The sequence below is a fragment of the Pituophis catenifer genome, unplaced genomic scaffold (assembly GCF_029215685.1).
Source record: "Pituophis catenifer annectens isolate HBS135680 unplaced genomic scaffold, rPitCat1.0.hap2 SCAF_2, whole genome shotgun sequence".
Classification (NCBI taxonomy): Eukaryota; Metazoa; Chordata; class Lepidosauria; order Squamata; family Colubridae; genus Pituophis; species Pituophis catenifer.
In genome coordinates this window covers 160,565,922-160,854,279 of record NW_027256882.1, presented here as the reverse complement: position 1 = coordinate 160,854,279, position 288,358 = coordinate 160,565,922, and the positions used below count along the sequence as shown (strand labels likewise).

Below are 288,358 nucleotides of genomic sequence, written 5' to 3'. Positions count from 1 at the left end.
AATAGCGATAAGAGTTAACGTTTCAAAAGTGGTTCAACTTTGACACCCGTAGGGCAAAAGCAAGATGATTTTTAAAAAGATGATTTGAAAAAATCATATTGCGTGAAAGATGTCACTGCATGATACAGGTCGTCCTCAATTTACAGTCATTCATTTAGCAACCGTTCTATTTATTACTGGATCCTGGATCCTAGTGTCACAGGATCACCCTTTGTGATCTTCCCAGCTGGCTTCCCACAAGGAAAGTTGATGATGGAAGCCAGATTGGTTTAACAACTGCATAATTCACTTAACAGCAATGATTCACTTAACAACTGTGGCAAAAATGGTGGTAAAATCGGGTGCAAATCACTTAACAACCCCCTTGTTTAGCAAAGGAAATTCTGTCCCAATTGCAGTCAGAAATTCAGCAATGTGACGGCCTAGTGGTGAAGATGTTCACCTTCCACTCGGAAGATTAAGAGTTCAATCCTAGGTAGTGGCAGATATTTCTCTCCTAGGGCACAAAGAAAAAATACCTGCTGCAAACTCTACATGGCATCAGTAATGGCATGGCATCCAGCCAGTAAACGCTGAGCTCAATCCAGTTGCTCCAACTCTACCCCGAATTAAGGGATTACAGGGTTGTAAAAAAGGGTGTTTGTGTGTGTATTTGCAAGGAATACTGGCTGGAGAATTCTGGAAGCTGATGTCCACACATCTTAAAGCTGCTGAGGTTAAGAAACATTACCCTCAAGGTTTGGAGCCCCTCTCTGAGAGAGATGGGCAGTTAAGAAATGTGAAATATAAATAAATAAATAAAACTGAGAAAAGTCTGGATTCTGAAACAGCAGCAGCAGTACATATCTGCTTTCTCAACACCTCTCTGAGGGAGAGAAGAACACAATTAGGTTGCCATGGGGACACACCATTTAAACCTGACAACTATGACACATTAACACCACTCTAAAATGCTCATCTGGAAGCATTCTATGTCATCGCTTAATTAGTGCATTGCTGTACCAGCGTATCAGGATAGCGAAGGTCATCTCTGCCTACTGCATTTTTGAGACCCCAAACTGACCTTGGGGCTTTCCACACTGAGCTAATCGCACAATTTGAGAAAGAAAAAGCACACTGCATGCTTCTCTCCCACACACCTCTTCTCCTTTTCTTCTGGGTAGCAACCCAACAGCCACTGCTCTGAATTCTCAATAGCACATTACATTTGGACCTCCCCCCCCCCCGAAGTTCTACCTTCTAATACTTCCCATGCAGGGACAGATTTGCCAGATGTTTGCCTAAAGATCACCATTTTGCAATGATGCAGAAGCTCCAGAATGCATAAAGATGTTTTGGTAGGAAATCCATCTAGATTGTCAAGATAGATTTGCAACCGGACATGCAGTGCAGTCGTGTTCTGTCGCCTCATGATTCATATTTGACTACAGGCCAAGATGTTGAGCGTCACAAAAAAAAAAAAAAAAAAAAAAAAAAACGAAACGAAAAAATATAAAAACCGCCACCTCAAAACAGGAATGTAAAGCCCAATTTAGTGAAAAGACAGCTTAATGCTTTTATTTACAGTATTTCAGAGATTTGTTTTACTGGTTTTTCTACCAGCACAATGCAAAAAAATTGTCTTTATTTCTGATCTGTACTCTGCCTTAATAAAGTAACGAGCGGTGCTCTATTTTACAATATTAATGCTGGACTATTTAGGGAAAGTGATTGATGGATTCTCGTGGTTTTTTCCCCCTCCCACCAACTGATATTTGGTAGAGGGAAAAATCTCAATTACTCTCCTTAATAGGGGTGGGCAGGCAGTTGTTTACAATGGCTGGGTTAGATATTTGTCAAGTTGCCTAACAGATCACAAGCAAAGAGCTGGGCTATGCCTGACTTGTCAGTCTAGCTATATCTGAAGCAGTCTAAACTTAAATTAGCTGGATAATTGTACACTTCTCTGTTTGATATTCTTAATCAGTTTCCAGACTGTCTAGCACTCTTCTGAAAGGGTGAATTGTGAAACAGGAGGGAACTATTGATAGGAAGTAAGTGCTGCAAAGGATTGGAAACATTGGCAGTGAGTGACTGTTGCTTGCGTCAGCTTAGAAGGATCCTTCAGAAAAAGGAAAGTTGCACTGCTCTAGTCACCCTCAGTAATAAAACCAGCAAGAGATTAAAGTGAACAGTCCTTATTGACAGGGGTGGGCTTCAAAAATATTAGCAAGAGGTCCTCTGCCTGGTTGCTGTATGGGTGTGACCATGGTGGGCATGGCCTAGTTAGCCTCCTGTACCACAGCGGGGGGAGCGTTTTTGCCCTCCCCGGGCTCCAGAGGCTTTCCTCGAGCCTCCAGAAGGGTGAAAATGGTCTCCCCAGGCTCCTGAAGCCCTCTGGAGGCCGGAAACAGGCCTGTTTCTGTCCTTCCTGAACTTCCAGTAGGCCCACTTTTCGCCCTCCCTTAGCCTCCATGCGCACCCTGCACTTACCTGAATCCAAAACAGGTCACGTGGAGAGTCCTGGGAGGGGCGGGGGTGGGTAGGCGGGGCCAGCCAGGAGTGGGATTTGGGGGGTTCTCCGAACTGCATAGAATCTTAGCTAGAGGTTCTCCCGAACCCCTGCGAAACCCCAGCAGCTCATCCCTGCTTATTGACTGAAGCAGTGGAAAGAACCAGCAACACACAGCTTGCAATTTTTTTTCCTGGTTTAAATTGAATTTCTTTGCAGCACATAGTGTTGTTGTTTTTTAAACAAAAAACAATAAACACATGTTCAAATGTGAGATTAAGTCTTTCAAAAGAGTACTAGGATGTGTATATAAGGAATTACAGAAAATCTGATAAGCGCCAGTCTGGCATTACCCAGGTAGGTGGCAGGTATCTGGACTCTCCTGCAGCCCCAAAGGCTATGCAATTGAAGAGAAGGCCATGTCCCTGAAGCAGCACAGTCAGTAAGAGCTGAGCAAGTCCACCCAGATCATGTCCACAACTGGTTTCAGTAGAGGGAAGACACTGTTTTAAATCTGCAACAGCTGAAGCTGACTTGCCTGTGGGTTAGGATTGAGAGAAAGCAAGGCAATAGCACAGGGATGTGTCATATAAAAATGGCTACCGAGATATGTTTGTGCTCCACTTAAGAGGAAATTAAGAGGATAAGTTCAAGGGGAGGAGAACTGGTGTAAGGGCACCAAATCTGGGCTTGGCAAAGATATAGGAAAAAAATGTCCAGATTTGTATCATGCCATCCACAGGTTTTGAACATTAATTCCTATCGGACCAAGACAAGATGACTTATAACAGTGTACAAATAATTGTGAAGTTTGGTCCAAAACAACTGGAAGGCACCAAGTCATTGGGCTAAGATATTTTAGTGTGTATCCATTATTATATTTAAACTCTATGCAGATCTAAACTCTATGTTCATTCTGCTTATAATTTATTTTATGTTGCAATATTTTCAGGATCAGACTCAATAAGATTAGTGAGAGTTAGAGGTTTGAATATATTTTCTTTTATTTACAATAGGCATTCTATATTCACTGAATGTTCACAGATAGAAGCAAGGAAAAGGATGCAGACAGCTCCTTATATATACAATGGGAGGAGCTAGATGTGGGAGTGGTGAATTATGAATACATTAAGGAGTGAAGAATAAATTAACCCCTGATACCCCGTTCATATACTATTTACACATTAGAGAATAAGGCATTTACATCTGACAAATCCCCCTCTAAATGCCGATTCGTTATGCAACACCAATTACATTCAGATTCAGGACAATACAAAACATACAATTTAGAAGTTAAATATTTGTGCTGCTTAGAAGGTAAAGGCTTTGTCAATATGTCAGCTAATTGTTCTGAAGTATCACAATGCACTGCTTTAATAAATCCATCCTGAGATAATTGTCTCACATGTTTAAATTTTATATCTATGTGTCTGGACCTTTGTCCAATGGCGTCAGATCTAGATATTTCAATGGCTGCTTTATTGTCTTCATGCATAACAAAAGGCAAAGCAGGTTTTTTCCAAACATCTGAAATTAAATCATTAAACCATACAAGGTTATTTGCAGCTTTGGATAAACAAACATATTCTGCTTCTGTCGTTGAAGTGGCCACTAGTTCTTGTTTACCAGTGTACCAGTAAACTGGACAGTCATTTAAGAGGAATATATAACCAGATGTACTTTTTCTACATGAGGTGTCTCCAGCCCAGTCCGCATCTGCGTAACATGTAAGCTTTGGTTCTTTATTATCGTTAGGTTCTAACATTAAACAAAAGTTTAGTGTACTTTTCAGATATCTTAAAATTCTTTTAACAGCTTCCCAGTGATACATTGTTGGCTTGCTGACATGTCTGGATAATAAATTGAGTGGTAAAGCGATATCTGGTCTTGTCCAATTAGATATATAAAGAAGTGAACCTATGATTGATCTATAAAATGTGTTATCTTTGAATTCGGGAGAAGATTCATCAGTATTTCTTAGAAAGTCAGTTTGCATAGGAGTATCACAAGGTTTGGCATTATTTAGATTGCATTTATTTAAAAGTTCTATGATCTTATCTCTCTGAGTAAGTTTGAATCCTCTTTTAGTCTTATTAATTTGAACACCAAGATATTTGTTTACTTTGCCTAGAGATTTTAACGAGAAATGTTCATTTAGCTTAGTTACAAAAGTTTCTCTTCTCTCTTTATGTTTTCCTATGTATAAAATGTCATCCACATAAATCAATACAAATTCTATGTAATCATCACCCTTTTTGACAAAGAAACAGTTATCAGCAGTGGTAGCATTGAAGTCCATGGTTTTAAGTACTTTTACTAAACAATCATACCATTGTTTACCAGATTGTTTTAACCCGTATAAACTCTTGTTTAACAACCAAATCTCATTTTTGTTTGTGTATTGACTGTGAGGTGCTCTTACATATATTTCCTTATCTAGTTTTGCGTGTAGATACGCAGTCTGTATGTCATATTGGAATACATCAAGATTGAGTGCTGATGCTACCACTAGAGCTGTTTTGACACTCTCTGTCCTTACTGTGGGGGAATATGTGTCAGTATAGTCCTCTGGATATTTCTGTGCATAACCTTGTGCAACTAGTCTAGCTTTGTATAGGGTATTGCCTCCCTCTAAGTTCTTAATTTTATATATCCACCTGGTACCAATAATTGTTTTATCTTTAGGTGCAATTGCAGGTGTAAATACATTTAGTCCTTGTAAACTTTCCATCTCTTTTTTCATCGCTAATTCCCATTTTTCTTTTTCTTTACTAGGGAGTTTTAACACTTCCTCATATGTATTAGGTGTTGTTGGCTCACCATCCATATGCATTATATAATCCTTGTATTTATTTGGCATTTGATTTCTGGTGTTTCTAATAGTTTTTTTAGGTTTACTATCGTTATCATGCAAATATCTTGCTTCCTTTTTTGTTAGTGTATCTGTTTTTATTTTGTGTTGGCTATTTGTCCATGTTTTGGTTTTGTTTTTATATTTGTTGATATCTTGCTTTTCTATAGTCTCTTCCTCATGAGATTTTGTATCTTTGTTGTTATTTGGAAATATTTCATTAAGATGTATTTTAGACCAGTTGGCCTGTTCATGGAACACAGCTGTTCTGGAGACTATAAATTTGTTATTATTATCAATGAATCTGTACCCTTTAGTGCCTGTCTCGTAACCCATAAATCTGAGTCTTCTTGATACGTTTTCTCCCTTTCTTCTTAATTGCTTAGGTATGTGTACGTCTGCAGTGACTCCAAATATGTGCATGTGTGCTAATTTTGGTTTCCTATTATACATCACTTCATATGGTGTCTTATTTACAATGCTGGACCAGGTTCTATTCTGTGTGTAATTTGAATAATGTAAGGCTTCTGACCAGAATTGTTTGCTTAAGCCAGCATCTTCCAATGTGCATCTAATCATGGTTTGTAATGTTGAGTTCTTCCTCTCCGCAATCCCGTTCTGGAACGCAGAAAATGGGCTAGATGTGTAATGTAACATTCCTTTGTCTTTTAACCATTGGGAGAATTCTTTAGACATGAATTCACATCCCCTATCTGTCATGATTTGTTTTATTTTGATATTGTGTTGTGTTTCTATGCGTTTGTAAAATTCTTTAAATTTTTGAAAGGTTTCATCTTTGTGTTTTAATGTATAAACAAATCCATAGCGGCTATAATCGTCTACTATTGTCAAGAAGTAACGTTTTCTATAAGTGATTGATGGAGTTAATGGACCAACTAAGTCCATGTGTACTAAATCAAAAATTTTGTTGGTTGATCTAGTAGATTTTCTTGGTCTGGGACTAGTTTTTAGTTTTGTAGATTTACATACTGAGCATTCTAAATAGTTTTCACAATTTTTTATTTTAACACCTTCTGCGTGTTCAGTCATTTTTTGTACTACAGGAAAACTGGCATGTCCTAACTTCCTATGTAAGATGTGAGCACACTCATCATGAATTGGCTTACCTATTTTTGGTTTTTTTTCATTGTGTGTATCTATGTGATCATGAGATATTTTACATTCATCATTGTCACTGTTGCTAATATTTTCATTATCTACTTCAATACAATCTTCCATATTTGAATCAATGTTATGCAACCATTTTTCCTTTGTTATCAGATAAGGTAGGCCTCCTTTAATCATCACAGTGCCTATATTTATTTTATTCTTCTCCAAAGTCACTTTTCCTTTAGAAAAAACAATGTTAATGTCAGAATCTCTACTTAGTTTTATGGCACTTAGTATGTTATGAGGTATTTCAGGTATTAACAATACCCCCTCTATTTTTCCTAGACCAGGCAAGGTTACATTCCCTCTACCTAATACTTGAACCTTTTCTTGGTTAGCTACCTTTATTACAAATTTATCTTCTATAAATTTTATCTTCTAGGGGGAGAGCCTTCTCTGTGGGGGCACCTACGATTTGGAACGAGCTCCCCCCGGAGATACGTAGGATCCCGGATCTGCGCACCTTCCGCCGCGCGCTTAAGACTTTTCTATTTTATCAAGCTGGCCTGGCCTAAATCTTCCCCCTTTTTAAATGTGGGAATTTTTAAATTTTTAAATTTTAAATTCGTCTTTTTTATAGGGGTATGGGTAAGGCATTTTAAATTGGGGAGCCATTGCAGATTTAATTTTGTTTTAAACGTATTTTAATAGTTTATATTGTATGTTTTTAACTTTTGGCTGTGCACCGCCCCGAGTCCTTCGGGAGAGGGGGCGGTATAAAAATCTAATAAATAAATAAATAAATAAATAAATAAATGAAGACAATATATTTTTGTTATTAGTGGTGTGATTAGTTGCTCCAGAATCAATAAGCCAATTATTGTTCTCATTTTGCTGTATGTTAGTGTTGTCTTGTTTATTTAATCCATTTAGTGAACCAGATTTTCTATCCTTTGAATTATCTCTGCCCCCTCTATTCTCTTTGTAATTTGGTGGGCTTCTATATCTATGTCTATCTATGGAAGATTGTCTATAATTGTATTTGTTTCTATATTCTGACCTATGTCTTTCTTTTGAAATCTTGGGGCAATCTCTCCTATTGTGTTCCCTGGATCCACAGTTATGACATTTAAATGTTTCATTATATTTTTCTTGGAAAGCTACTTTCCTATATGGTTTGTGTTCTATGTGATTGTTAGAACGATTCCTTCTTGAATTGTCTTCTGCTATTAATTTATTGGATAGACTTTCTATGGATAAGTATCCTAGATTGATTGTGTCTAAATGTGTTATATAATTGTCCCATGATGGATCAAGTGAGTTGATAATAACACTTTTCATTGTTTGGTCTGAAATCACCTCCCCCCTCAAATGCAGCTCAGCTCTTATTTTGTTTAAAGATATTAAGTGCTCACTTATGGAAACCCCTGGTTTTATCCTAGATGAAAAGAAATCTTTAGACATCCTTGTGGTGGTAGCTACACTGTCACTGTGAAACAAATTAAACATGCATTGAATAATTTCTGAAACAGTCAGATTTGGCTTAATGCTGTGATACATTGCAGGAGACACACTAGATATTAATAAGAAAAATGCTCTATGGTGTAAACAATCTATTTTTAGAGTCCAAGGTCTTTTTGGGGGACTAGTGATAAAAAACAGTAAGTTTTCCTTCATAAAGACAACCTGGAGCTGTTGATACCATTCTTGCAAATTAATGCCATCTACCCTTAGCTTTGGGAAGTCACTGGGTAAATTTCCGACATTATTAGGTCCATTACTTACAACCTGAGGTAGTCCGTGGTCTCGTAAATGCAGAAAGTTACAAAACGGCATGGGGATGCTCGCAACGAGCCTGTACGGTCTCCTCGCCAGTTCATGTCTTTCCGGACCGTCTGCGTAGTCTTGCGCATGCGCGTTGTCCATTTCTTCCTTGGAGTCGTCGTGAAAGGTTCTCCTCATTGCGGCTCGCTCGTTCTGCTCCTCCTCAGACGAATCGGTCTCTGGTTCGATTTTGGGAGTCCTGACGACGGCGGCTGTTCTTCCTCTTCTTTTGAGGGCGTTGGTGCTTGCTTCGGTCTGTGGCGTGGGGCGGTATCGGCAGGGCTCTCTGGGTTCGGGCGTCGGCGCTCTCGTAGTCAGGATGGGAGCGGGCAGGTCTTGAGGCATTGGCTTGCTCGCTCGCTTCTTCGTTAGCTTTTTAGTAATTTTTAGTTTTGGCCCAAATGCAGCAAAAAGCGTTTTCATTGCTGATTTTATTTGGTAGTTTGTTGAATCACCTTCACTTTCTGATTCTGATTCTTCTGAGGAGTTTGAATCTTCTTTTTCATTTTCGTTGTCTGATAACGTTTTTCGCGCCAGAAATTTTGAATTGAGCTTTTTGATTGGCTCTGCTTCGCTCACCTTGGAGGCCTGTTGAAACCAAGATGGCTGCCATTCAAAATTTCACGCTGGATCACCGTTTTTCTTCTTCACAATATTTTTTTCTGCAGTCATATCACTCACTATTTTTGGGTCTTTAGACTTTTCATTAGTGATGTTTTTCTCTCTCGCTGCTCCGCTGTTCTTCAGCATATCTTGGAGGTTCGCGATGAGGCTTTCATCGTTCTTCTGGCTCTTTAATAGTTTTAATATTTCTGACCTGAGTTCGTTATTCTCTATTTCGATTTCCTCCTGGTCATCATTTTCTTCTATTATTTCTTCATCTTCAGTGGTGTATTCTTCGGATTCTCTCGAAATTGCGTTTGTGGATTCGTTGATTATTTCTTGTTCTGTTTCCATTTCTTTGCTGTATGCCCTGGTGTTGGGCCTATCTTTCTTAGACATTTTTAAGTTTTTATTGAGTCAATTAACCATCCTCTGCTACCAGCTTGTTGCAATATTTTCAGGATCAGACTCAATAAGATTAGTGAGAGTTAGAGGTTTGAATATATTTTCTTTTATTTACAATAGGCATTCTATATTCACTGAATGTTCACAGATAGAAGCAAGGAAAAGGATGCAGACAGCTCCTTATATATACAATGGGAGGAGCTAGATGTGGGAGTGGTGAATTATGAATACATTAAGGAGTGAAGAATAAATTAACCCCTGATACCCCGTTCATATACTATTTACACATTAGAGAATAAGGCATTTACATCTGACATTTTATTTACGTGTAGCCTGATGCATCAATCTGGAGAGGAGCTGTCTATGAGACTGCTAAAAGCTGATACTGACTTAATGGTACATCATCATCAATCAATCTAGCATGATGGAGGCATGCACTGACATATACAGAGGCCGTTATTGCTCCAATGAAAGCACTACCACATTGGGGAAAGGGTGTTTTTGATTTTAAGCTGCTTTCCGATTACGTACAGCTAACTGGGAATGAGGGAGGAGGATGGAAGGATGACACTCATATCAAAAGTATTTTGTTTAGTGTAAAGCTCCTGCCTTTGGAATATTTGCTCTCTCTATTTTTGCCAGGGCTTCTGGGCTATTATTTTACAGCAAGCCTTAATATCTTTTACATTTAGTTATTTTATTTTTTAAAATCTTACTTGCTTTGGCTCTCCAGTTATCTTCTTAAATTATGATCATTTAAATAGTATGTAGGGAGACGCGTGTCAAATTTTTCAACTTTCAAAATCCAAGCATTAGGGGTGCTCAAAAGTTGTGACATGCCTTGGGGATTGTAAATATATTTTGGTTACCTTAATATAATTTAGATGTGCTTGGTAAGTAACTACATAAATATGATAACTTTTAAACATTTTGTTTGTTCCAGGTACAGGGTTAGCAGATCAGTCTACCTTGCATTTCCCTTTGCCTTTCCTTTGGGTCCCAGAGAAATTCTTATGAAGACTAATGTTAATCAGCTACCTTAGTTCTCAACCTGTCTATCAAAATTCAGCAGAGGAGTCAAGGTTCGTCACCATCAGCCGCTATCATTAGTACAATGATGATGTTACCTAGCTGGGTAATAAAATATCTGCAAGCAAACAACTAAGCTCAGGGAGCATCAAGAAATCCATAGGTTGACCCTGAGCTACAGATATTCTCTTCTATTAAAACTCTGAATCGGGGTGAAATGCTATTGGTTTGGGCCGGTTCGCCCAAACCGGTAGTAAAAAATGTAAAAATAAGGTTCCAACGATCAGCTGAGGGATGCGTGATCGATGGAACTTTTTTTCTTTACTTTTTAAGCATTTTTTTTACTACTGGTTCTCTGGAACTAGTAGTTAAAAATGCTTTAAAAAGTAAAAAAAAAAAAGTTCTGACTATCGCACGTATCCTTCCCCTGGAGTGGGGTGGGAATGGAGATTTTGCAGTATCCTTCCCCTGCCACGCCCACCAAGCCACACCACGCCCATCAAGCCACGCCCACAGAACCGGTAGTAAAAAAAATTTGAATTCCACCACTGTTCCTAACAGTTAGAACAATTAGCCAGTAGAACAACTTGCCTCCAGAAGTTGTGAATTCTCCAACACTGGAAGTTTTTAAGAAGAGATTGGACAACCATTTGTCTGAAATAGTATAGGATTTCCTGCCTGAACAGGAGGTTGGACTAGAAGACCTCCAAGATCTCTTCCAACTCTGTTATTCTATTCTATTCTTTCAGGGAAGCTACAGGTAATGGAATATGTTAACATTTTGACCTCCCATAGTGTTCTGTCATTGAGATAAGGACAATTACACAATAAAAGCCCAGGGTGGCAATCTAAAAATTACCAAAAAAAGATTGACTTTCATATATTGTATAGATTTTGATTGTGGACCTCTCTTGCTGTTTTCTTCAACTACACAGGTCCTTGAAAAAACAAACATATGATTTTGTCCTGTTCTAGCAGTCTCATGTGTGTTCAGATCAAATGATCATGATGAATCTTTCTTGAAATTCTAAATGACGCTGGACATCGTGAACCAGCCAGATTGAGTTCAACCGCTTAATGCTTCCTCTCCAACATGCTTGGGAGTACATGACTTGTTATGGAAGCGATTCTTGGTCTAGGAGGTTTGGTAATGATCCTGTGTTTAGGCAACCACTATCATCATGTGGTACCAAGGGAAATTTTGCACTACAAAAAATGTATACAGGTGATCCTTGTTCTGCCCCAGCTACGGACCCCGAAGAATACAGCACACAGAAAGTTTGTACAAAACTTAATTTATTAAAATAACTCAGTCTTTATCAAAACAAAGGCTGTTAATAAACTTTCTTAACAGCCTACAAGAAACCAAAGATAAAGTAATCACAATCTTACTAAAGGTGGCAGAAAGCCCAGAAGCAATTTGCAGAGAATCCAGACGCAAAGTAGAGTGAACTAAAGTTGTTCCCTACAAATTGTTCAGTCTGCGTTCCTCCTTAAATAGGCTAAGGGAGTGGCCAATTAGCCCCAAGCCTTACTCTTGAGGAGACCTCCTCCTGAGGAGCCACTCCTGCCTTTTGGCCACTCTGCGCGCCCGTGCATCAAGAAGAGGCCCCTCCTCTTCTTCCTCTTCACTTAAAGGAGCTATTGGAGGTTCTGAAGGCCCTGGCTGAATCCCTGCCTCTGGCACCACATCTTCTCCAGCCTCCTCACTGTCCGACTCAAGTGCAGCTGCACAGGCTGCTGGCGCAACACCACACCAGCCTCCTCACTGTCAGAGTCAGCTACAATCCACACAGGCCGCTGACGGGCCACAACAATCCTCGACTTCTTGAGACCAGACTTTCCATTTTTAAGCAAGGCAGTTGTTAAGTGAGTCGCACCCGATTTTATGACCTTTTCCTCCACGGTTGTTAAGTGAATCATTGCAGTTAAGTGAATCCCATGGTCATTAAAGCAAATCCAGCGTCTTCCATTGGCTTTATTGGTCAGAAGCCGGCTGGGAAGGTCGCAAATGGTGATTGCATGACTCTGGGAAACTGCAACAGTTGTAAATACGTGCCAGTTGCTAAGCACCTGAATTTTGATCATGTGACCACTTCTCACCTTCTTCCAATGATGCTACTGTGACCATTCATTTATTAGATTACATGGATGGATGATCATGGATTACTCACTCATGAATAAATGGAACGGCACACATCAACTTATCATTAAATCTGCCATGCAATAGATGTTTTAATGGTGCTTCTTACAGATGCTTTCTTTCTTTAGTCTAGGCATCATATTTTCAAATAACAATTTTTTTCCTATCAGCCATTGCCCCGGTTTCTTTTTTTGTTTGTTTGTTTGTTTTATTTTGAAACAAAAGGGGGGGGGAAATGCTTTTTTCCGTCTCTATTACCATGAACAAGGGTGTCAAACTCAATTTCATTGAGGGCCGCATCAAGGTTGTGTTTGATCTCGGGGGGCCGGGGAGCGGGGGTGTCACCAGGGTGGGCATGGCTAGCATGATGTCACTTGTGTCGGGGGGGGTGCCTTTGGTGGCCCGAGCACTCTGCCAGTGAAAACAGGCTCCCAAGCTCTATTTTCAGCAGCAATGGCCTCCTGCAACCCTCTGGCAGCCAAAATGGAGCTCGGGGGTGTGTGTGTCACACGCAGCCCTCGCAACCTCCATTTTCAGCTGGGACGGCCTCCTGCAACCCTCTGCTAGTGAAAATGGAGCTTGGAAGGGCCGCACGCGACCCTCACGAGCTCCGTTTTTGCTGGCAGAGACACCATGGGCTGGTCCTTTGCAGTTTCCAGGGCAGCCCCGCGGCCAAATCTAAGCATCCCATGGGCCAGATCTAGCCCCCAAGCCTTGAGTTTGACACCCTTGATCATGAACAAATAGACACAGTAGACTTTCTTAATCCTTAAGAAAGCAATCCTTAATGGAGAGTAAAAGGGAGGAAATGAGCCTCTGCCATTGCCAAAGCTTTAAAATGCCGTGATTCCACTTAGCTAGAAGATACCATCTAGATCAGTGTTTTTCAACCTTGGCAATGGTTGTAAGTGTGAAGACTAGTCATAAATCACTTTTCAGTGCTATTGTAACTTTGAACGGTTGCTAAATGAATGCTGGTAAGTCGGGGTCTGCCCAAACAAGAATTATTCTGCTCTCAGAGGCCATATCCATGCTGCAAGGGGAGAAGTATTATTTGATGCTGTAGGAAGTTAGCACCCATCCCTTTCCTGAAAGAGTGAAATATTTTAGGAAATATGAAAAAGGCAGAATATTATATTTCCCTGGATGAGAAATGGATAAGCATGTTTTGAAGCAGCTCCCATCTTCCTGCCCCCACCCTTTGTCAATGGACCATTAAGGCCTGGGCCAGTCTATTCTACATAACAAAGATCTACCTCCTTCAGGCAGAGCCACAGTAGGAATTGCCAAAGATCCAACAAAGATAGGATTAGCCCTCTACACAATAGCAGCAGAAACTCACCACATGTGACCTGGGAAGCACATGTGACCATCAGCCAGCAAGGCTAGCTAAGACCCCCACCCCCTGGGAGTCTGACAACCAATCAGGATACTCTTTCGGGGCCCCACGAAATGCAAAGCCAGAAAGAGCATAAAAACCCAATGACTCACTGTATCTGCCCTTTTCTGTTCAGGAACTCAAGCCATGTGATCCTGTCCACCATTAAACCATCTTTCCAAGCAGTCTCCATGTTTCCAGTTTCTGTTTCCCCACTTGGAGCAGAACCCAGAAGGATGTTTCTTCCAACAATGCAATAGAATTTTTCATGATGTGTTAGGTTGGATTCAGATTAAGCAGGGATTCCCAACATGCAGCCTGTGAGGAATAATTCAAAAGAGGAGTCCCATGTTTATAAACTTGGTCAGGCTTGCGTAGGCCACCTAAAACTCTCTATGGATGGGCCTCCTTGCTTTGCCTGTGCCAGCCCCATAGGATGCTTGCAGCACCATGAAGTTTGAGAACCTCTTGTGATTAAAAATTTAATTATTAAAGGTAAACGCTTTATGCAAACTATGTGGCATCAATCGTCATTCTGGTGGAAGAATTCCGGGTGCCAATCCAAGACTGGTTTCTGAAATAATACACCAGGCGCATTGCTGTGGAAAGGAGGTGATCCCTTTATTCACAAAAGCATCAGGCTTGCTCCTGGAGGTAGCTACAAAGAAAATGAGGTGCAGAGAGGTTGTTTTATAGGAGGACTGGTCCTTGGTGTGGGCTGGAGGGGCACAGGTTTATGTAGTGTTGGATCTAGTGTGTGACTCTGTCTAAAGGTCAGCCTTAATTGTCTGTCCTTGTGTTTGTAGGCTTGCTTCTTTGTTGTGTAGATGCTGTCTGGGCAGCTATTATGGGTTTCGGGAAGTGTGGGTGAATGAGTTCTTTGTCTGGTTAATTACTTTTGCCTGGGTAATTAATTTTGCTGCTTGCTTAGTGGAGGTGTGCTTTCAGCAATCTTTGCAGTGATCTTTGTTAAAATGTATCTATTGCAACATCCTTTCTTGCCTTGGGCGGCGATAGGCAGCTTTTGGGACAGTAGAGAAGGGCTTAATTTCTTTCAATAAAACTGCAATTATTCCCGTAGTTCTTTCCCTCCCATGCCTAAGGCGATTTTGCAAGCGCTTTTGAAACCTTTGTGGTTTTGTTCTGTAAAAAGAAAGATAAAACATATATTTGTCCCTTTGCTTTTGAAAATAGCCTGCCATGAGTTTAAGGAAAGACTTTATCACCAGGGGATTTAAATCGGAGATGCACACTGCAAAGCCCAAGGATTTAGTCCCTATCATCAGGTCTCTGAAGCATCAGCATTGAGTGCTAATTGTTTTAATAGCCACATGATTCTCATAACTAACATATCAGTGCATTTTAACCAAGTTCTGGTGGTTGAAAGAACAATCAGGTATCTAACAACGAATGGAAAATTCCTTTCCATTTTTATGAAAACCTTTATTTAGCTTGACATAAAAAAAAATTAATAACATTAATTCAGGGACTGTTTACAGTATAAACAGAGGGAGAGAACACAAAAAGAAATAGCTGGCACATATATTTGTGTACAAAATTCTAAGCACTTCTTCTACACATTAACACTTTTTAACATTTACCTTCTACGTTCAAGTTTTTCATATCTATTTTCCTACATATGTTGTGCCCAGTGGTGGGTTTCACATTATGTTACTACTGGTTCGCCCCCCCCCCCCCACATGCCCTTCTGTGGTTTGCACATGTGCTTGCCTTCTGTGCATGCTCCTGGCCTTCCATGCATGTGCTTTGCTTGTGTGTGCGCCTTCCGTACATGCGCCTGTTGTGACCCAGGCCCAAGTAGCTTTGATCAGATGCAATCAGTTCAAAACAAACAGACTTTATGAGAACAGCTGAGAATTAACTCATTCTCAGCGTAGTCCAAACTAATTCAAAACAAATTCTTCATAACACAATTCTTCAGCCTTATCACCAACCTTGGTCTAATTAGGCAACCTGCCAAAGGCTTTTCTTGGCAAAAGTTCAGAAGCAGAAGACTCCAACAAGAAATAAATGCAACAAGACAAGAAACAAATCTATCAACGTTGTTTTCCAATAAAGAGCCCAAGAGCTGTTGCTGGTCTTTTAAGCCTTATGGGAGGGGCCAATAATCTCTTGGCCTTACTCCTGAGTCCTCCTTTTTGCTTTAGATGCTCTTGCCTTCTGGCAGCTCTTCTCATGCGTGCACTAGGAACAGGCTCCTCCTGTTCCTCTGTTGTTGTTTTTTTAATTAGATTTATATGCCGCCCTTCTCCGGAGACTCAGGGCGGCTTACAATGCGTTAAGCAATAGCCTTCATACTTTTGTATATTTTATACGAAGTCATCTTATTGCCCCCACAAACTGGGTCCTCATTTCACCTACCTTAGAAAGGATGGAAGGCTGAGTCAACCTTGAGCCTGGGGAGATTCAAACATGCAATAATTGCAGACAGCTGAATGTTAATAACAGGCTTTTGAGCTATCCAGGCTCCTCTGTCTCTGCTGTCAGCCTCTGGAGGCTCCACAGTCCGCACCCCACTCTCTGACTGCCCCATCTCTGCCTCCGACGCAGAGCCCTCCTCCGGGCCTTCTCCAGCCTCCAGGACTGGCCCATGTTCTTCCTCAGGATTACTTGTATAAGCAATTAGCCTGTTAGATTAGCTTGACTTCCTGCTAGTTTTCTTTAGCTCCATCTCTTCTTGCTTCTGGCCCTTTGATTTTCACCTGATTTTCACAACTGATACCTGATCACCACTTTGTATTCAACCAAAATATTCCTAATTCTGATCTTTGACTATGTGATTTAATGCCTAGTCTAATTGGAACCACAATTTCTGTTCCTGGCCCATTTGACAGAGAGCCAAGCTACTAGGCCTCATTGAAATGGTTCTGCCATTCATCTATTTGAGGGCCAATTTAATTGCAGTGGTATATAAACATAAAAAACAAACATACATCTACAAGGCAGATCGTGAATTTAAAATAAAATAAGAATCCATTGCAACTATTTCTCTCCTTATCTTTATCCTAAAGTGAGATATGACTTTGCAAGGAATACTGTATGCCACAATAACAGGTGAACATTCTTTCAAAATATTCCTCAAAATCCAAACAATTTCTCCCTTTTCTATAACATGTACGTCATTATGTGTTTGTTTTTTTTTAAATTCAGAAGTGACTTTTCAATTTTCATAGAAATATGTGAACATATATACAGTATTGTTTGAGGACATCCAAAGTTGCAGGGAAGTGGGGAATAATTGTAATGATATTTTAATTTTTCTGTTCACCAGAGCTCTTTGCAGTTTGGTATTAGCATATGTCAAAACAAGACTTGCAATCAAAGATAAAGTCTTGAGTCAGCAGTGTGATGCAATGGTAAAAAACACCATCACCAAGAAGCTTTTTAGACCACATAAAGATTCAAACTCAGGAATGAATCGTACCCCTTTATTTTTCGTTAATCAGAGCCTAGAGGTTCCCAAACGATTGGGGGTTCCTTTTTCGGGGAAATGCAGACAGAGTCCAGGTGAGATGTGAAGAACCTTTGAGTTGTATCTTGTTACACTGAATCAACCTTTCCCTAAATTTCATTGCATTGTTTTCATTGCTCATTTGTGCTGTTTGGATTTATAGGGGAAATGTATGCATTAAGAATATACTAAATGGCAAAAGGTATAGAAACCCCTTCTCTAGGCTTTTGTTTCTGGTTTAAAGTGCACTGTGCAGGTAGTCCTTGACTTACAACCATCTGTTTGGTAATTGTTTGAATTTATAACAGCACTTTGAAAAAATGGCTTATAACTGGTCCTTACACTGACAACTATTGCAGCATCCCCGTGGTCACATGATCAAAATTCTTCCGGGTCATGTGATCATCATTTATGACCTTAACAATAGCCTTGCTTAGCAATGGAAATTCTGGCCCCAATCATGATGGTAAGCTGAAGACCAGCTGTTTCCATTTTTAAGAAGGATTTAGGCAAACTGGAATAGACTTCGAGATCCTTAAAGCTAGTTAGGCCTATGGAATACAGAACCAAAGCTAAAAATAGTAGATTATTTTACTATAAGGAGTATAAACTTATTTATTTATATTCTGCCTTTATTATTTTTACAAATAATATCTGCGGGGGGAGGGGGGAAACGACTGAGATCTGAGGCTCTGAGTTTGTCTTTAGAAACATGTTTCTCCTTTAGGGAAAATATAATATTCTGCCTTTTTAATATTTCCTATAATATTTCATTTTCCTAGGAGACGGGTGGGTGCTAACTTCCTACAATAAGATGCACAGAATCATCAAACATTATTGTTCGGGGCAAACTGTAAACTAATCCAAGCACGTGAGTTGGTAGAGCTAATCACGAAGAAGGAACTTTTTAAAAAAAATGTTGGCAACAAATGTAAATTCTTGCTTGCATAATAAAGTTTGCAGCAAATAAAGTCCTGTGAATTCCCAGCATCTCTAGTTGCTTCCCATCAACCCTCAGTTTTCTTTTCTTCAGAATCCACTTTTTGTAACCCCAGCAGCTGTTACAAACTTGCTCCTTACATGCGATTATTTTATGTCCTGGATACAAGATGCATCTCTGGATTCTTATATTAAAAAAATTCAAGGTAATAGTATTTTTGCAATTTGAACAGATAGTGTTTGGTGTTCTGTATAGTTCTCTGGAATCGTGGAATAAACCACAGAAATAACCAGGAATTTCTGCCTATGACTGACCTAAACACACTTTCCCCAGAAGTGGCTTGAGTGCATTTTTTTTTTTTTTTTTTTGGCTTTTAGAGCATCTGTATGAACATGATTCATACAGAGATGTTACTCATTATGCAACTTTCTTCTTGAGCATTTTCATGAAATCTGGCCCTGGGAACTGTTTTATCCAACGTGAGAACTTCCTGCTGCAGATATTTATCATAACATTGATTTGTCTCTGCAGCTCCTCACCACTTGGTTATCAATCACTCGTGCTTCTAAGTGTCGATACTTGCATCGTTTAGCTAATTCCATAAGTGTATTGCAGATACATTAGATGCCTGTATTTTCTCTCCATATTTCAACCATTCCATCACTCATCGACCTTACTGCAGCATATGATATCATGTGGAAGAAGGATCTGCCAGGTTTTGATCTTCCTCACCAGCATTGGTCAACTCTGAACAGGATCCGTACCCAACATGATGTCTGCCAGGACTCATTGTTTAGTGGGTTCTTGTCTCTACCCCCCAGTGTGACTGTGGTGCTCCTTGACAAAATATCCACCACTTTGTGTCCGAATGTCCATCAAGAGCTCACACCGGCCCAATGTCTGATTTTTTCAACATAGACAACCCTGTCCTTGAATGGCTGGGTGGACTGGACATTAACATTTGAAATATTATAAATCCGTGATGGCGAACCTATGGCATGCGTGCCAGAGGTGGCACACAGCGCCCTCTCTGTGGGCTTGTGAGCCATTGCCCCAGTTCAGTTCCCCTACACATGCGTGCATGCCTTCCACCAGCCAGCTGGTCTTCGGGTCTCTGCTGCGCATGCACAGGGGTGGGGCATATGCGGGGGGGCACGTGCGCTTGCATGGAGGCGGGGCATGTGCGGGGGGCTGTATGTGCATGCAGGGGCAGGGGGCATGTGGGGGCATGCGCATGTGTGGGGGAGGAGAACATGTGCGGTGGCCATGTGTGTATTGCATTTTGGGGGTATGCGCGCGCGCTTTGGGCACTCGGTCTGGAAAAGATTAGCCATCACTGCTATAAGTCCATGTATTTGCCATACACTAAAGAAATAAATAAATGCATGGAGTGGACCATTTGTCCAAAGCACCTCTAAGTAGCCCAGTCTCCCAAGGTCATTACCACATATCATTTACAAGAGCATCATGTACACTGCCTTGAGTTGCACAAGATAATGGCAGAATATACATCTAACAAAACATATACACACACATACTATTGATATTAATTTATTGCATACTAGTATTTTCCATGTTATTTCCTTAGATTTTCAGACTTCATATCCAGAACAAAAAGGGGCTTCAACACAGTGGTGAAATCTAATTTTTTATACTACTGGTTCTGTGTGCGTGGCTTGGTGGGTGTAGTGTGGCATGGTGGGCATGGCTTGGTGAGCATGGCAGAGGAAGGATATTGCAAAATCTCCATTCCCACCCCACTCTGGGACCAGCCAGAGGTGGCATTTGCTGGTTCTCCGAACTACTCAAAATTTCCGCTACCGGTTCTCCTGTCAGAACCTGCTGGATTTCACCCTTGCTTCAACACAGTATTCTTTCAGATTAAAGGTTCCTGTTTACATGTTCAGTCCATGTTATTGCTTTCTTGCTTACTACAGCCAAGGGGATTTGCTTCTTATTTGTTCAACCTTTGATTAGCTAGGGAAATGGAGATTGTAAAATTACAGATTATACTGTCAATACTGGATTTTTTTTAATACTAGAAAAGTAAAGCAAAAACAATAATTAAAAAAACCCTTAACCCAATGGTTTAGTATCCCAGCTGATTAAAGGAACCGTAAAATAGTAATCCTATCGTTGTTGAACTGAAAAGAAATAATGGATCCAGAAGTGTCAACAGGAAGGCCTTAATTAACACTGAAAGGCCTTACAGGAGATTTCTATTGACAGAGGAAAACATTTCCACATAATATAGTTTTATACACAGGTGCTAAAGTTTTTAATTAGTGAATTCCCAATGGGGAATGACAAGTAGCCATATTTTTGCTAGTAATTCTACATTCATGTCAGGTCCATCGAAGTGCTTCTGGGTTGAAAGAACTGAACGGTGACATCATCTTTGCCAGAAGGATGCCCAGTTGGGGGTTCCTTACATGTCCTTGTTAAGTGTCCCACCGAAGTGGTACCCATCTATCTACTTCTAGACACCTGCTTTCAAACTGCTGGGTTGGCATGAGCTGGAGCCTGTAACGGGAGCTCAAACCATAATGCAGCAACCAGATTTCGAACACGAGCCTGCCGATCATCAGTCCTGCATCCTAACCGTGTTAGCCACCATGCTCCTATGATATTTTTGCTGGGATCTCATCCATCTTGTTCTAGAAAACCTAAAGCCTTGGCAGCCTTGAGGGTCTTTTGAAAGTTGAAATCTAAATACTGTAAGTAGGTTATGTGATCTAGCCTTCTTCAACATCAGTTCTGCTGCTCTTATCATTCACTCGAGAACTTCATATTATTTCAGTTGATTATAAAACCAGAATACAACTAGTTCATTTGTATTTCATGTTCCTTATTAGCTTTGCTTCTCCCTGTAAATCATGCTGTAGGAAGTTAGCACCCACCCCTTTTCTGGAAGAGTGAAATATTTTAGGAAATATGAAAAAGGCAGAATATTATATTTCCCTGGATGAGAAATATGAGAAGCATATTTTACAGACAAAGCAGCTCTCACCTTCCTGCCCCCCACCCTTTGTCAATGGGCCATTAAGGCCTGGGCCAGTCTATTCTACATAACAAAGATCTGCCTCCTTCAGGCAGAGCCATAGTAGGAATTGCCAAAGTTCCAACAAAGATAGGATTAGCCCTCTACACAATAGCAGCAGAAACTCACCACATGTGACCTGGGAAGCACATGTGACCATCAGCCAGCAAGGCCCCCACCCCCTGGGAGTCTGACAACCAATCAGGATACTCTTTTGGGGCCCCAAGAAATGCAGAGCCAGAGAGAGCATAAAAACCCGAGGATTTACTGTATCTGCTTTTTTCTGTTCAGGAACTCAAGCCATGTGATCCTGTCCACCATTAAACCATCTTTCCAAGCAGTCTCCATGTCTCCAGTGTCTGTTTTCCCCACTTGGAGCAGAACCTAGAAGGATGTTTCTTCCAACAATGCTATGCAAATGTCTGACGCCCAAGGGTTTCAGATAGGCAAGATCAGACTTATCTGATCCCTTAAGATAGCATCTAGGGCTAGGCTAATCACTGTTTTCATCAATAAATTGTGGTTTAAAGAAAACATTTTTATTATATTCCCCTTGTTTATGTCCTATTCTGATTCCATTTTCTATTTTAAAAAAGAAGGAAGGAAGGAAGGAAGGAAGGAAGGAAGGAAGGAAGGAAGGAAGAAAGGAAGAAGGAAAGCAGACCTGGTCAGGGTGAAATGGAGAACAGAGAGAGTAAAGGAAGGGATTCTAAATACTAGGACTTTCAAATCTCCATGAGCAAGAAGCTTAACCTTCTTCCTCCCCTTCTATGGGAAAACAGATAGCCCCCATGGACCACAGAATGGATAAGAGCTTTTTTCATTTTCCAAATAACAGGAGGAGGATGCATCAGATTGCATCAGAAGTGGGAATCCAGCTTTTGTGATCCTAGTAGATTAAGATGAATATGCTAAAACTGCAAATGTTCTTTGAGAAATGGTAGATGGCGGATATAAATTCTAAGTTGTTTAAGGATTTATATATTTCTGGTAGGACAAGTGCTTGTGGGATGCATCTCCCTGCGGAAGGCAACACCTTCTTAAAGATGACAATTGCTGGTTAAACATGGTTATGAGCTGGACATTCTGGTGGCACCACAAGGCTGTCTTATGTACCTTCGACCAGGGGTAGAGATCTCTTGAGTACATGTGCTTTTTGTATATTGCCAAGGAGAAATTAGGGGGAGGTGTCAAGAGTTGAAGGGAAAAAAAAACATTGTTCCTGGAGGATCTTTTTACCTAGCATAAATAAGAGCCTTGGTAGTACAGTGGTCTAAGGCACCCTGTTATTAAGCTGGTTATTAAGACCAGATGCCTGCAATTACTGCAGGTTCAAATCTCGCCAAGGCTCAAAGTTGACTCAGCCTTCCATCCTTTCTAAGGTAGGTAAATTGAGGACCCAGTTGTGGGGGCAATAAGCTGACTTTGTATAAAATATGCAAAAGGATGAAGGCTATTGCTGAGCACATTGTAAGCCGCCATGAGTCTCCGGAGAAGGGCGGCATATAAATCAAATTAAAAAAAAAAATGTTTGCAGGAGAGAATGCCATGGCATTTTGTTTTCTCTGAGATGATCAGAAAAGAGGGTCTCTCTTCAACAGCTTCCAATTTCTTCATGAACCCACATTCTTTCTTCTATGCAGAGATTTTCAAATACATGTCTGCGAAAATATATCAGAAACTACCTTGCAACAAAGCTTAGTAAAAACATCTAGAGAGAACCTAGGTTTAACCTGAAATGTTGGATGTTCTGTTAAGGAACATGGAAGCTGATCTTTTCAAGGCAATCTTGGCCTAATTGAATAATGTTGTAAATTCTATGGGGTCAGATGAGATTGTGTAACCCACCAAGTATGGTTTTGTCCCATTTCAAGTGGGCAGGAGATTACGCAGGTTGTAGTTTGAAAGTCATGGAGGGTATCAGGTTGGAGAAGGTGGATTGTTTCCTTTGAAAGTATGGTCTGAGCAACAGCATGCATGTTCAGCAACCTCCGGTCCCTCCTTTATCCATCCCATGTTTTCTCAAAATCATTTGGAAGAGGTTTGAAAGAAAGGATAATTACCAGGGATACATTTTCTCTCTCTCTCACACTTTCTTCACATATTAGCCTCCTTCCATCCTGGCAGTAGATCTGTTTCCATATAGTATACAAAGAACAGCTAATTTGCAAACTGAAACATGTTTGCTGAATTATCAGCAACTTCCCAGCAGCAATATCATGTAAAAGTCTTTCTCCCCATTCATACCTAATCACGGCACTGAAACATGCCCTGATTGTTATCTTTTATTTGGCAATATTTCAATAACTTTGCTTTCATCTCATCCCCATCTCCCTTGAGACAGGCTTACCCTGTCCTGCTATTAAAATAGCATTCTCTACCTGTTTCTACCTATTCCAATACTGTCCAAGGGCAACCAGAAGATGTGTGAAATCTATTTTGGCATTTGGTCATCCATTATCTTTAAGGGAAGTTAGGGGACCATAGTGATTTGGAACAAAAACGAGGGACTAATGATGAAGTTACAGTCACTTTCATTCTGGATTTTTTTTTAAATTTTTTTTTTTTTTTGGTGGTTGAATCAAGAATGGGCAGAGAAAACTCAGCAATGTGGGGAAAACCTTCAGATGGGAGAGAAGATCTTTTTATTTCATGTACACCAATTTTCTTCCCCAAGAAAGGGAGTTTTTCCAGTGACTTTATGAAGAGATGCTCTACCTTTCCAGGAGCTCACATAAGTGTTCTCTGATTCTAAATGCTATGATAACCTTAGTTATGTTTTCTGTGAAATCTCAAAAGACCATTGTTGGAAGAGATATCCTTCTGGGTTCAGTTCCAACTGGGGAAAAAGACACTGGTTTTATGGAAGTTGCTTAGAAAGAAGGTCTATTGATGAACAGATTCACGTTGCAGAAAATACAACTTCAGCAACAGAGTGGTCAATGCCTGGAATACATTACCTGACTCTGTGGTTTCATCCCAAACCCCCAAAATTTTAACCTAAGACTGTCTACTGTTGACCTCACCCCATTCCTAAGAGGTCTGTAAGGAGCGTGCATAAGAGCACCAGCGTGCCTACCGTCCCTATCCTAATGTTTCCTCTATTTGTATCTATTTTATGTATTCAGTTCATGCTTATATATATTACCTAATATGTTCTTGACAAATAAATAAATACAATAAATAAATAAAATAAAACATGGCTTGAAATCCTGGGCAAAAAAAGGACAGAGATGCTGAGAGTGCCTGGGTTTTATGTCCTCTGTTGGGTTTGAATGTGAGCTTGTATTCTGATTGGTTGTCAGACTCCCATGGGGCCATGCAGGGGCAACTCTGTAGTCTGTCCTGTGTGCTAAGTTTGGTTGAACCTTGCTGGGTGATGCAATCTCTCCAGGTGCCATGTGGTGAGTTCTGTTGCTAGATGGGTAGAGGGCTAATCCTATCTTTGTTGGATCTTGGGTGAGGGCAATTCCTACTATGGCTCTGCCTGCAGGAAATAGATTTTTGTTATGTAATATAGACTGGCCCAGGCCTTAATGGTCCGTTGGCAAAGGTGGGGGGTGAGATTCTGCCTCCCTTTTAGGGGAAATATTCTGCCCTTTTAATATTTCCTAAAATATCTCATTTTCCTAGGAGAGGGGTGGATGCTAACTTCCTACACCATTAAATAAGATACCACTATCTTACACCAGCTCTCTAAAAATAAAAGGAAGCATTCAAGGCTGTAGAAGATGCATTTTTCAATATTGTCTCTTCAGAAGTTTCATATGTCATTTTTTTTCTTCAAACAAATCATGTTTCCTTACTGCTAGTTGCATCATATACCGTGTTTCCCCGAAAATAAAATCCTGCCTTATATTTTTTTGAACCCTGGAATAAGCGCTTGGCCTTATTGCCATGCGCTCAAAAACCCGATTGGGCTTATTATCAGGGGATGTCTTAATCTGGGGGAAACAGGGTAATTAATTTAAGGCTTCCAGACATATAATTTTGGAGTTCTTTTAACAGTCAAGAAGATGGACTATAAACATTGTTATTCATCATAATTGTGATCATAATAAGGAATGGAGGAGGAAGAAAGACAGAGCTATCTCCTGTCAAGAAAGCCTTAACTCCACTTTGCTGAATCCGGTGCTCTCCAGATGGATACAGACTAGTTTCCAAAATGCTACTTGGGAATCAAAATCCCACCTATTTGAAGGGTATCTCAAGGGTGTTTGGGAACCTTTGCCAAATTGTTATTTCTGTGGACTGAGCCTTGTCCTCGCTATGCTTTCCTGCACTGTAATCTGAAGAACATTTAAAGAGAAGAAGGAAAAGGAGAAGGAGGGGAAGAAAAAGATGAAGAGGAAGCAGGAAGGAACCCATACGCAAGCAAGCCCACAAAGGAGAATAATTTACTGTAGACACATTTTGAAACTACTACAAGAGGAAATTACGGTATCTCTGCTCAATAAACATCTTAATTAGAACAGTGTGTGGGAAGAGGTGAATAAAAGTACTGCAGTGGAAATGGCTGGCAATTAAGAACATGAAAAACTGCTGTATTTAAGGACTGGTACACAGGCGCCTGTGCATAATGCGTCTATGGAAGCCTGCAATGTGACTCTATGTCAAAGCAATCAAAGCAAATCCAATAGAAAATAATGAGGCCACCTCTGTGGTGAATGTCTCACAAATACATTAACACACCAGGATATAGCAATAGCACTAGCACTTTGACTTATATACCACTTCACAGTACTTTACAGTCCTCTCTAAGTGGTTTATAGAGTCAGCATATTACCCCCAACAATCTTGTCCTTATTCTACTGATCTTGGAAGGATGGAAGAATGAGTCAACCTTGAGCCAGTCAGGATCGAACTCAAGGCCGTGGCCAAAGTTAGCCTGCAATACTGCACTCTAACTACTGCACCACCACGGCTCCTACATACACCCAAGAGCCTCTAACTCTGATGTCTTTGAAATGTATTCATGGATTTCCAATAAATCTTTGGTATGGTATGGTAGGTTAGGTTAGGTTAGATTAGGTTAGGGCAGGGTATGAATCAAGGGTGCTATTCAGCAGGTTCTGGAGAACCGGTAATGGAAATTTTGAGTAGTTCAGAGGACCGGCAAATACCACCTCTGGCTGGCCCCAGAGTGGGGTGGGAATTAAGAGATTTTGCAATATCCTTCCCCCAGGAGTGGCGAGGGAATGGGGATTTTGCAGTATCCTTCCCCTGGAGTGGGGTGGGAATGGAGATTTTGCAATATCCTTCCCCTGTCACGCTCACAGAACCGGTAGTAAGAAAATTTGAATTCCACCACCAGTATGAATGTTTTTGAATCATATGAACTTTGCTATCGGAGAAGACACATGAGAATACCAGGGACAGTCAAGAAAGCAAATTAATAGATTATGAAAAAAATCAAGCCAGAGTTCTCACTCAAGGCACAAATGAAGAAGGTAGGTAGAATGATCAAATTATTCTACTTCAGTTACATTATGCAAAGACTAAGCTCTTTGGAGAAGGCTCTAATCTTGGGAAAGTTAGAAGGAAAGAGAGGAAGAGACCATTAGCAAGGTGAGTAGACCCAGTTACAGTAGTGATGAGTACACCTTTGGAAAATCTGAAGAACCAGGCTAGAAACAGATTGTCAAGGAGAAAATCTATCTATGTGGTCACTAGGAGTAAAAAAATGATTTCCAGACACATAATTGATGAATCAATCAATGTTCTTTATCTGATGATGCTTTTGACTATTTGTAAGATTAGTTTCACATGGACATGTTTATATAATACACTAACTAAACCACAAATAAGGCATCTGCATTTTATTCTATATCCTCTGAAAGGCCATCCACATATCCCCTGACTACGAATTCCAGATCCTGTGAAACCTTTTATTAGTCTGAAGTGTCTTCTACTCAGTATTGTTAGCTGGTCCCAAATTTTAGCATGATAATCTAGTAAGAAATGTTTTTTCTTATCTACCTTTTCTATATGAAATTTTACATATCTCTATCATGTGCCCCTTTACATTTTTGCTACCCAAAGTAGAAGGGGCCAAATTCTACAACTCTTACTCACAGGAAAATTGCTTAAGGAGCTTGACATTTTCTGGATCTTTTCAAGATTTTCATTATGAATAAAGTAATTTCAGGAAGAGACTAAAGCCTAGAATCTGGGGTTATGGCATAGAAGACTGATGATTTTCCACGTGAAATAATATCTCAGTATTATTCAGTACATACACAAATCCTATACAAATATCACATATTCTCCTGGCTTCTATGGGAGGGTCATATAAACATTAACACTGAACCTTCAAATCTACTTAGGACAAGCTTAAGAAGGAAGATGGGACAATTGATGAACCTACATTCATCTAAATGGTATCTGTTCTCAGGGTTAGCTTTTTGATTCAATAGGTGCTTCCACTGAGGATACTACATGATTCCCTCTGCTCTGTTCCATGTAACTCCCCATGTTATCCCACTGTTCTCCCAACTCTTCAGAGCAGACATGGGAACATATGAGGAGGACTTGTAAGAAGTAGATAATGGTGAACATTATCCTTCTTCCCCCTGGAGCTTCCAAGAGAAATCAGAGGCCATTACTAAAAGGTATACAAATTAGATACAACCAGTGGTGGGATTCAAGTAATTTAAACTCTGCCCTAAATCTCTCGGTTCTCTGCCCTAATTATTTCTTCCAACAACCAGTTTGCCAAACTGCTCAGAAAGTTAACAACTGGTTCTCCCAAAGTGGTGCGAACTGGCTGAATCCCATCACTGGATACAACACATTCAGATAATACAGATTATTGGAATTCTATGAAGAGATTTTCAAAGGACTTCAATAGGCCTTTCTGTATGTTTTGTGGTTATTGCTGGTTCCTTCATTTATGATACAAAAGTCATTCAAATCAGTTCTGATGCTGCCATTTGAAAAAGTAAAGTAGCTCAATTTACTGTATATCTTAGAAGCATCATCTTACTGGAAGTGAGGACTATACAGAATAGTAATTACATTGTATAAATGCATCTGTCTTAAATGGTACTTCATATTACTTTGCTTCGGTATGTGGTAGGTCAGCTCTGTCTTCAGAGTCTTGTATTTTGTGTCCTCTATTTTCTTCCTCAAAATTCTCCTCTAATAGCATGGCACCACAATTTATTCTAATCAAATCAAATCTTTATCATGGTCAAAGACCAGCATAAGGAGGGTGATGGGATTACTATGGGTTGTTTTTGGTCACCTCATGACATGTGTTCAGAAGATACCAGAAGTTTGAGAATCATGTATATATTCCTAAATAATCCTCTCACAGGGCACATTGGCAGCACTCCTTTCAAGAATGGCTATATCTTATATAGATATACATGTATATAAGATATAACATATATGCAGTACACAGTACAGAAATTTGGAGATTTGCTGCTTTTATTTTTCCCTTTCCGGCAGTTTCATTAACTGCATCTTGACTGAACTCTGGTTGAGGTTGTGAAGGATTAGAAATAATTCTTTGGGGACCTGATTTCCCAGCCGCTCACTCCAGGTATAAGAAAGGATTAAACAGTTTCACATCCTCCCTTTAGTCCACCTACAAGGGCACTAGCTAATCTGACATTTTGCTTTTCATCTTTCCATATCAACACTAAAAAACTCCTTGGCTAATTTAATTAAATTGAAAGGAGCCCCATCTTATAATACCACCCGATATCTTGTCTTAGACTGTGGCAGATCATTTTGCTGTTCCAGAGCAAATGGAAAAAGGAAACATCACATTTATATCAGCAGCATTCCTGATAGACAGAATTGACTCCCTGGGATAAAATATGTCAGTGGTACCAATATAAATCTAGCAAGACAAATGCTTACCCTATTCTGGGCATATTAAATGAAATAGACTGTTTTCCAATTGGGGAAAATCCTTTTTGTATCAAAATAAATCTCAGAAATATATTAGTAAAGCAGACACAGGAGGCTTCTGATTCTCATTTACTTTCCTTTGCAATTATGGACTCTCTTTAGCACAGTATATTTGAGGGAGAGGGGTAAGTGAATGAAAATGTATAGCATCGATGAGGCAGTTTATGGACAAATGTACAAGTTGATCAAACATTACTAAGCAGAGATGAGGTTCAGAAAAAAAAGAGAAAGCAGTAACGGAGTACAAGAGCCCATAATTTGCTCTTCTTGAAAATGACATTTCCAACCGTTCTAACAAATCAGCTTTATAAAATTGTGTTAAAACAGCTTTCTGGGTTTTAGACTCCAAGACATCTTCAGCAATTGCCCTTTCCCTCAAAATATTTTGAACTATCTCCTGAGGAACGTGGTAGAGATCTGGGCCATTTCATACTGAAGGGTATCTTCAATCTAAAATCTGACCCAACATTATTGAGTAGATCTTAGCAGATCTTCAGATGATGAGGCCTCTATAGTACAATTGCTCAGCTTTCTTCAGGGTTCCAAGGTCATACTTTTTCCAACTACCTCTTCCCATTTCTTCTAACTATGCCTTCTTAACAAAGAGGTTGAATAGGTAGAAACTTTACATGGTGATCTTTCAACAGGGTTTTGTTGTTGTTATTTGCGAAGTTGTGTCCGATCCATCACGATCCCATGGACAACATTCCTTCAGGCCTTCTTGTCCTCTACCATCCTCTGGAGTCCATTTAAGCTCATGCTGACTGCATCCACCCACCTCATTCTCTGTCATCCCGTTCTTCTTTTATCCTCAATCTTTCCCAGCATTAGGCTCTTCTCCAGTGAGTCCTTCCTTCTCATTAGGTGGCCAAAGTATTTGAGTTTCATCTTCAGGATCTGGCCTTCTAAAGAGCAGTCAGGGTTGATCTCCTCTAGGACTGACCGGTTTGATCACCTTGCAGTCCAAGGGACTCGCAGGAGTCTTCTCCAGCACCATAGTTCAAAGGCCTCAATTCTTTGGCGCTCAGCCGTTCTTATGGTCCAACTTTCACAGCCATACATTGCAACTGGGAAAACCATAGCCTTGACTATACACACTTTTGTTGGCAACAGTCTTTATGAGACCTCTATCTAGACATATCTACTTTCAAAATGCCTTCAAATACATTTTTTTTTAAGCAGGGCAGAAATAAGATATCTTTTGCCTGTGGTTTCTGAATGCCTTTTCCATGGCAGGCCTTCCTGAAATTGCACCTCTGAATTTTGTCAATAAACATTGGGAAACAGCAGCACAATGCCTGCTGTTTTTCAGTGGAAAAACAAATAAACACAGTGTGTACAAACCTTCTAGGGGCTTATCACACCCAAAGCAAAATGGTTTTTTGCATGCCAATAAATCTTCCTGATGTGTAAAATATGCTGCATAAGATCTGGATCTAAGGCATGGCTCTTAGTCTGTTCTCCAATTCAAACATCTGCTCCTGGGGCTTTTGTCCCACATCAGCTTTCATTCATGTATTAAATTTGGGCATTGCAACTGCAGCCCGATTTGTGTTGATTCTGGAGCCTTTCCACTAATTTCAGTCCATATTGAAGATTAAAAAGAAGAGGATTTTTTTTTCCATTTCACATGAAAATGTTGCAAGCAGCATGACTCATAACAAACAATATACTTAAAGATATCAGCAACAGCTGTATTATCAAGTTAAATCTTCGGTCTTGAACATGCTAGACAAATCTGAATTATAGGCCTGGCAGGTTGAAATTAAGGAAGTAAAGGTTAGGATTCAGCATGGATGCACAAAGGAAAGGTTGTGGCTTTCTATGGCAGTTCCTTCTTATTATTTTAATTCCAGCTCTTCACAATCCATTCCTGGAAGGGGCACAATGGGGTGCTTTTAAAACTAGGATGATGTCTAATAACCGAGGAAGAACAGCATGGCATCTGACATCAGGACCAGACTTCTGTTTTTGTGGGCAACAAAAACAGAAAGACCGTTGTTATAGGACTACTATCTGAATGAGGGGGAAAAAATTAACCTGTGCTTCTAAATGACATATTATAATCCTCATTACAGCAAGGAACACTCCATTCTGCCAGGAATTTCATTGTTCTTAAGTCATTGTAGGCAATTAAAACCTATGGTAAGTACTGTACATTGTTTTTCAGTCAGTGTTCAGCCTGCACTTTTCTTGATGAACACGTCAGTGATTAGCAGGACTGTATGTAGGCCTTAGTCCTGGGATGGTGGCCACAGAGATGCAATTTCAGGAGGCTCTGCAGGGCCACAGAAAAGAGAGTGACCCAAGAGTTCACTGCACTCTTATTCTAACAGGATTCATCATTTTCACTCCGTTCCAAGTCACTACTGGATAACAATTTAAGCCTATGCCTGAACTGCCAGTAAAGGATCCAGTAGTCCCTTTGTTAGGGACGTGGTGGCTCAGTGGCTAAGATGCTGAGTTTGTCGATCGAAAGGTCGGCAGTTCAGAGGGTCGAATCCCTAGTGCCGCGTAATGGGGTGAGCTCCCGTTACTTGTCCCAGCTTCTGCCAACCTAGCAGTTTGAAAGCACGTAAAAAATGCAAGTAGAAAAATAGGGACCACCTTTGGTGGGAAGGTAACAGTGTTCCGTGTGCCTTTGGCATTTAGTCATGCCGGCCACATGACCACGAAGACATCTTCCGACAGTGTTGGCTCTTCGGCTTTGATACAGAGATGAGCACCACTAGCACATATGTGCGAGGGGAACCTTTACCATTTTAGTCCCTTCGTTGAAGGAATGGAGCTCACAGTTGCAAAACACTTGGCCAATTGTTCGTAAGGCCCTGGATGAAACTAGGGCCACTTACAAAATCCAAGCTGACAAGAAAAGAATCAAACCTAAGGAGTTTAACATGGGGACAACAATTAATTGATACCTTACTAGTATCAATATATAGTGCAACTTTCCCATGAGACATATCTTAGGCTTCAAACTCCACATATACATTATCACATGTGTGTAGTAGAGTGTATTAGACATATAATAACCAGACTATATTCCTGCAATTGATGGTCTGGTTGAAGACTGCTTGAAAATATTCACCATGAAAGAACTGTTGATTCCAGGTCAAAGGTGAAGATAAAGAGATGCAAGAAAGAAGAGGGAGACCCACCATTGAAAATGCTCAGTAGTGGTCAATACCTGAATAGCATTTTGCATAGGCATGTAGATCATTGCCTCTCCTCTTGCTGTAAGAATTAAGTAGAAGGAAGGTATTTGGGGGATCAAATGTGACTTCTGGTGATGTTGTGGCCACAGCCATACAATGTGTTTCCCAGCAGTATAGAAATTAGTTGCCCCTTACTTCTTTCTGGATGATTTTTCTGACATTCAAATCTACTCTCCAATCAAGAATGCCTTGATGGTCCCTCATCCAAATATTTATTTATTTGAATGTAGGTGCTGCCCAACTACCCAATTCTGTTAACCTCCAAACTCAGAGAAGATAGGGATTCTGCTGAAATCAGAAATACTATAAAGATTGAATGGCAACTGCAGGAGGAAGGGGGAACAGTGTCAAATCGGTGGGTGCGGCCAGGCAATTGAAACCAGGAACTTACTGGCAGCATTTTGAGGAAGTCCAGACAGCGAGTACTAATACTATCTTTGTAAGGTTACATTAACAGAATTTTGCAAGTCTGATAGCACTTTCCCCCTCCTTTAGTTTTGCTTTCCAAAAAATTAGGGAGGGTCCCTTCTGAGATGCTTGCCACACACTTTTTTCTTCTGTGGGCTGAGATATTATTTGCATGACAGATGTCCAGTCTGAGGCTTTTCCTCTTGTATTATGCCAAGATCATTCCCACAAACCATTACAGTTTCTAGCAAAAAATTGACCTTATCCTCGGAGTCTGTCATTGACACTGCTTCTAAGCCTCTCTGTTTTGAATAAACACAAAAGTAGGGTTGACAAATCCACATGGTGACAAAGATCCATTTGATATTATTATGCAGATAAAAGATTATTAGGGGGTTATAGAGGGTTAATTTAAGGCTATCAGAAATCTGGCTGAAATACTGTGCCATAGACAAGCCAATATGTCAGTCCATTGTCACCCCAAAAGGTAATGTGTTGACTTGGATCCGGGACAAGCATCTCCTACGTGAGACATGCAGAATATTAAAATAATACAGGTAGTCGTTGACATACAACAGTTTGTTTAGTAACCATTCAAACTTACAACAGCACTGAAAAAAGTGACTTATGTTCATTTTTCACACTTATGACCATTGCAGCATCCCCATGGTCACATGATCAAAATTCAGAGGCTTGGCAAGTGGTTCAGATTTATGACCATTCCAGTGTCCTGGGGTCATGTGATCACATTTTGCAACCTTCTGACAAGCAAAGTCAGGGGGAAGCCAGTGTTGTGGCCCGTCAGTGGCCCGTGCAGCTAGTAGCTGATTCCGACAGCAAGGAGGCTGATGTGGTGCTGCGCCAGCAGCCTGTGCAGCTGGCACTTGAGTCAGACATTGAGGAGGCTGGAGAAGATGTGGTGCCAGAGGCGGGGATTCAGCCAGGGCCATCAGAAGCTCCAGAAGCTCCCATAAGTGAAGAGGAAGAAGAGGAGGAGCCTCTTCTTGATGCACGGGTGCACAGAGCTGCCAAAAGGAAGAAGTGGCTCCTCAGGAGGAGGTCTCCTCGAGAGGAAGGCTTGGGGCTAATTGGCCACTCCCTTAGCCTATTTAAGGAGGAACACTGACTGAAGCAATTTGCAGGGAACAACTTGGTTCACATACCTTCCTGTCTTGTCTTGGTTATCTTATCAGCTTCCTGCAAATTGCTTCTGGGCTTTCTGCCAACCACAGTAAGCTTTCAGTATTATTCTTTGAATTCTTGGTGGCTGTTAATGCAGTTAATTAACAGCCATTGTTGTAAAAAAAACTGGTTTATTTAGTAAACTAAGGTTTGAACGGACTTTGTGTGTGCTGCGTTCTTTGGGGTCCGTAGCTGGGGCAGAACCGCCAGATTCACTTAACAACGATATTACTAACTTAACAACTTCAGTGATTCGTTTAACAACTATAGTGAGAAAGGTCGTAAAATGGGGCAAAAGTTACTTAACGAACGTTTCACTTAGCAACATAAATATTGGGCTCAGTTGTAATCATAACCTGAGGGCTACCTATATTTGGGGTTATCTAGGAGGCGCTGTATAGCAGAGATGGGAAACTCTGGCCCTGTTAGTTTGAATGTCTTAATTCTTGCCGTTTTTCTTGTCAATTAGAAACAAGTAGAATTATTCTCGGTTATAAACCTGCAGAAAATTTTAATCAAAAGTCATGTGGGTTTGATTATATAATCAGAGAAGGTATCTTTCATTTGTGCAGGTCTCACAACCTTTATATAGATAGTTCTTGACTTGTAACCAAAGTTGTGACTGGAACTTCCATTGCTAAGCTATGTGATTATTGAGTTGTGTCTGATTTTATGAACTTTTTTGCCACGGTTGTTAAGTGAATCCTGTGGTTGTTAAGCAAATCCAGCTTTTCCCATTGATTTTGCTTTCCAGAAGCCCCCTGGGGTCATAAACAGTGATCAAGTGATCCCAGAATGCCACAAGTGTCATAATAAATATATGCTGGCTGCTAAGCGCCTGAATTTTGATCACAGGTCCACAGCAATCCTGCGACAGTCATAAGTTTGAGGACTGGTTAGAAGTCTCTGTTTTCAGAGCCATCATAAGTCAAATAGTCATTAAACAAATGACCATAAATTGAGGACTATCTGCATAGGGTTTGTGAAAAGGGGAAATTATAGCATCTTTCTGTGTGTGTCAAATGGGGACTTGTACTGAAAGTATGTTGAATTTATTGAAAGAACAACCCTGTCTTCAACACAGGTACACAATTAGCAGCTGTGGGCTTGTACTGCGCCACGGCAAGGAACTAAATAAAACCTTGTGAATAAAATACATTTCAGTCCAGAGGCCTGCATATTGTAATCAGGTTTCACCACACAACATGAGTGTGGCAGGGAAAGAGAGACTATATTGAAGATAGGATTTTCAGAAGTTGTAGAAAGCCTATTTCCAACATAAACGGTGTGGGCAGAGAGAGCCCTGAGGAACACAAAGCTAACCGAGAGGGACGCTGACCAAATTCAGAATGGAATTCTTGCGGTGGTTTTTCTAGGTATAAAGAAGATCCTGCCCAGTAAATATATGAACTCTGGTTTGGGAGTGGGCCAAGCGACAGGAAAGCATTACCGTCTGCCAGAAAAAAAGACACCACAACTTTTGTGGACAGGGACAGATGAGAATACCAGAAGCCTGCACTTTGCAAGGAAGGTGTCTTATTCTACAGACCTCTAAGTAACGCTTTGCTTTCCTCAGAAATAGAACAGGTTTGGTTTTCTAGGAAATGGCATTGCTGGAAAATTCCATGACCTCACAGTGACTGAGACATTTAAACACACACACACACACACACACACACACACACACACACACACACACATACGCAGGGAGAGGGAATGCTAAAGAGCAAGCTAGCACGGACCCAACCCTTCCCCGGCTGTATCACCTTTCATGTGTTAGGAACGATTATCTTTTCTCTCTGTGGAAACCTGATTATCCCAGGATCTACATTTTCTTCTCTATCACGAATAAAAAAGCTGTTTGCAGAACCCTTTTACATGCAAACGGTGAAAGCAGGGTGGATAAAAATCAATGATTTTTTTAAAAAAATAAAAAAAAATCGGATTTTTTTGATTTAAATCGGATTTTTTTATTTAAATAAGATTTTTTTGATTTTTATTGAATTTATTTTAATAAAAAACTTTTGGGGTAAAAATCTATCGTAAGATAGTTTTCTATTTAAGATACATAAATAATTCAGTTTATTCAGCATGAAATGGAGCTTAGTTATGTAGCACAAGGCTGTATATTCTGCAACACTGGGACTATCAGTGAGTCAACAGCGGGTTAAAGGAGTAGCAGAGATGACAGCTGCTCTTTAAAAATTATGATTTAAATCGAGTTGATTTAAATCAAGTCTTTTTACTAGTGATTTAAATCATGATTTAAATCATGATTTAAATCGACTCAATTTAAATCAAATCCACCCTGCGTGAAAGGGATCAGGGATACTGAGGGTGGGGAAGGGGGTTGCCCTCAGGTGCTGATTTCATCCCAGAGGTGCAGGAAAAGGGGGCAGCTCACCAACTTCCAACTTCTCCACACTTTTTTTTTCAGAAAAGGAAGGACTGGCTGTGCCCTCCTCCCGATTCGATAGCCATACAGGTAGTCCTCGACTTACAACCACAATTGAGCCCCAAAATTCTGTTGCTAAGTGAGTTTTGCACCATTTTATGACTTCTCTTGCAGCAAATGAATCATTGCAGTTGTTAAATTAGCAACACGGTTGTTAAGTGAATCTAGCATCCCCATTGACTTTGCTTGTCAGAAGGTCGCAAAAGGAGGTTACAGGACCCTGGGACACTGCAGATGTCATAAATATGAGTCAGTTGCCAAGCATCTGAATTTTGATCCTGTGAACCTGGGGGATGTTGCGACGGTCGTAAGTGTGAAAAATGGTCATAAGTCACTTCTTTTCAGTGCCATTGTAACTTTGAATGGTCACTAAATGAACTGTTGTAAGTTGAGGACTATCTGTATTGTGAACAGATAGTTTCCCTCTCCCTGGCAACCTGGTCTCAAAATTCCCAAAGTATCCTATTAGTCTAAAATGTTTCCTGTTCTTGGGGATACAACTGTCCCTCTTCTAAGAGCCATTTCATGTTCCTCTACTCGCTTCAATGGGCAAGTCCTGCTTCCCTGAATTCATTCGTTTTTGCTATTCCTACCATTCTTCGAGCAAGATTTTGGTTCTCCTTTTTATTATTGTATAATAATAAATTATACAACAATTATACAAATAATTAAATAACCACAATAGCATTATTGTGGTTATTTATAAGAACTGAGGTGGGGCAGTGGTTAGAGTGCAGTATTGCTGGCTACTTCAGCTGAATGCTAGCTGCAGTTCAGCAGTTCAAATCTCATCGGCTCAAGGCTGAATCAGCCTTCCATCCTTCCGAGGTGGGTAAAATGAGGACCCAGATTGTTGGGGGCAATAGGCTGACTCTGTAAACCACTTAGAGAGGGCTGTAAAAGCACTGTGAAGCAGTATATAAGTCTAAGTGCTATTGCTATTGCTATTTCTTCTGTTCTATTTAGTTCTCGTAAGAGATGCGGTGGCTCAGTGGCTAAGATGCTGAGCTTGTCGATTGAAAGGTTAGCAGTTCAGCGGTTCGAATACCTAGTGCCGCGTAACGGGTTGAGCTCCCGTGACTTGTCCCAGTTTCTGCCAACCTAGCAGTTCGAAAGCACGTAAAAAATGCAAGTAGAAAAATAGAGACCACCTTTGGTGGGAAGGTAATAGTGTTCTGTTGCCTTTAGTGTTTAGTCATGGCGGCCACATGACCACGGAGACGTCTTCGGACAGTGTTGGCTCTTCGGCTTTGAAATAGAGATGAGCACTGCCCCCTAGAGTCGGGAACAACTAGCACATATGTGCGAGGGGAACCTTTACCTTTACCTATTTAGTTCTTGTTCATTCTGTATCCCTTTACGGATCTACTAAAGCTATTTCTGAAATCATGAAATGTGTGCTTCCTGGTTATCACAGTTAACCAATTTATTAAATTTATTCCCACTAAGAATAACACTATATAGTGGCTAACGGATTCTACAGCAACTTGTCTAAAATTTAAAAACAATAGAAAAGACATTAATAAAAGCAAGTCATCAATTTTTTTAAAAAAACCCATCCTAGCAAATCTGTTAGTTTTATTTTTCAAGCTTAAGGCATTTTCACGTGAACTTTTCATTCCGAAACTGGCTGTGCTTTCACACATTAATCTAAAGGTATATGCAGCAGGTGAACACACTGATTTTTTAAAATTTTTGTCTTTATTATGGTGTAGATCAGTAATGGGTTGCTACCGGTTTGGTCCGGTTCTTGCGAACTAGTAATAACAGTGGTGGGAGCAGTGGTGGGATTCAGCCAGTTCGCACCACTTTGGGAGAACCGGTTATTAACTTTCTGAGCAGTTTGGCAAACTGGTTGTTGGAAGAAATTATTAGGGCAGAGAACCGATTGCTAAATTACTTGAATCCCACCATTGGGTGGGAGGCTCCACCCACCTGACCGGATGTCATCATGAATGATCTGCGCATGTGCAGAAGCGCGTGAGCGCTCCTGTTGCGATCCAGTAGCGGAGGTAAGTAGAACCCACCCCTGGTGTAGATAAGACAAAAAAACTTAGGGCATGGGGAGTGGAGGAGGGGTGCTCTTGTGTGTGGAATGAACTTTCCCTGAGTTTGTGGGTGTTCTGGTTTGCCATGGGCAGGTATCCATTTGCCCTGCCACTGACATTTAAATACACTAGATAAACCTTTGAGGTTCATAGAGAAGCAAGGTGGCTTGCTGCTTTTGAATATACTCCTTCAAGGCAACAGCTCAGATGTTTTTGTATGCAATCAGATAACACTGATTCTCCTTTAAAATGAAGCTAGTATTAACCTGGCCTGTTTTGATTCTTTGCAGATCCGTGCAACTTTTTCTACCCAACCAGGTGAAGACTGGTAGAATGAAACCTGTTTCCCCGTTTTCTTCAACAAACCAGATTTTTTTAGATTCTTGAATGTTTCTCTATCCCCCAAGCAATCCATTCCTATTGAATGGGTGAGGGGGGAAATGTACAAGTGTTTTCTTTTATCTATTTCGGGAGTGAAATAGGCAAAAGTGATTTTGATCTCATCACTCTCTCCCACCCTGCCCACCCCTTCCATTTCTCTTCCTAGGATTTGACTACAGTCATTATTTAAAACTTATTGTCCCTTCTCCTCAGTGTCAGCCACTGTTGCCACTTAAAAATCATGAAGCTTTGGGGAAAAAATACCCAGGCTAGAACTGGTGACATGTCAATCTTACACGCGGTCAGTGGGATTTTCAGTACAGAATGCAATTTTGACTTTTGTTACAAATGTTCAGAAAATAGAAAACTGTAATTTGAATTCTGTATAGACAGTCCTCGAGTTACCATCATTAATTTAGCGACCACTTGAAGTTACAGTGGCGCTGAAAAAAGTGACTTACAAGTGGTACTCATGCTTACCACCATTGCAGCATCCCCACAGTCACAGAATCAAAATCCAGGTACTTGGTAATTAGCATGTATTTGTTATTGTTATTGCAGCATCCTGGGGTCATGTGATCATCACATCACATCAACTTCTGGTAAGCAAAGTCAATGGGGGAAGCCAGATTTGCTTAATGATCATGTGATTCACTTCTGAGTGATTTGCTTAACAACTGTTGGCAAAAAGATCATAAAATCGGACACGACTCACTTAACAATCACTTTGCTTAACAACAGAAATTCTGTTCCAATTCTGGTCCTCCTATGTCGATAACTATCTGTATATGGATGGAGCTGGAGTGCTCATAGTGGATTTTCTTTCCTCTTGGCTGGAGTTGTGAGTGAGATTTTTATTCTTCAAGGACTTTGTAGTATGGCATTTACATGTTTTTATATTCTTTTATTGGTTAGCTGGGAGACCAATGATTGGCATATGAATATTCTTTGTTTCCTTTCACAAGATGCTTAAAAGGACTGAAGAAGAGTCCATGGCTGGGTTCAAAGCAGCTTGAAGGAACCGGCAACTGGAAGCTGACGTTGTGTAGACCAGGGGTGTGGTGCCTCTGCCAGCAAAAATGGTGCTCGGGAGGGCCATGTGCAGCTCTCCCAGGCTCCGTTTTTGGCCACAACGGCCTCCTGCAGCCCTCTGCTAGTGAAAACAGAGCTCAGGGAGACCAGGCATGGGCTGCAGGAGGTCATCGTGGGGGGAAACAGAGCCCAGGCGGGCCGCACATGGTGCCCCAGGACTCTGTTTTCATGGCAGAGGGCTGCAGGAGGCCATCATGGCCAAAAACAGAGCCTCAACAAGTGACGTCAAGCTGGCTGTAAAATTCAGTGGGCAAACACAGGCTTGGTTGCTCGAATTCAACTTTATTAACAAGACACCAAACAGGAACCACCAAATATGGCAAGCAACAGAACCGAACGCAACTCCTGACAGCTGCTTAAATAGCGAGCTGTCAAGACGCGAGAACCAATGAGCGAGCAGCGATTTCCCTCCACTTCAGCTGCTCGCGTCAGAACCAATCAACTTAGCCCGGCAACAGCCGCGGCGCGTGGAGTTGTAACAGTGAGGACTCAACACTGGCCATGTCCATCCTGGCCATGCCTCCACCCCCAGGTCAAACACAACCCTGATGTGGCCCCCAATGAAATCAAGTTTGACACCCCTGGTGTAGACTAACAACCATTTATTTAAAGATCAATGGAGCAGCAATCTGTTTACCTTAGGTAGGAGGACAGAATACCTTTAGATGGGGGGAGGTGATAATCAGTATGCTGCCAAATGTGGTCACATCTCATGGTTAACAGGAAGAACCCATTTTTTTATGTTCTCCTAAAGCAGTGCTTTTTAATCCTGGCAACTTTAAGATGGGTGGCCTTCAACATGGCTGGCTGGGGAATTCTGGGAGTTGAAGTCCAACCACCTTAAAGTTACCAAGGTTGAGAAACACTGTCCTGAGGGTTGCTGCAGTTGTGTTCTTGAACAAAAGGTCCTCCAGCTGCAGTGGAGCAGTTACCCGCTCTGTTGGTGGGCTGCTATTACTTGTTTTAGTTGAAGGAGGGGTCTCCTCTCCGTTCCTAGATTCTGCCAAAATCACTCTTCCCTCTTCATTTTCAGATATATATTATTGTTGTAGGAAATCTCAACAGCTAGGCCTAGCAGGTGACACGGTGCTGAAGGGACCAGCCCTCGATGTCCAAATTCAGTCCAAGTGCAGAAATATTATTTTAATTCTCCATAAAATATTGATATTCACCCACAGTTGCCATTAGGGAATGTTTCCGCACACAAAAATGAACATAGAGAACAAACTGTATATGCATAACTAAAAATAAAATAATATGATGGTGACTATCTAATCATAACCCCTATTCTAGAGTAACTGCTTCTATCGTTCTTGGAAGGGAAAATCTAAACCGCTCTCTGTTGGATATAATTTTCTCTATTCCCATCTGTCCTGCAACTGCCAGTGTCAACTGCCTTTTAACTGTTTCTTGTACAGGGACATAGTTTAAAATTAAAATTCTGTACTCAGTGATATGGAGGTCAAATTAAAAACATGGACAGCAGAGGTGGAATTCAAATTTTTTTACTATCAGTTCTGTGGGCGTGGCTTGGTAGGCATGATGTGGCTTGGTGGGCATGGTAGGGGAAGGATACTGCAAAATCTCCATTCCCACACCACTCCAGGGGAAGAATATGGCAAAATCCCCATTCCCTCCCCACTCCTGGGGGAAGGATATTGCAAAATCTGCATTCCCACCCCACTCTGGGGCCAGCCAGAGGTGGCATTTGCCGGTTCTCTGAACTACTCAAAATTTCCACTACCAGTTCTCCAGAACCTGTCAGAACCTGCTGAATACACCCTTGATGGAAAGAGAACCTGTTTCAAAATGTAATCATGAAAACAGGGACTTCCTTCACAACTTCATAGACTTAATCCCATCGATCAGAAGGTGACTTCCTTCTGAATAAACATGCTTGTCTGCTGAAACCCCCACACAGCTGCCAAATATGTGTCAGTCCCTGCAGGTTTACCCTCAAAAAGCAAATTTACTTTCAAAAAGCCAGTTTGGTATTTAGTTAAGGTGCTGGCCTAGGAACTAGGAGACTATGAGCTACTCCCTTAAGGATGAAACTCAGCTGGGTGACTTTGGGTAGTCTTTCATACCTAAAGTAGGACTAGAGCTCATAGTCTCCTAGTCTCTAGGCCAGCAGAATGATGCACATGGCCATAAATGTGATCGTGGAGTGGTGGTAGCGGTTGTTGGAACTTCAGAACCTGGTCGTAAGTATCTTTCGGGATGTCTGTTGTAACTTCAAACAGTTACCGAGTGACTGGTCATAATCTGAGGACTACTTGTATATTATTCCCAGGGAAAGATGGCAGCGAGCAAAAGAGAGTTTAATAAGCTACAAGAGCCTCACCAGTTCCAGTGTGTTACTTCAAAGAGGTGAGCCGTTTCTGATGCCATCCTGCCCAGCCCTTTAGCCACAGATCCATCCAGGAGGATATCAAATGATGCATTCTGAGACAACCTCTCAGGATTGATTTGCAGGGTAGGGGTTTTTTTGTGGGAGGAGAGGAAAATGTCCCCCTGGTTTTTTTCAAAAACAAAACAAAACCCTATTATTTATTATATTTAAAAAAGGAGAGTAGAGGCCCACAAAAGCATGCAAATTTAATCTTATACATCCCCCACTGCATAGGTTAAAATCAGTTAATGGAAAACAATGGAAAGTTCAGCATATAAAATAATACATGCAGTTTGAATGGCCTAAAATACTATTCAAATATGGACAATGACGTGAACTCTTCAACCAATTATGTAAGTGTTTGATTAGGATGTCATTCTAACTGTGGAACATTTTTTTTTCTAACCATAAAAGTGCACAAAATCTATTTTCATTGTCTTCCTGTTACTTTTCAAACCATTTGGTATACAGTTCAAAATAATAGATAGATAACATTTATTATGGTGACTGCCCAGTGAATTAAAGAGTCAACATCATAAAAAGAGTAAAAAAACAAAGCATGGGAAGTCATCTCATCAGAAGGACATTATGGGGTTGATGGAGCAGCCTACACTAAGTAAGCTCCATTCAGTGCCTGTTTTATTTGGCTTCTGTTTTCTGGGCTTTTGTTCTATTTTCTTTAAATTATTTTATTTTATTCCCGTGTGTTACTTATCCATACAACCCTTTGATTTATCCAGCTAGTTTTGTATCCAGGGTGGGACTAGAACTCACAATCTCTTGATTTCTAACCTGATGTTTTAACCACCACATCAAACTGTCTCTCCATAATAAATGATGGAAATCTTTTACAGGTAGTTCTCAATTTACAAACTTTCATTTAGTGACCGTTCAAAGTTACAACGGTGCTGAAAAAAGTGACTTATGACTGTTTTTCACTGATTGTAGCATCCCCGTGATCATGTGATCAAAACTGGGACACTTAGCAACTGGCTCATACTTATGACATTTGCAGTGTCCTGGGGTCATGCAATAACCATTTGCGACCTTCTGACAAGCAAAGTCAGTGGGAAGCCCAATTCACTTTACAACCATGTTACTACCTCAACAACTGCAGTGATTCACTTAACAATTGTCGAAGGTCATAAAGCTCAATTGTTTCGTTTAGCAAGAGAAATTTTGGTCTCAATTCTGGCCATAAATTGAGGACTACCTGTAGTTATATTTCTGTTCCCTTCAGGATATTGGAAATCATGGGCGCTCCATCACTGGAAGTTTTTAAGAAGAGACTGGATAGTCACTTGTCTGGGATTATATAGGATCTCCTGCTTGAGCAGGGGGCTGGAATAGAAGACCTCCAAGGTCCTTTCCAGCTGCATTGTATTGTATTGTATTGTATTGTATTGTATTGTATTGTATTGGATTGGATTGGATTGGATTGGATTGGATTGTATTGGATTGGATTGGATTGGATTGGATTGGATTGGATGTATTGTATTGTATTGTATATATTGTATGTATTGTATTGTATTGTATATATTGTATGTATTGTATTGTATTGCATTGCATTGCATTGTATTGTACTTATTGTATTTACTCTCCCCTCCCCTCCCCTCCCCTCTCCTCTCCTCTCCTCAAGGCCACCTGCATACCACTCCCTCCTCCCATCCTTCACTCAAGAGGGAAGTTGGGGTGCAAGTGAGTGACTGATTCAAAGCCACTTTTTGTGGCTGAAAGTAAACTTAAATCAGAATCTCCTGCTCCTGGTCCAACTTCTTCACCACTAAACCACACTGACCTGTAGATTCTCAAAGATTGCTTTTAACTGGCTGTGTCTGCTCACCATATCTACCTTCTTGTAGAATTACTGAAATATTGCTCTTCTCAGCCTCCTTAACTACATAATAAACTTTAGGAAATATTGTCCTTCACAGAGAACGTGGAGATTATGGGCTGGAGACCAAAACTACAATTTCCAGGATATTTGGATGGAGGCGCCTGCAAAGGCTAACATTTATGTTTGATACGATCAGTCTCTCAATATTTCTCTACCATCATCACCTCAAGCTTTCATGTTCTGTTTTTCCAGATTCCACCTCAAACAAACCCTGCAGACACCACCTTTCTTGACGCAGATGCCGATTCTAAATAAATCCCAGAGTCATTAAGTATAAATGGAGAAGGAACAGGCTGTTAGAGGGAGATAAGAGAAACATCTTATTTGACATTTTGAGAAGGCAATCGCTAATGAGGCTGAAACTTTCCATCAATGATTTGCCATTGCACTGGGAACGAGAGAGGGAGGCAGCCCTTTCTTGTGCTGTGTACATGTGAGAAGATTATTGCAAGCATTTTCTTGCAATAAACGGTATGTTTTATAGCTGTGGCAAAGTTGGTGGAAGAGGCGGAGCTGGCATTGCTGCCGTTTCTGCCAGGATGTCCCACTGCTGCTGTTTTTCATTTAGGCTTTTCCTTCAGATTGGATGAAATTCTGAAATATCTCTCAAAGGATTCCAGGAAAAAATGTAATGCTTTGGGACACGGTATACTATAAAGGCTTTCCCCTTCCTTTTACAGGCTAGTGTGAATGATGAAGAAGTTAGTCTTTGCACTCTTTCCACTGTGGCTGACAAAGTCAACAAATATACCTCAAGAAAAACCCCAAATTAATCTAGCTGGCGTCAGAGCTGGATACAGCAGGCGTCAATAGTGGTCAACCCCTTTCTCCAGAATTACCTTGGTAGTAATTCTGCAGGGAAGCAGGGAGTAGCCGATGAACCCAAAGCAACCTGGCTTTGTAAGAGATTCCAAATTTTGTAGAGAAACAAATCAGGACCAGGTAAGAGCTGGGCTCTCCTCGATGGAGTTTTCATTTCATATTCAGGAATAGAACCAAGGATTGTCAAGGAGAACTCGAAATATGTTTTTATTAGTCTGAAAGCAAGGAGATCATAAGAACATTATATCGCAACAAATATTTTTTTGAGTTTGGCATCTTGATCAGCTAGGAGCAACAGAAAACCCTCAAAATAGGTACAAAAGAGAGTATTTCCTCCCTACTATTGGTACTGGGAACAGCACAGCATCTCTATATTTCAAGGTATTTTATGGTAGCATTCCATTAATGATTATAGCATTCAGGGCGAATGTTCCCTTCACTCAAGGTACTCTCTCAAGCTCTTGCAAGTTTTCAGATTCTGAGCAAAGCTTGGTTGAAATAAACTTCTCAATGTGTGCAGAAAAGCTTTCCCCATAATATGGGCTTTATTAGGCTCTTCGGTATGTGTGAGATTAAAAGAAGAGAAAGAATGTTAGATTAAAAAAAAAAGGCTTCCAGACATACACTTACATTGGCAAGATGTACCAACGTGTTAACTATGTTTGTGCCAATAACTCAATTTTTTATTAATACCTTCCTTTGTCTGCATCTATGGCTGAGTTGGCCCTGGCAATATTTAAATTTAGGGTAAACTAATTAATTTCTGCTCTGCCTAAAATAGAGAAAGGCATATGGAAACAGAAGCTCCTTTTCCTGACTTATCTCTACAGTACTCACAGGGATGCTTGGATGGCCCTTATACTTTATTAAACAAAAACAGATTTGCATATGCAAATTTATGTAGGTGGCATTTGGAGATAACTGGTATAAATTATATGAAATTGTCTGCTATAGAAGAGTTTAGATCAGGGCTGTCAAACTCGCGGCTGTGTCACGAGCTGGCCACACCCGGTTTAAAAAGTTGTACTACATCACATGACGACGTGAGTTTGACACCCCTGGTTTAGATAATTTGGAGTTTTCAGGGATGAAGATAAAAAACAGGAAGGGAAAAAAATCTAATGCAGATGTCCAAGTTATATACAGATAGTCCTCAATTTATGACCATAGTTGGGACCAGACCTTTCATCACTAAGTGAGGCAGTCATTAAGTGAGTCATACCTGAATTACTTTTTTGCTGCAGTCATTAAGTGAATCACCATGGTGGTTAAGGGAATCTCACTGTTATCAAGTAAATCCAGCATCCCCCATTGACTCTGCTTGTTGAAAGTCTGCTGGGAAGGTCACAAGGAAGATCAAGGCTAGGAGAAAATCTGAGATGCCTTTTAAACTCTTAGCACATTTACACAATTGCACCCAGCCAGCACAAAATGTATATAAACTCACGGTGGTTTTTAGCAGAGATATCCAACCACATCCCAGTTCTAACTGGTAAAGGTTTTATAGAATTTTTTTAAAAATGTAGCAGGATAAGAACATCATAAGAGCCTTATAGTTTATAAGCAGTCACACCCAAACAAAGTGTCACACTCACCCTTATATTGGTTACTGTTTTATCGTAATTGTTATGTGGGCTCTTCGGGGAACAAAACTGCTTAAATAGCAGTATTATATCCACAACACACCCGCCCCTATGTTCTCTGATCTGACGCTTCAGGATTTCTAGATTAAATTCACATGAAGACTGTTAAAGCCACCAAGAGAACACGATTGCTTTATATTGTAGGAAGTTAAAACCCACCCCTCTCCTAGAGAAATGAAATATTTTAGGATATACTAAAAAGGCAGAATATTTCCCCTAAAGGAGAAGTAGAAACTCAGAGAAGCAGAAACTTATCCCCCCTACCTTTGTCAATGGGCCATTAAAGTCTCAGCATCCCATCTGCGACATAATAGGACCCATCTAGCAACAGAAACTCCACACATAGCACCTGGGAAGATTACATCAGCCAGCAAGGCTAGCTACTATGACCTCTGACAGCAACCAATCAGGATACTCTTCCTGTGCCCCAGGAAATTCAAAGCCAGAGAGGGTATAAAACCCAGGGACTCTCAGCATCTCTGCCCTTTTCTGCTCAGGAACTCAAATCATGTGAACCTGTCCACCATTAAACCATCTTTCCAAGCAGTCTCCATGTTTCCAGTATCTTTTTCCCCACTTGGAACTGAACCAAGAAGGATATTTTTTCCAACAATATGCAACCATTAAAATGGTGGCTTTAGGCTTGCTCAGCTGGGCTGAGGATTGGGTCAGGATCAAAGTATCACACCTGTTGAGTTTACTTAGAGGGCAAAGCAAAGAGAAGCCTTGCATACCATTCTGAAGACAATGTGCTTCCTATTAAGGACAAATGAGGATTCTTTAACTTTGTACATAGCAGCTGACTGACTATGCAGCTGAATGCAGCTTATAGCAACAGGATAACATTCTTCATACACCTGAAGAGAGCAAGCTCAGTTACAAAAGGTAGGGAGACCATAAGTCACATGACCTTGCCCCATCTAGCCCAAGATGGCTGCTTCAGTATAGAGCTTTGTTGGTTAGGGAATTCTGGGAGTTGAAGTCCACGCATCTTAAAAGTTAAATTGCCATGGCTGAGAAATCTTGGTATAAAGAGTAAAAAGGATCGCATTGATGGAGATATGCAAGATCTGGAAACTAGGCAGAAGGAGCTGGTTTTTTTTTTTTTAAAGACCAGAACAACCAGATAACATTTGGAAGTGGTTCAGGCAGATGCCTTCCTGATTAGCGGTAATAGAAGGAGGAGAAGACACATCACAATCAGATATGTTGTTAGAACTAATCTCAATAAAAGTAGCTTTAGCTTTCCGGAGGAGGTAACTTCCTGATCTGGTTTATCTAATGAGACTGACAACCTGCTTCACTGTATAGCAAGACTGTCCCTGCAGTTATTCCTTTCTGCACTGGTTTCCATCTAGCTGATTACCTTTTGCTTTCTAGTCTTCTACAGATCCCGCCAGAGGCAAGTGTGGGAAACTCTTTTAGGCTCATGTTGCTTTAATTCATTTTCACTTATCTACTTTCACTGTGTGAGTAACCTGATCTGTAATGGGCTGTGTGAATAACTTTGCGAGACAGGCCAACAGTCTGATAAGAGAAACCAGAAACCAAAGCCGAGGTGGAGGAAGCATCTCAAAATTGATCCTCCCTAGATCCCTAGAACACAAAGGCAGGGAGGGAGAAAAGTACCATATTTTTCGGAGTATAAGACGCACCGGAGTATAAGACACAGCTTAGTTTTGGGGGAGGAAAATAGGGAGAAAAAAATCTGCCTACCAGGTATTCATCTGGCTAGCATCCTTTGCCTCGTTAGGGCTGAAAACAAACTTCACAGCTGAGAGTCGGAGGGAGCGGGGGAAGATCGTTTCACTGAAAAAAAGCTTCTAAAGCACAGCTGAGAGTCGGAGGTAGATCTAGCACCTTTTTCCTTAGGGCTGAAAAAAAGCTTCAAAAAAATCTATATTCGGAGTATAAGATGCATCTAAAATTTTAGCCTCTTTTAGGAGGGAAAAAAATACATCAAATACTCCGAAAAATACAGTGCATTCAAATTTGCTGAGATTCTACTATTATAACTTTATAATACAAGTAGTATTAGCATGCATAATTTTGGTCTCTTGGTTTGCACTACCTTGAAAGGATGACACCATCTTGATCCCTTTAAGTTAATTGTTCTCATTTGGTTCATTCTTCATAGTCATGCTGATAAAAATAGCCATACAGTAGATTTTTTCCCAAGGCAGCCTCTGTCTAACATAAACAACGGATATATAAATACAGGTAGTCCTCGATTTATGAACACAAATGAGCCCAAAATTTCTGTTGCTATGTGAAACGTTTGTTAAGTGAGTTTTTGCCCCATTTTACAATCTTTCTTGCCACAGTTGTTAAGTGAATTATTACAGGTGTTTAGCAAAATGTAAATCTGGCTTCCTGATTGGCTTTGCTTGTCTGAAGGTTGCAAGTCTGATGATCATGTGACCCTTGGGACACTGAAACTGTCATAAATATGAGTCAGTTGCCGAGCACCCTGAATTTTGATCGGGTGACCATGGGCAGGGGAAAAATGGTCACAAGTCACTTTTTTCAGCGCTGTTGTAACTTCGAAAGGTCATTAAATGAACTTTTGTAAGTCAAGGACTGCCTGTATGTTATTATCATGCAACGGGTGGCATTGAACTAAATAGCTGGAGCCAGAGATTCCTGTTGCTTTTCTGGTGTTCCAAAAAAAAAAGTTCTTAGTCTAAGGCAGGGATGTCAAACTTGATCGCATAGCGGGCTGTATCATGACATATCGGGATGTTTTTTGCCTTTGCGGAGCCGGGGTGGGTGTGGCCTGCATGGCTGTATTCAGCCCATGGGCCACCAGTTTGACAAGCCTAGTCTGAGGCAATTAAATGTGCGGGAACATCTGGAAGCCACTCAATACCCTCAACTTGATACTTTTCTTTATTTCCTGAGTTTAGAACTGGGAATACCAGGAATTGCAAGGATATATCATCTTGAGAGAACCAGGCTCAGAAAGGTTGGTCTATACCAGGGGTGAAATCCAAATTTTTTTACTACTGGTTCTGTGGGCGTGGCTTGGTGTGGCTTGGTGGATGTGGCTTGGTGAGCATGGCAGGGGAAGGATCCTGCAAAATCTTCATTCCCTCCCCACTCCTGGGGGAAGTATATTCCAAAATCTCCAATCCCACCCCACTCTGGGGCCAGCCAGAGGTGGTATTTGACAGTTCTCCAAACTACTCAAAATTCCCGCTACTGGTTCTCCAGAACATATCAGAACCTGCTGGATTTCACCCCTGGTCTATACTATTTTCAACCTAGCCATTATAAACAGGTATTCCGGCATATTGGTGCCAACGCCAGATGTTAATCTTAGGCCTTCTGCCATAAAAGACCTTTCCAATTGTAAAAGGAAAAAAAAAGGAGGTTCAAACAATAAAGGGAGTAGAAGAAAAAAGGTCAGGTGAATCTTAAACAGAGCTACTGAGTAACTGAAATGAATGATGATGGTGATGATTGTTGGTGATAGAGCAAACATTATTGTTTTCCCCCCACTTTCACATCACAGGACTAATATTAAAAAGAACAGACTCTTAAAAAACGGTCTCTATCCTGACACATACATATGTTATACACCCAGATTACAGAATATTTTTACCACATGCCAATTTCTCCTGGGAAAGAAGGGGAACTACAGTATGCACGGAAGTGGTCTAATGTAAACCATAAAAAGAGTCCCTAGTGTATTAGAATGACCGATTCATTCTAGCATCCTGCTTCCCAAATTATAGCGGTCCATGTCTATCCAATGTTATGTAGAATCCCATAAGAAAGTACTGTAGAATAAAATATCCTCAGTTTTGGTCTTCTCGCCAAATATTTAAGGAACAAGTGTTTCAGGATTGGAGTGGGCTATAAGCAATGTAAATAAAGCCACCAGTGTCTGGATGATAGGTCTGTCATCCTAGTAGTTTTAATAAACACAGTGATTCCACTTAGGAGTCTGAACTATCATTCAGAGAACTGTGGATTTTTTCCCCTAAAACACATCTACATTTAACTGCAACAAATTCTGGCGAACTCTTTTTCTGCTGTGTTCTGAAGACATTAATCTCATCTGATCCCCAATTCTCACCAGAGACAATTTTAAGTCATCCTCAGGTGTAATAGTGTTAAAATAGAATTGTTCCAATATAGGTTTTGCTGTAGATATGTTCTGATGTGCTTTGCAGGCCATTCTGTCAGGAAAACTCTGGGAGTGGACCATCCCAGTATCTCTTGACCATGTCAAATTGATACAGGACACCCCTTTCCCTCTTAGTTGCAGAATCCATTTCTTTCAAACCAGAATCTCTCAACACTTGCCAGAATTCCAAGTCAACCTCAAAAAACCTGGCTCAGAAAACCTGAATCAGCCCAACCAGAATCTAACTAGGGATGGCAGAAATGGGGTTTTATAGTGTGAAATAGGAGAATTGTCCTTTTGTTTCTCTTTGCTGCTTCATGGCAAAGGTCTCCTTTTAGCCTACCAGCTGTCATTCATGCTATTTTTGAATGTACATTTCGTACTCTTCTGGAACAGTCCATTTCGATCCATCTCTCTACTGGTATCAGCTGATAGTCAGGCTTCCCCTGAAATGCAGCCATGCAAAACACTTGCCCCCACATACAAAAAGTAAACCAGAGAATATCTGACAGTCTAGTGTCATCTATCAAAATATCCCGAGTCCCATCTTAGCTCTATTCAAGCTAAAGAGAGTGATTGGCAGATGTTCTCCTGCCAGCTACTGATGTTTAGTGGAAGGGGAAAAAACAGAATTAGGTGCAATACCAATTCCTTAATATGACCTGCACACCCTAAATAAGAGAAAACCATTTGGGGACACCTTCCTATGGTAAGATAGGAATTGATGGTGGGGATCTCAAATTTTATGCCAGCACACTGTATATGCTTGCAGATGTACCAAGAATCAAGTTCCACTTCTGTGGGTGGGCTTATTTATTTATTTATTACATGTATTTATAGGCCGCCATTCTCCCGAAGGACTCAGGGCGGCGAACACAAGTTAAGAAACAAGTACAATAAAATCCTATTTTAAACCAAATAACCAAATACTATTAATTATTTACTAATTAATAGTAAATAATAAAACCCAGAATCAGAGTCAGCCTATTTGTTTGAACAGCCAAGTCTTCAGGTCCCGACGGATTTATACTTATCCCTGAGTATATATAGTAATAATTTTTTTCAAGTATTTCCTGTACACAACTGTACTTGTGGATAAGCCTAAACTGATCCTTGAATTTTTAACCAAAATATCATTTTAAAAAGCTGGTTGGTTTACCTGTGGATGGCACATTGTTCATGGTATTTTGATTAAAAATTCATGGGCTGGCTTATCTGCAAATATATACAGTAGTTTTTTTGCTACGAAGGACTGGTGGATAATACTTAAACTTGGCTGTGATAAAAGGAGATTCAATTAATACTCACGATCCTGTGTTCCCTTATGTTATTTTAATGTAATATACATTAAAACATACATTACACATAATATATTAAAACATAGTGATGTTATTTGAACATGCTTCAACATATTTAAATGTTATTTAAAACATTAAAGTATATTTTCCATTGAGGTTTTTTTTTCTGTTGAAGTTTTTTTTTTTTTTTAGTATACCTCCCTTTGGTGACATTTTTGTAAACGGTCTTAAGAAAATACTGCTAACAATGTTTTTACTTTATAAAATGCTGGAGAATTTTGGGAGTTGAAGTTCATACAGTTGCCAGTGTTTTGAAAAAACACTGAGCAGTACTCAGTGTTGCAGCTGTTTTTAAATTTATTTATTAGATAAATAAATAAATATTACTGCTCTGAAATATTAGATATTTATCCCTTCTTCACTACTTTATAAGTAATACAAGGTGGCAAATGTAACTAATACTCCTTCCCTGTCTTCTTTTCCCCACAATAAGAACTCTGTGAGGGGAGTTGAGCTGAGAGAGAGTGACTGGCCCAAAGCTTTCATGACTAAGGTGGGATTAGAACTCAAAAGTCTCCTGGGTTCTAGTCCAGCACCTTTCTGAAAAGTGTACTATAGATATGGACAATTAATTACTCTTTGTAGTGAACCCCAAGAGACCCTCAGTCTTCTGAGTGAGAGATATTATAAAAAGTAAATAAAATGGATAAAAACCTAGCTTTAGTTTCAACATTACTGCTGCGGTTAGGCCAGGGATGGGTTCTACTTACCTTTACTACCGGTTCACAGCGGGGGTGCACGCTCTTCTGGGCAAGCGCAGAAGCTTCTGCGCATGCACAGAAGTGTTTTCATGACGTTGGGGTCGGTGGGTGGAGCCTCCCACCGGTTTTACTACTGGTTCTATAGAACTGGTGCGAGTTGGGGCAACCCACCACTGGGTTAGGCCCTTGGCTATGCTCAGAAATCTTTTTGTCAGCAGTACATATTAGTTTTAAGAAGAGAACAAGGCCAGTTATGAACAACATGCATTCTTCATAGTATAAAATTAATTTAGAAGTTAAGAACTGAAGTGCAACTAGTGAAACTGCAACTCACAATTTGTCAGGATCTGGTAATTTTTCTTCTGTTGAAGGCTACATTCATGCAAGAGGAAATTGTTACATTCTAGGAGAGGATAATTTTCATTAAAGAGTTCTTTAATAAATTATTATTTATATTTACTAGCTGCCCAATTCCAATGGACCCTAGCTGGCCTACAAAACTAGAAAGGGCACAAAAACAATACACAACAATAAAGGGCAAAGACAGATTCTTTCACTGAATCACAAGTTGCTTTATTATGGTACCAGAAGCAGTAAAGTCTAATCTAAAGAGAAACAGGACTGTAACCCCATTATATAGATTTACGCTAATTATAATATATACCTTATCAGTCACTATTGATTAAGAGACTGGTTTAGCAGCACCTGCTGGGATGAGGGAAGGATATTGAGGGATCAGAAAATAATACTTTAAATGACTTGAACATTCTTCCTTTGCACAAAGGTAGTCCTCGACTTACAACAGTTCATTTAGTGACTGTTTCAAGTTACAACAGTGCTGAAAAAAGTGACTTATGACAGTCACTTATGACGATCGCCCGGGTGTCATTACTTCCTGGTTTTAACCAGGAAGTAATGTTTTTTACCTTCTGCGCATGCGCAGGTCTGCACAGCGTGTGCGCTTCCGAACCGGTAAGGAAGGTAAGTAGATTTCACCCCTGCTCGTCCCCTTCTATTTTCTTTCTTTTTGCACACCCACCCCTCAGTCATGCAAAGCATTCACTCGAGGGATATAGGTGTTTTGAGGACTGAAACATGTCTTTCCCCATTTTTCCTGCTAACCCGGGCAATTGTTCTTGCTGTTGACACTTGTTCAGCCATTCCTGCTGCTGATCTGCCCTTCTATCCTTTTCGGGGTAGGTTGGTAAGAAGAAATGGAAGGAATCTTGGTCATTCTCCACCAACAGCACCTTGTGCTGCTCAAACCAACTTTTCCTATTAGAAAAATGAAGGTTAACTCCTAGAATTCCTGCCACTCTAGAATTCTGGAAGCTGAATCTCCAAATTTAGGGAAAGTTGGACTAAGTAATCTTATCTACTACGAGTGGAAGAGAGATGCCACCTTAAATGTCTACCTTTTTATCACACTCACTTTCACTAGGGGACGCAATGGTGCACTGGTTTAATAATGCTGCAACTGTTGGCCAGAAATGATCTGCAACTCTAGCTGTTCGAGCCCAACTCTGTGAAACAGAGTGAGTTCCTGTTGCTTGATTTCTAACTCCTGTGCACAAGCATGTAATATTGTGACTGGATAAATGGGTACCACTTCAGTGGGAAAAACCTACTTGCGTTCATGTGTGCAGAGTGTGGAAGCCAGTCCAGGACCTGGCCAAACACGAGGCATCGCGACACAAGGCGAGGTGAGGCTGGTGGAGGAGCCTGGAAGAGCCAGCAACTCGAGCGCCGCTAGCTAATTGGTGTAAAGCTACTTTGCCCCCTGCAGTGCACCACAAACAGGCTTACAAGCGCCAAACAAAATAAACTCGCAATCTAGGCTAGACACACTGCATTGTGTCTACTATGTGTAGATTTCCCCAACATTGTATGCCATATGCTAAATAAATAAATAAACCCACTTTCACCACCATCATCAGTTTTTTTCTAAATAACAACTTGAAATTTGGCAACTTGCTTTCTCTGCTCTAGATCCAATGTTTTTCTCTGGCAGCTGTCTCTGTAATTTTCTATCTTTAGCTTTGGATTGCAAGCAGTGGTTGGGCTGTTAACCCAACAACGTATTCAGAAGGCTGAAAATAGGAAATATAAGTGAGCTGGCCAAGCCTTGGAGCCTGCCATGCATCATAAACACAACACTGCCAACAAATTCTCCAAAGAGAATTTCTCCAAATTTCTCCATTTTCAGACACAGAATAAATAGCAAGTTTTCATTCAAAACCTAATTCCTTCCAATTCTTCCAACTCCAATTATCTTCCAGCGTTAAAATGAGAAAAGTTGAGCAGCCTCAGGAATGAATTATCCAGTTGAAACATGAATTAGCACTTGCTTCTGTCACTCTTAATCTATATTGTGTACAACATTGTTATGCACAGAGTGAAGGGACTATTCTGTGAAACTGACCATTCTCCCCTCAAAGGTCAGAATGATGACTCCTATATTGCAGGATTGCAATAAGCACAAGAGCAACATTTCACTTTAGTATAATTCACACTTATGCAAAGTATTGTTGATAATGTATCCTATTGATACATACAATCACTAAGAGGAGGTTGTCTTTTAGGATATGATGGATTTCTTTCAGGTGAAAAATTCGGTCATGCAACTATGTCCTCAAACGTTTTTTTAGTATTGCTCTCATAATTTTTGAATTCTTTATCTTTCAGAAAAACAAGCCATTCTCGTAAAGACCTCGGTGTCGCTGATAGCTTTGAGTTTTCCCATGTACTCTTATTTTCAACTCTCCAGCTGAGCTCATTACTTACTCCACATCCGTGTTTTTCAACCTTGGCAATTTTAAGATATGTGGACTTCAAGAATCCCCCCATTCAGCATGGGAGATTTTTGATATTTCCATCAAATTCACTCTCTATTTTCTTTGCCTCTTTTAACCTTAACCATTTTTGCTCTTTTATTAAATGCATTGCAACTAATGTTTTCTTTCTAGACAATATATTTTCCTCATATTTGTAGCCATCATTCTCTAATATCTGTTTTTCCTCACTATCCAGAGCCTCTTCCATTTCATCAGTTGAAATGGAACTTTTCACACTTTTGACACATTTCTGTCACATTCTGTAATTCTTTTCATTATGGTCCAAGCAGCTTCCTGGTCTTTTTTTCCTTGTAATTACATTCTTTTCCTTAGGAGACACATATATTTACTTTCTCTTCATGTGAATTATTATACTTTTATACTAGTTTCTCTCATTTCTTTCCTTTTCTTCCATGATCAGATCATTCTTGGAAAAAAAAAGAAAAACTAAGTATCTTCAGTAAACTGAACCAAGATAGCTTGGACTATCTTATGTCTTCCCCTTTATAAATGGTTTTATTTGACCAAACATGGGGATGGAAGTGTCTTTTTCTATTCAGTGCAGCAAATTTGTACAGGAAAGGTGCATGAATACTGATTAGGATACAGAATTTGGGTCCAATGAAAATTTGCAATTTGTGATGTTGGTTCAAGTCCACCAAAGCAGACATCATAATAAAAGCATCTAAGTTACTACAGAGGTTATGATAGTAAAACTATATTAATGCTATAATGATTATAGAATAGTAGCTTAAATGGCCCTTTCTGCCACTATAACTCTAGTTATTATTGCCCATATCATTAAACTATGTTTCTTTGCACATGTAAAGGAACAGGCTTAACAGTCTTTCTTAAAGCTGACTACTTCTGAGCCTCAGATCTATTGCTTGGGAAATGAGACCAACAACAACCTGCTTCATAGAATTGCTGCAGAAACAAAGATCTTCAAAACCATTCAGAAACTAGGGCTGGTCAAGAAGGCAGTGGTGTAAGTAATGATAGTAAATATTGCTTCCATGTAAAACCTCTGCTGGCAACCAGTTAGTTTCTGGGTGCAAATCAAGGTGCTGGTTATTAGGTTCTTGGTGGCTTAGTGCCAGATATTTATGGAACTGCCCTCCTTCAACTGTTTCTCCCCACCTGGTAAATTCTTGCAGGATTAGGACACTTTTAAGTCCAATCTTGAAGTGGTTGTGAGATTTACAGATTAACAGGGTTGGAAGGGACCTTATAGGTCATCTAGTCCAACCCCCCTCTCAAGCAGGAGACCCTACACCATTTCTGACAAATGGCAGTCCAATCTTTTCTTGAAAGTCTCAAGTGATGAAGCTCCCACAACTTCCAAAGGCAAGCTGTTCTTGTGAGACTTCAGAGATAACCCTCCTCTGTGATCAATGCAACTACAATATTCTCTGGAAAAGTATTCCCACTTCATCTATATGGCTCCTATCCTGTTGTGTTTTTAGAAAGCCACAAAGGCCTTCTTTCAGCAGGCCTTAGGTCAGAGTGGTTTGTGAGCCTGTCTATTGATCTACCTTTTATGGTGTGTAGCTTGCTTTGTTGTTTTTTTGTTGTGTTTTGGCAACCTCTTGCCTTATTGTTTTGTTAGAAGAAATATCCTTCTGGGTTCAGCTCCAAGTGGGGAAAAAGACACTGAAAACATGGAAACTGCTTGGAAAGATGGTTTAATGGTGGACAGGATCACATGGTTCAAATTCCTGAACAGAAAAAGGGGCCGAGATGCAGTGAGTTTTATGCCCTCTCTGGCTTTGAACTTCCTGGGGCCCCAAAAGAGTATCCTGATTGGTTGTCAGGCTCCCAAGGGGTGGGGGTCTTAGCTGGCCTTGCTGGCTGATGTAATCTTCCCAGGTGCCATGTGGTGAGTTTCTGTTGCTAGATGGGTCCCATTGTGTTGCAGACAAACAACTGGATTTCTGCCTCTGGCTCATTGACAAAAGTGGGGGAGGCAGGAAGGTGGGAGCTGCTTTGTCTTTAAAACATGTTTCTCCATTTCTCATCCAGGGAAACATAATATTCTGCCTTTTTAATATTTCCTAAAATATTTCATTCTTCTAGGAAAGGGATGGGTGCTAACTTCCTACAGTTTCATTCGTAATTATACAGTATACCTAGAATAGCTGCTGAGATTGATCAATTAAGTAAACAAGCAATCCCTTTTCAGTTTAAAAATGGTAGCAAGGAATAGAAAGATCCTTTGATATATGTCAGTGTTTATTTTGATATTATTTGTTTACATTTTTTACATAGGAAGACCAAAAGAAATAGAACTTTTGTTTGATACTGAGATAGCTGATACAATTGTATTTTAAATTCAATTTTCCAGCGTATAAGACGACTGGGCGTATAAGACGACCCCCGAATTTTCCTGTTAAAATATAGGGTTTGGGCTATACTCGCCGTATAAGACTACCCCTCTTCCAACGCACACCAAATAAAAATTAAAAAACATCAACTGGCTCACCCACAATGTAAAAGCAGCTGTGCTAGACCCAAAATGGCCCCTGCAACAAGCAGGAACCTCACACAGCCACAAAAAGCCCAAAAAAACAACTTTCATACTTTACATACACACAACACAACACAACACAACTGGTTCACCCACAATGTAAAAGCAGCTGTGCTAGACCCAAAATAGCCCCTGAAACAAGCAGAACCTCACACAGCCACAAAAAGCCCCAAAACCCAACTTTCACACTTTACACACACAAAATTCCACATACAGCTTTGTGAGATTTTGTGTGTTTGTGTAGTTAGAGTGAAACACTACAAAAACATACTAAATCTCAGAAAGCTGCACAAATATTATTTTATTTTATTTTTATTTTTATATGAAAGCTAAATTTAAAACTTCCTAAACTTTAAATGGCTAGGTCTAAAAAAGAACAACTAAAAGAAAACCCAATTAACAATTTTTTTTAAAGCTCCCAAAGGGGAAAAAAACTTACCCAATAGAACAGGGATCTCCAACCTTGGCAACTTTAAGACTTGTAGACTTCAACTCCCAGAATTCCTCAGCCAGCTTTGTTTTGCTGGCTGAGGAATTCTGGGAGTTGAAGTCCACAACTCCCTGCCTGCTTGATTGCAGGCAGGGAGTTGCTTGCTGATGGAATGGATTCAGGCAAGCGAAGCAAGGCAAGCAAAGCAAGGCAAGCAGCTAAGGTAAGCAAGCTGGAGGGGGAAAACTTTTTTCATTCTCCATGGCTCTGGCGATTCCAGCTGAGTTGCCTGATTAGCAGATCGTCAGGGCTTGGATCATCAGAGCCATATGAAAGGAGAAAAGTTTTTTCCTTCTCCATGGCTCTGGCGATTCCAGCTGAGTTGCCTGATTAGCAGATCGTCAGAGCTTGGATCGTCAGAGCCATTTAAGGCTTGTCAGAGCCTTTCGGGCTGGTCTGCCTGGTTACAGGAGAACGACACCCGGCGTATAAGACGACCCCCGACTTTTGAAAAGATTTTCATGTGTTAAAAAGTCATCTTATACGCCGGAAAATACGGTACATTTCTTTCAATCTCTGGGTGCAACATGGGAACCCACCAGATCAGGGATCTCCAACCTTGGCAACTTTGCTGGCTGAGAAATTCTGAGAGTTGAAGTCCACAAATCCTAAAGTTGCCAAGGTTGGAGACCCCTGTTCCAGATGTTACATTTCTCAACATTGGCCATTCTGGCAATTTTCGAACTTGGAATTCAGCAACATTTGACAGAATTAAAAACATGAGAAAGGAAGGCTTGCTTTTACTCAAAGGCTTTCCCCTGGCATCTGGAGCCATCTAGTGAAATGTAAGGAAACTGCAACTGATATAAATATTCATTTCTGGTTGCCTTCCTACTAATTCTTAGAGATTGGCAGGCAAGTTGGTTATTTTCACTCTTTCTAAGACAACTGATGATGTCTAGAAGTTGGAATTATGATCTTAAAATTCCCACTCAACATGACAACGCGATTATTATAAAAATAGTTCCATACATCCAAAGGGCACCAAATTTAAGACCGCTATTACATACAGTATATAGTTTACTTAGAAGAAATCTATGGCACAAAATAGAAGAAATCAGTGGCACAAAATATTTGCATTTACAAAATAGATAAATGAGTATGTTTAGTTCATTGGGATTACTGAATGACTTTTAAGGATTTGTCTAAAATATTGAACAATATTTGAGAGATTGTAGTAAATAAATACAGCCAGAACAACAATTGGATAAGAAATATTTCAACTCTTAGCAGGAATGGAAGTGGAGAAAGCATTTTACAAAAAACCCTACCCTAGTTCTCCCGAAAGTAAAGGGAAGGGAAGAGAGAAATGTTTCGGATTTGAAAAAATCTCTTATTGTAACTTTGCAATAAAGGTAGTATTAGTACTCATAATATTGGTTTCCTATCTGGATTACCTTCAAGGGATGATAGATATAAAGGAATCAATCAAGAATTCAACTGGAGATGTCTTATGTTAAAACTCTTATTTAATGAGTGACTTATTATAACCAGGCAGTTTATTCAATCCTAGATAGGGGATGAGAGAGAGAGAGATTGAGATCCAGCAATTGGATGGTGAACGAATGGATGGAAAAATTGGATTTATACAGGGAATCTATGTTGGGGAATATGAAGTGATGGCTGTGGGATTTAATCCCCCATAGCAGGATGGATGCAGTATCATTTTTCTGCCGCCTGACCATGCTGCTAAATTTGGCTGATGCAGTTTTGAGGTGTGAACCACACAAAACCTGTATTATAAGCCTACAACACAGCTAAAAATAACGAAAACCCCCAAATCCAAGTGCAGAAAAAAAAGAGATTCTCAGTTTCTCTAAGAGATATAATGTAGCTTGCACTGCAATACTTTTCCATTCACAGCGTCCCTCAAAGAAATAAAAACATACTTAAATGTGATTCTTAGTCCAAAAGGATTGCTCAGCTTAGATCTAGATTTTTAGAATATAATTTTATCTCTTTTTGGGAAGTTTCAGCAGATGGTATTTAGCTCTAGATCATTTTCCTCGATGGAGAAATGAATGAGTATAATATTTTGATTCATTTGTTTAATTAGGCTCTCATCATCTAGTTTTAGGAATTGTAGGCAATAACCCTTAATAGAACTATCTTTGTAAAACCATCTAAGTTAATGTTGGATGTTGGACAATAATTCCTATCACCCAAAGTCAGTATGTAAAAATACTGGTTGGAGACGATAGAAGCTGCAGTCTAAGACAACTGAAAGGACCAACATAAAAAAAGATTCAGTTGACATGTCTGCTTTCTCTTTTTACATAAAGGAAGGGATGTGGTGGCTCAGTGGCTAAGTCACTGAGCTTGTCAATCGAAAGATCGGCAGTTCAGCCATTCGAATCCCTAGTGCCGCGAAAAGGAGTGAGCTCCAGTTACTCGTCCCAGCTTCTGTCAACCTAGTTCGAAAGCACGTAAAAAATGCAAGTAGAAAAATAGTGGGAATACCTTTGGTGGGAAGGTAACAGCGTTCCATGTGCCTTTGGTGTTTAGTCATGCCGGCCACATGACTACGGAGATGTCTTCGGACAGTGCTGGCTCTTCGGCTTTGAAACAGAGATAAGCACCGCCCCCTAGAGTCGGGAACGACTAGCACATATTTGCGAGGGGAACCTTTACTCTTACCTTAAAGGAAGGTATCTAAAATGTTGGCGTAAAGGAAAATCTCAAATGTACAGATTTCCCCACACATAAGACAGGCCAACTATCACAGTGGGAAGCAGTGGCTGCAAGTGGTATAGCACTGGATTCAGATGAGGGGAACTCACTGTTAAATTCACTGGATTAGAATTTATCAAATAAGTGAACACTACTTGCTAAATTTGAAATTAGCATATAAAATGAATCCTTTCAAAATATGCTAAATTTGCCAAATCGTACAGAAGAGAAACAAATGTTTGTAATATATTGTGTTATATATTATAGTGTCTGTCTCTCCTCTCCTCATAGTTTTGTCTTTTGAATCAGTGCTACAGAAGTCTGGCAGAATGGGAATATATTTATAAATTTCTCCCTGCATAACTGATTTGTTAGCAAACCTCCCTTTGTTTAGGAAATAAATACCAGGGAAAACAGATTTTAGATTTTAGCTAGTCAGAGAAAGAAGGTGACTGTTTCACATATGCATAATGAGCCATAAACCAATCAACATCATTTTAGTAGAGATAGTTTTTTTTTTTACTTACAACCACAACTGGGACCAGAATTTCCGTTTTGATTCTTTAGTGAGACACATCTGAATTTAGAGCCCGTTTTGCAGCAGTGGTTAAACAAACCACTGCAGTTGCTAGATGAATCATGTGGTCATTAAGCAAATCCAGCTTCTTCCATTGACCGTGGAAAGCCGGTTGGGAAGTTCACAATAGGGATCATGCAATTCTGGTATGCTGCAACAGTTGTAAATGCCAGTTCCCAAGTACCCCAATTCTGATCACGCGACTATGGAGAAGCTGCAACAGTAGTTAAGTGTGAGTATCCTTTTAAATCCTTTTTTCATATAAATCTAGTCAATGTAATTAAATGTATGATTCATTCTTCATGCAAACCCAAATTATTGTCTAATGCAAACAAAGGCATTAACAAAGTTAATGCTGGATCTTATATAAGCAGCAAATAGAATGCTTGGAACAGCTGGGGGAGAGCATGGAACAGGTGCAGCCTATTAGTGCCATTGCATACTTGTTAAAAGCTGTGATCACACATGCTAAAACAGTGGTCCCCGTTCTTTTTAGCCCTCTAGGCATATTTCAAATTCTGAGATATTATGGTTAAATTTGTTAAATAATTATTGTGTGGCTTGCCTATTCTCAAAACAATTCCCACCAGGGCCACATTCAAGTTCTATGAGGATAGTAGAACAATAAGACCATGTGTTTACAAAACAAAAGCAGTCAAAATGCAAATCATATTAGTGTCACCCCACATTGATTCTAGTTTACCAGAATGCAACATGACAGCTGTTAATTTTCTCCTATATAATTTCTAGAATATATTTATGGCAAGGGGACACCACCAGTGTTTAATTTCCTAAAAAGTCATAGAAATTCAGAATGGAGTCTTTCAGCATGGTATTTATTTATAGCCCATCTTTATTTTATTTTATTTTTTTATAAATAACTCAAAATGGCCAACATAACTAATATTCCTTCCTCTTTCTGTTTTCACCACCACCACAACACAAGTGAGGTGGGCTGGGTTGAGACAGAGAGTGACTGGCCTAAAGTCACCCAGTTGGTTTTCATGCCCAAGGAAACCAAGTCTCTTGTTGGCTTCTAATCATGCGTCTTAACCACTAGACCAAACCGGCAACTTCCCACTTTTAAAAATAAAATCATTTCTATTTTCTATTTAAGACGTGGGATGGAACGGAAGTCTGGATATACAAAACAAACAATGCCCTGAGATCCATTCAGGGCTTTGTCCCAAAGGTGCTTTTTTCAAGAGGCAACTGGACTTTTTATTGTTTCCTTGTATGATTTGATTATTAATATCCTATGACTATCACTAAATGTTTATCTTATGATTCTTGACGAATGTATTTTATTTTATTTTTTCTTTATGTATGCTGAGAGCATATGCACCAAAGACAAATTTCTTGTGTGTCCAATCACAATTGGCCAATAAAGAATTCTATTCTATTCTATTCTTTCTACTCTATTCTTCTATATTTATTTATTTATTTATTTATCAATTAATTAGTTCGATTTATATGCTGCCCTTCTCTGGAGACTCAGGGCGGCTTACAATGCCGTTAAGCAATAGCCTTCAAACTTTTGTATATACCTGCTTAGTAGGGCTTTCGCCCCCCCCCAAGCGGTGTTCTTTTTATACAAAGTCAGCTTATTGCCCCCACAATCCGGGTCCTAATAGAATATTCTATTCTATTTTTCCTTATTTTTCTTTGAAGCGTTTCGCTTCTTCATCTCTGACTGGATGGAGGGAAATGGAAGGATTTATACTCCTTGCAGACGGATGGTCATCCTAGGTGACAGGGCTTTTCTGCAAGGAGTATAAATCCTTCCATTCCCCACCATGCAGTCAGAGGTGAAGAAGCTTCTTGGATGAGAAGCGAAACGTCTTCAAAGAAAAAGTCCAACTTTGCCTCTTTGAAAAAAGCACCTTGGGGACAACCATGACCTGGATATGCTGAGAATCTCCATAGACATTCTGAGCATCGCAGCAACTAAACTCTAGTTACATCAGCTTTCATGCAAAGCGGTAGATAGACCGCGAATAAGCCGATCTCCCGCGGCTTGAGATGATGAGCTGGTTTCCGCAAGGCGCTTAAATAAAAGACCTTCGCGGTTTAAGCTACTGCGCGGACACAGCCGCCATCGCCCGATCCGTAGTATTAACGGCAGACAAAAGCTACGCAGACAAAAGGGAAAGGCCCGAGGGTCACGTCCGCAGGCAGCAGCGTTCACGTGACGGAAAACTCCGGCGCACGCCTTAAGAGCCGAGTTCTGTTCCCCACCCCCACACTTCCGCGCCTCGCATGCGCAGTCGGTAGCAGGCGCCGCGGCTGAGATTCCGTCCTGCTGCTTTGAGAAAGGTGCGGGGGGGGGGAGGGGAGGGGAGGGGGAGTTCCGCACGGTGACGCAATAGGGTGCCGTAGCGACAACAATCTTAAAAGAGAGAAGAGCGTCTTCCGCAGTGAGAGTTTGGTGCGGTGGCTGCAGGTTGGTTTGCGGGGCGGGAGACTTAAGGTTTAATGATGGTAATGAAAGACTTGGGGAGGAAGGCTGTCGGTGTGTTTTCTTACCCGCAAGGAGGGGCTCCCAGAAGTTAAATTGGGCAAATAGGAATGTGGGTGTAACAGCAGCAGCAGCAACTTAATATCCTTAAAAGCAGTTTGTATCAGGTTGCATAGACTGCAAAGCAACGCTGGAATTTGTTTTATTCATTCCTTTATTTATTTATTGGTTCGATTTATATGCCGCCCTTCTCCGGTGTCTTCATAGCCTTCATACTTTTGTATATACCTGCTTAGTAGGGCTTTTGCCCCCCCCCCAAACGGTGTTCTTTTTTTATACAAAGTCACCTTATTGCCCCCGTAATCCGGGTCCTCATTTTACCTACCTCGAAAGGATGGAAGGCTGAGTCAACCTTGAGCCTGGTGAGATTTGAACTTGCAGTAATTGCAGGCAGCTGGTGCTAGCTATATGCCCCTGAGCCTGCCTTTCTTCCAAGGTGGTCAAGATTTTCTGGTAGTTTTTCTCAGCAACCTTGTAAGGTAGGACGGTTGCTTCTTTTTGGTTGCAGAAAACGGGCTGGGGGTTCTTCAGGCAGTATTACGGCTGAATATTGAGGCTCATACTGCCGAGATTGACTCAGCCTTCCATCCTTCCAAGGTGGGTAAAATGAGGACCCAGCTTGTTCGAGGCAAGATGCTGACTCTGTAAACCGCTTAGATGGGGCTGTAAAGCACTATGACGCGGCATGTAAGTCTAAGTGCTATTGCTATTACAGGTAGTCCTCGACTTGCAACAGTTCATTTAGTGACCGACGTTATAACGGCACTGAAAAAAGTGACTTGGGACCATTTTTCACACTTCTGACCATTGCAACATCTCTCCATGAACATGTAGTCAATATTTAGATGGTTGGCAACTGACTCATATTTATGACGGTTGCAGTGTCCTTGGGTCACACGGTCACCTTTTGCAACCTTTTGACAAGCAAAGTCAATGGGAAAGATGGACTCGCTTAACGGTGTTACTAATTTGACCCCTGCAGTGATTCACTTAACAACTCTGGCAAGAAACGTCCTTAAATGGGGCAAAACCCACTAAACAATTGTCTCGCTTAGCAACAGAAATGTTGGGTTCAATTGTGGTCGTAAATCAAAGGCTACCTGTATTAGTAACCATAGTAATTGTTCCACTCTGAGGATGAAAGTTGTAGTCTAACATATCAGGAGGAGACCAGAGCTGAGGTAATTGAATTCCCAAGCGCGTTTTACAGAACAGTCCTAGCATTCAGGAAGAAATTACTTCTTATTGGAATTCTGCCCTGTCTCTGGTTGCTTCGGTCAGTGGAACATTTACTTATTTGTGAAGTATTGATAGCTGTCGTCTCTGCCAGTTGTGGTCCTAAATTTTCCTGCAGTGATGCGGTGGGCGGGCTTAACTGTGGGGAAAAGTTTACAATCGAAGTATTGTTTTTCAGGCAGAAGAATGGACTAGGTCTGCTCTTTGTCTTTGGAGGCAAAGCGGGAGGGTGTTGAGTTGAAGGGTCCATATGGTTTTTCTTCTCCATTCATTTTGTAATAGAAGCTGTGTTGTATCCACAGCAGCTGCGTTTCTTCAGTTGCAGAATTCCACAGGCAGATTGTTGGTTCACCTAACTGTTTTCCTTTGCATTGTGATGGCATTATTTTGGTCACGCCTTTGGTATGAACTTTCCCACATATTGCTTGTACTGTTAGGATGCAGCACAGCACTGTAATTTATATTTTGGGCTCAGCCTCAGTGCTACAGTTTTCTTTAAATAAAAACGTCTAATTAGCACTGCTTTAGCACTGTTATAGAGCTGTGGTTAAAGGAGAGTTACAATAGAGAACATTCCCTAAAAATGTTGGTATTGTTATTTTTCTATTAAAAGTGTTAAAAGCTGAGTTTAATCTAAAAGTAGGCATTGTGGTGTCAGTGGTTACCTTGCAGCCACCTTCTTTAGTATTTATTAAAATCCAATTTTAACTTTTTTAAAAAAGATTAACTTTCAAAACAATTCTTTTCCCAATTTAAATATTTTATCAGTTTATTAAAATATTTAAAAAGTACAAACAAAAATGAAAGTAATGGGAAAATAGGGAGGAAAAGGAGAAGAGAAAAAAGTAAAGGAGAAAGGAAAAAGAAAAGCATTAATTTCCGACTCATTTGGATGTAGTAGAATAAGGTAGTAACATAAATCCCTCAACTTTTTACTTTTATATAATTATATATATACTAGCCATTTCTGTAACAACAAAGCTATCTAATCAGTAAAACCTAATGAAAGTCTAATGAGTTCAGAAAGGGACTCACTTCAGTTGCTGTATCGTTTCATGTAGATCAAAATCCACTGATTTTATAACTTGTAAAAATATTAAATGGTGTACATATGAAAAAAAGGGAACTTCTATAATGTGATAACATCTTTATTCCTAATTACTTGAAACTGGTTGACAAGTTCTCATATCTTCTTTTTCTGGCTCCAGAAGTATATCTTTAGTCAGATATAGGCCTCTCCAGATACTTTAATTCTGATAAAGCTCTCTTGAGCTTATGGGTAACCATAATCCAAAATATTTGGAAAGCACTGGGTGTTCTTTCCCATTCTAATGCTTATCTTATTCCTAAATAGGATTATAGAATAGGCTAATCTTGGATAAATGGAATACCTCCCTCCCTCTCTTCTAATATAATTATACAGTGATAATCACTTCTCTTGTTTAGCTAACATAATCCACTGTGAATCCCCATCCTCCAAAAAATTAAAAAAATAAAATAAGGCACATCCTGTGTATAGGTTGCAGATCTTTTTGGATATTTTCCTTCAGAATTCGGATTATTGGAAGGCATACATTTTTAAGACCATGTTGTCCAAGTGAAATTTGTGCTAATGATGGAAGACTCTTACTCCTGTGTAAATTTTTCCGCTCTGTTTTACTTATAGGTTCATGTGGGGTTAACCTAGATACTAGTTGCAATGGGGTCTTTTCATTCGGTGGACTCAAGTAACTATTGCTCCAAGAGGCAGAAAGAGAATGATGAGGATTTATTGACCAATAAAGATCGAGAAGAAGATATTGCCAAGTTTCCGTATGTGGAATTCACTGGACGAGACAGCATCACCTGTCCCTCCTGCCAAGGCACTGGCTGCATTCCCACAGGTAATTTTATGTGTCCTGCTTTTGTTGAATGGTGAGTCCTTTTGAACTTGAACATTTCATGGTCCTAGCACACCATTCTTTCCTCACTTCCTACCTTTGGCATTTCCTGCTGCTGTTTTTTTTTTTTTAATTTGATTTATATGCCGCCCTTCTCCGGAGACTCAGGGCGGCTTACAATGCGTTAAAACATGTTTCATGTTTTACCTAGAGGTGTAATGATAACAGTTGAAGAATAACTGTCTTGTCAAATGAATGGGTGTTATTTAAAACTTCTGTGATTGGGTTTATCTCTTTAATCCATCTTGGTTTTGCATGTATTGAACCATTTGCTTGCTCTGCAAGGAATCCTTAGCGTGGTGTTTATCATTTGTTTCCTTGATTGATACAAGGAATGATGACATAATGGGGTTAGGGTTGTTTGGAGAATGTTGTTTCAGGGCAGAAATCTCTCCATATTTTTTGCTATGGAGTGCTATAATCTTATCGCTAGTATAGTTTATCAAGGCCCAGTTTTGAGAATTTGTTCCATCTACTTTGTCTTACCTACATGACTTGGGGCTGCGTTATATGAGGGACTTCCTCTCCCTAATTACATCTGCCCATCCTGCGCATCATGTTTAATTGATGGGCCCTAAGTGACAGGGCTATTCTGCGGTGTGTCCTCTCCACTTTATGGAATCCCCTTTCCCGCAATGTAAGGCTGGCCTCATCCCTTTTAACTTTCTGGAGATCCTCAGGATCTGGTTGAGGCCTAGACATCCAGGGGACTGGCAAAATATTGAAATGACTCCTGGTTAATGAACACGTCCTCGTCACCTGACTTCTTTTAAATTTTGTCGTACCTTTTACAATTTTAAAGTTTCTTAATGTTAACAATATTAATATTGTTTAGATGTTTGTTGTACGCCACCCAGAGTCACGTGATTGTGAGATGAGCAGCTATCTAAATATGAATAAATGAATAAAATCTTCTTGATTCTCTTCCTCCCATCTCTGCCCCCATTTGTTGTCACAATCACACATACAATTACTAATGCCCTTGGGGTTAATCTGCCTGAAATCAAGTCCCTCCTCAGGTAAAAGCATTGACAGATCTGGTTTACGTATTATATTAAGGCAGGTGGTTTCCTTGTGGTATGAAATGCTGCTATTTTGAACTTGTAAGTTGTGGTGTACAGCTTAGCACAACGAGTGAAACCACCTAATGTCATGGTTCCAAGTAACATCCCCGATGAAATAAGACTCCGGAAGAATGCAAAAGATGGCTTCCAGGCCTGACGCTTAGATTTACTTGTTAACCTTATATTGCAGCTGACATTAGATGCAATGTCTTTTGTCTGGTGCCTGAGACTTAAAATTTTAGTAGTATATTGCATATAATCAAAAACAGTGGCTTAGAGAACTGTTTCATTTTTGCCACATGAAGGAAAATCTTGCTTAAGCTATTACCATCTGTTTATTTAGATTAAAAATCCCTTGGAAGACCATATATAGTCTCGTGCTCCAGAGAGGTTCCTGCATTTTACTAAAGCTTGTTACCTGTTGTCTTTTCTTGGTATGAAAACAAAAATGTGACTTTTAAAATGATGTGTTCTTCACTTCCACTCACACTGCATTTAAAGTAAGACTCTAAAAATCGTCCTTTCTCACTATGACACAGAGAGGCTGGTACTCATGGTTATTATTGCTTTTGTCTCCAGAGCAAGTTAACGAACTGGTTGCTTTGATTCCATATCATGATCAAAGATTAAAACCTCAAAGAACGTAAGTATATAGGAATAATTAATTCCTTTTCTTGTGTAACATATATAATTTGAGTGGGCATGAAACAAACGAATATTCAGCTGAAAAGCGACTTGTATTTCCAACCCCACCCATGTCAGTTGAGAATGCTTGGAAATCACTCTAAAATATCTGGGTGCTTCTGGATTATAATTTAATGTGTTCAGACTACCAATATAATTTGCTATCTTTAGTCTGTTCCTATAATTACCAAGTGAATTCTGGCATCTTAATGGGAGGCAATGTTTCATTTTTTTCAGTGCAGCTTAGAACATCCCTCCCTCTCTCCCCCCTCCTCTGTTCATTATTATTTTCAGTAGGTTTCAAAGTCTTAGATGTGCATAAATGCCCTTGAACAACAAAGAATATTGATTGACATGTCTATGGGGAGAGACAGTTTCATGGACTGAAGTGGGAAGTATTGCTTTTGGGAATGAAATTTCATGAAAAGAATATTTTAGATTATTTCTAAAGTTTCTCAATTTTGGCAACTTTAAGATGTCTGAACTTCAACTCCAAGAATTCCCCAGCCAACATGCTGGCTGGGATGAGAAATCTGGAAATTGAAGTGCAGCTACTTCCTAAGGTTTAAAAACACTGCTTTAATTGAAGCAGACTGAGAACTTGATGATTCTTTGCATGCTACTGGCTTAACAGTTTTCAGTACCCCTTATTATATGTTACATAGACGGGGGCTGTTGAGAACTGGAATTGAGAATTTGGGTTAGGAGTTTCATTTTCCTCACTGAAATCTTATTTGAAAATGATCAGTATGAATAGCTAAAGCAGTTTGTAACAGAAAGATTAAAATAGAGAAGGCTTACCTTTAGTTTTAAAAAATAAAGTCAGAAATCGATTGAAGTCTTTAGTCATGGCATGGGAAATCTAATTCTTGCTTAAGATTGTATAGGGCCCTGTCCCAAATTGTCTCGGGAAACAAAAAGTATTTGACATATTTGCCTATTTTCTGGCTGGGATGAAATATTTTGTTGGGACTTGATTTGCGTCTCCAGAAAAACTAAGATGCTGAGTCTAAGAAAAACTTAGAATGGCTGAGTAGATTCCCCTGTATAATCAACTCATTCTCCAGATCTTGTGATGTCTGATATGCAGACTCAGAATTTTGTAAATGGTAAACAATAATACAATGCTGAGATGCATTAATGAATTAAATATTAATGGAAGAGGTCTTCCAGTCCTATCGCTAAGTAGAACACGGAATCTTTTGCAATATATAGTAAGATCTGCCCACAGGACCCGAGCACAGCAAATTGCCTGAACTATTGTCCTTGTCTTCTGCAGGAAGCTCTACGTCTCTGTGTCAGTGTTGCTGTGTCTTCTAGCATCAGGGTTGGTGGTCTTCTTTCTTTTTCCACATTCGGTGCTTGTGGATGACAATGGCATTAAAGTGGTTACAGTCTGGTTTGATGAAAAAAACTCCCTAGTCATTCTTTCCATCACGGTAAGGTCCAGTACATTAACCTTAACAAAGTTAGATGTCTAGGGTAACTGGAAATCTGTTTTCAGCAGTTTTCTTTCCTTTCACCTGTCCATAGGCCACCCTTCGGATCCGGAATTCCAATTTCTATTCTGTAGCAGTGACCAACTTGTCCAGTCAGGTGCAATACATGAACACTGTGGTTGGGACCCAACAAATCAACAATGTTACTCATATCCAGCCACTGAGTGATCAGCTGGTATGGCAATTATTTTACATGAAACTAAGATGTATGGAGAGAGAGACTAGGTGTGATAAGAACAGATAATCTTGTAGCTCAGGGGCTCCCAATCTTGGCAACTTTAAGACATATGGACCTCCAACTCCCAGAATTTCCCAGCCAGCCATGATGGCTGGGGAATTCTGGGAGTTGAAATTCCCGTGTCGTAGAGTTGCCAAGATTGGGAATGCCTGTTCTAGCTAACTCAATAGTGAAAGACAATTTGGCTCCTAAAAGAACCAGTGTCCCCATGGACTCCTCTGTTGGCTCCTTGCAATATGAGATGTATTTTTTAATTATTTTATTGAAAAGTCAATAAATGGGAAACTTGAAAAGTCCAAAGTGCTCATGATCTATTGCCACCCAAAATTGTGCTCTAATACAATTTTTTAAAATAAATATATGAATAAAGAATGTTTCTTGACTTAAAATAGACCCCATATTTATTCTGAAAAAAATGCAATGCCTGACTTTATTTATTATCGTTCCCCCCATTAAAAAAGAGAAAGATAATCTGAATGTTGAGTGTATATGGGGACATGAGTTCCTCGTTGTTTGTTTGGAGGCTTTTTTTGTGACTAGCACCATCCACTATGGCAGCCTCTTTGTGAAGAAGCAAACACTTGCTTCAAAGTCCTTTACTGTTACTGGCTTATAGTTAATTCACAACTTGTGTTTTTCCAGGTGAATTTCACCATGAAAGCTGAAATGGGTGGACCTTATGTATAGTGAGTAATTTGTGTTTTTGGCATTTGACGTGTCATGAAGAAATACAATATTTGCTGTGAGATAGTTGCCATTGCTAGGTTCCCTAATAAAGTTTCAGCTACCTTATCTTATATATGCAGTAGAACTATGGCAGCTCCTTCTAGGCTAAAGGGCCAATGGGTGGGTATAATTTATGTGTAAGCCTTCACTTATGTGCTAGGTTTCCAAGTATCATCCCTTCTTATTCCCATTTGGATAAATTTAAAAGCTTTTTCCTTGCATGCTTCCATGTAAAAATAAATAAATAATTGGGAGTACCTTCTAGATACTTCAGAAACCATCTTTCTCATTGCTTCAAACCACTGGAAGAACCCAACCTTTTAAAAAACATTTTAAGTGTTTGAATGTTCTGAAAAGTATGTGTATAATATTTTCCTAGTCGTTCCAAAAGAAAATTTATTCCTAAAAAGATGTTGCTGTGTCAATATGCGACTGTTAAATGGTATCGCTACTGAATGTTGTACAGTCATATCCTCTTGAGCTTCATAATTGGAAGTGACAGCTGAATACCGCAGGACATTGTGACTAATTTAACAAAAGCCTTAGGTATAAAAAAATAGTCCATAACCTAAATAAAGCTAAACACAGATTTGGCAATAAAATCTGCTCAAGGTTAAATTTGGCTATACCATGTTCTGGATATAGAATAATAGTTTTCAGAATTGCTTGCATGATTTAGTTTCTAAATTATTTTAAGATTTTGTGATTTTCTCTCTTAGTTTCTTCTGCACGCTACCAAAGATCCGAGTGCACAATATTGTGATTTTCATGAGGTGCGTAACTTTTACGGATTTCTTTTTAATCTGTGTATCTCTCGGGTTAAAAACACATTTGAAAACGTTCCTCCTTTCTGTTTTATATTTCCAAATATAAATTCCTAACTAGTTTGGTGATTGTCCCCCAATACTAGAAAATCATTTTCTTAATCCCACAACCCCCTTTAATAATTCTGCTGATTTTTGATAGTACAGTTGCCAAAAGCTGGCATTATGGCTTGCTCTTTAAAAAAAACAACTGGAAAAGACAATCAAACTGTTATGTATATCCTGGATTAGTCTTAACACATAATAAAAGTCTCTCCAAAAACTTAACAACCCTCTCCTCCCACATTTAATGTCTTTATCTGAGTGCTTTCATATAAAAACACCTGGTGAACAACCCAGGTTTGGTAGGAACAGAGAGAGGGTTTGTTGGTTCTTTTATATGTCAGTAGGTCCCAGGTTGGGAGGTGGTGGCTCAGTGGCTAAGACGTTGAGCTTGTCAATCAGAAGGTCAGCAGTTCAGTGGTTCGAATCCCTAGTGCCGTGTAACGGAGTGAGCTCTCGTTACTTGTCCCAGCTTCTGCCAACCTAGCAGTTCGAAAGCATGTAAAAACTGCAAGTAGAAAAATAGGGACCACTTTGGTGGGAAGGTAACAGTGTCTGTGTGCCTTTGGCATTTAGTCATGCTGGCCACATGACCACGGAGATGTCTTCAGATGGCGCTGGCTCTTTGGCTTAAAAATGGAGATGAGCACTGCCCCTAGAGCCGGAAACGATAGCACACATGTGCAGGGGAATCTTTTACCTTTTAGGTCCCAGATTACTCTCTGAACTTGACCACTGCTTTATCTAGCAAACTTGCATTTTGATGAACTATTTTCTGGGCTTCTGAAGGAGAAGAGTGGAGTTACGGGAAATTTAAAAGAGGTGAGGAGTCTGTGCCCCTCTTGTTGGTTTCTAATTCCTACCCTCTTCGGTCTCCATGGCAAATGGTAAAAGATGCTGGCAGTGGTAGATCCCTCTCCTTTACGTTAAATGATTATAGTTTTATTGATACGTACAATGTTGCCCTAGAACTTTGCAGATGGTTTTTGAATGCAGCTTAACTTGAGCATTGTCCAGTGTGGAGCTTGCTGAATATGTATGTTGAATAATATAAACATTCTGGCCCATAATTTAACATTTCAGTTTAGGTATACGTTGTGAGGACTCCACTTACTTTTTGGTTTATAAAAAAAAATAATCATCTTTTTCTCTTTTGTTTCTGCCTTTCAGAACTTCAGTGAAAATCTCCTACATTGGCCACATATCTCAAAGTTCCTTGGAGACCTACAATTACGTTGACTGTGGCGCCAACTTCACAGCTGCCCATTCTGGCCCTTAGCCCCCAACTCTAGGAGATGAAGCTCAAGAGAAAGGCAGCTTAAGTCAGCTACATATACTGGTGATCCTAACCAACTGGCTTCCATTACTCTGTAACTTATGATGGAATTTTTGTATCTTTGTTATGAGGAGAAAGAAGAGACTGTTTTAGCCCTTGGTTGAAAGGGCTGGGTATGAAGCCTTCGTTCCACAATTTTGCATGGACAGTTGGGCTGAACCTTGGTGCTGATTTGAAGAGTTGTTGTTTAATCCCAGTCCCACCTTCTCTTCAGTTTGTGCTTTTCTTGTTGTCCCTCATTGACTGACTTTGCCTCTCAATAAGATTTGTCATGTTTACAGGTTTTTCCATTAAAATATAAGAAGGGATAAGTTTCTAAAAATGTTCACTAACCATGAAACGTATTTCAAGACAATGACCTTCTGACGTGGTTACTGCCAATAAGGGAGCTATTGTCTAGTTGTACAAAGGGAAATAATCTTGAAAGGTTTCTGTGTACTCTTTAAAAATTCTGTCTTATTGTCAGAGGAACTAAGAATATGTATCGCATAAGTCCCACTGAAACATCTGAATGTAGCGAGTTGCACTCTTTATATGCGAGATCCCTATAAATATGTATCTTTTCACTGATATAACTTTTAAAATGACTTTCAAAGTTCCGTGCACGCCTTTCTAAACAGCACATGATTGAATTAAGAATTCTGACATTTGCTGAATCTACAGTATTTTGATTTTTTTTTTGCCTACAAGAATGAGCATCATGGAAGGGCTCTTCAAATTTTCACAGAAGTGGTGAGCACTTTTTAAACTGTGGATCTCCAAAGTCTCTGAATTGGGATGACAGTGGTTTAGCTGGCCTTTATTATTAGCACAGAAAAGTTTGATTGTGCAGATTTTGGTAGGGGTGGGAATACTTGGTTTTCCGCAAAAATAGATTAATCTTAGTGTTGCTGTGTAGTACCGTTTCTTAAAAAGAAACGGTAAAAAGATTAGTGTGGGTGTGTAGTGTTACATTTAAAAAGTAACATTGGAATTGGGCAAAGATATGTCTATAGGAAAGTCTTAATTTTGTTCAAATACCAATTATAGCACTTAAAAAGTTTCAGCGTTCTAACTCATCTGCTACAGTCTCTTGAAGAAGAAAAAGAAACCTATTTAAACTTGAAGTAAATTCTAAATTTTATTTTTTACTCTTTTCAATGATGGGGGAATTTATGTTCATTTAGAATCTGTACTTTTTCAGTTTGGCAGACTGGATTTCTAAAATGAAGAATAAACCCTTAAATCTCCCCCTTTGAGGAGTCTTCTGGTTTTTCTTTTATCAAAATGGATTTTTTATTTTTATTTTAAGGGGCTAATGGAGACACAGAAGGAGCCATTTCAGAACTGACACTAAGCAGCAGCTGCAAATAAAACCCACTGAATGTGTGAAGCCTGTTAGGGTGAGGAAGCCAAGAACTAACTGTAATGGATTATTGCTCGGTGGCATTTCCCCCCCAAATAAGTCTTAATCTACTTGTTTTAACCACATTTCCTATCTACCAACTCAATTTACAGATCACCAATTATCATACTTTAAATGAAGACACAGTAAAACCTCAATTCAGCAGGCTTGTGAGGTGATGGGTAACATTTTTCTTTTTGCTTCCCCCACAAATAACAAGACAAAAGCCCATTTCTGAAGCAGTCTGGACACAAGTGTCACACAAACAGTGCAAATGGATGGAAACTGATATCATTTTGGAGTTAATGGACTACCCTTCCCCTCTCGTCTATTAAATTGAGGTTTTCCTACAATGGACCATTCATGCAGCAGTTCACAAATGAAGGCATTGCGATAGCAAGAACAGGTGAGAATGGCTAGAAGGAGAAGTATTTATCATGCAGCACACGCATTTGAGTATGTGGTGGATGAAGTTCTCAATGGACGTAGATGTGCTTAGTTGTCTCTGTATAATACTACAGCAAGACACCAACGGGAGCTAAGTAATAAGGGGTAAAGCAATACAAGTTAAGCAAATGCTCTTAGGAATTTTCCTGTCCATCTATTTGCTGAGGTTTTTTTCCCCTACTTCTGTCGTTTTAAACACTAAATTTTGATGCAGTGGGATAAAAGATAGGAAAGGAGATGATCAAGTGGAGACAATTAAGAGTACTGTCACTTTCTTGTGGTCTCCTGGGAACATAGCAAGGCTTCTGAGATCGCCTGAATATCATGTCCCTAGCTTGCATTTGACCAATCGTTACAAACTCGGTTACTATCACTTTCCTTCTCCTCCTTCCCAGCATTAGAAATTTCCAAGTGGGCCAACATTTACTTTCTCCTAAATGCTCTTCCTTATTTGCTGCTGCTGTAAAGAGGAAAAAAAAAACAAACAACGGAAATATTCCCACCCACTTGGCAATCCAACTCTGGAGAGCTATCACAAGAAGGAATAATCAGTCACTGTTATTACATCTTCTTACATTGTCACATACTTACAAGGTACAATCCAAGAGATTACAACAGCTGCACAGAGCCAATAATATTAGCTCTGGCACTTTCACATCCCCTCCCTCCCCCCACTTCCGCCCGCCTTACTTTTCGAGCCCCAAATCTGGGGCTTGCACAAGAGGCTCTCCCAGGAACTTGTGCTGAACTGCCAGGCCCCCCTAAGCATAAATTACATTCAGTGTTGATGGATCAGTGCCCCCTCCCTTCTTCTGACCCTCAAGGCTGGATTCAAAAGTGCTCGGAAGCCACGATTCCCTTCCCAAAGGCCTGCCGTGCTCATCCATTATACCGTGGGGAATCCGGCAACAATGTGGTTGTGTTAACCATCCTCTTGGGGCCAGGCCTGTGGGGTTCCATCTCACAGCTAAGGGGCATGGATCTCGTGCAACACAATTGCCAGTACATTCAAGAACTTGGTCAGATTCAGAAGGGCAAGGAAGCCCTAGGTGTCTTAAGAGGTGATGTGGCCTGGCTGGGCTTGTGCCCTTTGCTTGCATGTCCAGTTCTCATGGTACAAACCAGCGGCCAGAGGAATGAGATCAGGCTGGGTTTGACCAGAGGTCAGTGGGATGGAGCCAGCAATTGTAACAGCTGCTCCAGCCCAGGTCTGTCCACACTGGGGAGGGAGGATTAATTGCATTACCCTGATCACAGATTTGAAATAAAGCCTGAGACCACATCACTCATCACAACCACACAGATGCCCCTGCCACAACAGTGGAGGCGAGGCCTGTAAACACTTGCACCAGGAGAGCTGCCAAACTAGAAAGAAGAAAGAGTGGGAAGGATTTTATCCTTCTCGAAATGAAGCAATAAACTAGGACAAAAGTCAGAAAGGGGAGATAATACTGGGAGGAGTGAAGAAAGGAGCTTTTTACAAATGTTCCTTCATTTCTTTTTTTTAAAAAAAATGACTCTTCTTTTAACAGCCAGGCTGTGTGTTGCTTTGGAAGAACCCCCTCTGGCTGCTCAGTATGTCTATAGCTTCAGGAGGAGGTTCAGCATCCATAAAAGATGGCCTTGTTGAATTCCTCAGAGATGCCCAGCGTTTGCCTCACCACGGTTGAGCCCCCTTCTTGGCCCGTAACCAGCTGCCTCAACCATTTTGTTACCTCCTCTGAACGATCTGAAAGAGTGAAAAGGTTTCTAGGAGAAGGAGGCAGCCTGGGGCCTTTGAAAGAGTGTAAGACATAACAGCTATTTCAGTGCAACGATCAGGCACCAGACCTGAGGAAAGTTAGCAGAAGGAATGTGTTTCAGTGCGGCTTGAAGAAGGAGTGTGCTTGGTGTTTCCGGGTGATAGCAGGGTGATCCTGAGTCTAAGACTAAAGGGGTCTGGCAAGGCAATAGGTGGAGACTGGCTGCTAATTGGTGTCTTGGCCTAATTCATTCAGCCTCACCCGCTTTGACCTGGACAAGGCCGGGTGCAGGTGGGCTTCACAACAGCCTCATGACATTTCAAATTAAAACGCTTCACAAAACAGGCATTAGGAGCTGTGTCTGCTAAATAAAAATATGTTCTCTCTCTTGGATAAAGAAAAATGCCCCCAAGAGTCAGTAGGTGGTTTTACTGCCTGGTTAAGTTAGGATACTGTTTTTATATATAATGTATATATTAGGACATCCCTAACTTTTCTCTCCCACTCTTGCTCAGTTTTTTGAGAGGTGGGAAGGGTCGGCGTTCTAGAAGAGAAAACCCAATTTGTTGAAAGGGCAAAGGAAACTGAATAACGGAAACGGGTTTTTCCATGAAATGCATGTTTTCCACATGCTCATCCACGCTGGATTTGAGCAAGCAACTTCACTCCTGTTTTTGTACGCGTTCCTGCCTAGAAATGAGGGAGGCTGGCCTACAGCCCCTTTAGTGTGCCACAGCTCAAGTGCATCCACTAAGCCCTATACCCTGACACGAGGAGGAGAGGGGTTCACTTAAGCCAAGTTAAGTGACACAAAGGTTCCCCCTTGAACCTTCTTCCCTCAGTGCTATTGTTGTGACAAACGCTATTGGGCCCTTCGACACTCCCCCCCCTGCTCCCGCCTATTGTTATGTTTTGGGGCTCCATAGAAGTGGTTAGTACAGTTCAGTCACCAACCGCTCCAGTAATGCTGATTAACATTCCGCCTTCAACACTTCTTATAAACCCAGAAAGAAAAGGGGAGCTGACCCCACGTAAACACTTGTCCCTCTCATTTCCCAAAGTCTTAATTGGGAAGACAACAACGTCAGCCCAGGTCCTAATTCTTATTCATTCCAAATACTGGGACGCATTGCCCTCGGTTCTCTGTAGGCTTTCTCTGATGACCTGTCTGGAGAGACGGCTGTTTGCCCAGGATATCAGCAGAGCAGCTCAAGGCCTGGCAGTAGAGAGAGCTGTGAGTCTTGGTGATGGCAGCCTGTGCCAAGCAGAACCGCTGAAGCTGGGCTCTGGATGGGAGCTGCCACCTCCTCTGCATGACACAAGTCATGATCTATGCTCCTTGGCATTACAGTCCAGGTGCCAGAGGGGAGTGGGATCTCCTTAAGGAGAGGAGGCATCAGTCACTGCACCCTTGTTGGCACCGTTAGGATGGGGAAGAGGCTCCCCCTGGCATGCTACACCAGGGCAGTTCGGGCCTCGGTCCTTCCCATGCTGGCACTGCTGCTTTTCCGGCGCAGGCCTGGGGTGGCAATAGTGCTGTAGCCTTCGTTTGGGCAACCATGTTGCATTAAGATGTCAATGCATTCTTGGCTTCCTGCTCGGCGAGCGTAGAAGAGTGCGGTGTGCCCCACAGCATCATGGGCCTTAACGTCAGCACCGTACTGTAGGGAGGGAGAAAAAAAAAAAAAGACCGATTAGTGTTAGGAACTCCAAAACACAAGTCTGTGTGTTCTGCTGTTGTGTAGGCCTGACTGGATTTCATCTGGAAGCTGGAAATTTAGAGCTTCAGTAAGGAGTGGAATATGCTGTAGCCACTGCCACTCTCAAAGGGTTATTCTCTTCCTCGGCCTTTGTTATTTTTGATACTTTTTTCTATATTTCCCCCAAGTTACACATTGTTGAGTAGTATATTCCCAGGAAGAAGGCAGTGGCAAGCCATTTCTGAAAATGTTGCCAAGAAAATTTCATGGACTTCTCCGTGTAAGTCACCAGGAATTAAGACTAGCTCAAAGGCAGGAAAAAAAAATAAACAAAACCAAGCTACACAGACCAATCAGTTGACTTCCCCCCACCCACACCTTGTTCCAGTTCTCTCTATCTCCATCAGTACCAGTCTTTCAAAGACAGGGTAAAATATCTCTCCAAAATTTCCACCCAATGCTATGGCTGTTCCTAATTTCTGACAAGCAATGTTTCCCCCCCCCCAATACCTCCAGAAGGAACTTAAAGACTTTCCATTGGAGGAACAGTGTGAGTTGGTTGTTATGATGCAGCTAGGCTGCAGGCCAGGAAAGATCTCTGCAGGTGCTGATTTTTTTGGCCGGGGGGGGGGGAAAGGAACCACATCATTGTTCAGTTTTAAATAGTCCAAGAAACATAAAACAAATCTTCCATTCAGTACAAGTAATTTTGACCTGAGATAGTTATCATTATTGTCTCACAGGGCACTAAGAATAGGAGACTGCTACTCCTCAGACTAGAGATTCTGTTTGGTTTCCTGGGCACTAGTGTTTTCCTATATGGTGCTTTTTAATAAGAGATGAGAACTTCTGCATGCAAAACATGGGCTTCACCATTACGTTCTGCTTCAAACCAGTTGCATAGCTTATGGACGAAACTCACACAGGCTATGCAACGTAATATAAGGGGTTTGTTTCAATGGTGAAATCCAAATTTTTTTACTACCGATTCTGTGGGCGTGGCTTGGTGGGCATGGTGTGGCTTGGTGGGCTTGGCAGGGGAAGGATATTGCAAAATCTCCATTCCCACCCCACTCTGGGTTCAACCAGAGGTGGTATTTGCCAGTTCTCCGAACTGCTCAAAATTTCCGCTAGTGGTTCTCCAGAACCTGTCAGAACCTGCTGGATTTCACCCCTGCTTTGTTTGCTTCTGCCCAGAGGACGCCATACATGCTGTAAATGGATCCAATTCAAAGTCCAAAGAACTATTTTAAACCTACTACCAACCTCCCATATCTGTATGGAACAAGAATATTTGAAATCACGGAAGGAAATTTGAAATATGCCATTGTAGGCATACATACTGAAATGAATATATGTATAAATTCTGAGAATGTATTACATTCTCAGAAATTAATGTTTTAACAGTCAGCTCTAGGTGATCTGACTACTGTGTATGTCAACTTTTTCTCTTGAAGAACAGGCCTTCTTTCATTAAGAGATTTTTTTCCCCCTCTCATTGGACTTAAAAGTGCCTCTACTGCAGTGGTAGGTTGCCCCCTGGTTCGGACTGGTTCGCAAGAACTGGTAGTAAAACCGGCGGGAGGCTCCGCCCACTGACCTGGACGTCATCAGAAGTGATCTGTGCATGCGCGGGCACGATGCGAACCGGTAGTAAAGGTAAGTAGAACCCACCCCTGCTCTACTGCCAAGAACTTACCCAGACCAAAAGCTGGGTGATAACCACGTGTGGAAGGTCACATGCCACATGCAGAGCTGTGCGCCGGTCCTTGTCCCCGGTAGGAGCATTGATCTGTTCCTTGGCACTGTGGGCTAGCAAGAGCAGCACAGCCCCCAAGTCTTGGTCCAAGACAGCCTGGAACAGTTGGCACCCAAGGGAGAGTTCAGAGTTTGGTAGTGGTGCCAGGAATAGTCGTTGCTCATATTTGGCTCGGATCCAAGATTCTCGCTCTTCCCTGAAAAAAGGAAATTAAGAACGTTTGCTATAAGAGGCTCTAAGGCCAGAGACACCCCGTTATGAAAAGCACACGAGGTCGAAAAGAAAAAAGAAAACCATGGCAGGTTCTTACGCAGAGAGATGGTCAAAGGGATGGAAGAGCAAGATAAGCATGAAGAAAAGGAGCCAAATTCAGACATCCATATACTGATTGCTAATAATCTCTATGGTGAAAAATTCAAGGCGGTTATATGGACATCTTCTGATCTAAGAGCTAGGATGATTCTCAGGTCTCAAATGGGTCTATGACAATTCGCCATGGCCAACTTGCCACAGCCAACTCGCCACAACCAACGCTGCAGAACAACTCACCACAGCCATCTCATCACAGGACAACTTAATGCAGAACAGGCGTTACACTAATATCAAAGAAATGGTGGAATAGAAACATTAAAGAAAGGATGCAAAAAGAGGGACAGAATAAAATGTGAATGGCAAAAATTAGAATATGTTAAAATTTATTTTAAATAATTAAATAGAATTGTTACATAGTCCTACAGTGAGTTGACCATGATGAGTTTGCTGCAATGAGTTGGCCATGGCATTTGTCCCATTCCCTTCTTGGAAGGGTATGGATGTCAACTGCTTCCCCCACTTCCACATAGTTTCTTCCTCTAGGCCAGTATTTCTCAACCTTGGCAACTTTAAGATGTGTGGACTTCAACTCCCAGAATTCTCTCAGCCAGGTTGAGAAACACTGCCTTAGGCAGAGAGAAGGACAGAATGATTACTCTCCACATGGAGAGTTTATAAAATTAAAGGTATATTTAGAATTAACCCCTTTTGAGGCTGGTTATCCCCAATAGATGCCTTCCTCCCACACACCAAGTCAGCAACACTGCAATGTGCCCAACCTTAGCTACATCATGCGTTTATAATTTAACTTCTCTCTGTGTTGATCCAAGTATGTGTGCCACAATGCTTACTCCCAGGTAAGTAGACACACTAGGCCTGCCTAAGTCTCCGAGGGTATACTTCCACTACATTATGTGATTATCTGCACTTACCGTGATGACTCACAGGTGGGTTTCCGGCGTCCCTGTGTGCATTTCTCCCAGACGCTGTTGGCTGTTTCGTTCCCGATAGAGGTGAGCACCAAAGTGAGCTCCAGGGGCCAGTCATCCAAGTCAAGAGAGCGCACACGAGACAGGTGGGTGCCCAGATTCCGGTGGATGCCAGAACATTCAATGCAGATCAGCGCCCCCAAGTTCAGACTGGCCCAGGTTGGATCTAGAGCGAAGAAAATGGAGGAATTAGAAAAGTAGGATGAAGGACAGGGAACTGCCCTTCCCCTTCAAATCAAAGACCAAACTAAAGGAATTGTTCTGATGTGCTAAGTCACAGGCAACCCAAGTTAGGATGAGAGATTGTAACTAGCCAAAGGAGAGATATCCCAATGTGGTAAAGGGAAAAGCCCAGCCTTCTTGGAAGTAAGCCCAGTGGTGGGTTTCTACTGGTTTGCCCCGGTTCGGGTGAACCAGTAGTGGTGGCGGTCGGAGGCTCCACCCACTCACCCGGACGTCATCATGGATGCTCTGTGCATGCGCAGAAGGTTCTGCGCATGCGCAGAAGCACTGAGCGCGAGTGAAGCAAGGACATGCGTGCGCTCACGGTTCCGAACCAGTAGCGAAGGTAAGTGGAGCCCACTACTGAGTAAGCCTCATTATCAGGTAGCATTTTCAGATTTGGGCTTGAAGGCTTTCCCTTTATTATTATTATTATTATTATTATTATTATTATTATTATTATTATTATTATTATTATTATTATTATTATTATTATTATTATTATTATTTCAATTTATATACCGCCCTTCTCCTATTGGACTCAGGGCGGTGGACAGCCAAGGATAAAAAACATACCAATACAAAATTTAAAATCAATTAAAAGAATTATACAGCTTTGGCCCACAATTTAAAACAATCCAATTAAAACCCAATTTACACTTAAAAAACTAAAAAGAGCTAAAAAAAGGGGGGGTCATGCCAGCCCTGCTTGATGGAAAAGAAAAGTTTTTAGGGCACGGCGAAAGGCCCGGAGATCTGGTATCCTTCGTATCTCCGGGGCAAATCGTTCCAGAGGGCAGGTGCTGCCACAGAGAAGGCCCTCCCCCTGGGGGTCGCCAGCAGACATTGCCTGGCTGATAGCACCCTGAGGAGTCCTTCTCTGTGGGAGCGTACTGGTCGGTGGGAGGCTATCGGTGGCAGAAGGCGGAGGAAGAGAAAGGAAAGACAAAGGAGAGAAAGAGAGAGAGACATCACAAGCTGACCAGCAAAAGGGAAGAGTGGAAAGGACTCTGCAGTGGGACTTTTCTTCTGAGCTCCTTTAAGTCTCCCTCCCCAATATTTTAAAAAGACCCAGCCTTGAAACAGCTCCCTTTTCCTATGAAGAATCAATCTGTTCCCTTAAAAAGGAATGCCAGCTGGGATGCAAAGGAGCCAGATCTTGCATAGGAGAAGGGTCGCTGAAATCTCCTCTGCTGTGGCTTGGTATGCCAAACCTGTCTGCTGGGAAACGACAGGCCAAAGGACAGAAGCATCTGTGTCGGAGATGGCTTATTTCTTTAGTTAGACATTATCTTTTTTAAAATTTTATTTTATAAAATTTTATAAACATTAAAATTATTTTATAAACAAACAAACATACAATACATAATCAATCATTCAGTGCATCATCAAGATGTTTCTATTTTGTCATCATCTTCTTCTTACTCCTCCGATCTTCATCGTTTCTTTATTTTTCCAACTTCTTTATTATAACGTTCTCCCCATACTTCATTTATTATAACATTTTCTTGTTTACTATTAATACATTTATCTATATCTCTTCTCTAACCAATTGTAAAATTGTAGTTAGATATTATCATTTGACGTAGTAATTGTCAGATTGAAGCTTCAAAGGAGATTTTTTTTTTAAAAAAAGTCCCGCCCCTAAAAGCTGGTGGAAATAAATCCAACTATGTTCCTATTTCTTTGGTGTGTCCTGCCTCTGCCTTCTTTTTCTTTTCTTAAGATTTAAATATTTTATTGGTAAAATATAAAAGTTAGAAGATATGATGAAGTGCAACCAAAAATATAACATTGCTAATAATATATATATATATATATATATATATATATATGTGTGTGTGTGTGTGTGTGTGTGTGTGTGTATGTATATATATATATATATATATATATATATATATATATATATACATACATACATACATACATACATACATACATACATACATATATATATATATATATATATATATATATATATATATATGTCTTTTTCTTTTTTCATAGGCTTTTATGTGCATATTCTTTCTAGCCAGGTTCCACCTATGTAAGCTAAGTTGTTCCTCAGCCCTAGTTCTGTGAAATCTCATTCACAAGTTTCTGGGCTTTTTGTATCTCCCAAATTGCAGCACAGAGTTGTTGCTTTTCAGCAGAATACAAAAAGCCCAGAAACTTGTGAATGAGATTTCACAGAACTAGGGCTAAAGAACAACTTAGCTAACATAGGTGGAACCTGGCTAGAAAGAATATGCATATGTATGTATGTATGTATGTATGTATGTATGTATGTATGTATATATATATAAAGTACAGGTAGTTCTCGACTTACAACAGTTCATTTAATGACTGTTCAAAGTTACAACATCACTGAAAAAAGTGACTTATGGTCATTTTTCACACTTATGACCATTGCAGCGTCCCCATAGTCATGTGATTTACATTCGGATACTGGACAACGGGTTCATATTTTTGATGGTTGCCGTATCCCAAGGTCATGTGATCATCTTTTTGTGACCTTCTGACAAGCAAAGTCAATGGGGAAGCCAAATTCACTTAACAAATGTGGCAAGAAAAGTTATAAGACGTGACAAAACTCACTTAACAAATTTCTCACTTAGCAACATAAATTCTGGGCTCAACTGTGGTCGTAAATCAAGGAATACCTGTAACAATTAACTGAGTGACATTTGAAGAAACGAGTTATGCATAAAAATGTAGCTCAATCCTTTAATGTACAGTATTACTAAATCTATCCATATAGACCACCTATTATTCATATTCTGTTTTAATACAGAATATTTCAGGGAAAGAGAATGAATATAGGACAGTCTCATATATATATGAGAAGAAAAAAAAGCCCAGAATCGAGTGGATGTGACTCCACTGAGCTAGGGCTGTAGAAAGAAAAATCTTGGTTACGTAGGAGAAACCTGGCTAAAAGAAAAACATATATATATATATGTTGCAGGGAGGAGTCATAAAATATATATTGGGGAGGATGCTATGTTTCTGGGATTCATTATTGTGATTCTTGGGATTAAAAAGGTCCATCATTCCCAGATTTAATGAATTTTGCCTTTAAAGCACAAAGAACATTTCAAATCCTTTTGTTTCATAAAGCTATTCTGATAGCCACCAATTTTGCTAAATCCATCACCTTAATAAGAGAAAGATATGCATGCCATCCAAATCCTTTGAAACAAGGGATTAAAAATGCTTTTAACCAAGTCCATAATATACTTTTTCTGTAGATTGGAAGCAACAATATTAGATGCTGAATTAGAGTTCGCAATTAATGCCATACTGAGGTTTGTACAGGAAATGCACCATCCCTATTGGATTTATTTTTGGAAACAAGCAATCGTTTCCTATTCAAGTTCAGCCAACATGGTCTCTAAAGTAAGCCTGTTCACCTTCCTCTCTTTGGTGCCCTCCAGCTTTGTTGAACTACAGCTTCCACCATCTCCAGCCGTTCATGCCGCTGGCTGTGTGGGATGGGAATTCAAGAGCGCACCTGGTTGAAAAAGTCTGAACAGCCACATACTTACTTAATGCCCCACAATCCACACACAAAGAATTTCCTTTGGCATTTCGGATAGCCTGGATTGCCACAGCTTCACTCTGGCTGTCCATCCGGGCCTGTTGGGGAAACAGAAGATAGATAGATGCTAAAATGTCCATTGTTTCAGGGGTTACTTCACAGATCGCCCTAATTTTGACTGAGGCCTTGCAAGACAGGGTAAGCTATTGTCTGCTATGTCTTGAAACCCATCTTCCAAACCTGTATGAAATTTTTGGATTAAACTCCATTTCCATTCTCAGATACAGCAGGATCCCTGAGGATACTCTCCCTTCCCTACATTTTTTATGTTTGATATGGAAAGAATTAATGTTATAAGCCGCCCAGAATCCCTCATTTTGAAATGAGATGGGCACTGGGCAGCAAATATAAATGAAACAAACAAACTAACTAATTAAAATGAATCACAAAAGTTGGCTTTATTTTCAGCAGGACTTACTCTGTGGGAATATTCACAAAAGGAAACCCCGTTTTCCCTCTCCAATGGATCAATCAGTTTTCTTCCAATTTTTTGTGCGTGATTGGCTTCTATTTTTCTTGCTTTTAAAAAGTTTGTGTGAATTGCAGTGATTGTTTCAAATGTGGTTGAAACCGCAACACAACCATTAATTAACCATTAATCATTTGCAAATAATGCTCAAACTCTTCCTACCAAGATAACAGAATTATGACTGGGCTAAATCACTTCGAGCGATAGAATTCAAGAAGGAAGGAAGGAAGGAAGGAAGGAAGGAAGGAAGGAAGGAAGGAAGGAAGGAAGGAAGGAAGGAAGGAAGGGCATGCCATGGGCAGGTAGCTCAAATGCTTCTGCCTAAGATATTGAAATTATGTGCAGAAATGTTTTAATGGAAAATAATTCATTTGTGTGAACCCCACAGTTGAAAAATGAATAGTCCAGAAACAAATTTAGTCAATCAAATAAGAAGTGCAATATCGTAATATATAATACTAATATTTAATACTTTGCAAATGTTCTTGTGTAATATTTTGAAAATGTCCTTTTGTAATTATTGGTAAATTACATTTATTCTTTAATCCTTTAAAATGTTGTATGCCTAATTCAAGTTAGGCCTGGGGATATTTATCTTCCCAGCCTGTTTTCCAACTCTCATCCAAATAACTTGCTCTCTCTGTGTACTGAATATCCCACATTAGAGATTGTGGTTTCTGTTTAAAACTTCTTTGCCTGCTTATTCTTTCCTTCTGGACTTTCTGGGCCTTCAGAGTTCAACCATCTGACTAAAGTTTTGTTATATTTTCAAATGTCCATTCATTCTGCCTTGTTTCCTGACATCCATTGTATGTGATGATTACTGGAATGATAGCATTGGAAGATAAACGATTTACAGCCATTTGTAAATGACCGTACAAAGTTACAACAGCATTGTCCATAGCCTCCTTTGCCTCCTCAGATATCTGGTAACCCTAATATGAATAGTGCATTTACAAGTCAATCAATCAATCAATCAATCAGCATAGAGCTGGAAGGGACTTTGGAGGTCTTCTAGCCCAAACTCCTTACTGAAACAGGAGACCGTATACAATTTGAGACAAGTGGCTGTCCAGTCTCTTCTTAAAAACCTCCAGTGATGAAGCACCTATAACTTCTGAAGGCAAGCTGTCCCACTTGTTAATTGTCCTCACTGTTAGAAAGTTTTTCCTTAGTTTTAGGTTGCTTCCCTCCTTAATAAGTTCTCATCCATTGCTTCTTGTCCTGCCTTCTGGTGCTTTGGAAAATAAGTTGACCCCCCCTCCTCTTTGTGGCAGTCCCTCAAATATTGGAATTCTGCTATTATGTTACCCCTAGTCCTTCTTTTCTCTAGACTGGCCATACACAGTTCCTGCAACTGTTCTTCATATGTTTTTGTCTCCAGGCCTTTAATCATCTTAGCTGTTCTTCTTTGCATTTTCCCCCAAAGTCTCAACATCTCTTTTTGAAATGGCCAAAATCACAACAACCTTAGAGGCAATCAATACTTAAAGGCAGGCTTCAATAGAGAAAGGGACAGCAGGAAGCCGGGCGGTTCAATACCTTGTTCTTGCTACTTTCACAGCACTGCAAGCTGGCCAAGATCTGGCTCTCGATCGCTTGGACCCAGGAATCTCTCTCCTCGAAGCTGTTGGCCTCAAAGTGCCATGTCTGCCCTGTGCTGGAGACGATGATGAATTCGAAGTTCTCTTCCTCTGTGGATGTAAAAGAGTGGCCCTCAGGCGTAATGAAATGATACCTTTCCCTGAAGTTCGAACTGTCTTACGCTCACAAACTGGTGTTGGGGCAAAATCTGGGGGCCAGGGAAGGACATTCGGAAGTTAAATGAACACAAAAGAGGCTTGGTTGTTTTTTTTTTTTAAGCACAGACGCTTGGGGAAAGTTGTAGGGAGATGATCTATTAGTATTAGGGACACAATTATCTATCGGTGACGCAAGCCAACATTTTAAATTCACAAACAGCAAGAACCTGAAAGAGTTCTACATGGATGCTGTCCTTTCTGGGGAGAAAAATCTCATTGATTCTATCAGCACTTCATCAGCTCACAAGTTATTTACTACTTTAAAGTTATTTACGGAGCACTTTTAAATTTGCAGAGCGCTCCCTGTGTGTTTCCTTGCCACAGTACTGTAGGCTTAACTTGCTCATCTCTGAACTAGAGAGTGGAGATAGTGTGTGGAAACACAATGCCACTTGACTGTGGTTCTGTAGGATAAGGGAGGTTTCGAATTCTCTTTTCTCAGTCTCACACTTTGTTTTGATCATGGATGGAATATGGGGCCACTTGAGATCCAGCCGGAACAGAAAGTTCAGGAGGCAGGAAATGGCCAGCAGATGATAATCAACCGATAATCAAACCAGTTGAGGGCTCTGACAGGAACCAGGGCTGTGGTGGGGAGCAGAATTTTCTGCAAGCAAGCCCAAGCCATGGGTGAGGTAGGGCAGGGAAGTGTGCTGATTGCATAAAAAGAAATTCTTGCAATGTCACCTTCCCTTCACTTCCTTTTGCAGGAGAATCAGGGCAGAGAAGTGGGAATTAGTTGGTTGGAATGGTAAAGGATCACAATCCATCTGAGATAAAAGTCCTAAGGCATCCCTTAAGACTGGGAAAGTTTAAGCACTTTTATCTCTGATGGATCACTTTTATCTCTGATGGATCAGATTCTATTTTGCTCCCACCATTGTCTTTGCTGTGAAAAGCTTCAAAATCAAAGAGCCTAGTGGGGGCAAAAATTCAGAGTTATTTCTAATGCCAGTGGTGGAATACTAGTATTGATTATCACTGGACTTGGAGCAAGAGATCCAAGGTTCAAATCTTCACTCAGTGATCCATGACCACTTCTTCTGGGAAGAATAATTATGGAAATGGAGAGTCTGGGGAAAGGGCCATACCTGCATCAGCTTAAAGGACCAAAGGGTTTCTGCCAGGGGTGGGCTACTCGGGTTCGGACTGGTTCGGGTGACCCAGTAGTTCTGACAGTCAGCTGGCCCCGCCCACCCACCACCACCCTAGCCTATCCTATGTTTCCTTCTATCTGGCTCAGCTAATTCGCGTGGCACAGATGATTTCCATGCCTCTGCTGTTCTACTTACCGGGGCTGCCTTAGAAGGTAAGGAGCTGAGCTTCAAATTGCTGTATTTTAAATGCTGCGTGCCAGTGCATTAGGTGCACGTGCACACAAAGTTCACTTGCGCGTGCAAAGCCCACACACACGTGCAAAGCACGCGCTCACAGCACCGGTTGTTAAACCGGTTGCAGCCCACCACTGGTTTCTGCCTGAACCCACTCCTCAACAGGTCAAATGACTCTACCACCAACAGAATAATCTGCAAAATGTGTCAGATTTTACATACCTTGGAACTGCTACAAATTTACTATCTACTTGAGGGAGAAAACACACTCCTGCAGAACAGCTAAGGACAATCATAAACCTATCTCACTCATGGGTTGGAAGGAAGATGAAGACAGAATCCTGGGGATATGGCAGTCTATAAAGAATTCATGATCTGTTAATAAATACAAACGGGGAAAGGCTGTCTAGATTTCTGGGCTCTTCTTTCTATACCCATTTGTCTTTCAAGGAGCCTGCTTGTGCACCACAAAAAAACTGTGGAGCCCTATATTCTCCAGCAAACAGTGCGAAATGCAAATGTGTCTGATCATTATATGCACATGTAGGGAAAGTACACTGAGCTAGAAGAACACAACCTTCTATTGTTTTGTGTCAGCATTTCAATCTGCATTTACTCTAGTGTTGACATAAGAAGGAGAAGTGAAGGCATCTGGAAAGGGATGGCTGACTTTTCACCTACTTATTTTCCCTGGAGATAATGTTTCCGAGGAGATGAGATGGGAGAGGGGAATTCCTTTGAGCTGGAGTAGATTAGGGGTAGAATGACTTGGAAGATGGCCAATGAGTGCAGGGGAGTGGGGAACGGAAAGGGAGGGTTTGGGGGCTGGAAGTCAGTGTTGGCTTCGTTTGGAGTCAGGTTAGGATGTCGTGCTCAATAAATAGGAGATTTTTCTTCATAGATTTTGTTTGAAATGCATTTTATTCGAGACGACCTCGAAACTTGACAGTTTTGGCTGCGTACAGCAGGAGACCCTAGAAATACTGGAAAAGTTGCCTTCCAGAGAATCTACTGATTTTTATGGCCCTGTTTATTTGCACTTTTGGGGCTCATCTGATGATCTGACATATTCCTCCCAAAGGAGTTCTGATTGAGTTTCAGAATAAGTTCGAAAACTCTCATTCTGAAGGAATTTTGGGAACATAACCATTTTGGGAGGAAATGGAGGTACAAGGGAAAGGGGAACATTTGTACACACTCTTGTTGGCCTGGGGATGGTTAACCGGGAAGCAAGAAGGGATATCCCTTGAGAGCATCAGGGGCAGACATCAAAGCAGGGCACACGTCACAAAGTAAGCACAACTGCATGCAATGGGTGCCATGGCACACACACAAAAAAAGAGCCCACACCTGCCACCGCCGCTCATTACCTGTTTTATAAATATTTCTTAAACTACCAAAGGTTTTTAATTTCCACATTTTACGCTTGGCTGCAGTGGGTCCGGAGGGGAAGCAGGAAGCAAGAGGCAGAGAAAGAGAAGGGAGGAAAAGAAGAAAGGGGAGAGAGTTCAGAGGAGGAAAAGGAAAATAATTAAAAAAAAAAAAGCAGAGGCTATCAGAACTCCCAGACTCCTGGATTCGGGCACCAGTGGGGGGTGGGTGGGTGGGTGGATGCGTGAAGCACTGCGAGGGACAGTGAGGGAGACAGCTGTGAAGGGCATGGCCCCGTGTGGTGCAGACTCAGTGCGGAAGTGAAAGGTTTGGCAACAGCTGCTTAGTGCAGGCAGAGCTAAGAGAAAAAGGTGGGAAATGGGCCGCCCCTCTGACCATGGCCCAACCCTTCTCAAAAGGAGAGGACCATTCCTTTCCTTTCCAGGGGTTGCAATCAGCTGGCCTTTGCATGAACATTGGGAGGCATTTTTTGAGTTTTGCGCCTCTGATACCCCAACCATCTTGGTTATGTTTCAGTTCAGGAAATAATGATCACCGTTCAAGCGTTCCTCCCTTCCTGCAACTGAGAGAGAGGATCCAGTGCAACCCCCAGAACTGTGGAAATAGCAATAGCATTTAGACTTATATACCGCTACATAGTGCTTTTACAGCCCTCTCTAAGCGGTTTACAGAGTCAGACTATTGCCCCCAACAATCTGGGTCCTCATTTTACCCACCTCAGAAGGATGGAAGGCTGAGTCAACCTTGAGCCTGGGGAGATTTGAACTGCCGAACTGCAGCTAGCAGTCAGCTGAAGTAGCCTGCAGTACTGCACTCTAACCAATGCACCACCTCAGCTCATGCTTAATCCTGAAGCAAACATGATGCTCCCACTCCTTTTTTTTAAAGTGCTAACTACATACTGATAATCCTCGATTTATGGCCACTTTTGGGACCGGGGCTTCAGTTGCTAAGCAATGCAGTCATTAAATGAGTCGCACCTGATTTTATAATCTTTTTTTTTTTTGCTATGGTTGTTAAGTGAATCCATTGACTTTGCTTGTCAGAAGCCGGCTGGGAAGGTTGCAAATGGCAATCGCGTGACCTGGCGACAACCGTTGTGAACACTTGTAGGTTGCTGGCTGCTGAAATTATGATCATGTGATTGTAAGTGTGCTTAAATTGAAGGATTGGTTGTAAGTCACGTCTTTCAGCGCCACTGTAACTTTGAATGGTCGCTAAATGAATGTTTAGATGGAGGACTACCTGGCTAATACTTTGCCTATTTCAAGACTCTCTTATCTGCCCAATAGAAGAGTGTCTTTCCTCTACTGACAACCCAGCAGATATACTGTATTTTTCGGCACCTTTTTCCCTCCTAAAAGAGGGTGAAAATTTAACTGCGTCTTATACACCGAATGTAGCCCTGCCAACCCACTGGCCCTCATCCTTTGGCCTTTGCCTCGCAGCAGTTACCTCCTTGCAAGCAAATAGCAAGAAAAAACAGCTCCTTTCAGCTTCAGCACAGCCTAATTAGCACAAGTTGATTGGATCTGCCTCCCGACTCTCAGTTGATTTGCTCTCAGCTGTTTTGCACACGGCTCTGCTGCTTGCTGCAAAGAGGTAAATTGCTGGAGCAGATTTTTTTCCCCCCTTGTGCTAATCAAGCTATGCTGAAAACGAAAATGAAAGTAAAGCAGGCTGTTTGCTGTTTGCTGCAATGAGCAAAGTTGCTCAGAGGCAAAGGCAGAGGGAGGTTTTTTTTTTTCTTCTTTTCCTCACCAAAAAAGGTAGGTGCGTCTTATACTCCAAAAAATACGGTATATGATCTGGAATCTACCCCCCACCCCCACCCCCCGAAAAATGGCTCTGTTTACTGTCAATGGTAGTAGGGCAATGTCTTGGTTGGTTAGCTTTGTAAAGAGACATCTTAAAGATACACATTACGAAGGGCAGCCTAGTCTTAATTGCCATCTGAGAGAAAAGCCTTTTCTGCATTAAGAACAATTTCACTCTAATGCATAGGCTTTAAAAAAAAAAAAAAGCAAATGGATCTCTCAGACTCTCCAGCTGGTGGGACCATTGGGCGTATCGACTGAACATTCTGACAGCTGCAGACCCTCAACATGGAGAGAGCACCAAGTTGAGGAAAATCCCTCTAGAGATGCCACTCTAGTTTTTCTGTCTATTTCCTTGGAAACCAAGATGTTCTAACATGCCCAGTAGACAGCCCAAACTGTGGTTAAAAATGGACTCTTTTCAACTTTCCGAATCATGACTGAGAGCAGAGGCCTCTTACCCTCCGCCTGCCCTGTTGATCCCTCAGTTTTGGATGGTGTGCTGAGCTTCTTCCGCCTGTGTTTCTTTCTGTCAATCATAGGAGATGGAGGAGGGTCTTTGCCACTGCTGCCAGGACTGGATAGTCCTTCTGCAGCCATGGATACTTCTGCAGGAACAGGTAGGAGAAACAGATGATGTGTCTGCTGGCTAATCTTTCTCACTGGATCAGAGAAGCTAGCCTTTTTTTGACACCCTCTCTGCTCCTGGGAGGGCTTCCTGTTGTGTTCCGAACTTACCAGCTTTGGAAGAAGATACCGAGCGCTGCAAACGCTCCGGTTTGCCTAAGAGCTTGACTGCTGGGTCAACTGGAGGATTCAGCAGGCCCGGACTAGGGCTAGCTATGGAGAAGAAGGAATAAGCATATGAACCTGTTAGAATCAATATGTAGCTGGTTTGGTCTTGTTACAATATTTTGACATCTCAGATAGGTTTGATTTTAAGTGCCCATTTACTGGAGGTCTTTTAGGATGGAGAAGTTGAGAATTCAACCAGGTGTCTCCTGCACTTAAGTCGTAAACACAAAAGTAAGTTAAAGCTTGTAATGGGATTCTAATTTCTTTGACCAGAGCTGAAGGATGAGGAGGACACTAGTAACTTGAAGGTGGTTAATCAAAGAGTGCTTTTATGCTGAACTTCAGAGGAATCTCATCAGTACCTAGGACTGAGCCTGAAGCCATCTTCCAATTTTCCAGTGACTATAGTAACACATCTCCCATTAGCTAACAGTTGGTGGAAGCTTTCCATGGGACACAACTAAAGGATTAATTAGTTCCTTTAAGGATATTCTGAAGAAACATTTGTAGCTGCCATCCTGATATTGTTGAGATAAACCAGCATTATCTCCCTGTCACAGCCCCCTCCATCCAACTTTTAAGAAGTATTTTTATTTTTTCAGGCTTATAAGCCTTTCTCGTTGATTCTAAGCAGCATCTTTGGAAATTTAGATGACAAACAAATAATTAATCATAGTTACTGTACTTTTCAGAGTATGACGGGCTTCCCCACACCCCCAAAAGAGGGTGGAAATGTTGGTGCATCTTATAGACCGAATACAGTCATTTTTGGCCTTCCGAAACCTGCCCTGCACATCCTGTTTTTGCCAAAAACAGACCTTTTTCCCACAAGAACGGGATGCGCAGAGGGTTTGGGAGGCCTGCAGAGTGCTCCTGGGGGCTGGGGAGGGCAAAAGCGGGATGCATGAGGGGGGTTTGGGAGGCCAAAAATGGGCCCATTTTTCGTGATAAATGGCCTGTTTTTTGCAAAAACGGGACGTGCAGAGGATTTGGGAGACCTGCAGAGTGCTCCCTGTTTTGCCTGTGGAGGGCAAAAACACATGGAGGCAAAAAACTATTTTTTTTCTTGTTTTCCTCTTTGAAATCTTGGTGCGTCTTATAGTCTTATACTCTGCTGCGTCTTATAGTCCGAAAAATATGGTATATCAAAAATAATAATAGGGCAAATCAATAGGAAAAGAAAAAAAATATGTAAATGCCCAGGAACACCACAATCAATAAACCAAAAATTAAAATATTCTTCCTCCCCAGAGGGAACAGGAACAACATTCCAGTCTCATGGAACAGCCAGGTTTTAATGGACTTTCTAAAAGCCAGGAAGGAAGGGAATATTCTAATATCTAGGCATGGGCCACTCCAGAGGAGAGAAGCCATACTTGAAAAGGAAGCTTTCAAGATCCCTGCAGATAGCTATCTCTGAGCAGAGAGGCCTGGACTGAGCCCACTGCTCAGTCTTACCCATGGCCAAACTGTCCCCAGTTTTACCACCCATGAACAAGACAGCAAAAACTGGTGGTCATTTGAGATGACTTTTCATTTTTCCAAATAACATTCCAGCCGCTATTGAATGGGAAGGTCTCCTGTAGATGTCACTATTGGATTATTATACTGTGCACAGTTTCTGCACTGGAGCTAGCGGGTAAACACATAGCTTTCCAGCTTTATGAATTCAATTTGAACAATCACTTGCTTCAATCAATGTTGCAGTTCAAACAGGAAGCATTAGGAATTTTTATGTCAAATTTGATTTGGTTGGATGTTCAGCTAATTGTCCAGATTGAACATTAATCAGAAAAACTACTATTTGATTATATATATATATATATATATATATATATATATATATATATATATATATATATATATATATATACACACACACACACATATACATACATACATACATACATACATATATACATATATACATATATATATATATATATTTCCCATTTAGTAGGAGAAATCTGCAATAATGGCCAAAAGCCAGGAAAGCCAATGGCTTTGCATCATTCATTTGCCAAATCTGTGTGAAAGAGAAAACAGTCAAACTAGCTGTCCTTAGAGGGTGTCATTCCATATCACATTTTCAGCAGAAAGCATTTAAAGAAAAGTGTGATGCTAACCACAATCTTCCCAAGTAACATAGCCTCACAGATATGCACATTAATATGTAGTAATACAAAAAGTATGTAGATGTGATACTGTATATATACAAACTGGTTGGACATAACTTCTTACCCTGAGCATATTAGAAGAAAAAAAAATCCGTGCTTAATCATATCTGCTTTCTCTCTCTTCCCACTTCCTCCCAGGTAGAATTTTGTAATGCTTGAGGATAAGGTAAAGGTAAAGGTTCCCCTCACACATATGTGCTAGTTGTTCCTGACTCTAGGGGGCAGTGCTCATCTCCGTTTCAAAGCCGAAGAGCCAGCGCTGTCCAAAGACGTCTCCGTGGTCATGAGGCCAGCAAGGCGCAGGGAATGCTGTTACCAAACGTGGTCCCTATTTTTTATACTTGCATTTTTTACGTGCTTTCGAACTGCTAGGTTGGCAGAAGCTGGGACAAGTAACGGGAGCTCACTTCATTATGCGCCACTAGGGATTCGAACCGCTGAACTGCCGACCTTTCGATCGACAAGCTCAGCATCTTAGCCACTGAGCCACTGCGTCCCTCTTGAGGATACCCTCATTTAAAAACACCACCTGTTGTTCTTCATAAATTCTTCCTATCATATTCTTGTGGGCTGTCGCCAAGTAAGGTTAAAGAAAAGTGTGACTGTTGGCACATTGTAGTGCAAAAGGAGGAGGAGGAATAGTGTAGGGAACTCTCCCTCCTTACTCTTACACAGAAAACTGTAAATGAAGGCATCGCAATGAATCACAGTGTGAATTCGCAAATAGTAATTATATACACACCTTGGCTGGCAAAAAGCTTGTAGTATTCCTCCCTGGGCTGTTTTACCAGAGTCTTAGTTCTCACTGTCACAATAAGAGTGCCCTGCCACTCAGCTTGGCAGGCCTTTCTCACAGTAGTGATGCCAAACAGCAGCTGGGTCCTCTCTCCCTATGTCTATTTTGTCTGAGATAGCACAGCTCACTTACTACTGCTGTCCCCAACTCCAACGCTGCTCATGTCTTTCACCAGGCCGTTGATACTTGAGGAGGCACCACAGGCAGAGATGGCTCTGGGTGGGCGTTTGCCAGGTACTTTTACAGTGGTGCGAAGGAGATCCATTTCTTTCCCATGGGTTCCATGGATATAATCCTGGAGAGGCAGGAAGAAAATTTAGGAAGCTGGACATCAGCCAAACATGGGCTTTGAAATGGTCTTATTCTGGAATTCTTAACCAGTGTTGTGGCCTGCCGGTGGCCAGCAGAGCTGGCAGCCGAGTTGGACAGTGAGGTGATTGGGGAGGAATATGGGCCAGTCCTGGGGGCTGGGGAAAGCTCAGACGAGGGCTCTGTGTCGGAGCCAGAGAGGGAGGGAGGCAGCAGTGAGGCAGAGGAACAGCTGGAGCCTGTTCCCAGTGTGCACATGTGCAGAGCTACCAGAAGACAAGAACCACTCAGAAAGCAGGGTCGACTTGGGAGTAAAGCCACACCTTGGAGGTAATTGGCCCCTCCCATAGGAAACAAGAGAGGAGCGAACGGGGAGTGGGCTTTTGCAGGAAACAATTCCTGCATTTTAAGGGAGTCTAGGTCAGAACAACCAGCCTGATTCCATGGATCACCTGAGAAGGTGTCTCAAACCTGTATTTCTGTCCAGGTCATGTCAGATGCTATTCACAACCATTTAGGGCAATTATCGTGCACACAAAAAAATGACCAGCTCTAGAACAATCCTTTCTTATCTCTGTGCATTTGGATGTATTTGATTACAACTTCCACAATTCCCAGCTACCATGGGTTTTGGCATCAAATGAAGTAGGTGGAAGAAAGTGGATCTGGGGAGAGGAGTTAAAATCCGAATGACATCTTGCACATTTCACAAATCAAAGATTTTTCACTATATTCCTCAATCAGTTTTGACTTAAGGGATCCATGAAATGGAGCATACAGTAATATATTTTGAGGTTAAAGGTAAAGGTTCCTCTTGCACATATGTGCTAGTTCTTCCTGACTCTACGGGGCGGTGCTTATCTCCATTTCAAAGCCGAAGAGTCAGTGCTGTCCAAAGATGTCTCCGTGGTCATGTGGCCGGCATGACTAAACACCAAAGGTGCATGGAAAGCTCTTACCTTCCCACCAAAGGTGATCCCTATTTTTCTACTTGCATTTTTTACCTGCTTTCGAACTGCTAGGTTGGCAGAAGCTGGGATAAGTAACGGGAACTCACTTGGTTATGCGGCACTAGGGATTTGAACCACTGAACTGCCGACCTTTCGATCGATAAGCTCAGGGTCTTAGCCACTGAGCCACAATGTCCTCTAAAAGAGTGCTTGCCTTAGATAAACCTATCCCCAAATTCCCATGGAGTACAACGAGAATCAATACTGTGGAATACAGCACCGATCCTTCATCATGATGAATATAGTTTAATTATAATAAGGAAAAATAGGCTAGCCAGAGTTCATGGGAACTGAAGCCCAACACTTCTAAAAAGTGCTACGCCGAGGAAAGGCTGTATTTCAAGGTTTTAGCAGCTCTCTTCCTGACAGAAAAATAATGGGCATGGATAGAGTACATGCTTCCTGTAGCTGAAATCTTCCAGTTCACTTCAAAGGCCGTGTTTTTCCTCCCGAGGGTTCCTATCAAAATCCTACCAATTTGCTTATTCTGTGAATCAGATCAGATCATCTAGGGACACACGTCACACTCTGTTCTACTGACAAGGAACTTACATTAATGCTGGGGTGATAGAAGAGAAGACCATTACTGGACAGAGTGACATATTTTTTCTTCCACTCCTTGTTCAGAGAATTCCCACTTCGTTTCAGCAAGAAGCTCTACCAGGAGACAACAATGGTCATTAGCCAAGCCAGAGTTTCATTTGTTTTCTTTACCCTAAAATCAAAGCGGCTGGGAACAGTGTACATAGTACGAGAAAACAGTAAGGTGAAAACCAAGCCAAAACAACGTAAATTAAAAATAGCTAAAGAAGGAACGAAAGCCGCGACAATATTTGAAAAGCTGAAGCAAAGTTAGAAACTGAGATGTTTTAGGAAATGGCTTTGACTGGAGGGACAGGAGGAAAGACACAACTGAAGGCAAGAAAAATCAAATCAAATCCTCCAAAGCTGGGGAAAATGAAGCCATCTTTGGGTAGCATTTCAGACTTCATGAAGAATGCCCTGTGCCTTCCCTTGCTATGGCAAAGGATTAAGAGGACTGACAAAATAGAGCTCAAGCCAAACTGGAAGGTTTACCTGTTTGATGGGTATAGCTCTCCCACTGCCTGTGTTGTCACCTCGGCTATCCAGGCTCCTCTTCTCTGTATCACTCCCTCTGCGATTCTACAAGGAGACAATTCAAATATCTCAGCTGACTTTATGAACTGCCCAAAAGAGATCAAAAAGACTCCAGCACCTCTCCACCAGTAATCAGCAACCTGATCAGCATAAATTAACTCCAAGGTCAACTTCAGACCAACAATTACCGGTAAGTAAGCAATAACCCAATCAAGAAACTGCCAAAGAGCCATCAGTAAACAGCCCAACCAAAGAATCAACCCCCCCCCACCCAGACAGGCAAGACATCAGAATATAAACTGACAGCAAACAGCACTCCTTACTAGCACTGATGATGTTACCTAGTTAGAGTAATTAAATGTCTGCAAGAAAACAAGTAAGCTCAGAGAGTGTTAGGATATGGTTTGAGCCTAACAAGTTGTCCAGGCAATATATGTGTGACTTTAATATGAATATGTATTGTGTGACTTTAAAGTTTTACTGCTGATTCATTGTAATGCTGAGTCATGCTGTAATTATATAATCACTGGTGGTGAACGTATTTAAGAAAGGTACTGCAAAGTATTCAGTTGATGATAAGCTACCATTGTGTGTGGAGTTGCAACCATTGTGCTATCATCAGTTGGATGGATCTGCTACCATCGTGGTTTGTGAACCAGAGTGAGTTTGTTATTCTAACCAACTACTGTTTGTGTGGTAAGAAGATTTTGTATCACTGACTGATTTAACTGGCAAAGACTTGGATTGATTTAAAGACTATGAGATTGTTTTTTCACTATAAAGTAAACTTTTGATAAACCAGTTTGCACATCTCTTATTCATTGCTCTCAGCAACATTTCTCTGTGCTCTACACTCTGCTGGTTGGTAACACAACAACAATATCCTTAACAGAGAGCACCAAGGACCCCTCATTTATGAACTGCACTGAGCTATGGCTTTATTTAACCATGATTTACCAGACAAGCCATCACTGCACAAATCAATACAGTGCCCAAAATGCCTTGTTGGTACCCTTTATCAGGAGACATTTCTATAAAAATAATTCAAACTGAAGCACTTTAAAAAGGGGGTACACATTGTAATACAATATAGATTTTTTTGAACTTTGGCTTACATTAGCCCTTAGCCAAAGGAGGGCACCAGGTTGATTTTCCCTAGCTTAAAAACAGCATCATCTGAACTCAGAAATTTTTATAAACCAGGGATATGTGATTCTCTAGAAGATGTTGGATCTGGAACAAGTCTCACTACCTCTCACCACCAGATGCACTTGAAAGTGAAGGGAACAATGGGAATTGAAAATGGTGCATGTGTTGCCTGCTTCTGAGATCACAGTGTGTAGGTTATATTGAAGTCTGTTTTTCTTTTCAATGGGATTCAGCAAGACTTAATCCTAGGTGTGTAATGGCTGTAACCTTAGGATATCTTTTAGAGCGCAAACTTATGAATTGTTTTTACAGAAACTTCCTTTGATAAACATCCCCCCCTCATGCTTTGGGGATAATACTTACTTCTCTACCACTGACTTACGTGAATTGCCCGAAATATACCCAACACTCTTCAATAGACATGCATTGCAGTGAGAGAGATTTATAGTAATGAGCAAGTTGCCATATCAGTAAAAAGATTTTTTTAAAATTCTTCAGCATTATTTATCTCTTTCTTGAGACCTCCTGAGAAGAATCTGAGAAATGCCACGTCTTCCAGGAACATTTTTTTTTAAAATAGGTACTGCTTTGACTGAATAATAAGCGTCACAGATTCTGATACAGGAATCTGACCTCCAACAAAAGGCACCAAGCTAGGAACAGGCTAACAGATATTAAAGAAAGAGGCTTCAAGCATTTTGGGTACCAGGGAATGATGGAGACAACTTCACACCATACTTGATTACTTAATTAACCATTTTTCCAGGGTGCGTGCTATGCACTGAACAATAAAGTAGCCAAACAGGCTGGGCTTGTACAATACTCTAGACCAGGGGTGTCAAATTCGATTTCATTGAGGGCAGCATCATGGTTGTGCTTGACCTTGGGGGGCTGGAGTGGGTGTGGCCAGGATGGGCATGGCCAGCTTGACGTCACTCATGTTGGGGGCGGGGTGGTGGCCCCTGTGGTGGCCCAAGTGCTCTTCCAGTGAAAACGGGCTCCCAAACTCCATTTTGGCTGCGACGGCCTCCTTGCAACCCTCTGCCAGCAAAAATGGAGCTTGAAAGTGCCGCCTGTGGCCCTCGCGAGCTCTGTTTTAGGCTGTGATGACCTCCTGCAACCCTCTGCCAGCAAAAACAGAGCTCGGAAGGATCACACGCAGCCCTCCCAAGCTCCTTTTTCGATGGCAGAGGCACTATGGGCCAGTCCATCACTGTTTTCAGGGTGGCCCCGCAGGCCAGATCTAAGCACCCCATGGGCCACATCCAGCCCCCGGGCCTTGAGTTTGATACCCCTGCTCTAGACTCCACACAAACCTTACCAAAATGATAAATGGTCAAGCTGAGCATGTTTACAATTGACTTTGCCATGAGAACTCCACTACTGGGCTTGTCTGTCATTAGATCATCTTTGAAAAGCGGGTCAGGAGACCAGAGAATCCAGAAAAGAGCTATCAAGATTGGAAGCTGCTGTCTACAAGAATGCAGGCAGAGACAGATCCATCCCAAAGCCCTGCTCTAAATGATTAGGAGAGGAAAGCAGCTTTTCTTCACCCTGGATAAATCAATGAACAGCTGGAATCTGGCCAAATTCCCTTATAATGACTGTGTCTTGTTTGACCTGACTAAGGTCATCCAGCTCTTGGCTTTCTCTCCTTATTCTTCCATTCTGATGGACTTCTGGGAGAAACTCACAGTGAACAGGCTGGTCCGGCGTTTGGTCCCACGTTGCAGGGAGCTGGGTGTGCCAATAATAGCTGACGCCTCACTGCGCAGCTCCCGATGGCTGATATTGGGCGTGGAAGGAAGGGATGAAGAGTAGTCACTTGTATGGCCACCATTACTTGCCTAGAAAAGAATTCAGAAAGACTTATGCCTACGGGAAGGAGGAGAGCACCAGTATGAGTGCGATCACTTTGATTGCTAGGTGTTCATGCATAGTTCTACTTTGTTTTGAATATTCATGACTGTTCGCTCAGGTAATCAGTAATTTGATTTAACTTAACAGTAACAGAGTTGTAAGGGACCTTGGCGGTCATCTAATCCAACCCCCTGCTCATGCAGGAGACTATACTAGGGATTTGAACCGCCGAACTGCCGACCTTTCTGATCAACAAACTCAGCGTCTTAGCCACTGAGCCACATAGGTTACATCAGGTGGCCACTGAGCCAGTAGGTTACATCAACTGTAAATCAAATGTAACCTAGTGCAATGCAACGCAGGTAGTCCTCGACTTACAACCCCAATTGAGCCCAAAATTTCTGTTGTTAAGTGAGACATCTGTTAAGTGAGTTTTACCCCATGTTTTGCCCTTGTTGTTAAGTGAATCACTGCTGTTGATAAGTTAGTAACACCGGTTGTTAAGTGAATCGGGCTTCCCCGTTGACTTTGCTCGTCAAAAGGTCACAAAAGGTGATCACATGACCCTGGGACACAGCAACGGTCATAAATATGAATCAGCTGCCAAGCATCTGAATTTTGATCACGTGACCTTGAGGATGCTACAAAGGTTCCAACTGTGAAAAATAGTCGCAAGTCACTTTTTTCAGTGTCGTTGTAACTTTTGAACAGTCCACTAAATGAACTGTTGCAAGTTGAGGACTACCTGTATAGTATTTTTCATTTTTCATCCGTAATTTGCCAAATTACGGTATGATCATGGATTATCCAGATGTCTCAGAAAGATAGAGCTGCTTCCCAAAATATTTTCAGTCTGCTGTCTGAGCTCAAGAATATTTGCATGAAATGCATGTAGTCAAGCGTTTCCTGCCATCCTCATCATTTTTGTTATTCCTTCATGCCCTCAAACTAATGTTTTGGAAGTGTTCCTGCCTCTTGCTGTGGGGCAGCGGTGAAATCCAATTCTTTTTTTACTACCGGTTCTGTGGGCATAGCTTGGTGGGCATGGTGTGGCTTGGTGGGCGTGGCAAGGGAAAGATACTGCAAAATCTCCATTCCCTCCCCACTCCAGGGGAAGGATACTGCAAAATCCCCATTCCCTCCCCACTGCTGGGGAAGGATACTGCAAAATCCCCATTCCCACCCCACTCCAAGGGAAGAATACTGCAAAATCCCCATTCCCACCCCACTCCAGGGGAAGGATACTGCAAAATCCCTATTCCCTCCCCACTCCTGGGTGAAGGATATTGCAAAAACTCCATTCCCATCCCACTCTGGGGCCAGCCAGAGGTGGTATTTGCCAGGTTCTCCGAACTGCTCAAAATTTCTGCTACCGGTTCTCCAGAACCGGTCAGAACCTGCTGAATAGCATCCCTGCTGTGGGGCCCATGGAGCCCAGCAATAGGCTATCCTTGCCCCATGGGAAAAAAGGGAGAACCAAGGCATCTGCTTTCATAGAATTGCCACTGAACCAAAGGCAAAGATCTAAAAGCCAGGACTGCACAGAAACTGCTAGTTTGGGCTCTTCTTTACTGTTACACTATATTGTGTTTTTAATATGTCCTGCCTTCTCAAGTGTTTGACAGGCAGCCTTATAATAATATTAACAATAATATATAAATGGAAAACTATGGCTGTTTTAATAGTGTCCTCATAAGAAATACGATTGTCTTTGACCTTGCACAGGATCAGGGCAAGTTAGGCCCATTCCAGCTTTTTGGGAAAAGGGAAGCAATTTAAGGCATTATTTTTCTTCTTTGGTCTTCTATCTCTGGGTAACTATGGCTGTACAAGTCTCTATGGGAGTTCTCTCTCTTTCAGTTGGGTTCTTCCAATGATGACATAAAGGTAGAGATGCAATCCACCCCTTAAAACAAACAAACAAACTAACAAGCCAAAAACAAAACTGGAAAGGTTAAGGGGAAAATACTGCTCCACTTTTTGATCTTCCTTTCATTCATGCCTCTTGAAGAGGAAAAAAAAAAGCCAGTGTTTTTTTCTCCCACTTCTATTTTCCTCCAAGCCTTCACATCTCTATGTATTGCACAGATTTATAATCAACTCTACAATCTTTGTTAACCCTGTTACTCTTCCCATCTGCCAAGCAGACAATCTAAGGAAGGATTTCCATGGGACGGCACATGAACTGCAAAATATCAATTTTGATTTTTGTTTTTGTTTATTTTATATATTTTTTTACATTAATCCCAAAATTGATTTTAGATTTTTTTTTTTTAGATCTTTCATTGTTTTTTTTTAAACAATTCAGCATCTCTGGTTCAAACTTTTACCCAACTGGTATTATGGCAGCTAAGTTTAAGGATATTTAAACTTACCTGAATAGCTATATTACATGATCCAAATCCTTTGCAGTCCACGTACAATCTGTCTGTTGCAAAGCCACAATGCTCCATTCCAATTTATTGAACAACTGGGCTGGTGTTGCAATTGTACTACAGGCAGGGATGGGATTCAGCCGGTTCGCACCAGTTTGGGCAAACCGGATGTTAATTTTAATCTGGTTTGCCAAACTGGTTGTTCCAAGGATTGGCTGACCCCACCCACCCCTCCCCTCCCAGAAGTCTCCACACGGCCCGTTTTGGATGCCAGGTAAATGCAGGGTGCGCAGGAGGGCTCTGGGAGGGCAAAAAACAGGCTTACCAGAAGTCTAGAAATGGGCCTGTTTCCAGTCTCCGGAGGGCCTCCGGTTCCTGGGGAGGCCGTTTTCGCCCTCCCGGAAGGTCGAGGAAAGCCTCTGGAGCCTGGGGAGGGCGAAAAATGGGCCTACTGGAAGTCCACCTCTGGAGGGTGCACGAAGCGAACTGGTTGTTACAACTGGTAAATTCCACCACTGACTTTTCTCCAATCTGTGGACCTTTTGCACAGGCCCCACATGGAAGTGATTTAAATCTCTGAGAAGAGAACCAAGTGTCTTTACACCAAGCCAGCTTCTTCCTTCCAAGATGCTAAGGACCTTTCTGGAGAAACATGATTCCTGAAAGGAAGAAAAAGACATGGCCTATATTTGTACAGGGCAGATGCCACCCACCGGTGTAGAAACTGCTGAATGGCTGGGTGTGCTGGGCAAAGATTTGCAGGATGCAAGCAGCTGCTGTTGTTTCTTCATGTTCACAATCTTCTGGGCAACTGGAATAGGAAGGGAGAGACAGGTAGGAAAGTCAAATGGTGGCTAAGGCTTTCCAACTGCCCCATCCAAAAGCAATGCAGAGATCTGTCATAAGAGAATTGAGCTTCTGTCCAACCCATAATTTGTTCTCCCCTTAAGGACCAGGTCACAAACTGAACACATTTTTGATACTCCACCCACTCACTCTGTGAACCCATCCAGCAATTATCACTTCAATGTGTTGTGATCTTGTACTAGAGGGAAGTATGTGAGAACATAGTCATATGCGTGGGATGGCTCATATGTGTCTTTCTGTGAAAAGTCCCTGATGGGAAGATAATGATCAGGTTAAAATAAAACACAGTGTGATTAGCCTCACTCACATAGACACATTCTGAAGATGTTCTTCCCTCCAATCCTGGGTTGTACTATAAATATGCAACTCTCATATCCTTTACAACAGGAGTCCTCAATCCTCGGTCCATGGACTGGCACTGGGCCGCGGCATGCCAGAAACTGGGCTGTGCCAATCAAGCAAAGCCCCATCTGCGGATGCAGGCAGCACGTGAAACCACGGCCCCTCTGATCCGTGGAAAAACCTCTCTCCACAGAACCGGTCCCTGGTGCCCAAAAGGTTGGGGGCCACTGCTTTATAATACCAAGCTGATTGTTCTTGGACTTTATAGACATTTTTAAATTCTCTTTGTCTCTGCAGTGGGGGGCAGCGGTCATTACAACCGCCAGTAAGATGGGGCAACCGGACCAAGCACTGTGCAGGAGTGGAGAATTGAATGGAATTTTGATGCCAGGTGAGTGATATCTAACTCATAGGCAGAACGAAAAATTAAAAAAAAAATAATAATTGTAAATGTCCCGGTGCTATAACAGCAGCTAATAGGCGTGGGAAAAGATGGAAGAAGAAGAAGAAGGCGGAAGTTATAAAGTGACAAAACCTGATTAGAAAAAAAAATGTTTTTTGGATTTAAGTATTTGGGGAACTCAAAAAAAATTAGAAGAATTAAGAACCCAAAAAGATCTTTCTTCAATTTGGGAGTTTTAAAGGGAGGAAGATTAAAGAATGAAGGACCGGCCAATGATTCTAAATTGAAATTAATCTGGAATGTAACCTGGAACTTGGACTGTGTAAATCTGGACTGAATTTTAAAGTGATTTGGTATATATAAAGGTGAAACAGAAGAAAAAGAAAAGTTAAATAAATGTTTATAGCAGACTTGTAAACAAAATGGATATTTTTCAAGCTTGTTGATTGTAATAGTGGATTGTAGAGAGCTATCTTCAGGAGAAAAAAATTACTGCAATCCTGAATCTTTGTTTTGGAAAAAAGAATTTGTTTTGGACTTTGAATGGGACAACAGCATCTGAGAATTTTTAAGGAGGCTTTGTTTGTTCACAAGTGTTTTGGCTTTGAGGGGGGAAAAAGGATTACAACGTAACTTCAATTGGAATAATATCAACCTAGAAAGAACAAAATGGTGCAGGAACTTAAGGAAATGATGAAAACGATGTACTTATCATTGAAAATGGAAATAAGGGAAATGACCACAATATTGAATGGAAAATTGAAACTTGATGACCAAAAAATTGATTTAGGACTCATTCAAGCTGACAAAGAAATAACTAACGAGAAGCAAGAAAAAGAGACTGACAATAAAAAAGAAGACAAAGACAAGGAGATTGACTACGGAAAGTTAAATGACTATGTGGGTAGTAATAATAAAAAGGAGAACTTTAAAAGTTACATTGGGATTAACAATGGAAGAAATAGAAAAAGGGAAAAGAAACAAAGAAAGAAAAGAGGGTGGAATAGAAAGAATATAAAAAACTCAAATGATTATACTGGGATTATCAGTGAGAACATAAGAAAAAGGGGAAAGGGATAGAAAAGAATGGGAAAGATACAGCAAAATAGAAGAGTCTATGACTTTAAAAAACAAAATGATTATACTGGGATTAACAGTGGAAAGATAAGAAAAAGGGAAAAGAGAGTACAGGATTTTAAAATACAAAAGAAAAGAAGAAAAAATAAAAATAAAATAAAATATATAAGATAGAAAGGGAGAAAGAAATGGAAAAGGAATATGGGGTAAATGAAATGAATATTAGAAAAAAGATGAAATTGTATTTTCAATGAAGTGATCTTAAACTATATGGATGTATGAAATTTAACAATTGGAATATGTTTAATTAATGAAGGGGACTGTAATAATTGGAATATGCTTAATGAGATATTTAGAATTTAACTAAATAAGAACAGAAAGTTGAAATGATATTGGATTATGAATTAATTAGATATAAGTAACTGGTTTTTATAAAAATGTTGAAGGGTATTATTTGGAATATTAGATAAAGAAAAAAATTATTTGAGATTGAAACAAGAAATTCTATGAAAACAATTAAGAAATGTATTATGTTGTATGAGTTTAAATTTAAGGATTTTGGAGTAAGATTGATATTTAATTGATTTGTCATGGAATATGTTTAACTAATTAGTGAAATTGCTATAAATGGATCACTTGTAAAATAAGAGATAAGAATATAAATAATTGATGAAGTAATAGAATCGCAATAATGAATTATTTAAGTCAATATGAAGAAATGGTAAAATGTAGGGATGTTTAAAAATTGAAAATAAGATCTAGAAATAAGAAGTATATATAGTTAATTGGTTTCTACCAGTATTTTGATTGTTTGGAATAATTGATAAAAGAATCATTGGTGATTAGAATAATAGAATTTAAGGAAATAATTAGGGTTTGTATTATGTTATATGAATTTAAATTTAGGGGTTCAAATTTTAAGGAGGGAAAAGAAAAATTGAACTATAATAGGATGAGAATTTAAGATAAAGGGCAATATTAGTTTCTTAAAATCAGAGAGAATAAATGCTATGAGAAAAATTGAATGTATAAAATTGTGTTAAAGATGAACAAAAAGCTGTACAAATTTAGGACCGGGCCATATATTTTGTTCAGAAAAGATGTATTGTATGTTTGTTTGTGTGTTCAAAAAATAAAAAAAACTTTACTATATACAAAAAAAAGGAAACAGCAGAATAGCTATTACAGGAATGAAACCGTAGGCAGGCCAGTAATTTATCCCCACAGTGTCTTATCTCTGTAACTCTCAGTCTGAAGCCCCCGCATGTCCAGTATTAGCAGTTTGCCTCAATATTTTATGACACGAGCATTTCCTCTGAAAATGTTGAACTCCTCCACAAGCCCTCCCTTTGCCTTTGGTTGTTGAAAGTGATAGGTCTCAGGGGGCGGATAGAGTGCGAACTCAACACAAGAAGAGAAGGAGTAGCTCTAGGTCAGGTTCACTCTCTCACAGTCTAGTTGTATCATGTGTATTGAACTTTTCTCTTGCTCAGAATGGTAAGAAGCGACTCCTTGGAAACAACAAAATAAGCATACTTTTTTGGGGTGGGGAGGTGAGGGGGGGAAAGTGACCTCAGAAATCCATCATACAAATGTAAACTAACGGATGACACAACTTTAAACACCGGTAGAAAAGTGTGCAAGTACTATTGAATGTGTGTGCCTTGCTAATATGATTTATCACTTCTGCAGCAGATAATAGGAACCTATCATATCTAGAGTAAAATATCAAAAATACATTCCCCTTGGCATTTCTACTTGCAGAGTTTATCTGTTGGGGAGAATGTTTGTTTTCACGCACACCTGTTTTTATTGGCATGACATACAACCTGGCTTCCCTCTCTTCTGCCTACTCAGAATAGATTCTAGGTAGATATTCACCTTCACTGAAGACCCGATCAACATTCAGCCCATAAGTGGCACAGGTTTCATAGTAGAGGCAACGGCGCATTTCTGTACATAAAGCCCGGGCTCGGGAATCTTCAATCACACGTGGATTGCTGGCACTGATTTTGTCTGAATGGAAAAAATAAAATAAAAATAATTCCCCCTCCGTGTTTCAGGTGGAAAGAAACGTGGCGTAATCAACAGAGGTTTCTTCAAACGATCTTGCAGAGTGTGCGATAAAAATGATTTCTCTGCTTTATGAACAGTCAGGCTGCGTTGACTTTGTTCAAACAAAACATATTCTTGCATTAATTCTCATTCTGTAAGCTTTTAAAATACGTGTAGCTAAGGCTACCCTAAAACCAGAAAAAAATAAGGGAAGTATACATTTTCTTTGCATGAATGAGACACATATTTTATCTGCTGGCCCATCCCTGCTATGAGTTTTCAAAGTATTTCGCTGTGCTATTGTTCTACTGCTCTCCGCTTCCCTCTTGGTTCCTGAACTCAGTGTGCCTCCTTACTCCAGTCCAGCTCTTGTCAGCCGCACTTTGGCAAAGGTGGACGTGTGACCTAGAAATAATAAACCTGTTTGGACTTAATTTTGCTTCTATGCAGTCTGCCTTGAAGGATCATACTGGCTTCTTTGGAAGGGATCCAAGTCAAAGCCTTTACAAGGCATTACCAAACCCACTTCAGTGTCTGGAAAATACTAGGGCACTGGGTCATTGTTAAGTAGCTGCAGATGTCCTGAATGCTAAATGGAATTCCTAGATCAAAATGAGGTCTCTAATCCCACTACAGAACAGTCAGGGATCTACATGCAGTATGCTATTATTGCACTAATATTCAGGAAATGGAGGTAGATCGCTTCTTTTTATGAGTGGATTGTAGAGCAATCGCCTAATAAAACCTCGTAAACTGCACAAGGATTTCCAGTGATCAAATACGCTTTGCAGGACAGAGCTATCCATAATTAGCACAAGTGGAAACTATCGTATAATTTAAGAATATATATGAAAATATCTGAGAACATAGAATTTCAATTAGTTGAGTCTTTTTAAATACAACTGTAAATTGATTAATTAAGAAAAGGATATTTAAATAACGCTGGAGAGCAGCTTCATCATTCTGGGGGACCCTGGCAGAAGACGATCTGTGCCACTCCAGGAAAGAGTGAATGATGCCAATCGTGAACAAGCTATGCAAACAGAGCACTGCAAGAGTGCTTTACTCTAATGACTCATTCAGTGAAGCTCAGCTACACATCCAGTTCATTATGTGAGTGAAGGATGCCTTCATTTTCCATGCTAATATTGTCCAATCTCTTGCCCTATCTTTTTACTTTATTTTTTACATTTTAATTATAATAAATATATTGCATATAAATATATATATGTGTGTGTGTGTAAAGTATACATTTATATTGATACAATTTATAACATTTTATAAAATATATAAAATATATATATAATTTTATAAAATGTTATAAATTGTATCAATATAAATGTATACTTTGCATATATATATTTATATGCAATATATTTTATATAGATGTGTGTGTACATATACATACACATATATAGATACACATATTTAATTGTAATAAATATATTATTATTTATATTTATATAAATAGTTTGCATTAATTCCAGGTAGCATCTTGGATCCATTTTCACTGCTCTTCATGCAGATCAGAACTCCATAGCTCTTCCATAAAAATGATGAATGGATGGAAAAATCATCCACTCTTTTTGGTACCCAAACAGTCAGTAAAGAGCCAAAGGATGAACAATTGACTTAGTAATGAATAAAGGGCAAGACATAGGCCACAGAATCTCTCTACTTGGAGATTTGACTCTGTTTCATTTAAACAACTCCCAGTAGGCCTTAGGGCCCTGCTATGCTCCCTTCACTTCAACATCTTCTGGAGCCCTTAGAGCGCACTTCCTCTCCCCACTCACCCTGAGTGCCCACCAGGGCAAGAGCCATGTCGGAAACGGCACGGTAGTTGGTGAGGAGCCCGTAGAACTGAGTCAGCTCTTGGAAACTGGCCTCGTTCTCCAGACTGAAGACAAAGATGACGGCATCTGCCCAATTGGCGAACTGTAAGGGGGAAGAAAAGCAAGTGGGAAAGATCAGTACCAGGCAGTTCCCTTCAGACTGCCTTTATTCCACACTCAGAATAGGTCTGGGAATGGGAGAATGATACTGGCTCCAAACTCTCCCCAAACAGAGAGATTATTAAAGATTTGAGAACTTTACATCAAGCCAAGCATTTATTTATTGTAATTCTGCCTTTATTATTTTTTTATAAATAACTCAAGGCACTACTACTACTACTACTACTCCTTCCTCTTCCTATTTTCCCCATAACAACAATCCTGCGAGGTGAATTGGACTGAGAGAGAATGATCGTCTCCCAGTTACTTTACTTTACTCTCCCAGCCACCTCAGTCCCCCTCTATGGCGGGACTAGAACTCACAGTCTCCTGTTTTCTAGCTTAGTGTCTTAACCACTAGGAGCAAACTGGCTATTTCTTTTGTTTCTGAAACTTTTATTTCTTGATTCCCACAATTAGTGCTGCAGGGAGTTAAATGACACTGATTTTATATACTGTCATGCTTGTTTATCCATAAGCTGGAGAGGAGATATCCAATTTTAAATTAAAAGGGAGTGCATGGTAAGAGGTTTGAGACCTTTCTTTTCCTTACGTGCAGTTGCCCAAGACACTTTGCTCCTAGCCTGGCTGATTCATAAGAGTTGGGGTGATAAATGAGCTCCCCTCACCCACACCCTCCTTTGGAAAGAAAACCAGACACACTTCTACCATCTTTTCTTTTTACATGAATGAGCCAGACAACTGAATGGCAGACATGGCTGCTCCCATCAAGTCTGGTTGGGTCCGCAGAATTTCTCTTGCAAGAGAGAAGAGCTTGTTTTCAATGCAAGCTAAACACGGGGTAGCCTTTTCATTAGAACTGCCAGGATTTCAAGTGGGCTGTAATTTCCAGATTCTTCCATCTATGAATAATTTGAGTCTTTCCCAGACCATCGTAAGCAAGCTGAGAAAAAGAACAGCTGCCTGAAACACACAGGCAGACAGTTACTGGGCTGAAAGTCTGATCTGTAGGGTGGAGGAGTGAATGTGCATGTCCTCCTGTACCAGACACTTCAGCCCATGGCTCCCAACACCTCCAGATTATCCCACTAAAATGCTTTGTTTGGCAAAGAGAAGATAAACTATGATGTAAACCAGAGTTTTCCAAAGTGTGTGTTTCACATAACCTAGGATTCTGCAAGCAATTGATGGGCTTCCACGAGAGACTAGGCAACAAAAAAACGGATTCACTTGGACACAGCCAATTTTCAGTCACTAGATCCATGCCTCATGATTAATAGCTCTAGGTTTTATTTAGGGGTGGTGGTGGGAGGGAAGGAATAATTTCTGTGACCTGAAGAAGTTTGAAAAACACAGACAGGTCACATCTGTAAATTATTCCACAATTTTTCCTCTTTTTGAAGGGGGGGGGGGAATTCATATGAGTCTGCATACATCTAGAGGTCTCCATGCATGCAGAGTGGAGATATCTCAAAAGAAATTAATTTAGGGCAGCAGTAAACAAACTCCAGATGTTTCAGATTCCAATGTCTATTAACCTCAGCTACTATGGTTAATGGCAAATTATTGTGAGACTTGTAGCCCAAAACATCTGGAAGGTACTAGGAAATTTGCTTCTGGTTAAGGCAAACCGTGTGGCATACAGAATGCTATCTTCTTAAGACCTCGCTATATCCCAGCATTGATTGCCTAAGGTTGCTTCTTCATTCTCTGAGAATAGGCTGGCCCTGAATAGAAAGTATGAGTGGTCATTTCACTGACAGGAGACAACCTTTTCAGATTCGGGTTCCATCACCTATCCTAGAAGATGTAATGATTTTGTGAGATTTTTAGCCATTGTAATTGTTTGGAATTAATTCTAATCTAAGAATTCAGGGAGATTGTGGCTTTAATCTAAGACTTGACAGATTTTGTGGTGCCCATAGCACTGCACTGTGACTTCCAGATTATTAAGTACAGGTAGTCTTTCACATACGAACAAAATTAAGTCCAAACTATATCTTGATAAGCAAGACTGTTGTTAACTGAATTGTACCCATTTTACAACTTTTTTTTGCCACAAGTCATTAAGTGAAACACTGCAGTTGTTAAGTGATCATTGAGGGGCACATGACATGGATTTTGTAATTTGTTAACTAACACAATTATGTTGTGTATTAATTTGACTTATTTTCTATGTTCAGGCTCATTACAGATTGTAATGTAGGAAAACTTTTATCCTAGGGTTGTATGGATTGATTAGATAGCTTTTAACTTTCATAAAACTGAAAACATAATTTACAGAAGGATGTCTGGATAGTATCTTCTGGTAAGAAAACGTTTCTAAGTGTCAACTTGACATCTGGTTATCTAAATTCAAACAAGCTTTGTGGTTGATTTACTGTGCAAGGAGGGGTTACTCTTATCTTGTCCAACCAACTTTCCTCTTTCATTTTTCTTTGTTGTATTAATTATAAAAAGGAATGTAACCTGGGGCTCAAGGTTCTCTCTCCTTTTTCATAGCGAGATCCCACTTTATCAGGGTACCCCAATAAACGGCTTTTAAATTATCTTCCAACTCGGTTGCTTATTGGGAAGTTAAACCGAGGCAGAACCTAAGGCCAGATTTGACTATCATCATGCAGTCGTATCTGGCTTCCCCCATTGCCTTTGCTTCTCAGAAACTGGCTGGGAAGGTTACAAATGGTGATCACATGACCCTGGGACAGTACAACTGTCATAAATAGATGCCAGTTGCCAAATGGCCAAATTTTGATCACGTGACCACAGGGATGCTGCAGCGGTCGTAAATGCGAAAACCCATCAGTCATTTTCCCCCTCCCCCGCCATTGTAACTTTGAACTGTCACTAAATCAGAGGTGGGTTTCAGCAGGTTCTGACCAGTTCTGGAGAACTGGTAGCCGAAATTTTGAGTAGTTTGGAGAACCGGTAGTAAAAATTCTGACTGGCTCCGCCCCCATCTATTCTCTGCCTCCCGAGTCCCAGCTGATCGGAAGGAAATGGGGATTTTGCAGTATCCCTCCCCTGCCACGCCCACCAAGCCACACCCACCAAGCCACACCATGCCCACCAAGCCACACCTACAGAACCGGTAGTAAAAATTTTTGAAACCCACCACTGCACTAAATGAATGGTTGTAAGTCAAGGACTACCTGTATTTCATTCAAATTTGCAAGCGAAATGTGTATCATGAGTAGTACTGAAAACTCCTTTTATAAAAAAAAAATATAAAAACTTCTCATGCTATTCAAGGTTTGTTTTTTAACTATAACTATAACTGCTGGAATGGGGGAGAACTTTTTAAAGGTGAGGTGAAGCAGCCCACGGAAGACAGATATCAATCTATTTCTGTAGCTGTGACCTTTCTGCCTGAAACAGTTGTCCCTCCATGACAACTTGGATTGAAAAGAGCCCTTCCCCTTACACAGGGGATGATATCTTAGGTACTGTGAGTTGCAGTACGTAGGGAAGATTGTGTTAACTACCAGCCAGCTAAAGGAGCACATTTGATTCAGAAATAGCTCATGGGTTAGAGTTAGGGTTAGGGTTAGGGTTAGGGTTAGGGTTAGGGCTAAGTACGCAAATTCTAACCAGGCCAGCATAGCTGTAAATTTCAAAACTAAATCTATTTCCTCTCTTCAGAATTACAATTCCTCAGTCCCTGGATGAGGGGAAACATTGCTACAGCAAAATAAGCTTGTTCCAGTGGTGGGCTCCTCCCGGTTCGGTCTGGTTCGGCCAAGCCGGTAGCGGTGACGATATGACGTCACTGAACCGGTTCTCCCCCCTGCCCTCCCAACACCCCACCCCCCACGTTATTCTTACCTTTTATTTGGTCCCACCCCCAATCTATTGCTGCCTCCTGAGTCCCAGCTGATGGCTAGAGGGGAAAAAACTGTTTAAACTCTTGCCGCGGGGCTTCAAAGGGCCGTCCTACAGCTGATCAGTGTTAAAAGCAAACAAATGAGTCGGGTCGTAAGTGCGAGGACTGGTCGTAAGTGTGAGGACCTTCCAGAAATGACTCTGACCAGCTAGCCACGCCCACCTAGTCACATGACCTCCAAGCCACACCCACAAAATAAGCTACGCTCGCAGAACCGGTAGTAAAAAAATTTAGAACCCACCCCTGGCTTGTTCTATGAATTAAGCCCTGCCATTTAAAGCAGTATCAACTACAACTGTTCACAAATAGCTAAAGTGCTCTAGGTCTCGGCCGTCTGCAAGCTTTGGGCCAACAAGGGAGTCATACCTTAGCATCTGGTGGCCCAGCTTCCTCTCGAATCAGCAAAAGATGGCTCTGACCATCCACCATGACCTCTTTCTTGAACTGGCCCCCTGAAAAATAGAAGGCAAAGTATTTATGCATGAATTGATTTATTAGATTTATATCAACTCTTTCCTTTGAGAGCACAAGGCAAGAAGCATACAGCACCCTCCTCAATTCCACTCTCTCCGCCCCCCCGCCCCCCCGCGGCCCCAACTTGGAAAGGGTGGGCTGATATAAATTATCCCAAGTCACCCTCTGAGCGATTATGGCTGAGGATGAAAAGGAAGCTGGCTGTCCCCCTTTTTATTCTTTCCAACCTAATGAACTATTTGGAGGAAACCATGTAAAGAGATTCAGAACTCTATGTGCCTGCTTGCCTGCCAGCAGAAATACTCTCCCCAAAAGAACAGAATGGAACCAAACCTGAACAAAGGGGAAAAGTCAGCAAAAGAAAGATTAAGTTAAAAATTGGGCCAGAATCAGGCAAAAGATGTGGAGTGGGGGAAAAAAAATCCCTGGGAGCATCTATCTCTATGGAACTATTCCAAGCCCTCCTCCTTCCTAGTTATGTGACCCAGAGTTCTACCGCTATTAAGTAAGCGGGAAAGATTCCAGAAGTCCTGCAGGCTTTCTCTAACTTTTTACATTACATATCTAAATACAATAAATTATTTTTCTCCATTCACACAGCCCTTCTGTCCCCTTTGGGCTTTCCAGTGTTTCAGCTTTGTGAGGAAAAGAAAAACCCCAAAGTGTCGAATGAAAGCTTGGCTACAGAGAAGATGCTTCAGTTTGGGGAAGAGGGAAGGAAGGAGCTCACCTTCTGCAGGTTCAAGGCCCAAGTAGGATCCGGTTAAGTAGCGGTGAACCAGGGCTGATTTGCCACTCTTGATGGTCCCAAGGACACCCTGTGGAGGTTGAAAAGCACAAGTCATTTCAGGATGAAACTCACCGTCCTTGGCTTTCTGGAACTGTTAAGGCAGCATTTTTCTCAACTTTGATGCTCTCCATTGAGTCATTGGAGGACAACTTCCATCCAACTGCTAGCCAGCATGGGTAGGGCTTCTAGCTATATGCTGGCTGGGAGTGACAGGAGCTGTGGTCCAATTCCAATGAGTGGTGTGAGGTGAAAGCATGGTGCTTTAGAATCTGTTATCCTCACCACCCAGGTACTTTACTCTTCACCCCCAAATAATGGTTCATCACCAAGTCTGCAGTTCTCAAGAGTGATAATTCCCCTTATGATAGGATCCCCTGAAGAGGAGAGGCATTTTTTTTTATTCTGGTCAGTGTTGTTGTTAGATTAGATATTTTTTAATTCTGCCTTTATTATTTTTATAAATAACTCAAGGTGGTGAACATATCTCATACTCTTTCCTCTTCCTATTTTCCCCACAACAACAACCTTTTGAGGTGAGATAAGTGCAGAGAGAGTGACTGGCACAAACTCACCCAGCCAGCATTCACATTAAGGCAGGATTAAAAATCAAAAGTTTTCTGGTTTCTATCCTGATGCCTAAACCACTACACCAAACTGGCTGTTACTTGTTATTGATATTCACAATATTTCCATTCTCATATGCATTGTAAAGCATATTTTAATAAGCTGTGGGAACCAAGGATATTTGTGGAAAACTGTTGGAAGCCTAAGTATCAATCTTAGTGATAAGCAGCAGACCAGGGAACAGAAAGGTGAAGATGAAACAATGCTTGCTATTCACTCACCTGCCCACTCATTCCATCACTCTTTTCTGAGGTCAAACCAGCTCCAAATGTACTATCATATATCAATTACTTCAGACTTAATTACAGGTAGTCCTCAACTTACGACCACGATTGAGCTCAAATTTTCCATTGCTAAGCTAAGTTATTAAGTGAGTTATTTTACGACCTTCCTTGTCACAGTTGTTAAGTGAATCACTGCAGTTGTTAAGTTAGTAAGGTTGTTAAGTGAATCTGGCTTCCCCATTAACTTTGCTTGTCAGAAGTTCACAAAAGGTGACCCTGGGATACTGCAACCATCATAAAAAATACATGCCAGTTGCCAAACGTCCAAATTTTCATCATGTGACGATGGGGATGCTGCAAGTCATGTGAAAAATAGTCAAAGGTCACCTTTTTCAGTGCTGCTATATATAACTTTGAACAGTCAGTAAACGAATGGTGTGAGCTGAGGACAACCTGTATTAACATCAGTATTAGGACAGCATTTATGTAATGTTAGAAAACCTGCATGATAGACAGATAGATGATAGATAAAGATAGATGATAATTAGAGACAGAGTTGGATAGATGATCGAGAGATACAGATAATGTTTTGTGTCACTTCCTTAGCCAAGTTTGGAGAATCTGTAGCTCACTAGATGCTTGTTGAAATACAACTCCCAGCAGTCCTCACTATTGCCCTTGTTGGCTAGGTTTTCTGGAAGTTGTAGGTCAACTTCCAAAAGGGTCACAGAGTCCTATCTGTGAATTAGCTCCATCAAGTTGACTGGTCATTTACAAAAACCTCAGAGGACAGATTCTTGTCCTGAAGAGCTGCAGTTTAAGGAATAAACATGTGGCGCCATGAGTCAGATAGAAACTAGGAACAAAGGAGAACAAACTTACCAAGCGTAGCTCAGGGATAGAGCGGCTAAGAGTCCATTCTTGGCTATTTGCCACAGCCTCTAAAAGGAAAAAAGGAAAGGAAAAAAGAGATATACATTAATAATAAATAGTTAAGTATAATTCTACAGTTCCTGCAACAGCTGTGTGAGGCAGCTGTGGCTGTTCCCACACTGCAGGTAGAAGATGCTTCAGTGTTTGTCAGCACTCACACAGCAAGATCCCAATCACCGTAAAACACAATTTTAATTTGAACTATGCTGGCTCGCAGTTCAGACTTGGGACACTACGTTCCCATCAACACCCACCCAACGAGACAGGCCATTCCCTCTTGATCTCCACACAGAGTCAAATAACATCTTCACGAGATCCTCATTTTCAGCCCCCTTAGCAGAAAAGGAAATTCAGGACCAAATACTTGATTGTGGGCTCAGTGTGATGGCAGGAATGCTAAAGAGAAACACAGCAATGGGGTCCTTCTCCTCATATCCCATCAGCTGCTCTGCAAGGACAACCCATTCAACCCTTCAGCTCTCCCATGCACAACAGTCGGTTCTTTGTGCTACTTTCAGCCGGCCAGAAAGAACAGGAAAGGCAGCTGCGACTGGGTCCGCAACCCCCTTCCAGTGTTTTTGGGACAAGTGTCAGAGAAAAAGGATGCACTCAACAGGGCAGAAAGTGTCCTCTCAAGAAGAGGTTTGAGTGGCAGGGAATGCACAAAGTGAAACTACAGGCAGGTGTTTGTGTCAATACCTTGGAAAAGCTGCTGAGAAACAAGTCTGGGTAATTACTTCATTGTTGGTGGCCAAGGTTTAGCTTTACCAATTTCCAAAGCATTCAGTTACTTGGGGGTGGAAGGAAAGATCTTTGCCAATTCTGACATTTATGCGGAGCAAGAGATGGTATGAGGAGAGATAAAGAGGCAATAGATATATAAGCAAATCAAAGAGAAACGTTGTCATGCATAGAAGGGGGAACAAACCAGATAAATGTCTAAAATTAAGCAGATCATAGTACTACATTTGTGTCCCTTAAATTGTTTAAGCTTGAAGAGGAAGTCTCTGAGCATACATAAAATATTTTTCCTCACTAAAACAAATCTGCAGAAGGATTAGAAGTCAGACAACATAGGCTCCCAAACAGAATTTTCTTCTTCCAATATCACTCTTTTTAGAAATTAGTAACAGAATGAAGAAAAAAAAGCATGCAGACATTGGTCTGCCTATCAGCACCGAACATGTAGATTTATGTTTTCTCGTCTGTCAAGGTAAGCAATTTGATTCAGATAATTCAGATGTCAAATCCTATTAGCTATAGCCAACGTGGCTAATTGTAAAAGATGTAGAAATGATAGCGTTTAGAACATCTGGAGGGCAGCAGACGTTAAGAGATTTAAAATACATGAACCAATGAGCAAAATTCCATCATGTAACCATGGATGCTTGCGTGCATCTATGCTCTTTTCCAGACTCATTGAAACATTTGTGTAACATGGCTCTGCTATTTGCATATTCCTGTAAGATGCCCAGCAATGGAAGTAGACCAGCCTCACCTGCAGAGTTCTCTGTATGCAAAATACACTTTGAAGAGTCTACTGCAGCCACTGAGGTCATTGAAGTTCACTTCCCAGACATTTTAAAAACCAATTATCATTCTTGCCATCATTCTGTCAGTTGTAGTTATGTGCACTCTGGGCTAAGTGGTCATTTGTATTTATTTTCAGACCGCGCTGTCCTTATTTCTAAACATTAATGTGCCAAGATTTTGAGCATGCTTGGAATTGAGAAGACCACTAGCCTGAAAAATAAGCACACTGGACAATATATTGGTAATTGAAGTGTGGTGGCGCAGTGGTTAGAATGCAGTACTGCAGGCTAATTCTGCTGACTGCCAGCTGCCGGCAGTTCGGCAGTTTGATTTTGACCACTCAAGGTTGACTCAGCTTTCTCTCCTTTCAAGGTTGGTAAAATGAGGACCCAGATTGTTATTGGGGACAATAGTCTGACTCTGTAAACTGCTTAGAGAGGGCTGTAAAGCACTGTGAAGTGGTATATAAGTCTAAGTGCTATTGCTATTGTGTTGGAGAAATGGGAACAGCAGACCCGGACTGTAATCTATGTTTGTCCGAGGGTTCTATGTGAATTCTCATGAGAATGTACTGAATGCCTAAATTACAAAAGGAAAAAGTGTGATTGGCACCAAGTTGACTTGCAATCACATCCATCCTAGCTGGCAAGAACTAACTTCAATATGAGACCTGAAACAGGAGAAGTTCAAAGCAGGCCTGATCAGAAAGAAGTTGAGCTGTCAAGCAAAGGAAATCTCTTACTTGAACATAGCACTATAAACCCAAATACATGGAACGTACATCCAATACTTTCCAAATTCCTGAGGTAATCTAGTGGGTTTGGATTAAAGCTAAGACAAGTATGAGTTCACTGAATGGCTTGAATAAAAACTGAAACCTTATTCCAGCCCTGTCCGCCGTGTACAAAATATTGCTTCTAATGAGTTATTTCTGGCATTAAAATAGTTGGCTATTGTCGGTGGTCTCCTGTGAAGATGGGTTTGGTTACCGTTATATTGGACATGTGAATGTTTATGAAGGACCTACATTGACAAACCAACAACCTTAAAACCAGGATTCTGAGGGATACTTTCTGTGGGGGGACGACGACGACGTGGAAAGTTGCTATGGTAATAGAAATGACTACAAGCCAGCGCACATTCAAAACATTACTGCTTGTAAGGAATATTAGAACAATTTGTAATATATGAACCGATTATTCCCTTTTAAAACCAGTATGTCCTTACATACTGGGGTGGAGAAAGTAGGGAAAGCTTTCTTCTCCTTCAGTTTCTCTATATTTGAATCCTGGTTTTTAAGGTTCTCTGACTGAACTGCCCTTACCTTGTGCATCTGAGCATCAAGGTAAATGCAGACGGCCATACACAAAAACACAGCTAAAGCCTTTTCTTGCTCTCCCTGTGTGTTAACTTGAAACTGTTGCTTAGCAACAGCTCCCTGCATATCACCAAGGTAACCAAAAAGAAAAGGGGACAAGGAGTGCAGACCCTGCTGGTCTTTTGCTACAGAACCCCAAAGGGCATCACTTACTACTTATTCAGAAGCAATGTAACCCCCTCCAAATTTGACCTGTCTACTTAACACCCACTAGCAGGTCAAGTGTCCCTTTTTAACACCAATACCAACAACAAAAGTGCCTTTTTCTTTTACTAGCTTATTGACCCACCAAATTATTTGGCGGGCCCAGTAAAAGGAGAGTCCAGTTAGGTTGTGTACCTTGTTGATTTTGGCTGATCAACAGAAAGCTAAGGAGGGTTGACTCTGGTTAGTACCTGGATGGGGCCATCCAGGGCTGTGAGCTAAAGTTAGAAGTCCGAACAACACCCTGAAATAAGGCAACTGCAAACTGCTTCCCATGTTTACCAAGGAAACTGCATGTATGTAGCTCAACAAGAGTCAAGCTTGACTCCAAAATGACTTGACTTTGAAAAAGGATATGATAGAATGCAATTTTGCACTCGAGTTGAAGCCTCTCGCTCCTTCCGAATATGATGATAACACATATCCACACCCTTCCTTAATGTAACTTTCCTACACTTGATTGTGGATTTGTACTTTCATTATTCCTAGCCATCAGTACCATTGATCTTACTGGCTACAGCTTATGAGAGGCTAATACCTCTTGGTGCCCACAAGTTTGGAGAAAGCTGAATATATACAGGCACTGACTGATGACAGCTTATTCTTGATCATAATTGTTTATCTGCTGGCAGCCATACCCTCCCATTTTTTGACTAGTAAAGATTTCAGCTCTACCAGCCATGTTGCTTTTCCTCTGAAAGCAAACAGTGCAATTTGGTAATCCCAATTTTAAAGCCTTGGTAGCCTTCCATTTTTAATGTTGCTTCATTTTGTTAAAATTCTTTTTTATTGAAAGTTTTACAAACTAATAAAGAGTAAAAGCAGCAAAGAAAGAAAGGAAAGGAAAGGAAGGAAGGAAGGAAGGAAGGAAGGAAGGAAGGAAGGAAGGAAGGAAGGAAGGAAGGAAGAACTGCAGAAAGAAAGAATAAAAAGAAACAGAAAAAAGCTTCTGATTTCCTTTGCAGCAAATAGAAGTACAATTACAAAATTATCTCTTATTCTATGACAGGGGTCGGCAACCTTAAACACTCAAAGAGCCACAAAGGTCCTAACCGGAAGCCCCCATTCAATTCTGGAGCCAACCGGAAGTCCGGTTCCCCCATCATAGTCTCCTCCTAGCGCGACATCCTTTTTCCTCTGCTGACCGGAAGTCTGGTTCCCCCACCATAGAGACTCCACCTAGCGCGGCATCTTTTTTCCTCTACCTGTCCTAATCGAAACCCCTATCAATTGTGGAGCTGACCAGCAACAGGGAGCCACAGCAGAGGGATGAAAGAGCCACGAGTCTCCAGAGCCATGGGTTGCTGATCCCTGCTCTATGATTACAAAAGAGAATTCACTCTATTATCCAGATTTTTTCTAACCATCAAACCCCAAAACCATACATGCATTTTCCCCCCCTGTTTTATCCTAAAAGTCTATAAGGGCTTTCCAGTCAGCCATAAACATAGTTATTGTTTTTCCCCCCCTCTAATCAGAGAGGTTAATTTAGGCATCTCCACATGTTCCATCATCTTTTTAATGTTGCTTCAAACCAGTAAATTTCATTTGCATAATTCTTATTTGGTTTAAATACTTTAAAGTACCCTGTTCCTCCATTAAATACATTTCATCTTACTATACAAAAAACTACCACTCAGGCCAGGGGTGAAATGCTCCTGTTCGGACCGGCTCGGGCGAGTAGGTAGCGATGTTGGCGGGCACTTCGGAGAACCGGTAGCAAAAATCCCTGCCCCCGCCCCCCATGCCCAGCTGAGCCCCCCGAAGAAACTTTTTTTCTTTTTAAATGGCTCTGACCAGCCAAGCTCTGACCATCCCAGCTGAGTTGCCTGCTAATGAGGCAACTCAGCTTGGATCGCCAGAGCCATGTAAAAGAAAAAAAGTTTCTTTTTTTCTCTCCCCCCCCACAGCCTCCAACTTGCTTACCTTAGCTGCTGATCGCATGACGATCGGAATCCATGCATCAGCAAGCAACTGAATCTCCCTGCCTGCAATCAAGCTCATCGGTGAGCAGCTCTTTCTGCCTGCCTGCCTTCCTGCCTAGACTTGTGGACTTCAACTCCCAGCAAAGCTGGCTGAGGAATTCTGGGAGTTGAAGTCCACAAGTCTTAAAGTTGCCAAGGTTGGAGATCTCTGTTCTATTGGGTAAGTTTTTTTCCCCTTTGGGAGCTTTAAAAAAAATAGTTAATTGGGTTTTTTTTTAGTTGTTCTTTTTTTAGACCTAGCCATTTAAAGTTTAGGAAGTTTTAAATTTAGCTGCTTTTATATAAAAATAAAAATAAATTAAAATAAAATAATATTTGCACAGCTTTCTGAGATTTGGTGTGTTTCTGTAGTGTTTCACTCTAACTACACAAACATACAGAATCTCACAAAGCTGTATGTGAAATTTTGTGTATGTAAAGTGTGAAAGTTGGTTTTTTGGGCTTTTTGTGGCTGTGTGAGGTTCCTGCTTGTTGCAGGGGCCATTTTGGGTCTAGCACAGCTGCTTTTACATTATGGGTGAGCCAGTTGTGTTGTGTTGTGTTGTGTTGTGTGTGTGTAAAGTGTGAAAGTTGTTTTTTTGGGCTTTTTGTGGCTGTGTGAGGTTCCCGCTTGTTGCGGGGCCATTTTGAGTCTAGCACAGCTGCTTTTACATTGTGGGTGAGCCAGTTGTGTTGTGTTGTATTTTGTAGGTTAAAAAAGGGCAAAGAAGTGACATTGACTTGGCCACGCCCACCCAGTCACCTTACCACTGAGCCCTGCCCACTAATTAAGCCCCGCCCATAGAACCGGTAGCAAAAAAATTTAGATTTCACCCCTGACTCAGGCTGAATATAGTTATTCTGTTGATGGGGCCAAGAGATAGATGAGAAATTGTGATTGAAGCTCCTGGTAGCAATGTAGCAACATTAAGTATGTGTATAAAGAAAGCATCATCCACTGTCACAGCTGCCCTAAAGTCCATATATAATTCTCTTACAAAGGAAAGTTCCTACTCAATCATGGGTCTCTCTTTGGAGGGACTGCTAGGGGCTGACATTGTTCTCTCAGATTATGAGGTAAGTGAAGAGCAGGCAGAGTGGACAGGGAGGCTGGCAGCTTTCTCCATCCAACACTCCTCTCAAAGTTGCAATATTCTCCCTTCTGGGGATGCCGTGTCAAAACCTGAACTCAAACGGGCAAAAAGGTAGGCTGTGATGGGGACAATTCACGTGGCCACCCTCCTCCACTCTCTCACCCTTTGTTTCTTCCTTTTTTGGCTGTGAAACGAATATTGCTCAGTAGGCTTGTGCAAAGCTGGAACGCCGTTTATAATTTTAGATCACCATGACAATAAATTTCTATGCAAACCCATGCTTGGCTCCCTGTATTTTCCAATCCAGGGCACCTCAAATGGCATTTCCACTAGTATGAACAGGAATAATTAAATGGAAGAGAAGTTAGTGGATGTTCTAGATAGCTATGCCCTAGCCGCGCAACGGGGTAAGCTCCCGTTCCTGCTCAGGCTCCTGCCCACCTAGCAGTTCGAAAGCATGAAAATGTGAGTAGATTGCTCAGTGGGAAAGTAACAACGTTCCATGCACCTTTGGCATATAGCAGGGATGTCAAACTGGATTTCTTCAAGGGCTGGTTCAGCATTATAGTTCTCCGTGGGCTGGGGTGGGGGGACGGACACAGGATGGACACCTCCTGCAGCACCCTGCCGGCCAAAACAAGCCATGGGGGGGCCACACACCAGTAGTGGATTTCAATTTTGGCCGCTGCCAGTTCGCTTGCGGGCGTGCGCGTGCCTGCACAAAGACGTCCAGGCGGTGGGTGGAGCCTCCTGCCACCGCCACTATCGGTTTGCCTGATCCAGGGCGAATCGGTAGCAACCCACCACTGGCACACATGGCCTGTTTTAGCCGGCAGAGGCACCATGGGCTGGTTCTTTCATATTTCCAGGCCGGCCCTGTGGGTCCTGCCATATAGCCATGCTGGCCACATGAAAATGTCTTTAGACGCTGGCTCCCTCGACTAAGAAATGGAGATGAGCACCTTAGAGTCAGACACAACTGGACAGGGAAACCTTTACCTTTAACCTTTGTAGGGTTCAGTTCTTCTCTGTGCAAGGATACATCTCTACTCTTTCACTTATATGGAGGACCAAGGGCTACGACTCATATCAGGACACAGTCCAGAGTTCATTTCTATTTAGTTTTTTGGAGAGCCTTTTTCCCATTTTCCTTCCAAGTTTTGAGGCACCCACAGGGGTTTCAAAAACCTTTTAGGGTGTCCAACCTTAGCAACTTTAAGACTTGTGGACTTCAACTCCCAGAATTCCCAAGCCAGCCATGCTTCTTTACCTCTCTTAGTGCTGATTAGATGTCCCACACGATTTCTTTAGAAGTTTCTTTTCAAACGAACAAGTATTATATTGACACTGCAGGGCAAAGCACTATCTTCTTGCCTCTTATTTAACTCAGTAATGATTTGGGATCCCACAAAGGCCCCACTGGGTTGGGAAAGAATATGGGGGGGGGGTTGTTCATCTTCTGGTAAATGTACAGGTAATCCTTGACTTACAACCATTCATATAGTGACCATTCGAAGTTACAATGGCACTGAAAACAGTGATATATGACTTTTTTTCACATTTATGACTGTTGCAGCATTCCCATGGTCACCTGATCAATATTCTGATGCTTGGCAACTGGCTCATGCTGATGACAGATGCAGTGCCCTGGGGTCATATAATCACCTTTTGGGACCTTCTGATAAGCAAAGTCAATGGGGAATCAGATTCAATTAACAGCTGTGTTACTAATTTAACAGCTGCAGTGATTCACTTAACTATGGCAAGAAAGGTTGTAAAATGGGGCAAAACTAACTTAACTGTCCTGGTTAGCAACATAAATTTTGGGCTCAATTATGGTAATAAATCAGGGACTACCTGTATTGTTGTAACCATGGCGATTTTGTTGAGAAGAGACAATTTTCTCGTAACAGCCACTTGGGGAGTATGCTCAATACATGCTCTCTAAATTCCAGTGAACTTGTCTACATCATCTCACTCAAGTAATGTTCACAAAAAATAAGTCTGTAATGAGCCTACTCCCTGCCATAGTATCTTGTTGGTTCTATGTGGGCAAAGCCCATCGAGGATTTGAGGGTTAGACCTGGAGGCGAACCCAGTGAAAAGTACCAGGTGACCCACCAAAACAGATATCACAAAGCTGTGCAGGAGATAGGTGGAAGATCAAAAATGTCCCTGCCAGATGGTCATCAGATAGATACTGCTTATTCCTCTGAATGAGAGAGGTGGAAAATTGCCAGTAAGCACATTTTAGATAGGAGAAGGCCTAGTATTTAGCAATTGAGAAGAATATTTTTGTGTGTAATAGGCTCATATCGTAACTGCCAAAGATATGTCTACTTCAAGTTGTTCTGAGGTTAGACTTAGTGAACAAAAATGCTTATTTTGCATTTTGGCATCAGGATATCAGCTGAGACAGGGAACTACCCCCAAATGAATGCAAAATCATCAGTAAAGCCACAAAAGCGAAGCTGCTTAACTGCTCTGACAAGGCTTGTCTGAAATAGCTTCTTACTGTACTGCCTTTTCAGTGAATTTTTAAAAGGGCAGAAAACAGGGTGGTGTTGCCTCTTTTAATCAGTCTTATATCTATCCTGACTATACCCAAAACTGTTTTTGTTTACAGATACCCACTCTCTTTGCTTATACATCCTTTGGCCTCAGAATTCCTCTTGGGCCTGATTTTCATTGACAAATATCCTCTGGTGCGAAAGAAGTAGAAATACCCCAAGACTTTACGCTCTCTGAGGTGTAATCTCCAAATGACACTCCCAGACGTGGGGAAAGTGCCAACTGTTCGGAGATAATTGGCAATTGCAACTCATTAATACATCCCCACAGGACTGGAGATGGGGATTAATACTGTCAGACTGATGTTGAGACCCATATTTAGAGAGCATTCTTTCTCCTTGCTCCCATTCTCTAATCACCCCCCCTCCAAGCAAGTGAAGAGCAAGGGGCAGCACCAGCTGTCTCCCTCCAAACTATGGATTAGGCCCAGAGGAACAAGACAAGCAAGTGAGCAATTCAGATCCAGCACTATTGGTATGACTGAGAGGAGGTGTAAGGTGTTATCTTATCCAGGAAACTTTCCTTTTGCAAAGCGGAAACACAAAAACTGGGCCCGCTGCCTCAAAATCCTGCCAGTCAAGGCAAACAGCATAACCTTGCCTTATAGCAGGGCTATTAGATCTGTGCTGCAGAAATATAGACACTCACTAAATGGCAGCAACGCACTGCTATAAAACTCAAATTCTGGGCATCTGGCAGTCATCCATAGTTTTGCAGCTCAGTTTTGGCAGCTCGGCTTCAGGGCTGGGTTGGTACCAGTTTGATGGGGATGTAGCACTTCTATCTCTGCTTATACTTTGGGGAAATCTCATGCAAGGGCTTTCTTTTTTTTTTTAATCGAGAAAAACAAATCAACTACCACTGAGCCATTCGATACATTATGGTCTTGATTTCAGCTGCCAGTTTAGTGCCCCCCCCCATTTGTTAATCACACACTTTAAACCAACAGGCAGGCATCTAAACAAAGGAATGAGAGAGGACCCTTTTGTGGTGGGGGAAATCTCGAGAACAAGCCTGAAACAATTTCAAATCAGTGGTCATATGAATCTCACTAATAAAACAGCGGCAGGTAAACACCCCCCTATGCAGGTCTTCAATCTATTGCCATTAGGGGACTAATTATCCTCTTATTTACTCTTGAGTTCTTACTAGCCAATAGGAATGAAGTAGCTAGTTTCTAGTCCATCTTTCCCGGATTAGTGGCAGTTCCCGTACATTAAACAGCTTAAACAGAGCTATAAAACATACTGAATCATCAAAGTCTTGGCAATGTGTGTATGAATTGAAGAAGATGGCTGCCTAGTCAACCACTTGATAGCTTTTCCTGCAGTGCATAGCATGTCACAGCCTTTCAGTGCAGTCAGCCCCATGTTATCAAGAAAGCAATAGGTTATCATTGCTACATTTTATGTCAGTAGATTCAACAAGTCAATCATTAAAACATCAAGAAATATTTTATCTGTTGTGAAAATCAAGTTCCCAGATCAGTCGACACTCAAATTGAGAGAGAGGGGTGTATGATATAAGGCAGTTCCATTTCCAAAACTTCCTTTAATAATCTGTAGCCAGAATTTGCTGTGAAACAGTGTCACAGACAAAGTAATGTATTATTTATTTATTCGTCGCTCAGTTTATATACAATGCTTTGCTTTTATTTTATTTTTTTCCTTCAAAAAAAAAGTTAATTACCATTTAAAAAAAAAAGAAGCTTAGACCCAAAGGAGATCAATGTTTTTAAGATCTTTTCTTCTGAGTTCTTTACTTACTAAAAGGTCCACTTATCCTCTTGCTTTTAATTAAATCTGTAGTATTCAACGCATGATGCACCTGCTTAGTCTTGGATTACAACTTCCAGCATCTTCAGGAAGCTTTGTCAATGATGAAGGATGCTGGGAGTTATAGTTCAATAACATCTGGAGTGCTATAATTTACTTATGTCTCATCTATTTTGGCTTAATGTGAAGTATGAATCCAACCCCCACTTTAACAGTCCCAAATCTCCAGAGCCCATGCTGAAAATATCAACTCCATTTGTTTATTTGTTTAACAATTTGGGCAGCCTGCCAACATCTACAGATTCCTGGGGCCAAAGTATTGAAAAAACCCAATTCTATTGGTAAACCCAAGATGGCTATCAATTCTGGTTTTTTTTTTATTTTATTTCAAATTTATATACCGTGCCTTCTCCCGAGGGACTCAGGGCAGTGTACAGCCAGATAAAAACATACAATACAAACATTAAAAACAATTAAAAGAATATATATTAATTTGGCCCCAGTTTAAAATGACAAACCAATTAAAAATATTTAAAAATATGTTAAGCCTTGGTTAAAAGCAAGGTGGAGTTGGATTGTTTCAATGGCTTTGAGAAATGCCAGAAGAGAAGAAGCTGCATAGGCCAGTATATAAAGATAATGGTTCCCCCACACGAGTGCTAGTCGTTTCTGGCTCTAGGGGCGGTGCTCATCTCCATTTCTAAGCCGAGGAGCGAGCGCTGTTCGAAGACGTTTCCGTGGTCATGTGGCCGGCATGACTAGACACCAAAGGTGCACGGAGCGCTGTTACCTTCCCATCAAAGGTGATTCCTGCAATTGTGAAAAACGGTAACACAAGTCACTTTTTTCAGTGCAGTTGTCACTAAGCAAACTGTTGCTAAGTCGAGGACTACCCGAATTTACTTTAGTTACTTGGGGGTTCAGTAAAGAATTGCTGAACTCATGCCAGGCCATGCCTCCAATGAAATCCCAATAGATCTTCTCAGTAAGATCTGCTGAGGACCCAAACACTTGTCATCTGTGGCCTCTGGCTCACAAAACACTCTGGGGAACCAAGCACATTCCACAGCCCTTCCCATCGGCTTGATGTGCAGGTTTCAGTCGATTATGCAGGATGATTAGAGCTGACAGCTGCTAGTTGCCAGTTTGTAAGGCTTAGAAGTATGATTGGGTGCCAGAGAACTCAAAACAAAGCGTATTTCTAATAGATTCTTCCCCTCCCCCTGCTTTTTCTTCCTAAGCTTGCTGCATACTGATTCTCTGGGGCCGATTCCTTTTTTTTTTTTAAGTTGTCAATCAGCGAGGATCAAAAAGAAAACTGAAGAAGTCATTTTACACCCTCATAATTCGTCCTGATGAACACATCTGCTCAGACAGAGGCTTATTGCTAGGGAGAAAATGGGGGTGGATGGGGGAGGGAAGAGAGCCATCAAAAGCAGTCTGGCACATGTGTCCAGGGAATATTATTTCTACCACTGATCTCAGTCTCCTGTTTCTTTACTCGGTCTATGTCCCTTTGTCTTGCAAAAAGCCATATGGTTGCCATAAAGCTAAGCATTAGCTAGAAAACAGAAGCAGTGGATGATAGAACCATCTCATGTTTAATATCTACCATCAGAATTCAGATACTGTACCCAGGCTTCTGTTTGAAGGAAGCCTATTGTCCCTATGTGGTTCCTAAGAGATAACAGCAGTGGAGAATAAGGAGATGAAATAGAAACAGAGGACATTCTATGTGGGTGGGTGTTTGCCAGGTAATGCAAGCCAATATGAAAAATAAATAGCTATAATTCTACATGTACAGCCTGGAATTTGACCTAAGCTGAAGAGATTGATTGTGAAGAGTCAGAGAGATTGCTAAATGGAAAAATGTCATCAAGAAGCATTTCAATACTAAAAAAGGAAAAGAAAAAAAAATTCCACCAACCATTTTAAGATGCATCTTTAAAAAAAGAAAAGAAAAGAAAACAACTACACATGCCACAAACATACCCATAAAATTGATGCACTCTTAATTGGGGGCAATGACTGGCTGCACTTGGCAATTTAATTCACCCCCAATAAAATATCACAAGTTTATTTCATCTTAGTGTGAAATGAAGTGGTTTTTTTATTATTGAACTACAATAGTATTAACTAGGCATATTCCATTTAATTTGCAAAATTACTCTTTTTAATAATCTGCTACGCTACTCCAAAAAATTGATGGGTTGATTTCCAACCCAAAAGAAAAGCAGAGAGATAAGAGTTTCCTAAAACCACATAATCCAGATGTCCAATCTCAAACCTTCTGTGATAAATTCTAATGAGTATCCTCTGGATTTTTGACAAATTTCAGATTAAGAGGTTCATGACTTCACAGTGATATAGGTTTATGATGTAACAATGAATCTGCTTACATCAGATAAAGTAGCTGAACCAGACAGAAGATTCTCAAAGCTGGTACAATTTCCTTGCTCTACTCCACTTTTTATTTGGATCCAATTAACTATAATTTTATGGAGCCTTATTTTGAACTAGGTTCCCACTGAACTCTGTCTATGTTCCACCAAAACCTTTGTCTGTAACATTTAACTGGGCAAAATGGTGCATTATAGAGCAAAATATTTTCAACCAAGGTAGCTGAAATGGGGAAACTTACAGAATGCATCCAGAATCCATTACTCCCGTGGAATTGAAATTTGGCAAATTTTATCGAAAGTTAATCGCATAAAAATCATTATAAAGTATTTTATGACATAATACAGAATGTCATAAAACATTTCCTGTGATCAACTCCTGATGTTTGACTGTAGTATACAGTTTAACATAGGCTACTTTCAAGGCAGAGACATCTCTTAATATTTCCTTAAATTTTAAAGAATTTTTCCAGTACCTTAGGAGCTTTGCCATTGTGGCATTGAGGAATCTGGTAAGGAAATATCTCTGAAACAATGACCCAACAGTATATTACTAAAAGCTCTTGTGTCTTTTTGTTTATGATTTTCAATTGTGTGAAATTATTGAACTAAGGTAACTCAAATGGGCTACCTTACAGAATGCTGGAACCCATGATTCCCGTGGGAATGAAATTTGGGGAAGTTGTGGCTGCTTCAGTGCTACCAGACCTTCCATTTACACTTACCAGAAACCCACTGATTATGTGGCACAAGGAAGATGGGAGGTCATATCTCTGTCCTTTTTTCCTCTAGTTCCTATAACTAACTGGTAGGCAGCAAGTCCTGATAGATGAACAATTGGCTGTTTTGGAACTGAGGCTTGTCACTGCGTTTTTGTATTTACCAGATGAGCTCATATTTTTGGACTTTCAGACTTACCGTAGCTTGCCAAGTTCTTATCATGATACTGATACTGCGCATGTCTACATTCGTTCACTTTTCTTCTAACTTTCTTTGTTCTCCTGCCAGGAGAGGTCCGGCCAGGAGAGGTGGCCAGCAGGAACATTGCCAAAATGTAACTAATTAGACTAGTGAGATGTTTTATTTTCTTTATAACAAATAAATGAGTTTTTCTTAGAAAACATATCTTCGGGTTTATTTTCTTATGTATGCTTCAAGGGAAAAGTCTCGATCCATCTCTCTAAATCAAGGTGCGATTACCCAAAAGCAGAATGGGATTAATTGTCACCCTGACAAGGCTGAAATTTGAAATCTTTTAACAGTGGTGGGCAGCAAAGAAAGGACAAGGGAGTGATTTGGATGCCTGCTGATGAGGTAGGACTTACTGGGGGTGTCTGTAGTCAATGGATGAGCCCTCTTCCCCCTTGGAGGGAGGGGACCCTTTGCGATATGCTGGGATGGGGAGTGGGTATGCAGTTTTCCTTGTAGTCTTTGACTTCTTTTATTCCCTCTACCACTAGCAGACAGTTCCATGAGTCAGCTGTGGAAGAGGAGGAGAGGTTTCTGATGTTCCCTGCCAACTTGTCACAAGCAAAGTCAATGGGGAAGCTAGCAGGAAGTAAAAAATCACTTCTGCTCCCACTGGTGTGCCCAATCAGCTGGCAACAAGGCCCAACAGGTGAATGGCGATTGGCTGCTTTGTGAGGCTGGGCTGCCTGGGAAGCACCAGTGCTTAGCAGGTAAGCCCTCTTCCTCCCTGGAGGGAAATCATCCTTAAGGACATACCAGGATGGGGATAGGGACTGTAGTTTTCAGTGGCTGATGGCTCCCTTGTTCCCTTTCCCCTCAGCAAATTGGCAGGCAGTTCCATGGATCAGTTGAGGAGGAGAAGTGATTTCTGAGTTTCCCAGAAGCAATGTCAAATGGGGAAGCTGGCAAGAAGTTAGAAGTTGTTCCCATCCATGATGATTATATTTCTCTGATTAGGTATGGAAACATATTTGAAATGATGGCCTAATGGATCATAGGATGTCTAGTAAGTCCTATTTCTGTAGGAATAGACATAGGAATTGACTATCAGGGCTGTAATTTGATATACTAAAAACAGAACAGTCTAAATAAATATTCCTCCTGTAAATCTCTCTGGTATGGTTCTTGACTCAGATAGCAATAGCACTTAGATTTATATACTGCTTCACAGTGCTTTTACAGCCCTCTCTAAGCAGTTTACAGAGTCAGCATATTGCCCCCAACAATCTGGGTCTTCATTTGACCCACCTCGGAAGGATGGAAGGCTGAGTCAATCCTGAGCCAGTGAGAATCAAACTATGGGCAGTCAGCAGAAGTAGTCTGCAGTACTGTACTACGTAGGTAGCTTGGCGCTTTCTTCTTCCAAAAAGGTCCCCCCCCCCCCAAATTCCCAGTTGAGGCCAGATTTTAGTATTCCAACTCCACTTTCCAGAGGTGAGGGAGCCAGGCAAGGCTATACAAATATTTGAAATACCAATAATATAAATTCAAATCTTAGACTGCTTGTTGACATAGTTCTCCATCTGCAAAATGGAAATAAGGCACCCCAAACTGCAAGACCATTGTCAGTCTGATGAAAACGAAATTTAGATATTTAACTAGAGCCATACATGGGCTCACACATCATTCTAAACCAGGGGTGAAATCTACTTACCTTCCCTACCGGTTCGGAAGTACACATGCCATGCGCACACGCTCGGTCTGCTCGCACACACACACGCGTCACATGTACGCATGGACCCTCTGCGCATGCGCAAACCCTTCTGTGCATGTTCAGAGGGTAAAAAACAGGTTACTTTCTGGTTAAAACCAGGAAGTAATAACGACTGGGCAGGTGGGCAGAGCCTCATGCTGCCATCGCTACCAGTTCTCTGAACCACCCGCCGCCATCGCTACCGGTTCGGTTGAACCGGTCCAAACCGGTAGCATTTCACCCCTGCTCTAAACTGATGTTTATTAACTTTCATTGCAATTAAGCTAGGATTTCCCTCATCACCACCTTAACCCATATGCATAAAAATACATTTCTAGATTCTTTAGTAAACCTGCCATTATTTTTTGGCTTTTTCAGACTCTCCTCTTATTTTTTCTTAACTTTAAGCAGGAAGTGAACTGTTAACAGGGTATGTATCTTTGTTTGATACAAATGGTTCTTACTACCGGTAATTTGGCAATACATCCAGAGGGAACACGATCAATTTCAACTATGTTGTGCTCTCCAAGGTACTGAAAAGACTGTTGTCAGTTTTTCAATACTACATGGGCCAGTCTTAGCAAGTTGTGAGGCTCACTCCATACTTAAGGCTTTGTCTCTTATTCTTGCTAAAATGACTGGAAAGTACACAATCATACAGATTAAATCTTTTTGTTTTTGTTTTTGCAGATATTGTTTACATTGGAGTCTCCTGTTTGTACCTTATTTGCTTCTTCTGTCTAATTTTTGGTATTTGTTTCACAATCACTACTATCCTGTTAGATTTGGACAGACTAAATGATGCTTGGATAACTCTGCTACACCCAGACAATATTTATATCGTATGACAGAGACAAGGCATCTGTTAAAAACACAGTATGGAAGATACCAAAATACAGTCCATGGGACTTTATTCATGTATGGAAGCTTGCTTTATGGATTGAGCACCCAATCAAAAATATCTTTTGGGGGGGGGACATTTATAGGGACATAAAGAAAAGCACCCAATCTTATGCAATTGAACACCTCATTAGGCCAGGTCCTGTAAGCAGCTTCCTATCTGGTTGTCTGCAACATATGGGTTCTTAAAGTCAGTTGTTATTCTCTGCTTTAAATGGTCCATTGTACACATTTACTAGGGAACTTATTTCTGAACAAAGATCTTTAGAATTAGGCTGTGTTTTCATAATAGACTTTTTAATGATAGAGAATGTAAGTATGATTAACAAAACCATACCCTCCATCAAAAACAGCAGAGTAGAAGAGAAGAGAGCTAGTACAGCACAATACCACTTTCCAAAATCTAAGACCCTGTCTTATATTTTTTTGAACCCTGAAATAAGCGCTTAGCCTTATTGCCATGCGCTCGATTGGGCCCGATTGGGCTTATTATCAGGGGATGATAATAATTTTATTTTCAGGAAAACAGGGTACTCAAAAGAGATCTGTGTGGCCCCGAGTTAAACTGGAACCAGGAAGATCCAGGTTTGAGTCCACTCTCAGTCCTGGAAGGTCACTGAGACCACTCGCCGTACCTCTGCCCATCCCAGTTTACACAGTTATATTTTAGTGAAATATTGTGGTATGTGCTCCTTGAGTTCTTTGGGATTATAAATCCAATGAATCAATTAATCAGTAAAATGCCCCCTGAGTTTAAAGCAGAAGTAAGGCCCTCAGAAATCTCTGAAAATTGTTCTCAAATTGTTGTCAGCTTTGGAAGTCATATTAACACCAGAAACTTCCATGCTGCCATCTTCTTGCGCTTGGGAAAGTTGGAGGGGGGATTTGATAGAGCAATCTTTGTTAGACATAATAGCATTCTCCTTTTCGGTCAAGGTCATGGTGCTCCTGTATTGGAAGAGGAGTGGTTGCAGAGGTTTCTCAAGTTGGGACAGATGGTGATTGGGCCATGTGAGGGACTGATGGGTGCAGAGGCTGGCTATGGGGTTTTGATTTATTGAGGGAAAACCTGGAACTCTCAGATTCGGGTTTTACCAAATGTGCCAGTATACCTATTCCAATAAATGAAGATTTTGAGATGAAGATTGTCTTGGAGTTTTTAATTGGAGTTGGTTCATTCTGGAACGCTGACAATTGTAATTTTAAAGTGATGAAAGAGAAAAGTTGTGAGACTAACAGTATTTACTTTTAAATTAAATATATTTAAAATGAATATTTATGCTTTAAATATTCAAAATTGAACCAATTTTGAACCAATTTTAAAATTGAACCAATTAATTTCATTTCAGAATGCAGAGGGCTTGTTTTCAATCAAGAAAAAAAAACTTGTACATTTCTGAGCTAAAATATGGTTTTATGTATAACACAAAGATATTTGAGGTTTTATATGTAATGCAGTGAGATGTGCACATGTGACTAGGTCATATATTAAGCCATGGCATATTTAACATTTTGGTTTGCTGAATGCAACTCGCTGAATTTACATTATTCTAAACCAGTTGGACAATTGCTTAGTAAGCGCTTAGAAGCTGCACTTCTGGTGGTGGATCTAAATTACACTATGGTTGGGCTAGTGATGCAAAATAAATGAGGACAGAATTGACAGATAGGTAAGGTTGGCATTTTTTGTTCTTTTCTAGGATTTTCATTGCCTCACTCCCATGTTTTAATTTTTTAAATGAACCATAATTTGGGGTTTATAGTATAATTTCCATACATCTCCCAACTTAAAATGGAAAGTTTTTCACCATGTCTATTTAGAGGCATCCCTGGGGTCTGCATGCAGTGCTAGCACCTCAAATTGCCCATTTCTCTGCTATCAACTATGCTTTCCAAATGTTGGTTCTTACATCATGCTAATAATAAGCACAAATAAGCCACAAATAAGCAAACCAGCACGACAATCTTCTCAACAGGGTGTGCAACCTTCCCAAACCTAACTCCTGGTCACATCTGGGAGGAAAGAGAATGGGAACAGTAAGCAGAAGGAATTAGTGGTTATTTAACGATTCTCTGCCAGCAAAATAGTCCCTGAATTTGAAAAGTCCTTCACATAAAAGGAGCTATTTTGCTCATAGAAGGACCATCTAAACAAGGGGGTGTCAAACTTGATCCCGTTGAGGGTTGCGTTGGGATTTTGTTTGCCATTGGGGGGGCCAGGGGAGGCATGGCCTGGTCATCGCGACTGACTGGGTGGGCATCGCCAGGCCAGGGGTGGCAGGGGCCGGTCCCTCGCTGTCTCCGGGACAACCTATGGGCCAATTCTGCAGTTTATCGCAGGCTGGATCTGGCCTGCAGGCTGCGTGTTTGACACTCCTGATCTAAACCATTGTCTTCGACTTAAAAAGAAGCCTTTTCCATTTCAATAAACACAGTATATAACTCTGAAAAATATATATCAGATAGTCCTTGAGTTACTACCACAACTGAGCTCAAAATTTATGCTGCTAAGTGAAACACTTGCTAAGTGAGTTTGCCCCATTTTATGACTTTTCTTGCCACAGTTGTTAAGTGAATCATTACATTTGTTAAGTTAGCAACATGGTTGTTAAGTGAATCTGGTTGCTTGTCAGAAGGTCGCAAAAGCTGATCACATGACCCCTGGACACTGCAACTGTCATAAATCTGAACCAGTTGCCAAGCATCTGAATTTTGATCACGTGACCATGGGGATGCTGTAATGGTCGTAAGTGTGAAAAATTGTCACAAGTCACTTTTTTCAGTGCTGTTGTAACTTTGAACGGTCACTAAATGTCTGTTTTATAAATTGAGGACTACCTGTTTCACACTTCAGAAAGGATCCTTTTCTCTCAAATCTTTCAATACATGTACACATGCAAAATGAAATCTACACTTTCTCCAGTATTCCCCAAAGGATAGGATGACCCCCATAAGAACTCTGTCTCCTTCCCTACTGCCCTCATCATTTCATTGCAGGTTCCCCCTAAAATGTGATCTTCACCTATGTATTTCACTGTGATCTTCTCCCAACATCTGGCTGCCTCCAGCACTTCAGGCTAGTTTCCAAACAGATTTAGAGAAGTCGTAAATCTATCAGCTTCCATAAGGCTTTTAGCAAACATTGGTGGCATAGAGGTGACTTAGAAAAACTAACTTTCATTCATTTCATAAATGTTTCCCTGCTTGTAAAATGATCCTTATTCATCAGGAGTAATTATATTAGCTGTTTTCAAACAACTGTGAAAATTGGTAATTGAGGGAAATTTCCAGCAGGGTTTACAATGACCTTAGGAATAGCTTCTTGCAGGATATCCTGTTGGGGTGCTAACTGCACTAAAAATCTACGTATGGCAAATTCCACAGTAGCATCTGATGCTACAATCTTCCCTGCCTTTATATCCCAATATAAAAGGTTGGCAGTTGTTTTGAATCAATGGTCAGGCTCTTGACTTTATATAAAAGACATATTGTTAGACTTTGAGAGCCGTGACAATTTTGCTAATCCCTGGAATTGGCACAACCCTATTGTTAAAATGAAAAAAAAAAAGTTTATTAACCTCTTTCAAAGGCCAAGTGAGTTTATTTTAGGGCTCAATTTGTAGGGAAAAAAAGATCCCCACAATTTTGCTGCCAAAATCGTTGTTTTATTGTGGGATTTTGACAGTGCAGGTGGGAGGAGGATCCCTATGAGCCACCAAAATAAAGCTGAGGCTCACACGAAACCCAAATGCCCTCAACAAATATCCTCTAATTAGCACACAAAAAAAGCAGTCTGGTGTCATCCCAATTTGAATACAGGTAGTCCTCGATTTACGGCCGCAATTGAGCCCAGAATTTCTGCTGTTAAGTGAGACATCCGTTAAGTGAGTTTTGCCCCATTTTATAACCTTTCTTGCCACCGTGGTTAAGTGCAGCTGGTAAGTTAATAACCCAGTTGTTAAGTGAGTCTGGCTTCCCCATTGACTTTGCTTGTCAAAAGATCGCAAAAGGTGATCACATGACCTTGGGACACAGCAACGGTCCTAAAATATGAACCAGTTGCCAGGCAACTGAATTTTGGTCATATGATCATAAGGATGCTGCACAGGTTGTACTGTGAAAAGCGGTCATACAGTAAGTCACATTTTTCAGTGTCGTTGTAATTTTGTATGAGGACTACCTGTAATTCCCACAATTTCTTGTGGTTGCCCAAGTGTCTGGAACTGACAGGAATTGAAGTCTGAAGTGCCTGACAATGTCTGTTTTTATTTTTATATTTCTGTTTTTATTAGTTTATAATGTAGCATCCAAAGAAAATACAAATGCAAATGATAGGAAAAATAGGGAAGGGAAAAGGGAAGGGAAAATGCCTTCTATTGGCATTTTGCTATTGCTTTGGTGTTAATAGAAATAGCAATAGTACTTACTGTATATACTGCTTCACAGTGCTTTTACAGCCCTCTCTAAGCGGTTTACAGAGTCAGCATATTGCCCCCAACAATCTGGGTCCTCATTTTACCCACCTCGGAAGGATGGAAGGCTGAGTCAACCTTGAGCCGGTGGGACTTGAACTGCCAAACTGCTGGCAATCAGTAGTCAGCAGAAGTAGCCTGCAGTATTGCACTCTGACCACTGCGCCACCACAGCTCTAAAGGTTGCTCAACTATTCCAACCTTCTGAGAAGGTCCCCCTGGGAAGCGACAGGTAGAGCTGAGAGAAGACAAATAGAGTGGTCGATTGTGGGCTAATGATGCCGGCGAACATCTCCTCACAAGGCAGCCTAGATCATGAGGCATGATCAAGGACTTTGCGTACACAGAAGAGCAGCTGTTTACTTCCTCTAAAAGGAGTGGAGGGAAGAGACCTTCAAAGGCACAATTGTGGGTGATGACGCTGGGTTCAGAACTGAAAAGTAACTGTCAGCTCCAAAGCTCTGAGTCACCCTCAAAGCAGCTCATTATAGTGTCAGGCCCTGACAAACTCTGTGGAAGCGAGGGCACCGGGAGGAACGGGTGGAGGGTGGAACTGCAATGGGGGTGATCCACCAGCATTGTTCATCCCCTGTCCGTCATTAGCTCCTGTTTTTTTTTTTTTAAAGGCTGCTAAGAGAATGGGGTGGGAACGCCCCTGAGTGGGAGTTTAAGCAGAGAAACGCCAAGCAGCCCCAAAACAGCACCTGGGTAGATGGGAGCAATTATGGAATCATCAAAAGAAGTTACTGTGACTGCAGATTCTGCTGCAGATTGACTTGGAGCAAGGAGCTCACTCCTCTTCCTGGCAGGGAAGTCGCCAGATACCATTTTGGGGCACTTCCATTCATCCGTTTTTCAAAAAGGACTTGGAAAATTAATCTGCGGTCACTTCAAAAGTGTTGAAGTGGTCAGAACAAAGAACAAAAATACTGTCCTACTCTGAGTTGCCATGGAGCCTGCAGAGGAAAAAAAATCCCCTCACACAAAAGGAAAAATAAAATACTGCATCCCAAACCTGTCTTTACTTCATTTTGTCAGCGTTCTGAGTAACGCACCCATTGAAAGCAGAACTCCGAGGCAGGTAAATTCCTCAAAGAACATGTTTATTGGATACATCATATCAGCACAGCTGGTGAAAACTAACTCTAATAGTTCCCGTGGTTTTCACCTAATTATCCCCCCTCCCAGGTGTACTGGTCACATTGTCCAATGAAGATGGATGGCAGACTCCTCTCCTCCTTCAACAGTCACCTGTTACAATGACCTTGGTTCCCTCAGGAAAACTCTTTGTTTTGACTGTTAGCCGGGCTATCTACTTCCCCCTTCCCTTCCCCTTCTCAAGCTTCGTGGCAACTATGAGGCAGCACAAGATGGCTTCAGCCAGGTTCACTTCAGAGTTGACACATTCTATGTACATGTCCATATTGTACACAAAAAATGCACTGGACTTCCTACAAATCAGATCCAGAACAGAATCAAGCTGGGAGTGGAAAGCAGGGCTAGGTAGGAATTTCTGCCAAAGTGGAAATGGCCCGCCACATAATCTCTATAGAACCTTACCACTATAAACAAACAGACCAGCTTTACTTTTACAGGTAGTCCTTGACTTACAATAGTTCATTTAGTGACCATTCGAAGTTGCAGCGGCACTGAAAAAAGTGACTTACAATCATTTTTCACAGTTACGACCGTTGCAGCATCCCCATGGTCACGTGATAAAAATTCAGATGCTTGTCAACTGACTCATGTTTATGACAATTGCAATGTCCCGGGGTCATGGTGATCACTGTTTGCGACCGTCTAACAAGCACAGTCAATGGGGAAGTCAGATTCACTTAACAGCCAGGTTACTAACTGAACAACTGCAGTGATTCACTTAACAACTGTGGCAAGAAAGGTCATAAAATGGGGCAAAACTCATTTAACAAATGTCTGACTTAACAACAGTAATTTTGGGCTCAATTGTGGTCGTAATTCGAGGACTACCTGTATACTACAGCTGAGTCAGTAACAAATCTCAAACAGAACAGATCTTATAGAATCACAGATGTCCAGAACTGGTCTTAAACTACCGTGTTTCCCCGAAAATAAGACTCTGTCTTATATTTTTTTTGAACCCTGAAATACGGGCTTGGCCTTATCGCCATGCGCTCAAAAGCCCGATTGGGCTTATTATCAGGGAATGTCTTATTTTGGGGAAAACAGGGTAGCATAGAATATGCAAGTGCTGTTAAAATCAGTTCTACTACCCCCCCACTCCCTCCCTCCCTCCCTGTCTCTTTCTGTCTCTCTGAGTCTCTCATACACACACACATGCACAAATATAACCTAAAATGACCTCCCTTTTAAAGACACTGAGATGCTCAGGAATATAATGTTCATTCAAATCTCCCCATTCTCTTTCTTCTTACCACATCCCAAGGCAAGTTTCCTCCCCATTTTTCTTTTTAATTCTCTGAGGTCAATGGCCTACTACACAGTGTTGGTTCCTAAAATACTGTGAAAGCTCAATTGAGATTATATATTTTAACTAATTAGTTGTATTGCCTTGAAGTAAATCTATTTAATTCTTCCAAATGCTGAAATATATATTGGAGAGGACTGATTAAAATGGTTCTGGTCAGCGTTCAAACTCTGGCCTTTTTAATGAAGCTTCTCAAATGAAAAAGTTGCCAGCTGCTACTTATTTTTTTTTTCTTCATGTTGTGCTCTACAACATGCACTCTTATCATTCTTACCAATTTAAGCAAATTTAAAATTAAGCAAATGTAAAAGCAAAACACATCTATTTATTTATAGATCACGGACCATCTTATTTCTATGATTCTGATAAGAAAAGAAAACCTGTTCCGATCCAACTAAAAGCCATAATAAATAGTATTATATAAGCCACTGCACAACTGTGGGAAACTTCATAGTTACTGACAAATTCAAGGGTCACATGCTTGAACAAAATGTTCCACATAACCTTTTTAAGGTTTTAGACACATGGATCTTCATCAACAGGCCACGCTTTGCTTAAAGCAGGGACACATAACTTTTCTGGGCCAAGAACCACAAATGTTCTTTGAATACCATGCCTGTGATTGCGCTCAAAAAAGTAGGTGGGAGTCAAGACAAAAACTAAATTTGATTTCATTTGCATTTAAATTAAATTAAAACTACATCTAGTTAATGTGATTACATTCCCTGGTTAATTATTGTGTGTAACTGGTTTGCACTCTAAAAATGTATTCCAGAAAATACAAGGTTTGCCCAGAGGGATGTGAAAAAAAATGCTTGTTCTTCTCTTTATATGGATTTTCCATCTCAAACTGCAGTTTTTACAACACTACATAAAAGAAAGTTGACTATACACAAGACATAGTAGTGCTGCCCTAGATGCAGGGGTGGGTTGTACTTCCTTTACCACTGGTTCACAACAGAATCGCGTGTGCGCCTTGCTTCTGCACATGCGCAGATCGCTGATGACAACATCTGGGGCAGTGAGCGGGGCTTCCTGCCGGTTTTACTACCGGTTCTTGTGAACCGGTCTGAACCGGGGGCAACCCACCACTGCCTAGATGCTTTACGCATCTATAATCTGTGAAGTGCCCAGTTAAAAAGAAGTCAGGTTTGGACAATTTCTTGTGGAAAGTAAGCATGTCCAAAAGGAAAATGAAGCTAACCCAAAATGTTCTTTTTCTAACTCTTGGAGTAAGAGTTTCTTCATTATCAACCTCTGCTTCTCTTTTAATAAACATGGGGTGGCATGCTGGATTCTTCCCCCTCTGTTCTTCCAGGAGATTGTGAGTTCTAGTTCTGCTTTAGGCACTAAGGGCAGGTGGGGGCCTAAGGTCTGTGTTGCATCTGTCACTCTCTTTCGCCCCTAAGAAGGAAGCAATGGCAAACAACTTCTGAAGAACCTTGCCAAGAAAATTGCAGGGACTTGTCCAGAGGCAGAAAAAAAATGCTCAGTCATCTACATTTTTTTACCTTTACTTTTAGATGAAAGACATAAAAGCATGTGTATTAGTTAACTTTTATGCTCATTTAAATCTCTTATCAACACTTTGTTTTATTACTTCTCATGCTAAACAAAGAGGGGTGAAAATCTATTCACACACACTAACACAGACACACACAGAGTGAGTGAGAGTCAGTACACATTTAGAGTTGAAACAGGAAATTCTAATGAGGGTCAAGTCAAGATAGATTATTTTAATAAACTTTTTTGCTTTCTAGAAAAGCTGTTGTTGTTTTTTTTAATGTAATGTGGGAAAGGAGGCTGAAGGGAAATGGGAATATTTAGAGTGAGGGAAGAAACAGTCTTGCGTAGAACTGGCTTTCTTTGTTTTCAGTAATGTCATGTATAGCCAAATTAGATAAAATATAATATTTTTCTCCAGAAAAGAGAATCTCAGACTAAGGAAATATTGGAGTGCAAAATGGTTCTGAAGCAGTCGATAAGGCTATAACATGTAAACAAACAGGAATTCAAGGAACACTTTTGACTTAACTATGTTCATAAGCCAATTTTCATTAGAATCTCTAGTTGAACACAGCTTGATAGAAGCTACTGTGGATTTGTTAACCACATCTTGTTTTCACAGTCAATCTTGGACTTTTTCAAAACCATTATTTATGGCAACATTTTTTTATCCTTTAAATTTTGTGCATGACAAGAGGCACAAAGATAATCATGCTTAGAAAGTTCCTTTGGGAGAAATCTCTGCCATCTTTAAAATGGTTATGCCCACTTTAAAAGAGAATGAGGAAAAATTACACTCTGTAGCGTTTCCCTAAATTTGGCCAATGTAAGCAAAGTAGCAGATAGTTCTCTTCAAATTTAAGCTGTTTGACAAGACCCAGGGCATGGCCTAAGGGCATATGATGCAGCCAACTTGCTGAAGCTTAGAATCTCCATGTCTAGTGAATGTTTGATTGGGAAATTGCTTGCATAGAAGCAAAAGCAAAACTTAAATTTACTAACACATAGCAAAAGAGAATACCACAAAATAACAAATGTTTAAAAATAGCTTGGAATATATTTATGGGCTAACTATTAAAAAAAAAAACCCTGCAAACTCAGAATTTTTGCAAAGCTTCCAAGGAAAGAAGAACTCTTAATGTAACATATATTGTCATGTTGTTATGTGTAAAACTAGTATAATTTTATTTATTTATTTATTTATTTATTATTCAAATTTCTATACCGCCCTTCTCCTTTCAGGCTCAGGGCGGTGAACAGCCAAGATAAAAACATCTATACAAACATCACAGTTAAAAATAAAGTTAAAATAATTTATAAATTTGGCCCATAATTTAAAACTTGTCAATTAAAATCAATATTAAAATTTTAAAACTAACTCTAAAATCAAGACAGACCGGCTAACTGAAAAAAATAAGTTTTTAGGACCCGACGAAAAACCCGGAGGTCAGAGATCACTCGTAACTCTGGGGGTAGATTGTTCCATAGGGTAGGTGCCACCACAGAGAAGGCTCTCCTCCTGGGGGTCGTCAGCCGGCATTGTCTGGCCGACGGCACCCTGAGGAGGCCCTCTCTGTGGGAGCGAACCGGCTGGTGGGAAGCTATTGGTGGCAGAAGGCGGTCCCGTAAGTACCCTGGCCCTAAGCCATGGAGCGCTTTAAAGGTGATCACCAACACCTTGAAGCGCACCCGGAAGTCCACCGGAAGCCAATGCAGCTCGCGCAGGAGTCACATGGGAGCGCCCCATCGCTCCCATAATCCCCCGCGCGGCCGCATTCTGCACCAGTTGGAGCCTCCGGGTGTACCCCAAGGGGAGCTCCATGTAGAGAGCGTTACAATAGTCCAGACGAGAAGTGACGAGTGCTTGAGTGACCGTGCATAGGGAGTCCCGGTCCAGAAAGGGGCGCAACTGGCGTATCAGGCGAACCTGACAAAAAGCTCCCCTGGCCACGGCTGTCATATGCCCTTCTAAAGACAGCCGCGCATCCAGGAGGACACCCAAGTTGCGGGCCCTCTCCGTGGGGGCCAATGATTCGCTCCCAATAACCAGCGATGGCGTCAGCTGGCTATACCGGGACGCCGGCAGCCACAGCCACTCGGTCTTGGAAGGGTTGAGTCTTTCCCCTCAAGACTTATAAACATGATCAGTGCTAAGAAAAGAGGATGTTTGGGCTTACCAGATTTGAAACTGTATTTCGATGCCTGCTGTTTGGTCTGGCTAAAAGAGTTGGTTAGTCTTAAGAATAAAAGGTTACTTGATTTAGAGGACCATGAATTAAGATTTGGATGGCACTGCTATTTATGCTATGACAAGGTTAAAGTAAATGTCGATTATAATAACCATTTTGTTAGATGTGTCATCCTAAGAGTTTGGAATAAACATAAAACAAGGTTTTCTGGGCAAATGCCTCTCCCAGAAAGTTTTTTTAAGGAAAGGAAATGGTGGCGAAGCCAGACTGCTGGACTTATGGTCAAATAATATATTTTAATTTTGGTGATCCTATCCCAGTGGTGAAATTCAGCCAGTTCTATCTGGCTCGGGCAAACCGGTAGCGGCAACGGCGGGAGGCTCCGCCCACCCACCCGGACATCACCACGTTCCATTTTTGACCCTCTGTGCATGCGCAGAAGGCTCTGCACATGTGTGAAGGAGGCGCGCACGCTCACATTTGCGAACCGTAGTGAAGGTAAGTAAATTTCACCCCTGTCCTATCCTCAAACCTAAAGAGAAGTTAGAATTAGAAAGATGTGCCTGCCATTGGTTTACATATCTACAATTGAAAGAAAGATTTAAGTCAGACAAAAAGAGTTATGGGTTTGACTGTGAAAAATGAACTGGAAATCCTACCGCATGGTAGTGATGAACACATTATTGCTAAGGTCTATAAATTGTTATTGAATTTGAATTTGAAGAATGAATATGTAAAGCATTGCATGACTCAGTAGGCAAGAAACTTTGGATATAATGTAATGCTGAACAATGGGAAAATATGTGGACGAAAGGTCTAAAATTTACACTAAATTATAATTTAAAAGAATTTTTTTTATAAATGATGTATCTTTGGTATTTAACACCAGATAAGTTGTCAAAAATGTATAAATGTATTTCAAATGAATGTTGGAAATGCAAATGTGAAGAAGGGACCTTTTACCATTTATGGTGGACATGTGATAAAGCAAAGAAATATTAGAGTAGGATTCACATCTTAATACAGAAAATTCTCAAAGTGAATATAAAGATAAAATCAGAAACTTTTCTTTTGGGTTTAATGGAAAAAGATGGGAAAAAAATTGGAACTTTGATGTTCTATATGTTGACAGTAGCAAGATTACTTTAAACACAAAAATGGAAGGATGCTTTGATTCCTATAATGGATGAATGGTTGCAAAACTTGACGGAGTTAGCAGAAATGGCCAGATTGACTGGCCAGATCAAAGGAAAAATGCAATTAATTTTGTTTCTACTTGGAAACCACTTCTGGACTTTGTGCTTGAGGTAGAAAAAAAGAAAACTTTGATTTTGGATTTTACCAATTAGATAGGTTTGTTGTTATAGAAATGGCTAGCTTATATTATTATGTAAAAATAAAAAATTGAGGTTTGATGCTATTATCTTATTGTACTGCACCAACGGGAGTTGGAAGTCAATGCCTTTACTTTCTTTTTTCCCTTTGCCCTACACTTTTCCCTTCCCCTTTCCTTCCCTTATTTTTCTACTATTTTCTTTTGTATTTTTGTATATTATAAACTAATAAAATAATAAAAAGAGAAAGTGCAAAGCTGCTGCATCTTCTCTGAAAAAAATAAAATCAAAAAAGACTTGTATTTTTTATTCTTCAATTTGTAGGGACAAAGGCTATTTGGGTCATTCCAGGGATGAAACTATCCATAGCAAAGTGATTACCTGGTCACATGACCACGCCTTTATGTCTCAGCGTGTGACTGCAACTTTTGTTGAAACATGCGTGCTAATACATTTTCTCCCCAAATGTTTAGAATGCTTCACGTTATAAGCAAAGTTTACAAACTCTGTTAGGAGAAACAAAAATAGTTATGCTATTATTCTACATGGGAGCATGGCAGAGATTTAAAAGATAGCTCTGAAATCCTGGTGGGTCCTATGCAAATCTGACGTTTTATGAGTTTTGTGGAAACCATCTCTGTAATAAGCTCTCTTCCATTCTAGACTGCTTTGGCCAAGCTTTGGAACAGGGCAAAAGTTCCCTTCAAGCAAGCATCAGGGAGCAGAACACTTAACAAGTGATTATATTTGCTGGCAAAATGAAAGTGTGTCTCATCAAATCAGATTCAAGAAGTGGAAATTGCCTGAGGAAGTCAAACCACTCAGAAGGAGTTCAGGAAATGGTATCTGGCTTTTCTCGTTGTGCATTGCTTGAACAAGGGCAGTGAGCAGGAAAGATGGGAGAACAGGGGCCATGCAACTGGAAAATTAAGCACTGAAGTGAATTCTGAATCCACTTTTCCCATTTAACCAGGCTAATGGCTGAGGTTCAGCTTCTTACTATCTTCTTCCCAGGCGTCGTTCATATTTTCATTTACTCAGTTCCATATTATGATTTCCTGAATTTATGAAGTCAAGAGATATCATCAGGGGTGTTTTCAAACTTTTAGCCAAAAGAGCACTGAAAATGCTATTCAGATGAACAGCAGGGAATTTGAAGAGAAGATAACTATATGTCTATGTCTATATATACAGTACAAGATGCGTCAACATAAGCTTCTTATACCGCTACATAGGAAAATCAACTTTCTAATCTTTATAATTATCCATGGCATGTTATCTGCTGACTTTGTCAAGAATGGGGTCCCTTAATGGACAGCTTCAGTTATAACATATGAGCAGCAGCTAAAACAGACCATCCAGCTAAGCTTCCTGTTCCTAGGAAATAAAAGTAACATACAGAGGAAAGGATTATATCCTGTTTGCCCATGAACAAAAAAATATTCCTTTTTCTGGACTCCTGCATTTTATTGTCCTGCTTCAGGGGTGAAATGCTCCCGGTTCGGACTGGATTGCCCGATCCGATAGTGATGGCAGTGGGTGGTTCGGAGAACCGGTAGCAAAAATCCCTGAACCCATCCCCTGCCCAGCTGAGCCATGCGATCATCAGAGGCTTTTTTTTTTTTACTTTTAAAAGCATTTTTTCTACAACCTCTTTGGCCAAAAAAATGCTTTTAAAAGTAAAAAAAAAAAAGCCTCTGATGATCGCGTGGCTCAGCTGGGATTATCAGAGGCTTTTAAAAGCATTTTTTTAACAACCTCTCGGCCAAAGAGGTTGTAGAAAAAATGCTTTTAAAAGTAAAAAAAAAAAAAAAGTTGGCCACGCCCACCCAGTCACATTACCCCCACCACCAAGCCACGCCCACAGAACCGGTAGTAACAAATTTTACATTTCGCCACTGTCCTGCTTGTATACCGAGATTTCTCTATCAATTCATTGAAATTTATTTTTAAAAGCCATCTAATCTAATGACCATTATACCTATACGGTACCTATACCTATACCTAATGGTATAATGACCATTACACCTATACGGTAGAAGGGTTATTTTTTTTCAAACCGCTACATTTTGTCTTTTCTGAATCTGAATTATGAGAATGAAGAAAAGTTTCCATAAAATTCATGGAAAAAGAACTTTCATATTATATTAATAATGCACAATAGACATTTTAGGAGATTATTTATGAGAATGGCAGTAACCCTGCACAATACATTATATTATCAGTTCGACTAATTCTTAGTTTTCTCCAGTCACCTGAATTGAGTAGAAATCAATTCAAGTTGTTATTAATTAACATACTGAATTCAACATAGACTGGCCTTTAGGTGGTTCTAGGAACACTTCAGGTAACCTGAAAATGGTCAGGGTCATTTAATTAGTTGAATTGTGCAAGATACATTAGGCCAGTGCTTAGATCCATGCAGTTCATCAGTATTTGCATGTAGAACAATCTAAGGTTTTATTTTGATCTATATAGTCCTAAATGATTTGAGGGATGCGGTGGCTCAGTGGCTAAGACGCTGAGCTTGTCGATTGAAAAGTTGGCAGTTCAGTAGTTCGAATTCCTAGTGCCGCGTAACAGGGTGAGCTCCCGTTACTTGTCCCAGCTTCTTCCAACCTAGCAGTTTGAAAGCAAGTAGAAAAAAATGCAAGTAGAAAAATAGGGACCACCTTTGGTGAGAAGGTAACAGCGTTGCGTGCGCCTTTGGCATTTAGTCATGCCGGCCACATGACCATGGAGATGTTTTCGGACAGCACTGGCTCTTCGGCTTTGAAACGGAGATGAGCACCGCCCCCTAGAGTCAGGAACGACTAGCACATATGTGCGAGGGGAACCTTTACCTTTAAATGATTTGAGCCTTTTGTATACGCGAAACTTCCTTCTCCTGTATATTTGCACCTGTTTTTAAAATAGGAAACTGGTATATACAGTGGAAAGATAAATTTGCACCATGAGTTGCTATCAGGGATTGCTTGGAATTATGGAAATATTTTTTAAAGATGGCATATCTATCCAAAGATGAGGCACAGGAAAATTCTTACACCTCAGATAGACTGATATTACTTATTTGGCAAGATATAGGTATTATTGGCTCCTGGTGGTCTTCCGGGTGCGCTTCAAGGTTCTGGTTATCACTTTTAAAGCGCTCCATGGCTTAGGACCTGGTTATTTACGGGACCGCCTGCTACCACCAATAGCCTCCCACCGGCCAGTACGCTCCCATAGGGAGGGGCTCCTCCAGGTGCCGTCGGCCAAACAATGTCGGCTGTCGGCCCCTAGGGGGAGAGCCTTCTCTGTGGGGGCACCTACGATCTGGAACGAGCTCCCCCCGGAGATACAGAGGATCCCGGATCTGCGCACCTTCCGCCGCGCGCTTAAGACTCTTCTATTTTATCAAGCTGGCCTGGCCTAAATCTTCCCCCTTTTAATGTGGAAATTTTAAATTTGTTTTAATTATAGGGTTATGGGTAAGGTGTTTTAAATTGGGGAGCCATTTTGGATTTAATTTTGTTTTAAATGTATTTTAATGTTTATATTGTATGTTTTTTAATCTTGGCTGTTCACCGCCCCGAGTCCTTCGGGAGAGGGGGCGGTATAAAAATTTAATAAATATAAATATATATAATATATAATTGTAAATCATTCATTATATTAATGTAAACCAATGTAAAGTTATTAAATTGTGCCATGTCCTTGGAATATATAGAGTTGCACCCTCCACCCCCGCCCTCCACACACTCAATTCACACACAATTAGAGATGTGTCACAGGCCAGCCTTGACACATCCTTTCCACGTTGTCGGAAATCTTCTCAAATATTCATTTGAGTCAAGTTGAAACGCCTATCAATTGAGAAAACATACATGTACAAAACTAGATTAATCTAACAAGAATCTTCAGCTTCTAGCTGGGTTGACTTTCTCTGGTAGAATATAAATTTAGGGCCAGACTATAACTAGTTTAAAGAAGAAATGCCTTACATTGCTAAACATTTCTTTCAGCAGAAAAAACAAATGGGTACACATTGTGCTATATTTAAACACATTACAGGTATGTATGTATATGTATTTAGTACCATCTACTAAATACAGGTAGTCCTCGGCTTACAACAGTTTGTTTAGTGACCGTTCAAAGTTACAACGGCACTGAAAAAAGTGACTTAGGATCATTTTTCATTGTTACAACCTTTGCAGCATCCCCATGATCATGTGATCAAAATTCAGAGGCTTGGCAACTGGCTCATACTTATGATCATTGCTGTGTCCCAGGGTCACAACAACAATAAAACTATAAAAATCATATAACGAAAACTAAAAATCTGGCACCTCAACCAACCTCCCAGAATGCACCAACAATTCTCCCTGGGCTCTACCACTTAACATGCCCTAGTAATTTTATTTTTCTGTTGTATTTCACTGATTATATTCCCCCCCCCACCCTTTTCTCTGCTCCAAGCAACGGGAGAGTCAAGGCTTTATACACCCAAGTACCTTGGGTGTATCCTACCAGTCAGAGGATTGGACTGTCTAGAACAATATTTCTCAACCTTAGCAGCTTGAAGTAGGATGGACTTCAACTCCCAGAATTCCCCAGCCAGCAAGGTGACTGGGGAATCCTGGGAGCTGAAGTCCACATATCTTCAAGTTGCTAAGGTTGAGAAACACCGATCTAGAAGCTGAGGCAGGATAGGTACCAGGCGTGTGGCGAGAACATTTCACAATTACATAATCTTCTAGCCAGAGGCTATTCTTTTGAGGGGGTCACAGTGAATGCAGGAGTGATACTGTATTGGTGGGGGGACAAAGCTTCAAAGAACCTACCCTCTATTTTTCAGCAGATGGCTTTATTTAAATAACCTAGAAAGCTTCCATCAAGAAATAGCATCTCCGCTGATTCTCAGCTGTCCAGTTTCTAAGCTCTGTAAAGGAGACTGAAGGGTCTTCTCTGCATTGTTACTTGTGGCGGACTTAAGGACTTTATTATAAAATGCCTGGCTGCAAATGCACTTTCAAGCTATCGCAGTGTGGTCAACCAACCCACCCACCGATTCATACTTCCCCCCCACCACCACCACCATTCACAAAGTGTTTTTCCCATCTTAAATTTCTCCGATACCTTAAACCACTTTGGCAGGCATTTTACTTTCCATTGATTTCCTATTGCCAGATGTGTGATTGATGTCCTTCAGGAAGCATAAGCCTTCTACACTGTGTCCAGCACACAATGCCAACCAAGCGGATTTGAACTCTGCCAAGAGGTTGCTTGTATTTCTTTCCTACCTTGTAAACCAAGAGGTCGGTTGGGACCTAAGACAGCAAATTGCAAGATGGCTTGCCTGGCACTGTGCCTGCCTGCCACTCAGGCTAATTGCAAGCAGGCAAAGGAATCGGCTTGGGGTGGGGCCTGATGAAATAAGAGTGGAGAGAGGTAAGAAGATAACTTTCAGTCAAGAGCCATCTCTTATATTCCCCACAGATTTAAGGATTTCCAAGGAGCCTTCTCTCAGTAGTTCCATGCAAGACACAAGCAAAACTCAGCAAACGCAGTTCAGCTTTTTGCAAAATGCTGGTGTATTCACGTCGGCTTCCAGACACATGCTGTGATTCACAACAATGAACGAAATCAGCGCTATGGATCCCTGACGGTGAGCGTTTAAATAGCCCTCCTGTTCATTACCTCCATTTCCTCCTTAATACCACGCCCTTGTTATTAGTACCACACCCTCCCTCATCAGCGTATCAGGCTTCAGTGTGATCTGGAGCGTTTTTCCACAGCAACGTTCATGAACCGCCGTACATCCGTCGCACACGACACCTCCACCCCACACCCCGCACACGACCGCCTGCACCCAGTGCCACCATCACCCCGTGTGTATGTATATCGTATGTATGTTCCTTGCTGCTGTCATCGCGTGGTAGTGTTGTCGAGCGTGCTGCGAGGCTCGACACCTTCTATATAGGGACACTGGGGCCCACTGGTTCCTACACAGAATAGAATAGAATAGAATAGAATAGAATAGAATAGAATAGAATAGAATAGAATAGAATAGAATAGAATAGAATAGAATAGAATAGAATAGAATAGCATAGCACAGCACAGCACAGCACAGCACAGCACAGCACAGCACAGCATAGAACAGAACAGAACAGAACAGAACAGAATTTTTTATTGGCCAAGTGTGATTGGACACACAAGGAATTTGTCCTGGTGCATACGCTCTCAGAGTACAGAAAAGGTAATTCCAATTTGGAAACCCAAAACCCAATGTTTAGCACGTGCACACTATGTTCGTGGAAAAGTTATTTGAAAATCAGACCGTTTCGACTCTCCGCCATCATCATCCAAAAAATCCAGAACAGCCTTTCTCTGGAGAGCATGGGTTAGCACAGAGTCAATTACATGACAGGTGGGGGGGGGCAAGGTTTTTAAACTCTTGAAACTACAATTGGTCTATATATGTGTGATTTTCTTATACATTGTGCTGGCTGAGCATATTGACACTCCTTCCTCTCAGTTGAAATTTGGGGCTGCTTTAAATGCATCGACTGTGACAACAAAATAAAATGCACTTCTAGGCATACAGCGTACAGAAAGCCCTTTACCATTCTTGTTCTTCCCATTGTTCTTTGAGATTCTTAACATCTGTTATGCACTTATTTATGTATTTATGTGGGTTTTTTTTAAGGAACAGGTTTTGGTGGAACACATTTTCCAAGGTGTAATCTCCCTGACTGACCACAGAGATTACCACCCAACTTCATAGATAGGGCATCCTTTCTGTATCTGTTTCGCTCTCTCAGAATGCCACAGTTCCCTCATTTGGCTTCCCATAACAGCTATAAAATCATCTACAAGCAGAATACAAAATGCATCTCCTTTGAAAGTACAGCTGGCAGGCTGCTGATAAATGGAGCCATTCTCCCTGCATGTGCGGCTAACCACAGAGACCCTCACAGACATTTCCCTCCGTTCTGTGATGCTCTGAATACCGAATGGGTTCTGTTCAGAAACACCCCAGGACTTTAATGGGGATTGTGGAAATGATTTGATATTCACATTGCAATTACAGGATGTGAACGTTACGTCTTATAGAATTCAACCTTCTCCTGACAAAGCATTTGCCAGCGCATAGGCCTTTTGTTAGCCGTTTCCGCTTATAAGGTACAGTCTATGTGCTTGTATATGTAATTAACAGATCTACCCTCTAAGCCTAAAAGGAACCCTGGATTCTGCAAGAGGTATACTTACATCTCTGTGTATTTCATTTCGCTGCTGCTACTTAGTAGGAAGCAACAGAGATGTCTACCATACGTAAAGGCAAATATGTTCCCGCCACTGGAACTGCGATGAATGCAAAGCTTTGGAATTCACAAATAAGACCAATAAAGGAGAATATCTGTAGCTTGGGGTTGAAATGCTCCCTGAGCTTGGTAGCTTTCTTCCACACGTTTCATTACCCAAACTAGGTAACATCACTGTGGCTAGTGATATCACTAGCCCTGTGACCTAGCACTAGTGATGTTACCTAGTTTGGGTAATGAAACGTCTCCAAAAATATCACCAAGCTCAGAGAACACCAAGGACTCCACAAATAAGATCCCTCTTGTCTTATGGCTTAAGCGGTTATTTCACTATCTACAATTAGTGAAATTACATCTGCTACAGAAGTGGGCTTCAGCAGGTTCTGACCAGTTCTGGAGAACCGGTAGCAGAAGTTTTGAGTAGTTCAGAGAACCGGTAGTAAAAATTCTGATTGGCCCCACCCCCATCTATTCTCTGCCTCCAGAGTCCTAGCTGATCAGGAGGAAATGGGGATTTTGCAGTAACCTTCCCCTGGATTGGGGAGGGAATGGAGATTTTACAGTATCCTTCCTCTGTCATGCCCACCAAGCCATGCCATGCCCACAGAACCGGTAGTAAAAAATGTTGAAACCCACCACTGATCTGCTACTGTCTAAAGCCGGGAATGTGGCTGAACTACATGCAGTGGTGGGCTGCAACTGGTTCTGTGAGTGGGCGCTTGCGCGCAGCATTCAAATTACAGCAATTTAGGCAGCCCCGGGAAATAGAACAGAGGAGGTGCGGAAATCAGCTGTGCCACACGAATCAGCTTAGCGAGAAAGAAGGAAATATAGGACAGGACAGGATAGGGCGGGGGGTGGGTGGGTGGTCGGGGCCAGCTGATCATCGGAACTACCAGTTTGCTCAAACCGGTCCAAACCGGCAGCAGCCCACCACTGACTATATGCTACTTGCATGACTTCCCTAGCCTACTTTTTTTTTTGCCATCGTGGAGGCCAGAGTCTAACTTCTGTAACCAAAGTTCACATCCGCATCTTGAGCTTGTTTTAAGTTCTACTGTATGATTTACTGCTTTCATCTCTCAGAAACGGAATCAATGCCGTTTGATGTAATATGCCAATAAAACTGTCAGATAAATGTATCTGAATTGGGCCATTAACAAACTCCACTGGAAGCAATAGCAATAATTTGCTGGAGATCTAATTGTTGAAATGGGGCATAGAGGAGGCATATGAACTACCTGTAAACAAGAAGGTCGTACTTTCAAGCCCTGGTGGGTGTTTTTGGTAAAGGAGAAACCATTCTAGAGTTACTTGCAAACGTCAGCTCTGTAGAAACTAAACCTCATACAAATCACCACCAGTTTAAAAACATCTTCACTGTCAAATTTACAAGACAGATATATTCCCATGAGTTTCCTTGGACCTCCAAAAATATAGCTTATCCCTTAACAGAAATCAAGAGTCAATATCTTCTTCCAAATCAAGTCAAGGTGATAATCGTGGAGGAAAGGGGCAGAGACAACAGTTGCCTAAAAAAAATCTCTAAGCCCGGGGAACAGAAAAAATATGAGAAATATAAGATGAACTCCTCCCTAAGAAGAAAAGCTCAAGTCGCTCTTTCAAGATTCTGTTGCTACAACCTATAGCAGTACAAGTGTTTCTCGCTTACCAACCACCTATTCAGTGAAGTTACGACAGTGCTGAATGACTAATATTTACAACCAGTCCTTAAAATTCCAGCCCTCACAGTGTCCCCATAGACATGGGTTGATGTTCTTGAGGTTTGGCAACCAAGTCACAATTACAATGCCCAGCATCTCCCAGGCACATGATCACCATTTGTGGCCTTCATTGCTGGCTTCTGACCATGCAGAGTCAATGGGGAAACCAGCAGGAAATCCCAAATGGTGATCACGCCATGACATGCCTAACAACGTTGCGGTAGTTGCTATCAACACCAAATGGAAGTGTTGGAACTGCTGTAGCTAAGCAGTGCGGTCATATGTCATGCTTTATGATTGCATTGCTTAGTGACAAAAATCCCAGTCCCATTTGCCATCTTTAACCAAGGATTACCTGTAAAATCTGCCCCAATCAGATTTTCAGAGTCTTCTCCTACTTGGTCTATCCTGAAGGGCTGATACCACCTGAAGCAGGTCTCAAAGGGGTTATTTCATTACTTGAGATATACTGTAATCTCAATTCATGGATGTTGTTGCTATTACTTATTATTCAGGGGTGGGTTCTACCTATCTTTACTACCGGTTCGCAGCGGGGCCGCGCATGCGCAGAAGCTTCTGTACAGAAGAATTTTGATGATGTCAGGGTCGGTGGGCGGAGCCTCCCACCAGTTTTATTACCGGTACTATAGAACTGGTGCGAACCGGGGGGAACCCACCACTGGTATTATTATTATAAAATAGTACTACAGCCTAATGCAAACTTTTCATAAAGGAAAAAGAATTCACTTCAAAGCAACACACGTGCAACTATTATCTGCATACAACTATTCCCTCTCCCTTCACATTCCCCAAATTTAACAGCTCCAGGATTTCTGAGTGAGAAAGGCCTGCTCTCCACACTAAATATGACTTTGCCTTGCACTGATTGTTGTTGGCTACTTTGATTTATGTAAAAAAAAAAAAGAAAAAGAAAAAATGGGTTTAAAAGCATTCTAAATGAAAAACAAATGAAAGTAGATTTTTGATGCATGTTTTCATCAGTGGTGGGTTTCAAATTTTTTTACTACTGGTTCTGTGGGTGTGGCTTGGTGGACGTGGCATGGCTTGGGGGGCATGGCAGGGGAAGGATACTGTAAAATCTCCATTTCCACCCCACTCCAGGGGAAGGATACTATAAAATCCCCATTTCCTCCCGATCAGTTGGGACTTGGGAGGCAGAGAATAGATGGGGGTGGGGCCAGTCAGAATTTTTACTACTGGTTCTCCGAACTACTCAAAATTTCTGCTACCGGTTTTCCCAAACTGGTCAGAACCTGCTGAAACCCACCTCTGGTTTTCATATTATAATTATTAATTTGTATTGTACTATTCCTGAAAAAAAAAAACCAAACCCTGACGTGGTGCATAGATGGAAAAAAATAAACCAATAGTCAATTATCAACTCAACAATAACATGATTATAGCAAAATAGTCTATAACAATTGAAGAAAATTAATAAAGGGTAGCATTTAGCTGTACAGTTAAATAAAAATCAGTCTGAAACGTGCTTTTCAGGCACACAAATGATGCAAAATCCAGTTCCCTGGTCAACAATTATGTTCCAGCGAAGGCTAATTTAGGAAGAGAACAGCAACTCCAGCAACAACAAAAGCTTCCCCCATTAGACTTGCCAGGAACTGCTTCCAGCATTTTTGATGGCTCTAGAAAGCACTTTCTCTGTATCTCCAATTTGGCAAATGCAAGAAGAGACAAAGCAGGACAGAATACTGTACGGGGCCAGATTTGCTCCAAGATTTTCTAGTTGCTGAGCTTTGCTCTTATCTCCTGTTGACTCACCTGCGGCTACCTACCATCTTGTGCATCACCCACCTAAATGAAATCATTGTATGTCACGCCTATATATCTGGCTATATTCTAACATGATTAATAATTGTTACAAGTCAGTCAGTTACTTCAAGTTTGCATCCTTTTACCGAAAATAAGACAAATGTAGGGGTTTTTTTAACTCTCATTTTGGAAAGTTGGACAAAAACTCACGTATTACCTTAACATTTAAGGAGGCAGATTCCAAGACAGACTATGGGAAATAATGTGTTTTGGTACAGGAGTTGCAGCTGGTAAACTGCACAATTGGTAGAACATACATTGTGTTGAAACAACTTCCCCATTGTTTTCATGGATAAAGCAGATTTTGTTTTGATGAGTCCCACAGTACAACTAATCAAACAGCAAAACTGTTTTATTACGGGGAAACTAGATTTAAATTATGTACAGATTTCTGTAAGAGCATATAACTGAAAAACTGGGGTGGGGGGGGAATAAGGCTTACTGTACATCCAAGTAAACCTGCACAAGAGTTGACTGCTTAATAGCTATTCTCCTTCCATACATATTTAATCCTGGGAATGTGAAATCTGCCAGTTATTGGAAGGCAGAAGGATTAGGGATTTCAACTGCAAAGTGCTTTAGCCTTTGAACCAAATTCCTGAAAAGAACTGACTCTTGGATTTCTTGAGAAATCTTATAATAATTAACCTTCAAACTTGTTATAATTTTGCAACATAGATATTAGGCATCCATGGTAGATGAAAACCTCAATGGTTTAAAAGCTGGAATTATTAAGAAACACAAGTGGAGAACAGCTTTTTAGAAAGTTGGCTATCTCTTGGCTATCAAATACTGGCCTCCTTCTTCTACACCAGAGAAAAAGGATCAATAAAACTAGCATATTACTTCACCATGTAAGCTTCTTTCCTTGAAGCCACCTCTGTCTGCATTGCTAGAAAACAGTAGTTTGAAGTGGGAAATATTTAAAAAGTCTTTCATGTTCATTCAGAAAAGTCTACTCATTTGATAAAACCCACACTCAACTTTCTCCACATATAGGGCCATTTAGCAACATCACCACCAAAGAATAAGTTGAGGTCTGGGTCACCAGAAGTTACTCATGTGTGCTTTAATGACATTCCCCCAACAACCACTGTAGACTATTGCAATAAGTATCTAATGAACTGTTATGAAAGCTACCATTTCCTAAACCCGGTACAAAACAGATAATCCAATTGTGTTTTCTTTTCTTTAGAGCAAGGGTGTCAAACTTAAGGCCCGCGGGCTGCATCCGGCCTGCGATGTGGCCGGATCCGGCTCATGGGGCCGGCCTGGAAAATGTAAGGGGCCGGCCTGTGTTGCTTCGACCCAGTCTACCTGCATCACTTCGGCCCGGTCTACCCACGTGGCTTCAGCCCGGTCTATCCAATGATAAGAGGAAACATCAGGCCAGCGTGGGTTTGGCCTGATCTACCCAGTGCAAAGAGGAAACATGCCGGCAGTTTGGGGAGTGGTTTCAAACTGGCCATGCCCACTCAGTCAGCCATGCCCCATGAGTAGCATCAATCTGGCCATGCCCACCCAGTTGGCCATGCCCCCCCTCGAGGTCAACCACAGCCCTGATGCTGAGGTCAACCACAGCCCTCAATGAAATTGAGTTTGACACCCCTGCTTTAGAGTCACAAGCACATCAATCATAGAAAGGAAGCCTGATAGTCTAGTAAAGACAAACCCATTTCACATATGAGCCTGATGAATTACATTCTACTTCAGCTCATACCTCATGGTTTACAGTTTTCAGAATCCTCAGTCTGATGTCTATGAATTCTAGTTTATATTATTGTTGTTGTTATTGTTCAGTTGCTAAGTCGTGTCCAATTCTTTACAAACTCGTGGACCACATAGCGGGCCAGGCCCTTCTGTCTTCTACTGTCTCCTGAAGTTTACCCAAATTCATATTCATTACATCGTCGATGATATTATCTAACCATCTCATCCTCTGCTGTCCCCTTCTCCTTTTGCCCTCAATCTTTCCCAACATCGGGGTCTTCAGGGTCTTTATTGCAGAACCTATTATTTTTACAAAAGAACTACTAGGGTTAAAAAGAAGCATATATGGGTCACCTCAGCTCTCCAAGAAAAAAATGAGTAGAAGCAAGGTTGCTTGGTTCTACTCTTCACTTTCTAGATGACCTTCAGATGTCCTTCAGGAAATAATGGCAAAGGCTCTGTCTTGAGTCCATGCCTCAGTTTTTCTCTAAATGAAATGAGGCAGCAAACATACGAGACAAATTTTTAATAATCATGGTCAATCTTGGTGAATGGCTCAGTGATTCTTATACAAGAAATGATGCACCCAGATCATTGTCTGTGGCTCTAACAGCCTCCATTAATCCTAAGAAGCTTCTCTGGGATGAAAGCTTCAGAAAGAATTGGCTGCTCTGACAAGAGAAACTGTCCCTAGGCTGACATATTTAAAGCAAAAACAAGAAACAGCAGCTGAAAAATTGTGGCTCCTTTCCTAAAACAGCAAGTATTTGGACACTGACTTTTCATCACAAAGGCAGGCTCGATACTTAAGCTCACAATTTCCATGAAATTCCCAGCAGCTGCACAGCTCTGGGATGAATCTGGCTGCAATAGTCTCTAGCATCATGATTAATCCCAGCTTGGCTAGTAATGGCCCTATAGGCTCTTTCGCACTTCAATTGACTTTTCCACTTAAATCCTTGCGAAGTGTATACAAAACGAAGAATGCAAAAATATACAGTACCCAGAAATGAAATTTCTTTTCATTTACAATATTCATATGTGGAAAAGCATGGGAAGGGGACAATATTAAAAAAAAACCCCTTAAATAGCAATAGAACTTAGATTTATATACCGCTCCATAGTGCTTTATAGCATGCCTTGGGCAGTTCACAATGTCAGCATATTGCCCCCAACAACCTGGGTCCTCATTTTACCAACTTGAAGGGATGGAAGGCTGGGTCAACCTTGAGCCCATCAGGGTTGAACTCCAGGCTGTGGGCCTGGAATACTGCACTTTAATTTCTGCTCCACCAGGGCTCATGGTAAATGGTACTCTTCATCATGGAAAGCACCTCAAAGACCCATACAATCATTACATGACCCATACAAGCATTTACTAAGCTGACAGTAGTTCCCTGGAAGCTAAATGAACTTCCTTCTTCTGCCTCCTGCAGGTTGCAAAAAATGGGAAGGAGGCACCTTAACAAACACTTAATAGATTTGAATGCTTGGGTGGGAGACTGCATTCTATTGGGTGAGTTACATGCTAATTCCTTGGACTGTTGTTAGCCTCTTTTTCTCTCTCAACCGACTATCAATTACACTAAGAGTTGTCTAATGGAAACATTAAAAGACAAGGTAATTTTCTCCAAGATTTGCACAGGATGAGCAGCTCTTGCTAAAATTGGGTTTATACATTTTTGTAGAATGGGCTATCAAATACAGAGACCATACCCATATTAGAAGTTGTTTTTTATAAGATATATAAAATAACTTTCTGGACAGTTTCAAAACCTACAAGAAACATATGGGAAGTAGTATGACTATGAGTTTTCCATCTATTGTTATTTATTAGATATCTAGGCTTCCCAACTCCACAAGACACTTATCAGTTTGAGATATATAAAACCTGTAAAAACAGTAATAAAACCTAACAGATAGCATCACTTGGAAGGAAGAACAACCAACTTCTCTCTCCCAGTAGTAGAGGCAAAAAACAGACTGAAAGTATGGTCAGACCATATGACCATACTAAGCCAGGCCCCAGGAGATGAGCCAAATTTTCAATATGTTTTAAGGTTAGTAAGGTGGGGGTCATGAGTTGGATTCATTACAATAGAAAAATGAGAATTTCCAACGTAATTCTACTCCCTTACTTTCACAAGCAATTTTTAATCACAGCTTATCTCTTCTGCCAATCTTGTTTTCTCTAAAGAACCTCGAGAAGTATAATTCACTAAGGATGCTGAAAATGTGTAAGTAGGCAATCTCACCTGCCATCATAGGCCTACAAGCTACAGTCTAGGGTTTCAATGAAAGAAACAACTTTTTGACCGTGGTTTAAATATTACTTAAATATCACAAATATCATTATAGAAGAGCATCCCAAATTCTTTCCTCTGTCAAGAAATTGCTCAGTACAGGTAGTCCTTGACTTATGACCTCAATTGAGTCCAAAGTGTATGATGCTAAATGAGAAATTTGTTAAATGAGTTTTGCCCCATTTTACGACTTTTCTGGCCACATTTGTTAAGTGAATCACTGCAGGTGTTAAATTAGTAACATGGTTGTTAAGTGAATCTGGCTTCCCCATTGGCTTTGCTTGTCAGGTCATAAAAGGTGATCAAATGACCCCCCCCCCCCCAACACTGCAACCATCATAAATATGAGTCATTTGTCAAGCATTCAAATGTAAACCACATGACCATGGGGATGTTGCAATGGTCATAAGTGTGAAAAATGGTCTTGTCACTTTTTTTCAGTGCCATTGTGACATCCAAGAGGGAGAGGCAACCAGATGTCCTTTGGATATTTTTTTTAGATATCAACTCCTATGAGGCTTGGCTAATGGCAAGAACCTTTGGAAATTATAGAGCCAAACTGGACAACAAAGGTTGCCCATGCCTGATTTAAGAAAAGGATCAGCATTTTCAATCAGCATTTCCATCTTGGGGAGAAAGCTGTATTATGAACCTCCACAAAATCTCTATTTCTTTTTGGCAAGATGTCCGGGTGGAATAGTATTTTGATCATGCAAATTTCATCACTCTCAGCTTTTCTCCCACCTCTTACCTGATGAAGAGAGATGAAGATCCTGAAAGCTTTTTTTGTGTGTGCGTGACTTCTGAGCTGTTAATAAAGGTCAATTTATAATTTGTGATAGATTTTGCATTTTTTTGACAAAACGTGATTATTGTACTTTCTTTGCTGGCAGGACTAGATGTGCAGGGATGTTTCATGCTGTCAGTGCAGTTGCCTTAGTTCATCAGAGGAGAGAAGTAATTCTGTTTCTTACAATATACCCTTTAATCCAACTTTCCAATTCAATTAACATCTCACTTCAGAGAGCAATTGGAGTAGCAGCTCTTCTGTCTCTATCCCTCCATCCCTCCTACAACAAGAACAAACCCAGAAGCAAATCTAAATATATACAGGTCCAGGAGCTGCCCATCCCATACTTTAGGGGGTTTTTTTGAAGGCAGAAGGTATAGCAATAGCACTTAGACTTATATACCGTTTCACGGTGCTTTTACAACCCTCTCTAAGCGGTTTACAGAGTCAGCATGTTTCCCCCAACAATCTGGGTCTTCATTTTACCCACCTCAGAAGGGTGGAAGGCTGACTCAACTGTATGAGAGAGAAAGCACTTTAGTGAGTGGAGTCTTGCCATGGCTAGTGATGGCAAATGATGAAGAGTGCTATGTCATTTGTCCCTAGTCACTTGTCTGTTTCGATTCTTGCCTCTCCTGGCTCTTCTGGGGGTCCAGAGGGTGTGTGAGTGGTTGGATCAAAAAAGTGGTCCTGAGCAAAGGGAGGAGAAAGTGCTGGAACACTTGAAAGAGGCCGTAATTCACTCTCTTAAGAGGCCCTCTCCGGATTTGTATTCATTTGAATTGATTGCACAATCTCTAGCCTCTCTAGGAAAGGTTATTGAGATCACAGGTGGTATACAACTACCCAGTAAGGCACCTAAGATGAAGCAGGTTATCTGGATTCTTTTCAGAACAGTGGTGAGATTCAAATTTTTTTACTACCTGTTCGGTGGGCGTGGCAGGGGAAGGATACTGTAAAATCTCCCTTCCCTCCTCTTTCCAGGGGAAGGATACTGCAAAATCCCCATTTCCTCCTGATCAGCTGGGACTCAGGAGGCAGAGAATAGATGGGGGTGGGGCCAGTCAGAGGTGGTATTTACCGGTTCTCCGAACTACTCAAAATTTCTGCTACCGGTTCTCCAGAACTGGTCAGAACCTGCTGAAACCCACCTCTGCTGGGCATGGGACGGAGACAGCATTGGTGGAATCAGTGGATGGTTGTTTGTTGTGGTATGGATGAAAATAGTGCTTCTGCCCTGGCCATTTTAGAACTCTCAGCAAACTTTTGATACCATCAATCATGTTAGCCTTCTGGGCACTTTTAGGACTTGGGGACTGGGGTCAATGTTTACTATTTGTTAACGGCCCCAGTTTTGTTTTGCTGTTTTTGCTGTTTCAGGCAGTCCTCCACTTACAAAAGTTCATTTAGTGACTGTTCAAAATTACAACAGCACTGAAAAAAGTGACTTGTGACCATCTTTCACAGTTATGACCTTTGAAGCATTCCCATCATCATGTGATCAAAAGTCAGATGCTTGGCAACTGGTTCATACTTATGACCGCTACTGTGTCCCAAAGATCACATGATCACCTTTTGTGATCTTCTGGCCAGCAAAGTCAATGGGGAAGCCAGATTCACTCAACAACCGGGTTACTAATTTACTTCACTTAACTGTGGCAAGAAAGGTCGTAAAATGGGGCAAAACTCACTTAGCAAATGTCTCACTTAACAACAGAAAGTTTGAACTTAAAATTGTGGCTGTAAGTCAAGGACTACCTGTACTGTATAACTTGGTTCTACTCTTCCTTCCCATGGGCAGTTCTAGTCGGTGGTGAAGAATTGGGGGTGGGGGGGAAGTCAAGTGGTTACTCACTTATGGACTATCATAAGGTTTGCTCTTTTCTCCCTTGCTTTTTAACATTCACAGTATATGACATCGCCGAGGAATATCAATATGCTGATGACACCCAGCTTTATTTTGCTTTGCTAGGCCAGCCTGGAGGTGTCTAGAAGCAGGGAGGACCTAAATAGTGAAATGAGCAGGTTTAATTCCTCTCTCCAAATATATGGTAGCAATGTTGTAATCAGAGGTGGTAGCTGTGACTGTGGGTGGACCGAACCACCCGCCATGGTGTAATGCCGTCCTATTTAGCCACGCTTTCGAGGCTGAGCACATGTGTGGAAGGCGTGCATGAGAGCAAAGCACATGCGCGGAAGGCCAGATGCATGCACGGAAGTCGTGCGTGCGCATAAAGCAGGCGTGCACGCCAGAGGTGGGTTTCAGCAGGTTCTGACCAGTTCTGGAGAAACAGTAGAGGAAATTTTGAATAGTTCGGAGAACCGGTAGTAAAAATTCTGACTGGTCCTGCCCCCATCTATTCTCTACCTCCCAAGTCCCAGCTGATCGGGAGGAAATGGAGATTTTGCAGTAACCTTCCCCCGGAGTGGGGAGGGAATGGGGATTTTACAGTATCCTTCCCCTGGAGTGGGGTGGGAATGGAGATTTTACAGTATCCTTCCCCTGCCACGCCCACCAAGCCAAGCCATGCCACACCACGCCCACCAAGCCACACCCACAGAACCGGTAGTAAAAAAATTTGAAACCCACCACTGGTGCACGCGCAGGGTGAATTGGTGGTAAGAATATTGGAAACCCACCGCTGGATATAATGGAACGTGAGAATGATCTTGGTTTGGAGGGGAGAGATGATGCCTAGAGAATGATTAAATAAAAGGAGGAAGTGCCCACAACTGAGTAACGGGGAGAGCAAGGAACTTAGAAAGGCTCTGCCCCAACTAATCAGGTGGTAAAAAGAGACAGTGGGAGATCTGTACTTTCAGCTTGAAAGATTCTGCTAATGTAGCCTTATATTAAAGTAGAATTAGCTTATCTTGTCATGTTTCCTGTCTGGTCTACTTGGGCGGCTGACAGTTGTAAAGCTCAGTTTTGGGAAGTGATTTACATTAGAATGAAACACATTTTAAAAACCAAATTCCCATTTTGACCTGTCATATTGTTATTAATTTTTACTAAACCACATATTCTTTCAAAGAATACCAAACTAGCTTTGTATATGTTAATTGCCAAATAATATTAAATGCTTCTTGCTGGAAAAGCCATTTGATTCCCTCCTTGGAAAAATGGTTAACAAAGTTACAGGAAAATGCTTTGCTATCCAAAATCTCTTAAAAGTAAATCTGTGGTAAAAATTTAATTCTAATTGGAAACCGTTCCTGGATGATAATTTAATAGATGGGTCTGTACCTCAACCAAATTTGAGCTTTTCTATGCATAAAATCTAAGTTCATGAGATATTCCAGTCTGAATAGATAATTAATTATAGCTTATAATTTCACCCAGTGATTTAAACTTTGTTCACTATGGTTCCTTATGCACACTCTTTCCTTAAAGCTTCCTAGCTTTTTAAAGTAACATAACATTTTACAGTTCATAAATAATTAAAGTGATATTGGAGAACTCCATTACTTTCCAATTCCCTTCCCTTGCTCACTTATTTGTAGTTTATTAATTGCATCCTCTTTTATTATTGTTTTATTATTATTTATAACATTTTTATGGCTGCCCTTTCCAAAAGATTCTGGGTGCTTACAAGTTCCAAATATATAATTAATACATTTAAACAACAGTTCTTTTTATATGTTTTTATCCCTTTTTTTTATTCCTCCTCTAAAATATTTAACTGAAAAAGAGGATAGGGTTGGGATGAAATAGATTGAAGCTGCTTTTTGTTCATCAAAGCTCCTTGAGGCTTCCAATATTGTCTCTGTGTGAGGAGGCCCTGGCCCTGAAAGAATAGATTCATGACCTGACAGGCTTCTTGAATTTCTGGCCTAAATGTCCAATAGGAGCCATGGCCAGGGGATTTTATCAAGCTATGCCTGACACAGAAATACTAGCCCCATCTAGAGTTAGAGACCTTTGTAGCAGTAAGGTATGTCCCAATGAATATTTGTCTAGACCAGAGGTGAGGAACTAAGGCCCCTTTATGACTTGTGGACTTCAATTCCCAGAATTTCTGAACCAGCCGAGCTGTCAGGGTTCCAAGTAACACCCCCAACGAAAGAAGACTCAGAGGCTTGAATTTCCTCAAAGTTCCATTTTACTGAAGATGTCATATTGGCATATCTGGGAAAACCCGAATCTGAAAGCTTCCAGGTTTTTCCCATCTAAAATAAAGTTCAAGTCCTTGCCCAGCACCCACATGTCCATCACCTGATCCAATCAGGCACCATCCAAAACTGGAGATACCTCCCAGTCACCTCATCGCAGCTGCAGGGCACTGTGGCCTTGACTCTCTGAGAAAAGAATGTTATGTTGACTATATATCACCCATACTCTATACCAGGGGTGGGCAACTGTGGCCCTTTTACGACCTGTGGACTTCAACTCCCAGAATTCCTGAGCCAGCTTTTACAACCTGGTTGACAAGACAACCAGCTTGGCTGTCTCAGGAATTCAGGGAGTTGAAGTCCACAGGTTGTAAAAGGGCCACAGTTGCTCACCCCTGCTCTATACAATCTCCCCTCCCATTTTCCCACAGTAGAAAATGTGGCAGGCCTGAAGGCCCAACTGTAAAAGATGGCTTTCAGGTTTGACAAATGCTGGGTCAGGAATTCTGGGAGTTGAAGTCCACGGGTCATAAAAGGATAATAATTTCCCATCCCTGCTAGACCATCTCAGCCTTTGAAGACCATTTGGAAGCTTCAATTGATCAGAATGCAGCAGCCCAGTTTTTGGTAGATACATATCATCATGAGCATATTATACCTCTCCTTCAGGCCCTGAGCTGTCTCAATATTAGTTTCTAAGTGCAATTCAATGTGCCAAATTTGACCTTTAGAGTCCTATGAAGGTGGTCCCAGAACACCTGTAGGGACATCATCTCCACCCAATTGCAGTCCATCACAATCACACATCTTGGGAGAAATTGCTTAGGACCCTCCAACTTTCATGAAGGAAATGAGGTGGAGGTTTGTAGGCAGCTCTTTTCTCCTCGCCCCTCCCCCCAAAGAAATTTGGCCTACTTGCACTCTATTGGCTTTCTGCAAGTTATTAAAAACCGAGTTAGCAATTTGAGGAAGGATACTGAAACCAACACCAAGGACTTAAGTGGCTATCTACCAGATAACTAAACATCAGTGCCCCCAATTCCAAGCTAATTGGCCATTCTGGTTGGGGACTATGGAGAAGCATATCTGGGGGAACTAGGCAGCCTAACAGAATATGCCACATATAAAAACTTGGATTGATTTAGCACAGTCCTTCTAGTCATCAGTTGATAGAAGTGTTAGATGTTAATGTGGTGATTTTTCAGAATTATACTTCCAAATAGAAAGCTAACCTGTTTCTTCCAGATGTTTTGCATTACCATTTCTAAATTCCAATGTCACTGCCCATGCTTGCCAGAGCTAATATTAACTGAAGTCCAAAATTCAGTCCAAGGGAATTGAAATCCTACTCTTGCTCTTTAATAAGGGAAAATGACACATTAACAGATGCAAGTATCTTCCTATATTACCTGCAAATACAGTAATCCTCAACATACAACAGTTCATTTAGTGACCGTTCAAAGTTACAACGGCACTGAAAAAAGTGACGGATGACCGATTTTCACACTTACAACCATTGTAGCATCCCCATGGTCACATGATCAAAATTCGGAAGCTTGGCAACTGGTTCATATTTATGATGGATAGAATCCCCCGGGGTCACACGATCCCCTTTTGTGACCTTCTGACAAGCAAAGTCAATGGGGAATCCAGATTCACTTAACAACCATGTTGCTAACTTAACAAATGCAATGATTCACTTAACAACTGTGGCAAGAAAAGTTGTAAAAGGGGGCAAACCTCACTTAACCAATGTTTCGCTTTAGCAGTGTAAATTTTGGGCTCAGTTGTGGTCGTAACCCAAGGACTAACTATATTCATTTCTTTCATAGCAGATTTTCTACTGTTGTTTCAGCTTTAAACCAATCGAAAACATGCAAACCGGAAGTTGCTGTCCACCATGAATATTTCCATCTAGTATAATCTACTCTGGGGGGGGGGAAACTCTCTGGGAACATAGAGGTCTTCTTCATATCTCCAGGTATTCAATTTCTCTACCTGGAAATGCTGGAGACAGAATCTGGGACCTTCAGTATAGAAAGCATGCCGTCTCTTGCTTAGCCATGCTCTCTTTCCAAACGAATGAAGGAAACAGCAGCAGGAAAAGGATGCAGTTGGAGGCTGTGTCACAAGTCGCAAAGAGCCTTGCAAAGGAATGACCTTTTGCATAAGGGAGATGGGACAATGTACATTGAGCTTCACAACTATGAAAAATGTATGTTTCCTGCCTAACAAGCACACCTCTGAGAGGCTGTCAAATTTCAAATCAAGTTCCATATAGATTTTAATGCCCATATAATCATACAGAAGACTCATAAATATGTTTCCACTGGAAATCTCTATTACCGAACAACAGAGCATCATCACTGATATTTATATATGTAATTCTTTTATTTGCCTGTTAATTAAGTTGAATGCCAATAATTTCTCCCTGGTGTAAAACAGTAAAACATGGTACTTGGTTTTTATTGACAGTCAAACACACTTTTTGGCATCACAACGTCGTCGTCATCTCTTTAGATTTATGTTAGACATACACACCTCACACCCCATCTCATTTTCTCACACAATTCTCCTGAAGCAACTAGTAATCATCATCATCATCATCATCTGGTTCAACTCAACAAGCAAGAGAACAATTTGTTGCAGAAATAGACTCCATATTGTGCTTGCCACTTCTGCCTTGGCAAAATTTGAATCTGTGTGGCATGGTAAAGAATTCAGAAACAGCTTGCTATGAAATCCATCCTTGGTAGAACTCTAAGGAACAAAGCTGGATCCTAGATGGCTCCACATTATCTGATAAGGGAAAGATTTAAAAAACAAACAAACAGAAGATCGTATCCTTTAGAAAACTATCATCTCTAGTTTGAGGAAATAGAAGCTGGTTTGCCTAAACCAGAACCCTGGGATTTGCAATCTGAAATTACCCAGCGCTTTCACTCCATCGTTTGTACCCCACACACCTGTTCCAAGCTGGGGGTGAGGAGGAGCCTGAGGTGACCCCTGCTACATATGCTTGTCTAATACAGATTTACTCCATGCAATCTTGAGAAAGAATCCTTCAAATCGTCTACATATTCCCATCAAAGGTGCTAATAATATTCTCTCCCGAGTTTCTCGCAGGGGAGATGACATGGAGGTCATCTGAAAACCTCAGGCATATCCCTAACTGATTCAGTTGCAGTAGCATTTAGCTGGGAGCAAGAGATCCCTTCTAACCTCAACACTTTCCCAATGTGAGTATACACATTTATTGGTGGCCATGATCTACTATCACCTTGGCAACAAGGCTAGGCTGCCCAGAATTTCCTTCTCAGACAGTAGGATCTTCTATGGGAAATCTAATACAGGATCAGGTAAGACAAGAGGCTCTACAAAGGAATCATGATTAACAATGGGAGGGGAGGAGACCCTATGTTTCTACTACTGCAATTCTTTGCAAAAAATAGCATGCCAACTTGTTGCCTATATTGAATTATGTCATGCAGAATCCCCCAGTAGTTGGAATTCTGGGAATGGTAGTCCTAAGATCTTAGAAGGTATCACAGGCTGAGGAAATCTGTCTACTCTTTCTTCTCCTATATTGCAAACCAAGATTTGGAGGTCTAACATCTCCCAATCACAATATTAAACAGTCAGGTCCTCAAGCCCTCTTCATTATTTAGCCCACAGCATCCACACTCAAGATCAGTGGACAGGAGGTCCCACCTATCCCCACGCTCTCATCCAGAAAGCAGGGTCCAATACTTACTGGGTAATTCTCCCTTGGCCAGCTCAGCACTAAGCAGCTCTTTATGGCTCAGACTCCAGCCAGGCCCAGGGTGAGTGGGAGTGGAAGCCGGACTCTTGGTGAAGATGCCACTGATGAACTTGAGCATTTTTCGGTCACGAGTGGAGGCCCTTCCACCCTCCCGGCCTCTCTTCAGCCCTACTGCAGCCTCTGAGGAGCAAGAACCAGATGAGGCTAAGCTGACTGGGCCATGGTTGAGGTCACTGTTGTCCAGAGTCTTGCTTTTGTTTTTGTGAGGCGACAGTTTCGCCCTGGACCCTCCTCGGGGGACAGTCTCCCCGCTCCCTTTGACTGCCACCTTCATGCGGCCCTTGACTTCACTCTCCGGCCACGACAGGCGATTTGGGGTACCCCCTTTGTGGCTCCCCTTGCTGGCCTTTGACTCTGTACCCACCTTAGCCCCCGTGGTGGTCACCGTTTTGAAAGGCTTATTTGTGGCCAAGCGGAGGCGACGATTTCCAGCAGCGGGGTGAGGAGAGGAGGCTCCCGAGTGAGAGAAGGAAGAAACACCCACACGGCTCACCGTCATTTCCATGGTCCCAGGCTCAGGGCCACCCCAGCTAGCGTGACTGACCAACATCCGGCGTCCAGGTGCAGCAGCACTGGAGGAGCAGCTGGCAGTGGTTGGAGGTGGGATTGGCAACTCATCTCCAGGGATCTCCAAGGTTTCCTTCAACCCAGCCTTGGAGGGGATCAGAACCACTTCTGGTTTTGGCGGCACACTGGGCATGACTGGAACCAAAATGGCTTTGGGCTTTGGAGCTACAGCAGGAGCTGAGGGGGCAAAAGTACCTTCAGGCTTAGAAAGGAGAGTGGAGGAGACCGAAGGGCCGACCATCACAGGTTTGGGAGGAGCAGATGAAAAGATAATGCCCACAGGTGGTTCTGGTTTGGGGGGGATGATGGGGGCTATAGAGGGAATTGCTGGTTCGGGTTTGGGTGGCAGAACTGGGGCTATGCATGGCATAGTTGCCTCACGCTGGAAGGGCACCACAGGCTCAGGTTTAGGAGCCAGAGGCGGAGCGATAAAGGGGACAGCTGGCTGAGATTTGGAGGTCAACGCCATCTCGGGTTTGGGGGGCACAGCTGGTGCAACAGGGAGCACCAGTGGGTCAGGCTTGGGGGGCACAATTGGAGCCACTGAAGTTCCCAGCACCTCAGATCTCGGCATCATGGCTGGTGCATCCAAGCTGATGGTGGCTTTGGCCCTGGGGGCAGCTGCTGTTAATCCGAGATTTGGATCCCAAGGACTGCCTTGGCTGCTGCTGCTGCTGGGTGGGGTCCAGAGAGAACCAGCTCGCCCAGTGCCATCAGGGGATGGGGATGGGCCAGGCGTCTCAGGGCAGCCTGGCGACAACTGCAGTAGGTAGTCGGGAGTGCTGGCGCTGCTGGTGCTAATCCAGAGCGCATCCTGCCGGTGGAAGATGCGCTCTTGCCTCTTGATCTTGGCCGCCTCCTCAGCTTCCTTGTGGCTCCTTAACCCGGAGGATTCGGCAACTGATGGAAAAGCCATAGGGCTGGAGGGGAGGCTGCCTGCTCTGCCCTCCGGCTGAGAAGCCCCATCCTCAGCCCTTGCCTTCTCATCCTCTGGCGGTTGCTGCTGCTGCTGCTGTTCCCCTTGCTGGAGCTGCTGAACGGACTCGAGCTTCACAAGGGTCAGGGAGATCAGGTAGGTCGTCCTTCGCTGCAGGGTTGCTCCTCTGCTCATGAGTGCCTGGGGGAACGGACGGCGGCAGTGCCCACACCGTTAGCCAGCATCTGCCAGACGTTTCTCCTCTTGCTGCTGCTGCTGCTGCTGCTTCTGCCACCGCCGCCGGTTGGGTGGTTGCCACCCCCTCTGGATGGCAGCGGATGCCAGCCGCCAGCTGGAACCCTAACGCCTCCCCTGCTCTGTCCATGCACAAAGGGCAGCTCCAGAGGAATGCTGCAGGAGCCGGAGCATCTCTTCCAAACCTTATTTATCCACTTCCCTGCAGCTCAGCTGCCGAAGGCCTGAAGGTGAGCATCTTCCAAGCAGCCCCTTTGCCAGCGGATAAATAAAGTCCAAACGCCAGAAGCTGGGCAAAGGGGGTGGGGTGCTCAGCCTCTTTCCAGGAAGAAATCTCAGCCACCGATGGAGCCCGGTGTGGGATGCGGTGGCTTCCGAAGAGGCAAACGGCAGGAGGCAAAAAGGATGGCTGTTCCCGTGCAGAGAAGCCCGGCGCAGGGAAGAAGAAGGGGACAAGGGAGGAGATGGGGGTAGAAGGCAAAAAAAATATATATATATAAAAAAATAAAAATCACAGCTTCGTTGCAAGCATGTCCCCTTTTGTGGTGCTGCGGCAACCTCGGTAGCCCCTCAGTGCAGACCTCATAGTGCTGGCGAGTTGCCAGGATCTTTCACACTTTCCCCTCCGGTCTCGTCATTTGCAGCGCTCCTACGGTGCATCCTTTTGCCCGTCGCCCCAGCCCTCTTCGTCGGCCTTCCCGGCTTTGCTGTAATCCGCCCAAGCTGAGCGAGAGGCCAGTCGGACACCTTCTTTCAGCTCTCCCCCACCCCCCCACCCCTCAAATCACCCGCCTCTGCTGCAGCAATTCCCTCCTCCTCCTCCTCCCGTTGGTTTTGGAAAAAGGAGAGGTGGGGGGGTCTCTGTCCCCCTCCCCTCGGGTGGTTTCTACTTTTTTTAGCGCATCTTTGCTTTGCACGCGCTCCTCCGTGCAAGCTGCTTCTATAGCACTGGCGAAAGCAGCGGCTAGCGGCAGGCAGAAATGCGGAGATAGCGGCGGTGGGTGGGGGAAAAAACGCGTGGAAATCATAAAAAAAAAAAAAAAAAAAAAGCAGAGCTATGTCAGCACTAGCAGCCAACCCCTTCGCTGTGAGGCTGATTCCCGGAAAAAAAAAAAGAAAGAAAGAAAAAGAAAAAAAAAATAAACGGAAGCTCTTCCCTGTGTCACGATCGCTTGCTGTATCTCCGACGGTCCCGAGTTAAGAGGAAAAGGATGGGAGGAGAAGGAAAAAGGATTTAAAATGTAAAAAAAAAAAAAAAAGAAAAAAGAAAAAAAAAGAGGGGGAGGCGGGAGAGACGAGATGTGGAGACTTATCACATTGAATATACACACGCCAAGAAGTGAGGGCTTTTTTTTTTTTTTGTGCCGAGACATGAGGAAATCCCGGACTGGATCTCCTTGCACACACAAGATCTCTTCCCTTTTCTCAGCCGCTCTTCAGACATTACACGGGGCGGGGTCCTATTAGGGCATGTCTGAACCTAGCACGCCCTTCCGGTGCTGGCCAAAAGGAGAGAGGATGAGGTGAGGTGGGGGAGCGCAGATGTTACATCTTTCGACGCAGAGCTAAATTAGCCAGCCTAATTGACTTCTTCAGTTCGGCCCCGTTGCCAAGGTCATCAGTCAAATCTATTGCAAAGTGCTGGGAAGGCCCACATCTGGAGGTTAGCCTCCGCTGCCTGAATGCCTGCCTGCCATGGGATCGGTGGGGGTAATTAGAGAAGGAAGGGGGTTTGCCTGTGTAGTTATAGGTGGCTAGGGAGCCCGCCCTGCTTAGCCACCCCACCATCTGCCCTTTCCCTTCCTTACTCACAGAAGCTGGACAAGCCGGACAAGTGGCTCCATCAGGCAAGAGAGACGGGTTAAGGTGTCTGGAGTTGGTCATCTCAATTGAATGCCTTTTTAATGCCAGTATTGATTTAGCCACAATAAGTGTTCGGTGCTGCGGAGAAACATCGAGCTTTGTGGATATGGCCCTGGGGCATTGGTGGGATTCAGATAATTTAACAACCGGTTCTCTGCCTTAATGATTTCTTCCAACAACCAGTTCGCCAAACTGCTCAGAAAGTTAACAACCGGTTCTCCCGAAGTGGTGCGAACTGGCTGAATCCCACCACTGCCCTGGGGGAACAGTGCATTCTCATCCATTGGGATAGCAAGGGTGTAGCAGCAGCAGCAGCACCACCACCAAATCTGGGCTGCAAAAAAAAAATCTCAGGGGCTACCACGCGATCATCGGTCATTTGGCCAGAGCTAATTGTCTGTCAGATGCAGAGAATCAGGATCCCATGTTCCAATTAAGCTGACTTACTGCTGGTGCCTACGCACAAGAATGAGCTCTAAATTGGTGCTAGATCATGGAATTCAAGGAGGGCTTGACTTGGCTCACTTGTGGGATTGTAACGACTCTAGGCTGATTCCTCTCTTGACTCCGGCCCCAGACTATGTCTGTTTTCCCCCTACATAGTCCTAAATCTAACCATTGGAAAATGGCTGGCAGTTTTTTTGAATGCTCCGGACCAGAGGTGGGTTTCAGCAGGTTCTGACCAGTTCTGGAGAACCGGTAGCAGAAATTTTGAGTAGTTCAGAGAACCAGTAGTAAAAATTCTGACTGGCCCCACCCACATCTATTCTCTGCCTCCCAAGTCCCAGCTGATCGGGAGGAAATGGGGATTTTGCAGTATCCTTCCCCTGGATTGGAGAGGGAATGGAGATTTTACAGTATCCTTCCCCTGCCATGCCCACCAAGCCACGCCCACCAAGCCACACCACACCCACCAAGCCATGCCCACAGAACCGGTAGTAAAAAATTTTGAAACCCACCACTGCTCCAAACATTTGATTCACCATGTCCTAGAACCTAGATAGAATGTGTTGCCACATTACCTCATTCAGGATATAAGGGGAAGTTAGGATGTGATTGCATAGGCTGCTGCACAATTTTCCTTAACTACTCTGTAATCTATTATTGAGTGGGTTTTCCCCAGACACTGATCCATGTATCTTGTTTTATCAACTGCACTAGTAGTTCATGCAATATTAAGTCACAAATGAACAAAACACAGTGAAAGTGTTGTGCCAATCCAGCCAGTAATTAGTTGATGTTCTCAATGGTATGAACCAGATTTTTTTACTTCAAATTTTTTTACTACCGGTTCTGTGGGTGTGGCTTGGTGGGTGTGGTATTGCTTGGTGGGCGTGGCTTGGTGGGCATGGCAGGGGAAGGCTACTGTAAAATATCCATTCCCACTCCACTGCAGGGGAAGGATACTATAAAATCTCCATTCCCTCCCCAATCCAGGGGAAGGTTACTGCAAAATCCCCATTTCCTCCCGAACAGCTGGGACTTGGGAGGTAGACAATAGATGGTGGCAGGACCAGTCAGAATTTTTACTACCGGTTCTCCGAACTACTCAAAATTTCCGCTACCGGTTCTCCAGAACTGGTCAAAATCTGCTGAAACCTACCTCTGTTATGAACCGAAGAATTGGGTTAATTCAGTTAACTATGGTTTAAAATGGTATGCAAACAAAACCTTGAATTTTATAAATCATAGTAAGATATGCTTTGCTTCATTATTAAATTAAAAATTGCATTTTTTTACAAAAAAAAATAATGTGACTTCTATTTATTGTTTATTAAGCACTCATAGTATGTGCAGAGTTATAACCCAGAGCTATATGGGCAACCATATAAATTTTACAAATAAATAAAAAACTTTATTGGATTTATTAAATGCATGTTACAGCAATAAATGATTGGTTGTATGTGGTTGTATTTTCATAGCACATTGGCTGGTTTCATACAAAAAAGTAACATCCCAAAAAAGTGAACATTATTTTAGCCTAGCACGTTTGTGTTTTGTGAACCCGACCATACAGAAATAAAGTCTTGTATTATGGGGAACTTATTTCAGAGTCATACAGCCAGGTACCCCCCGATGTTTGTGATACAGTCACTACAATCTAATTATTGGCCAGATAGTTTGATGGATGTTAGTCCAAAAATACGTGAAGGGCAGCATTTTGCCTATTCCTAATCTAATCCAGTATTGACCTAGTTCATTAAATGTTTACAATAATAATGGTTTATAATAAGCCATAATTGGCTATGTTCAATTAGCTGTAATTTAAAAGCCGTTTTTAATAAGCCTCAGTGACTGAATCAGCATAATCTGCTACTGTCTGCAAAAAAAACAAAACAAAACAAAAAAAACCCTAACATGGCTTAATGTTGTATGGGAACTCAGCCAATCATTAATGCCTCTTTAAATACCAACAAAACCATATCTTCCTTCGTTATTTTATCATGTCCATAAGTACATAAGTGAGTTTCATATCTTGCCTCCTTCTCAACAAGTAGTTCAAAATTGCAAGAAAGCCAGGATAGTATGAAAAGTGGAAGTTTTGCAACTGTAGAGTTTGGCCAATTGAACCAGAGAAAAGTCAGCTTGCCATGATGCCAGCTTGAGAACAAACGGGTGTGGCACTGTGTCAGGGGCCATGCCAAAGCCTTAGGTAAAAGGACCAATATTTTTCAAAATAAGTACTAAGCAAGTACACAAGCCCATCCTTATCTCTTAAGGATATGTGATCCCTGCTGATATGTGTCCATCTCCAGAGTTTCTGTACGTGTTCGTCCAACCAATAATATGATGTTGCCAGAAAAAAGGGACCAATTAATGCTAATTGCCTCTAAATATCCCAATTGACAGCACTATTGAAAATTATTCATACTGAAAAAGCAAGCCTGATCTACTCTGCACTGGCTGTTTCCTTTCCAAAGTGCTGAGGGAGCAATTCTAGCCAATTGTACTTACATCATAATCACTACAATTCTCTACATGGGTTGGAAGTTATTTCACTGTGCTGGAGAGGAAGCTTTCACATGGATATGTTCATATTCACATATTTGCTGCCACTGCAGAAAGCACTTGCTTCCAGAAGGTTGCTTCCAGAAGCAGCTTTGCACCTACTGATATGGGCACACTTACTCTAGTTTAAACCAACATGGTGCTCCATTTGAAAAACTGATTATCCACATACACACGGTTGGCTGAAATCTGCTAGGAGCTATCTCTACATGGACAGAAATCCACTCCTCAATTTAGGAACAGGTATGCACCAATGTAGGGACGCGGTGGCTCAGTGGCTAAGACTGAGCTTGTCGATCAGAAGGTTGGCAGTTCAACAGTTCGAATCCCTAGCGCCGCGTAACGGAGTGAGCTCCCGTTACTTGTCCCAGCTTCTGCCAACCTAGCAGTTCAAAAGCACGTAAAAAAATGCAAATAGAAAAATAGGAACCACTTTGGTGGGAAGGTAACAGCGCTTTATGCACCTTTGGCATTTAGTCATGCTGGCCACAGGACCACGGAGACGTCTTAGGACAGCGCTGGCTCTTCGGCTTAGAAACAGAGATGAGCACCACCCCTAGAGCTGGAAACAAGTAGCATGCATGTGCAGGGGAACCTTTACCTTTATGCACCAATGTGGAATGGATTCAGAATCACAAGTTACTACAGTATGCAAAACCATTTGTATTCAAATCTCTAAATACCTACTGTGCATTCCATGTGAAATCTTTATGCTAGTTTCTGGATTTTTTAATATTATTTTTTTGCACAAGAGATGGGTGAGTGACTGAGGAAGCCAAAACAGCTTGGAAGTTATTAATTCAGTTTTTCCTTTTCTAAATAGCAGGTATGATGTAATAACTGTGATTATCCAAAGGCATTATGGAAGAGCAGACATCAATATCTATGGGCCCATCTGATGCTGCCCATAGCATATAGCCGTGATGGCGAACCTATGGCACGCGTGCCCAAAGTGGCACATGGAACCACGTCGGCTGGCATGTGCAGCTGTGCCTGTTCCTCTTCCGGGTTTCTGGTGTGCATACGTGCACAACAATCAGATGTTTTTTGCATGTGCAGCAGTGCTGGAAACCTGAAGAGCTGGTCTTCTGGTTTCTGTTGTGCGCATGTGCACCGGCCAGCTGATCGTTGCGTGCACATGTGCGTCAGTAACCAGAAGACAAGCTTGCCGGTGTGCATGTGCATGCTGAAATCAGAAGTTCATTTCCCAGCGCGCGCATGCCCACTTGGCAGCTTCTCTTCTGGGGTGCGTCTCTGACGAGTGTGTTCGTGCGTGCACAAAGCACACACGCGCACTCTCCCTTTTCAGTGCTGAAAAGGTTCGCCATCACTGGCATATGGCTTGGAATTTAAGAAGAGTAAATGCTAAAGAGTATTAATTAATTATTGAAATTAAAGATATATTGGGTATGAACCAAAGAGACTCGGGAAAGATGTGTTAGATCTGAATGAAGCTGTCTGATCTTATGGAGCAATGAATATTCAGGAAAGAGAAGGTTTAAATTACAAATTAAGAAGCAAAAGTGTATGGTATATGAGAAAGCATAAACTGATATCATTTAGGTTGTTATGAGTTCAGATGAATCTAAGGATCCAGAGGTTGTGATAGTTGCAGTTTACAGCACATCTGAACTCGTAACAACCTAAATTATATTGGTTTATGGTTTCTTGTATACATTTTTGCTTTTTAATTTGTAATTTACACCTTCTGTTTCCTGTATATTCATTAACTCTGCTTCATAAGATCAGACAGCTTCATTCAGATCTAACACGTCTTTCCCAATTCTCTTTGGAGCATACACGATATCTTTAATTTCAATAATTAATTAATACTCTTTAGCATTTACTCTTCTTAAATTCCAAGCCATATGCTATAGTGAGCATCAGACGGGCCCATAGATATTGATATGTGGACCAGAGATAGGAAATTGCAGAACATTCTGACTGTATGTAATCCAAGGGGGGGGGGAACTGTTATGTGATATGAATGGAGGGTGGAACAAGGCTAGAGAGTAAGAAAGAATGATTGGGCTATTCAAAAGCTCCAGAATGAATAAGAATAGTGATTGATGAATATTTGCTTAGAAGAAACTCTGTTAATTTCAAATATATAGTGTAAGCACTTGTCTATTCAGGCAGACACATGGCAAAAGAATAAATATAAACCTAAAAACACGATTGATTTGATTATGTGATAGACTGAGAAGAACTAAATGTTACAAGGATGTTGAACAGTTCTGAAGATGAGACAGACATTTTCTATTAATATGGAGAATAGGTCTTCAGAAAAAAAGATATGGAAAAAACAAAAAGAAGTGAAAGCCAGAGCAAAAGTAGAATAAATACAGAAAAAAAACCTATGAGAAATAATTAGGTTCTTAAGCATCTTTATGGATAAATGTATAACCTGAATGATTTGCAGGGAATATTAGATAGATTGTCTGATGCAACAAGAAATACATGAACACCACAATAATTGTGTCAGGGAAAAGGAAGCAAACAACAGTAAATTCTACATATATGGTAAAACTAAAGCTAGTAGATGCATTTGTGTATCTATGTTTATCTATGTTGGGGGGGGGGAATGAAGAAATTTTAAGATGCTAATGCTGAAAGAAAGATAATGTATGATTTATTGTGAGGAATAAATGTTTGTCAAAAAAGCAAAAATGACTTTATAGCGGAGTGTTCTTCTGTCCATTTTATTATAAGGATGTGAGAGTGGGGATGTGGTAAAAAAGTGTCTAGAATAAATAGGTGATGAGTGAATGGAGGTTGAATAGAAAAGTGAGTGGCCAGAATGAAAGAATTATGTTGAAGGGGCTTGAGGTACAGAGAGAATGAATGACAATCAAACTGTAAAACAAATTTATGAAGAGTGAGTGAATGAGTTGAGAGAAAGTGGAAGCCTGGGGAAATTGTGGCTGAAATGAATAGATGAGATTCTCAAAGAGAGAGAGAGAGAGAGAGAGAGAGAGAGAGAGAGAGAGAGAGAGAGAGAGAGAGAGAGAGGAGAGAGAGAGAGAGAGAGAGAGAACAAAAGACATATATGAAGCAAGCATTGTGTAAGTGTGATGGAAATAAGGAGAGTTTGCAAGGAGAGTAAGCTATAGAAAGTTAATAGTGAATAGTGTTTGTGTCAATGATTATTTTTATTATTTTTCTTATCTCCTGCCTACAATTTATGTTGCCCACTACTTCTCACTCCTTTTCTGCACTGCATTTTTATGAAATACAAGTAGTCTTCCTTTTGTGACTGTCCACACTTACAATGGAGAGGAAAAAAGTAACTTGAAAACCAAGTTACTTTTTTTTTATATACGACTTTCACAGGGCAGTAAAGCAAAGCAATCTATATATATAAAAACGAAAACCACTCATGCATTAATCACGAAATCTCCAGAACCGTAAAGCCTACAAACTTGAAATTTGCCACATATGTTCCTCTTGGCTTCTAGGTGCTCACTAAGAAAGGGTTTTTCGAAATGACCATCAGGGTATTAGCAAGTTCATAAGCACAGTTGGAGTTTCACTTAGGAACAGCTTTGCTTAATGACTGAGTGGCCTGTCCTTGTTGTGGTGGTTAAACAAGGTTTACCTGTAGTGTGATGAAAATACAGATAGTCCTCAACTTATGACACAATTGAGCCCAACATTTATGTTGTTAATTGAGACATTTGTTAAGTGAGTTTTGCCCCATTTTATGACTTTTCTTGCCACATTTGTTAAGCAAATCACTGCAGATGTTAAATTAGTAACACGGTTGTTAAGTGAATCTGGTTTCCCCATTGAGTTTGCTCGTCAGAAAGTTGCAAAAGGTGATCACGTGACCCTGGGACACAGCAACCATCACAAAAATGAGTCAGTGGTCAAGCATCTGAAGGTAAATCATATGACCATAGGTATGCTTCAATGGTCATAAATGGGAAAAATGGTCATAAGTCACTTTTTTCAGTGCAGTTGTAACTGTAACAACAGTCACTAAATGAACTGTTGTAAGTCGAGGACTACCTGTACAAATGGATCCTGTTTGCCCAACAAGATGAGAAAGAAATCTTACATAAGAGAACATGTGGAGTGCCACTTTTAAATCCTGCCCCCATAGCAGGCTTTATGCAAGATTCTAATGTCATTTGAACTCAGGGCTGCAATCCAAAGACTTTTTTTGAGCCTTTTCCTACTGCTGAGCTGAAGTGCTTGTCTATCTATTCTTCTGCTCGGAAAAAACTATACTGCCTTGAAATTCCCATGACGAATCCTTCTCCTACCTGTGTTCGCTCTGCTCCCAGTCACCTCACCTTTTCAAGACAGTGAGTGACAAACATACCTTGAGGCTGCCCTTCGATAGTATTGGAAGAAGGGAGAAAACTACAGACATTCTTACAGCTAAGGGTGGTTTAAGCATATTTTATCTATGGGTTATGATTAAGCTGAAGGCAATGTCACACAGCCAGGGCAGAAAAATGGTGTCAGAACATGTTTCTGCCATGGCTAGATGCAAGGGAACAAAGGCCTTATGGAGTATACAGGCAGATAAGTATAACAATATTTAACTGATAGAATATCAAGATGCCAACAATTTTGAAAACTGCTCAGAATCTGGCTCAAATCACAAGGATGGTAGATTTACATACAAAGCTGCCTACCCCATGAATTCCACTGAGCTGATAAAAGAAATCTTACTATCTGTCTTGGTGTAGCAAGAAGTAAGCTAGCACTTTGTTAGATGATTACCATGGTTACACAATGCACAAAATGCTTGAGATACACAATACAAAATGCTTGAGACCCACTGTCAGAATCTTCAGCCGGATCTACATCTCAATAGATGAAAAATAATCCAGGAGAGAAGCAACCTAGAATGAAGGAGAAATTTCCTGACGGTGAGAACAATTAATTAGTGGACCCACTAATTTGCCTCCAGAAGTTGTAGATGCTCCAACACTGGAAGTTTTAAAGAAGAAATTAGACAACCATTTGTCTGAAAGGATACAGGGTTTCCTGCCTGAGCAGAGAGTTGGACTAGAAGACCTCCAAAGTCCCTTCCAACTCTGTTATTCTATTATTCTTTGTACTTATCCAACTATCATGTTTTTCCGAAAATAAGACCCTTTCTTATATTTTTTTGAACCCCGAAATAAGTGCTTGGCCTTATTTTTGGGGATGTCTTATTATTTTGGGGCACGTGGCGCAAGACGGGGCTCCTCCTGCCATTTTACCTGATTTCCAGCTCTGTCTCCCTAACCCTAGCCAGAGGAAATGGTGGGGATTGGCTGCGCATGCGTTTAAATATTTTCAGGGAGGGCTTATTTTCGGGGGAGGGGGGTGCTTATTTTAGCCCATGTGCTCAAAAGCCCGATTGGGCTTATTATCAGGAGATGTCTTATTTTAGGGGAAACAGGGTATATGAAGGAGCAGATAACCATTAGGCCTAGGAAGATGAATGCTTGTTAAACGGGCAAAGAAGTGCAAAGAAGTTCTTCAAAGCCTTCTTAATATCTTCTGGGCTTCAGCTTCTTCAGATTTTCAATGAACAGCTGTAGAAGAGCACTTTGCTCTCACTGAGTAATCTACCCAGATCTCATTGTCAAACATATTGCTGTTTCTTCACCCCTCATGCCATCCCAAGTAGTACAACACTATTGGCTATGGTAGAAACACCCAATACTAGATAATTCCCACCCCCAAGATACTCAATCTCCTCCTAGATTATATTATAGTTTTCCAAACAAACAGAACCATATGCACAATTATTAGACTGCTTAGGAAAGTCACCCATAAACCACATCCTCTATGCAGTGGTGAAATCAATATTTTTTTACTACCGGTTCTGTGGGCGTGGCTTGGTGGGCATGGTGTGGCTTGGTGGGCATGGCAGGGGAAAGATACTGCAAAATCTCCATTCCCTCCCCACTCCTGGGGGAAGGATATTGAAAAATCTCCATTCCCACCCCACTCTGGGGCCAGCCAGAGGTGGTATTTGCCGGTTCTCCAAACTGCTCAAAATTTCTGCTACCAGTTCTCCAGAACCTGTCAGAACCTGCTGGATTTCACCCTTGCCTCTATGTCACACCTTAGACATCACTGCCTTTGGAAAAGCTTCCATTTCCCCCCCCCTTTACAGAACAGAATGAATGAAGAAAAAAGTTAAAGTGAAACTTCAGACCTCCATCTTGTCAATCTGTCATAAATAGCACTGGCATTAGCACTTAGACTTATATTCTGCTTCACAGTGCTTTACAGCACTCTCTGGGCAGTTTACAAATGTCAGTATATTGCCCTCAACAATTTGGGTCCTCATTTTATCAACCTCAAAAGGATGGAAGTCTGCGTCAACCTTGAGCTGGTCAGGATCAAACTCCTGGCTGTGGGCAGAGTCTGCCTGCAGTACTGCATTCTAACCACTGCACCACTACCACAACAGTTAAGCGCATGTAGGAGGTTCTATCTTTTTTTTTTTTTTTTTGCTCTGCCACAGATTTGTAATTTGTTCAAATGAATTGATGCAAAATCACTCATTGCCTTTTGGTCTTGGTTTTTCCTTTAGGGCTTCCAAGTCTTGGTCTGACTCTTTATATACCTAAATTAAACAGGTCAGAACACTGAGCCATGCTCTTTTTCAAGCAACCAATTGCTCCCTACGAACCACATTAGAATTAGCTTTAAGTAGCTCTTACTGTTTTACCACAGGTCAGATTTTTATAAGCACTTCTTATGCTGCTAACTGGAACCTTTCAAAAGCCCATGCAGTAGTGATTACAGATGGAACTATTAAACACAAGAGCAGAAACCTGTTTCCTATTTATTCCTAGAAATGAATAAATAAATAAATAACCACACTGCAAAGAATGTCCTGCCAATCATGCATTGTCCCGGACATTTCCACCACTTATATCCTTGTTAAATCCAGCCGTCTTTCTAAATTGGAGAAGCTAACAAATACATGCATTAGATTTTTAATAAAAATCCTAGATTTTGTTGTTATAGCAACCAAAGCTGTGAAAATGTAGGGAAACAGCAGGAATAATTAAACCAAGCGGTGAAATCAACATTAATGGGAACAGTAAAAGGTACTCACATCATCAAAGACAGAGACTGAATATATGGGGAGGTGATATGTGGGAAGCCTGGAAAGACAGTGAATGTCCCCAAACAAAAGACAAAAATAGGCCTATCAAATAGATCTATTTAAATAATTAAATAGATTGTAGCACAGTTATCAAGACAGCTACAAAAGCAGAGAATCTTTTGCCTTTACATGACAAAAGAAATATAGCAATAGAAATACAGAGCTTAGGAAGTCTGAAGAAGTAAACACATCTTACAGTGAAACTATGCTGGGTTGACTTAGACTGCTAAATCATAGTTTACTATGATGTACTGAATAAGCCACAATGCCTGGGCTCACACAGCATGCAAGCCACTTCTCACATTATAGCTAGCATAGTAAATCCAATCTATGATCTAATTCATTTATCCTGCTAAGGAATAGTTTATTGAATTGAATAAATCATAGTTGGTTGGATTCACACAAGACTCCAAGAATAAACAAACCTTAAAGCCAAGTTGTCTGGGTTCATGTATTGCACTATGCCAAAATGCAACTTCATTTTGACGACCATTTAATGCAAAGTTAGCTGCTGCCATTAGAGTTTGGGACTTATGAATTCTGAAAGGGAAAAAAGAATGAATGAGTCTACATACAGCAGCATGCAGCTGACTAGTAAAACTATGATGATTTATGAATACTCACTGGGGATCCATTCTAACGAAGCTAACTGATGCTAACCGGCATGGGCAACCTTTTAAATTCTGTAAACAACATGCAGTGTAGAAATCAGACATGCATATAAAAAACTACGATGTAAAAAAGATGTTGAGACTCTAGAAAGAGTGCAGAGAAGAGCAACAAAGATGATTAGGGGCCTGGAGGCTAAACCATATAAAGAACAGTTGCTGGAATTGGGTATGTCTAGTTTAATGAAAAGAAGGACTACGGGTGACATCAGTGGTGGGTTGCCCCGGTTCACACCGGTTCTATAGAACCGGTAGTAAAATCGGCAGGAGGCTCCGCCCATTGACCCTGACGTCATCAAAACGCTTCTGTGCTTGCGCTGAAGAGCGTGCGTGCACACGAGTGAAGCGAGTGTGCACACGCGGCTCTGTTGCGAACCGGTAGTAAAGGTAAGTAGAACCCACCCCTGGGTGACATGATAGAAATGTTCCAATATCTCAGGGGTTGCCACAAATAAGAAGGAGTCAAGCTATTCTCCAAAGCACCTGAGGGCAGGACAAGAACGGATGGAAACTAATCAAGGTGAGAAGCAACCTAGAACTAAGAAGAAATTTCTTAATAGTTAGAACAATTAACCAGTGGAACAACTTCCCTCCAGAAGTTGTGACTTCTTCAACACTGGAAGTTTTTAAGAAGAGATTGGACAGCCATTTGTCTGAAATGATATGGGGCTGTGATGGCAAACCTATGGCACGCGTGCCTCTCTGTGGGCACTCAAGCCGTCGCCCCAGTTCAGCTCCGCCGCGCATGCATGCGCGCCTCCTGCCAGCCTTTGGGTCTCTGCCATGCATGCGTGGGGGGTGGGACATGTATGGGGGATGCATGCGCATGCACAGGGGGAAGTGTGTGTGCGGGGGCGCATGCGCGGGGTGGGGTACATGCAGGGACCTGTGTGCACATGCACGGGCGGGGGAGCACATGTGGGGCACATAAGGGGGCTGCATGCGCATTGCATTTTGGGGGTTCATGTACACACACGCTTTGGGCACTTGCTCCGAAAAAGGTTAGCCATCACTGGTATAGGGTTTCCTGCCTGAGCAGGGGGTTAGACTAGAAGACCTCCAAGGTCCCTTCCAACTGTTATTCTATTCTATGTAAATACAGGCATACATGAACATGTAACTATCATGCTGTCTGTCAGCATTCTGATGCTGCCATAAAAAGACGAGGCTTGACTTTTCACCTACTTATTTTCTCTGTAGATAATATCCCCTAGGAGATGGGATGGGAGGGGGGAACATTCCTGTGGGGTGAGGTCAGAAGCTGGGGAGACTGACTTGGAAGATGGCCAATGAGAAGATGAGAATTGGGGAATGGAAAGGGAAGAGTTTGGGGGTCAGAGGGTTAGTATCGGCTATGACGAAGTCTGGGCCAGATCTGTCGTACTCAATAAATGGAATATTTCAGCAAAGATTAATTGTTTGGGAGTGCAATTTATTTGAGATGACATCGAAACCTGACACTGTCAATATTCCTGTTTCCCAGATGATTGGTGATCTTCTGAGAATGTGAGAGTGCATTTTAGTACAGTAGCAATTATACTACTGTAGTGCTATAATGCTATCTATAGCTATGGCTAACCCTACTATCCAAAGATTAGGCTGTCTACATGAGAGTGCTGTTTTGCTAAGGTAAAAAGTGCTTCCCACCTCCACCCCATCCCTGTTGCCTTTGCAACAGGCCTTCAAAGAGCTTGGCCAACAGATTTCCAGGCTGGGGAGGAGGTAAAGGGCAGGCTGAATAGAAGGGGGCTGAGTCAGAGAAAGATCACAGGATATCCCACTGTATAGTAATGGAACAAATCCAATTTCGATTGCCTTACCTTCTATCACTTTTCACACTCAGGTAACAAAATAAGCATTTCCCTTGCTCCTTTGGAGAAAGAGTAGCACCAGGGAGGGCACTGTTGATATTTATTGAGTCCTACTTTTCACCATACAAGGGAATTCATTACTCTCATTTGGTCAACTCGTGTTCTTTTGGCCAGAATCACAGGTATGTAGTAGAGTAGATGTAGTTGCTAAGTAACCACATTGCCTGCTCACTATTGGGCGGCGGGAATAATTTGGTAGTGGTGGGGAACACACTAAAATTAAAAAGCCTTGAGTTTCTCTTACTTAGATAGCCAAAGAACAAAAGCCATGACTTGGACCATTGTTTCCAGTGGTATCTCACTGTTGTTTCTCCCCTTGAGTTAACTTTATTCCTCCACGGCATTTAACATCAATACGAAGTACTTCGTACAGAATGAAGGAAAGTTATTGCTGCAATGGCTCACATCCTGTAGAGGCGGGATAAGTCAGGCAAGAACAGCAGAGAAAAGCCAAAGGAAACAACCAAAGAAACGTAACCGCAAGTGGTTATTTACCAGACTTTATAAACGTGCTAAACTACAAATAACAAAAACCTTAACAATGGTGTCCCTAGCTGCAGAAGTCTTTTAAAACATCTGTTTACAAACTCAGGAACCTTCCTTGCAGCCACATTACTGGGCATTCCTCCACTAAGTTTGACTCAACAGGAAAATATGCCGATAAAATTTTTGCTGCCCCTGACAACCATGTTGTAATAAGCCTCAATTACAATGCTCAGTAACAAGGTGAGGGAGTCTATACTTACGTAGCAGTGCTTTACTGTCATTGCATCTCATACAATGAAATTAATTATGGTGTTATTGTGGGAGATTTTAAGGACAGTTATCAGTAGAGTCCCCTGGCTTTGCTTGTCCTCACAGCCAGTGTCAGCAGCCAGCAGGAAATTACTTCCTTAAGTGCAGCAGGATAGCTTGGAAGAGTGTGACCAACTTTCACATTGTCCAATCGACAGAATGCCCATGCAGAGATAGTCTACACTCGTCCCCTGCATTTCTGAACATGCATCTGGTCTTCTCACAGATCAGTAGGTCTGTCTCTAAAAATAGTCTTGCTGGCAGATCAGTAGAGTGGACGAGGGGAGTGGGATGAAGTTGGAGGAGCTCCCACAGGACATTGAGAAAGCTCCACCCCTCCCTCTACCCATCCTCCATTCTACCAACTTGTCATTTGGGTTATTTTTTCGTTTCCCATGTTCCCAAGATTGGTAAACAAGTTTAGCATTCTTACTGTTCTTTGGACTAGAATAGTATATAATTTTTTTTTTAGAATAGAATAGAATAGAATAGAATAGAATAGAATAGAATAGAATAGAATAGAATAGAATAATATGTATATGTATATTATGTATAATATGTATATTATTCTATTTTATGCATATCATTCAATTCTATTCTGCTCCATTCCATTCTATTCTAGAATAATAGAATAGAATAATATTAATAATAGAAATAGACTAATAGGGGAAAACAGACCTATTGTCATTTTCATCCCAATTTCAAAATACTCCAAGTTAATAAGTGCTGTAGAAAAAGTTCAATAATACTTAGGATAGATCCAGCAATTCATTTCTTTTCCCAATTTAAATTATTCAGCAAGTCTTTTTTCATTTATAGACACATTCCCTGATCTTTTGAGATGTTATTTAATGTATTTAATAACAGCTTTAGAAGTCTTCTCAAAGACCTGTGTATACCATTGTTTATAAAAGAAGCGATAGACATCACGATCTCTGGAACGTTTAAAAGTTTAAATTTTTTTTATTTTAAAACTTATGCTGAGCTGTCGTCGGCCCCTACCGACTTCGTCAGAGTATAAAATCACCATTGTTTATATATTAGAAACTTGCATAATGATTCGACAGTGTTTTGTAAAGGATAGGTAATGTATTCCATGTGTGAAGGTGTCTCTGTAGGAGATCAGTTAGGTTTCTCCTGCAATTCAAACCAACCTAGCCTTAGGCAGCACCTAAGAATGGGGTTGGGGGGAGGCGGCATGCCTGAAGTGTTCAATCAGCCTATAGGTGCTTCACACATGCCAATCCTTGACTGTGTCATCACTAACGTCATGCATAAGGTCCCACAAATCATTTGCATAAAAACACATAGCAGGAGAAAATGGAAAGCATTGTTGGAACAACTAAGGACTGGCCCCATAGTAGACTGAGAATGAAATAAAGGCTACACCAGAAAAACGTGCTCTCTAAAAACAGCTACTACAGTGTCTCGAAATCCTGGCTAGCAAGTAGTACAAAGGCGAAAAGATTTATACGATCAGAAGAATTCAGCAGGTAGTGAAAAACTCGCCTCAGAAGCCTTGTTCTTGCAGTCTTCAAATTTATTTAGTACAGTAACAGCAAGGGATCACACCAAGAAAGTGTAAATAAAAGGTAGTTTCTCTTCACAGCCTTAAAATGTATATGTGCTCAGCACTATCATCACCTAGCAACAAGATGTAACTAAGGAAGTATGTGAGAGTGTCAAGTTATACGCAGAAAAGACCTAGCATATTCATACTGTGCGTATTGATTTTAATCTGCTGGCCTTCCCAAAGAACATTTTAAAGCCCTTTTTATTTTACATTGAATGTATTGATTTTATTTCCCAAGATCATAAACTATAAGATTCAGATTAGATTCATAAATCTAACTGACCCATCATTTGTTTCAATCATATTGAATCCAGTGGTAGTGGCTGGATGCACGCAGGCCACAAACAAGTAATATTCTGCTTGGTCCTATATAAGGATTCAGGTTCAGGTTATTCAGATAGTCTGGTGACATTTCTCTAATATATATATTCATGCATTTAAAGATATACAGTACAGTGGTGGGTTTCAAAAATTTTTACTACCGGTTCTGTGGGTGTGGCTTGGTGGGTGTGGCAGGGGAAGGATACTGTAAAATCTCCATTCCCTCCCCACTCCAGGGGAAGGATACTACAAAATCCCCATTTCCTCCCAATCAGCTGGGACTTGGGAGGCAGAGAATAGATGGGGGCGGGGCCAGTCAGAATTTTTACTACCGGTTCTCCGAACTACTCAAAATTTCCGCTACCGGTTCTCCAGAACTGGTCAGAACCTGCTGAAACCCACTCTGATACAGTATATGCCACAATAGGCATGTTAACATGCTAGATGATGGTTTGCTTAACCACATTTTAATAATTTAATCTAGTTGTTGGATTCATACAACATAAGTAACTACATTTGCTAGGTTCAACACTGGGAAGCTACATTTGACCTAAAGGAACAACAAAACTCAGACAATGGGTTAGGCTCATACATGAATCCAGTCCCTGAATAAACATAAATGCGTTGTAGATTAAGTAGTAATAGAAATAAGCATATATATATATACACACACATACACACACACACACATACAACTAATTCTTAAAATACTACCTGCATTTCTTTGGGGGGCGGGGTGAGGCTGTTTTCACTGTGCCAAAATGTGGTTTGCTAACTTGTTGCTTAGCATGTGAATGCAACCATTATGGTTTGAAAAACCACCGTTTGTTTTAATGCATTGTGTGGAAGCAGCCAATTATAGTTTATTTAGTAAATCATGACTGAATATGTCATGAACACAGCATTCATTCATTCATTCATTCCATCAAGCATGTATTAGATACATATATAAGTATAGACATAATTCATGAGACGGATACAAATAAAAGGGAATATTAGGACATGGACGGTAGGTATGCTGGTGCACTTATGCACGTCCCTTACAGACCTCTTAGGAATGGGGTGAGGTCAACAGTAGACAGTCTTAGGGTAAAGTTTCAGGGATTTGGGGAAGAAACCACAGAGTCAGGTAGTGCCTTCCAGGCACTCTATTGCTGAAGTCGTATTTTCTGCAATCGAGTTTGTAGCAGTTTGCCTTAAGTTTGTATCTATTGTTTGCTCGTGTATTGTTACAGTATAGTTGAAGCTGAAATAGTCGTTGACAGGTAGGACATTGTAGCAGATGATTTTATGTACTACGTTTAGATCAGAACGAAGGTGGCGTAGTTCTAAGTTGTCTAAGCCCAAAATTTCAAGTCTGGTGGCATAAGGTATTCTATTGTGGGTAGAGGAATGGAGGACTCTTCTCGTGAAATATCTCTGGACTTTTTCAATTGTATTAATGTTCAATATGCAGTGCGGCAGAGGTGGGTTTCAGCAGGTTCTGACCAGTTCTGGAGAACCGGTAGTGGAAATTTTGAGTAGTTCAGAGAACCGGTAGTAAAAATTCTGACTGGCCCCACCCCCATCTATTCTCTGCCTCCCAAGTCCCAGCTGATTGGGAGGAAATGGGGATTTTGCAGTAACCTCCTCCTGGATTGGGGAGGGAATGGAGATTTTATGGTATCCTTCCCCTGGAGTGGAGTGGGAATGGAGATTTTGCAGTATCCTTTCCCTGCCACGCCCACCAAGCCACACCCACCAAGCCATGCCACACCCACCAAGCCACGCCCACTGAACCAGTAGTAAAAAAAATTGAAACCCTCCCACTGCAGTGCAGGTTCCAGACAGATGAGCTGTATTCGAGAATTGGTCTAGCAAATGTTTTGTATGCTCTGGTTAGTAGTACAATATTACCAGAGCAGAAGCTATGCAAGATTAGGTTAACAACTTTTAATGCCTTTTTGCCAATGCTGTTACAGTGAGCTCTGGCACTTAGATCATTTGAGATGAGTACTCCAAGGTCCTTGACAGAGTGAGGGTCGTCTACGAGGTCGTATCTGCCCAGTTTGTATTTTGTGTTTTGATTTTTTTTGCCAATGTGTAAGACAGAACATTTGTTGGTTGAGATTTGGAGTTGCCAATTGTTTGACCATTCTGACAGATAGTCAAGGTCTTTTTGTAGGGTGGCAGTATTGTCGGTGGTGTTGAATTGTTTTACATCATCAACAAAGAGAATGCTGTTGCTTATAATATGATCGCAAAGGTCGTTTATGTAAAGTATAAAGAGTGGGGGTCCTAAAACGCTTCCTTGGGGGACACCACTGTTAACAGGTGCAGGGTTTGATAGGGCATTCCCTATTTTGACTACTTGTTGCCTGTTTGATAGGAACGCAGCTATCCACTTATGCCATAAGATTTTAGTTTTAGAAGTAGTTTGTCTTGTACTACTGAATCAAAGGCTTTACAGAAGTCTATATAAATTGCGTCTGTTGCTTTACCCTGGTCAAGTTGTGATGTCCATATGTTTTTGCACTGTAAGAGTTGCAGATTGCAGTACAATTTTTTTCTGAAGCCAAACTGCTTGTTAGAGAGTAGGTTGTTTGTCTCTAAGTAGAGGGTAATGGATTGGTTTATAATTGATTCCATGGCTTTGCATAGGACGCAACATAATGAGATTGGTCTGTAATTTTCAACTAGGCGGGGGTCACCTTTTTGAAGATAGGGATGACCGTGGCTAGTGACCATAAGTTAGGCAAGGAGCTGGTTCTGAAAGATATTTCATAGATTATGCTAAGAGTTTCTGCTATGGTGGTTGAGAGCTTTTTTAAGAAGTAGGCACATAATCCATCACGGCCAATAGATAGAGATAGTTTTAGGTTGTGTAATGCCTTTTCAACAGTATCTTTTGTGAAATCGACATGTAGTAGATTGTTGTGATTAGTTGTGGTACGATTGGGAAATGTGGGGCATGCTCCGTTGCTGTTTACAAAGAATGTATTGAAGAGGTTGGCCTTAATGGTTTCATCATTGCAGTATTTCCCGTTTGGCTCTTTTAGTGGTGGGATGGATCTTGAGTCTTTAAGTTTGTGGTTTACAAAATTATAGAAGGCCCAGGTGGATTTTGTGCATTATCATTGAAACCTTTCAGCCAGCTGCAATACTCAGCCTCCTTTAGGGTCTGCAAATCCCCCCAAAGTTGGTTAGCTGAATAAACCTTAACAATTGTTCAGAAATCAGAGACTTCCCGTGCTTCAAGGAATCAGGAAAATATATTCCATCTGCTAACACATCAGGCTCAGGAACAGGGAAATAAATATTTCAGTGCACCATTGGCCACCTACCAGCTCTTCTGGGCTTTCATTGTTGCAAACAGAAATATTACTTTTTTTCCAGTTTAGATGACATCACAGCCAAGCTAGAAATAAATCAGCTCAGCTGCTGAACATGGATGATAGTGTGAGAATACAGAGGGGTAGAGCTGGTTCCGCAATGGTGTAAACATGTGTATTTCAATGTGTATTCTCCATATGCTACAGCTGCAGCATGAGCTACTGAATTTTCTAAGAAGCTTCCTCCAGGTGCATTTTTCTAACCAAACTGGAAGAATTCCACAGAGAGAATTACAGCATTATGTATGTTAAGTAAAGCATATTTAACAAAATGAGAAAGCACAGGTCGCCCAACAGTTAAACCTTGCAATTTGAATAGTTGGTGCCAAAACCGATATTTTCACTTCCTCATCAGACATGTATATTATATCTATAAAATGTATATTTTTTTTGTAAGGCAGTGTTTCTAGCAAAAGTATCAATGAATCATTCAAATCAACTCTCCTTATAGGTTCAGGTACAGGTACCACTTGGATTTTTTTTTTTTGCTTCGTATACACTGAAACATCCTTAGAATTTGATGTTGACAACTGATTCATCAATATCCAGCTTTCTGACTAGCTGCAATCGAGCAAATTTTGAGTCTGCTTTCTAAAAGTTTTCTTCAATAATATTGACAGTACACCTAATTTCTTCTCAAAATGATTGATAAGGTAGTGCAACGTACCAACAGGTGCACACATAATGCATCATGGCAGAGGACAGAAGTCTGCCACCCAAAATTGTTTTGCACATCACCCCAAATCCCTTTTTAAATCCACTTCCTCTGCAAACTTTTTTTTGGCTATTGTTGTCCCTCAATTTTCTTCTGTCCTTGGCTTTCCCCTGGAAAGGATATCCTGACCAAGGCTTTTGCCTCTGGAAAGGACAGGAAGATTGGAAAAGGCAAGTGTAGGAAGTTAGCATCCACCCTTCTCCTAGAGAAGAATGAAATATTCTAGGAAATATTAAAAAGGTAGAATATTATACCTCCCTGGATGAGTAAAGGAGAAACATGCTCTTGGCAAGCAGCCCCCACCTTTGCTAATAGTCCCAGAAAGACTGGTGCCAACCTTTCTCCAATACAAAAGGCTGAGCCAGTTTATCTACAGCACAAACGACCTTCACCCTCAGGACATAATAGGATTAGCCCTCTACCCATCTAGCAACAGAACTCACCACATGGCACCTGGGAAGAGTGCATCACTCAGCAAGATTCAACCAAGCCTGGGACTCAAGACAACCCACAAAGTTATCCCTGCATGGCCCCATGGGAGTTTGTCAACCAATCAGAATACATTTCTTACCCAGGAACAGGAAGCTTCAAGGCAGGGCCCAAGAGAGGGTTTAAATCTCTCTCTCTCTCTCACCCATTTTGCCCAGGACCTCAAATCATGTGATCCTGTCCACCATTAAACCATCTTTCCAAACAGCCTCCATGTTTCCAGTACCTTTCTCCCCATTTGGAACTGAACCCAGATGGACATTTCTTCCAACACAAGGGAAAGTGAGATGCATAGGATCAGACCAGAAGCTTTATCCTCTGATGGAGATACATGCTGTAGGAACCAACAGGTCACTGGATTCAGGGATCCTGTTCTGTGGATTGGGGGTTCCTCCCATTGAAGTGACATATTAAAAGTTCTTAAACCATAGTATGAAAGCATGCAGAACACAGTTTGAATTCAGCTGTATTTGCTAGCCTAATTTTCTAGGTTCTATATAGATTACCAGTGCCTCTTATTTTGTGAAGCCTGAGTGAAACAATTCATTATCATCATCATGGTGAGTTATGAAGTAACATTTAAGGTCTTCCCGAAAGAATCCTTTCAAGTGTGCAATTCATACTTAACCATTTGAACTGCAGCATCTTTGAAGACTTTAAATTGATTCACTACAGGAAGGAAATGTTTTCGCTAAGATTTTTTTTTTCTATAGGTACTTTTCCTAGATAGAAATCCATCAGGAAATATCATTGTTGAAAGAGATAGAGATGTGTTCCCCCCCCTTTTTTTTTTCTATGAATGTCTTCAGTGGTATGCATGGCCCTGTTTCTACAACATTTATATCTGAAGGCTTTTCTCCACATCTCCAGTGAGAGCACACCTCTTTGAAAACAGCTGCCCTCGCACAAGGGTGAGAATGGTTGTTACTACTGCCAGAGGGTGCAATGGAGACAAGAACAGATATAGTGGAGAGCAGTGTGTGTGTGTGAAGTATCTGTACTTGGAGAAGAGAAAAATCTATCCACCAGTGGTGGGATGCTGCCGGTTTACAACTGTTTCGTTTTACAACCGTTTTACAACTGTTTCGGCGAGCACGTGCACACGCTTAAGGCGCGTGTTGGCATTGCTGAAAATGGAGCATTTAGAAGCTCAGCTGCTTACCTTTCAAGTCAGCAACGGTAAGTAGAATAGTGAGGGGGGGCAATCAGCTGTGCCGCACGGTTGAGATGAGCTACAAAGCAGGAAATAAAGAACAGGATAGAGGGGGGAGGGGGGTGGGCGGGGCCAAATGATCGTCAGTGCTACCGGTTTGCCTGAACCGGTCTGAACCCGCTGAATACCACCTCTGCTACCCACCTTTTTTCCCCTCTATAACAAATCTCTGCTTGTTGAATGGGAGAAAAATCTATGGAGGCAGGAACCACTTGGTAGGAAATGGCAGCGTAAGTTACTATTGTAATTGGGAATGGAGAACCGGTAGTGGAAATTTTGAGTAGTTCGGAGAACCGGTAGTAAAAATTCTGACTGGCCCCGCCCCCATCTATTCTCTGCCACTCAAGTCCCAGCTGATTGGGAGGGAATGAGGATTTTGCAGTAACCTTCCCCTGGAGTGGGGTGGGAATGGAGATTTTACAGGATCCTTCCCCTGCCATGCCTACCAAGCCACGCCCACCAAGCCACACCACACCCACCAAGCCACACCCACAGAACCAGTAGTAAAAATATTTGAATCCCACCACTGAATAGAAACCTCATGGAATCCCTATTTCTCCCAAAGGAAACTAAAGAGTCTTGTTGTTAGGCAGGTTCTGTTCTCCCTGGCAACCCAAACCGAAATGGTCACAGAGGCACTAGGCTCAGAACTGGATGGGAGAGGGAGGTCCTGCAGCAAACAAGTTGGACCCTTGCAAGTCATCAACCTGTCTTAGGCACCTACTCTTTTTTTAGTTAAAACTTTTTTATTAGTTTATCAAAGCGTAAAACACAAAGAAAAAAAAACTTGGAAAAGTAAGAAGAGAGGAAGAGAAAAAGAGGGGGGTATAGTGTAATGGGAGAAAAAAAGGCAAAAGGCACCAACTTCCGACTTCCTTTGGCATAGTCGAAGGTAACAACATTATAACTACAACTTTCTGCATTTACATAGCAATATGTACAAGCCATTTCTATAACAACAAGCCTGTCTAATTTACAAAAACAGAATCAAAGTTTTTTTTTTCTTCTCATTGCAAACACAAAATCTGGAAGCAATTTCGAACTAGACACAAAATTAAATATAATCTCTTATTTGGATAAAAGCAACATTTTAATCAGCTTCCCTTGCTGTGGGGAATAATATATCATTCATTCTCATATTTTCAAATCTAGTCCATAATATTTTACCAACTTTAAAATATTGTTCAGCATTCCTTAAAAAAACCTGCATACTTGCGTATACATCGATACTCATTTTATACATACATAATTAACTTAAAGTATTAAAGAATGTATTGTTAACTTTCTAACAATACATATAACATTTTTTTTAAAAAAAATCCATCCTAATTAATTAAACCATATTTAAGTAACCTGTCTTAGGCACCTACTCTGAATAGTTACATAACGGGTTGTTTTATGTTTTTCAATGGAAACAACCCATTTCCAGCTAGATGTCCTTGATCCAGCTTCAACTGGCTGGCACCGAGATGGAGGATCTGTTGTGAGGATACTTCAGTATCCTATGGAAAGGTAGTCAGATAACCAACGTTCCATTCTTAAGTCCTTCCCAATCATATGACTCAGCATACAGCTGCCACTAAAGGATTGGAAAAAATTCTGGAAGTCCAAAACAATCAATTGACAAGGTTGAGGTGCCCTCACAACACAGCTGAGCCAGGATACTGTTAATTTATTCTGTGCTTGACTGGGTTTGTTTTGAGTTAAATTTAATATCTTGGGGGTTATCTGATTGGATCAATGGGTTCCATTTTAATATACACTGCTCAAAAAAATAAAGGGAACACAAGCAGAAGACATCCGAGATCTGAATGAATGAAATAGCCTTATTAAATACTTTGTTCGTTACATACAGTAGTTTTGTGTTCCCTTTAGTTGTTTGAGCAGTGTATAAACTACTGTATGTAATGAACAAAGTATTTAATAAGGCTATTTCATTCATTCAGATCTCGGATGTCTTCTGCTTGTGTTCCCTTTATTTTTTTGAGCACTGTATGTTAACTTAACCCCTGACATATCCAGCTAACTGCATTGCAGTGGTGGGTTGCCCCCGGTTCTATAGACCGGTAGTAAAACCAGTGGAAGGCTCCGCCCACCGACCCCGACATCATCAGAACACTTCTGCGCAAGCATGCGGCCCCGTTGTGAACCAGTAGTAAAGGTAAGTAGAACCCACCCCTGCTGCGTTGTGAGAATAAGATCCACAAAATTTCCCATCAATTTCTTTTGTTGAAGCCTCAGAACAATGTGGTGCTTGTCTCTGAGATACTGAGACAAAAGCCACATAAACAAATTCTTGGGGCTATAAATTATTTTCATGCCTTTTGGAGTACTTTCAATATTTCCATGGTTTGCTGTAGGCATATCCAGAATGTGAGACCTAACTGAACCTTGAAAATCTTCGATGGTGACAAGTACTGGGAGAGCTTGCCATCCTTGTTAGAACTGCCATCTGTACTCAGTGAAGGCTTATTTGTCTTTTTAAAATCGAATCACCAGAACTTTCTGATAATTGCTTTGGGATTATATTTTTATTGTGTTTTCCAACGTAGTGGATACAATGACGTGGCTTTTTTTTTTTTTTTTTGCATCTTCTTTCATGACCTTTTAGCTATTTCTCTCTAGCAACATTCTGCCTACCGAAACTGTCATTCACACAAAACAGCTAACTCTGCAGTACAGGTAGTCCTCAATTTACAACAGTTCATTTAATGACCATTCAAAGTTACATTAGCACTGAAAAAAGTGACTTATGACCAGTGGTGGGATTCAGCCAGTTCACACCTATTCGGGAGAACCGGTTGTTGGAAGAAATCTTATTTTGTTTTTTTCCACTTTGCAGGGCTAATCCTGTAAGGAAGGCAGGAAGGAAACATTCTGGTGTTGTTTCTAGCCTAATCTTTATTGCCCTGCTTACAGAAACTGCCTCTCTGGTTAACCCTTATTACATTGTAACAGCTAAGGCGTTACGACGTGAGTGATGTTGAGTTGGCTACGCCCACACGGTCACATGACCACCAAGCCACACCTACCCAGCTGGTCATTAGGGCAGAGAACCGGTTGTTAAATTATTTGAATCCCACCACTACTTATGACCATTTTTCGCACTGGTGACCATTAACCATCCTCATGTTCATGTGATCAAAATTTGGATGCTTGGCAACTGGTTCATATTTATGACAGTTGCCATGTCCCAGGGTCATGTGATCACCTTTTGCGACCTTCTGAGAAGTAAAGTCAATGGGGAAGCCAAACTCACTTAACAACTGCAGTGACTCATTTAACAACTGTGGTAAGAAAGGTCATAAAATGGAGGCAAAATTCACTTAACAAATGTCTCACTTAGTAATGGAAATGTTGGGCTCAGTTGTGGTCATAAGTTGAGGACTACCTGTACATCCAAATGAAAAATAACGCCGTAATTCTGCATTCCCTTTTCCAGAGCACACCAAAAGTTCACCTGCCTTTGGGTGGGTTTTAGTCTTTTCAAGTTTCTGCTTTTATTCTATATGATGATAACCTGCCAAAGTTTGGGGCTTCTTGGAGCACGAGTTTCCTCCAGGATGTTGGCACCTCCCTCCCCATTGTGAAAGTCCCAGCCAATCTAAAAGAGTAGGCAGGAACTCAACGATTAAAAAGATCATTTAAAAAAATCCAAGGCAGCGTTCAGGCAAATATATGGAACCACCAACTAGCCAGCCAGATCTCAACCAGCATGCTGGGGGAACCCAGCCACCGTTTATTCCAAAGATTTGTTAATTTGCAATTGCAGCCCAGCAGCCTTTTCTGAAAGCCAGAAATGATAAAATGTCAAGGGCTTTTTTAAAAAAATTATTATCACAAGCCCACATCAGGGAATACCTTTGGCTGGTCAGGTGTGTTTGGCACACTGAATGGCTGATGCAGGCCCACAAAAGCCTTGCTAACAAAATCTCAGCAGCAGGTGTACAGATCCAGCTGCTCCTCGTTGTTTCTTTGATGCCAAGGCCAGCTGGGAGGGGTTGCCTGAAAGAGGATGGACTGGCACCAGCATACAACTCTAAGGGCTGCTAGGCTTTTGAAAACTGGTCTTTGTTCCAGGCATTGGGATGAGCAGGTTGTGGAGGGGGGGTGGGGCAGGCAGGAGGAGTGGGAAGACGCGGCTGCTTAGTGTCCACCAATCCAGACACATCCAAGGGTATGATTTTAAACTACTTAGTACCCTTCAGATCAGCAAGTTAATAATTCAGCAAAACTGGAATGTGGATTTATCTACTAAAACACATGCATATTCCCATATCTTCTATGAACTGATGTCTGGATTTACAATGAGCTAAATGTATCTCAGTGACCTGCTTTCAATGCCAGGCATTAGATTCAAAATCAGAAAGAGGAAGAAAGAGCGCCTCTAACTTTGTGGTAAGTGCTGTTTCCTTACCAATTAATATTCATGTGCTCCAGCTGAAATTAGAAGTCAGGGATTATAAAGACTATACTTTATAGCTCTTAAAAAGGAAACCGCTACAGTATTCGGAGCCACGCGATAGATAGACTAAGCAATATTATGGTTTTGTTTGGTTTTGGCTTAGCATGTTGTGCTAAATTGATTGGGATTGATCTAATAAACCCTAGTGAAACATACCATGATGCTGTACAGTGCGCGAACCCCATCAGTAATTATAGATAAATGAACAAATGTTATATTTTAATTCGGTGCTCAAACTTTTTTTTTTTAATTTGATTTATATGCCGCCCTTCTCCGGAGACTCAGGGCGGCTTACAGTGCGTTAAGCAATAGCCTTCATACTTTTGTATATTTATACAAAGTCAGCTTATTGCCCCCACAAACTGGGTCCTCAATTTACCTACCTTAGAAAGGATGGAAGGCTGAGTCAACCTTGAGCCTGGTGAGATTCGAACTTGCAGTAATTGCAGGCAGCTGAATGTTAATAACAGGCTATTAGTCTGCTCCGCCACCAGGCCCCTAACAACATACTTCACTAACAAGTATGCTTTGTGAGCAACTTTAGCCCTGGTAGGCTTCAAGATTCAGTTTAAGGTTTTGATGGTCACCTACAAGGCTTACATGTCCAAGGCCAGTTTATTTGCAGGATGATCTATCCTCATTTGGAACTGTCCATCCCACCAGATTTGACAGAGTGAACATGCTCTGGGTCCGTCCCATGAAACGTATCATCTAGTACAGGGGTGTCAAACTCAAGGACTGCTGGCCAGATGTGGCCCATGGAGTGCTTAAATCTGGCCTGTAGGGCCGCCCTGGAAACAGGGAAAGACTGGCCCGCGGTGCCTCTGCCAGCAAAAACTGAGCCCTGGAGTGGGGTGCATGTGACCCACCCGGTCCCCCTTTTTGCTGGCAGAGGGCTGCAGGAGGTTGTCGTGGCCAAAAATGGGGCCTGGGGGGGGCACATGCAGCTCCCTGGGCTTTGTTTTCGCTGGCAGAGGACTAGCAAAACGAACTAAAAACAAAACAAAAGGAGAAATGTTTCCCCTTTTGCATTTGAGCATCCAAGAAGGGACAGGAAAGGAGACGGGGAAAGAGGAAGGACAAAGAAAAAGAAAGAAAGATGGGAAGAGAGCAAAAAGGGGAAAAAGAAGGAAAGAGGGGAAGGAAGAAGAAAGAAGAAAGGAGAAGGGAGAAGGAAGAGGGAAGGAAGGAAATTATAATGAGAGGGAGGGAGGGTCTGAGGGAAGTCCTGCCTTAGCGCTTGGCCACCACAGGTGCCCCCAAAATGAGTGACATCGAGCTGGCCACACACACACAGTCCATGCCTCCCCCAGGTCAAACACAACCCTGATGCGGCCCTCAATGAAATCGAGTTTGACACCCCTGATCTAGTGGGACCCAGGGAGCTTGTACTTCTCCGTAAGAAGACCTACCACTCCACAAGATCTGGATAGCCTTCCAGAAAGCTTTGAAGACATGGATTTTCCCTCAGCTTTGAAGCCAGGCATCACATCCATAGGATTTCGATTGCACTATAATTTGTAATGTTGTTTTCATGATGTTCTGTCTTTTTATGCTTTTGCATTGTGAGGTGCCTAGCGTTACAAGGTTGAGATGGGCAACTAATTAAATCCAATCAATAAATATGCATTCTTTTACACTCTTTAATCACATCTCTTTTATTGTGATCATTGATTAAATATGCCTTTTTTTGCTCATCTTACTGGTGAGCAAGGAGAAGTCTGACACCTATACTAGATGATAATAGCTGATAATTAATGAGTTTAGGGGAGTTTGATGCTGCCTAGTGCACCATTGAGTTGTAGAAACCACCTTGACTTAAGCATTGTGCTAAGCCATAATGTGGTTTGATTTTGGCTTACCATGGCAAACCCAATTACCTGTGGTTTTATTCAGTACATGAGCACCATACTTGAAGCACTCATTGGATGGATTCATCTGATGTGCTAACCTATAAGCTGGTTGGCTAGTATATGACTCAGTGTGTTGAGTGAATCCAAATTTATTAATTCAAATCATAGCTCAGTTAAGTGTGGATAAGCATGATGTATGAACATAACCTTTCTCTGGATCTTTATAATAATCATCGCATGGCTGTGATAACTGTAGCATTTGGCTGTATGTATTGCCTCTCATTTCAAAATTAATAATTCCTTTATCTACAACCTAAAAAAATCCCAATTTTTAACAGAAGCGATGACAACTTTGTTAAAGGACAAAACAAAAATGTCTCTCTCCCCTCCCAAAAACCTCAATATTTGAAATTCTTTTGAGTGTTTGGCTATTGCAATTTGTAATTTAGAATGTATTTAACAGGGAAGTTCAGTTAATTATGGCTCTCTTCTGAGTGTATCTGTGCATGTACAGCAGCTAAAAATTCTTGTTATAAATCTGCATACCTCTAGGTTTTCAGCAGCACACCTTTATTGAGTGGTGCAGAAGGAAAATTTTGGAAGGATAAGAAGCATTGATAAAACAATGCACGCATCCTCTCTACTGTGCTCTCTCCCCTTTTCCTCTGGCATTGTTCACTTGTTGGGATTTCCAGGTTATGCTCTCACTGGATGGTGGAAAAACAGGTAAGGGAAGGTACAGTAAATCCAATTCTGCCCTGCACATCATATTTTAAGATGACTTCCTATGCTAAACAGGTCATAAAGGATAGTGTGTGTGTGTGTGTGTGCGTGCGTGCGTGCGTGCGTGAGAGAGAGAGAGAGAGAGAGAGAGAGAGAGAGAGATCACCCCAAATTATGAATTGCCTGTTCTGATTTCTTCTATGAGTAATTTCTTTCGCAGAAATCCCACTCTTATATATGAACAAAGCAGTGGTGGGTTTCAATTTTTTTTCTACTGGTTCTGTGGGTGTGGTTTGGTGGGCGTGGCATGGCTTGGTGGGCATGGCAGGGGGAAGGATACTGTAAAATCTCCATTCCTACCCCACTCCAGGGGAAGGTTACTGCAAAATCCCCATTTCCTCCTGATCAGCTGGGATTTGGGAGGCAGAGAATAGATGAGGGCGGGGCCAGTCAGAATTTTTACTACTGGTTCTCCGAACTATTCAAAATTTCCACTACCGGTTCTCCAGAACTGGCCAGAACCTGCTGAAACTCACCTCTGGAACAAAGTCACTTTGCCTTATTTAGTGAATCGTGGTCAAAAACAACCTGGTTGTTAGGAGATTTCAGGAGCTGTGTGTAACTAGTGGCAGGGAATACTAGGTCAGCACTTGTGTGTGAATTAGGCCGTGTGCTGTGGATGCTATCCTTTGACCATACTTAAAGAAATAGTGAAGCTAGAGGTTAGTAACTTTTCTTCACAGGACCAGCATAGCTGGAATCTAATTCTGAGGGAATCTGAACAACTTGGTATGGTACTCACTTTACAATTTGACTACAAGGGATCCCCTGACTCAGCTTATCCAGGAGAGACTGAGCCACCCAAAACAGGATCACTAGGTAACTATCCATGGATGTCAAAGGCCCCATTGCAGTATAAATAGCTCAGCAGAATAGCCATCTACCCCCAGCACCCCTACATATGGCCAGTTTGACTACCCACACCTTCTTTCATACATTCACCCTCCCATCCCACAACTCTTCTGCTCTTACTCAGTGGATCAGAGGAGAAAACTCTCTCCCATACCCCTCCAAACCAGCCAGACACATCCCCCCATCCCATCTTTCATATGAAAAGGAGCGAATGGTTCTGGCTTATTTCCAACAAAGTTTCTCCAAACCATCTAACAGCCAAGTCTCCAGCCCAATCAGCCACAATTCTCCCACAAATCCTTGGAGACACAGATTTTATAAACCAAGAGCTGCTGCAAAATCACAAGTGCTAAGAGGCACAGCAGATTCCTATCCATTCCAATTTCAGGTTTATGAAATAGAGCAAGGAAGAAGTTGGCAAAAGCCCCAAGTGGCCACTGCTCCAAATGGCTGGTCACACAGCAGCCACAAAACACAAGTTACTTCTCTCCCAGGGCCACTGTCTTAGAACATGGAACATCATCACAGTTGGAAGGGAACTTGGAGGTCTTCTAATCCAACTCCCTACTCAAAGTTGTTCCAACTTCCATTGCGGTTTCAAACCTGGAAGCCCAAGAACTTCCATCACAATGAGAATGGACTTTCCCAGAAGAAGAGTAGGAGAGAGGTTTAGAAAGAGAGGAAGAAGAGAGGAGTGGGGAAAGAGGAGAGGAAGTAGAAAAGGGAAGGAGAGGAGGAATGAGGAAAGTAGAAAGAGATAGAAGAAGGAAGAGAAGGGAAGAGGAAGAGGAAAGATTGTGGCAAAATAAAGGAGAGGAAATGGTAAGAGAGCTGTCCCAAACAATTAACAATTGAAAGTAAAAAGATAAGAGGAATGAATAATGATTAATGATGGATAAGAGACTGTACATTTAAATATGTTGCTGAAAAATAAAAATAAAAAACTTTTCAGAAGGAAAAAAAAAGAATGGACTTTCCCAGGTCCCTACCACCATTGAAGCTTACTGAATGTTGGTAGCTGTTTTATCTGAGGTCTAACAAAATCAACTCAGATTTCAATATTCTCATGTTATATCTTGAATAACATTGGGCAATGTGATCTCAGCCACTTAGTAATTTTTACATTGTTGTTTAGTTTCATTTTGTAGGCTGCATTTTGTTAATAGCTGCATTGCCCTGGTTCTTATGTTGCCCACCACCATCTCTCTACTGGCACCCAATGGAGCCATGTTGGCACAGTGATTAGAATGCAGTATTGCAGACTGACAGCAGTTCGATTCTTACCGGCTCAAGGTCAACTCAGCCTTCCATCCTTCTAAAGTGGGTAAAACAAGGACCCAGATTGTTGAGGGCAATACGCTGACTCTGTAAACTGCTTAGAGAAGGCTGTAAAGCACTACGAAGCAGTATATAAGTCTATGTGCTACCTACTGTTTAGCATGAAACAAACTGTGGTTTTTAAATCATGATGAATTGGCTTAGCACGATGTGGACTCAGGGTTCATCATAAAGCAGTTGTCAAAGTTAAAAGACCTAGTCTAGCTATCAGATTCCAGGGAACAACCTCAGTAAATTGAATTGCAAAAGCATTCTGTAAGGTTCAAGATCTGGCGGTGATTTGAAGAAATAAAAGGGAACTCTGGACAAGACAGCTATCATTCTCCAAGGATATAAAATTATGGGGGTGGGAAGCCTCCTTTGCTTTATATTTTAGTGTTATGAGATGATCATATATGATAGCAACTCTGACTCTGGAATATAAAACAGGAGGTTTAGCAGCCTGCTCTATGTCACCCTATTTATTTTTTTTTTTTTTAAAAAAAGCAGGGGAGAAGCATTGCACAGAGAATTAAGCCTTCCCTCCTGCTACTTTCTTCTTATAAACTGAATCTTCCCTGCTGCTTTTCAGCTGCTCTGCCACAATCCAGTTTCCTCAATCATGGTCTGCTGCAGAACATCTTATCCTATTCTGGGGAACATGAAGAAGCCATTCAGTTGGTTTGGCTTGCTCTATTCTCATTTGAGCTAATCACTCCCATTCTGATAATGATCCAGGAAATAAGCCTCACCTGTATCCCACAGTACCATAAATTTGGGAAACCTCTGGAAACAAAGCTTAAGTCTGAAGATGTTATGTCGTGATCTATTTTGACAAGCTGATATTTATCATAAAGCTATGCTTCTGCTATGATAGAGGAAGCAGTACCTGCACAATTTAATTGAATGAAAATATCAATGACTCAAACATAGAAAATCTCCAAGAAGAAAATACCATTGATTTGTGTTGAATGAAATGAATTCTGAGAGGAAAAAGTATAAGATTCCTTCCTTCCTTCCTTCCTTCCTTCCTTCCTTCCTTCCTTCCTTCCTTCCTTCCTTCCTGTTTTTTCTTTCTTTCTTTCTTTCTTTCTTTCTTTCTTTCTTTCTTTCTTTCTTTCTTTCTTTCTTTCTTTCTTTCATATAGCCTTGTTAAATAATCATTTTCTAAGTCTTGATATAGGATTGTATTAATCAGTTTGCTTATGTGACTGCCATGCCACACTAAACTCTCTGTAATCTTTTCATATCACACTTGTTTATTTTAACCTGTAATAAAAGAGTGTTCTATTAAACACAATGTTCTATAAATGTGTTCTATAAAAAGATGGAAAATATTAGAAAATGATTTAAGACTCCAAAAGAGTCTGGTCTGATGATATGCTTTAAATATTTTTCAACATAATGACAGTTAAACTAAGGAAGTAACTAAAACAGAAACTCACAAGGGATTTTCTAAAAATAGAGCACTCATATTACAGATTGTTGCGGTTTAGTTACTTCTGATTCTTCTTGACCTGATAGACATCATTTTGTCAGTTATTGGCCAGTAACTGCTTATAATATCATTGGTGGTAATATCTCTTGCCATCTTTTCTTCTGTTGGTCTCCTTTTGATATTCTTTCATTTTTCTAAAGCATGTCTTCATGGTGACTCTTGCTTTTTTCATTCTGTGTTCAGAAAATCTAAACTTTAGCTTCCCTCTTGGTGCTTCAACTGACATGGAACGCTTGCTTGTTTACATGTTCAGGTTGTTGTGAAGTGAGCTCAGTCATCTTGCATTCCCCTCAGACTTCTGGCCTCTCATCAAAGATTGTCAGCTGCCTGTCAGGAAGTCATCATTTATCGCAGGCAGGAGAGTTCATACTTACCTGTACATAGACCCCCACGGACAGCCTTTGAGCCCTTCCTCTTTCTCAAAAGAAAAACTGTTGTTCCATTAAACATAGTAGATGCTTTGGAAAACTGAGGCAAGGAAATGGAAGCCCTACAAAAGGATTGCAATCTACCAAACCCTCATAAGGTTCAGGGAAGCAAAGTGGATCCTTTGCGTCAGGAACTCTTGCCTTCAAGCAATAAGAGGTGCTTTAGCAAGAAATCTACCAGATGTGGAGACTTAATTTGGCTGGGTATACTTAAATCTGCTGCTTTGGTTTTGATGATTGTGGTCAGAAGAGTTTTTTTTTAAAATCTATGCAAACCTGGTGTTTAGGTTTGTTTACATCCCTTTGAATCTCTAACTAACAGAGCTCTCTGTGATTATTAACAAATTAATGCCATCTCATGTTTTGCAGAGATTCTTCTAATTTTAGGTTTCTCTTATTAAGTTTTTTGTGAGGAGGAGATTCTCTGGAATCACTTGCTATATTTTAGCAACTCTATATTTCTTTATTATTTACCACTGAACATTTTCCATGTGTCTCCTTTCCAAAGAAGTTTTATATTCTCTTTTCCTTTTTTAGAAAAAGAAAGTTTAGGTTAAATTTTTTAGAATTAATTTTCCTTTGTGGGAATCCCCGCCCCTCAGAGAATGAAATATTGTGGAGGATATTAAAAGAGGCAGAATATTCTATTTCCCCAAAGGAGAAATGGAGAAACATGTTCTTAAAGGCAGAAAGCAGCCCCAGTCTTCCTGCCATAGGAAAACAGCTGCAAGCAGAAGCTTGAAGAGGCTGATCTTTAGGAATGGAGATTTTGTATCCAGTCAAAAAGACTGGGCCAATCTATTCATAAGCAAAGAGCAAACAGAAACGCCAAAATAAGTAATAAAATTAGGTAAGATGACAAAATTAGCTGAGGCAGACACCTAGGATTTACATTTCTCCTTTTGCCTGAAGAGCCAGCCATGACCCGTACGCAACCCCATAGGAATTTGGCCACAGCCATTAAAATAGTAAAGGACACTTTCTTACACAGGAACAAGCATCTCAATCACAAAGCTCCAAAGAATGTATATAAGCCCACCTATCCCAACCCCATTTGGTCAGCCACCCCAGAAACATGCTGCCATCACTAAAGTTTCTGGCATCCAAATAAACAGAAAACTTCTTTCCTTATGCGGCCTGCCTCAGATTTTTATTCCAACACCTTTGTATAGATTCGTGATGGCGAACCTATGGCACGCGTGCCAGAGGTGGCACGCAGTGCTTTCTCTGATGGCATGCAAGCTGTCACCCCAGTTCAGCTCCCCTGCACATGTGCGTGCACCTCCTGCTGGCCAGCTGGTCTTCAGGTCTCTGCCACGCTTTTGCAGGGTGCAGAAGGCCGCATGTGTGGGGTGGGGTGCATGTGTGGGGCCACGCACATGTATGGGAGTGGGGTGTGTGTATGGGGGCATATGTGTATGCGCAGGGTTGGGGCACATGTGTGGTGGAGCACATGCATGGGGCCGCGCATGGGGGTGGGGTGCATGCACGGGGGCATGAGCATTGCATTTTGGGCATTCGGGGGCATGCATGTGCTTTGGGCACTCGGTCCGGAAAAGGTTAGCCATCACTGGTATAGATTATTCTAAAAAGGGGAAATGTTCTTGCTTCTCTAAAAGCTACAGGATCAGAGTAAAGAGATATGGGAATGACCTTGGGAGACAGGCAGAGGTGGTATTCAGCAGGTTCTGACCAGTACCGGTAGTGGAAATTTTGAGTAGTTCAGAGGACCGGTAAATACCACCTCTGACCGGCCCCACCCCCATCTATTCTCTGCCTCCCGAGTCCCAGCTGATCAGGAGGAAATGGGGATTTTGCAGTAACCTTCCCCTGGAGTGGGGTGGGAATGGAGATTTTACAGTATCCTTCCCCTGCCATGCCCACCAAGCCATGCCATGCCACGCCCACCAAGCCATGCCACGCCCACTAAGCCACATCCACAGAACCGGTAGTAAAAAATTTTGAATCCCACCACTGGAGACAGGAGATGGGAGAAGAGGGAAAGGGAGAGCTATAGCCAGGGGAATGGTCAGATAAGAGGCAACCTAACCTGCAGAAGAAATGTGGGTGTGGCAAACATTTCAGAAGGGACCCTCCCTAGTTTATTGGGCTGCAAAGAGAACAGGGGAGAAACTTTTAGACTTGCAAGATTCTCTTAATTTAACTTTACAATAAAATAGAATTCGTTCATCCAAGAATGCTTCCTGTCTGGACCATCTCATAGGGCTGACAGCCATGAATTGGCACAACAGAACATACTGCCCCTTTTCCACCATTATTATTACCATTATGAGTCAATCCATCCCAAAGGTGATTTTTCAAATAAAAAAAATCACCAGGCATCTGGATTTTCTTGGGTGAGCTGCTTCTTTGATGAGAAGTGAAACATTGTCGGGAAAAACAAAGGAAGACCAATTGCCTTTGGAAAAAGCACCTTTAGGACAACCATGACCTGAGAATCTCCAACAATCAGTCAAATTTATTTAGTCATTGACCAGCAAAGAAACAAAAAAAAATCATAATTATTTAGGATAATAAAGAAAAAATATTGTTCTAAAATTTTAGAAAGGATTAAAAGAATAACATAGCATATTGTGCAAACTACGGAACAGTGCTTAACTATGGTCAAAGAAATAAAATCAAATTGATCTGATAATAACAAGATAAAACAAGTTGGAGTGACCAGGGTATTTAATAAGGAATGGAAATAATAATTCCTGGCAAGCATCTATGTAGAGGAGACAATACAAAATAATGTGTTCCATTATTTTAATTATTCTCCCATCACATGGACAACAGTCACTGTTCAAAGGAGAACTTTCAGTATCTCTCTTTAGTAATAGAGTTTGTGAGGGCATTAAATCTGACCAAGGATAAAGTCCTTCTAAATTTGGAATTGGTATGCAGCTAAGATATCTGGTTGGTTGGAGAAAGTGTGCAGAGAAGTTTAGGAAGATGTTTCCAGGAAGAATTGATAAATCTGCTTGCAATTCTAAATCAACGGCCCATTGTCTGAGATCAGCTAGTGTGCATTCATAGTCCATCAGAGTGATGGCTGGCCATGAAAAGCCATAAAGTTGCAATTTGGCACATGTTGCCCAGCACAAGGAAGCCTGAAAGCTATTGGTCATAATTAGAGGGTCCAAGCCAACTAAAATAAAGGAGAGCTTAAGTCAACAGAAGAAAATAAAAATCCAGGCAGAAGTTTCTATTTTAAGTAAGCCAGCTTCATGGCAAAGCACCAAGTTTGGAATGCAGCAAGGTACTTGAAAAATTGATCTCAAGAACTTGGACTGAAGTTGAACTCTTTCAAGAGGGAAACTCCCCCCCCCCCCGACCTATAGGATCCCAACTGAACTCCAAAAAGGAGCTGGGACTGGATCTTGGTCAAAAAGACTTTAATTGTTTTCAGGTATTTGCTGAGTTCCTTTGGAGAAGTAGAATTCTTATTACGATTATTTCTCTGTTATTTGCCAGTGGGATTCTTATTTTCTCATACATTGGATTAAGAGAAAGGGTGCACATACAGGCAAGTATGGCAGAGCCTTGGTACTACAGTGGTCTAAAGCACCCTGTTATTAAGACCAGCTGCCTGCAATTACTGCAGGTTCGAATCTCGCCAGACTCAAGGTTGACTCAGCCTTCCATCCTTTCTAAGGTAGGTAAATTGAGGACCCAGTTGTGGGGGCAATAAGCTGACTTTGTATAAATATACAAAAGGATGAAGGCTATTGCTTAATGCATTGTAAACCGCCCTGAGTCTCCGGAGAAGGGCGGTATATAAATCAAATTAAAAAAAAAAAGTACTACCAACCTCAGTTGATAGGTGGCAGCAGGAACATTATATCAGCTGCATTATGAAAGGCATGGTCAAGGAAGGAGCAGGTCCAGAAGACTTTTGACAGAAGTGGAGATTTCCATCCTTCAACCTATGTACCCTGCCTCATGGTGCTACATAGGAATATGTATATTTGTTTATGTAAGTTTATGTAAGTATATGTATATATATATATATGTATATGTACTGTATATGTATAGGAGAGGGACGTGGTGGCTCAGTGGCTAAGATGCTGAGCTTGTTGATTGAAAGGTCGAATCCCTAGTGCCGCGTAATGGGTTGAGCTCCCGTTACTTGTCCCAGCTTCTGCCAACCTAGCAGTTCGAAAGCACATAAAAAATGCAAGTAGAAAAATAGGGACCACCTTTGGTGGGAAGGTAACAGCATTCCGTGCGTCTTTGGCGTTTAGTCATGCTGCCACATGATCATGGAGACGTCTTCGGACAGCGCTGGCTCTTCAGCTTTGAAACAGAGATGAGCACCACCCCCTAGAGTCGGGAACCACTAGCACATATGTGTGAGGGGAACCTTTACCTTTACCTTTTATGTATATGCATATGCATAAATGTATATATATTGTAAGACATTTAAAATAAAAACTAAAACTAATAGAAATTAAGGAAGAAAAAAAGAAAAAGTAAAAATTCAAATAGAATATATAAAAAGTACAAGGGGTGAAAAAAGATATAAAGAAGTGGCTTCCAATTTTCTTCACAGCAGTTGTAAGTACAAATATATTTTATCCCCTCTCTCTAAGTTACCTCATATTGCTCTTCTTTCTGTGACTTATCCAGTTTAATCATCAAAGCCATAGATCACAAATACCTTTTCCCATGTTTATACAAGAAGTCCTTAAGAGGACTTCTTCCAGTCACCAATAAATGTAGTTAATCAAAGTTCATTTATCCATTTCAGCAAGCTTCAACTTCACCAACCATCCGTCCATTGTGAGGAGGGCTGAATCTTTCCAACTCTGTGCGTGTAGTATTCTCATTGTGGTAATTCATGCTACAAAGGAAACCTCAATAATATTTTCAAGCATAATTCCAAGGCATCAATGTCTTCTTCATTCAGCCTTCCTGATGATAAGAACTTTCTTAGCCATCTGTTACAACATGAAAAACTTTATCTCTGAGAATACATCCTGGTTTTGGATAGTGTGATGTCCCTGCAGTTTAACATTTTGTTAGCTTTAGACCAGGGGTGAAATGCTCCCAGATCGGACTGGATCACCCGATCCAGTAGTGATCTTGGCCGGTGGTTCGGCGATCCGGTAGCGCCGGTGGAGCGTAGCTCCGCCCACCGGTCCAGATGTTATTACTTCCTGGTTGTAACCAGGAAGTAATGTGTTTTTTACCTTCTGCGCATGCGCAGAAAGTTTTGCGCATGCACAGAAGGTCTGCGCGCACCTGTGATGCACTCATGTAAAGTGAGCGTGCATGCACGGCATGTGCACTTCCGAACCGGTAAGAAAGGTAAGTAGATTTCACCCTTGCTTTAGACCCTTTCCTAAATAACAGATATTTCTTCATTTCACATCTTGTGTCATCATCCCTGTATATTTTTGAGCTAAGATAAAGATTCTGCTTCTACTACAGCTTCTTGTCCACTTATTTGGAGTGGGATGGCATGGCATAGCTTGTTAACATCTTAGTTTTTTTAAGGGAGGCATAATGAGCTTCAGACCAGCTTGTGCTCACACTTTCAACAAGTGATTCCTTGAAAGAGGCGGTGGTGAGGCCTCTCCTCAAGAAACCTTCCCTGGACCCGGCAGTGTTGGCAAATTATCGTCCAGTCTCCAACCTTCGCTTCATTGCGAAGGTTGTTGAGAGTGTGGTAGCGCGACAGCTCCCCCAGTACCTGGATGAATCGTCGTATCTGGATCCGTTCCAGTCGGGCTTCAGGCCTGGGTACAGCACGGAAACGGCATTGGTCGCATTGGTTGATGATCTCTGGAGGGCTCGGGACAGGGGTTGTTCCTCTGTCCTGGTCCTATTAGACCTCTCAGCGGCTTTTGATACCATCGACCATGGTATCATGCTGCACCGGCTAGAGGAGTTAGGGGTGGGGGGCACCGTCCTACGGTGGTTCTCCTCCTTTCTCTCTGACCGGTCGCAGTCTGTGTTGACAGGGGGGCAGAGGTCGACCCCGAGGCCCCTTGTATGTGGGGTGCCACAAGGGTCGGTCCTCTCGCCCCTTCTGTTCAACATTTATGTGAAGCCGCTGGGTGAAATCCGTGGTTTCGGGGTGAAGTACCACCAGTACGCTGACGATACTCAGCTGTACATCTCCACCCCGGACCACCCCAATGATGCCCTTGAAGTGATGTCCTGGTGCCTGGAGGCCATGCGGATCTGGATGGGGAGAAACAGACTCAGGCTCAACCCATCCAAGACCGAGTGGCTGTGGTTTCCGACATCCCGATATAGTCAGTTGGCGCCATCACTGACTATTGGGGGCGAGTCATTGCCCCCCACGGAGAGGGCTCGCAACTTGGGTGTCCTCCTGGACTCACGGCTGTCTTTAGAAGAGCATATGACAGCCGTGGCCAGGGGGACTTTTTATCAGGTCCGCCTGATTCGCCAGTTGCGTCCCTTTCTGGATCGGGACTCGTTAAATACGGTCACTCATGCTCTTGTTACTTCCCGCTTGGACTACTGCAATGCTCTCTACATGGGGCTCCCCTTGAGGAGCACCCGGAGGCTCCAGCTGGTCCAGAATGCGGCCGCGCGGGTGGTTATGGGAGCGACGTGGCGCTCCCATGTGACCCCCCTCCTGCGCGAGCTGCACTGGCTCCCGGTGGTCTTCCGGGTGCGCTTCAAGGTTTTGGTTACCACCTTTAGAGCGCTCCATGGCATCGGACCGGGGTATCTACGAGACCGCCTTCTGCTACCAATAGCCTCTCACCGACCAGTACGCTCCCATAGAGAGGGGCTCCTCAGGGTGCTGTCGGCCAAACAGTGTCGACTGGTGGCCCCCAGGGGGAGAGCCTTCTCTGTGGGGGCACCTACCATCTGGAACGAGCTCCCCCCAGAGATACGGAAGATCCCGGACCTGCGCACGTTTCGCCGTGCTCTCAAAACTTTTCTATTTCAGCAAGCTGGCCTGGCCTAACTCCCCTCTTTTAAATTCTTAAATTTTAAATTTTTGAATTCGTGATTTTATAAATTGGGTGTTTTAATCTGTGTTTCGGCCGAAATATTTAATAATTTTAAGGGATTTTTAATATTTGTATTGTCTGTATTTTATCTTGGCTGTTCACCGCCCTGAGTCCTTCGGGAGTAGGGCGGTATAGAAATTTGATTAATAAATAATAATAAATAATAAGTCCTCCTCACTTCCAGCTACCAAACTGGATCATCAGCATAACTTAAGATTCTGCCAGCAATTTTAATTTCGGTCTCTATTTTTTCTCATTTAACACATAAGATACAGGTGATCTATTTTTACTTATTCCTAGCACTGATGGACCTACCAATTCTGAGGGATATTCTTATCTCTTAGGTCTGGTTTACACCATTACCACAGTACAATCCGAATAGCAAGCTGGCTCCCATAAGATTTGCTGACGTTTTATTTCAGGGCTCAACAATCTTTTTAGATTTTCAAGTTGCATGCAGGTTTTGTAGTAAACAAGAACATATCCAGTCACATAGCTAGGTCACCATGATGGGTGGGACTGACATTGTTGGGGCGAGGGAGTGTACAGAGAGAATTGGCAGGACTTTAAGGATGGAAAGAATGTCCCTTATTGAGTCAAAATGCAAATAATCATACTGGTGAAATCAGTGGTTAGACTAGACTATTGGAAACAGAATGTTGGGGTGCTCTAAGGACTGCAAAAATACATAACCCATACTCCATGCGTTACTGATTTCTATCTCATCTCAAGTCAAATAGCACTATGCAAGTAAATATTCCCTTATTCATGTGGAGATATTCCATTTGTGTACACACAGTGTCATGGAAAGTGATAAAGTACAGATCCTATTAAATCCTGAAGGAAAAAGGAGCCAAGTTCTACTGCTGGCAAGTCATCTGTTTAATAGAAGGAAGAATATCCATGCTTAACTGTGAAAAATCCTTGCAAAGCAACTTAGCTAGGGAGTAGACCCACAAAGAACATCAGCCTTGCCTCCATTGTCCCGGCTGCATTGGAAAGGGGGACATGTTCGTCACAGGTGGGTGAAATTAAGGCAGTAACAGGAGCTATGGGATCTCCAGGTGAGTGCCAGTAAAGATAGAAGCAAAGCTGGTGGGGTTTTCTGCTAATTTTTGCAGTCCTTTTGCCTGCACATTTCATAATCTTTCTTTCAAAACAGAGAGTTCCTTTCTCTTTAATCTGACAGAGCCCTTTTCCTACTGGGAGATCAATGCAAATTATTCCTTTATTCCTTCACCTTCTTCTTTCCAACCAAACCAAGCACCCACCTCCTTTTTTACTTTTCTCTGGATGTCCTATTTATAGGCACATCCCTCCCTCTCTCATCTCTTGAACATTGACACTCAGAGGGAGCTGGTACAATGGAATTAGCAGGCAAGGCAACTTAGTACAAAATAGAAACATCACTTCTGTTTCCCCAAAGGCCTAGCCTGTATGCCAATCAATATGACATTAATAATATGGCATGTTTGCTTGTTCCCCAAGCCTATTTCTCCGTTTGGGTGGGGAAGGGCATTTTGCTCTGAAAAAATAATAAAACATTTTGCAAATGGGAGTTCCAAAGTCTACGTTACCAGCAAATCATACAAACAACTCAGATATTCATGAGGAGTGGAATAACAGTCTGTTTGGGGGGAGGGGAATGGAATAAGATGACAATATTGTAATGATAAAAGGATAGGTGATGCCAGGAAACCTGTTCATACGCACTTAAAATGAAAGGAGAGAAATCAGAGGAGCCCTAAGCTTGGTAACAAAGTATGCAAAACACAGACGTCCTGTATTCTACCTGTGGGGGACGTCCTGCATTATCTTTTTGGTATCCACATCAGTAAGGGTTAAAACATTCTTTTGCTAGACAATTCACTTCTATGTTGACAGCACAATGATTTCATCCTGTCTGTAGGATAGAGGTTGCTGCGTCCTCCAGAACTAGCACGTCATTCTCATCAGGCAGCAAACAAAGCTTTACCTGATCTCAGCCAAATCTTCTCTCAGAAACACTGAAAGAGATCATCCTGATTTGGATCCAGTTTTAATGCAGAAGTGGGATTAAAATGAAGGGTCTTTTTAGCATTTGTTATCCAACACTTCTCATCCCGATAGTCAATTTTTTTTCCTTGTATGTGAAAGAGACACTATTTTAGATAGTAACATCTTTTCACACTACCGATTGTGGGATTGTGCAACTGGTAAATGGGATTACTAACCCACTCTAAAATTCCATATATAAATGCATTTTTGTAGGATCACGTATAATCTTTGTTGTAGCGCGGGAATAACGAGAGGCACAAGCAATGACAACAGTGACAACAGCTCTTTAATTCAGGGTGAGACTTCAGCAAAGAACCACAGGCAACAGCCCTCCTTATATACAGTTCTGAAATACCCGTTAACCAATCACAAGCATTGTTGCATTTGAATTTCCCGCACAAAATAGATACATACATAACATCTTAGGAGGAATTTACACATTGTGGCAAGCCATGGGATTGTCTTAACCATGTTTAATAAGCCAAATTGGCTGAAACTTTACAACAAGCTAAAGCAAAAACTGGGGTGAAATGCTCCTGGTTCGGACTGGATCACCCGATCCGGTAGCGATGGCGGCTGGTAGTTCAGAGAACCGGTAGCAAAAATCCCTGCCCCCCCCCCACCCACATGCCCAGCTGACCCGCACGATCATCAGAGGCTTTTTTTTTTACTTTTAAAAGCATTTTTTCTACAAGAGGTTGTAGAAAAAATGCTTTTAAAAGATAAAAAAAAGCCTCTGACGATCCCAGCTGAGCAGCGTGATCGTCAGAGGCTTTTTTTTTAACTTTTAAAAGTAATGCTTTTAAAAGTAAAAAAAAAAAAAAAAGATTGCACACCACAGCTGATCACCCCTGCCCCTCACGCGCTGTTCTACTTACCACATGCCTCCTTTTGGTGTGTAACCGCGCGCATATCTCACATTTGGTGCGTGGTGCGCATTGCCCATGCGCAACCAAAGAACCAGTAGTAAACCGGTTCAGATTTCACCACTGCCAAAAACCCATAATTTACAACTGCAGGGGCTAGGTTCACAATTATACTACTGTAAGCAAAAACTAAGCAATCCATGTTATAGTGTTATATGGTGAGTAAACCCAGCTACCACACAGGAATATATAGTATTAATGTTTTGTTTCTCTCAGACAGACGTAGGTAAGTGGCACCCATAAGAAATTTTGGATTAGAGTTCCATAAATCCCAGTCTGGATGGTCACAGTTTAGAGCTTATGGGATGTTGTCATGCAAAGCAACTTGGATTTATCAGGTTGATTATACATGCTTTGAGAACATAACGAAGATATACCCATTTGAGGCAGGCTGGCATTACACACAAAACAACCCAGATTTTAGCCCTGGAATAAGCTTGATTCACATCATAATGGGTGGTTGATATATTAAATAAAAAACAAATCATTCCCCTGGTTTAACATTATATGTCAGCTAGGCCTAATACTAAATCGGCTTTGCCTTGCTGATTACAGGCTCAAATTCCAAATGATGGAGCAGAAGAAGAAACAGCCAGCCACACATGGATTTGTTTGCAATAAGCAAAACTACTTTTAGTTTAATTCTCAGGAAACTGAGAAACTAAGAGTAATTTTGCTTCTTCCAGACATTTGCATCTATGTTTGGCTGGCTGTATGGAATCTAGATCCAACATCGAGAAAACCTGAGTGCTGAAATGTAGATACAGATAATCGATTTGCAACCACAAGTGAGCCCAGAATTTTTGTTGCTAAGCAAGACAGTTATTAAATGAGTTTTGCCCCATTTTACGACTTTTCTTGCCACCGTTGTTAAGTGAATCACTACAGTTAGTAACATAATCGTAAAGTGATTCTGGCTGCCCCGTTGACTTTGCTTGTCGGAAGGCCGCAAAAAGTGATCATGTGACCCAGGAGCCTGCAATCGTCATAAATATGAGTCAGTTGCCAAGTGTCTGAATTTTGATCATGTGACTATGGGAATGCAGCACTGGCCGAAAGAGTGAAAAATGGTCATAAGTTACTTTTTTCAGTCTTGTTATAACTCCGAATGGTCACTAAATGAATGTTTGTAAGTTGAGGAGGACCTGTATAATATCGGTTTTAATAAGCTGGCAAATATTTACCTAATTACAAAAGTTATTCCAATTATACTACCACAGTTTTCTACAGATCGTGAAAATCCAAGTCTTGTGAAAGGTAGAAAACTAAGGAAAGCTGACTAAAAAAGTGTTCCTTTTCCCATTTCTATCTCATTTTCCAGAAAAGGGAGAGTAGTTAAGGGATTTTTTTTTTCTTATTTTTTTTCCAGGGCATGGATCTCCTGCAGTAACCAGTATTGTGCCATATCAGGAGGAGGAGGAGGGTTGAAGAATGGCAACCTTTACTGCAATGATAGTGCTGCTGAAGTTTCCATAGCGACCCACCCACATTGTCCCTGGTTCCTGCTGGCTTTATCATCTATTTCCACTCCCACTAGAGTCCTGAAGAAGGGTCTCCCTATAAAGAAATATCCTGGGCAAAATTAGGCATCAACAATAGCAACAGGTTTGAGGGCCAGAAGGTGTTTGGAAGATATGTGGAAAAAAAAAATCTGTTTATTTCAGCATTGTGCTTGATAAAACACACAGGCATGTGCATATAGAGAGAACTGCAGCTTTGTTCTTACTGGATATTTATGCAAGCGAAATAAATTCTGTAAATTCTACAGCTCTCTCTGTATCCTGTCCCTAGTTTTTTTCTACACTCATCCACGTGTCCCCTCAACCAATGTCCTCCTTTGACTCATCACCAGCCCACAAATTGAGGCAGTTTAAGATTATCTTTGGCTGTTCCAGTTTTAAAATAGTCTTTACCCTCTTCTCTTAAGGTTAAGACATGAGGCTAAAACCAGGAGAAGGGCGGGTTCTAGTCCCACCTTACCAGAGGTGGGTTTCAGCTGGTTCTGGCCAGTTCTGGAGAACCGGTAACGGAAATTTTGAGTAGTTTGGAGAACCGGTAATAAAAATTCTGACTGGCCCCGCCCCCATCTATTCTCTGCCTCCTGAATCCCAGGTGATTGGGACGAAATGGGGATTTTGCAGTAATCTTCCCCTCGAGTTTTTTTGTTTTTTTTTAATTTGGTTTATATGCCGCCCTTCTCCGGAGACTCAGAGTGGCTTACAATGCGTTAAGCAATAGCCTTCATACTTTTGTATATTTATACAAAGTCAGCTTATTGCCCCCATAATCTGGGTCCTCATTTTACCTACCTTAGAAAGGATGGAAGGCTGAGTTAACCTTGAGCCTGGTGAGATTTGAACTTGCAGTAATTGCAGGCAGCAGATGTAAGTGGATGTTAATTAGTCTGCTGAGCCACCAGAGCTCAGAGTGGGGTGGGAATGGAGTGGGGTGGGAATGGAGATTTTACAGTATCCTTCCCCTGCCACACCTACCAAGCCATGCCATGCCCACCAAGCCACACCCACAGAACCGGTAGTAAAAAAATTTGAAAACCAACACTACACCTTACCCATGAAAGCTAATTGGGCAACCTTGGACCAGTCATTTTCTCTTAACCCAACCTACCTCACAGGGCTGTTATTGTGAGGAAAATAAGAGGAGGAAGGAGTACAGGTAGTCCTCGATTTACAACAGTTCATTTAGTGGCTATTCAAAGTTACAAAGGCACTGAAAAATGTGACTCATAACCGTTTTTCACAGTTTTGACTTTTGCAGCATCCTCATGACCATGTGATCAAAATTCAGATGCTTGGCAACTGGGTCATATTTATGACTTGGTCCCCAGGTCATGTGATCCCCTTTTGCGACCTTCTCACACAAGCAAAGTCAGTGGAGAAGCCCGATTCAGTTAACCACCGGGTTGCTAATTTACCAAGTGCTGCCATTCACTTAACAATTGTGGCAAGAGTGGTTGTAAAATGGGGCAATTTAACAAGCGTCTCACTTAACAACAGAAAGTTTGGGCTCAATTGTGGTTGTACGTTGAGGACTGCCTTGTTGCTGTTTTGAGCTATTTATGCAAGTAATAAAGGCAGGTTAATAAAACATAACAATGTCACCTCTCCAGGTATCATCACCGTGTAGCTCGAGGGATCTTGGCAAGTTACCAGCAGGAGAAGGGAGTAACCAGCTGCACTTTGTTCTCATGGCCACACTTAGATTCCTCTGGGAATTTGGGAATGGTTCTAAGGCTGACAGGGGAGGTGATGTAATGGACTGTGAGAATAACCTTGGGAAACAGGAGGAAGAGCCGCAGCCAAGGCAACAAGCAGAATAGAGATATCTTTGCCCAGAGGCAGAATGGGGGCGGAGAAAACATTTCAGAAGGGACGCTCCCTAGCTTTCAGGAAAATAAAGACAGGGGAAAAGGCAAGCTTCCGTCACTGTAACCTTACAGTAAGGGTAATATCTGTACTCCTGGTCTTGGTTTCCTGTCTGGACTACCTCAAAGGGCTGGCAGCCACATTCCAGCCTGTTAGATCTCACAAAGCTTGGAACAGGGCAGATTAATTTCCTCAGCATCTCCTGCACAACTAAGAGCCTTTCGCAGAGCTAGGCTTGATGTTTACCCTCTACAATTCTGAGAGTCCCCATGTGTATGAGAACCCGTCTGTGTTGCACAAATGCTATTGAGATCATAAACATGTGTTTTTGACACTGCTTCTACTATTACCTGAAAAACTTTCATTCTTCCTTTAACTGACACAAGTTACAGTCACAATAAAAGTTTTCTTCTTGATTTTCTCCTCCAAGGTAAGGAACCATTCATTGCATACAACATCCACTAGATTTTGCCGATTACATTTTGTAGACAAATAATTAAGGGTGCTAAAAAAGAATTCCTCTTTTTTATTTATTTTTTTCCCTATGGCTTCAGAAGCCCTCCTTAAATCCATAGTTTTAGTATTAAGAATTTTTAATAGAGGTATCATAGCATTTTGATTTTATAGTATTGTGGTAGCAATCCTAGCTTTTAGTTATCTTCTATCTCTTCAGTGTTATTATTGAAATGGAGGTAATTCTTCCTGGTTATATTTTATGCTGGTCTATGGTCAAAAGGCTCCAAGATCACTGCAGATGGGGACTACAGCCAAGAAATTAAAAGGCGTTTGTTCCTGGGGAGGAAAGCTATGGCAAATCTAGACAGCACACTAAAAAGCAGAGACATCACCCTGCCAACAAAAGTGCATATAGTCAAGGATATGGTTTTCCCAATTACAATGTATAGCTGTGAAAGTTGGACCACAAGGAAGGCTGAGCACCAAAGAATTGAGGCCTTTGAACTATGGTACTGGAGAAAATTCCTGTGAGTCTCTTGGATTACAAGGTGATCAAACCGGTCAGTCCTAGAGGAGATCAACCATGATTGCTCTTTAGAAGGCCAGATCCTGAAGATGAAACTCAAATACTTTGGCCACCTAATGAGAAGGAAGGACTCACTGGAGAAGAGCCTAATGCTGGGAAAGATTGAGGACAAATGAAGAATGGGACAACAGAGACTGAGGTGGCTGGATGGAGTCACTGGAGCAGTAGGTGTGAGCTTAAATGAACATCAGAGAATGGTAGAAGACAGGAAGGCCTGGAGGAACGTTGTCCATGGGGTCGCGATGGGTCAGACACGACTTCGCGACTAACAACAACAACATGGTCAAAGTTGATGATCTGTCTCAATATATTGGGCAGATATGGATATACCTATGCATGAAATAACACTTGTAACTTATTTCCATAATGTATATATGTATGAAGAATTACAACAGAGTTTTACTATGTCTTGGATCCTGAGATGTGGAGTTAAGTTTCTAAAAAGATTTCCTCTTTTTGTTCTCCCTGACAACCACTATTTTTAAAATTAATTGTATTGCTCTTCAATTAATAACAAAAAGCGAAAGAAATATGACAAGGAGGGGAAAAAAACCCATAATATCATAAATCATTATAACAATAAACAGTTACAATTCTATATTTATCTAATGCAAACATTATTCAAGTATGTATATATTTCTAATGCACTTATGATAATTATATGTGCATTACAAACATATACATACCTGAATAATGTTTCAACCTACTGTATTTTGTATAAATGAGTCCCATATTTCATTACACTTGTCCATACAAAGCCTTCATCTATAGGCAATCCATTTAGGTGGCAAGTGCAATCAGGGCTTCTATCCATTGAGTAAAAGAGGCCATGCATTTTTGATGCTGCAACATTTGTCTTTTGGCTATACAGTAGGAAGGGCATGGAGAATTCATTTACATTAGCTGGTTGTCAAATTCCATGTACTAGGTATGTAATTCAAGAGAATATTATCCTTTGAAAACACTGTACAACAATGATTTTGCTTTCTGAACACTTTTGGGTGTATCATATAGATTTGTGGCTGCTAATCACGAAAATTACCTGTAATTTAAACTACCATCTACCTTTTTATAGAAATCTTCTGTTTTTACACAATGGCAATGTACACCCTTCTGTTGGCTACGCTGATGAAAGAAACATACAAAAACATGAATTGTTGAAGGGCACCAGGTACAACTGAAAACACCTGTAGAGATCTAAAAGTAGTGGCTCAGCTGCTTGAATGCAGCTCAGATATACCAAGTACTGTTGTTACATATGCAAATGGGACAGCCATGCAAGAGAGTCACATCACATCAAAAAGAAATGGCTATTCCAAAACAATTTGGTTCCAGGACAGAAAACATAGCAAATGAGCCACTTGTTGACTCAACAAAGTTATTTCTGCTCTGCTTGTCCCAAAGGTGCTTTTTCAGAAGGCAACCGGGCTTTCTTTGTTTTCCTTGAAGATGTTTTGCTTCTCATCCAAGAAGCTTCTTCAGTTCTGAGTCAACCAAAGCAAAGTCCAGTTGCTTTTTGAAAAAGCACTTTGGGGACAATCATGACCTGGATGACTGAGAATCTCTGTAGACATTTTGCTCTGCTTCAAATAAAACTCAAGCTGATGGAAAAAATTGTGAAAGCGATGAACACGGAAGGTGAAGATTTTTGCTATTTGAGATAGATGTTTCCAAGAATAGTTGATGCCAAGATTAAGAAAGGCATTTTTGTTGTCCATCGATCAGATATGTCATCATTGGCAAGTGGTTCGAAAAACTGTTAGTGGGGCCAGACAAAAACACCGGGAAGGCATTCAAGGATGTTGTAATTTTTTTTGGCAACTACAGAACACCAAACATTTAGCTTTTTTCAAAAACAAAACTTTTAAGTTAAATTTTAGCTTTTGGCATACAATTATATATGTATAAATCCACTACTTTCTCTCAAGACTTAGTAAGCATAGAACATTGCCAAAACTTATCTTTTAAAGAAGCATTATCCTTATTACATCTCCAACAAATTGCTGTTTTTGACAGTCCTTTTGTATATAAATGTAATGGACTTCTATATGTTCTGTTTATTATTCTTTGTTCTATAAGTCATAATTTGAAGTTCATCGACACTGTTGCTCTCCCTGACAACCACTATAAGACAATTCTTTGGACAGTCAGAGAACTTTCGAATCAGTGGAAATTACCTAATGTTAGTCTCACACTGAGAAATATAATTTGCTTCTACCATATTGCAGAATAATCCATTCTGTATTTTTCAGAGCATCTTTTCCTGGCTCTAAAGAATAGATTTTCAGGATGCCTAGGAATATACTTGGGATGGGTGGTGGTGGTAAGGAAAGGATAAACGAGACTTGAGAATTTCTTTTTGTCTACTTACAGTATTTAAGATCTGAGCCAATCATTGGATCGACACATTATGCTGTGACACACTGTGGTTCATTTTGTTTCGACTTAAGAGTGATGGGCAAACACAGCCATTATGGTTTATAAAAGTTCAAGATATGAAATCTGCAGCTAAAGTTTACTCACAAATCAGGATTAAAACAAGCAAGCCATTGCCTAGCACAATTTACACATATCTAGGAGGTTAAAAAGAGACTAGGTAGCAGAGCTTACATTTTTATTGCTGATGGAAGGTGGGGAAGAGTGATGAGTCTGCTGCAGGATTAAAAGAAAAACCTTGAATTTTGCCAATCAAAAAAGCCATGGCTATATAGCTAACAGCCTATAGTTAGTCCTCAACTTATGACCACAATTGACCATGGCTATATAGCTAACAGCCTAAGTTAGTCCTCAACTTATGACCACAATTGAGCCCAAAATTTCCATTGTTAAGTGAGACATTTGTCAAGTGAGTTTTGCCCCATTTTACGATCTTTCTTGCCACAGTTGTTAAGTGCATCACTGCAATTGTTAAATTAGTAACATGGTTGTTAGATGAATCTGGTTTCCCCATTGACTTTGCTTGTCAGAAGGTTACAAAAAGTGACCACATGATCCCGGAACACTGCAAATTATTTAATTTATCAAACATGTACTAGGTAACAGGTATAAATATAAATATGGACATGAACAAGGAATGTGTACAAGTAAATGGGGACAGTAGGACAAGGATGATAGGCACAATGGTGTGCTTATGCATGCCCCCTTTAACGGACCTCTTAGGAATGTGGTGAGGTCCATAGTAGACAGTTTAAGGTTGAAGCTGTGGGGGTTAGAGGATGTAACAACAGAGTCAGGTAGAGCATTCCAGGCGTTGACCACTCAGTTGCTGAAGTCGTATTTTCTGCAATCAATTTTGGAGCGTTTTACCTTTGAGTTTGTATCTATTGTTTGCTTGTGTATTATTGCGGTTGAAGCTGAAGTAGTCATTGTCAGGTAGGACGTTGTAGCAGACAATTTTGTGTATTACACTTAGGTCAGACGGTAGGCGGCATAGTTCTATGTTTTCCAATCCCAAAATTTCGAGCCTGGTGGCATAAGGTATTCTGTTGTGAGCAGAGGGAGTGGAGTACTCTTCTCGTGAAGTACCTCTGGACTTACTCAATTGTGTTAATGTCCGATATACAGTGTGGATTCCAGGCAGATGAGCTGTATTCGAGAATTGATCTGGCAAAGGTTTTATATGCCCTAGTTCGCAGTACAATGTTACCGGAGAATTCAAACTTGACTTTGTGATCTCACATTTCAAGTTCTCAGCTCGAGGCAACTAACAAAGCAATAGCAATGCCAAGACTGCAAAAACCCATTAAATAGAATAATGCTGAGAGCTAGTTTGGTGCAATGCTTAAGGCACCAGGTGAGAAACCGGGAGAGTTGTGAATTCTAATCCCGGCCACTCACACTCTCTCAGCTCCAGAAAGGAGGCAATACCGAACTACTTCTGAAAAACCTTGCCAGGAAAACCACAAAGACTTGTCCAGGCAGTCTCTGAGAACTGAACATGTTTGAATGGAAGTGGGGAGTGGGGGGGAGGAGAGATGTCATGGTAGAAAGTGAGGCAAGGACGTAAGGGAGAGCACACATCCCACACAGGATATACAAAATATCCTGCATTTTTATTCCACATTAATGAATGAATGCAGAAAGCAACCATTCTAGTTTTCCTACTTCTTACTGACTCACATATGGATTCTCATCTCTTTAGCATTCATTTTTCAATGATATGCAGTCAAAACTGAGATACTGAAGAGCCCCTATTCAAAAGCATTATAGCTGAAGTGATTGTTTAAATGTGATGATCTTTCCCACCATTAAATTATCAAGACATAGTCTCATCTTCACCATTGCTTATTAGAATTTCCACTTGGAGAACACAAATGCATTAAAAGAATGTGTAAAGCCGAGTATGAATATTAAAATGAAATTCAGAAGTTACTTCATGGTAATGAACTTCCCATAGAATGTTAAGCCCTTAAAGAGATTTATGTATCTTCTCATCTGGTTAAAAAAAAGCAGAATTATGGCTGAGAAAATGATTTGTCTAATATTGCTCAGTGAATTCATGGCTGTACTGTATATTTTGAAGTGGATATGACAAGGTAAAATCAGGATTTTACTGTACTTGCTGAATCTCATCTTGCATATCAGTTTACTATGTAGCTTGGGTTACTGTTGCTCTCCTAAATCCTTCAACTCTGTTATGTAATTTAATGATGGAATAAATAGAATACATCTAAATTCTATACTTTAAAACATAATAATCATGAATCAATATTCCCTATGACAGGCACCAATAAAAGCTAGCTAAAATTGCAGGAGTGTGTGTGAAATGAAGCTACCTTTTAAAGACCTTCCAAAAGCCACAAGGGAGGGAGTTTTATGGACATTTGCACATGGAAATGGTAAAACTGGCCCATCTAACAAAAGTATTTCAAAGATGTAGAGATAATGTAAATAATAAGATAATGTAAGTAAAAATACAGGTAGCCCTCAACTTACAACAGCTCATTTAGTGATCATTCAAAGTTACAGCAACACTGAAAAAATGACTTATGACTGTTTTTCACACTTATGACTGCTGCAGGCATCTCCGTGGTCATGCTTAGCAACTGACTCGTATTTATGACAGTTGCAGGGTTGCAGGGACATGGGATCACCTTTTATGATTTTCTGACAAGCAAAGTCAATAGGGAAACCAGATTCCTTAACGACCGTGTCACTAACTTAACAATTGCAGGGATTCACTTAACAACTGTGGCAAGAAAGGTCGTAAAATGGGGCCGACTTCACTTAACATCTGTCTCACTTAGCAAAGTAAACTTTGGGCTCCGTTGAAGTCGTAAGGTGAGGACTGCCTGTAGTCCCATATCACAGAACGTCCTCTACAGCAGTGTTTCCCAACCCCATTGGACTTCCAGAATTCTCAGCCATGGATCTACATCTGAAAAACTTGGGAGAACATCTCCAGAGATGATCTAAGACTTTTTGAGACCTGAGATGGAAAATTCAACCATCATCCCTAACAAAATAACATTCTTGTAATGGGCAAATTATTTGTTGCCCTTAATGGGACCCCCAGATTAGCCTCCAGCAATAGATTGCTTCATCCCTGCCTTCTGCCCCGTTTAAAGCAGGCACATCTTACTTGCTCCCCCTAAGCAAAAGATCCATTCTTTTACACTGAAAAGCCGCTGAGAATTCACTGTCTTCCCTGCTCTCCTCCATCCCCACCCCTCCTTCCTTGGAGTTCTTCTAGGGGGCTGGTTTCCCCATCTGCCTGTCAGCTTTTGACAGGTAGGGAAGCAAGTTGTGTAGGATGGGACTCTCAGTCACGCTCTGCCACACGCCTCCCTCCCCTCCCCACCATGCATCGCAACAAAGCACAGCCCTCGCCCCCGCACACACGAGACAAGGACGTCCTTAAAGGGGCTGCAATGTTGCGAGGAAAGATTGTGTGCCTGATGCATCCCTGCAAAAAGATGCCCCAAGCAGCAAATGAGCATTTGACATCTCTTCTTAGCGAAGTTCTCCAAGTGTACTTCAGACCTCCCGTCTTCCATGAAGTCACAAAGGCTTGTTGATGACATCACCAACCATTGTGATGGCCAAGAAGAAAGGCACTCCACATGACTACCTAGTGATAGAAAGCAAGGCGGGATTTACAAGCATAATGTGCTCTTTAATTCTCTTGAAGGTTTTTGTGTTATACACAGAAAGCTGGGACGGTGACACCAACTTGTCTCTCCCAAGTTGGCAAGTGTAATGCTAGCCGCTACATCCCATAAAAAAATGTCAGTTATACTTCTGCTGTGCGGCATGACCTTTTCAAAAATTGTATTTTTGGGGGGGGGGGTGCTCTTCTGGCACTTTCTGCAATGTTTTCTGCAAGTGGGACATTGTATCAATGAGATTTAATTCATATTTGTTGTTCAAAAGTCACAAGGAAAATAATTTGACATCTTAACCAGGAATATGCAATGTGATGACTCTGGATAACTCCTTTTAGGCTCCCTGCCCATTTTTCTTTTCTTAAGTTTATTCGAATTAAACAGAAAATAACTAGAAAGCAGGTGCACTGCAAACAAAATTCCAAGCTCTAGCATGATATATATTTGCAAGAATATATTTGGACACCACATTACAGTAAGTGGTACTGAGAAGAAAAATTACGGACATACATACAGTAGATGGCTTTTGATCAAAAATACTTTGAAAATGTGCCTTCTGCTAAGAGAAAACACAGGGAGGGAGAGAGAGAGATTCTTTTAAAAAATCCTGGGGAAATGGGAAAAATTGTAGGAGATGGTCAATTCTTTTCCCTCTGGAAAATCTCTATTTTATGACTGCTATGCTGATCAGCAGCCATTTTGTTAATAGGAAAAGTTTCTTCTGTCAGCCATTTTATGAGAAAGCCAAGAACTTATTCCAAATATGAGAACCCACTCCAAAAGCCTACTCTAGCTTTAATCGTTTCTGTAACCAATCCACTCAGAATTTTTTTTTCTTTTGTTGTCATTTGTGGTGCTAGAATAATTCAAGAGTTTGGGACAACCATCTTTCTTCAGCTAGTACTAGTGGAACCCTGTCTAATTCCAATCAGGATCACAATATAGGTGAAATGATGTTTACTTGCTTGAAATGTATTTCCTCTTCCAATGGTTTTGCCAGTCAGATAGCATGTTTGCAGTATATTCCCAATGATATATTTGGTATATTCCATCCTTATAGCTAATAGCTTATAGAGAGATGGAATAAGAATTGGCTGTTTCTCTTTCTGAGTGATGGCCTTAACTATAAAACCTCAATTACCTGCTGATATTTAAGGGATAAAATTATTTGCAAAGTTCCTGGATTCCTGGCAAAGTATTTCAAAATAATTCTAAAGGACCTGTATTAGGGGGGGAAAAGAACCAGCACTGAAGTTTCAGCTTTCTCAAGAGAGATTATACCAGAACATGCAAAACTTTGGTGGCTAGAATCCCAATTCTTCTGGGAGAAGTGAACGCTTCAGTGGCTAGACTGATGGTACAAATAAGCAAGCCAAGAATTTTTAAAATTTTCATTCTCCAGGTTTTGGAGGAAATTATCCTTTAAAAAAAACCTGATAAGCTTTTCAGCAATTCTAATCAGAAAAAGCGGGGGCGCAAAAAAGAAGCACAGGTTGCTTGATTTTGATTTTAGGAGTCGTCATTGAATTCAGAGCCCTCTTCAGACACAAAGTAGAATAGAATAAAACTCAGGCAATGACTGGGTTCAAATACTGCATTAAATCAGTGCTTGTTTAACTGCAACTTAATAAATAAGTCACAGTGAATAGGTTCACACAACATGCTAAGCCCCCCACTAATTATAATGCAGTCTAGTCTGGGGTCAGTATGCTTGTTCTAGTACAAATACCAGAAAACTGCCCTTTTGCTTTTCCGTTCTGCTTGATGTGCTTCAAACTCCAGTTTCAAGTTCTTGGTATTAATTTTCAAATCTGGAAATAATTGTACATCCTCAGGTATGGCTAGCCAGAGCCAGGATGCTGCAGGTTAAAGATTTCCCCAGATGTGTAATCCAGGTGAAGAAGGCTTGGCATTCTCTCTGTTTGACCTCATTGATTTTGGCTGTTGGTTTTTAGAGATATTAATCTAAACTATATTATTGTGTCTCCAGATCTTTTTTCTTTTCCAGCAGACTGGCATTTCTTTACCCACCCCCACTCCCCATCTCACTGGCACATTTGAGGGTAGCAGAAGAGATGAATCACAGGAGGGCACAAAGCCCGCACAGCAGGCCCCGGGATTCAACCAAGCAAACCAGATTTGCAGCTCCATCTGGCAAACCAGAACTGCAAATGAATTTTAAAAAATGAAAGCACATCAGATTTCAAATTTGGGAATGGAAGAACGGATTGTCTTAAGTTCTCTTCCCATGTCACTTCTAAGCGGGAGACAGGAGAGAATATACCCAGATATCCTACTCCTCTATTTTTCCCAAAATCTCAATGATAAATGGGCTGAGTTTATCCAGATTTACACCCTTGATCTCGGCAGGTAGAGCACAATAACCATCGCTGAGCCTACCAGATCCAAGAGATTTAGGACAATTTTGCAATGCTATCTATAATGGGGAAAGACCAGGTTGGCCTCAGAAGTATGATGAATAAGCAGAAATACATATTCATATTGTACAGAACAAGAGAGGATGGTGTAAACTGCACTGAGAATAAACCATGCAAATTAAATACATTAGTCTGTATTTTTTTAAAACTTTGGATTGTTTATATTGTGTATATGAAAATTTACACAATATTCTACCTACTCCACACCTGGAAGATTCAACTGCTGTTTTAAGATGCGCCTGTGAAAAATGTAACAATATCCAAATGACTATGTGTGTACATGAGAGAGACATGTCTACTTATCTTCAAGGTCAACATTATGCCAGCTGACAGAAGACCAACAGACTGAGTTTATGCATCACACTACTCTTGATTTGGTTAATCATTATTTACTGATTAAACCAGTACTTGCTGGATTCACACAGCATGCCAAACTATAAAACATGGTTCATAAACCACAGTGGCCACAAGCCACAAATTACACTATGGATTAGTAGAATGGATGAGCCCAGATGTAGCTTCCTCATGAAAATTTACTTACAACTATTCAATATATACCTGAATGGCAGACTGGGTCAGACTGAAAACTATGGTGAGATTAAGACAAAAAGAAAGGCAAGGCTAAGACAAAAATATTGCTTTAATTTAAAATTAATGTAAACAAAGTGTTATGACTTGGCTTGCTGTATCAATCTAGCAATTCTGGTTTATTCAGTATTCTTGATCGTGAAGGCAAGTAGGAGGCCTCTATAATAAAAAATTATATAGTGAACAGTGTAACTTCCCATGTATTTAACCATGTTTCCTTTTACCACATGGAAAAGAAAAATTGACAGCATTTTGGAGGAGTTTTTGGAGAGACACCCAAGTTTTGGGGGGGACATTATGTGACCCTGTTCTGCATATCTTCCTAGAACATCGGAAACTGCTTTATACATGACTATTCATCTGATCTGGCATGATTTTAGATAGTTTTCAAAGGTTCTAAAAGGTAAAGGTAAACAACTATGTGCTAGTTGTTCCTGACTCCAGGGGGCGGTGCTCATCTCTGTTTCAAAGCCAAAGAGCCAGGGCTGTCTGAAGACGTCTCCGTGGTCATGCGGCCAACATGACTAAATGCCAAAGACACACGGAAGGCTGTTACCTTCCTATCAAAGGTAGTCCCTATTTTTTTACTTGCATTTTTACATGCTTTCGAACTGCTAGGTTGGCAGAAGCTGGGACAAGTAACTGGAGCTCACCCCATTACGCGGCACTAGGGATTCGAACCGCTGAACTGCTGACCTTTCAGAAATACTTCCTATTCCAGCAGACAGAATTTTCTGAAAAAGGATGTCAAGAGCTACATTTAGAATCATCTGTATATAAATCGGTTTTAGGGCATCAAATGGCAAGATGTGGGGGGGGGGGGGGGAACAAAGCAAAATATACACGTCATATGATGCTCTGCCAATCGCACTCAGAGAAAACAACCTGAATCTGTTTCCAAAGATTAGAGATTACCGTGTAATAATACCCTGTTTTAAAAGGTAAGGTTCTGTTGTAGACAGTTCTGGAGTTTTTTGCCTAGTTGAAGTCAAAACTTATGCTTTTTTGGGAGGTGGGGGGGAGTAGACTTCTAATAAAGATATTTAATATTTTATATAAACCTCTCCCTAATCAAGATTCCTTCCACTGTCATGTTGAGGTTACTACTGTACTCAAGCTATGGCTGAATCACCTCTGAGAAAGGTGCCACATATCATTCTTAGCAACCCTCCATCCTTCCCACGCTGTCCGGTTGTCATGGCAGCAGAACATTAGGTTGCTATGTGGGATATGGCAGCAATTGTCTAGAGCAGCAGATGCAGCATGACTGGGGTAGTAGAAAGGGAGGGAAAAGAGGGAGGGTGGCAGATATGTATTCTTTGTGGTGAAGCCAAGGCCAAGTGGATGATCTGCTGGACATAAGAAGCTGGTGTAAGAAAAGTGTAAGGCTGGGTAGCAAGCCAAATCTCCCCGTAGCTTTGCTTTCCATGGGAGATGAGAGAAATGGTGTAACACAAAACTGGCAAAACGAGTGCGCCAGCCAGAAGTTGGAAGAACAGCTGGAGGCTGAGGGGTGGAGGGAAATGACAGCTGCATATGGGAGACAGTAGTCTTGACTCACACAGTGAGTCATGGGGTTGGGAAATGTGCAAGTGAGGAGGAATTTGAGATGCTGAAAAATTAGAAACAAATTAATGTCAGCTATAACTACAGTACAGGTAGGCCTCGATTACACAATAAGGACCGGAAAATTCACTGGTAAGTGGTGCAACTGTTAAGCAAGGCTACATGTGATCACACCCAATCTGATGACTTTTTTTTGCTGCAGTTGTTCAGCAAATCATGTTGTCATTAAGCGAATCACACGGTTACTTTTGATTTTTGCTTGTAGGAAGCCAGCTGGGAAGGTTGCAATTGGCTATGACCTGGCCTTAGGACTCTGCAACCGTCATAAATAAATGCTGATTGCCAAGTGCCTGAACGGTCATCAGGTGACTGTGGGACACTGTGATGATTGTAAGTGGAAGTGTGATTGTAAGACCCTTTGTTCAGTACTGTCATAAGTTTGAACAGTCGCCAAACAAATAGTCAGAAATTGAGGACTACCAGTATGTTAAAAAGATAGCTGACCGGTGAGGTGCAGAAGATTTAGAACTGTTTTTTTTAGAGGTGAATATCAGGTGCATGCATACCAGAGGTGGGTTTCAGCAGGTTCTGACCAGTTCTGGAGAACCGGTAGCAGAAATTTTGAGTAGTTCGGAGAACCAGTAGTAAAAATTCTGACTGGCCCCACCCACATCTATTCTCTGCCTCCCGAGTCCCAGCTGATTGGGAGGGAATGGGGATTTTGCAGTAACCTTCCCCTGCCATGCCCACCAAGCCACGCCCACAGAACCGGTAGTAAAAAAATTTGAAACCCACCACTGATGCATACTAACCTTGGATAAATTACACACCTCCCCTCATTCAAATAAATTTCAAAAGTTTATTACACAGCAGTGATTTCCAACAGAGTCCTCCAAATATAATGTACTACAGTTTCCACGAATTTCAATGAATAATTGCTCTGCTGGCTAGAAAATATGGGAATTGGGGTTCAGAAAATCTTGAGAGAGCTGGTTAGAGAATGCTGTTGCACACCGAAACCCGATAAAGCATGACTAAGCTGATTAATAAGGAGCCAGTCCACAGGAAAGAATTCAGATTTACCATATGAATCGGGGCTCCTGTGTTGTCTGCTTTTTCAAATCATGGAAATTGAAACAGTAGCCCTCTGTAATGATGTTATATAGGGCAGATTAATTTAAAGTTGATGCTCCTTTTTCTTTATGTTCTCTATCTTCCTGACCTTGATAGCATGGTCTCTTTTTATCACGTTTTCTACATCTTTTTTCCTCTGCTTTACATAACTGCCTGCTATTCGTCTCTTCTTGCTACCTGTCTCCCCAAGTTCCTTTCAGCATAGCTAAAAATTATAGGCTTCCCCCTTTCAGTCTCTCCTCCAGACCATGTCTTTAGAGCAGCTTTTGCTGAACCAAAAATCAAGAAATGCATACATTTGTATCGCCTGTACTGCAAAGCTACAAAACCACAGGTCAGTGGCAGGGCACCTGCTTTGTGTATTGTGCTTAATGTCTCCTTCTCTGAAATCCTACAGGCCCTCTGCCAGTGAGAAAAAACCTTTACAATCTGACATCTTCCAAATGCACTGGGATTTCAACATCAAGAACTTGAAGATGGTAACTCTGGCCCAAGACTTTGCAGTGACAGTCACGTGATACATCTTTCTTGTTGAAAGTGGGTTGCCAGCCAGATGAAGCTCAGACCCAAACTAAAGGCAACTTTGAGCAAAACCAATTACTTAGGTGAAACAATGCTAACATGCTTGTGAAGAAGGCACAGAAGAGGCTGTACTTCCTGAGAATGCTCAGGAAGATAAATCTATCTCAGCATCTACTTCTGTCCTACTATCACAGCACCATTGAGGGCTGATCCTGACATACATCCTGACATACGGCATTCTTGCATGGTATGGGAGCAGCTCTGTAGTGGACAAAAAAGCTCTACAGAGAATCATTAAAACTACCCAGAATATCATCGGACTCCAGCTACCAGCCCTGGATGACATCTTCAAATCTCACTGTTTGAGCAAGTTGCATAACATTCTCAGAGACTCTTCCCATCCTGCTTACAATCTTTTTGGACTGTTGCCTTCTGGCAGAAGATACAGAACAATTAAAACTCGGACCACACGTTTTCTGAATAGTTTTTATCCCAGAACTATAATTGCACTCAACAATGAACTAAAGGGCCACCATCAGTAAGCTGTTGGACAGTATTACTTGGTCTGTTGTGTGGATGTTTGGGTGGTTTAGGGGTGGAGAATTGTGGTGGGTGGGAGTGTGTTTGCGGATTGTTATGTGTGTTGGACCTGGTCTTTGAGTGTTAAGTGAATTTCGTTGTATGGGTATACTGTGTATACACGTACAATGACAATAAAGTTATTTATTTATTTAAGGTCCAGAAAACAGATTTCTTACATGGCTTAAAATTCCTGAAACCCATGACATTCGTGGGCAAGTCATCATGGTACAACTTTCCCCTTGTGAAAACACCCCAAAACATCTTGTACTTTAAATAACATATTTAAATAATTAATACCAAACCTTTGGGAGGATAAATGCTGACACTACATCTAGGAAACCCACTAGATAAGAATGAATGTTTGTTGAAGACTAATCAATGGAAATTAATTATCTGTAACATACAGATAATCCAAATGCCGGATGAGAAAAGGGTGTGTTTTTTTTTTTTTTTTAGCATTCAGGATTGCCATGCACAAGGAGAGGATCTTATTAAAACAATGGGGAAAGGTGTCGTAATCATGACAGAGCTACAACCCAAGCCATTCCCTCCAGTTTCGACTTTCCATTGTGTTCAACTGGACTACTTTTGGAAACTGGTTACAGAAATAAGGTATCTTAAACTGATTCAGATCATTGGTTTATCCAATCCAGTTCCATGAATTGCAGTTCACAATGACAATCCAAAATGAAGCTGAGGGAGATCTCTGCTTTCGGATGTTTTTAGCAGAAGAAACCAAAGCCCAAAACTGGGACCATATACAATGTGAAGCAAGTGCACTCCTAATTAACTACAGCTTTGATGAATAGGGATGATTATATAATATAGCATCTTGCGGGTGCTTCTTGTTCTACTTGTCTGGCCTTGTGTCAGGCTTGTCAGATGTCTCTGATGTTATTGTGAATGTTCTTAATTCTGGAATGCGGCATTTCCGTTGAACATATGGATGTGCTTGATTTCAGAACACTCTGGCTCCCTAAAATTCACTCCAGCAAATATTCAACTTCAGGATATCCCCTTTCAATGAAAAACCAAAGCAAAATCATCATAGTTCAGTGTCCGCAAAAGCTGCAGATTTCTTCTGTTTCTCTAGATTCTAGAACAATAAACTGAAATGTGTTTAATGAAGATCAAGGAAAGGATTCTTGCTTAGCCCTTTGTTTACTTCTGCTATAGTTAAGCAAGCTCTGACAGTCTTTCCCTTTTGAATTAATCTGAGGACAAAATTCAGGAACCCAAGCCATATTGGATACAGTTGAACTCCAGTTCACACAATAGCTATAGCAATAGCACTTAGATACCACCCTATAGTGCTTTACAGCACACTCTGGGCGGTTTACAATGTCAGCATATTGCCCTCAACAATCTGGGTCCTCATTTTACTGACCTAGGAAGGATGAAAGGTTGAATCAACCTTGAGTCTATCAGGATTGAATATGGCATTCTACCACTGTGCCACCGGGGCTCCCATAAACTATCCAGTCGTCACAGCTAAGTATTAATGGAATTGTCCCCGTCCCCCATTTTCTATTTAAAAATATGCAGCATGGATTTTTTCCTAGAGCTAGGATGTGACTCTCATATAGAATTTTTGCACTCACCCTTCAAGAAATCCCAGACCTAGAAAGTATAGGAATTACTATGGCTGGCAATGAAAAATATGCATGGCAATTAATACCCAGAATAGTGGCTGCCAGTAAGAATACAGGTCATTCAAATTCTAGGACCTCATTCCAGAAAAGTAGAATAACAATTGAAGTCCCATAAAGTAAATACAGGAATTATTTATGGTAATTTTTTTTATCCCAGTGTGAAACGTGTGCCTTCTTGGAAGATGTAATATACATGTTGTTGGTTTCTCCCATTTGGAAACAGTAGAAACAAGGAAGTGGAGATTATTATCTTTAGAAAGTAAGCATTCTAAAACATCCCTGAAAATCTGGACAGAGAAAAAAGATAGGTAGGTGGAGGGCTGAAGAGGAGGATAGACATTCTAATATGATGCATAACTTTTAAGCCCTTGTTTTGGTGTTGGAACTGGTTGCTGACTTCTAGTGACTGCTTAGTCCATGCAATTTTTTTGGCAAGATTTTTGGAGTGGTGTGCCTTGTCTCTTTCTAAGGGCTAAGAGAGAAAGAGACTGGCCCAAGCTCACACAGCTGGTTTTGTGCCTAAACCGGGACTAGAACTCACAGTCTCCTAATTTCTAGCCTAGTGCCATAACTATGACACCAAACTGTTTCTCTTTAAGCCCTACACCCAGTATTTTCCAAGTAGAAACACCAATAGATAATCTACATTTCTCAGGTTTCCTACTTTATACAGATCACCCAGTTCTGTTTTTCGTAGAGATTAGCAACAAGGAAATTGATATTTAAAAAACAAACAAACAACCGAAAGATGTTAACGGTAAAGTAAAGCTGGATTACAAATATAATATCCAGCTGTTCACAACAATCAGGTGCTTATCTGGATGTTCAGTAACCTGCCACATATCCTCCTCCTTCACTAGTGGATCCCAAATAGTTGATGCTCATTATATAAGGATAAAAATGGAGAGAGAACACCAGCAATCATAACTGTGCATGACCACAATTGAAAACAAAACGAAACAGTAGCCTAAACCCATTATTTCCCCTTTCCTGGTTGTTCTGGAAAAGAGAAGATTTTCCTATTATGAAAGGTAAAGGAGGAAGGTAGCCAATAAACTGCCAAGAAAGAAAGAAGACTTGTCAGATCAGTAGTACAAGATGCAGAAGGCTGTGTCTGGCAGGAAAACCACAGTGCTCGGCAACTCAAAAACAGAGGCCTTGTGGTACTCTACCCCTAACTGCACAATACTCAGCAAGCCACTTCCTGCTTTTTTTTTTTTGCGCACATAGAATGAAATCATGTGCTTAATGATCAGTCAGAGAAAAACAGGTTTTCTTGCTTTATGTTAAACAGGAAGGAAGAATTCCTGGAATGGTTTTGAAAGTTAAATAAGCAAGCCGCTAGCATGGACATTTGCCAATTTTTCCTCTGGCATCATACCCATACCTTTAGAAGAAATCTGCTCGTAATAAGAAGGAAACTCTTGTCAGTTTTGATCCCCATGGAAGGGGATCAGGAACTTTCCCTGTTTAATCTGTGTCCCTTGGAGTGATGTTATGGGTGAAGGAGCTCTATAGTTGACATGTAAGATGTTGGCTTCAGGCTTTAGATCAGTGATGGCTAACCTTTTCGGCACTGAGTGCCCAAAGTGCATGCACACACCCATAATGCAATGCGTGCACCCCCCTGTGTGGCCTGCCCACCAGCACATGCACATGGAGCCCTGAGCATAAGTGCATGCCCCGAGCATGCATGTGCGACCATGTGCATGCGTGCATGACCCCCACGCATGCCCCACCCCCCACGCATGCGTGTACATCTCCCGCATGTGCCCTGCCCCCCACGCATGCATAGCAGAGACCCAAAATCAGCTGGCTGGTGGGAGGCGCGTGGCAGAGCTGAGCTGGGGCAATGGCTCGTGTGACCGCAGAGAGGGCTCTGTGTGCCACCTGTGGCATGCAAGCCACAGGTTCGCCATAATGACTTTAGATTTTAATACAGGTAGTCCTCAACTTACGATCACAATTGAGCCCAAAATTTCTGTTGCTAAGCAAGACATTTGTTAAGCGAGTTTTGCCCCGTTTTCTTTCTTTCTTGCCACAGTTGTTAAGTGAATCACTGCTGCTTTTAAGTTAGTAACCTGCTTGTTAAGTGAATCTGGCTTCCCCATTGACTTTGCTTGTAAAAAGGTCGCAAAAGATGATCATGGTGACCTTGGGACACTGCAACCATCAAAAATATGAGCCAGTTCCCAAGCATCCAATCCGAATTTTGGTCATATGATCATGGGGATGCTGCAGTGGTTGTAAGGGTGAAAAGTGGTCATAGGTGACTTTTTTCAGTGGTTGTAAGTTTGAACGGTCATTAAACGAACTGTTGGACGTTGAGGACTACCTGTAATTTGGAGGCATGAATTACAAGGGCTTGGGTATTGCTTTGATTGTTTTTACAGCATCTTGATGTCCTATCAAATGATAATGCTTCATCGTGGGAGATACTGATTTCAGATTGCTTTTAAAAGCTCAAGAGAAAAGCCAGCCTGGTTTGGTTTTTTTTCTCTATTTAGTTGGCAATATGCATTGAGTCCGCTAGCAGCTGGCAATATCATAATATAATACAACCACTGCAGGAACAGGAAGTAGTCACTGGATCTGAAGCTCTGTTTAATGTGTGCTGAGCTTCTGTGAAGACTATTTCTCCATTTGCATCAATAAGCTAAACCAGGATCAGGATCTCTTCTCCAGTCCACATTTTCCAGCTTTCCACTTTCCATTTCTTTAAAGGAATAAGACAAGGAATAAAGATAGCTGAGCAGTATTTACTTTGATTCCAGATCCTTATCTTTCCTGGTAACATGGTATATTTCTCTCCACATCATCAAAGCATGTAACAGCTCACAACAGAGACCCTAGGACTTTACAGCAGCATATATTAAAAATCAGCTAGAAACTCTAGAAACCAAACAGTTAAAACTGCCCCTGTTTGTGTATTACGGTTGCTATCTTCCTATTAAGGAAGCTAGTCTGTGATCCCAAACCTCTGTCCAGGAAATTCTGTAGGCAAACTGTAATCATTAAATCTATGTACGGGGCTGTGATATTCCTTGGATGTCATCAAGGGGAGTGACATATGTTTCTATTTAGGAATAAGATTTTCTGCAAGTGTTAAAGATTCATTCATTGAATAACCATAGGAGACTGCACCTTCCAGATATGTCGAAAAGCAATCTCTATTAATCCACAGGCCAAACCCAATCTTGAATCAAATACATATATTTAAATCAACATTCTTTTACTTCACTTGTTAAGGCACCAATTTTAACTTTTAAAAAAGAGTGTATATTTCAGCAAAGTGAAATATCAGATGCCATTATTATTCATTTAGTTGTTTTAAGAGAAATATAATTTACTGCAACAAATATTTACATTACAAAATAGTTTAACCACTCAAACAACAGGCCTTTCATCTTCTGATCATCTCCCATAATCATATATTACAGAACTGCTCAGTTTCATATTAAATGTTGACTGAACCCCATTCCTAAGAGGTCTGTAAGGGGTGTGCATAAGTGCACCAGCGTGCCTACTGCCCCTGTCCTAATATTCCTTTTTACTTACTCTTTTCATGTATTCAAATTATGTTTATACTTTTACCTATTATCTTATATATGCTTGACAAATAAACTTATGATTATGATTATAAATGCATTTCAATTGTCCCCTGCTAAACATCAAGGTAATGACATTCAGCAACCGCTTTAAAACATACTAAAATACATTTTAAAAGTTGTTCATACATCGTATGTTTTTTAAAGACAGAGTTAAAAGTCTGCTCAAAACCACATTGCTAATAATGGTCAAACTCATCAACTTGCAATATGAACACAATAAGAAAAGATGTCTCATTTCTTAGGTTGAATCTTATCAGCTGCTAATTTCATATATTTCCAAGCCCTTTGATGTACAAAAGCAGGCCATTTGCATTTTCACTCTGCTCAACTGATAATCACCACTGGCAAAATAACCAAGGAAGTTTACATGCTCACAGCATGCTTTCACCTGCCAAGAAATTCCTGCTGATTTCCAGGTACATTACTATACTCTGAGCAAATCATTTCTGGGCTCACATTACATGCTACCACAGAGTTTCACCAAAATTTGGAAATGCAGCGCTATGAATTGCCAAAAAAAAATTAAGTTGCCAAAAAATATAAAGACCAAAAGCTCTTGCTTCTCCAAGCTATATCCACTGGATCAGGGGTGTCAAACTCAAGGCCCAGGGGCTGGATCCGGCCCACAGGGTACTCAGATCTGGCCTGTGGGGCCACCCTGAAAACAGTGAAGGACTGGCCAGCGATGTTTCTGACAGAGAAAACGGGCTGCCAAGCTCTGTTTTCGGCTGTCACAGCCTCCTGCTACCTTCTGCCAGTGAAAACAGAGCTCGGGAGGGCCGCACGCAGCACTCCCGAGATCCGTTTCCACTGGCAGAGGGTTGCAGGAGGCCGTGACAGCCGAAAATGGAGCTCAGGAGCCTGTTTTCGCTGGCAAAGTCCTCGGGCCACCACAGGCCCCCAACAGGAGTGACGTCGAGCTGGCCAGGTCCACCCTGGCCATGCCCCCCCCGAGGTCAAATACAACCCTGATGCGGCCCTCAATGAAATCGAGTTTGACACCCCGCACTGGATGAATGATACCAATTAAAAATCCCACAATGCCCTTGTTTTCTTGTGTGTGTGCTGGATGACAGAACCTATGGCTGTCTAGATATTGCTGAACCACCATTCTTCATATTGGCCAGGATTGCTTGGTGTTCAGTTTCAGCTATATTTGAAAATTTGCAGGTTTTCATTCCAGCGTTAGAGCAATACTTTGAGACTGGATGCAACCTAAATTTAATTTACTCTAGTTTCTAGATGCTGGGGGTGTGCAAGGCCTTTCTTGTGTTAAATGGTTTTCATGTAAAACAGATTACTTGGAGGATTTTGAATAGCCCCAAACAAGCCCCATTTTAAACCCTAAATAGAGCGGTTCAAGGCTTGAAATACTTCCACACTGGCCGATACGATCCGTTTCAAGCCCAGAGTTTTCTTCCAGAAGCCTGGGCAGAGCCATTCCAATAGTTTATTTCACAATCAAGATAACTACTTCACTCTCATATTAAACATTCCCCAAGCTGTCATCATTTTTTCTTCAATACAGGTCCTCGACTTATGACCACAACTGAATCCAAAATTTCTGTTGCTAAATGAGATATTTGTTAAGTGAGTTTTGGCCCATTTTACGACCTTTCTTGCCACCATTGTTAAGTGGATCACTGCAGTTGTCAAGTTAGTGACAGAGTTATTAAATGAATCTGGCTTTCCCCATTGACTTCGTTTGTCAGAAAGTTGTGGAAGGTGGTCACATGACCCCAGAACATTGCAACTGTCATAAATACGAGCCGGTCACTAAATGTCCAAATTTTGATCACATGTCTAGGGGATGCTGCAATGCTCATGTGAAAAATGGTCATAGACAAGAGTCAGAGACTGTTTGCATTCAGGGAAATACAGTAGTCATTGGGCATTTGGTGAGGAAGTTGCTAGAAGGAACAGAGGGGGGAAATACAAATAAAGCAAAGAAAAACTACATAAACCTGGAGTTGTGGAAGCAGTGGTGAAATGTAAAATTTGTTACTACCGGTTCTGTGGGCGTGGCTTGGTGGGGGGGGATAATGTGACTGGGTGGGCGTGGCCAACTTTTTTTTTTTTAAATTTAAAACCATTTTTTCTACAACCTCTTCAGCCAAAGAGGTTGTAGAAAAAATGCCTTTAAAAGCTCTGACGATCCCAGATGAGCCGCACGATCATCAGAGGCTTTTTTTTTTTTTTTTACTTTTAAAAGCATTTTTTTTGGTCGAAGAGGTTGTAGAAAAAATGCTTTTAAAAATTAAAAAAAAGCTTCTGATGATCACACGGCTCCTCTGGGCATGGGGGGGGGGGGGCAGGGATTTTTGCTACCGAACCACCCGCCGCCATCGCTACTGGATCGGGCGATCCGGTCTGAACCCAGAGCATTTCACCCCTGTGTGGAAGGCTTAGTGGGCCAAACTGGTGACTATGATTTTTGCTGCTTTTAGAAGCTGCTCAAATTGAAGAATCAAAGACAAACATGGTTAACCATTGAAATCTGCAATTGCAGCATGTGAGGGGTAAAAAAAATATGTGAGCCGTCTTCCTGAGTTATTTCCCTGTGGTTACCTTTGCACCACACATTCGTATATTAACCGATCATGCTTTATTCTTCGTACTGTTTTTACTGCATTCTGGCATCTGGAGGGGAGGGGGGGTTAAAGTCTATTGATGTGTGAAAAGGGCCTGAGTGAAATGATGACATATTCTCATTTCCTTTTTTCTTAGACTATGTTTCCATATTCTGTAGTTTGACGTGGAGAATTTGCAGTAACGGGTCAACAGTACAGCACGCTTCTGCAAAATTATTTGCCTTCCTTTTAGAGTGCGTCTGAGAAAACTGCATCTGTCTACCAACTGCTTAGTTTGGTATGAACAATAACATCTTGGCATGGAAGCTAGTCTCTGGAGCGGAGATCCTAGCTTGCATAAAATAGCCTGAGCATGCTTGGCATAAAACTGGATTATGATTGGGCTTGTAGCATGCTGCCCAAAATGTGCTGAAGCTGATTGGTACTTTAATTACCTTTGATAGGATATGTTATATGTTAGGACAGCAGCCCCCAACTTTTTGTACAACAGGGACCGGGTCCATGGAAAGAGGTTTTTCCGTGGACCAGAGCGGGCGCGGCTTTGCATGCTGCCTGCGTCCCGTGGATGGAGCGTCACTTGTTTGTGCAGCCCAGTTTCTGGCATGTCGCGGCCCAGTGCGAGTCCACAGACCGGGGGTTGGAGACTCTTGCGTTAGGACATTGAATTTAGTAGTTGAAACAGTAAAGTGTACAGTAGGCCAGAACACACAGTTTTAGTTGATTAGAGCACGGGCGTCAAACTCGCCACATCATGTTGCCATCACATGACATTTCACGACGTTTTTCCCATTCGCGGAGCTGGGGTGGGCGTGGCCTGCACATGATGCATCTAGCCCGCAGGTCGCCAGTTTGACCCCCTTGAGTTAGAGAGTGCTGACTCATGCATAATGCAATCTACACTATGATGGGTTGCCATAAGTATAAAGGGAGAGTTTCCCTTTTTCCCCTCCTTTTTTCTTCTTTGTGTTCTGTATACTGTTTAGATTTACCTCATGCTATTCCTCTGTTCTTATGTTCTTCCTTTTTCTGGATGATGACAAAGTCTGCTGCAAATTTGAATATTATATATATTTATATTTAGATAAAAGACAAAAAGTTTGTGCCAGTGTCTCTAACTTAATCTGGACAGCTGCTGCGCAATTAGGGATAGGAAGGCCTGAAAAAAAATGGAAAAAATTGGGGGGAAACAGGTTTTATTCCGTTTTTTTTCCAAATGGCTTTGGAAATTTTCCTGGGGTTTTTTCAGGCATTCCCATCTCTATCACAATTCCTTGACACTATATGTGAAACAGATATGACTAACTACATCGCTTCTAACTACATTTTTGAATGTGTTATGGAAAAATTTCCACTGACCAAAGTCATGATGGCTAGTAGACACCAACATCTAGGGGTCCGTCAGATGACAACCACAAGATATGGAAGAATACTAGAGGAGCCAATGGCAAACCGCATTAGTTAATAGATGAAACTAAGGAAAAATAGATATGTTTGTGAAACAGAGAGGAAAGAGTACAATCTAATAGTTTTGCATGAAAGTAGACTGATCTTGTAGTGTGAAATTGACAAATATGCAAGAAAATGGATGAAAATGCTAAAATATATGTGTCAGAAAATATGAATTGGTGTCATCTAAATTGTTATGGGTGCATATGAAAGTAGGAATCCTGGGTTGGTGCTAGTTGCAAAGTAAACTCTACTAAAAGGTGCTAATGTAAGAATCATGGATGAGTTTTGGAAAAACAATGCAACATTCTTAAAGTATGTAATTCAGTGGGGGGGGGGGTAAGGTATCAATGGGTGGGTGAGAATGAAAAGAGAAAGCGCAGAAAAAATTATTGGCCATTCAGAGGCCAGAACAAATGAGACTGGTGGCTATGGCGAGTATCTGCTTCTAAAAGTTATGTGTGTTCTAAAAACAGGATTTAACCATAAGACTCTTCATATATACCCTTGGAGTCAAAGGAATGAATATTAATCTAAAATGATGACTGCTTTATTGTTCAGGATGAAAGCCTATGAAGTAGTGAATAGTAATGAGAGAGTCTGAATGTGGGACAAACCAGGCTTTAGTAGTGTCAAAAGAAGATCTTGGGGAGCAAATGATGAGGGGGAGCAGGAGGGGGAGCAGGAGAAAAAAATCCTAAAAAATAAAATAACTGCAAGAAGAGAAAAGTACAACACCTAATGTTTCAAAAAACATTAAAAGATAAAACAATCTCCTAATAGAATAAAAGGAAATAGGATATGTAAACTAGCTGAAAATAAGCCTGTTACAGGGTTCCATAAATATATTTAATATATTCAAATATATTAAAGTACTATATTTTGGTAATGGGAATTATTAAATTAATGGCAAGTACAGTTATTATATTATATATTATATTATAGGATAAGGGACGCGGTGGCTCAGTGGCTAAGATGCTGAATTTGTCGATCAAAAGGTCAGCAGTTCAGAGGTTCGAATCCCTAGTGCTGCGTAATGGGGTGAGCTCCCGTTACTCATCCCGGCTTCTGTCAACCTAGCAGTTCAAAAGCAGGTAAAAAATACAAGTAGAAAAATAGGGACCACCTTTGGTGGGAAGGTAACAGCGTTCCGTGTGCCTCTGGCGTTTAGTCATGCCAGCCACATGACCACGGAGACGTCTTCGGACAGCGCTGGCTCTTAGTCTTTGAAACAGAGATGAGCACTGCCCCCTAGAGTTGGGAACAACTAACACATAAGTGTGAGGGGAACCTTTACCTTTACAGTTATTAATATAACTTTAAAGTTATATTAGAGAAGTACAAAAAAGGATGTTTAGAGGAATGAAGTAAAAGAGGTAAATGAAAAAAATGAATATCAGAGAATGACAGTCACAAAAATACTGTAAGGATGAGAGAAAGATACTGTATAATGTGTTACAGGAAGAACAGATAACTACATAAAATGTAGACAAAGAGGCAAAGTTGAGGTTGAAAGAGGCAGAAAAAATGTGATTCATTTTTATAGTAATAAAATACCGGTTTGAAAATAGGTAAAAAATGGCCGGCAGTGTAAGAACCAGTAGCTTTCCATCCTCTGGAGAATTACTATGTCATGCTAGGTCAGATGCCTTCCAACCCATCAACAGAAAAGCCAAATATCCATTGACCTGGAAAACTAGGAGCAAAAAGTCTAGAATTTAAATTCTGAAATGTTGTCAGTCTTTTGAGGTACAGCATGCCAAGTCTAGAAAGACACATCACAGTGATTTCACAAATGCTACTTTATTGTTGTATGATGTTATAAGAAAATCTTGAAAACCTATTGAAGTTGCTCTCTGTCCCAACTTATACTAAAAAAAATCAAGGAAAATAATTTTGAGTTTCTTTCTTGTGCTTCTTTCTACCTCTGGACTGGATAATCTCTTTTCTAAGTCCCTCCTGAATGGCTTGCTCTTTTCTTCCTTCCTTAACAGCTCTCTCATAGCTTCCTCAAGGTCAGCTTTCAACTCCTTTACTAATATAGGTAGTCCTTGTTTAATTATTTGTTCAATAATTCAGCACAATCATTTCTGAAAACCTTCTGCCAAATCAGATGATTACAAGAGGGTTAAAATTTATTGCCGAGCTTGGCATGAAGCTTTATAAAGTCTAAACAAGGAGTCTCCATCAGGAATGGAATAAAAATAATGAAACAATTTGGAATGAAACTAAAGTGAGGAAATGCTGGAAGGAATATATTAAAGACCTGTATAAGACATGTTATATGTCAGACATATTGCAGATTTTAGAACAGAAATGAATGCTATAAAGGAGTGCTTGGTACTCTCTAAGCTTGCTTGCTAGCACTGATAATGTTACCTAGTTAAGGTAATGAAACGTTTGCAAGAAAACAAGCAAGCTCAGCGAGCACCAAGGACACCTCATTTCAAACCTGATCTACAAATATTCTCCTTTATTGATGAATGTTATAAATGTTCCAGGGATGAAATCCAGCAGGTTCTGACAGGTTCTGGAGAACCGGTAGCAGAAATTTTGAGCAGTTCAGAGAACTGGTAGCAGAAATTTTGAGTAGTTTGGGGAACCAGCAAATACCACCTCTGACTGGCCCCAGAGTGGGGAGGAAATGGGGATTTTGCAGTATCCTTCCCCTGGAGTGCGGAGGAATGGGGATTTTGCAGTATCCTTCCCCTGCCACACTCACAAAGCCATGCCCACAAAGCCACACCACGCCCACAGAACCAGCAGTAAAAAAAAAATTGGAATTCACCACTGCTTTATCTCCCTTCACACGCTGCCAAAGACCTAATTGGCAAAGCCACATGGAGTCCAGAATCAAACAGAGCTTCAGACTTTAAACTGATCAAAATCTCCATTCCCACCCCATTCTGGGCCAGCCAGAGGTGGTATTTGCCGAGGGGGTATCAAAATTTGCAGTGGGCCATGCCCACCAAGCCACACCATGCCATGCCCACAGAACCAGTAGTAAAAAAATTTGGATTTCACCACTGAAATGTGCCCAAGAAGAAATTTGATGAAAAGCTCTAAGGATTTTGAAAAATAGTAATGCTGCAGGTGTAGACAGTGTAACTGCAGAACTGTTAAACATGGCTGTTTCTAAAGTGGTTGTGCAATTTGTTTGAAGTCTGCATCTGTGCCTAAGGTCTAGAGTTCCCCTAGATCAGGGGTAGGGAATTATGGTGCTTTTATGACTTGTGGACTTCAACTCCCAGAATTCCTGAGCCAGCCACAGTTGAAGTCCACAAGTCATAAAGGAGTCATAGTTCCCCACCGCTGCCCTAGATGAAGGGGAAGGAGGCAAGAATAAGTGCAAAAACATTAACATTAATATTCAGACCAGATTTTTGCTTTTCAGCAAATTAATGAACAGGAAAAGAAAACATGCTAAATTAAAAGAAGTGTTACAATAAATTGAATAGATTAAACTATTAAATGGGTAAAACAAAGATATGCAGAGGTGTGGTGAATAAGATTAAATAAATTCATTTTAGTTACTCATTCACTTGGCTTACTATTTCTTACTCTGTTTCTATGTTGAAACATGATACTGCTTACCCCATAGGGAAAGAGGACAATGGGTAGGTATTTTTGTCTATTACATCTTATTCTCAGCAAGTCCAGATAAAACAGAATTTTTAAAAAACAGTTTTTTGCAATTCTGGGCAGCTTCCAACAATTGCTGTTAAAAATACTGAATCAGATAGGCCATTTATCTGATTCAGATTTCATCAGCTTCCTCCGATAAATATTTGTGGGATCAGCATAGCCTTGCTTAGACAGCAATGATTTTAAATGCATTGAGAAATTTATTGACTCTGATGTTGCAGGTAACATATAGCCAACAATGACGGATAGACATTTCCCTTATCCTATTCTGGATTCCTCTATTTATTTTGTACACTGTACCTTGTGTTGGCTGTTATTACACCTTCCAAAAGGAATCCTATTGTTTAACCATACCCTGAACAGAGGTGGGTTTCAGCAGGTTCTGACCAGTTCTGGAGAACCGGTAGCGGAAATTTTGAGTAGTTTGGAGAACCGGTAATAAAAATTCTGACTGGCCCCGCCACCATCTATTCTCTGCCTCCGGAGTCCCAGCTGATCGGGAGGAAATGGGGATTTTTGCGGTAACCTTCCCCCAGAGAGGGGTGGGAATGGAGATTTTACAGTATCCTTCCCCTGCCACGCCCACCAAAGTGGATTGTGGTAAGTTGGAACGCTGACCGAATGACATTCTTAGCACACACACATTGGTCAGCTAGAGAGAGCATGGATAGGTGCATTCTTAAAGTTTTGAGATCAGTCAAAGATGACTATAAGTGACCTCCTGGTTGCTCTGAAGCAGTGTTTCTCAACCTCAACAACCGGGGGCAATCCACCACTGGTCCACACCCTCAGTTGTGGAAGTTCAGCAGATGATTTGAAGGCAGACACAATCGCTCAGTTCAGCCTTGAGGATTGTTTGGGGGGCGGGGGGGAATCCTCAATGGAAATTTAGTAATGCAACGTATGTTTGGAAGAAAGATATAAATCTAATAAATGAATATCGATTTAATTTGCATGAAAATGTAAATTAAGTCCCCCCTTTTTTCAGCCTCTAGTGACCTGTATTTCTGATTGCAGTGTCAATCAGAGGATAGGCATCATTCTTACCTTTGGGGTGGACAACTGTGTAGCTACCAGATAACAATCTGCAAAGATGCGGGTGACCACTAGGTGGCAGGGAAAAGAAAGAGAAAACTCTTTGCTGCTTTGCTGCTCTCTAGCGGTTGCCCTGATATGATAAGCCAGTTGTGCACTTAGTACACATGCCAGAGACTCTACAGATAGTCCTCGACTTTCAACCATTTGTTTAGTGACCATTCAAATTTACAACGGCATGAAAAAAGTGACCTGTGACTGTTTTCCACAATTACGACCATTGCAGCATCCCTATGGTCATGTGATTAAAATTCGGATGCTTGGCTCCTATTAATGATGGTTGCGGGCTCCTGAGATCATGTGATCACCTTTTGCAACCCTTCTGACAAGCAAATTCAATGGGCAAGCCAGATTCACTTAGCAACTGTATTACTAATTTAACTACTACTAATCAACTACTAATTTAACAACTCTAGTGATTCATTTAAAAACTGGGACAAGACAAGTGGTAAAATGGGGCAAAACTCATTTAACAACTGTCTTGCTAAGCAATGGAAATTTTGGGTTTCGGTTGTGGTCATAAGTCGAGAACTACTTGTATTCTGTTCTTTAAAAACTTACATTTTTAGTAGGATTGTTAGGAGTATTAATCCTTCCATTTCCCACCATCCAGTCAGAGCTGAAGAAGCTTCTTGGATGAGAAGCGAAACGTCTTCAAAGAAAAACCAGAAAGTCCAGTTGCCTCTTGAAAAAAGCACTTTTGGGACAACCATGACCTGGATGACTGAGAATCTCCATAGACTAGTAGGATTGTTGTTACTATTTATATGAGGCAGTCTGGAGATTGTGCACTACTATCTTAAGGCCATTAAAATCTTGGATTAAAAGTACTGGGGCTGCCTGGATGACAAAACCAACTGGGGACATGTTCACATTGCTATCTCTTTCTTTCACCAAACTGTCTAGAGCAGTATATCTTAATGTTGGCAACTTTAAGATATGTGGACTTCAACTCGCAGGATCCCACAGCTAGCAAAGTTGGCTGGAAAATTCTGCGAGTTGAAATCCAGCCACTTTAAAGTTGTTGAGGTTGAGAAACACTGCTTCAGAGCAACCAGGAGGTCACTTATAGTCATCTTTGGCTGATTTCAAAACTTCAAGAATACACCTATCCATGCTCTCTCTAGCTGACCAATGTGTGTGTGCTAAGAATGCCATTCGGTCAGCGTTCCAACTTACCACAATCCAGGTGTAACCAAAATAACACCACTTTACTCTCACACTCCACTTAAAATGGAGAGATAATAAATTGCTAGCACTTTCTACTTCCAAATCCACAGTTTAATCCATTCCTTGCATATTTATTTCAATCTGAACAGTGGCAAACGGGGGAGCTGTTAAATCACCAAGCCACTTTTCCATGCATTTAACTGCCCCACCCCCCACCCCTGATAACAGTGAAAGAAAAGCACCCTGGCATTTGTTTAACCACATACTTCTCCCAATAACCTTTGGTTCTACTCCAAGGGAAAATATATTCTAAACGAATAATACGCTAAATGTAAGAACCAGGGGATTCCCCTGAATCCAGGAATCTTGAGTGGGACTCTGCTCACACGTCTGCAGAGCCAGATGTCTATGGAGATTCTCAGTCATCCAGGTCATGGTTCTGTTCTGATCTAGGCTTCCTGAGACAGTAAAACACACGCGTAATCCCAAAAGACTCTTTTATTGCAACAGCTGTGAATTCTGTTCATTCACAGATGAATCCCAAATAGTTGTAAAGAGTCCTTCGGGATAAGGCTGATAATCACCCACCTTTATCTCAATCCAGAAGGTTCTGACAGGTTCTGGAGAACCAGTAGTGGAAATTTTGAGCAGTTCGGAGAACCGGTAGCAGAAATTTTGAGTAGTTCGGAGAACCAGCAAATATCATCTCTGGCTGGCCCCAGAATGGGAAGCAAATGGGGATTTTGCAGTATCCTTCCCCTGGAGTGGGGTGGGAATGGAGATTTTGCAGCATCCTTCTCCTGCCACACCCACCAAGCCACACCACCCCCACAGAGCCAATAGTAAAAAAAATTGGATTTCACCACTGCTTTATCTCCCTTCACACGCTGCCAAAGACCTAATTGGCAAAGCCACACGGAGTCCAGAATCAAACAGAGCTTCAGACTTTAAACTGAACAGAATTAACAATGTTGCTTCCTGCAATGGCTCATGTGCCTTTGCTCCTCTTTTAAGTCTTATGGGGAGGGGCCAATCATCTCTAAGCCTTACTCCCGAGTCGTCCCTTTTGTTTTAACTGTTCTTGCCTTCTGGCAGCTCTGTGCATGCGCACACTGGGTACAGGCTCCCGCTGTTCCTTTGCCTCGCTGAGTCCGACTCTGAAGGCTCCAGAGGCAGCATGTACCTTCCAGATGGCCCTTTCTCTGCCTCCGATGCAGAGCCCTCGTCCAAGTCTTCCCCAGACTCCAGGACTGACCCATGTTCCTCCCCAAGCTCCTCACTGTCTGACTTTCCTGCCAGCTCCGCAGGCCAGTGGGGGACCACAACAGGTTGTCTCAAATGTGCTTTTTCAAGAGGCAACTGGACTTTCTGGTTTTTCTTTGAAGATGTTTCGCTTCTCATCCAAGAAGCGAAACGTCTTCAAAGAAAAACCAGAAAGTACAGTTGCCTCTTGAAAAAGCACCTTTGGGACGATCTGCAGAGCCAGAGTCTCACAAAGAAAATACCCATTTTGGAATCAGAAAGCCAGCCAATGTCATGAAGACACAGCGGTCCAGAAATGGTTTCAGAGTGACACAAAATACTTGTGTGGAAGTGCTACAACAATGAGAATCTCCAGTACTAACTTCTTCTTCTGAGCACAGTGCTGCCACTATTTGTAGCTTTCTTTTGGCTGTGTTGCCTGATTGCAACACATACCAGATTGTCAATGTAAATCATCACCATAAGCAAAGCTAAAACCCCCAAGATGCTCTGAAATTTCAAATAGAATGTCTTTCTTGTTGCTTCTAAGAAAACTATAAACCGGAACAAAGTCACAAATACCTAGTTTTGAAGAAGAGGAAGTGAAGATAGTGAGATCACTGTTTAGTTACTTCAGAAGCGTCACGGAAGGAGTGCTGAGAATTGGTAGAGAAAAATAAGTAAGATACGTATGGAGTCTAAATCTGGGCCATGCTTCTTCTTCTCATTCTTCTTTTGATAATACAGTGATTACTTCAAAAATTGGTAAATGTACATGACTGGATTTCTCATGTCATAAATTATTTTGTGAGTCTTGTCCTTGGCTATTAGAGAAAAGAAATGACAAGATATACTGTAACTTGACTTCAAATGTTGTATTCATTTATTCTGTTAACAGTTGTTTTTCATTTGTGCAAAAGCTTTTAATGTGGCTAATACACTTAAAAAGCTTTCTATATTATCCTATAATAGTATATTATAAACATAATATTTTTTTCAGGAGTGGAAAGTATAGTTTAGTCATAGAATGAATTGCAGACTGTGCATTGCAAGGGACTTTGATAGTCATCTACATGGCTTCCCTTAATCTTGTCGATTCTGAAGAAGTGGCTGTGGTTTTGGTCAGCAATATGAGTTCTACCACATATAGGCTAGCGCCATGCCCTCCTTGGCTCTATCTGGTATCTGGTACCTTCGAGACCAACTTCTGCCACCAACAGCCTCCCACCGGCCAGTTCACTCCCACAGAGAGGGTCTCCTCAGGGTGCCATCAGCCAAGATATGTCGGCTGGCAACATCCAGGGGGAGGGCCTTCTCTGTGGGAGCCCCTGCCCTGTAGAATGAATTGCCCCCGGAAATGTGTAAGATCTCCGACCTCCATGTATTTCGTTGTGCCCTCAAGACCCTGCTGTTCCGCCAAGCCGGGCTATCAATGTAATGATTTTTAAATTGGGTGTTTTAAATTTTTGGGGTTTTAAATCTGAGCCGAAATTATGTAATAATTTAAATTATTTTTAACTGATGTTTGTCTTTGTGTTTTTAATAGGCTATACACCACCCTGAGTCCTTTGGGAGAAGGGCGGTATAGAAATAAAATTATTATTATTATTATTATTATTATTATTATTATTATTATTATTATTATTATTATTATTATTATTATTTATTGGTTAATCTTTAGTGAGATTCACAGCCTTTGAGGCTGGTTAATAGCTCAGCAGCTCGAGTCCTAACCAAGGACCTAGGAACTGTTAAGGTATCGTCGGAGGATGTAAGCTGTTCCGAGTAAGGTGGTTTTTTGTAGAGTCAAAATGTTCAAGTCCGGCAAATTTAGAATTTCTAAATAGTGGGGTAGCCCTTTGGGTATTGCTCCGAGGGCAATAATAATAATAATAATAATAATAATAATAATAATAATAATAATAATAATAATAATAATAATAATAATAATAATAATTATTATTATTATTATTATTATTATTAGTATTAGTATTAGTATTATTATGAAGTTAGTGAGAACTAGCTGGCTCAGAGAGATTAGCAGCAACATCTTATTGGGAGAGAGGCAGTGATTCCGGCCACCACAGAAGAAGTAGTGGTTTCTCCTGTCTTCAACCAGCCTTCCCTGGAGCCAATTACATTGGATAATTATTGCCCAGTCCCCAAAATACCCCTTCTGGAGAAGGGTTTGGAGAGCTTGATAGAACTGCAATGCAGGGTTCCTTAGAGGAAAATGATTATCTAGAGCCTTTTCAATTACATTTCAGAGCTAGCCACAGGACATAAATTTTGCACAGATTATGTTTGTGCTAGTAGGTGATCTACACATCTGGACACAGATAGAGGGACAGCAATATCCTTCCTGATTTTTTTTAGACCTTCTAGTGGTATACAATACCATCATTCATGCTACCTTTCTGGATTGCCTCTTGGACTGCCCGTAAGGATTAGGAGTTTGGGCAGTGGTGGGTTGCTACCGTTTCTCCCCAGTTCTTGCGAACCAGTAGTGGAAATTTTGAGAAGTTCAGAGAACCGGTAAATACCACCTCTGCCTGGCCCCACCCCCAATCTATTCGCTGCCTTCCGAGTCCCAGATGATCGGCTAGAAGGAAAAAATCAGGGCTCACTTGACAAAGAAGAGGGGGGAAAAAACCAAGACACCATCGCTTTAAATTGAGAAGCCAAGAAGCTTCCCACCTGATCGTCTAGAACCGATCCGCTCCTTGTAAACCGCTTGGTGGTGCTAGATTAGCAATTGAGGTCAAGCTGCCTGAAAGCGGTTTCTGATGCTCTCGCTGGTGGCAGAGCGGCAAAAAACTGTTTAAACTCTTGCCACGGCACTTCAAAGGGTCGCCCTACAGCTGATCAGCAGTAAAAGACAGTGTGGTGATAGACCAGTGAGCTCCAAAAACAAATGGGTAGACCGGTATGCTCCAAGAACAAATGGGTAGACTGGTACAGCTCTGCAAGCAGTTAAAAGCCTGGTAGACCAGTACCTGTACTAAATCCTAAAGAATTGTTTGACACATGACCATCAAACCACGCCCACAAAATAAGCCACACTCACAGAACCGGTAGTAAAAAAATTTAGAACCAACCCCTGAATTGGGGGCATTATTCTCCGCTTTAGGCTAAGCTGGCAATGCACTGTAAGATTTGGCCTAGTTATTGAAGGTTATAAGGATCCAGATCAGTGGTGGGTTGCCCCGGTTCAGACTGGTTCGCAAGAAGCGGTAGTAAAACCGGCGGGAAGCTCCGCCCACTGACCCGGATGTCATCATAGGTGATCTGCGCATGTGCAGAAGAGTGCGTGCAGGTGCGATGCGAACCGGTAGTAAAGGTAAGTAGAACCTACCAAAGAAGCTGGGCTACTGCAAATCATTCTACATGGATGATTTAAGGCTTGGTCCCTTAGGAAATCAGTTCAGTGTGCAGCAGTCTAATTAGTTATGGATGCACCTAGATGTTCCAATGTGACTGCTACTATGGGAGCTGTGTTGAGATCCAGCTAGTTTCTGGATACAGTCCAAGGCACTAATTGTCAGTTTTAAAGCCCTTTAAAGCTCAGGGCTTTGATCCTATGAAGCCACCTTGTCTGGACTGAATGTGCCCTTTCAGTGACATTTGGAACAGTGGTCTTGCTATGTACAAGGACTCTCCCTTTCCATGGAAAAGTTTGTCCCCAAGCATCTGGACTTCTCCTACATTATTGGGCTTCCAAAAAGAGCTGTAAATACATTGGCTCTTGGGGGAAAGCATTTGGGGACATGGAGAAAGAGCCTCCTCCCCTTTTAGAATAGTGAACAGAGTTATATTAATAAACACATTAAAAAATAGTGATACTGAGCAGAACAGAGTAGAATAATGCATCTATGTTACTGTAATTTTATAAGTTTACTTTTCTCTTCTCCAATCGGTTTTGATGTTTGAGATTAAGTTGTGGACATATTCAGTACTTTTGAGAACTGAGTGGGATAAAAGCTGCAAGAAATCGAACTCTGTTGATACAAAATATTACAAACCCCTCCCTAGTGAGCGAGAACCATAATATATTTGCACATCGTTTATGTTCAAGAGAATCTACCCATTGGGCCAGAGATGACATCCAAATTTTTTTACTACCAATTCTGTGGGTGTGGCTTGGTGGGCGTGGTGTGGCTTGGTGGGCGTGGCAGGGGAAGGATACTGCAAAATCTCCAGCCCCACCCTACTCCAGGGGAAGGATACTGCAAAATCTCCATTCCCACTCCACTCTGGGGCCAGCCAGAGGTGGCATTTGCCGGTTCTCCGAACTACTGAAAATTTCCAGTACCGGTTCTCTGAATTGCTCAAAATTTCCGCTACCGGTTCTCCAGAACCTGTCAGAACCTGCTGGATTTCTCCTCTGTATTCGGCCTCCATATCTTTATGAAGATGTTGAGGCTTCCCCGGCATGGGAGATTGGGGTGCAAAATCTAGTGCTTTTCAGTTATGGCCCCAACACTTTGGGGAGCCCTGTCCTCAAAGATCTGTATGATGCAATCTCTTCCAATATTTAGGAAAGAGGTTTTAATGGTTAAACTCACTGTCAGTTGGGGATACCTAGTTATAAATTTTTATGATATATTGCTTTATTAGGTGGTTTTATAATTTCATTTTGTCATAAACCACAGGATTTTTAGGGAGTGTGGCAGCATAACAGTAAAGTCATTCAATCAATCAATTTGCATACATGTAAACTACTCTGATGCTGGAGAAAAAAATGGATTTTGAGGAAAAAAAAAAGACTATTCCAGAATTACTTCACAGAAAAAAAATCTATTTTGAAAGATCATCTGATTTAAAGAAGGCAACCAGGGACAGATTGCAATTTTGCTCATTTGCTGGGAATATTTGCACAGCAGAACAAGCCAATACACAGATCACAATTTTCTCCACAAGAGGAAAATATACTCTATTTTTTTTTATAAAAAATATTTTTATTTCTAAATGGGTCTTTATATTTTATAGTAATTTTATTAAACATTACAATTAAAAAGATAAAAACTAAACTCAAAAGAACAAAGAAAAAAAGGAAAGTGCAGGGGAAAATGAAAAAAAAGAGTATACTAAAGAAAAAGAAAAAGAAATATATAAAGAAGTGACCTCCCACTTCATCACAACTATAAAAATGTTAATAACTTATCACTTTTTCTTAAAATACAGCAAATGATCTATTTTTTCCATTTCCCATCTGTTAACTATAAAAAAACTGCAAAGCCTTGTCATTCAGTCATAATCAGCAAAAGTTCATTGAGTCTTACCAGAGAAAATAACACTATCTATTTTAACCTTGATCAAATAAACCAAGTTTGTATTGCTTCCTTTTACTTTTAACAATCTTGATCTTTAGTTCATTCAAATAATGTCCTAGAGTTTAATTTAATTTCATTTTTTTCTTTGTCCCTTCTCAAACATATCTTCAAAGCTTTAACAAGCCACTTTTGTAAATCCAATATCGGAAAATTTTCCAAGTCACTCTTTTGGTTTGTTATTTATATATTCCTTTAAATTATTAAAACATCAGCCAGTTTAATTGTAGCCTCTTTTTTCATACGTATTATTCTTGTAGTTTGTCATTTTTAGATCCATTTTCAGATCAATCTCAGTCTTGTCTGGTAAACGTGTTCCTGTTCCATAACATCTTTCAAACACAGTTGATCTATAGACCCTAATCCTCTTAAAGTTAACTTCTGGGTCCATTGTTTAAAAATATCTTTCAACATGCGTAATGTTTAGTATTTTGTTCCATTGTTTATATGGAGCTGTAAGTCAAATTTAAGTGCTCTTCTCCTTTAATTGAAACCTTTACTTCCTTCTTGTTCCCTCTAGTGTCCAACCTTCAAAGTCTCATCCTATCATATTTTTTGGGAAGGATACTTACAAATAATCCCAACCTTTTATTTCAAATCCATTTGGATGTTTAATCCATTTGTAACATTCCAGAATCAAAGTTCTAATCATCCTTTTGCTGTTTATCCCAAAATAATTTTAAGCCCTTAAATTTATGTGTATTTTTTATATCTCACTCTTACTAATTTTTTTTTATAAATAATACAAGCTAGCAAAGGTAACTAATATTCCTTTTCTTCCTATTTTCCCCACAACAACCATCTTATGAGGTGGGTTGGGCTGAGGGAGAGTGACTGGCTCAAAGTCACCCAGACAGTTTTCATCCCTAAAACTTACGGGCTCTTGGTTTCAAGTCTGGTGCTTAACTCCTTGAAGGAAACTCACCCAGTGCTATAAAACTTGTTAATCCTAAAGTACCTAATAGTTGAAAAGCAGTTAGCAAGCAATATCCAAAAGTGACTAGAAAAGTAATGTATGCAAATCCAGTGTCCTTTTTGAAGATGTCAACTGTGGTTTGAGCAAAAAGATGGTTATTCTCTCATGTCCCAGAGCTCTAAACCCACCAGAGAGCGCTGACATGCTATCTCATCACAAGGAGCAACTATATGGAGCACTTGTGGGCAATCTCAATTCCATTCCTTGTCCAGAGAAGAATTACGAAGAGCCAGTCTACTTAACAGAATAACAGAGTTGGGAGGAACATTGGAGATCTTTTAGTCCAACCCCCTGCTCAGGCAGAAAACCCTATACCATTTCAGACAAATATTTGAGGGCTCTCTATTCTGTGGTGGTAGTTGGCTCTACTTTTAGCAGAGCTATCTTCAGTTTGCCATTTCTTCCCCAGAAGTCCTTATAAGTGAGCATCTATAAATGTACATTTGCATATGCAGATTCTATGTAACATCTTTTGGTTTTTTCTTCCTTCCTTCCTTCCTTCCTCCTTCCTTTTTTTCTTTCTCTCTCTCTCTCTCTCTCTCTCCCCCTCCTCTCTCTCTCTCTCTCTCTCTCTCTCTCTCTCTCTCTCTTTCTTTCTTTCTTTCTTTCTTTCTTTCTTTTGTCATACATGAGCAGTATCTTCTAACTCTAGTATACCCCACTAACAAAATGTGAGCAGAGGATTACCCAAAAGGAACTGGAGAGCAATTTAGGGGACAGAAACTTCCTACAGTTCAGGGGAGGACTTATTTGGCAGGACTGGCCTACCAGAAAGGAGCATGGGTTGTATATACCCTGTTTCTAACTGCACCTGCATACAGCCAATCTGAAAATGGAAATGTGAAAGTGAAAATGACTGGGGCTGTTGTTTCTCTCCTTCCAGATGCCCTGAATTTCAGAACATAGGCAGGAAGTGGGGAAAGCAACGGAAGTATCCAGGTGAGACAGGTTTTGCTGGGTGGGGGGAGGGAGGAGGAAGGTGCTGGAGGAGAAAGATCGGGGTGATATTCAAGGATCCCAGTTTATGTGCTATGCAGCTTGCCCAGCAGACCCTACGTAGTAAATCTCTACTCTCAGGAAGGGTACAAGACACATCAGTGTGAAAGTAAAATTTAATCACTCTCCCTCCTACTATAAAATGAATGATGCATGTATTCTTTTGTCCTATATCCTAGGTGGCAAATCATCTTAAGTCAAGCCTGATGTTACCAGCATACAGCCTTGATCTGGATATGACGCTTGTTTTCTGTAGAACTTTCCCATTGTAGGAAGTTAGCACCCACCCTCTCCAAGGAAAATGAGATATTTTAGGAAATATTAAAAGGGCAGAATATTTCCCCAAAAAGGGAAGCAGAAACTCAGCCCCCACCCCCCACCTTTGTTAATGGGCCAGTAAGGCCTGGGCCAGTCTATTCTACATAACAAAGATCTACCTCCTTCAAGCAGAGCCACAATAGGAATTGCCCAAAGCCCTTTCATTACATCATCACCCAGCAAGGCTCAGCTAAGCTTGGGACTCAAAAACACAACCTACAAAGTTACCCATGCATGGCCCCCATGGGAGTCTGACAACCAATCGGAATACAAGCTCAAATTCAAAAGGCCAGAGAGGGTATAAAACTCAGGTACTCTCAGCATCTCTCTCCTTTTGTTTTTTTTTTCCCCTTCACCCAAGATCTTCAAGGCATGTAATCCTGTCCACCATTAAAACCATCTTTCCAAGCAGCCACCATGTTTCCAGTGTCTTTCTCCCCACTTGGAACTGAACCCAGAAGGACATTTCTTCCAACGCCATTTTCCATAGAGCTGTGGTATCATAACTGTTGACACCATGCACGCTGATAGCCAGAGGTATTGAGAAGGTGAGATCAGGCTGCCTTTTAATATAACCTGCCTAATTCTTAACATGAACATTTTAAAATGGATTAAGCAATTACACGTGGCTGTGGCGTTCAGAGAAATCCAGATATAGATATACTTCAACTGAATTAAATACATTCTATGTTCTCCCAGCCCAGATGTGGAACATGCCTGAGTTCTACTGACTGAATGGAGAAACATCTCACACATGATTAACGCCTTTCCACTGATTCCTTTGGGAATTCAACAAACTTACACTTGGGCTTGACCATACTTTTTTTTAAAAAAATAGAAGATGAAAACAAACCATGCTCTAGGAAAGGCAGTACAATTGGTCACTTAAAACTTTCATGGTTAAAGTTCATTGCCTAACCCAATTAGTGTGAAGCTGACCAGAAGCAAGAGAATTCTGTGACAGTTGAACATGTTGCCGCCTCAAATGTAAGGAGAAGCTGTGCCTCTAACACAATCTAGATAAGCAGTCTGTCAGCACTAGAGTAAATGCACTAGAGTCAGCACTAGAGTAAACACAGTCGTTAGCAAGTAAAGCTTTTTTATAGCACACAGTTTAGCACTGTCATTCACTATTTATCTTCTACTGTAAATAAAGACGAAGGGACCATACATACAGATTCATATATCCCCACAATGCCATAGATCTTCAACAATTCCAGAAGTTAATTGGCCAACATGACATCTCTGGAGTGGCAGATTCCCATTGACTGGAATTTCCTACCTCATCCTGCCTTCCACCCTTGAGATCTACTTCCTACATGGGGCTTTGGTGTCCGTCCCCCAATTCTTCCCCACCAAACAGGAAAACTCCAATAATGGCAAAATTGCTTTTCATCATTTCTTTTAACATGACAAGTTTATATGATAAAGTGCCGATGCCTCCCGAAGAAATGCCTTTTCTTCTCAGGTTGTAAAAGCAGGGGCTTTTACTCTTAAAATGTTCCCTAACGATGACCTACAGGTGTCAGAATTTCATTTCCACTTTTTAAAACCTCATGTGGTCTTTTATACTGCAGGTTCCTTCCCCCTAGATCTGCAGGGGGTCCTGTAGCATTTAGAAGAGTGAATCAATTCAAACCTGCCCTCTTGGGTAGCTTCAAAGAAAGTCCTAAGCACCATTAAAAGTTTTTAGCCAGCCACCTACCCTCCATCCTATGACAAGCCCAAGTCACCTACCTCGTACAATGCTCAGGGACACCTTCAAATTATTCTTCAGCCGAGGGTCATCAACCAGCTCCACCAGCTGGAAAAGTTTGTTGAGCTGTGCTTTCATCCCCTCATACCTTCGGGCCTCAGCCCGGATAGCTGCAGAGATCAACTGCCTTTGCGAATTCATGGTGTATCTGTTGTTGGCAGAAGTGACTCAGGATCTCAGCCCATGGTGCAACCTCCTGTCTTTTCTTCACCAGGGAAGTTAAGCAGGCCCCAGGCAACCTTAAAGTGCCCACTTCACTCTCACGAACCTCATCGGTTTCTTCTCTCTCCCCCCGACCCAACACACACACTCTTGTCGGTTGCACTTCCTGAGAAGAATGTCACATTTCAAAGCCACTGCTCTTTGAATCACCCCATCCCTATCTGATTTTGACACTAGGCAAGGGCGTATCTATGTTAAAAAGAAGAGAGAGAAAAAAGTATAGAACAGCCAATGGCTTTTCAGCCAAGGCTGCTAATCATCCTGTAGGATCCCAGGTTACATACTCCAAAGCAGGCAGGACAGGATTCACAGGTGTTGGAGTTTTGGTTCCCAAAAGCTATAATTATCGCAAAGTATTTTTGGCAGCTGCATCTAGGTAAACAGAGAACCATATGGAGGCACACAGCTACCCTCACCACCCAACGAGGTAGGCACACCCATGGACCTATCTTGCCCATGAGGTGTAGTTTGCCCCCGTGGGAAGCAGTAAGGAGAAACCAGGGCCAAATAAGAAGACTTAAAAGAGAAGAAGAGGAAACATGATGAAACTATAAAAAAATATGTATAGAGCAGGTAACACCGCTAGGGAAAAGTTTTCCTTGGCTCATGACAAAGTCAAAACCTTAACTCATCCCCTGAAACTAAACGCAGGGAGGTTTAAGAGCAAAAGGAGGAAATTGGTTTTTAAATAGCACACAATTAAACTGTGAAATTTGCAGAGATGGGTTTCAGCAGGTTCTGAGCAGTTCTGGAGAACCAGTAGCGGAAATTTTGAGTAGTTCGGAGAACCAGTAGTAAAAATTCTGACTGGCCCCATCCCCATCTATTCTCTGCCTCCCAAGTCCCAGCTGATCGGGAGAAAATGGGGATGTTTCGGTAACTTTCCCCTGCCACGCCCACCAAGCCATGCCCTGCCCATGTAGCCACACCCACAGAACCAGTAGTAAAAAATTTTGAAACCCACCACTGGAAATTCGCAATCAGAGATTGTGATAATGGCAGCCATTTTGGATGGTTTTAAAAAGGCCAGTACTAGACAGGTTTATGGAATATCAGGATATTAATAGTCTCTTACATTGATTTCTTATAATTTCCTACTTTCTGAAACCTGCCTTAAATACTGGTTCCCAGGAGGTGATGATGGAAGGAAAGTATATTTCACAAATATATCCATTTGGCCCAGTGGTGGGTTTCAAAATTTTTTACTACTGGTTCTGTGGGTGTGGCTTGGTGGGCTTGGATTGGGCATGGCGTGGGAAGGATACTGTAAAGTCGCCATTCCCACCCCAATCCAGGGGAAGGTTACTGCAAAATCCCCATTTCCTCCCAATCATCTGAGACTCAGGAGGCAGAGAATAGATGGTGGCGGGGCCAGTCAGAATTTTTTCTATCAGTTCTCTGAACTACTCAAATTTTCCGCTACCGGTTCTCCAGAACTGGTCAGAACCTGATGAAACCCACCTCTGATTTGGCCACAGTGTCACACAGATTGCTGGATTCAGTGGGACTTTGGCCCAATCCAGCATGGTTTTGGGATACTGTAGGAAGATCAAAGGGCAATATAAGAAAATGGAGTTTCCCTATAGAAAACGTTCTGTGTGACTATGGAGAAGAATATCTCATATATGCTGCAGTGTATACAATGTCTTTCAGCAAGTATAGAGGAAGGTGCTGGTGAGAGAAAATGCTAGCGATGTGGCCCGATACTAGGCAAATGTCAATTAATGTTAATCCTATTTTTTTAACATACCTTTTTCACATGCTATATTTCTATGGATCCAATCTGGGACCAGAGGTTTAGTCTTCCAAGCTTTCGGACTCATGCTGCAGCCCATCCTCAGAGAACTTCTTTCTAGCAGAGTGTGTACTTTGGGCTATTCTGTATGTGGTATTTATATGGTGCCTGTTGTGTGTGGCTTTTCAGATGTTGATTGGGGTGTTGATGGCTGACTATTAAGCTGTTGGTTGCTGTTTCCTTGTGCTACCAAGTCCTTGCTTCCTAAGTACTTAATAAGCTGGTAGTAAATGAGCACTCCTGTTGACCGATGAGGGGCCCATTTCCAGGCTTCAATCACTTCCCTGGATGCTTTTGTGCCTGCTCGGCCAACAATCTTACTAGCTGCAAAACTGAATGTATGTCCCTGTTTATTGCAATGTGAGGCTACCAATGAGTTTGAGTCTTCTCGTCTGATTGCTCGCTTGTGTTCTTGCAATCTGGTGGTTAGTGTCCTCCGCATCTCTCCCACAGAGTCAGCGGGGCGAACCATGCAGGGGACCCGGTAGATTACACTGGAAGTATCTCCCACCTCCAAGCGATCTTTACAATGCATAGTTTTTCCTCGTATATTTATATGACATATTTGATACCTATTTTACTTGCTCAATGCTGAATATTATATGTCTATAACAATGGTGAAATTCAAATGTTTTTACTACCGGTTCTGTGGGCGTGGCTTAGTGGGTATGGTGTGGCTTGGTGGGCGTGGCTTGGTGGGCGTGGCTTGGTGGCTGTGGCTTGGTGGCTGCGGCAGGGGAAGGATACCGCAAAATCTCCATTCCCACCCCACTCCAGGGAAAGGATACTGCAAAATCTCCATTCCCTCCCCTCCTAGGGGAAGGATATTGCAAAATTTCCATTCCTACCACACTCTGGGGCCAGCCAGAGGTGGTATTTGCCGGTTCTCCGAACTACACAAAATGTCCGCTACCAGTTCTCCAGAACCTGTCAGAACCTGCTGAATTTCACCCCTGGTCTATAATGTGACGGTGCTTCTGACATGAATAAAGAAAGTATGGTATTCTAAGGATAGCTCATCTGACCAATCCAAAGATAAAAGTTGAATTATCAGGTGTAGTCAGAACCATTTTTGTGGAAAATTTCATGCCCAAAGGATTGCAAGCCAACCACAAGTGGAGTTCAAATCAAAAGTGGGCCAGATTGTGTTAGAAACTGGATCTAGCCCAATAACTCAAAGACAGACTCCAATTCTTTTCTGTAGTTTTATTGTTGATCTGTTGGTACTGGAGGTCACTGACCTTGTACCTTTCTCTTTCAGGTATACATCTGGAATCAACTGTGGAACATGTGGTTGGACCTTTTGTACCCAGGAGGAGGGGCTAAGAGGTAAGGAGTGGTTACAGGGATTATGGGATATGTGGTTAGTTAACCCTTGAAGGTCCGGGTGGTCAGGGAGATGTAGTAGTTAGGCATTTATTATGACAAAACCCCCTCTAAATGCCTAACTGGGTACCTGGGGCAATGTTGGCATACATACAGGAAATACACAAGTACAGGCATGAATTACAAGCAAACACGCATTTTTGACATTAGGTAAGCATGTTGTTTATGTGGTAGGGGTTTAGTGAGAATATCTGCTGTTTGCTCCTCTGTGTCACAGTGTACTGCTCTAATGAAGCCTATCTCTGAAAACTGCCTGACGTGTTTGTATTTAATGTCAATGTGCCTAGAACGCTGACCTATGGCATCGGCCCTAGAGATCTCTATCGCTGCTTTGTTGTCTTCGTGGATAACTATTGGATATGAGGGTTCAGCCCAGATGTCGCAGAGCAGGTCATCGAACCATACTAAATTGTTTGCGGCCTTTGATAGGCAGACAAATTCTGCTTCCGTAGTTGATGTGGCCACCAGTTTTTGCTTTCCAGTGTACCAATGGATGGGGCAATTGTTGAGTAGTAGCACGTAGCCAGAGGTGCTTTTTCTGCACCCTATGTCCCCAGCCCAGTCAGCGTCAGCATAGCAGGTTAGCTTTGGTTTCTCGGATGTTTCTGGTTCTAGGCAGAGTAGGGCATCCGCACTGAATTTTAGGTATCTGAGTAGTCTTTTTATGGCGTTCCAGTGTGTTAACGTGGGCTTGCTTACATGCCTGGACAGCAGATTGACGGCTAAGGCGATGTCGGGCCTGGTCCAGTTGGATATGTACAGCAGTGACCCTATCGTTGATCTATACAATTTGTTGTCTGTGAAAGGTTCAGATTCCTCATACATGGTCTTCAGGAACTCAGGCTGCATGGGGGTCTCGCTGGGTTTTGCTTCGGACATGTTGCATTTGGACAGCAGCTCGATGATCTTTTCTCTCTGGGAGAGGCGGAAACCCTTGTTGGTTTTTATCACTTGGACCCCTAGGTATCTGTCAATCTTTCCAAGTGACTTTAAGGAGAAGTGGCTACCCAGGTCAGTGGCAAACTTGTCACATCTGTCCTTGTGTTTGCTGATGTACAAGATGTCGTCCACGTAAACGAGTACACCCTCGAATGTGTTGTTTTCTCTCCTCGTAAAGAAGCATTTGTCGGCTGAGGTGGCCTCGAAGCCCATGGATCTGAGTGCCTTGGCCAGGCAGTCATACCACCTTTTGCCTGACTGCTTGAGCCCGTACAGGCTTTTGTTCAGCAGCCAGGTTTGGTCCTCGCCTTTGTTGTACCCAGGCGGCGCTTTGACGTATATTTCTTTATCCAGCTCGGCGTGTAAGTACGCTGTTTGTACGTCGAACTGGAAGACCTCCAAGCCCAGGATGGTGGCCACCACCAGGGCGCTTTTGACGCTTTCCGCCCTGACGGTTGGCGAGTAGGTGTCTGTATAGTCTTCGGGGTATCTTTGGGCGAAACCCTGCGCGACTAGTCTTGCCTTGTATAGGACCTTGTTGTCCTCTAATGTCTTAACCCTGAACACCCATTTGGTTCCTATTGGTTTTTTGTCCTTTGGAACTTGGGCAGGTGAGTATACCTGGAGATTCCTTAGGCTTTCCATCTCCTTCTCCATGGCAGACATCCATTTTTCTTTTTCTTCCTGGGGGAGCCCGAGGATGTCTTCATATGAGCTGGGCGTGAAATGGGTGTCGTGGATGGTCATGACGTAGTCCTCTAACTTCTTTGGTAGCTTGTTTCTGGTTCCTCTGACTGGCCTGCTGGGGGTTGGCTCGGTTTCCTGCATGTTGTCTGCCTCATTGTCCGTCAGGTCATCTATCTTCAGTGAGGGGTGCCCTTCTTTCCAACCTTTTACGCTCGCCTTGCGATGGTTGGCTTTGTGCCCTGTGACCTCTCTGACCTCCCTTTCCCCTTGGTCATGCTCGAACGTGACCCTATTGGTTGGGATGTCATTGGAGTGTACCCTCGACCAGTTTGCGTTTTCGTGGAAACTGGCTGATCTGGAAACCACAAAACGGTTATTGTTGTCGACAAATCTGTAGCCCTTTGTGCCCGGTTCGTAACCCACGAACCTTAACCTTTTTGATAATTTCTCCCCCTTTCTTCTTAGCTGCCTGGGAATGTGGACATCAGCTGGGGCACCAAATATGTGTAAGTGAGCAATGTTGGGCTTTCTGTTGTATAGCATCTCGTATGGCGTCTTATTGATAGAGCTTGACCACAGTCTATTCAGGGTGTAATTGGCGTAGTGTAATGCCTCTGACCAGAAATGCTGCCCCATCCCAGCATCCTCCAGGGCGCACCTCATCATGGTTTGCAACACTCCGTTTTTTCTCTCTGAGACTCCATTTTGAAAGGGGGAGAAAGGTGAAGAGGTGTAATGCGCTATGCCCTGCTCCCTCAGCCACCTTGTGAATTCTTTGGCCATGAACTCTGAGCCCCTATCAGTCATTATCTGCCTTATTCTCATGTTGTGTTGCATATCTACTCTCCTGTGGAATTCTTTAAACCTTTGGAATACTTCATTTTTGTATCTGAGGGAGTAGACGTACCCGTATCTGGTGTAGTCATCTACAATCGTGAGGAAGAATCGCTTCCTATGTCCTACAGAGGGTTTCATTGGCCCTACCAAGTCCATATGCACCAATTGGAAGGGGTATTCCGTGGTTCGTTTGGATCCCCTGGGGATGGCCTTAACCTTGATCTTAGAACGCTTACAAACTGAACACTCCAAGTAGTTTTCGCAGTTCTTTACTTTGAGACCCTCGGTACATTCCGTCATTTTCTTTACAATGGGGAAGCTTATGTGTCCCAGTCTCCTGTGGAGGAGGTGGGCGCAGTTATCATGTAATGGCTTGCCGATAGATACAGACTTGTTTGTCTTCTCATGGCTACATCCTGCCTCCTGCTGCACCCCCTCTGTTTCTGGATACTTATCTACCCTGTGGTTTGTGCTGGTATCAATGCCTTCTTCCTCCCTTGCGTTGGGTGTGAAGTAGGGAAGTCCCTCGTGTATGGTTACCTTTCCTATCTCTTTCCCTTGCTTGATCAAGTGTGCCTTTCCATCTTTAAATTTTATTTCTATATTTGTGTCTCGTGTTAGCCTTGTGATGGCTAGCACATTGTGGGGAATCTCTGGTATGTACAGTACTTCTTTTAAGTCCCCTACCTGTGTGATGTGTACGTTTCCTTTCCCCACTACTCTGACCTTGCTTTGGTTTGCCACCTTTATTTCTGAGTCTATTTCTGTGAGTGAGTCTAGCAGCTCTGGGTTACAGGTAGTGTGACTTGTGGCCCCTGAATCTAGAAGCCATGAGTTTCTCTCTATCTTATGTTTGTCATTTGGGTCATCGTGCCTGATCCCGTACATGGAGCCAGAGCTACTCTCCCTGGAGTGGTCTCTGCGCTCGTGGTGTTTCCTGGGGTTGGGTGACCACCCTCGCCCCCTTTCCTTTGGGTACCTGCGTTCAGGTGACCTTCCCCCTCTACTGTCGTGCTGTCCCCTATCCCTATGGTTCCTGGGGCAATCCTTCTTTAAGTGGTTCCTTGATCCACAAGAATAACATTCTGAGGTATCCCTGGCCCTATCCTGGAAATCCACCCTCTTTGTGGGTCTAGGGTCCCCTTTGGCTAGTTGGCGTTCCCTCCTCAGAGTGTCCTCTGCAACGAGCTGACTGGTCAGTGAGCCTAGTGTGAGGTATTGCAAGCTGAGGCTATTTAGTTGGGTCATAAAGATGTCCCAGCTGCTATCAAGAGAGTTTATGATTATGCTTATCATGCTCTCTTCAGTGATGATTTCCCCCCTCTGCATGAGTTCTGTCCTTGCAGCATTCATCTTTAAGATGTGCTCACTCATGGGGACCCCTGCCTTATGCTTGGTGGAGTGGAACTCCCTAGATAGTCTAGTGGTGGTGGCTCTGCTTTGGCTATAAAACAGGTTACATAGTTTTTGCATAATATCATAAACAGTTAGATTGTCCTCAATAGATGGATACATAGCAGATGGAATGGAGGTTAACATGATGCAAAATGCCCTGTGATGAATGCAGTCAATTTCCAGTGACCAGGGCTTTTGGGGAGGTTTGTTAGCTAGGAACAGTGCATTCTCTCTCATGAGAGCAACCCTTAATTGTTGGCTCCATTCTATAATATTACCCCCATCTAACTGCAGTTTTGGCAAATTGGCATAATTTGCCCCAGAAATGTTAGTAAGGTTACTTACTGGGGGGAGCTGTCCATGGTCCAAGTTGTGATTAAACTCACAATAAGGCTTTGGGATGTCTGTGGCCATTCTGTACTTGCTTGGATCTATGTAACTTGCTTCTCTTATTACAGGCAGGTACTGGGCATGCGCGAAGCTCATTCCGCGCTGGAGTCCATCGGGTGAGGTTCCTGTTGCTGGAGCTCCCAGGCCTAGGCCTAGGCCTGTCGGTGGGAGGCTGGACCCGCCCCCGGTGGGTCCGAAGATTCCTCCTGAAGGTGGACACCACTGCTGGATGGCCGGATCCCCGGCGAAGAAGGGCAGAAGGTGAGGGGGCGACGCGGTCGCAAGTCGAGGACTTTCGCGGGTCGGCGGCGCGGCAGCAGCGGAGGTCGTAGGTCGAGGATTCCCTGCACCCAGCGGCTCGGCGGTAATGGCGGCGGCGGCGGCTGATCCTCCCTCGTGGTCGCTGGTCCCTGGTCGCGTGGACTGGCCCGATGGGTGTCGTGGCGTTGGTGAGTAGCCGGTTCTTCTCTTCTGCCTCGGGCCTCGCGTTGCCGGTGTAGCGGGTGGTGAGTTCGAGTTCTGCGGTTGATTTTCCCTGCAGGTGGGCGGTCTTTTGTGCCGGTTGTTGGCGCGCGCGGTGTTTTTTGTAGGCTGTGACTCGGTTGCCTGGTCTCTGTTGGTTGTCCTGGCCTTCTTGTGCCCTCCAGGATTTTTCTTTGGTTTATTGAGTGCCGCAGGAGGCTCGAAAGCGGAGCCTAGGGCAGCGGTGATGGTCTCGATTGCCTTTTGCAATTCGAGATCGGTAGGCGTTTTTCTTTTTGTTATTGCGATCTCTTCGTGGTCGCTTTCAGAGCTGGGCTCTTCGTAGTCACTTTCTGAGCCCCCCTCGTCTGTTTTGGGGTTTGGGCATTTTCGCGCCAAGGGATTCAAATCCTGGCTTCCCATTGGCTGGTGCTCGTCCCAAGATGGCCACCGGGAAGGGGGCGCGGAAATGGATTCTGCCGGTTCAGGATCATCGGGTTGGGGTGGCTTACCCTTTTTTGCTGGCTTTTCTTTCTCGGTGGTCTTTGGGGCCTCAATCGCTGCTTCTTGTTGCTCGAAGAGGCTTTGAAGGTCCGCGATGAGGTTTTCTTTGTCGCTGTTTCCCTCCATCAGTTTCAGGATGGAGAGTTTGAATTTTTTCATTTTCTGTGCTGTTTCTTCTTCCGGGGCGGTGATTTCCTTGGATGGCCCCTCTTCATCTGATTGTGAGTCCAGGCTGGAGTCCTGTTCGCTTCCAGCTTCTGTCTCCTCCATGGCTGTGGCTTTGGTTGCAAGCTTCTCAGCCATCTTCTTGGTAAGAGCTCTGGTCTGTGCTCTGTTTGCTTCTTCAGGGTAGGTGTTGGGTTCAGTCATTGTCTGGAGTTATGGGCAACCGACCTCTGCTACCATTTTGTTAGAAACTGGATCTAGCCCAATAACTCAAAGACAGACTCCAATTCTTTTCTGTAGTTTTATTGTTGATCTGTTGGTACTGGAGGTCACTGACCTTGTACCTTTCTCTTTCAGGTATACATCTGGAATCAACTGTGGAACATGTGGTTGGACCTTTTGTACCCAGGAGGAGGGGCTAAGAGGTAAGGAGTGGTTACAGGGATTATGGGATATGTGGTTAGTTAACCCTTGAAGGTCCGGGTGGTCAGGGAGATGTAGTAGTTAGGCATTTATTATGACAGATTGTTTTATATTTTTACTATTCTTGGAGTAATGGAGATAGGGGCGAGAATAGGGTATTGGCTGTATTCCCTGTGCTTTTCTACTAGTTGCATCAGTGATGGGTTGCTACCGGTTCTCCCTGGTTCTTGCGAACCGGTAGTGGAAATTTTGAGTAGTTTGGAGAACCGGTAAATACCATCTCTGCCTGGACCCGCCCCCAATCTATTCTCTGCCTCCCAAGTCCCAGATGATCGGCTAGAAGGAAAAAATCAGGGCTCACTTGACAAAGAAGACAGGAAAAAAAACAAGACACCGTCGCTTTAAATTAAGAAGCCAAGAAGCCTCCCAACTGATTGGCTAGAACCGATCCGCTCCTTGTAAACCGCTCAGTGGTGGTAGATTGGCCATCAAGCCACGCCTACAAAATAAGTCACGCCCACAGAACCAGTAGTAAAAAAATTTAGAACCCACCCCTGAGTTGCATACAGGAAATACAAGTCAACCCTGTATCCACAATGACTGTACTTGTTGTAGGAATGACTGTGCGTATATGGCAAGGATGGCTACATGAAAATTCATTTATTTGTTAAATTTATCAAGCACTGAGCCACAGAGCAGTTTGGCCAGATACGTGAGCTTGTCTTTTGGAGGACATGGCCTTTTCCTGCTTTAGTGTCCTTGAAAATATAAACAACCATAGCTTGTTGCATTGTACCATCCCTGCCTGATCTATCTGTGTGTCAGGTAAAAATTATTTGTCATAAACATTTATTTATTCTTAAGTTTATATGCCGGCCATTTCACTCTTCAAAGTAAGCCTGGGCGGCTTATATATTCATATAATTTTACAGAACCAGGCCTTGAGGAAGCATGATAATGAACTGTCATCAAATAAGGACGGGGAACCTCGGTATAAATATTCTCTTGCTTTCAGTCCTCCTTGCTCTTTGTCATTAAAATTAGCTAACTTAGGGGAGGTATCGTTTTTGACAGTTTGCTTCAGTGTAAATGTCAAGGGACACCTTTTCCTGAAGCCAGCTTTCAGTTCAGAGTTTATCCTTAGAGCTGGAGTGTGAGCCAGCAACAAACAACTGGTATGGCTGGACAGCTGCCCAAGAAGGTGTGAAAAGCCCAGAGCTTAGCTTTAGAAAATGCCAATTCTATCCTATGTTCTCTGCTGCTCTTCCAATGCCTGGGAGATCAGTGGCATTGATGAGAAAATTAGGCCTCTTAAGCAGATGGCAGGAGGTGAGCTATGGCTTGTCCAAGGCCCACAGAACCTAAGAATTGTCCTTGTAAGTGGTATGTGAAGAAAAACATTTTTTTTTTAATATCGGGTCATGTGACTCTTTATTAAATACTTCCAGTGGGTTTCCCCGATTGCAGTTTGGAGACGTTTGTTATCCCTTTAAAACCAACATTGCCGTAGGTGACAAGGCCGACCTATGCCATTAATTTTCTGGGCGGAAGGAGACGATAAGAATGGCATGGATTGACTGGTTACTGTTACAGCAGATAAGAAAGGAGATGTCATGGATTTTTCTTCTTCAATCTCACAGGGAAATTTAATGGCATAAAAACAGATATCCAGGGATGCCACCTGGTAATCATAAACACATTCCACACCAGAAGACCTTTGAATTGACCATGGCACTTATTGATATGAAATAGTGCTACTAGAGAAGAGTTCTGTCTAGAGTCTAGACCGATAAGACTAAGAACAAATGCCTGTTAAGCCAGTCTTGCCAATGAAACGCACACACATCTCGTTCTGAGTAAAAATTTATACTTTGGATTTGACACGGTTACATACAAATTTAGATTATTATAATTATATATATATATATATATATATGTGTGTGTGTGTGTGTGTGTGTGTGTGTGTGTGTGTGTGTGTGTCTACAGTTAATATCTCGGGTTTCTTCCCGTGTAATTATAAACATATCCTTAAAAGGGGGATACATCCTTTTAAGGATATGTTTACAATTACACGGGAAGAAACCCGAGATATTAACATATATACCCGTGAAAACTTACATATATATATACATACATATATATATATATATATATATATATATATATATATATATATATGCATATTCTTTCTAGCCCTGGGCTGCAGAACAACTTAGTTTACGTAGGTAAAACCTGGCTAGAAAGAATATGCACATAAAAGCCTACGAAAAAGAAAAAGACAAATATATGTATATGTATATGTATATGTATATGTATATGTATATGTATATGTATATGTATATGTATATGTATGTATATATAGGTCTTTGGTTATTTGGGTTTTCTCCCGCGTAAAATTGGAGGTTTCTTGGCAATGTTTCGACGAAGTCTCATTCGTCATCTTCAGGCTGGTGTTCTAGGAGCATTGCTCCTAGAAGCACGAAGCCGAGAACACCAGCCTGAAGATGACGAATGAGACTTCGTTGAAACGTTGCCAAGAAACCTCCAATTTTACGCGGGAGAAAACCCGAATAACCAAAGACCTACATACAAACACCCGCGAAAACCTCAGAAAACATATATATACCAGCCTGACCAAAATCAACCCCGACGATGCAAACAGAATCAGACTCGAAATCACCAATATCCTCTGCACCAGCAAGCCACCCAAAAGTAACTTACCCAAAGAGGAACAGACAGCACTACTTAACCTGAAAGAAGACACCAGCATAATAATCCTACCAGCAGACAAGGGCAATGCCACGGTGGTTATGAACACATCTGACTACCAAACCAAATTAACCAACCTACTCCAAGACTCCATATACAAACCCCTAAACACAGACCCCACCACCTACCTGGAAAAAACCACCAGATCCAAAATAAAAGCCTCCCCCATCAGCGAAGAGATTCAGCAAAGAATCATACCCAGAGAGAAATCATCCAGATGCCCTAAGCTTTATGGTCTCCCCAAGATACACAAAGAAGGAACCCCACTTAGACCCATAGTCAGCTCCATAGGCTCACCTCTACAAAACCTAGCCAAATTTCTCGCCAAACAACTGCAGCCCTATGCAGAATCCATCACCTCATACGTAAAAAACTCATTCCAGTTCATAGACATCATAAAGCAACAAAACTTACAGCCCAGTGACCTACTCGTGAGCTTTGATGTCATATCCCTCTTCACCCAAGTACCAATCAAAGAAGCCTTGACAGTTATCCAAAACAAATATAACCCCCCCAAGCACATCTTAGATCTGACCAACCACTGCCTATCCAACACATACTTCATCTATAATGGACAGAAATACAAACAAACAGAAGGAGCACCCATGGGATCACCCCTCTCACCTGTCATTGCCAACCTCTATATGGAATACTTTGAAACCCAAGCTCTAGAAAAATCCGATCACAAACCCAAACTCTGGCTCAGATATGTGGACGACACCTTCATAATCTGGCCACATGGGAAAGAAAAACTGGACAACTTCCTCACACATCTCAACAGCCTACACCCCAAAATACAGTTCACCATGGAAACAGAAGTGAACAACCAACTTCCCTTCCTGGATGTCTTAGTCTACAGAAAATCCAATGGCTCCCTAGGACACACTATATACCAGAAGAAAACACACACAAACCGCTATCTGCACGCACTCTCACACCACCACCCTGCCCAGATCAACTCTGTAGCCAAGACACTCATTTCCAGAACAAAACGCTTAGCTGACGAACAACACCTAAAAACCGAACTACACACCCTCACTAACGTACTCACATCCAATGGATTCCAAAGAAATAAGATCACCAACCTAATCCAAAAAGAAACCCCCACTAAAATCCAAGACAGAGAACAAGAAAACGGCAAGGCCCTCCTCCCATACATAAAAGGCACCACAGACAGAATAAGCAAAATCCTCCACAAACATAACATCAAGACAGCATTCTGCACAAACCGAAAAATATCCACCATCCTAAGGAACCCCAAAGACAAAATTGAGTTAGAAAATCAAGGAGTATATGAAATCCCATGCACCGCCTGCCCCACCACATACATCGGACAAACCAACAGACGAATAAGTGCACGCATAGAAGAACACAAGAACTCAGTCAGAAAAGAGGAACCAACTTCTTCCCTGGTCCAACACCTTAAAGCCACAGGACATGATATTGACTTTAAAAAGACCAGAACTATCGCCAAAACTGAACACTTTAACAACAGAATAATCAGAGAAGCCATTGAGATAGAAAAACGCCCACACAGCATGAACAAACGAGACGATACCTCCCGCCTACCAGCCATTTGGAAACCCGCCCTTATTGACAAACGAGTCCCTAACACGACGAATGACACCAGACCCACACTCACGAGTGCCACACCTGATGTCACCACCACACATCCACGCAGAAAGCAGACTCAAACCCACACTGATAATGAGCCACGACCAAGGACCAGAAGCCAGACCGCAGCTGCATCATTAGCCACTTTAAACCCCTCCAATCCATACATGAAGCAGACTGACACCCACCATGAAGAGCTCGCACGGCCACAAACACGAAGCCAAACAACAACAACGCAGCTCACCAGCTCAAATCCCCCTGCAACTCAGACTAAGCTGAGCACAACCAAGCCCCCACCCAAACAGAACACAACCCCAGCCAATCAGAGCACAGCCAAGCCCCTAACCAATCAGAACACACCTCCACCCAATCAGAACACAGCCAAGTTCCCACCCAATCAGCTCACACCTCCACTAGCAGTTAAAAGGAAGAGACAGCTGCGATCTCACATTGCTCCTGGAAGCACGAAGCCGAGAACACCAGCCTGAAGATGACGAATGAGACTTCGTCGAAACGTCGCCAAGACACTTCCAATTTTACGTGGGAGAAGACCCGAATAACCAAAGACCTACATATATATATATATATATATATATATATATATATATATATATGTATGTATATATACACCGCCCTTCTCCCGAAGGACTCAGGGTGGCTTACAGAGAAAACATTCAACAGAACGAAAAATTACATAAAAATTAAAATCCAATTAAAATTTGATTAAAATTATTCCAATGTAAAAATCACCCCCAACGGATCAGCCCATTTGATGAAAGAGCCACGACTTCAGTTCGCGGCAGGAAGGAGAGGAGGTCAGGGGCTGTCCTAAGCCCAGTGGGCAGCCCATTCCAGAGGGTCGGTTGGATTACTTTGCAATCCAAATGTACTAAGCCAGCCTTAACTGCTCATATTGCTGAGTAGGTCCCCCAAGCTTCTGCCCTCAAACCCTGCTGTGATGAGGCCACCAATGTTGGGGTTGGTTGCCCCATTACCTGTTGAAAGAACAACAACAATAATAACAGGATAACAGAGTTGGAAGGGACTTTGGAGTTCTTCTAGTCCAATGTCCTGCTCAAACAGAAGACCCTATACCAGGGGTATTAAACTCAATTTCATTGAGGGTTGCATCAGGGCTGTGGCTGACCTCGGGCGGGCCGGGCTGCGTGACCAGCTGGGTGGGTATGGCCAACTGGGTGGGCGTGTCCAGTTTGACACCACTCTGGCATGTTTCCTCTTCACACTGGGTAGACTGGGCTGAAGCCACGCTGGCCCGATGTTTCCTCTTCGCATTGGATAGACTGGGTCGAAGTGCTGTGGGTTGACTGGGCCAGCCCCTTACATTTTCCAGGACAGTCTTATGGGCCAGATCCAACCACACTGCAGGCCAAATCTGGCCCATGAGCCTTGTGTTTGACACCCCTGCCCTATACCATTCCAGACAAATGGCTCTTATTTAAAACCTCCAATAATGGAGCACCCACAACTTCTGAAAGAAAGCTGTTCTGCCAATTAATTGTTCTCATTGTCATTGATTTTCACTTATTCTCTTTCTGGTGCCTGTTGCATTGCGTTACTGCCTGTTAAGGAGGATTCAGTCAATCATCTGTGCTTTATTCATTTCACCAGCAATATTTTTTTCTTATTTGGCTTTCCTAATAGATGGCAGGGAGGAGGCTGGCTCCATACTGTATTGTATTGGTAATTGCAGTATTTTACTTCAGGACTGTTAGATATTGCTGAGGTAATACAATCAGCCTTTCTTCGCAGCTGGGAGAAAGGCAGAGCCTGAAAAGAAAGTCTAGGCCTTGTGAGAACCCCAAATTATAAAGAAAGATTTATCTTTTAATCCCAAAGGTGCTTTTTCAAAAGGCAACTGGACCTCGTTTTTCCTTGAAGACGTTTCGCTTCTCATCCAAGAAGCTTCTTCAATTCTGAACAAATGGTGGAGGATGGAAGGATTTATATTTCTTGTAGTCATCTGATCTTTAGCACTCTTTCTGAGAGTCATTGAGGCCACTTGGAGTGCCCTCAGGGTCCTGTGCCATGAATCTTTTAATCTGGGACTTTGAGGGGGAGGAGGGGTTTCCTACAAAGGATGGTCAAGAAAATGCAATAAAACGGAATTTAGAGGCTAGGAAGTGTGGCACCATCCCCATACTTCCTCTGCTGTCCTGATGGATGGCAAAATGCAGAAGTGTTATATAAAGCCAGTTCCCCAACTCATCAGGCATACAAGAAGTCTTTGACGTATGACTGTAATCATTATTACAGAATCACAGTCATAAGTCATGGCAGTCATTAAACAGATCACCATATGACCACAAGGGATTTTACTATCTTTTTTGCAATGATTGTTAAGCAAATGCTGCAGTTATTAAGCAAGTCTGTATTCTCCAATGGAAGGTTTGTTTGTTTGTTTTTTTTTGCTGGAAACCAGAAGTAAAAGCCAGAAACTGTCAAAAAACATCTGAAAATTATAGTTCCACGATGGCAGGACCTTGCAAATGGCCATGAATGTAAGCCAGTTGTCAAGTGCCCAAATTGTGATCAAGTGACCAGTGTGTGTGTGTGTGTGTGTGTGTGTGTGTGTGTGTGTGTGTAGCTGTCAGAACTTTGAAATTGGGTCATAAATAACTCTGGGCAGGTCCATCATAATTTGACTGGGTGCTAAGCGACCACTTGTTAAACGAAGACTACTTTTATTCTTTAGCTTTCCTAAAACAAAAATAGCAGTTGACTGTTAAAAATGCAGAATTCATGAAAGGAGGACATTGGAAATATAACATCTCCACCCATATCTACGGACTGCTGACATGCGCCCAATTTATCTGCTCACATGTGTACACATCATGGACATGACTTACGATGTGTTCTGTTTTAAGCATTACCAATACCACTGCATGGACATTAGGCCTTATGCATGATTTGAAAATGATTCAGAAGTGTTTCAGGTTTAATGCAAGCACAACATTGCTCTGCTGTCCTTTAAGCAGCCCCTCCTTCTTTTTTCTTGGAAGCCTGAAAAAAAACACAACACCTTATTTATTTTATTTATTTGTATCCCGCCTTTATTATTTTTACAAATATCTCAGGGTGTCAAACATATCCAACACACCTTCCTCCTCCTATTTTCCCTGCAACAACAATCCTGTGAGATGAGTTGGGCTGAAAGTGTCCGGCCCAAAGTCACCCAGCCGGCTTTCATGGCTAAGGTAGGCCTCGAACTCACGCTCTTCGGCTTTCTAGCCCAGTGTCTTAACCACTAGACCAAACTGGCTCTCTTTTCCTTCTACAGAAGGCAGAAAAAGGGAGCAGGCTGTTTTGATGTATGGCATAGAACTAGGCTTGTGGGAGGCCCAAACATTGTCATCTGAATTGTTTTGAAAGTGGCATCCCAAAGGTGCTTTTTCAAAAGGCAACTAGACTTTTTGTTTTTCCTTGAAGACGTTTCACTTCTCATCCAAGAAGCTTCTTTGGTTCTGATTGAATGGTAGGGGATGGAAGGATTTATATTCTTTGCAGTCATTTGATGGTTAGTACTCTTTCAATCACGACCTGGATGACTGAGAATCTCACACATTCATTCAAAGTAGCATCTTCCTCAAGCCCAGTAACACTTGCTTATCCCCTTTTGGGCAGTGACCTATCTTGTAAACAGAATCTACAGGAACTATTTTGCAAAAATGCCTCAGTTAAATTCGAAGGACCCACACAGCTATGTGCTTGTTGAGTGTTCATTATTATTTTCTTTCATCCATTCCACTCTCTCAAAGTCAAGCAGATTATTTGGAACTGGTTTCCAGCAAAGATAGGTAGAAGCAGGGCTAATCCAGGGCATGCCTAACATTGCAATGCCCTCCTTCTCACAAGTCTACAAAAGCTGACGCTTCTGACCACGAAATCTTACTTCAACAATGAGAAGCTGCATATACACCAAAATCTTCCTTCTGGTACCTTGTTGCTTTTTCTCAGGCTCAAGGTTCCAGATACAGCAACTGTCTCACACAGCCTACTAATATCATTCCATTCTGAATATAGACAGTAAGAGCAAGGCCAGCCAGCTTGAGGAAAGGACACTTATGCATTGTGAAGTTATCCATCTGCAGCAAATATTATGTCAACCACCACCTCCTTTCACGGAGAATCAGTAGATGATCACTTTAAACGAAATAGCAATAGCCATAGCACTTAGACTTAAATACTGCTTCACAGTGCTTTTACAGCCCTCTCTAAGCGGTTTACAGACTCAGCATATTGCCCCCAACAATCTGGGTCCTCATTTTAGTGACTTCGGAAGGATGGAAGGCTGAGTCAGCTTGGAGCACCATCAGGATCGAACTCCTGGCTGTGGGCAAAGTTTGCCTGCAATAATGCATTCTAACCAATGCACCACCCACCATGGCTCTAAAGGAAGATAGATATCTTCCTGAAATCAAAAAGGCTTTGTTTCAAAAAGCACAGGAATGATAATGAAAATTAAATAGATCATCCTTCTTAAATCTCTCTCCTCCTTTCCATTTTCCCTTGGGCCGACAAGCTCTGGGTGTTGAACTACAAGAAAACTGTTTACAGTTATCATCTCATGAGATTTGGTGTCTCCACTTTAAATTTAGCCTTCCACTAGCCACTCCAGCTACTCAGGGAACTCACTGGCAGTTGTGAAGAAACGCAAGCTTTATTGATGGATGGTTAGCAAGGGACAGATCAGTATGCTACTCTGCAGCAGCTTAGACACAAGGTTGCCGCTCTTATAGTCCTGAGGACTGAAAGGCCAAGACCTCGATCCAACCAATACACCCTGACTGATTTATTGTAACATACACACAAACGCATACATATATCTCTCTCTCCCTTGTGTTCTAGAAAAGCTGCTTTGATGTGAATGATGGAAGTTCAGTTTCCACCTGCTAGAATCATTCATTTTCTTACCCCTTCCTGCCCCCTGGAGGCCTGGAAGAGCCACAACAACATCAATTGACTGGATTCCCTGAAGCACAGCACCAAAGCCTGTAATTACTGCATTATCCATTAAGAAAAATTTCCTTGCATTTCCAGTTTTTATCTATTTAGAGTTTCCCCAAGCCCAAAGGAGGTTACATAAGTCATTTCAATACACAAGATCTGATAAGGCAGTCCAATGCTTGTCTCTCCTTTATCTGTTAGAAATGTGGTTAATGCCCAACTTTAAAAAAAAATAGGGACATAGTTATCTGGGTTTTTTATCCCACCTTTTGTTCAAAAACTTCAAAATATCATATATAAAACTTTTGTCTAAAACAACAATGCTATGAGGTGGGTTAGGCTGAGAGAGAGATGGGGGGGATGGCCCAAAGACAGCAAGTGAGTTTCACGCCTATGGATAACCTGGGAATCTGGATCTCTCGTGTTCCATTCTGCACTGTACAAAGAGTAAAACAGACAATCCTAATCAGATGAGTTCCCATTTGCCCAGCATTTTGTTTTTGTTTTTGTTTTTAATTTGATTTATATGCCGCCCTTCTCCGGAGACTCAGGGCGTCTTACAATGCGTTAAGCAATAGCCTTCATACTTTTGTATATTTATACAAAGTCAGCTTATTGCCCCCACAAACTGGGTCCTCAATTTACCTACCTTAGAAAGGATGGAAGGCTGAGTCAACCTTGAGCCTGGCGGGATTCGATCTTACTTTTTAATTGCAGACAGCTGGTGTTAAATTACAGAGCTCTTTCTGTTGAGCTATTTTGCCTCAACACTGTGCCATACATCATCCCCACCCACTAAATTATTTCCTTCCTATTGAAGAAGAGAGGAGCGATCACTTGGTGTCCTATTTTCCGTCTGTATTCTGGTACTTTTATGTAAAATGGCTTAAATTTAATAATCAAAGGCCACTTCCTATCGGACTATCCATGCTAATCATCTATTCTTTGGCATGGGTGGGGTCCATGGGGGACTATGGCCTCTTTATGATCTGTGGACTTCAACTCCCAGAATTCCTGAGGTCAGTCATGGGAGTTGAAGCCCACAGGTCATAAAGAGGCCATAGTTCCCCACCCCTGAACTACAGTATTATTTCCAATGGTTCTGCAAACTTCTGTGCCTTTTGATATATAGACATACGTGTATGATAACTGATTATGTGTTATCAACTCAGTGTCAAATCTTAACCATTACATTATTTTTTCTTCAGGATATTCTGTCCCCAACTTGGTCCTTCATGTCTTCCATTTATTCACCTATTAATAAGTCAATCCATCTTCCTTGCTGCTGGTCATCTTATTTTTCTCGCTCCTTCCACCTTTCCAGACACTATAGCTTTCCCAAGGGAGCTATTCTTTGCATAATGTGTCAAAAATATGATAATTTGAGCCTGGTCATTTATGTCTTGGGTGAAAATTCTGGCTCAATTTGTTCAATTATCCATTGGTTTGTTCTCTTGGCTGAGTATACTTCAGTCTTCTCCAACACTAACATTCAAATGTCAATACTCTTTCTGTCCTGCCTCTTCCAAGTCCAGCCTTCACATCCATAGAATATTACAGGTAGGGGTGCTATTCAGCAGATTCTGACAGGTTCTGGAGAACCGGTTGTGGAAATTTTGAGTAGTTCGGAGAACTGGCAAATACCACCCCTGGCTGGCCCCAGAGTGGGGTGGGAATGGAGATTTTGCAATGTCCTTCCCCCAGGAGTGGGGAGGGAATGGGGATTTTGCAGTATCCTTCCCCTGGAGTGGGGTGGGAATGGAGATTTTTGCAGTATCCTTCCCCTGCCACGCCCACCAAGCCATGCCCACCAAGCCACGCCCACAGAACCAGTAGTAAAAAAATTTGAATTCCACCACTGGTTACAGGGAACACCATTGCCCACACAAATCTGATCTCTGTAGATGTAAAAACATCATGGCATTTGAATATCTTTTCCAAGGTCTTCATTGCTATTCTAATCAAGTACTGGCTTGTGACATATTTCTTGACTGTTGGTTCCTTTACTGTTGATAATTAATCAACACTTAATCAACAGTCTGTTCCCGGTTAATCCAAGGCTGGATTTACTGCACTTGTTGTGATGAGTTTATTCTTAATCTTAGTCCTATTTTTTCATTGTGTCCTTGATTTTCATTACTACACCTTCCAGATCATTTGCATTTTCACTTATCAGAGTAATATTATCAACATAAAACAGATTATTGATGTTTCTTCCTCCAGTTTTAAAACCACATTCGTCTTCTTCCAATCCAGCTTCCCTCAATATGTATTCATTATATAGGTTGAATAAATAAAGGAGAGTACACAGTTGTCTCACTCCTGCACCAACTTGGAGTTAATCTGTTTTGCCATGTTCAATCTGGACTGTGGTTTCCTGACCTATAGTGTGCATAGGCTTTATATGAGGACAATGAGATGTTCTGGGATTCCTATTTCCCTAAGCACACACCATAGCTTGATATGGTTGATATAATCCATGAAGGGTGTATTGACTTTTTGGGGGAATTATTTGGCTTTCTCAATTATCTAGCAATAATCAGAAATAATGTCTCTTGTCCTTCAGCTTTTTCTAAAGCCAGTTTGAACATGTGGCATCGTTCTTTTCGTGTAGGACTCTAATCTGCATTAGATGATCCTAAACATTATTTTGCTAGCACGGGAACTAAGGATATTGTGTAATAGTTTGTACCATCTTCAGACAGTCCTCATCTTAGAACCATTCGTTTAGGGACTGATCGAAGTTACAACAGCACTGAAAAAAACGTGACTTCTGTTTTTCACACTTACGACTATTGCAGCATCCCCATGGTCACATGATCAAAATTTGGATGCTTGGCAATTGGCTCATATTTGTGATGGCTGCAGTGTTCTGGGGTCATGTGATCACCTTTCACGACCTTCTGACAAGCAAAGTCAACGAGGAACTTAGCGACTATGTTACTAACTTAACAACTGTAGTGATTCACTTAATGACTGTGACAAGAAAGATTGTAAAATGGGGCAAAACTCACTTAACAACTGTCTTGCTTAGCAACAGAAATTTTGCACTCAACTGTTGTCGTAAGTTGAGGATAACCTGTAGTGTGTTACAGATGGACCTCTTCCAATTTGTGGGACTTTCTGTTGTTTTGCAGATTTGCACAACAACAGTTTGATTAGTTTGATTCTTCTTCTATCGCTTGTCAAATTTCTCTGGCTATTCCCAAAGCCTTCCCACTTGGGTAATGACCAAACTGCTGATCTAATATCTAGTATTATATGTATGAAAATGGCTATGTTAATTACTGATGTCTAGGAGGCACTATACTTTCATTATATTGTCCTAGTGGTCAGTAGTGACTGCAAACGAAGTCATATAATTCAGCGGTGAAATCCACTTACCTTTGCTACCATCCCAGTCAAATGGCTGCCCAGTCTAGTTTTGAAAACCTCCAGTGATGGAGCTTCCACAACTCCAGGAGAGAAGCTATTTCATTGATTAATATAGTTTTCACTATCAGATTTTATTTTATTTTATTTAGCATGTGGTTGGTCACACACAGTATTGGAACATACACTTGAAAACTTGAAAAGTTGGAACACACACTTGAAAACTGTGTTGATTTGGCTGTGATCCAGGAAACAGGCATTGAGAATGAACAGCAGCTTAAAAGCAGAGGAAGAATACCTGGATATGACGTCTTAGGCACTATTTTTCATCAAACTTATGGCCTGATAACATATGTGCGTAATAACGTTCACTATCAGAACATTTCTGAGAGTGTGCTGGGCACAAACTAAACTGGATATTATCCACAGTAATTTCCCAACAAATTGGGAAAAAGTCTAGGAGCAGTAGAAAACCAACGTTCCTTATATGTTGTCACTGGTCTTTTCTGGTGAATTCACTTCTGATTGCCATTTTCCATTGCTGCCTCCTACAACTTCTGTTCTGGCACCCCCAGCTTCTCACAGGCCAAATATTCCCATTCTGTCTTGAAAGAGCTTTGGTGGTACAGTGGTCTAAAGCACCCTGTTATTAAGACCAGCTGCCTGCAATTACTGCAGGTTCAAATCTCGCCAGGCTCAAGGTTGACTCAGCCTTCCATCCTTTCTAAGGTAGGTAAACTGAGGACCCAGATTGTGGGGGCAATAAGCTGACTTTGTATAAATATACAAAAGGATGAAGGCTATTGCTTAGCACATTGTAAGCCACCCTGAGTCTCCGGAGAAGGGCGGCATATAAATCAAATTTTAAAAAAAAAAGAAAAAGAAAAGTCAAAAGGAAATACTTTTCCTTTAGCATGACTAGAAAAATAAGAAAAATGTGCGGGCAAAATGTGTGGGTTTCTTTCTTTACGATCTTCATAGCTCAGCAATAACCAGTTAAAGATATTGTTGCTTCTTAGGGTGGGCCTTAGGGCTGAAAATAGAATGGCTCAAGATATTTGTTTCTCAAATATCAAATGTGTGTCTGCCCCACGTTTCAGGACAAAAAACACCAGCAGCAGTAGAATATGATTTCAGGAAGACAATTTACTGTTGTACCTGTGGGCAGCAAGTTAATCTTCAGACTTTCAACTTTCCTTATTGCACAGTAATATATAGAGGAGACTGTTTGTGGCTCCCCTCCATAGGTTGCCTTGCTTCTGAAAAAGGAAGCTCCTTTATGGAGGGACAGACCAGTGCATCTCGTTTGGTCCTGCTTTACTGGCAGTCGACTAAAAAGATCTCACAATAGAATTGCTTCCGGCTCAACGCTTGATGGTTGGCCTGGGATCATTTGCATGGCTTCCAAAAATATTCAACCCCAGTACTTCTTAATCAAGCAGCATTAGAATATAAGAGCAATCCTGTTGGATCAAGCTAGCAGGCATTTCTAACCCAGCATTTTGTGTCACTCAGCAGCCAACTAGATACAAGACAAACCCAGAAAAGAAATTGATAAATTTCTCTTCTGTTGTTCCACAGCTGCCGATTACATGCTGTCTGTCATCCCTACCTCATTTGATGGCAGCAAACTCCACAATTAAATGCATCCTATTTATTAAGGTTAGCAAGCTTAAGTATAAACGCCATCAAGAGAGTAAAAGAATTGAAATGGAAATGGGCTAGTCATGTAGCAAGAAGAACTGATGGCAGGTGGACTAAGGCAGTCATAGAATGGATCCCACTTGATAAAAAGCATCCATGAAAGAGACCTAAAACAAGATGGATCGATGACATCCACAAGTATTGTGGGCCCAATTGGCACAAGAAAGCTCAGGACTGTATGGGTTGGAAACATGGAAGAGGCCTTCATCCTGCAAGTGGATACACAATGGGCTAAAATGATGATGATGGTAGCTTGCAAGCTTATATACACATCAGCACATAATTATACACCCTCAAATTGCACAAAGAAATACTTCCAATTGTTGGTCCTTATCTCTTTGCATTTAATTTTAATGGATGATCATGAATTCTGTTGTGAGAGATGAAGAAAAACTATGTATCTCACATTGTCCTTATTTGTCTCCACATATAAGAAGCTTTGGATGTTGTGCTTCTAATAATACTTAGTTTTTATTTAAAAGAACAGTTCATCAGTAGTGCTAATACTTATTAAATGTTATAACTGATATTTATGGTTGTATTTTAACTTGCTTTCTTAATATTTCCAAGACCCAATATGGTTTTCTTTTTAGAAAAATAGTCTGATGTTTTATTGGCATTGTCTTTCTTTCTTTTTTAAAGTTTTTATTTATAATACAAATTAAAAACAATGGACATAACATGACATCTCCGGTTTAAACATTTTCATCAAATTTTGTCATATAATTGATACACTTCTTTATCTCTGTACATATTTACATTAATTATCACAGTTCAAATACATATATTCTTTCATCCATATAGGTTATTTCGATATCTATTTCCCACAATGGGCAAATTTGTCTGGAACAAATATTATTATTATTATTATTATTATTATTATTATTATTATTATTATTATTATTATTATTATTATTATTATTATTTTAATTTGATTTATATGCTGCCCTTCTCCGGAGACTCAGGGCGGCTTACAATGCGTTAAGCAATAGCCTTCATACTTTTGTATATTTATACAAAGTCAGCTTACTGCCCCCACATACTGGGTCCTCATTTAACCTACCTTAGAAAGGATGGAAGGCTGAGTCAACCTTGAGCCTGGTAAGATTCGAACCTGCAGAAATTGCAGGCAGCTGTGTTAATAACAGGGTGCATTAAACCACTGTACTACCAAGGCTCCTTGGTATTGGCTGGAAAGGAGGAAAAATGCTGGGATATAGGACCATTGATGAGTAAAATGTTTGGAAGTTTTTAGGTTAATTTGTTATGATAGATATGATTGAAATAGATATCGAAATAACCATTATTGGCATTTTCACTGAGTTGTCCTTTGTTGAATTGCAATCTTGATAGTAAAGTTTAATATCAACCAAACTAAACACCTCAGTATTCACCTCTAATATATAATTTGTGAAACATTTAAAACATAGGTATTCAACCTTTTGGTTTGCTTGGGCCACATCGAGTGAATTCGAACTGTCTTGGGTTGGATATAAAATATATATTATAGTTAATGTATGTAAATAACGAACTTCATTTTTAAAAAAATCTTGTGGGACCACATTAGTAGCACTCCAGGGCCACATGCAGCTCACAGGCTGTGAGTTGGACATGCTTGATATAGAAGTACCAGTTCCATCCTCAAACCCTGGGAAACCCACTGTAAATTCCTCTCCAATTTGAAATTTTTCCGTTTATTCCTACTCTCTGTTTTTTTTTTCTCTCTTTAGGACTGCTCAGCCTTTCTTTAATTCTTCTTTTAGAAAGGAAACAGGTGCCTTTCCTCTGACAAAAAATATGACACAACAATCTTGGCAACTGCTGCAATATTAAGAAAGGGGGGGAAAAAACCCTGAAAGCCAAGTCATTTTCCCCCCCAGAATTGTGCTTGGACTTTTTTTAGCTTTGCTAACAGGCTGCACATTGATAAAACTGCTGAGAAACAGATGTTCTTTCCAAAACCGAAGAATGTTGATAATGGAGAGAATTTGTTTAGAATGGAATGGCCAGATGTAAAAGGATAGAAGTCTCATATTTTAATCACAGTGAAGCAAGAGGAATTTCAGAAATCTGCTACATTTCAATACCTGCAAGACAGGAAGTCCTTGATTTATGACCACAATTGAGCCCCCGATTTCTGCTGCTAAGTAAAACAGTTCTTAAGTGAGTTTTGCCCCATTTTGTCTTGCCACAATTGTTAAGTGAATTGCTGCAGTTAAGTTAATAACATGGGTTGTTAAAGTGAATCTGGAATCAATGGCTTCACCATTGACTTTTCTTGTCAGAAGATCACAAAAGGTGATTACATGACCTCGGGATACTGCGACCATTGTAAATATGACCCAGTTGCCAAGCATCCGAATTTTGACAACCTGAACCACAGGGATGCTGAAACAGTTGTAAGCGTGAAAAGCTGTCATAAGTCACTTTTTTCAGTGCCATTGTAACTTTGAATGGTCACCAAACAAAAGGGTGTAAGTCGAGGACTACCTGTATTTCAAATGAAAGCTGCTCAAATTAACCAGCAATACTAGGCAAGAGACAAATGGGCATCCCCCATGCCAAGTCTTGTCATCTTTTCATCTCTCCAATATGTGTGCTTTAAAACAGAAGTCTCCAACCTTGGCAACTGGCTGAGGAATTCTTTCTTTTTCTTTCTTTCTTAGGAACCCCATTCCTAAGAGGTCTGTAAGGAGCGTGCATAAGTGCACCAGTGGCCTACCGTCCCTGTCCTAATATTCCTTTTTACTTACTCTTTTCATGTATTCAAATGATGTGTATACTTTTACCTGTTATCTTATATATGCTTATTTATTTATTTATTTATTTATTTATTTATTTATTTATTTAAATTTCTATACCGCCCTTCTCCAGAATAGGACTCAGGGCGGTGAACAGCCAGAGTAAAAAACAATACATACAAAATTTAAAAACAATTTAAAATAATTAAATATTATTGGCCGTAAATTAAAATAACCCAATTTAAAATCAATTTAAAATTAACTCAGGCCAGCCCCGCTAGTTGAAACAAATGGGTTTTCAGGGCCCGACGAAAAATCCGGAGGTCTGTTATTGTACGTATCTCTGGGGGGAGGTTGTTCCAGAGGGTGGGCGCTTGACAAATAAATTTATGATTATGATTATGATTTTTGCTGCTTATCTGGAAATCAAAAGGACACACCAGAATCCAGAGAGGTGTTTTCATTCCTAGCATTCTGAAACATCAAAAACATAAAGAGAGAAATTTCAGCCAGGTCTGTAAAAGGAGCCAAAAAGCCTGTCCTACTTTGCCTCTGATTAATCTATCCCAACAAAGATGTCTGCTTGAATCTCGTTGAATGACAAGGAATATCATGCTTTTTTAAAAACTTACAAATTTCCTCCTTTGCCTTCCTCTCAGTGAGATTAAGATGCTGCTTAATAGTATCTCAAAATAGTATGACATCCTTATCAAGGTGATGCCCAGGAATCTAATCTTGCACTACAGTAGTAGTTTGCCTGTACAGTAGACTTAGAGTTTCTACACAAACAGAAACTGTGGTATTATTTAGTAATATTCTTTTCCTTAACCAAAGTCCTTTGAAAATGTTTACTCACCACTGACCAAAGGTTACCAGTATATTTATTTTTAAAAATATCCTTTTTGCAGATCCAATCTAATTCATTTACATTGTTACGTATGACAGGAGCAGTGGTGGGTTGTCCCACCCCCTCCGTTTGGACCGGTTTGCAAGAACCGGTAGTAAAACTGGCAAGAGGCCCTGCCCACCACCCCGGATGTCATCATTGGCGATCTGAGCATGTGCAGAAGCTAGGCACATACGTGAGGAAAGTGAGTGCGCGTGCCCGATAGTAAAGGTAAGTAGAACCCACCCCTGGCCAGGAGGATTTGTGGTGACTATTCTTCTTTTCTTGGACTAATTCCAGATACATAGTTCAAAACCAATAAAGACATTTTGCAGCATTGCATAAATTCCTTCTTTACAGAGATGGTATTCAGACCTGTGGGTGGGGCACAATCCCGTCCTATATCGCTTTGTTTTTGACACCGCATGCATGGTGCGGAAGGTACGTGCGAGTGAATTGGTATGTTGTTTGACATCATACGCATGTGTGGACGGGGAGCGTGAGCGAATTGCCATGTTTTGTGATGCTGCACGCATGTGCGGAGGGCTCACATGCACATTTCCAGTGCTGGGCGAACCAGTTGCTACAGTATGTGAATCCCACTTCTGCCTTCTTAGCATTCTTAAAAATAGAAACTAAAAGTAAATAGTGATGAGAAAACACAGGGCAGTTTCAAATAGATATTTATAATGTCAGGAAGGCAGGAAGGACACCTGCCTTCTTAGCCACAAGTTATCGGTTTTCAGGAAAATATGAACACAACTGTTTGTTGCTCTCCAAATTCAATAACTCTCCTTCCTCAGCTCTGCCTGCAGAGAGAAAAACACTATAGTAGTTGGAAAAGTTCAGAGGTGGGTTTCAGCAGGTTCTGACCAGTTCTGGAGAACCGGTAGCTGAAATTTTGAGTAGTTCGTAGAACCGGTAGTAAAAATTCTGACTGGCCCTGCTGCCCCCATCTATTCTCTGCCTCCCGAGTCCCAGCTGATTGGGAGGAAATGGAGATTTTGCAGTATCCTTCCCCTGCTACACCCACCAAGCCACGCCCACCAAGCCACCCCCACAGAACCAGTAGTAAAAAAATTTGAAACCCACCACTGGAAAAGTTCCCATAAAAAAATTGTTTTAACCCACAACACCACTTGGTACATACTAAGTATTGCTTGATGTTGCTGCTCTTTGGAAGACTTTTTCCTCTATTTTTTTTTTCTGTTTGTTTCACAATAGCAAGCCAGATAACAAGGTTTGACACACTGGAGGCAAAGCAAACTTTTAGTAATCCTCCAGTAGGTGGCATCTATGAACAATCTGGTTTTAATGCAAAGAACCCAGACTGAAGAATTGCCAAGCCAATACCATGTTGTTTCCTTGTGTTGCCAGAGAACAGCTGAGCTCCAAAGAGTAACAAAGATCAGGCAGAATCATAGGCCATATAAATGAGTGTGATGTTACACCCTCGTTTCAGTGTAAAAATCAGGAGCCACCCTCTTTTTATGTGGCTGAGTAAGTTTCACAAGAGAATTATGATTGTCATTTGATCTCTACACTCATCTATCTTAATACTGCAGATTAAAAAAATGTTATAGACCATACAGCAAAGAATATAAGATATTGTTCAAACAAAT

At 41.4% G+C, this 288,358-nt stretch overlaps 2 protein-coding genes across 3 annotated transcripts; one reads left to right on the top strand and one right to left on the bottom strand.

Annotated features, from left to right (window-relative positions):
- The first annotated feature begins 64,304 nt into the window (after positions 1–64,304).
- Positions 64,305–75,345, top strand: TMEM106C (transmembrane protein 106C). Of its 2 annotated transcripts, none has more exons than XM_070937910.1 (8): positions 64,305–64,346; positions 67,451–67,667; positions 69,368–69,431; positions 70,752–70,911; positions 71,006–71,146; positions 71,852–71,895; positions 72,655–72,708; positions 73,972–75,345. In XM_070937910.1, exons 2-8 carry the CDS (start codon positions 67,484–67,486, stop codon positions 74,078–74,080), a joined length of 756 nt encoding a protein of 251 aa, XP_070794011.1. In that variant the 5' UTR covers positions 64,305–64,346; positions 67,451–67,483; the 3' UTR covers positions 74,081–75,345. The 2 variants fall into 2 exon arrangements, with proteins under 2 accessions (XP_070794011.1, XP_070794010.1); XM_070937909.1 differs by lacking the exon at positions 64,305–64,346 and adding an exon at positions 64,390–64,473.
- A 3,258-nt stretch (positions 75,346–78,603) lies between these two features.
- Positions 78,604–259,621, bottom strand: AGAP2 (ArfGAP with GTPase domain, ankyrin repeat and PH domain 2). Its single transcript, XM_070937911.1, has 18 exons — positions 259,462–259,621; positions 118,271–118,329; positions 116,481–116,568; positions 115,643–115,728; positions 111,235–111,376; positions 109,265–109,399; positions 105,390–105,505; positions 102,154–102,306; positions 99,269–99,355; positions 98,744–98,848; positions 97,005–97,167; positions 93,843–93,944; positions 93,566–93,712; positions 88,305–88,456; positions 86,241–86,331; positions 82,414–82,636; positions 81,110–81,365; positions 78,604–79,371 (listed from the first exon to the last, which is right to left on the bottom strand). The coding sequence occupies exons 1-18, from the start codon at positions 259,619–259,621 to the stop codon at positions 79,165–79,167; spliced, it is 2,472 nt and encodes an 823-aa protein (XP_070794012.1). The 3' UTR covers positions 78,604–79,164.
- Between the last annotated feature and the right edge of the window lie 28,737 nt (positions 259,622–288,358).

What these genes read in the sequence shown, in the direction of transcription:
- TMEM106C (XM_070937910.1), top strand. Translation starts at nt 67,484, where the DNA reads ATGGGGTCTTTTCATTCGGTGGACTCAAGTAACTATTGCTCCAAGAGG. An exon ending in AGATTAAAACCTCAAAGAAC is followed by an intron (nt 69,432 to 70,751) that starts GTAAGTATATAG and finishes TGTCTTCTGCAG; the next exon opens with GAAGCTCTACGTCTCTGTGT. An exon ending in TAGTCATTCTTTCCATCACG is followed by an intron (nt 70,912 to 71,005) that starts GTAAGGTCCAGT and finishes ACCTGTCCATAG; the next exon opens with GCCACCCTTCGGATCCGGAA.
- AGAP2 (XM_070937911.1), bottom strand. Translation starts at nt 259,621, where the DNA reads ATGAATTCGCAAAGGCAGTTGATCTCTGCAGCTATCCGGGCTGAGGCC. An exon ending in GGGCCTTGAACCTGCAGAAG is followed by an intron (nt 115,729 to 116,480) that starts GTGAGCTCCTTC and finishes TCTATTTTTCAG; the next exon opens with GGGGCCAGTTCAAGAAAGAG. An exon ending in TCTATCACCCCAGCATTAAT is followed by an intron (nt 97,168 to 98,743) that starts GTAAGTTCCTTG and finishes CTGCCTCTCCAG; the next exon opens with GATTATATCCATGGAACCCA.